This window comes from Oncorhynchus mykiss, chromosome 18 (assembly GCF_057628025.1).
Source record: "Oncorhynchus mykiss isolate SJ-2025 chromosome 18, ASM5762802v1, whole genome shotgun sequence".
NCBI classification, from domain to species: Eukaryota; Metazoa; Chordata; class Actinopteri; order Salmoniformes; family Salmonidae; genus Oncorhynchus; species Oncorhynchus mykiss.
The window spans coordinates 38469783-38723252 of NC_143039.1; the positions used below are offsets into that span (position 1 = coordinate 38469783).

The following is a 253470-nucleotide window of genomic DNA, read 5'->3' on the forward strand; positions in this document are numbered from 1 at the left end:
GGGACACCTGGGTGACTTCATGCTAAATGTCATGTAGCTCACCCATTCCTGAAGTTATCAGTCTGAAACTTTGCACACCTACAGTTGCCCTCTTGTGTTATCCATCAAAATTATCTCCAGCATCCTATCTGACTGTGTGGCTATTCTAGTACATGTGAAATATGATACTACAACAATAAAAAACAGAAAACGTATGCTCTTTCTTTCTCTTTTCTTCCACCAGATCTACTGTGTTATATTCTCCTACATTCAATTAACATTTCCACAAACTTCAGAATGTTTCCATTCAAATGATACCAAGAATATGCATATCCTTGCCTCTGGGGCTGAGCTACAGGCAGTTAGATTTGGGTATGTCTTCAGGCGGAAATTGAGAACAAAGGGTTGCAGCCATAACAGGTTACCAACATCAGTTTCTGTAACATTTTGGCAAGCAGTGTCTATTTTGACCAATACTGCAACAAGTTAGACAAGAAGTTAGAGTGAATGGGATATTCGTCTACTTCTCTGCTATTCATAGCTGTGTGCAGAATCAAAATATTCCATACGGAACTTACGGTACAGCTGTTTTTGTAACTGCATTACCACGTGTTTTTCAACCTTCCCAAACAACGGTCGTTTTGACCACTTTCGGAGCATTTTTGAGGAAAAAAGTTCCGCAAGCAAAAAATCTTCCCCTGCTTCTCTGCTCTTCATAGAAAAGGGCGGATTTCAAATCGGGGCTACCAATCTGTAACTATAGCCGTTTTCGTAACCCATTGCCTCACTTTCAAGTGTCTGTAAATCATGCCAGCAGCAAGGCAATTTATTACTTGCCCAAACAACTATCGTTTTGACCACTAAACAAACAGTTACACAAACATAGTTTGGCATAAAATGTTCCTCTTCTTCAAGGGCGGAAACGCTTTTAAAATTGGGTCTACCGTTCTCGAGGGAGAGCGATTTAAGAAACCCCTCACCTGCTCTTCACTAACAATTCTGATTTTCCAAAACGGAACCGTTGGCTAGGATACTCACAGACGCTGCAGGGCCAAAATCCTGAGGAGACACTCCTCCTACACCGTTTAAGCTAGAAATGCCGTTCCAATATCAACAAATTCGCAACGGTCTCGATCAAGTTGTTTGTATAGAATTTTTTATATCTGTTATACTGTTTCCGTTTTTCACTTTCTTGTCCTCTTTATGTCCTCCTTCCTCTTTCATTGGATCTCAAAAAAAACTCAAGTGCCCCATTGTGACATCATCACTTCCAAGTGACATTCTTTGTAAGTGAAATCAAGCAATTTTTGACACAAATCAGCTAATAACTCCACATTGCAACCACTTAGACAAGACATGTCAAGTGTTCCAGCTTCGTCTACTTCTCTGCTACTCAAATCTGGAGTTTGGAGACAAAAATGAGATTCTTATCAAAAGTTACAGGAGTATAAGAATGTAGATTGATCAACATATTTTCCTCATAACAACAGAGTGAAGAGTGAACAGGGTTATGGTAAACTAAATCAAATAAAATCAAAGTTGCCATTTGCACAGGAATACAGCGCAATATGTACAATACAATGAAATAAGTAGATTACTACAGTATATTAAGTACAGTACAGTCGGTGCCAGTCTTATGGCTTTGAGGGAGAAACTGTCTCTAAGCATGGTGCTGGTACACTTAATGCTCTGATACAGTTTGAAAGATGGTAAAGGAGCCAGAAGTCTTAGTTTCCAATTTTTATATACCTCTAACGTCAACAACAGTCAGAAGACGGTTGTACAGGATGTGACAGTCATGGTCATCTTGTCTCCGCCACTCCCATCGTATGCCCAACGGGACACATGGGATGAACTGCCCTGACTAAGACAGACAGACTACAGTAGCTGCAGATTTGAAACTACACTATCAGGGGGATATTTCCTTGCACAAGTTGTCAGAAAACTCAAAATCAAATCAACTCCAAATCACATTTACCTTACCGCTGCAGGGAACTGTAACTTTTATATAAACTGAACTGTATCTATACATGATCAACATTTTTGACTGTGAAGCCATTTTTTAAGCCAGAAGTTGACAGGTTTGTTGATATAACATAACATACATTTCCGTCCATAACCCTAACTGTTGGACATTGTTAGGAGTGCTTTGTGTTCTCACAGCACAGGTGGCACAGAAATATTTATCTGAGCCACAATCCTTACAGCACCATAGATCAGCCTCCTCCAAAACTCTACACAAACTGCAGATGGCATTGGGTGAAGGACATTCCAGCTCCACTGAAGGCATGTGGAGTAGCTCCCTCAACCCCTTCCAGGCCACAACATCCGCTGCCTTCCTTTTTTTTATGCTGGTGGAGGAGTTGCATCACTGTAGCTGGACACAAATTCTGCTGCAGAGGGAACCAGCTCTGTTCTCCCAGGACTCCCTAGAGAGTAGTGATAATTGTTACTGAGTATAATATTCTGGTTCAATTAGGTAGAACAGAACTGAACAGGGAAACTTTCTCATCGATTTAAGTTGATGGCAGGGGTGTACGCACTATCAAGCCTCTAGTCAGGTCTCTGTAAAACAGTGTGGCTCTTTTTCTTCTAAAAGATGGCATCTGTAGAAAAAAACAAGACAATGACTAAGTTTGACATTCTAAATCAGGATACAATTTTAATGACATTTAAATGATCTGATACATAGGACATAATTATCTATCATAATGCATGACTAGTGGAGTTACTTTGCTTACACTCGTATTTCCTTATAGGGACTCTAAAGACAGTTATGGGTAGGAAGATGTGCTTAAGATGGAGATTAAGTCGTATTAATTGGCTCCAGAGACAGTTGATGACATCTTTGGGCTTCAACAAGCATGGGACAGGAATATATTGTTTTCATGTCCATCTAATACTTGCCTAGTCCAGTAGGCCCAATCACATCTTGCTATGCCCATAGAGCCCCCAAAGTACCCCTTCATATACATTTTAAATGTAGGCATATATGAAATTAGTCTTTCTAAGTAACCACATTGGATATTGATTTCTGGTTGAATTAATGGTGTAAGCATGGGCTAGAGAGAGTTTAAATCCATGCAAGATAGTGTACTAGTGCACACTTTGGGAAGTATGGAGATTTAAGACACAAGCAAAAGACGCAGCCCCAAAAATTTGACACAGCCTTGCACCAAAAACAGGAAATGACACTGTGCCATGGTTTCCGGGAAATTTAAGCTGAAAATATTGCGAATGCAAAATTGCAAATCCTTTCAAATGTATTATAAATTCAGATCGATTTTTAGCAGGCTATCCAAGTGTAAAAACACTTTAAAAAATAATGTGATTACGTACCATTGATGAAGGGAAAGATCAGAAGAGCTTGTTCTAGTTTTAGTTACAGCCCAGTAAAAATGGGCATTACCGCCACCACCGTATACTGGGTGCAATAACAGCCGTGGTTGATACTTTTTGCCTACTCGGAAATTACGATATGAAATATTGATTTGAACCTTCTGACCAACTAGTCTAGTGGGTCAGGTGAAGCACCACTGTCAGATTCATATCGCGTGATGTCTGATGATAGTTCTTGATTATATCGACTGATATGGGGTGGTTATGGCTGACTTGCTAGATGGATTTTATTGGCGTTAAAGTCATTTGTTTTTGTTTAGAATATTGAGCCATTGAAAATGAAACAGTGCATGAATGGGTGGAGGCAGCGAACAATGTACCAGGCCAGCTGTGATTTACAACATGATAGCAATATTTTTTGGACAATATTTTTTGGACAACCTTTGAAAATGTATCTGTGAATAATACTGGACAAAAATATAAATGCAACATGCAACAATTTCAAAGGTTTTACAGAGTTACAGTTCATATAAGGAAATCAGTCAATTCATTAGGCCCTAATCTATGGATTTCCCATGACTGGGAATACAGATATGCATCTGTTGGTCACAGATACTTCAAGAAAAATGGGCCACAGGATCTCATCACGGTATCTCTGTGCATTCAAATTGCCATCGATAAAATGGAATTGTGTTCGTGTCCATAGTTTATGCCTGCCCGTACCATAACCCCACTGCCACCATGGGGCACTCTGTTCACAACATTGACATCAGCAAACCACTCACCCACATGACTCCATGCACGTGGTCTAGAGTTGTGAGACCGGTTGGACGTACATGCAAATTTGAGAGAAATAAGCCTTTTGTGCATAAGGAACATTTCTTGGATCTTTTATTTCAGCTCATGAAACATGGGACAAACACTTTACATGTTGTGTTTATATTTCTGTTCAGTGTAGTTAGTTAAATAGCTACCGGACTCTCTTCATTGACCCTTTCTGAACTTAGAGAGCAGTATAACTGCAGTATACTGCAAAAACCACGTCCAAAATAAAACTACAATTTACTGCAGTAATTTTGCATTGTAACTGCAGTTAGAGTGCAGTATAACTGCAGTTGAACTGCAGTTATTTTGCAATTACTCTGTCCGAAATACCACAGTTGACTGCAGTTACAGCACCTTTACTGCAATTTCAAAACTGCAATCTTTTTTTGTAAGTGTTCATGCCCAGCGCAAAATTTCAGTTGCATGTCGCAACCTACACTACATTTGTCTGTCCAATGCATGTACATAACAGGCTGCTTTAGCCACTGGTGAAGTAATTTAATGTCAATTTCAGAGGTTTAAAAAGGAACAGAAAGGAAAGATACAAACCGTTAGTTCACTTTGGTTCAAAATGGTTCAGAACTTTTTTGCTGGTCGGAACAGTGGAACGGAACGAAAAAAAGAATGGTTCTGTTCAGAACTACACCATTTATTTTTGGTTACAACCCCTGATCCAATGATTGATTTATTAGATATCATTTTATTTCACCTTTATTTAACCAGGTAGGCTATTTGATAACAAGTTCTCATTTGCATTTGTTCTTAAGGAAATTATAGTCTACTTTCAGACATGTTTTCATAGTGTAATTTACTTACACTTTTCTACTGAGGTGAAACTAGGCAGGGGAGGGACCAGTTTGGATTGCTGACTGTCTCTCACTGGTTCCTTGGCCTTTTCCAGGTTGGTGTGGTAATGGTAATAAAACACCACAGCTGTCAGTGCATGTCAGGGTACATCCCGAGGGGTTCGTGCTGATTATAAGGAGATTGTGACAGCCGGTTAAATGGCGTCCCTTGAGAAAGCAAGAACAAGATGTATGTCAGGAGAAGTGCAGTATTATAATAAGGAGACGCGGAAAATGGCGGGAAAAAGAGAGGCAGAGGAGGTCTAAGAGAGAGAGTGAGGAAGTCAGTGAGCTTGAGTCCGTTAAAAATGGCGGGGAAAAGGGAGATAGTTTATAAAAGAGGAATGGAAGAAAGTGTAAGCAGAACGAGCTGAAGACAGGAGGAGAAAAGGAAGTGAATGAGGGCGAAGAATCAGAGGTTGAGGTGTGGTGAAGTTCTTGGTGCCCGAGGCTTGCACCGATGGACAGGATAAAGAGGAGTCTGTGACAGCAGGAGTGAAGTTTTGGGAAAAACTGGACCCTTGTCTTTTGGCTGATCCATTTGTGGTTTCACAGTGGGTGAAAACAGAGTTGGGTACTGTGAAATTTGTGAGGGTAACCAGAAGTGGTCTTCTGACAATTGTTTGTTTCTGCTGGTCAGAGAGAGAAGGCGCTCGGCGTTAAACGAATGGGGGCAAGAAATGTGAATTGTTTCACTCTCAAGAAAAGGGTGCCATTGAAATGAGTGATTACCGGGGTAGCAGTAAATGTTGACCAACTAAAAGGGGAAGATTCCTTGTGTTTGTGATGCTTGTCGTTTGGTGCAATGCAGACAGGGTGGCAAGAGTGGTGAAACAGTCATCATCTGTTCTTTTGAGTTTTGATGTTGTGTCTTTGCCCAAAAAAGTGATGTTAGGATTTATAAGTTATCCTTTACAAGCTTTTGTGCCAAATACATTATGTTGTTACAGTTGTAAAGCTTATGAACATGTGGCAGCAGTGTGTAGGAGCGAGGTTCCTAGGTGTGAGAAGTGTGCAGAAGGGCATGAGACAAAGAAATGTGTAGCATTGGGGAAAGTAGTGGTATGTGTTAAATGTAGGGGTGCCCGTAGGGCTGGGGATCAGAAATGTCCCGTGCGAGAGAGGCAGGTTGAGGTTTTCAGGGTTAGAGTAGTGCAGAAGTTGTCATATGCTGAGGCAGTGAAGAAAGTAGAGGAAGATGGGTCAAGGGGGAGGGATCCTGAGAGGAGTGATGTGAGCAGTAGAGCTGTACCAGTACATAGGGATAGGCCAACAAGTGATATGTGTTTCAGTAAGATTGAATTTTGGGCATTTATAGCAATGGTTATCAACTGTACTGCAGGGATATTGCAGAAAATGTAGGTTGTCGTGACAGCTGCAGAGAGGTATTTGGGTGTGAGACTTGACATCAGAAGATTGACAGGGTGTATTAAGTGGTGATTTCCCGTCCTTTCAGGTTTGTTGGCATGAGGTAGGCCTAAACTGATTTACATTTTATTTTTTGTGAGTGTAGTGTTAAATGATTTGTTTATTTTTTCAAGCAAAGTATAAGGGAGTTGTACTCAATATATTAGGTGGCGTTAATGCAACATATTGGATGCCAACTGCCGTTAAACCTCATCAAAGACAAATATGCATGTCGGGGCAGTTTGTTGCTCGATGCGGGGTTATGCAGTACTAGCTAGCTGTACAATCTCCGGGAATTGAACAGAAACAAGAGGACACCACCAAATCAAATCTGAGATGCCCAAAGAAGCATCCACTAATTACTACGCACTTCAATTGACCGCAGTGTTAGCTTGGTAAGCAGAGAAATCCATTGTTATCAAGATTCGTTGCTAGCACTACCAGACTAACGTCACTGCCCACAGTAAATCCGTTTTTACTTTCGATCTACTAAGTTTGCTTGTCAATAAGCTCTCAGACGAAAGGTCCTAGGTCGATGAGTGATATACTGTATCTAGAATCAGATGATGCTAGAGAGCAAGGTTTTTAGTGATAGTCGAACTCTTACCTTATTGCCAAAAAGGAGGTAATATGCTGTTTTCTTGTGCTCCGGTGGTTTAGGGACAATCTTAAAAAGTGCAATACCAGTGATTAAGTGTAAGCATTCCCATTCAGGAGGGTTAGACCTAAATTACTGTTACACACACTGTATAGGGCCTCCAGTCGCTGAAGGGCCAAGCATTTTATTAGTTACATCTAGCTACTAAGATATTAAACCACAATGTGAAGTCACTGACCCCCCCCCCCCCCCCCCCCATTCATGCTATATTAATTATATTTCTAGTTCACCACTTTCCTAATTCTGCAGGCATATTTCTTGTGATTGATTTAAATTTCAATACCTTTCTATCAATATGAGCTACAGGTCTACGGACAATTGCGGTGGTTTACTTTATCTCTTCTTCTATATCATGGCGGTCCGCAAACAATTGTTTAAGTGCATGCTGCCAACTACTGTGCTGGAATGTACGATCAATCATGATCTGCCCAATTCTGTACTACCATGAAAATAAAAAATGAAATAAATCCCTACTAACTTCTACCACACCTTCCCCCCTGCCCCCACTCCATAAAACATTATCTATATATTGCTGAAACACTCCACACTTAGGATTGTTCAGCATGTCAAAAACATCTGTTTAGCCCCAATATCTCTTTTGCTGTCTCCACAATAACAATCAACCTGGCATTTTTGCTTTCCACAACTTGAGCCCTATTGATAACCTTACCAATAAAAGCTATAAAGTCAACTTTATTCATTATCAAAGTTTCCTTTGACACCGCACATTGGTGAGCGCAAGATTTCTGACTACAACATCATAGCATGGGGGCGTGCATATTGACATCTCCCTTTACATGGGGACATTTTCCAATCCCTCTAAAAAAAAGGCCACCTATTGGAAGATGGGTAAAAATGTAAAAGCAGATATTGAATATACCTTTGAGCATGGTGAAATAATGAATTACACTTTGGATGGTGTATTCACTAAAAAGATACAGGCATCCTTCTTATCTCAGTTGCCGGAGAGAAAGGAAACCGCTTAGGGATTTCACCATGAGGCCAATGGTGACTTTAAAACTGTTACAGGGTTTAATAGCTGTGATAGGAGAACCTGAGGATGGATAAACATTGTAGTTACTCTACAATACTAACCTAAATGACAGATTGAAAAGAAGGAAGCCTGTACAGAATAAAAAATATTCCAAAACATGCATCCTGTTTGCAACAAGGCACTGAAGTAATACCGCAAAAAAAATGGGGCAAAGCAATTCACTTTTACAAAGTGTTAAGTTTGGGGCAAATCCAACACAACACATTACGACATTACATTATTAGTACCACTCTCTGTATTTTCAAGCATAGTGGTGGCTGCATAATGTTATGGGTATGCTTGTAATCGTTAAGGTTTAAGGATAAGGATTAAAATAATTAACTGAATGGAGCTAAGCACAGGCAAAATCCTAGAGGAAAACCTGGTTCAGGTATGAACAGAGTACCACATAAAACCTAGCATTCAAACAAGGTAATGGTTCCAATCGTTTTTCCACCATACATTTTTCCTATAGGGGATTTTAGAAACACTATAGTGTTATATATGTGCTATGTGTAGGCTTAACCTGGCGTGACATTTTGATAACCGTGTAAACCTGTCGAGGACAAGGTGACTCACCTGTATTTACCCCTCAAAATGAAACACTAATTAGCTGCTAATGTGGCTATCATAAAGAACTACAAATACCATGATGATCTGAACGAGACTGCCGACTTGAGGAATTAATAAATTGGCAAAATTTCTTTAGATCTAAAATTCTGTGAACTGTCTTGTGCAAGTTTTAAATTGACACAATACCTGTTAGCAAAGGTGGCAGCTAGAGATGACCTGCAGGAGCTTGCAGGGAACTTGCACAATTGGTGGCTGACTAACTACTTTTTTGCCCCACTGTAAGTGCTGTTATTGTGAAGTGGAAACGTCTAGAAGCAACAACAGCTCAACCACGAAGTGGTAGGCCACACAATCTCACAGAATGGGACCGCTGACTGCTGAAGCATGTAGCGCGTATCATCCATCCTTGGTTGCAACACTCACTACCAAAATCCAAACTGCCTCTGGAAGCAACGTCATTCCAATAAATGTTTGTCGGGAGCGTCAGCAAATGGGTTTCCATGGCCGAGCAGCCGCACACAAGCCTAAGATCACCATGCGCAATGCTGGAGTGCTGTTAAGTTCACCGCCATTGGACTCTGGAGCAGTGGAAACGCATTCCCTGTAGTGATGAATAATGCTTCACCATCTGGTTGCCCGACAGACTAATCTGGGTTTGGAGGATGCCAGGAGGTCACTACTTGCCCCAATGCATAGTGCCAACTGTAAAGTTTGGTGGCGGAGGAATGGGGCTGTTTTTAATGGTTTGGGCTAGGCCCCTTAGTTCCAGTGAGAGGAAATCTTAAAGCTACAGCATGCAACCACATTCTATACAATTCTGTGCTTCCAACTTGTGGCAAAAGTTTGGGGATGGCCCTTTCGTCTTTCAGCATGACAATGCCCAGTGCACAAAGCGAGATCCATACAGATGTGGTTTGTGGAGGCTGTTATAGCAGCAAAGAGAGGACCAACTCGATATTAATGCTCATGAGTTTATAATGAGAAGTTCGAAGAGCAGGTGTCCTCATACTTTTTCATGTAGTGTATTTTAAGTGTTTCTAAAATTTCCTATGGGAAAAATGAATGGTGGAAAAACGATTGGAACCATTTCCCTGTTTGACTGCTAGATTTTATGACACTATGGCTCTATTGTCTTCCCTTAACCCTATGACCTACACTACTGTTTTTGAAAGAAAAGCACATTTTTTATCAATTAAAATAACACAAAATTGATCAGAAATAAATGACTATTGTAGCTGGAAACAGCAGATTATCAGCAACCATCACTCCTGTGTTCCAATGGCACGTTTTGTTAGCTAATCCAAGTTTGTCATTTTAAAAGGCTAATTGATCATTAGAAAACCCTTTTGCAAATATGTTAGCACAGCTGAAAACTGCCATGCTGATTAAAGAAGCAATAAAACTCATCAGTCTGTTCTTGTTCCATGCGAGAAATTGCCAAGAAACTGAAGATCTCGTATAACGCTGTGTACTACTTCACAGAACAGCGCAAACTGGCTCTAACCAGAATATAAAGAGGAGTGGGAGGCCCCAGTGCACAATTGAGCAAAAGGACAAGTACATTAGTGTGTCTAGTTTGAGAAACAGATGCCTCACAAGTCCTCAACTGGCAGCTTCATTAAATAGTACCCGCAAAACACCAGTTTCAATGTCAACAGTGAAGAGGCGACTCCGGGATGCTGGCCTTCTAGGCAGAGTTCCTCTATCCAGTGTCTGTTCTTTTGCCCATCTTAATCTTTTATTTTTATTGGCCAGTCTGAGATATGGCTTTTTCTTTGCAACTCTGCCAAGAAGGCCAGCATCCCGGAGTCACCTCCTATCTGAACTAAAAACTCCATATTTTGGCATGTCTGTGCATCCTTGACCATCACGAATCAATATCCAAAAGCAGCATAAGTTTTTTTCTGTGAATCTGCAGATCATCTTCTTTCTTTTGTGGCACCAATGTGAGTGAGGATGTACGACAGGTGAAACGGTGTTGCAGTGGTCTAGTGCACGTGTCAAACTCATTCCACGGAGGGCCGAGTGTCTGCGGGTTTTTGCTCCACCCCTGTACTTGGTTGACTAATTAATGTTAGTAACTCCCCTCATCTGGTTGTCAAGGTCTTAATTGAAAGGAAAAAACAAAAACCTGCAGACGCTAGCCCCTCCTTTGCATGAGTTTGACACGTCTTGTGTGTGGTGCGGGAATAATGACAAACGAACCTGGGGAGCTTTGTCTTCACATTGCCCTAGAAAAGGAAACCGAAACTCAAACCACTTCTCGATATAGTCTCACTTCGGTTCGCTTCGGGGGCTCTTTGGAGGGGTCAGAGTTCCTTTGGAGTGTGCACACTGCACGAACAATGAAGGGAACTGCAATGAGTTCACAAAAATTGCCTGAAAGGGACCAAGTGTGAAACCCTTAATAGTTTTTTCATATATTTTTTTTCCACCTTTCCTCTTCAAGGACAATCAAATTATTTATTTGCACCTCTACTCACATTGGTTGAGCGCCTTCCACTTCTTTCCAAATTTGAAAACGTTAATACTTAATTTAAGGTCACTTTTTTACCACTAACATTAAATCCCTTCCCCCCCAAATACTGGCTTGCCTCTGCATGAAGGGAACTGGGTGGCCTATCCTATCTGGTTAGAAATGTGGCATTACACACCAGATGGTCCTGTAAGTGGTGTATGGCCCAATCCCAAATCGATCCTTATGCACTTGTGGAGATCTAAGTGGATTTGACAGTTGTGAGCAATATGGCAATATCTCCAATTTGCCATCTCACAGGATTAGGTGTAAGTTTCACCATACTGCTTATACCAATCTCCATTTGCAAAGGGTTGAGTGGCGCAGCGGTCTAAGGCACAACATCTCAGTGCAAGAGGTGACACCACAGTCCCTGGTTCGAATCCAGGCTGAATCACATCCGGCCATGATTGGGAGTCCCATAGGGCGGTGCATAATTGGCACATCGTCGTCCAGGTTTGGCTGGGGTAGCCGGTCATTGTAAATAAGAATTAGCAGACTTGCCTAGCTAAATAAAAGGTTAAATATATATATATTTTTAATTGGTTATTGTCTCTATGACATTGCCCTGTGGAGGATGCAGTCTTCCGGAAGGGGCATTAAACAGTGTCTTGACTATGATTATTGAATAGCTTAACATGGTAGGCCTACTTCTCGTAAGAGAGGCCTAAATTCCCAATTTGGACACTCTACCACAATGTTCATGGAATCATTCCCCTAACAAGTAATTATAGCTCATGAATCCACTCTCCTCGCAACTTTTTAGCAACAAAAAATAGGAATTAAAAAAACATATATTTTATTTAAACAACTAATAAAAGATTGTTTCGGATGGCCTTCATCAAAACAATGACACAGATGGAATGGACAGATACGTAGGTCATAGGGAAGAACATTTGCAAAGAAACTATTCAGCTGTCGGTACATCCGCAAGGTAAGAGGTACTGTGGTCAATGGCTCCACCTAGTAGCAAAATACAGAATCGAAAATAATAAATCAAAGGCAGAGGCAAGGCAAGCATATTACAACTGCACAAGAGCGTAAAGCTGTAAAACCAATGTTAGAATAAAAAGACCTAAGTAGGGAGTGTTAAATCTGTACAATACTGGAAAGTTTTCAGTGTTTGATGTCAAATCCATCTGGATATAGCTACAGAATATTATCTCTACGTGACAGTAATAGGACAAATATTTATAGAGAATCAAAGGGGAGGAATTTAGAGAAAATTAGCTGTATCTTTTATAAGAGAGGTAAAGGAACCTACCACACTTGTTCGTAGATCTGTAGCTCATATGGACAGTGAGGTGTTGAAAAGAAGACCCATAACTGGAAATATTCATATAAGATCAGTATAATGAAAAAAAAAATTGTAATAGTGTACTATGGAGGAGGGAGGTGGCCTAAAATCAAGTAGTTAGAGGTATATGTAATTTGGATAAGAAACTATTGAAAATTGTATCTGTATGTGAACAAATGACCACAGCTGTAATAAGATACATATTTGTACAATATCAAAGGGGAGGAATTAAGAAAAAAGGTGTCCCTTTGGATAGAGGTAAAGGAACCCACCGTACTTGTTTGTAGATCTGTAGCTCATATGGATAGGACGATATTGAAAATGGCATGTTACAATGTTTAGTTGCAGCGAACAGACCAAACAGTGGCACGAATGAGAGCCATGAGCATACAGCCACCGCTTGCTCCTCATGGTCTCCCTACACTGCAGTGGCACGCATCAGTTTAATTTCAGATGATGTCAACATAATTTTACATTCATGCATTGTAGTAGAATGTATTTCTAAAAGGTCACCAGAAGTGACATCGTCACAGTCATTCTATATAAAAAATTAAAAACCGACCCAGGAAAAAAAACACCCCACCCATGCCTTTGATTTAAAAAATCCTAGGGGAAACACTAAAGATAATAGGCCAATTTGCTTTATGACCTAAACAAAATCACATTTCAAAATGCAATTGTTGTGTGGGGGGATTGTTGTGGTTTAAAATCTCTAGATTTTTTAATTGAGACAAACATGACGTTTTCCTGTAAACACCAGGGGCCTCATTTATCATTATTGCATAGTGATGGGTTTGGATTGCTGAACCACTATTATAACTAATGATTAATAACATTTAGAGACCTGAGGGGTGCCATAGCCGAGGGGCTACACCAGAGTTTAATGGTTATCTGTAGGAGGAAGGTATATATATGGTGGATGCAATTAAGCTTGGAATGTACGGAGTGTAGGGAAAACGATCACGTGGCAGGCATTGATAAGAGGAGAGAGCCATGGATTAGTTATGAAGGGGGTCGAGGTCTGGTCACATTAAGGGAGAAGGAAAAGTTTATGGCCTGTATCACTTAGTTTTCTGCCTAGCAAAAAATATACAATGTTTAGCAAGGAGGAAACTCCACCCAAGGTGGGGTACATATACACCACTATTGTAAATATTTTTTTGTCTGTTCAGCTGTTAGATCCTTTGGGAAGAATAAACTTGGTTTAAGCTTTCATAGTTTCCGTTGAGTTCTTACTCTGATAATTAGAACCTAACAGTAGAAACTACTCTAAAATACTACTTACTAACGGAATTTAGAATGTTCGTACGCATAGAACAAGTGTGATTTATCAAACAATCCTACGAGCGCCATACGCACAACGGTAGGAGATAACCGTTGATAAATACTAATTGTTCTCAGCCTCAGTGCGCCTGCATGACCTTGGCTATTTATATTTCGAAATGCCCCTAATTAACCATATATGGTCAAAATCATCCCTTTAAACCTGTGAGAATATACAACACCGTACCATGAAATAGCCTACAATGGAGCAACCAGAAAAAGCTTAAAATAGTTTTTTGATACCGCAATAGAGGTGCTGGTGTCAGAGACTGAGCACAACCAAAAAGGTTTTATTTGGCTCACTCCGTTGTAGTTTGACCAGTAAAAACATAGCTACAAACAGAACCATTAGGAAAATTTGCAGTTGCTGTAGCAAATTGGCATCAAATGAGTAGGCAACACTCACCAAATAAGCCATCCATCCTCAACAGCTCCCTCCTCTAGGCATATAAGCCAACATGATGTTCTGCAGAATGAACAATTTGTGTTCTACCTGGCCACCACATTCAGCAGTGTTTTTTGCGCATTACATGACCTATCAATTCAATTTGCTTTATTGGCATGACGTAACAATGTACACATTGCCAATATATCACCTGCACATTGAGTGGAAGCCTGTATTGTACACATACACAAAATGACCAAAAGTATGTGGACACCTGCTTGTCAAACATCTCATTCCAAAATCAAGGGCATTAATATGGAGTTGGTCCCGCCTTTGCTGCTATAACATCTCTTCTGAGAAGGCTTTCCACTAGATGTTGGAACATTGCTGCGGGGACTTGCTTCCATTCAGCCACGAGCATTAGTGAGGTCGGGCACTGATGTTGGGCGATTAGGCCTGGCTCGCAGTTGGCGTTCCAATTCACCTCAAAAGTGTTCGATAGGGTTGAGGTCGGGGTGAGGTGAGGTCTATATAAGCCAGTCATATTCTTCTACACCGATCTCGATAAACCATTTCTGTATGGACTGTTCACAGGGGCACTGTCATGCTGAAACTGGAAAGGGCCTTCCCAAACTGTTGCCACAGAATCGTGTAGAATGTAATTATATGCGGTGGCGTTAAGATTTCCCTTTTTTAGAACTAAGGGACCTAGCCCGAACCATAAAAAACAGCCCCAGACCATGAAACCCATTTCATTAAGCTCCCGACGAACAGTTATTGTGCTGACGTTGCTTCTGGAGGCAGTTTGGAACTCGGTAGTGAGTGTTGCAACCAAGGACAGATGATTTTTACACGCTACACACTTCAGCACTCACCGGTCCCATTCTGTGAGCTTGTGTGACCTACCACTTCGCGGCTGAGCCGTTGTTGCTCCTAGTAGTTTCCACATCACAACAACAGCACTTGCAGTTGACTGGGGGAGCTCTAGCAGGGCAGAAATTTGATGAACTGATTTGTTGGAAAGGTGGCATCCTATGACAGTTCAGTTCAGTGACTTTCAACTTGGACAGTTCCAAGTTGAAAGTCACTGAGCTCTTCAGTAAGGCCATTCTACTGCCAACATTTGTCTATGGAAAGTGCATGGCTGTGTGCTCGATGTTATACACCTGTCACCAACGGGTGAGGCTGAATTAGCCGAATCCACTAATTTAAAGGGGTGTCCACATACTTTTGTACATAGTGTATTTCAACTGTTTTTAGGATGGTGCTTTTATGGTTATGTGGGTGCTGTCTATTGCTCCGTTCGTATTTGGGAACCCATTGATGGCAAAGAAACACCTCTTGATTTCAACCTGTTGTGCGATGGTGTATGCGAATTGTATGTTACAGTTGGTTTTGCTGATGATTGATTCCAAAACATTGGCTCATCGAGGGAAGTGAGATGCCGATCGGAACGCTCCCGCTGTAAAGTGCCTGTTGCCGAGGCTGAAAAAGATGGCGGACTGAACACAGCAGTGTATATCACCTCAAGATAAAAACGTTATATTCAATATTGGTAAGTTAGACTAAATATTAGCATTTCACAAACTGGTCTAACCTTCAATCTAGATAACAAAACAAATCATGAGGCTAGAGAAATGTGCCGACAAATATTACGAAAACAAGCAACACCCAAACATGATGGAGAGTAAAACTGGGGAACCAATCCCGAAAAGGAAACGTGACTCTTCGACAGACAGACAATTTAATATTTTCACCACCGGGAATGGTGGAAACCGATCTGTTAAAATCAATAAATGACAAACTGGGAATACTTTAATTAGTCCGTAAGGATATAAGAGGAGATGAAGGCAAACCTCGAGATGAGTGACGAGAAATCTGCGACATTGGAGAAAGATACAAACAAGCTAAAAGGGACAGTCAATAAGATTGAAACCGATGTAAATGAACTTAAAATTGAGAACTTCTTTCTGAGAGAAGCCTTACTTGAAATCCTGTACAGACTAGATCCATGAGAGAAAATATGGTACTTACGGATATCCAATAGAAAGAAGGAGAAGTTCCTGAGGGAGTTCCTCTTTAAAGGGAAGCTGTCGACAAAATCCAACTCGAACGTGTACACCGTTTTGGGCAGAGATATGAACGCCCAATCGTTTCCAAAGTTGCTTTCTTTAAAGATAAAATAATGGTTAAAAGCTAGGGGTAAAAGACTTGCTGGCATGAATGATCAGTTCCCGAAAGAAATTGCAGAACGGCGCGAAGTTGAGAAGAGAAATAGATTGAAAGGGAAACGTGTAGCTCTCGTAGTCGATAAACTGTATATTGATAACCAAATGTTCAGATACAAAGACTACTCCATGGCTATTCTAAAAATTACAAAGTACCCATGGAGGAGTCGAATAATGGAACACGCAATACTAGACATGGTAGAGATTGTAATAAATAATAAATATAGAAAAGCAATAAAATACAACAATTGTTAAAGAAATAAACTACACTATACCATTCTAGATAGGGAATGTTAGAAAATCATTCGTTTTAGACTTTCCATTTATAGTATTTCAGAAATTGATAAGACAGCATTATAGAAGAAAGGAAAATTAGCAAAATAATACATCTTCAAATATAAGGAACTGGAACACAAAAGTACTCAATCAACACGGTAGAGATAACACAGAGGACATGCAAGGCACAGTATGTGGGTATGTACACATGTATTGTGATGGAAGGTGGGGTGTGTGTTTTTGTGTTTGGAAAGTGTGGAGTTAAGTGAGTGAAAAAGGATACGGGTTGCAGAGCCATTGTGTGTTTGAGCAGGGGTTATAAGAGCAAACTTTCAATTTTGTGCAGATGTAACGGATGTGAAACAGCTAGCTAGTTAGCGGTGGTGCGCGCTAAATAGCGTTTCAATCGGTGACGTCACTTGCTCTGAGACCTTGAAGTAGTAGTTCCCCTTGCTCTGCAAGGGCCGCGGCTTTTGCAGAGCAAGGGGAACTACTACTTCAAGGTCTCAGAGCAAGTGACGTCACCGATTGAAACGCTATTTAGTGCGCACTACCGCTAACTAGCTAGCTGTTTCACATCCGTTATACTCACCCCCCTTTTGACCTCCTCCTTTTCCGCAGCAACCAGTGATCTGGGTCACGGCACCAATGTAACAGTATAACTTTAGACCATGCCCTCGCCCATACCCGGGCGCGAACCAGGGACCCTCTGCACACATTAACAACAGTCACCCACGAAGCATCGTTACCCATCGCTCCACAAAAGCCACGGCCCTTGCAGAGCAAGGGGAACTACTACTTCAAGGTCTCAGAGCAAGTGATGTCACCGATTGAAACGCTATTTAGCGCGAACACCGCTAACTAGCTAGCCATTTCACATCTGTTACACAGATATGGGATATACATTTTAAAATAAATGATTTATTTACTGTCCTATCATGATGGAACTGTTCCCAACCCTATACCCTAGTCACCCACCTGAGCGACCCATACACTAAGGTGAAGTCCTTATCTGTTTTATTGGCCAACTGTAAGTAGCCTATACAAAGCCAAATCAGAAAGATTAATGTGGTCAGAGACCTACTAAAGCAGCACTGCCCCCTCAAGATTTTGAGCCTGCCTGGCAGGGTTGGTCCGACAAAGCCAAAGCCCCCTGATGGGAGAGCATAATATACAAGGACATTCTCAAAGCTGCTAATGAGAACCTTGACGACCTTGTATCTAGCCGGTGGGGATTCCGGTCACACTCAGATGGAACAACTGTTGAGCATCTGAGTGTATGGTTGTTTGTGGGGGAAAGGGATTGAGTGTGTTTGTTGCTAGGGAGTAAACATGTTAAGGAAAATATACAGGATGAATCACAATAATTGTTTGATAAAATAATAATTGCTTGCCAAATTGTAATTTTTGAAATGGCAATACTGGTAAGAGGCAACAATCCTTTTCTTAAACTACCTACATTATTACAATGGTTAATTATGGAAATTAAGATAAGCAGGATTATTATCTACAGTGGGGAGAACAAGTATTTGATACACTGCCGATTTTGCAGGTTTTCCTACTTACAAAGGATGTAGAGGTCTGTAATTTTTATCATAGTGCCTTGCGAAAGTATTCGGCCCCTTTGAACTTTGCGACCTTTTGCCACATTTCAGGCTTCAAACATAAAGATATAAAACTGTATTTTTTTGTGAAGAATCAACAACAAGTGGGACACAATCATGAAGTGGAACGACATTTATTGGATATTTCAAACTTTTTTAACAAATCAAAAACTGAAAAATTGGGCGTACAAAATTATTCAGCCCCTTTACTTTCAGTGCAGCAAACTCTCTCCAGAAGTTCAGTGAGGATCTCTGAATGATCCAACGTTGACCTAAATGACTAATGATGATAAATACAATCCACCTGTGTGTAATCAAGTCTCCGTATAAATGCACCTGCACTGTGATAGTCTCAGAGGTCCGTTAAAAGTGCAGAGAGCATCATGAAGAACAAGGAACACACCAGGCAGGTCCGAGATACTGTTGTGAAGAAGTTTAAAGCCCGATTTGGATACAAAAAGATTTCCCAAGCTTTAAACATCCCAAGGAGCACTGTGCAAGCGATAATATTGAAATGGAAGGAGTATCAGACCACTGCAAATCTACCAAGACCTGGCCGTCCCTCTAAACTTTCAGCTCATACAAGGAGAAGACTGATCAGAGATGCAGCCAAGAGGCCCATGATCACTCTGGATGAACTGCAGAGATCTACAGCTGAGGTGGGAGACTCTGTCCATAGGACAACAATCAGTCGGAAATTGCACAAATCTGGCCTTTATGGAAGAGTGGCAAGAAGAAAGCCATTTCTTAAAGATATCCATAAAAAGTGTAATTTAAAGTTTGCCACAAGCCACCTGGGAGACACACCAAACATGTGGAAGAAGGTGCTCTGGTCAGATGAAACCAAAATTGAACTTTTTGGCAACAATGCAAAACGTTATGTTTGGCGTAAAAGCAACACAGCTGAACACACCATCCCCACTGTCAAACATGGTGGTGGCAGCATCATGGTTTGGGCCTGCTTTTCTTCAGCAGGGACAGGGAAGATGGTTAAAATTGATGGGAAGATGGATGGAGCCAAATACAGGACCATTCTGGAAGAAAACCTGATGGAGTCTGCAAAAGACCTGAGACTGGGATGGAGATTTGTCTTCCAACAAGACAATGATCCAAAACATAAAGCAAAATCTACAATGGAATGGTTCAAAAAGAAACATATCCAGGTGTTAGAATGGCCAAGTAAAAGTCCAGACCTGAATCCAATCGAGAATCTGTGGAAAGAACTGAAAACTGCTGTTCACAAATGCTCTCCATCCAACCTCACTGAGCTCGAGCTGTTTTGCAAGGAGGAATGGGAAAAAATGTCAGTCTCTCGATGTGCAAAACTGATAGAGACATACCCCAAGCGACTTACAGCTGTAATCGCAGCAAAAGGTGGCGCTACAAAGTATTAACTTAAGGGGGCTGAATAATTTTGCACGCCCAATTTTTCAGTTTTTGATTTGTTAAAAAAGTTTGAAATATCCAATAAATGTCGTTCCACTTCATGATTGTGTCCCACTTGTTGTTGATTCTTCACAAAAAAATACAGTTTTATATCTTTATGTTTGAAGCCTGAAATGTGGCAAAAGGTCTCAAAGTTCAAGGGGGCCGAATACTTTCGCAAGGCACTGTACACTTCAACTGTGAGAGACGGAATCTAAAACAAAAATCCAGAAAATCACATTTTATGATTTTTAAGTAATTAATTTGCATTTTATTGCATGACATAAGTATTTGATCACCTACCAACCAGTAAGAATTCCGGCTCTCACAGACCTGTTAGTTTTTCTTTAAGAAGCCATCCTGTTCTCCACTCATTACCTGTATTAACTGCACCTGTTTAAACTCGTTACCTGTATAAAAGACACCTGTCCACACACTCAATCAAACAGACGCCAACCTCTCCACAATGGCCAAGACCAGAGAGCTGGGTAAGGACAGCAGGGATACAATTCTAGACCTACACAAGGCTGGGATGGGCAACAGGACAGTGGGAAAGCAGCTTGGTGAGAAGTCAACAACTGTTGGCGCAATTAATAGAAAATGGAAGAAGTTCAAGATGACGGTCAATCACCCTCGGTCTGGGGCTCCATGCAAGATCTCACCTCGTGGGGCATCATTGATCATGAGGAAGGTGAGGGATCAGCCCAGAACTACACGGCAGGACCTGGTCAATGACCTGAAGAGAGCTGGGACCACAGTCTCAAAGAAAACCATTAGTAACACACTATGCCGTCATGGATTAAAATCCTGCAGCGCACGCAAGGTCACCCTGCTCAAGCCAGCGCATGTCCAGGCCCGTGTGAAGTTTGCCAATGACCATCTGGATGATCCAGAGGAGGAATGGGAGAAGGTCATGTGGTCTGATGAGACAAAAATAGAGCTTTTTGTTCTAAACTTCACTCGCCGTGTTTGGAGGAAGAAGAAGGATGAGTACAACCCCAAGAACACCATCCCAAAAGTGAAGCATGGAGGTGGAAACATTCTTTGGGGATGCTTTTCTGCAAAGGGGACAGGACGACTGCACCGTATTGAGGGGAGGATGGATGGGGCCATGTATCGCAAGATCTTGGCCAACAACCTCCTTCCTTCAGTAAGAGCATTGAAGATGGGTTGTGGCTGGGTCTTCCAGCATGACAACGACCTGAAACACACAGCCAGGGCAACTAAGGAGTGGCTCCGTAAGAAGCATCTCAAGGTCCTGGAGTGGCCTAGCCAGTCTCCAGACCTGAACCCAATAGAAAATCTTTGGAGGGAGCTGAAAGTCCGTATTGCCCAGCGACAGCCCTGAAAAAGCCAAAATCCCTGCTGCATTGTATCAAATACTTGTTCTCCTCACTGTATATGTATGCAAATGTGGGTATGTGTATGTATGCATACACTACTGTTCAAAAGGTTGGGGTCACTTAGAAATGTCCTTGTTTTTGAAAGAAAAACATTTTTTTTTTGTTAAAATAACAAAATTGATTATTAATAAAAATGTAGACATTGCTAATGTTGTAAATGACTATTGTAGCTTGAAACGGCTGATAAAAAAAATTATTGAATATCTACATAGGCGTACAGAGGCCCATTATCAGCAACCATCACTGTTCCAATGGCACATTGTGTTAGCTAATCCAAGTTTATAATTTTAAAAGGCTAATTGATCATTAGAAAAACCATTTTTAACAATGCTTTTTTTTCTGATAAAACTAGTTCAGTATTATATTATTATTATATTATATTATATTATCATATGTCCCAGCTGCCTGCTGTAGTTTAAGTAATCACAAAAAAACAATACTTATTTTAGGGCATTTTTCACCCTGCCAGTTCCTAAATAGTTCTATTGAGCACTGTGGCACAAATTTGCCTTCCGAACTTTCTATTCCCAGTTTATGGTTCTACGTCACAATAACTGTTTTGCTATTGTTGGCAATGGAGACCTGTCCACATTGTAGTTAAAATGTAAATAAAAAATTACTCATGGAACTCTGAGGTCGTCCCATTGTTTACTATAGGGAAATATAGGTATGTCTGTCTATTTCGCAATGTGTATATTTAGATTATTTTACATGAATACCATTTTAATCATGAGAATATCCTCTTTCTAATTACGTAAGGCTGGGCAGTGTATTCCGTTGTCATCAAATGCTAGACTCGAAATACCTTTTGCCCTTGGAAAGCTGCGCTTCCCCCATTATTTTCCTATGGAGAGTCATGCTGGTATATTTTGCCAAATATCTCACAATGTGTATATTTACACAATGTGTATATTATATATCGATTTTTTTTCAAGTCGGACACCATTTTAATCATGATATTCTAATTATGTAAGGCTGGGCAGTGTATTCCATTGTCATCGATAGCTTGACCAGAAATAGTCACAAGTTGCACTTTTCCCCCCATACTTCCTCTTTATGTAGACATAAGCACACATGGCACCATCGAGTTGCGGATGTTTACTTTCTACACGAGTTATTTTTCAGTTTCGTCCTAAGAACAGATTGTAGTGGTAAAATAAAAATGATAAAATTTTTTGGTGCCAATTTAGGCTAAATTGAATTCTAAACGTCACCCCGGTCAAAAACGGGCTCTGCGATGGGCCTGCGCTGGTGTTCCAGTTTAGCCAACGTTCTTTTGCAATTTTCAGCCTTGGGTGAATTTCGACTTGTTCTATTGTCCAGCCTACCCCTGGTTCTGCCGATTGCACTTTTAAGACAGTCCCATAGCCGCAAGTGCATAATATTCCCCCATTGAAAGCCAACGTAAAGTCACTTTTTGAAAACGGAGAAAATAAAGGTTATACCTTGCGCTCTACCATCGGAATTAAGATCTTCAGTTGAAGATGTATTGACGAGCAAGCTCCGAATATCTAACCACTATCCAAACTGGAAACAAACCTACTGCGGTGAATCTCGGCTGACATTAGCTGGAAAACTACGCTAGGTTAGCGTAGCTGTTTGAAAATGATACCAACAAAGGTGAGATGGTGTCGGCAAGAGCAACTAGCTAGTAATTATTGTAATGAAACAGCAGGTCGTTACATTATATTAAAAAGTAACGTGTTACTTAGTCAACATGTTATTTGTTTAAATAATCATTATCTAGCAGTTGCTCTTACCGACACCATGTCCCATCCTTAGCTAGTTAGCCATGTGAAATAACAAAGACATTTTAATTTGCTAGGATTCAGGAAGCCAACCTGGCTTGCAGTTTGAACCAACTAAAGTTAGCTAGTAGCTGTAGCTAGCTACGTGTCTCTGGATAAGCGCGTCAGCTAATTACTAAAATGTAATGTGAACGTTGGCTAGCAATGACCAGCCAAGACCGGTGAATCTAACAACACGTCAGTTTGTTAATGTCAGGGGCGCTATCTTGCTTGCTAGCTAACTATGTTTTCTTTTCAGCTGAGTAAGAAGGACCCAACCCCTCAGCTCATCCCAGCAAAACAAGCAGAGAGTAAAGACAGTGTGGGGTATCCAGAATTTTGACTAGTCACTCGGTCCAGTTTATTTGACTTGACGACCCTGGATCAGAGCTGTGTTGAAACGCACCAGAACAATCGCTTCGACGAAAATAACGTTAACGCAAGGTATTGCGTTTTAGTCAGCTAGCTTGTTGAAGCTTAGCAAGAAAAGTGCACGTTTCAGAAATGGCCACAGCCGGAACAGTTCATTCAGGTCCAGCGAGTTCCACTGGTAAGTACACATTCTCTCTGATATCTATACACCAAATAGCTAAAGTTACTCGTTTTGATGATCAGGTCTTTGAGACTCATCCTGTAGTATGTGGATTGCTCTTTAAATACTCTTTAAATACAGCCATGTGACAGAACCCACCTTTGCCAAGTACACAACTCCTTGTCCTAGGGTTGGCATTGTTCAGTAGGGCACAACATATTAGCCTCTAACAGGACCATAACCATTTACCCCCCCATGCCATCCCATCCCACCCCACAGATGTGCACACTCAGTTCTGAAGGAGGCTATCCTCAGAGGTACCAGTGTGTCTGTGTGAACTGGTTGACATGAACTATTCCGGTTCTGTCAATTTAGGCCTGTGAATGTTTGCATGCCTTGTTGTCTTGGAAACTGATTCAGCTGCCAATAGCTGTAACAATTGGTAACTGATGACATCCCATGTATGCATCTTACTCCTTGGGCAATGTCATTTTAATAATAATAATGTATTCCATTTCTATTGCGCTTTTCGTAACATCAAAGCACTTCAAAAGCAAGCAATACATCATCGTTAATAGCCTAGCTATTTATTCATATTTTGTATTCAGAGTCTTAGGCCACAGAATGTGATGTCTTGACACCTTTGAATGTATTCATGGCCAAATCACCTTTTGTATAAATTGGGTCTAAGGAGGTTTTTGTGTGTGTTTTTAGACTGGTTGCGATTGGCATGACCAGCAGCTCTACGATCTATTACACAGTGCTGTGTGTGTGCGGTAAACAATGGCACTCAACTTTTTTCTTGTTCTTTCTGTCCCTCAAAAAAAAATATATCTCAGTAGGCTCAACTGGGACTCAGAAGATAGCTTCTTTAGAGGTGAGAAGATGATGTACATTGGTTTTCATGCCAGTAATTTATGCCTTCAGTAATCCCACTCATGTATATAAAGTAGGCTCACCAAAAGGTTGTGTTATGTCCTTTGTCTCTTCCTGTGACTCACTACTTCTCCTCTCTTCCACTCACAGGTTCTAGGGTCCTCAGGCTCGTCTCAAACTATAAAGAAGACTATTGGCCACCGTGGGCTTGACCCCACTGGGGAGACCACCTACAAGAAGGTCAGAGTTCTTGGTCAACTCCCATTCACACATTGTAACAGACCTCATCTTTCCTACTTAAATGTTTTTCTTATGAATGAACATATTCAGTCCCTGTTGTCAGTTAATTACATAACCGCCAATCATATGTTTAGTCTTGTGAAGATACATCTGCTGGTTTCAAAATGTCTCATCTATTTATGTTTCTCCATTTGAAGAGGTCATAGCAGTGTATTCACTAGGAACTAAATGTGACAAAATGGGGAGGGACTTACCTGAATTTGTCTAATAGGAACACTAGTTTTCATTATATATGTGTGTATGTATGTGTGTGTATATATGTATTTGCTACGGTGTGCACCCCAGGCATGCACTTCAAACTCAGAGCACTCCTCTGCTGACTTTAACATGTGCATATGTTCAACCTGGGAAATACGTTCTCTTCCTTTTCAATCTCGATCTCTGCTCTGCCCTCCTCCAGACTACCTCGTCTGCCCTGAAAGGTGCCATCCAGTTGGGCATCACACACACAGTGGGCAGCCTGAGCCAAAAACCTGAGAGAGATGTACTCATGCAGGACTTTGAAGTGGTAGAGAGCATCTTTTTCCCCAGGTGTGTGTGATTTATTGACAGGAAAGTATAGCGGGAGTATGTGTTTCTGTTATGTTTTTATGTCAATATTTCAAGTTTGGAATTGTGACAAAGAAGTAGGTTAAATAATCCCATTTTTACCATGGCATTGTTAAATACTTGTTTCTGATTGGCTTGAAGGGCATTCTAGAGCTTGCATTATTTCCCTATAACGCATGGTATATTTGCACGGTAGAATTCAATGGCTATAGTTCATTCTTACATACCCTGTTTGAGCTACTTTTGAAAGCAAAAGTAAAATTAAACATTGGCATTGTTGAATTTTATTTTCATAATCGCAAGCTAGGATTCATGGTTTGGTTAGCTAAACTAGCAAATCTGTTTGTTTACCAAGGCAAATACTATAGCTATTTAGTAAACTTGCTAGCTACTTCAGTGGATGTTGAACACATTTCTAGCGGCAAATGTGTTAAATTATAGCCATGATATTCAAAGGGGTATTCAACTCGTGGCCCTATGCGCTTTCTGGAAAATAATGCAACTCCGTGGAAGGTTAGTTCCACTCTGTTAGCGGGTCGTGGAACATACCTCCCACTTTGTTCATTATTTTCCAAAGAATGCATAGCCTCTCGTTGATTATCCCTTAATGTTCTCCTCTGCTTTAATTTTGCATTCTTAACAAGTGTAGAATTGTGTTTATGTAAGTTCATGTTCTCTGTCTGCAGTCACTTGACGTATTAATCACACTCCTCAATTTGTCTTTAGTGAGGGCAGTAACCTGACCCCAGCCCACCACTACAGTGACTTCAGGTTCAAGACCTACGCTCCCATCGCCTTCCGCTACTTCAGGGAGATGTTTGGTATCCGACCAGACGATTACCTGGTACTACATTCTCTCAACCCACCTTGAAAGGCAATACTGGAAGTGGAATGGTCTATTTACCTACCGTAAAAATGTCAGTTGAAAGCCCAGTCTCGGACAGCCGCCTGTCCCTTTTTTAATAGCTGGGCAACAGCAGATATTTCAAATAAACGCCTGGTAAATTAATTTAAGAGGATGGCATACATTTTTTACATGGTTTAATGGTTGATTTGTTGCATTACATAATTCACTAGTGACTCCAAGAAATGATTGCAATCATCTGTTTTTATTGCCAGTAAAAAACTGCTAGGCATTGGCTGCTAGCTAGCTAACAGCTGCTGCTAGCTAGCTAACAGCTGCTGCTAGCTAGATAACAGCTGCTGCTAGCTAGCTAACAGCTGCTGCTAGCTAGCTGGCAAGCACAAAAACAGTCAACAACCTCGGAGCACAGACCCCCAGAAATTGGCTGATCGCCCTCTAGTGGCAAAAGTAAGAACTGCAGAAAATGCACAGTCAACGAGGATAATCATTATTATTTTTCTCAAAATAGAGGCATACTAAAGACAAGAGAATGTGACACTGTGTCTAAATGATAACACATTAGTGCAGGAAATGTATTAAAAATGCAGGATTTAACAATTAATTATTAAGGAAATAGAAGCCTGTCTCTAATAAGTTCCAGTTGTGTCCAGTGATTTAATTAAATAGACTCCTGGCCTATTAATATAAGTTTGATGGTAACAAATAATGAATACTGTTTTTGTTGCAGTACTCGCTGTGTAACGAGGAACTGATTGAGCTGTCCAACTCTGGAGCCAGCGGATCTCTGTTCTACGTCTCCAGCGATGACGAGTTCATCATTAAGACTGTGCAGCACAAAGAGGCTGAGTTCTTACAGAAACTATTGCCTGGCTACTTCATGGTAAGCGAGTGAGTGTGGGTACGCCTGTACATGCAATAGTGTGTGTGTCTGTGTGATGATCCATTGTGTACCCTATGTTTTGTCCTTTGAGTTACCAAGTTCACCTAGTAGTTGCTGCACAAGTCAATCTTTGTCCTGAATGTTTCCTGATTTATTGCGTGTGTTGTATTCTATGCTATGAGTGGATTTGATTGACATAGTTGGACCCCAATCCTTTCCCCTCCACTCGCTCTCTAGAACCTGAACCAGAACAAGCGAACCTTGCTGCCAAAGTTCTACGGTCTCTACTGCATCCAGGCAGGAGGAAAGAACATCCGCATTGTTGTCATGAACAACCTGCTCCCGCGCGCCGTGCGCATGCACCTCAAGTACGACATGAAGGGCTCCACCTATAAGAGACGAGCCTCGGCCAAGGAGCGAGAAAGGGCTGTGCCCACGTTCAAGGATCTGGACTTCATCCAGGACCTTCCCGATGGTCTTCTGTTGGAACCAGACAATTACAACGCCCTCAGCAAGACCATCCAGAGAGACTGCCTGGTGAGAGGGAGGGAGAATGGGTCTGTAGAGGTGTTTGTGGGTGGTGGTGTATATTTTAGGGCCGGGACAATACCAGTATTGTGATTAGAGGTCAACCGATTATGTTTTTTCAATACCGATTATTGGAGGACCCAAAAAAGCCGATACCGATTAATCAGCTGGTTTTAATTGTTATTTTATTTATTTATATATATATATATATATTTGTAATAATGACAATTACAACAATACTGAATGAACAATGAGCACTTATTTTAACTTAATATAATACATGAATAAAATCTATTTTGTCTCAAATAAATAATGAAACATGCTCAATTTGGATTAAATAATTCAAAATTCCTTGCTCAGAACATGAGAACATATGAAAGCTGGTGGTTCAATATTCCCAGTTCTTCAATATTCGGGGTTAAGAAGTTTTAGGTTGTAGTTATAGGAATTATGACGCGTCGACTATTTCTCTCTATACCATCTGTATTTCATATACCTTTGACTTTTGGATGTTCTAATAGTATTGCCAGCCTAATCTCAGGAGTTGATAGGCTTGAAGTCATAAACAGCGTGTGAATCAAGCATTGCTAAGGGCTGCTGGCAAATACAGTAAAGTTTGAATGAATGCTTACGAGCCTGCTGCCGCCTACCACCGCTCAGTCAGACTGCTGTGTCAAATATCAAATCGTAGACTTAATTATAATAAACACAGAAATACGAGCCTTAGGGCATTAATATGGGCAAAACTTGGAAACTATGATTTTGAAAACAAAACGTTTATTCTTTCAGTGAAATACGGAACTGTTCCGTATTTTATTGAATCCTAAGTCTAAATATTTGTTACATTGCACAACCTTCAATGTTATGTCATAATTGTAAAATTCTGGCAAAATAGCTCGCAACGAGCCAGGCGGCCCAAACTGCTGCATATACCCTGACTGCGTGCAATGAACGCAAGAGAAGTGAAACAATTTCCCTAGTTAATATTGCCTGCTAACATGAATTTATTTTAACTAAATATTCAGGTTTAAAAAAATATATAGTTCTATGTATTGATTTTAATAAAGGCATTGATGTTTATGGTTAGGTACAATCGTGCAACGACTGCGCTTTTTTCGCGAATGCTCTTTTGTTAAATCATCCCTCGTTTGGCGAGGTAGGCTGTAATTCAATGATAAATTAATAGGCACCGCATTGATTATATGCAACGCAGGACAAGCTAGTTAACCTAGTAATATCATCAACCATGTGTAGTTAACTAGTGATTATGTGAAGATTGTTTTTTATAAGATAAGTTTAATGATAGCTAGCAACTTACCTTGGCTCCTTGCTGCACTCGCGTAACAGGTGGTCAGCCTGCCACGCAGTTTCCTCATGGAATGCAATATATTCTGCGTCCAAAAATGCCGATTACCGATTTATGAAAACTTGAAATCGGCCCTAATTAATCGGCCATAATCGATCAACCTCTAATTCTGATACTTGTTAGTATCGTGGCAAGGAAACGAAACACAAAGTGTATTTAACCTCAAACTCTGACGCCTCGTTGCATTTTCTAAACAACGTTTAATATTGTATACTACGCTAAGTATATTTTGGTTTCAAAATGTAAGTCAATTTCCAAAAAGACAAGAACTGTAGCTTTCATGGGTGGTTAACAGGCTAAACAAATGTTTAACCACTCAGCGTTTAACGGGTTCACTTTTTTAGGAAAACAAATCCAATTGTATTTGTCACATGCAACAGTGCAGTTTTTTTAAGAAAAAATATTTCGTCTAAAATAAGCTGAAGAAACAAAAAAAAATGACACAAAAAATCAATACGAAGCTATATACAGGTGGAACCGGTACCGAGTCAATGTGTGGAGGTACAGGTTAGTCGAAGGAATTGAGGTAATATGTACAGTACCATTCAAACGTTTGGACACACCTACTCATTCAAGGGTTTTTCTTTATTGTTACTATTTTCTACATTGTAGAATAATAGTGGAGACATCAAAACTATGAAATGACACAAATGTAGTCATATAGTAACCAAAAAGGTGTTAAACAAATCAAAATATGAGTTTCTTCAAAGTTGCCACCCTTTGCCTTGATGACAGCTTTGCACAAGCTTGGTATTCTCTCAACGAGCTTCACCTGGAATACTTTTCCAACCATCTTGAAGGAGTTCCCACATATGCGGAAAAACCCTTAAATGAGTAAGTGTGTCCAAACTTTTGACTGGTGCTATAGGCAGGGGTGAAGTGACTATCCATAGATAATAAACAGCGAGTAGCAGCAGTGTAAAAAAGGGGGGTCAATGAAAATAGTCTGGGGAACCATTTGATGAACTATTTAGCAGCCTTATGGCTTGGGGGTAAGAGCCTTTTGGACCTAGACTTGGAGCACCGGCACCATTTGCCGTGCGGTAGCAGAGAGAACGGTCTATCACTTGGGTGGCTGGAGTCTGACAATTTTTAGGGTCCTGGATGGCAGGAAGCTTGACCCCAGTGATTTACTGCGCCATACGCACTACCCTCTGTAGCGCCTTGCGGCCGGATGCCGAGCAGTTTCCATACCAAGCGGTGATGCTCTCGAAGGTGCAGCTGTAGAACCTTTTGAGGATCTGGGGACCCATGCCAAATCTTTTCAGTCTCCTGCAGGGGAATAGGTGTTGTCATGCCCTCTTCACGACTTTCTTGTTGTGTTTGGACCATGATAGTTTGTTAGTGATGTGGACACCAAGGAACTTGAAATCGCTCGACCCGTTCCACTACAGCCTTTCGATGTAAATGGGGTTGTGCTCAGCCCTCCTTTTCCTGTAGTCCACAATCAGTTCCTTTTGTCTTGCTCACATTGAGGGTGAAGTTGTTGTCCTGAATCCACACTGCCAGGTCTCTGACCCCCTCCCTATAGGCTGTCTTATCGTTGTCGGTGACCAGGCCTACTACCTTTGTCGTCAACAAACTTAATGATGGTATTGGAGTCATGCTTGGCCACACAGTCATGGGTGAACAGGGAGTACAGGAGGGGTCTAAGCATGCACCCCTGAAGGGCCCCTGTGTTGAGGATCAGCGTGACAGATGATGTTGCATACCCTTACCACCTGGGTGTGGCCCTCAGGAAGTCCAGGATCCTGTTGCACAGGGAGGTGTTTAGTCCCCCCAGGGTCCTTAGCTAGATGCCCTCAATCTCACACAAATCATCAAGGAACCCACCAGGTACAACCCTAAATCTGTAAACAAGGGCACCCTCATAGACGTCATCCTGACCAACTGGCCCTCCAAATACACCTCCGCTGTCTTCAACCAGGATCTCAGCGATCACTGCCTCATTGCCTGTATCCGCTACGGACCCGCAGTCAAACGACCCCCCCTCATCACTGTCAAACACTCCCTAAAACACTTCTGTGAGCAGGCCTTTCTAATCGACCTGGCCCGGGTATCCTGGAAGGACATTGACCTCATCCCGTCAGTTGAGGATGCCTGGTCATTCTTTAAAAGTAACTTCCTCACCATTTTAGATAAGCATGCTCCGTTCAAAAAATGCAGAACTAAGAACAGATATAGCCCGTGGTTCACTCCAGACCTGACTGCCCTCGACCAGCACAAAAACATCCTGTGGCGGACTGCAATAGCATCAAATAGTCCCCGCGATATGCAACTATTCAGGGAAGTCAGGAACCAATACACGCAGTCAGTCAGGAAAGCTAAGGCCAGCTTCTTCAGGCAGAAATTTGCATCCTGTAGCTCTAACTCCAAAAAGTTCTGGGACACTGAAGTCCATGGAGAACAAGAGCACCTCCTCCCAGCTGCCCACTGCACTGAGGCTAGGTAACACGGTCACCACCGATAAATCCATGATTATTGAAAACTTCAACAAGCATTTCTCAACGGCTGGCCATGCCTTCCTCCTGGCTACTCCTGGCTACTCGCCCAAGCCTCTCCACGTTCTCCTTTACCCAAATCCAGATAGCAGATGTTCTGAAAGAGCTGCAAAACCTGGACCCGTGCAAATCAGCTGGGCTTGACAATCTGGACCCTCTATTTCTGAAACTATCCGCCGCCATTGTCGCAACCCCTATTACCAGCCTGTTCAACCTCTTTCATATCGTCTGAGATCCCCAAGGATTGGAAAGCTGCCCCAGTCATCCCCCTCTTCAAAGGGGGAGACACCCTGGACCCAAACTGTTTACAGACCTATATCCATCCTGCCCTGCCTATCTAAGGTCTTCGAAAGCCAAGTCAGCAAACAGGTCACTGACCATCTCGAATCCCACCGTACCTTCTCCGCTGTGCAATCTGGTTTCCGAGCCGGTCACGGGTGCACCTCAGCCACGCTCAAGGTACTAAACGATATCATAACCGCCATCGATAAAAGACAGTACTGTGCAGCCGTCTTCAGCGACCTTGCCAAGGCTTTCGACTCTGTCAATCACCATATTCTTATCGGCAGACTCAGTAGCCTCGGTTTTTCTGATGACTGCCTTGCCTGGTTCACCAACTACTTTGCAGACAGAGTTCAGTGTGTCAAATCGGAGGCCATGCTGTCCGGTCCTCTGGCAGTCTCTATGGGGGTGCCACAGGGTTCAATTCTCGGGCTGACTCTTTTCTCTGTATATATCAATGATGTTGCTCTTGCTGCGGGCGATTCCCTGATCCACCTCTACGCAGACGACACCATTCTGTATACTTCCGGCCCGTCCTTGGACACTGCTATCTAACCTACAAACGAGCTTCAATGCCATACAGCACTCCTTCCGTGGCCTCCAACTGCTCTTAAACGCTATTAAAACCAAATGCATGCTTTTCAACCGTTCGCTGCCTGCACCCGCACGCCCGACTAGCATCACCACCCTGGATGGTCCCGACCTAGAATATGTGGACATCTATAAGTACCTAGGTGTCTGGCTAGACTGTAAACTCTCCTTCCAGACTCATATCAAACATCTCCAATCTAAAATCAAATTTAGAGTCTGCTTTCTATTCCGCAACAAAGCCTCCTTCACTCACACCGCCAAACTTACCCTAGTAAAACTGACTATCCTACCAATCCTCGACTTCGGCAATGTCATCTACAAAATAGCTTCCAACACTCTACTCAGCAAACTGGATGCAGTTTATCACAGTGCCATCCGTTTTGTTAAAGCACCTTATACCACTCACCACTGCGACCTGTATGCTCTAGTCTGCTGGCCCTCGCTACATATTCGTCGCCAGACCCACTGGCTCCAGGTCATCTACAAGTCCATGCTAGGTAAAGCTCCGCCTTATCTCAGGTTCACTGGTCACGATGGCAACACCCACCCGTAGCACGCGCTCCAGCAGGTGTATCTCACTGATCATCCCTAAAGCCAACACCTCATTTGGCCGCCTTTCGTTCCAGTTCTCTGCTGCCTGTGACTGGAACGAATTGCAAAAATCGCTGAAGTTGGAGACTTATCTCCCTCACCAACTTCAAACATCTGAGCAGCTAACCGATCGCTGCAGCTGTACATAGTCTATCGGTAAATAGCCCACCCAATTTTACCTACCTCATCCCCATACTGTTTATATTTATTTACTTTTCTGCTTTTTTGCACACCAATATCTCTACCTGTACATGACCATCTGATCATTTATCACTCCAGTGTTAATCTGCAAAATTTTAATTATTTGCCTACCTCCTCATGCCTTTTGCACACAATGTGTAACTCTGTTGTCTGTTCACACTGCTATGCTTTATCTTGGCCAGGTCGCAGTTGCAAATGAGAACTTGTTCTCAACTAGCCTACCTGGTTAAATAAAGGTGAAATAAAAAAAATAGTGATGAGCTTTGAGGGCACCATGGTGTTGAACACTGAGCTAAAGTCAACAAACAGCATGCTCACGTAGGTGTTCCTTTTGTCCAGGTGTGAAAGGTCCAGGTGGGGTGCAATAGAGATTGCATCATCTGTTGGGATGGTATGCGAATTGTAGTGGGTGTAGGGCTTCTGGGATTATGGTGTTGATGTGAGCCATGACCAGCCTTTCAAAGCACTTCATGGTACATACATGAGTCGGGTCGGTAGTCATTTAGGTATGTTACCATGGCATTCTTGGCCCCAGAGACTATGCTGGTTTGCTTGAAAAATGTAGGTATTACTGACTCGGTCAGGGACAGGTTGAGAATGTCCATGAAGACATTTGCCAGTTGGTTAGCACATGCTCTGAGTATGAGTCCTGATAATCAGTCTGTCCCTGCGTCCTTGTGAATGTTGACCTGTTTTAAGGTCTTACTCACATCGGCTACGGAGAGTGTGATCACAGTTGTCTGGAACAGCTCTCATGCTCTCATGTATAGTTCAGTGTTGCTTGCCTTGAAGCAAGCATAGAAGGTATTTAGCTCGTCTGGTAGGCTCGCGTCACTGGGCAGCCCCCGGCTGGGTTTCCCTTTGTAATCTGTAATAGTTTGCAAGCCCTGCCGCATCCGACGAGTGTCAGAGCCGGTGTAGTAGGATTTAATCTTAGTCCTGTATTGACGCTATGCCTGTTTGATGGTTCGTCGGAGGGCATAGTGGGATTTCTTATAGGCGTCTGGATTAGTGTCCCGCTCCTTGAAAGTGGCAGCTCTAGCCTTTAACTCAGTGCAAATGTTGCCTGTAATCCATAGTTTCTGGTTGGGATACGGTCACTGTGGGGACGACGTCGTCGATGCTCTTATTGATGAAGCCAGTGATTTAAAAAAAAAAAAAATATATATATAAACAAACTTCATCCATTTAAGAATAATGGAGGCCGCTGTGTTCTTGGGGACCTTCAATGCTGCAGACATTTTTTGGTACCCTTCCCCAGATCTGTGCCACAATCCTGTCTCAGAGATGTACAGACAATTCCTTCAACCTCATGGCTTGGTTCTCGTTCTGACATGCACTGTCAACTGTGGGACCTTATATAGACAGGAGTGTGCCTTTCCAAATCTTGTCAATTGAATTTACCACAGGTGGACTCCAATCAAGTTGTAGAAAGATCAATAATGATTAATGGAAACAGGAGCTCAATTTCGAGTCTCATAGCAAAGGGTTAAAAATGTGTAATACATTTGCAAAAATGTCAACTCGTTTTTGCATTGTCATTATGGGGTATAGTGTGTAGATTGAGGGGGGATAAGGCTGTAACGTAACAATGTGGAAAAAGGAAAGGGGTCTGATTTACTTTCCGAATGCACTGTATAAGCTCTAATATGGGTGTTCTACATGCAACGTCTTAAATGCTTTGAATTAATCATCACCTTAGAAAGCACTATCCATTTCGTTGTTTGGCTCTGAAACAACACCCACAACCATGTTTTCCACTCAGTTTCAACCTGTTGTTGAGCTTCTTTCTTCAAATTGATCATGGTGAGGTAATTAATGAAATGTAGCCTAACAGTGAGTTTTAAAAGCATGATACTGTTTTGATGTGATTTTCATTTGCATTGATCTCAGTGGTTAGAGGAACAATCGAGCACTGAGTACCAGGCCATCAGCGGCCTGTTGGTAGTTAGTGAGTTGGGTACTACCAACTCATGTCCAGAGTGCATAAGAGGAGATTACCGTGACACGGAATTTGACTGCGGTCATGACTGCCAGTGTGGTGGTAATACGGTCACCGCAACAGCCCTAGTCCTGACTCCTTTATCCCATGTAGCTGCTACAGAGCTTTAAGATCATGGACTACAGCATGCTGGTGGGGATCCACAACCTGGAGCAGGCGGCCCGGGAGCGGGCTGGAGAGGAGGTGGCCGACCAGAGGCCCCCACCGTCTCAGGGCCAAAAGTCCCTCTACTGCACTGCCATAGAGGCCATCCAAGGAGAGGCGCACGGCAAGGGAGCAGTGGACACTGAGGACAAGTGAGTATTATGCATTCTCTTTTGTTTCAGGAGCGTAAACAAGGCCAGTGATTGGTTACCTTGTATGTCCGCTACACATCTCAATTTGATTATTAGACACGTTACGTCTGCATATCTGAAGTAATAGGATATGTATTCTAGGCTTATGATTATAAGTTCATGTTTGTTAGTGCATTCATGTATTCTCTATGTCCTTGTAGCATGGGAGGTATTCCAGCACGTAATTCCAAGGGCAAGAGGATGCTGGTGTACATTGGTATAATCGACATTCTGCAGTCCTACAGGTAACGAACTACTGCTCTTATTGTACGTAGTGGTATATTAATAGTTTTGTCTGCATTTGTGTCTGTCTGAAGTATGTGTGAAACTATGAATACATTAGGCTGTCCCTCCAGGAATTTGCAATTCTGCAATCGCAAGAGTTTTTGCAAAATCCACAATTCTCCAAATTTTATGCGAGGACTTGCAAATTTGACCAATCACCGCACTATTACCGAATAAAACGGTCAACTTATACAACTGTCCGATCACCGCACCAAAAAGAGGGCTCTCAGTTTTAACCACTAGCCACACTTTTACATCATAAAATGGTTCAATCAAACAACACGTTAAATGTTTTCCCCCGTCAGCCCATTTGTGACAAATTGGACAAAATCATTGCAAATTGCCTCGCTAAATATCTGAATTGCCTCTGCAAAATGAATAATTTTGGCCCACAACTATCGCCAAAAAACGCTGCAGAGTCCTGGAGGAATTGATTAGGTTGATAGCACGGTTGGTGTCAATTCAATTTCAGTTAATTCAGCAAGTATGCTGATTCCAGTTCTCTTCAATGTTTTTCAATTGGGAAGAATTGGAATTTGGTTTTACTTCCTGTATTGACTGGAATTAAATTGCAAGTGACTCCAACCCTGGTCTATAGTAAGCAACCCATGTCTTGTGTTTGGTCAGGTTTGTGAAGAAGATCGAGCACTCCTGGAAAGCTCTGGTCCATGATGGGGTAAGAGTTCAGACACACTATCCTCTGGTGACCTTTTTCATAAGCTATATGGTATTTTAAACTCCTCTTTCTTCCAGGATACAGTGTCAGTGCACAGACCAGGTTTCTACGCTGACCGCTTTCAGAAATTCATGTGCAACACAGTCTTCAAGAAGATTCCATGTAAGCGCTTGAGTGTTACTCTACAAAACCTCTACACAATGGCTGCGTCCTGATTCTCTACCCTTCTCTAGAAGTGTGCACTCCCCGTCATGTATTGATAAGGAATTAACTATTGTGTGGATTACGGTGGAAACTCCTTCCAGCCATGCTTGCACCAATACAATGCTTTTAAATCCATAATGGGGCGTGAGCGAGTGCACACTTGTTGAGAAGGGTAGAGAATCGGAACTCAGCCAGAGTAGCAGTCCTCTCACCACTCCTTCCTCTCCATTTCCCCTCCAGTGAAGACATCCCCATCAAAGAAGACCCGAGTGGGGACCCAGGGAGGCTTACGGAGGGCCAACACTGCAAGCTCCAGACCCTTTCCATTCCCCCAGCCCAGCAGTAGCAGCAGCCTAGTAGTCCCACACTCCCAAAGTACAGAGACTGAGGGAGTCAGCGGTGAGCAATGGGAGGAGGAAGGGAGGGAGGGTTTTGGAAGAACTTTAATGTGATTTTATAAATTTATTAAGGATATAGTTGTCACTGGAAGTTGCAGTTGAGAGCACGTATTAGTGGTCGATACCTTTTACAAAACAAATGATTAATGTGTTGTCTCTCCTCCCAGTGGTGCAGTCAGGATGCCCTGACATACCACCAAATACCCCCACACACGATGTTGTCACCAGTAACTCTGTTGAAACAACCCACTTCAATTCCTTGTTGGGAAGCTCGAAGCTCGCTACCACAGCTCCCTCCGTCAGGTTTGTTTGTGTCTTTCGCCAAGCTGTCTTGTTACACTGTTGTATTGAGTAATTTCCCATGGTCTCATCACTGCATCACATCTGTGTCATGTTTGTATGGTTGAATCATGTTTATTAATCTGTTCTCTCACAGATCTGTGGGAGAGGAGGTCCATGAGGCAGCCAGTACAGAGGACGCTAGCACCCCCAAAAGGTAAAGAAGGGAAATGCATTCCCAGACCTTTCCACTATAAGGTATATGCTCTACACACAAACAAATGATATCTCTTGTCCTCAGTTTTGAAGCAGTGACCTCAGTGTCGTCAGTTAATGAGTGCATCGGTGGATGTGACGTCATCTCACTCAGTGACATAGTTCCTCAGACAAGCAGCTGTTATGTAAGTATGCGATACGTTAACCGGTCAATACCTCAACCTATCAATGTCTAACAATGAAAATATTCAATACCTTAACCCTGGGGTGTCAAACTCATTCCATGGATGGCCTAGTGCAGTGGTCACCAACCTATTCTGAGACAAGATCACTTTCGCAGTCAAAAAGCAAGCTGAGATCTACTGCTCAGATTGTTTTTGATTTTTTACATTAACCTCACACAAACAGTTTTGTAGGAATGAGGTTTGGGCAGTAGGCCTAATACATTTTCACAGCATATTGGCTATGTGATTGGCCTGCCAATATTGTTAATCAGACCATATTTCAAAACTGGAGCATTAATAAGAAAATAGATCAGTTGGTTTAGCACTTGTGAGGCACTGTGGAGCATGAATTGAAGTTAGCTTTTTTATTTTACTGGACTGATGGTACCTGCATCTGATGGTCAACGAGGTCAAATCACGACGTCAGTGATCTTCAGGTCAAAAAATCGGAGCTCTAGAAAGATGCCAGAGTTTGACTTGGAATTCCGAGCTGGATGACTGTTCAAAACAATTTTTCCCAGCTGCTTTCTCCTTCCGTTCCTCTGGTGTGATTGACCAGAGAGAGGGGACACCGTCTTCCACCTGATGGTGAAACTCGAGTCGCACCGCATCTGACTCATGCACAAATTCATGTTGTTCCTATGACCAGAAAAAGTTAAATATTCCTTTAATACAGCAGCGCTTTGCTGTATTCGTTGACAGTCTCTGGAAATGGTTTTAAAAGTTATGAAATTTAACGTAGGCTAGTAGCCTATTAAACTTGGCTGTGGCCAGGGTCATGGAAGCTCTGTAGCCACGGTGATTTGAACTATCTGATTGGGCAGCGCAGTAGGTGCACTCGATTTTCCGGGTAGGTGGAGTTTGTCTCATGGGAACACCCTGCTTACCCGGTGCGCAGGACTTTTGAATCAAGTGCACCTACCGGCGTGATAGGCTAAAATCAAAAGAAAAATCAGACAGATGAGCCAGATGATTTTTCTTTTGATTTTCCCATGATGTCAAGCAAAGATGCACTGAGTTTGAAGGTACAGGATGGCAGGAACAACTGCCCGAGTTACACCAGGAATGCACAATCCCTCCACAATCCCAGTGCTCAGACTGTCCGCAACAGGCTGAGAGAGGCTGGACTGAGGGCTTGAAGGCCTGTTGTAAAGGCAGGTCCTCACCAGACATCACCGGCAACTACGTCGCCTATGGTCACAAACCCACCGTCGCTAGACCAGACAGGACTGGCAAAAAGTGCTCTTCACTGACGAGTCGCAAGTTTGTCTCACCATAGGGAATGGTCGGATTCGTGTTTATTGGCGAAGGAATGAGCTATACACTGAGGCCTGTACTCTGGAGCGGGATTGATTTTGGAGGTGGAGAGTCCGTCATGGTCTGGGGCAGTGTGTCACAGCATCACCAGACGGAGCTTGTTGTCATTGCAGGCAATCTCAATGCTGTGCGTTACAGGGAAGACTACCTCCTCCCTCATGTGGTACCATTCCTGCAGGCTCATCCTGACATGACAATGCCACCAGCCATACTGCTCGTTCTGTGTGTGACAGGAATGTCAGTGTTCTGCCATGGCCCGGATCTCAATCCCATTGAGCACGTCTGGGACCTCGGAGGGTGAGGGCTAGGGTCATTCCCCCCAGAAATGTCCGGGAACTTGCAGGTGCCTTGGTGGAAGAGCGAGGTAACATCTCACAGCAAGAACTGGCAAATCTGGTACAGTCCACGAGGAGGAGATGCACTGCAGTACTTAATGCAGCTGATGGCCACACCAGATACTGACTGTTACTTTTGATTTTGGCATCACCATTTCTGTTATTCCACTTCTGTTAGTCATATGTCTGTGGAACTTGTTCAGTTTATGTCTCAGTTGTTGAATCTTATGTTCATACAAATATTTACACATGTTAAGTTTTCTGAAACAAAATGCAGTTGACAGTGAGAGGATGTTTATTTTTTTGCTGAGTTTATTACACGTGTGTGTGTGTGTGTGTGTGTGTGTAAACTCACATTTTTCCCTAAAAATAAGTTGAACAAAGTATTTGGTCTCCACAATTCTTTATTTCACTGTTAATAGTACAGCACCTTTTGTTTTTGATTCAGAACTTAATATATCCATTTATTAAATCTGAAAATAAATAGAAATGGCATTGACAATATTGACATCCTAGACTTAATATTTGGTAGCACAGCCTTTGGTCAAAATAACTGTGATCAAGCGCTTCCTATAACCATTGATGAGCTTCCTGCACCTCTGTACTGGTAGTTTGGCCCACTCCTCTTGTGCAAACTGCTCCAGTTCTCCCAGATTAGAAGGGTGCCTTCTCCTATCTGCTGTTTTCAGATCTCTCCACAAGTTTTCAATGGGATTTAGATCTGGACTCATTGCTGGCCACTTCAGAACAGTCCAACGTTTTGTCTTGAATGATTCCTGGGTGCTTTTTGAAGTGTGTTTGGGGTCATTGTCCTGCTGGAAGACCCATCACCCTCGACGGAGACCCAGCTTGCGCTCCAAAATACCTTGGTATTTACCTGATTTCATGATGCCATGCACGTTCAAGGCACCCAGTGCTAGAGGCAGCAAAGCAACCCCTAAACATCACTGAACCTGCTCCATGCTTGATTTTCTTTGAAAGCTTAATTTTGTGTTCTGTAAACATGTGCTTACCAAAAATCTCAAATTTGGTCTCATCTGTTCTCCCAGAAGGATTTTGGCATGTTCAGGTGTGTTTTTGCAAATTGGAGTTGGGCTTTATGTCTTTCTCTCAGCAGTGGAGTCCTCCTGGGTCTCCATATAACCCCCTTTCATTGAGTTGGCGACGGATGGTGCGAGTTGAAACTGTCGTACCTTGTGTCTGAAGGTCAGCTTGAATCTGTGTGGCAGTTGAGAGGTGCTTTCTCCACCATTCGAACAATCCTTCACTGCAGTCTTCCATCAAGTTCCCTTGCGGCCACATCCAGGGAGGTTTGCTACAGTGGCATGTGGCTTAAACTTCTTGATAACATTACTTACGGTGGAAACAGGCACATCAAGGTCTCTGAGATTGTCCATGCTTGGCCACAATCTTGTCTGACCTCAGATAATTATCTGGTTTCCTTTCTTTTGTCCATGCTCATTGTGGTCCACACAGTGACACAAAACAGAAGAATGAGTCATTTTCTCTATTGGTTGAATATGTGATTTTTAATGCAGGCACCTTCAACTCACCATAGATTAGTTCAATTCCAAAGTAAATGAGAATCACCTGCTTGTAGAAGGTGCCAATAATATTGTTTGGGCCATTTTAGGATTTCTTTGTGGAATTGGCTAAGATTTAGTAAATTATTCAGATGTATTTATTTTTGTTCAACTACATACCAAAGACCTATGTGGATACCAAAATATGTTTTAATTTCAAAAGTTTTCTGGAAGAAATTGTGCGTTATCTGAAAAAAGTGCAAAGGGTACCAATATTTTTGGCCACGACTGTGTGTATATAGAGTCGTGGCCAAAAGTTTTGAGAATGACACAAATATTAATTTTCACGGAGTCTGCTGCCTCAGTTTGTATGATGGCAATTTGCATATACTCCAGAATGTTATGAAGAGTGATCAGATGAATTGCAATTAATTTCAAAGTCCCTCTTTGCCATGCAAATGAACTGAATCCCAAAATAAAATTTCCACTGCATTTCAGCCCTGCCACAAAAGGACCAGCTGACATCATGTCAGTGATTCTCTCGTTAACACAGGTGGAGATCACTCTGTCATGCTGATTGAGTTTGAATAACAGACTGGAAGCTTCAAAAGGAGGGTGGTGCTTGGAATCATTGTTCTTCCTCTGTCAGCCATGGTTACCTGCAAGGAGACACGTGCCGTCATCATTGCTTTGCACAAAAGGGCTTCACAGGCAAGGATATTGCTGCCAGTAAGATTGCACCTAAATCAACCATTTATCGGATCATCAAGCACTTCAAGGAGAGCGGTTCAATTGTTGTGAAGAAGGCTTCAGGGCCCCCAAGAAAGTCCAGCAAGCGCCAGGACCGTCTCCTAAAGTTGATTCAGCTGCGGGATCGGGGCACCACTTGCTCAGGAATGGCAGCAGGCAGGTGTGAGTGCATCTGCACGCACAGTGAGGCGAAGACTTTGGAGGATGGCCTGGTGTCAAGAAGGGCAGCAAAGAAGCCACTTCTCTCCAGGAAAAACATCAGGGACAGACTGATATTCTGCAAAAGGTACAGGGATTAGAATGCTGAGGACTGGGGTAAAGTCATTTTCTCTGATGAATCCCCTTTTCCGATTGTTTGGGGCATCCAGAAAAAAGCTTGTCCGGAGAAGACAAGGTGAGCGCTACCATCAGTCCTGTGTCATGCCAACAGTAAAGCATCCTGAGACCATTCATGTGTGAGGTTGCTTCTCAGCCAAGGCTCACTCACAATTTTGCCTAAGAACACAGCCATGAATAAGGAATGTTACCAACACATCCTCTGAGAGCATACATCCATAATAATAATAATACATCCACCTGACAGGGGTACAAAAACTGATGTAAACAGCATGATCATTAAACAGGTGCACCTTGTGCTGGGGACAATAAAAGGGCACTAAAATGTGCAGTTTAGTTACACAACAGTGTCGCAAGTTTTGAGGGAGTGTGCAATCCAGGCTGTATCACATCCGGCCATGATTGGGAGTCCCATAGGGTGGAGCACAATTGGCCCAGAATCGTCCGGGTTTGGCCGGAGTAGGCCGTCATTGTAAATAATAATTTATTCTTAACGGACTTGCCTAGTTAAATAAAGGTTCAATTAAAATAAAAATCCAACTGATTGGTTCTGCCACAGGGTCTGCAGCCCAGACTCCCAGTGAGTTCAGTTGTTCCTCATGGCAGGCTAGAGCTAGCTATGGTTAAGTGGAGCAGGCATGGTGCTCTTGCAATGTACGGGGACATTGTCTGCGCTGATGGACTTTATCCTCAATCGGTAGACGACGTGAGACAGAAAGTAACATTCTAGTACGGAACAGTTTTTCATATTCTAGTGTCGAAAAAGTACATACGTTTCAGTATACCTTGCAACACTAATGTACATGTGCTCAGGAGACGGCAAACTTACCTGGATCCAGGGCCAGCTCCACAGTTTGTTGTTCAAAAGGGTGACCAAAATGCATATTTACAAAACAAACTAAAACAAAACACTCAAGCTGAGAGGTGCTCGCTCTCAAGTTGGGATCCACATGATTGGCTGCACCTGTGGGCTTTATCAAGGCTTGACAGTTCAAATTGAACACAGTTGCTGTTGCCCCCCTGGGAATGAAGTGTGGAAGTGGTAGTGTATAATCATGCTCCTAAGACCTATCCTAATATTCCGTAACACTCTCAATACCTCATAGGGCTGGACGATATATCAAATTCATTTAAATGTATGTTTTTGCGTAATAATCCAAATGCCTGTATTTTTGTTTTATGGGCGTTTATGTCAGCTTGTTCTCATGTCTGTCTTGTCATTCGCGCCTAATGACGAGATGCTCATGTCTCTGCCCTAACACTGGGAGTTGTTGTCCCAAAGGCGGGAAGGCAGGTGACAAGCTTAGGTCCAAAATAAGCCCATAAAAACACATGGTGCTAATTTTGGACAGGTTTTGGCGAGTGAAACCGCTTGCTTTGCCTCTTCCACTGTTTACACTCAGACACCAAATTTGGAACAAAAATTGTGTTTTCATAGACTTGAAAGCCAGATGGGTGATTTTATTACAAAAAGGCAGGTTAAACTAGTTTGATCAAATTATTAGTGGGGCTTATATTTAGCCTAATTTCACGCACCCTGAAGTCATTACATTATTGCTGACTGTTTGAAATTCAGTGAATTTTACCTTCAATTGTACAACAAAGCTTAATTTAGAGAGAAAATGTAAAGATCCCCATAAGTTTTAAAAATTATTTTTAGGCCATATCGCCCACTCCTAGCCTCAACCTCTGAAATACCTCAACCTCTCAGTACCAAACAATGAAAATACTAATCATAGATGGCACACAGGTGTTGTCTTCTGAAGGTAAGTTTCATGATTGACTGGGAAAAGGCCAAACTGGAGTTCTTTTTTTGTTGTGGTTTGAAACTTATCTAATCAACCTCTCTTTCTTTTTTTGCAGTGAACAATTTACTGTGAAAGACTGAAATGGACTGTAATGTGAGGACAATTAGGTCAAAGCAAGTCAATGGATGGGATGAGTGTAAGATGAAAGAAACTTTTTGAAGGCCTAATGAAAGAGAAATAATGGAAGGATAATGCGACAGAGGTAAAGGAGGGAAACAGAAAATAAAGACTAAGAGGACTACATTTGGAATGCTACACACTCCAGATGCTATTATGGGGACCATGCATCCAAATTCCATTGATGGGATCCTTGTTTAAACTTTCCAAACCCTGCACAGGATTAGGTAGTACTGTGTCACAGTGCATAGGTGCCTTTTCTATTAGACCACAGTTGGTGGTGTATTAGACAAGTACATCTGAGTTGTAGTGCATTGCATCTCCGAACGGGTGCCTCTGTCAGGACCTGCACATCTCTGAAACTAAGAGACTCCTAGTATTGTTATAGTCGAGGCAATGGTAGACATGCTACATTAATAAGTTGCCTTATGTGAGAAGAGAAGAGGCTAAACAAACCTTCACAACAGTGACCAAATGGCGTCAAGACTGTTTCTCCCTTTTGTGATTCATTCATCCTGCCTGTGAATTGGATTGCTGGAGATCTTCCATATTGAGCTTTCCTGTACTATACTATCATTACGTTATATTGGTATATATGATTTTATTCCAAACTGTGGCACTATGACAGAATGCCACTTGGTGTTCAGAAGTACTGTTTGAAGAATTTTTAATTAAAAAATGTTTTTTCCCTGTGACATATTTAGATGTTTGGCCTTGCTCCACAAGCTCACTGTGAATGTTACTACACACCCTGTATGCTGGAATGGCTAGAATGTACAGTGTTTGGTAAACCCATTAAGAAAGTATTTTAGGGTATGAAGCAAGCAGGGCCTATAGTTTCTGGTGTGTAAAGATGGGTCTTAGCTAGCGCTTCGTGGCATGAGACAGTTGGGCTAGAGGGACTCAGTCTGGAAACAGTGTCCCCTTATAGAACAACATTTTACTATGGAAAAGCACATATACAAGGATCAACAAATAGTTTCTCAACAGGATTATTTTTAGGGTATGAAAGAATACTTCTAATGATCCCCTATACATTTTTATAACTCATTCCACAACCAGAATCAATATGGAATGATTTTACACCGTTATAATGCCTATGTATAATCCCTACCTTTTCTATAACAGGAAGCAGCCACAGCACTTCTGTAGGTCGATACTTGAGGGTTCAGGTGTGAAATGTTGTCCCCTTTTTATTTTTCCATTGATCCTCCAATGACAAAGGTGTTATTTAAAACAATATGACAGGTTCAGCCATAGAGGTACACTGAACACTAATATAAATACGACATGTAAAGTGTTGGTTCCATGTTTCATGAGCTGAAATAAAAGATCCCTAAAATTTTCCATATGCACAAACCCTGTCAGTCAGCATTTCTCCTTTGCCAAGATAATCTATCCACCTGACAGGTGTTGCATATCAACAAAAAGATTAAACAGCATGATCATTACACAGGTGCACCTTGTGTTGGGGACAAAATACCACTCTAAAATGAGTTTTGTCACAACACAATACCACAGATGTCTCAAGTTTTGAGGGAGCTTGCAATTGGCATGCTGACTGCAGGAATGTCCACCAGTGCTGTTGCCAGAGAATTGAATGTTAATTTCTCTACCATAAGCAGCCTTCATCATTTTTGAGAATTTAGCAGTACATCCAACCGTCCTCACAAACACAGACCACATGTATGGGCGGGTGCCGTGTTGGTGAGCGGTTTGCTGATGTCAATGTTGTAAACAGAGTGACCCATGGTGGATTATGGTATGGGCAAGCAAAAGCTGCGGACAACGAACACAATTGCATTTTATCGACGGCAATTTGAATGCACAGAGATACCATGACGAGATCCTGCGGCCCATTGGCATGCCATTCATCCGTCGCCATAACCTCATGTTTCAGCATGATAATGAATGTGTCGCAAGGATCTGTACACAATTCCTGGAAGCTGAAAATTGACCAGTTTTTCCATGGCCTGCATATTCACCAGACATGTCACCCATTGAACACGTTTTGGATGCTCTGGATTGATGTGCACAACAGCATGTTCCAGTTACCATTAACATCCTGAAACTTCACATAGCCATTGAAGAGTGGAACAACATTCCACAGGCCACAATAAACAGCCTGATCAACTCTATGCGAAGGAGATGTGTTGCACTGCATGAGGCAAATGATGGTCACACCAGATACTGGCTGGTTTTAGTAAAGGGTCATGTTTTTTATTTTTTAACTACTATATTCATTATCATTCTGCCAGACAATGCATTGTCCCTATATTAAAGAAATTAGCAAGCTATTTTAATATACAGCTGCATTACATTTGAAACCTCTAGAGTAACTATGACACACAAAGCCTATGTTTGTAAATAGTTATATTTATTAGTATTTTCTCATTATTTATTATGTCTGTCTTCAAAATGCCTTCTCCAAAAATGTATTATGTACCGCAGTGATTGTATGCGATATTGAGTAAGAGGTAGATTGCATTTCTCGTAATGAAACTAACATTCAACTGTCAAACGTTTCCTATTTTTCTGTGCTATATTTTTGTAGTGACAATTACAACTAACATTCCTGTTAAAATGCTTAATGTCAAGAGTTCAACAACCTGGTATGATTGCTTTTCTTTGTATAAACTATGTGTGGGTGTGGGAATCACTGAAATGCCTTTTCATGTGTTGTCAATTGCCTTTCCATGTTCTTCAGGGACTGGCATGTTTTCATACTGTATTCCTACCTGAATTCATTAAAGATCAAGAATGAAAAAATTGCCTTGTAAGTGAAAAATACTTTAGCAGAATTTACTGTGTGCTGTTTATTTTATTCCAAATGTTTATGATCAATATGCTTTGTGCAATGATTACACATTTGGGTAATCAGAAAAAATCAAGGGTCTTTGAGGTAAAGTGTGATCAAACGTACATCTTTTAGTGGGGTGCAGTGGTGAAAAAAGTAGGTATAAAATAAATGGAGCCCACATACTCAAGCTCCACCACATACCTACTATTCAATCCTTCATGTTGTGTTTATTAATAAAGGTATGTGGTTCTTGCTTGAATAAAGACAGCAGTTTTAGCCTGTCTTCATACTGTACTGTACAATAGCAATCAAATTTCGGGTGTGTTTGTAAATTCACTCTGGCTATCTACGATTCAGAGCACTCCCTTTTGAGTGTGCCAGAGTGCAGAATAACTAATGAATTTACGAACACACCCCTAGTTCCGGGTGGAGAAAATCGCAAACTGTGCATGGTTATCTGCATGGTTGTGCTCTGTATTTACAAGTCGGTAATCGCATAATGTAGTTAACAGTACGATAAGGAGCCCCCAAAAAAATCTACTTTTCAATAATTAACCAGAGAAAATGTAGGAGTACTATTTTATGGTCTAATCTCAATTATCCGGTAGATGGTGATAGTGAGCCACTACATCCATGACCTGGCTATGCAAGGTCAGTGAGCCACATCCAAAACTGTTAGTTCGCAATAAACAACAAGCAATAATATGATAGCCCTGGGTGTATAGTGTAAGGGTAAAAACCAAAATGTGCACCCCTTGGTGTCCCGAGTTTAGGGAACGCTGTAATAGCCTTTGCACTCATTCATAGATGAAGGATATTAGCCTGGAGCTAGCCTTGCTAGGCCCATCTCCCGGCTAGCCCAAAAGGTCCATCAGCCACTCCTTGGGCTACAATACCTATTTTGCCAATCGGCCTGGACCCCCGCCAACCCATCACGACTGGACTACTGATGTAATTCGCCCAAGGAGGTTTATCAACTGGCTCCTCCGTTGCGACGTCCCCTGAATGCCCATCTGCTAGCCGCGGCCCGCTAGCTGTGTAGAGCATATCGGACTGTTCTCTTAAGAGGCCCATCGGACAAATTCTTTGGCCACTATACCTATTAGCCAATTGGACTCTTTTACCACACGGAGCCCTGCTGATCCACGACAACTGGTCTGCAGACGTAACAGCATGAGGGGGCTACAACAGACTTTCTTCCGTCGTGACGTCCCTCTAAGGCCCTTCTGCTAGCTTGTTAGCCCCGGCCCGCTAGCTGCCTGTCTCCGGCCCGAGCCACTCACTGGACCCCATGATCACTACGCATGCCTCTCCCTAATGTTGATATGCCTGTCTTGGTTAGTAATTATTGCCTTATTTCACTGTAGAGCCTCTAGCCCTGCTCAATATGCCTTAGTTAACCCTTTAGTTCCACCTCCCACACACACCTCACCTGGTTTAAATTGTGTTTCTAGGGACATTATCTCTCTCATAGGTTAACCTCCACTGTATTCACATCCACCATACCTTTATCTGTACATTATGCCTTGAATCTATTCTACCGTGCCCAGAAACCTGCTCCTTTTACTCTCTGTTCCGAACGTACCACACGACCAGTTCTTATATACTTTAGCCGTACCCTTGTCCTACTCCTCCTCTGTTCCTCTGATGATAGGGAGGTTAATCCAGGCCCTGCAGAGCCTAGCTCCACTCCCATTCCTCACCGTTGCCACTTGCTATAGACCACCTTCTGCCCCCAGCTGTGCCCTGGACACCATATGTGAATTGATTGCCCCCATTCTTTCTTCAGAGCTCATGCTGATAGGTGACCTAAACTGGGGCATGCTTAACACCCCGGCCGTCCTACAATTTATGTTTGATGCCCTCAATCTCACTAAAATTATCAATGAACCTACCAGGTACAACCCCAAATCCGTAAACACGGGCACCCTCATAGATATCATCCTAACCAACCTGCCCTCCAAATACATCTCTGCTGTCTTCAACCAAGATCTCAGCGATCACTGCCTCATTGCCTGCGTCCGTAATTGGTCTGCGGTCAAACAACCACCGCTCATCACTGTCAAACGCTCCCTAAAACACTTCAGCGAGGAGGCCTTTCTAATCAACCTGGCCCGGGTATCGTGGAAGGACATTGACCTCATTCCGTCAGTAGGGGATGCCTGGTTATTCTTTAAAAGTGCTTTCCTCACCATCTTAAATAAGAATGCCCCGTTCAAAAAATGTAGAACCAGGAACAGATATAGACCCAGGTTCACTCCAGACCTGACTGTTCTTGACCAGCACAAAAACATCCTGTGGCGTACTGCATTAGCATCGAATAGCCACCGCGATATGCAACTTTTCAGGGAAGTTAGGAACCAATATACAGTACACAGGCAGTTAGTAAAAGCAAAGGCTAGCTTTTTCAAACAGAAATGTGCATCCTGTAGCACAAACTCCAAAAAGTTCTGGGTCACTGTAAAGTCCATGGAGAATAAGAGCACCTCCTCCCAGCTGCCCACTGCATTGAGTCTAGGAAACACTGTCTCCACCGATAAATCCGCGATAATTGAGAATTTCAATAAGCATTTTTTTATGGCTGGCCATGCTTTCCACCTGGCTACCCCTACCCTGGTCAACAGCCCTGCACCCCCACAGCAACTTGCCCAAGCCTCCCCATTTCTCCTTTACCCATATCCAGATAGCTGATGTTCTGAAAGAGATGCAAAATCTGGACCCCCTACAAATCAGCCAGGCTTGACAATCTGGACCCTCTCTTTCTAAAATGATCCGTCGAAATTGTTGCAACCCCTATTACTAGCCTGTTCAACCTCTCTTTCATATCGTCTGAGATCCCCAAAGATTGGAAAGCTGCCGCGGTCACCCCCCTCTTCAAAGGGGGAGACACTCTAGACCCAAACTGCTACAGACCTATATCTATCCTACCCTGCCATTCTTCGAAAGCCAAGTTAACAAACAGATCACCGACCATTTCTAATCCCACCATACCTTCTCCGCTATAAAATCTGTTTTCTGAGCTGGTCATGGGTGCAATTGAGCCACGCTCAAGGTCCTAAACGATATCATAACCGCCATCGATAAGAGACAATACTGTGCAGATGTATTCATCTACCTGGCCAAGGCTTTCGACTCTGTCAAAATCACCACATTCTTATCGGCAGACTCAACAGCCTTGGTTTCTCAAATGACTGCCTCGCCTGGTTCACCAACTACTTCTCAGTGTCAAATCGGAGGGCCTGTTGTCCGGACCTCTGGCAGTCTCTATGGGGGTGCCACAGGGTTCAATCCTTGGGTCGACTTATTTCTCTGTATACATCAATGATGTTGCTCTTGCTCCTGGTGATTCTCTGGTCCATCATTCTGTATACTTCTGGCCCTTCTTTGGACACTGTGTTAACTAACCTCCAGACAAGCTTCAATGCCATACAACTCTCCTTCCGTGAACTCCAACTGCTCTTAAACGCTAGTAAAACCAAATGCATGCTCTTCAACCGTTCGCTGCCCCGCACCCGCCCGACTAGCATCACTACTCTGGACTGTTCTGACTCAATAAAAACGCACGGTGCAAATTTTGGACAGATTTTAGCGAGTGAAACCGCTTGCTTTGCCTCTTCCTCTGTTGACACTCAGACATCAAGCCCCCCCCCCCCCCCCCTATTAGTGAATGTGCATTTTGCATGGTTCCGGATAAATTTGGAACAAAAATTTTGTTTTCATAGACTTGAAAGCTAGATGGGTGATTTTATGCCAAAACGCAGGTTAAACTAGTTTGATCAAATTATTAGTGGGGCTTATGTTTAGCCTAATTTCACGCACCCTGAAGTCATTACGTTATTGCTGACCGTTTGAAATGCAGTTAATTTTACCTTTAATTGTACAACAAAGCTTAATTTAGAGAGAACATTTAAAGATCCCATAAGTTTGAAAAATTGTTTTTAGGCCATATCGCCCACTCCTAGCCTGAACCTCTGAAATACCTCCTCTCAGTACCAAACAATGAAAATACTAATCATAGATGGCACACAGGTGTTGTCTTCTGAAGGTAAGTTTCATGATTGACTGGGAAAAGGCCAAACTGGAGTTCTTATTTTTGTTGTGGTTTGAAACTTATCTAATCAACCTCTTTCTTTTTTTGCAGTGAACAATTTACTGTGAAAGACTGAAATGGACTGTAATGTGAGGACAATTAGGTCAACGGATGGGATGAGTATAAGATTAAATAAAATGTTTGAAGGCCTTATGAAAGAGAAACAATGGAAGGATAATGTGATAATGCGACAGAGGTAAAGGAGGGAAACAGAGAAAAGAAAGACTAAGAGGACTACATTTAGAATGCTACACACTCCAGGTGCTATTATAGGGACCATACATCCAAATTCCATTGATGGGATCCTTCTCGTTTGATCTTTCCAAACCCTGCACGGGATTAGGTAGTACTGTGTCTGAGAGTGCATGGGTGCCTTTTCTATTAGACCACAGTTGGTGGTGTATTAGACAAATTGTAGTTGTTGTGCATTGCATCTCCGAACGGGTGCCTCTGTCAGGACCTGCACATCTCTGAAACTAAGAGACTCCTAGTATTGTTATATTCGAGGCAATGGTAGACATGCTACATTATGGTAGACATGCAAATACTTATGTCATGCAATAAAATGCAACTTAATTACTTAAAATCATACAATGTGATTTTCTGGATTTTTGTTTTAGATTCTGTCAGTTGAAGTGTACCTATGATAAAAATGACAGACCTCTACATGCTTTGTAAGTAGGAAAACCTGCAAAATCGGCAGTGTATCAAATACTTGTTCTCCCCCACTGTATATGATTTTATTCCAAACTGTGGCACTATGACAGAATGCCACTATTGGTGTTCAGAAGTACTGCTTGAAGAAACTGTTTGAAGATTATTATAATTTTTTTTAATCCCTGTGACATATTTAGATGTTTGGCCTTGCTCCACAAGCTCACTGTGAATGTTACTGGATGTATGCTGGAATGGCTGGAATGGCTAGAATGTACAGTGTTTGGTAAACCCATTAAGAAAGTATTTTAGGGCATGAAGCCAGCAGGGCCTATAGTTTCTGGTGCCACTCTTCCATAAAGGCCAGATTTGTGCAATATACGACTGATTGTTGTCCTATGGACAGAGTCTCCCACCTCAGCTGTAGATCTCTGCAGTTCATCCAGAGTGATCATGGGCCTCTTGGCTGCATCTCTGATCAGTCTTCTCCTTGTATGAGCTGAAAGTTTAGAGGGACGGCCAGGTCTTGGTAGATTTGCAGTGGTCTGATACTCCTTCCATTTCAATATTATCGCTTGCACAGTGCTCCTTGGGATGTTTAAAGCTTGGGAAATCTTTTTGTATCCAAATCTGGCTTTAAACTTCTTCACAACAGTATCTCGGACCTGCCTGGTGTGTTCCTTGTTCTTCATGATGCTCTCTGCGCTTTTAACGGACCTCTGAGACTATCACAGTGCAGGTGCATTTATACGGAGACTTGATTACACACAGGTGGATTGTATTTATCATCATTAGTCATTTAGGTCGACATTGGATCATTCAGAGATCCTCACTGAACTTCTGGAGAGAGTTTGCTGCACTGAAAGTAAAGGGGCTGAATCATTTTGCACGCCCAATTTTTCAGTTTTTGATCTGTTAAAAAAGTTTGAAATATCCAATAAATGTCGCTCCACTTCATGATTGTGTCCCACTTGTTGTTGATTCTTCACAAAAAAATACAGTTTTATATCTTTATGTTTGAAGCCTGAAATGTGGCAAAAGGTCGCAAAGTTCAAGGGGGCTGAATACTTTCGCAAGGCACTGTACAAGGATCAACAAACAGTTTCTCAACAGGATTATTTTTAGGGTATGAAAGAATACTTCTAATGATCCCCTATACATTTTTATAACTCATTCCACAACCAGAATCAATATGGAATGATTTTACACCCTTATAATTCCTATGTATAATCCCTACCTTTTCTATAACAGGAAGCAGCCACAGCACTTCTGTAGGTGATACTTGAGGGTTCAGGTGTGAAATGTTGTCCCCTTTTTATTTTTCCATTGATCCTCCAATGACAAAGGTGTTATTTTAAACAATATGACAGGTTCGCGCCATAGAGGAACACTGAACAATAATATAAATGCGACATGTAAAGTGTTGGTCCCATGTTTCATGAGCTGAAATAAAAGATCCCTGAAATTTTCCATTTGCACAAACCCTATTAGGGTTTGTGCAAATGTGGGCTATTTACAGATTGGCTATAGCCCATCTGTAAATAGCCCACCCAATCTACCTACCTCATTACCATATTGTTTTTATTTACTTTTCTGCTCTTTTGCACAACAGTATTTCTACTTGCACATCACCATCTGCTCATCTCTCACTCCAGTGATCGGTTAGCTGCTCAGATAGCTGATGTTTAAAGTTTATGAGGGAAATATAAGTCACCAGCTTCAGCGATTTTTGCAATTCATTCCAGTCATTGGCAGCAGGAACTGGAAGGAAAGGTGGCCCAAATAGGTGTTGGCTTTGGGGATGACCAGTGAGATATACCTGCTGGAGCGCATGCTACGGGTGAGTGTTGTTATCGTGACCAGTGAGCTGGGATAAGGCGGAGCTTTACCTAGCATAGACTTATAGATAACCTGGAGGCAGTGGGTCTGGCGACTAGAGCCTACAGGTCGCAGTGGTGGGTGGTATAAGGGGCTTTGGTGACAAAATGGATGGCACTGTGATAGACTGCATCCAATTTGTTGAGTAGAGTGTTGGAAGCTATTTTGTAAATGACATCGCCAAAGTTGAGGATTGGTAGGATGGTCAGTTTTACGAGGGTCTGTTTGGCGGCATGAGTGAAGGAGGCTTTGTTGCGAAATAGGAAGCCGATTCTAGATTTAATTTTGGATTGGAGATGTTTAATATGAATCTGGAAGGAGAGTTTACAGTCTAGCCAGACACCTAGGTATATGTAGTTGTCCACATATTCAAGTCAGAACCGTCCAGAGTTCTGATGCTAGTCGGGCGGGCGGGTGCTAGCGTTTAATGGCAGTTGGAGGCCACAGAAGGAGTGTTGTATGGCATTGAAGCTTGTTTGGAGGTTAGTTAAAAAAAGGACAAGATGTATGCTGAATGATGTCGTCTGCGTAGAGGTGGATCAGGGAATCACCCGCAGCAAGAGCGACATCGTTGATATATACAGAGAAAAGAGTTGGCCCGAGAATTGAACCTTGTGGTACCACCGTAGAGACTGCCAGAGTACCGGACAACAGGCCCTCCGATTTGACACACTGAACTCTGTCTGAGAAGTAGTTGGCGAGGGAGTCATTTGAGAAACCAAGGCTGTTGAGTCTGCCGATAAGAATACGGTGATTGACAGAGTCGAAAGCCTTGGCCAGGTCGATGAAGACGGCTGCACAATACTGTCTTTTATCGATGGCGGTTAGGATATCGTTTAGTACCTTGAGCGTGGCTGAGGTGCAGCCGTGACCAGCTCGAAAACCAGATTGCACAGCGGAGAAGGTATGGTGGGATTCGAAATGGTCGGTGATCTGTTTAATAACTTGACTTTAGAAAGGCAGGGCAGGATGGATATAGGTCTATAACAGTTTGGGTCTAGAGTGTCACTCCCTTTGAAGAGGGGGATGACCGCGGCAGCTTTCCAATCTTTAGGGATCTCGGACGATACGAAAGAGAGATTGAACAGACTGGTAATAGGGGTTGCTACAATGGCGGCGGATCATTTTAGAAAGAGAGGTTCCAGATTGTCAAGCCCAGCTGATTTGTACAGGTCCAGGTTTTGCATCTCTTTCAGAACATCTGCTATCTGGATTTGGGTGAAAGAGAAGCCGGGGAGGCCGGGGTAGGGGTATTCAGGAGGAAAGCATGGCCAGCCGTAGAGAAATGCTTCTTGAAATTCTCGATTATCGTGGATTTATCGGTGGTGACAGTGTTACCTAGCCTCAGTGCAGTGGGCAACTGGGAGGAGGTGCTCTTATTCTCCATGGACTTTAGTGGAGTTAGAGCTACAGAATGCAAATTTCTGTTTGAAAAGCTAGCCTTTGCTTTCCTGACTGACTGTGTGTATTAGTTCCTGACTTCCCTGAAAAGTTGCATATCGCGGGGACTATTCGATGCTAGTGCAGTTTTTAGGGAGCGTTTGACAGTGATGAGGGGTGGTCGTTTGACCACTGACCCATAGCGGATGCAGGCAATGAGGCAGTGATTGCTGAGACCCTGATTGAAAACAGCAGAGGTGTATTTGGAGGGCAAGTTGGTCAGGATAATATCTATGAGGGTGCCCATGTTTACAGATTTAGGGTTGGACCTGGTGGGTTCCTTGATAATTAGTTTGAGATTGAGAGCATTTAGCTTAGACTGTAGGACTGCAGGGGTGTTAAGCATATCCCAGTTTAGGTCACCTAACAGAATGAACTCTGAAGCTAGATGGGGTGAAATCAATTCACATATGATGTCCAGGGCACAGCTGGGAGCTGAGGGGGGGTTTATAACAGTGAGACTTATTTCTGGAGAGATTCATTTTTAAAATTAGAAGCTCGAACTGTTTGGGCATAGACCTGGTAAGTATGACAGAACTTTGCAGGCCATCTCTGGAGTAGATTGCAACTCCTCCCCCTTAGGCAGTTCTATCGTGATGGAAAATGTTGTAGTTGGGTATGGAAATCTCAGAATCTTCACTGTGGGTGAAGATTGGATAAGTTAAAATACCGTGAGAATTGTCGCTATTGTCATGAATAGAACAGATTGGCTATCTATCCAATATTACAATTAGAGCTGTCTGCCTATGTATTTTAGAAAACAATAGATGGCACTGGCCAGCATACAGGTCAGCTCCAACCACTACCTTTATAGCTATTTAGCATTTCCTCCATGAACAAAGTAATCAAACTACCAATTTAAAGAAACGTGTAGTGTTTTACACCCCCCCCTTTCCTAATTTCCTTACATTTTGTGGCTGCACAACACCGGAACTGCTTTGTTTACAAACATTATGATTTGGCCTACAGAAATCCCCGAACACACGTGTAGGCGATGTCTTCGCAATGCTTTAAATCCGGTTTTAAGGTGGCGTCACGTCAAACTGCTCATGTGCAGACTGTCAAATCAAAGGCACTCCTTAAATATAAATAATTAAGACATTGGCTCGAATCTATGTTCTTCCTTCCAGAAAATGAACAACTAAGGAATAATGTTTCACTTCGGTTTGGTCTGTTTCGCAAGCGTTCACGGTAGTATCGCGATATTGCGCCTCTAGGTGTAAAAATTGTGTTATGATTGTGCGGCACTCTTTCTTTATATCTTTGAAATGTGGTTCCATCAACCAATCACATTTCCTGTTAACCTCTTCTGTCCAATAGAAAAGCAACGTTCTTACATTTTCGTCAGAGAGACCAGAAAGTTTTCGAAATGGGTCTCGAAAGTACTATGGTCTGGTAAGAACAACACACATCTCGTTTGATTTATATATGTTTCATAAATTATTTCATTATACAAAAGAATGGCTGGAAACGTCGATGCAGTTGTATACCTTTTGGGATAAAATTGTTGATTCTAGTTCATCTGTGAAATAGCGGGATTGTTCTGGACTGGCTGTCGGTGCGCAGTCTCACTGTCCTGGCTGAGTCATAAACCATCACTAGTGTCGGTGACCGGCAACATCAAGGGCAAAATTCGTCAACAGTTTTCATTATCACATAACGTTACTTGTCACTTGACAAATTGATAACAAACCAGTGGTGCCCCATTTACTTGCCAACCAAATGTTAGCTTGGTTTTTATGCTAGTCCCCTGGCCCTGTGACTATTTATCATCCCGGTCTCTAAATTGTATTAATTCTCCTAGACCTCCCATTTATTGTTGTCCTACATTCTTGTCTCTAGAGTCCAGATTGGCATAAGAATGGCATTTGTTGATTCATCTAGCTGTTAACTTTCATTAGCTACTCCTTTTTGCACTGTCACCATTGTAAAAACAGGTGCTTAGCAATAAGAGCTGGGCGATATGGACAAAAAATCCCATGTCGCGATATTGCCTGAAATGGTAAATGGACCGATACATTTATAACATTAATTTGCATCAGTTTTTTAAATGATCCTTTAAACTACTATGGTTAGTTTGATGGTTGTAGTACCATCAATTGTCCCATTTTTAAAGCTGCAACAAAGCTGCAACAACTTTTTGGGCAACCTTTCATGAAATGTGAGTTATAGATATTTCATTCTCATTGAAAGCAAGTCTGAGAAGTGGTAGATCTGTTGTATGTGCGCTATTTCTATTCTTCCCATTCTTAAATTTAATTTAGCTTTTTTCGGTTTTGTACACCAGCTTCAAACATTTGAAAATACAATATTTTTGGTTATTGGAAAGATATTTCACAGCTGTAGAATTATTCTCTACTCTTGTTTTCCCACATAAACTGAAATTATTTGAATTTTACCGACCAGGAAATGGCCAAGCGATTTCTGCATATTGCACCTTTAACAAATAACCCATATTAGCACACTTATTTAATTTCAAATTTCTCTAGTATAGGCAGGCAGCGTTATCATCAAAATGCCTGTGTTAAGTGGTCGGTGTTGATAATTTACAGTTTATTGTCCCAGTTCTACATAGCAGCATTAACCATTCTGATAATCATATGTTCTTCAGTCAGACTCATTTTATGTCCCTCTTTCATCGTCAGTGTGGACAATAGTGAGTATATGCGAATGGAGACTTCCTGCCCACTAGACTACAAGCCCAGCAAGATGCAGTCAATATCATCTGTCACTCCAAAACTCGGGCAAACCCAGAGAACAATGTTGGCCTCATCTCGATGGCTAAGTAAGCTTGTGATTTTGTGTGTGTTCAAAACATGAGTTGTCTGACAGAACTGGGAGAACAAAATAACAATTCTGGAACTATTCTATTTCATATGAACATTGAGCCTGAGACAAATTGAACTGTGTGGCCTGTAAAATTAATCCTCTATCATCAAATAGTGGTGTTTAGATGGCATGCTGATGCCTTGACTGACATTCAGACAAAGTCCCTGGTTTTTAATGCTTTTTGTTTTGGACTTTTTATGCTTGACTGCAGTAACTGTGAGGTTTTGACCACACTGACCCTGGATGCGAGCTGCATCCTGTCCAAACTGCACGCTATCCAGCCCAAAGGCAAGATCTGCTTCTGCACTGGCATCCGGGTGGTCCATGTGAGTGTCATTGCCCCTGCAGAACATTTCTTAGAAAATGTCATATGCCAAATAATTTTTTAATTTTCAATATTCTGAGTTACACAAAGTGTGCAATTGAGCAGGCTAATGTTTGTGGGTGTGTGTAATGTGTTTCATGCATAATGGGTTTCCATCCATGTGTCTATGTAGCTGGCCCTAAAGCACAGACAAGGGAAGAACCACAAGATGAGGATCATTGCCTTTATAGGAAGCCCTGTGGAGGACAATGACAAGGATGTGAGTTTGCCACTTACCAGTCAGTATCTTCTCTAAAAATATATTTCTCTCAAATTGATCATTTTTCTCACAATGGTACCATTTTCTGTCACATAATATTTGTATAAAGTACTTGTGAAATTCATGTACAGTATGGCTGGTCCCACACAAGGTAGTGTATTGAGTGTTTTCAACAATAGCCATGCAGCTTGTCACCATGGTTACTTGTCTCTCTCTTTTTCTCACCCTCTGCTTCTGTTCCTGTCAATCTATCTCCCCCACAGCTTGTAAAAGTGGCAAGCGCTTGAAGAAAGAGAAGGTCAATGTGGATATTATACATTTTGGGGAAGCGGTAAGAATGGTTTCCTTATGCCAATATTTTTAATGAGCCCTGCCTGCCTGCCTGCCTGCCTGCCTGCCTAAGTTCTCCCACTTAAAAATATGAGAGAGGCCTGTAATGTTCATCATATGTACACTTCAACAATGACAGACAAAATGAGAGAAAAAAATCCAGAAAATCACATCATAGGATTTTTTTATGAATTTATTTGCAAATTATAGTGGAAAATAAGTATTTGGTCACCAACAAACAAGCAAGATTTCTGGCTCTCACAGACCTGTAACTTCTTCTTTAATAGGCTCCTCTGTCCTCCACTCGTTACCTGTATTAATGGCACCTGTTTGAACTTGTTATCAGTATAAAAGACACCTGTCCACAACCTCAAACAGTCACACTCCAAACTCCACTATGGCCAAGACCAAAGAGCTGTCAAAGGACACCAGAAACAAAATTGTAGACCTGCACCAGGCTGGGAAGACTGAATCTGCAATAGGTAAGCAGCTTGGTTTGAAGAAATCAACTGTGGGAGCAATTATTAGGAAATGGAAGACATACAAGACCACTGATAATCTCCCTCGATCTGGGGCTCCACGCAAGATCTCACCGCATGGGGTCAAAATGATCCCAAGAACGGTGAGCAAAAATCCCAGAACCAACACAGGGGGGCCTAGTGAATGACCTGCAGAGAGCTGGGACCAAAGCCTACCATCAGTAACATACTACGCCGCCAGGGACTCAAATCCTGCAGTGCCAGACGTGTCCCCCTGCTTAAGCCAGTACGTGTCCAGGCCCGTCTGAAGTTTGCTAGAGAGCATTTGGATGATCCAGAAGAAAATTGGGAGAATGTCATATGGTGAGATGAAACCTAAATATAACTTTATGGTAAAAACTCAACTCGTCGTGTTTGGAGGACAAAGAATGCTGAGTTGCATCCAAAGAACACCATACCTACTGTGAAGCATGGGGGTGGAAACATCATGCTTTGGGGCTGTTTTTCTGCAAAGGGACCAGGACGACTGATCCGTGTAAAAGAAAGAATGAATGGGGCCATGTATCGTGAGATTTTGAGTGAAAACCTCCTTCCATCAGCAAGGGCAATGAAGATGAAACGTGGCTGGGTCTTTCAGCATGATAATGATCCCAAACACACCGCCCGGGCAACGAAGGAGTGGCTTCGTAAGAAGCATTTCAAGGTCCTGGAGTGGCCTAGCCAGTCTCCAGATCTCAACCCCATAGAAAATCTTTGGAGGGAGTTGAACGTCCGTGTTGCCCAGCAACAGCCCCAAAACATCACTGCTCTAGAGGAGATCTGCATGAAGGAATGGGCCAAAATACCAGCAACAGTGTGTGAAAACCTTATGAAGACTTACAGAAAACGTTTGACCTCTGTCATTGCCAACAAAGGGTATGTAACAAAGTATTGAGATAAACTTTTGTTATTGACCAAATACTTATTTTCCACCATAATAAATTCATTAAAAATCCTACAATGTAATTTTCTGGATTTTTTTCTCTCATTTTCTCTGTCATAGTTGAAGTGTACCTATGATGAAAATTACAGGCCTCTCTCATCTTTTTAAGTGGGGGAACTTGCACAATTGGTGGCTGACTAAATACTTTTTTGCCCCACTGTACATACATACATACATACATACTCCCGCATTTTGTTACTTATTCTAAAATGTATTAAATAAACTTTTTTTCCCCCATCAATCTACACACAATGCTCCATAATGACAAGGCAAAAACATGCTTTCGACATTTTTAGAAATGTATTAAGAATAAGTATTTGGACCCTATGAGACTCGAAAATGAGGTCTGGTGCATCCTGTTTCCATTGATCATCCTTGAGATGTTTCTACAACATGATTGTACATGATTCTGAAAAGCAAAGGTCCCACAGTTAACAGTGCATGTGAGAGCGAAGGAATTGCCCGTAGAGCTCCGAGGCAGGATTATGTCGAGGCACAGATCTGGGGAAGGGTACCAGAAAATGTCTGCAGCATTGAAGGTCCCCAAGAACACAGTGGCCTCCATCATTCTTGGAATGGAAGAAGTTTGGAACCACCAAAACTCTTCCTAGAGCTGGCCGCCATGCAAAAACAGAGCAATCGGGGGAGAAGGGTCTTGGTAAGGGAGGTGACCAGGAAACCGATGGTCACTCTGACAGAGCTCCAGAGTTCATCTGTGGAGATGAGAGAACCTTCCAGAAGGACATCCATCTCTGCAGCACTCCACCATTCAGCCCTTTATGGTAGTGGCCAGACGGAAGCCACTCCTCAGTAAAAGGCACATGACAGCCGTCTTTATTGCCAAGACTATGAGAAACAAAATTATCTGGTCTGATGAAACCACGATTGAACTCTTTGGCCTGAATGCCAAGCATCATGTCTGGATGAAACCAGGCAAACCTGTCACCATCCCTATGGTGAAGCGTGGCAGGGACTGGGAGACTAGTCAGGATCGAGGCAAAGATGAATGGAGGAAAGTACAGAGAGATCCTTGATGAAAATCTGCTCCATAGCACTCAGGACCTCAGACTGGGGTGAAGGTTCACCTTCCGACAGGACAACGACCCTAAGCACACAGCCAAAACAATGCAGGAGTGGCTTCGGGACAAGTCTCTTGAATGTCCTTGAGTGGCCCAGCCAGAGCCCGGACTTCGACCCTGTCGAAACATCTATGGAGAGACCTCTGCAGCGATGCTCCTCATTCAACCTGGCAGAGCTTGAGAGGATCTGCAGAGAAGAATGGGCGAAACTACCCAAACAGGGGTGCCAAGCTTATAGCGTCATACCCAAGACGACACAGGGCTGTAATCGCTGCCAAATGTGCTTCAACAAAGTACTGAGTAAAGGGTCTGAATACTTACATAAATGTGATATTTCATTAAAAAAAAATGTTTTTTTATAAAAGTGCAAAAAGATTCTACAAACCTATTTTTTCTTTGTCGCTATGGGGTATTGTGTTTAGATTGAGTTGGGGAAATAACTATTTAATACATTTTAGAATAAGACTGTAACGTAACAAAATGTGGAAAAAGTCAAAGGGTTTGAATACTTTCTGAATGCACTGCATATATACAGTACCAGTCAAAAGTTTGGACACTTACTCATTCAAGGTTTTTTATTTTGTTTTTACTATTTTCTACATTGTAGAATAATAGTGAAGACAAACAATGAAATAACACATATGGAATCATGTCGTAACCAAAAAAGTGTTAAACAAATATTTTAGATTATTCAAAGTAGCCACCCTTTGCCTTTGACAGCTTTGCACACTCCTGACATTCTCTCAACCAGCTTCATGAGGAATGCTTTGCTAACAGTCTTGCAGGAGTTCCCACATATGCTGAGCACTTGTTGGCTGCTTTTCCTTCACTCTGCGGTTCAACTCATCCCAAACCATCTCAATTGGATTGAAGTCAGGTGATTGTGGAGGCCACATCACCTGATGCAGCACTCCATCACTCTCCTTCTTGGTCAAATAGCACTTACACAGCCTGGAGGTGTGTTTTAGGTCATTGTCCTGTTGAAAAACAAATGTAGTCCCACTAAACACAGACTAGATGGGATGGCGTATCACTGCAGAATGCTGTGTGCCTGTGTGCCAATTCTAAATAAATCACTGACAGTGTCACCAACGTAGCACCATCACATCTCCATGATTCATGGTGGGAACCACACATGCAGTGATCATCTCTTCTGTTCTACTCTGCCTCCCACAAAGGCGTTTGGAACCAAAAATTGAACATTTGGACTCAGACAAAATGACAGATTTCCACTGGTCTAATGTCCATTGCTTGTGTTTCTTGGCCGAAGCAAGTCTCTTGTTATTGGTGTCCTCGAGTAGTGGTTTCTTTGCAGCAATTCGACCTTGAATACCTGATTTCACGCAGTCTCCGCTGAACAGTTGATCTTGAGATGTCTGTTGCCTTGAACTCTGTGAAGCATTTATTTGTGCTTTCAAGTTTTCTTTTATAACCCTCTCTACTCCATATAGCTGCAATAGGAACGTTTTAATAAGAGAACATGTTTCCCATGCCAATAAAGCCCTTACATTGAAATTGAATTGAGAGATGTGTGATCTGTGGCAATAATTAACATATCTGTTTTTATTATATACAAACTGTAGACACCAGTTTAGTGTCCCATTTAGAAATGAAAAAAATCACATTTGTTCGTTTTTGGCACCATTCCCTTGACAACTTATTTTTGTGGAATCGGCAGTAAAAAAAGAAATTGCATCGATACAATGATCTGATAGGAGCTCTTTTCATCATGTGACGGGATGTAAAGGGCTCTTCGTCTGGAGCGAGAGACTATAGTCGGGAATCACAGATCCAGGTAAACAATCAAAATGTGCAATTGAGATTGAAAATACCGGTCCCACCAATTGTCCACAGTGGCAATGATCAACCCATAAGATCACTTTATTGACAATAGTGCATGGTTATTCCCCAGTAACCCGTTATGAATGGATACAATGGCCTCCGCTAAAGAAACCCTCGCGCTGCTTGGGCTCATTGGCCAGTTAGCCTGGCTGAATATGATGAAGGGGAAGCCGAAAATAAACTCACAGCTGCAAGACGTTTGTGGTGTTAAACTATTCATCATTGTAGGTTATTCCATATGTAAGGCATCTCAAAAGCTGCATTTAATGTCCTCACTCAGTGAATTAAACTATTAAACAGATCAACAGAAGTGCATTTCTTTCTTAGCTAGCTATAGTAAGCTAGCTATGTTGTAGCTTTTAGCTAGCATTAGCTAGTTGTTGACATAATCGTAGACAACACGATGTCTGTTTCAGAAACGGTATTGTGTTCATGTTAGCTAGGCAACATAGCCCCCTACTCGCAATGTTTACTGTATCCAATACTTTGAGAAGCTGGCTAGTAATCTTAGTGTCGAACAGTCGTAGCTACCACTGCTCGGGTCAAAGAAATCCTGCTCTGTGGTCCATCGACATGGATCTGCTGCTAACTAGCTAGCTTGCCTAAGTATTAACTAGGTAGCTAGTTATATTTACTGAACAGGAACATGAAGGATTATATCCCTTTTTATTTAAACGTTTGTATACATGATTTAGGTACAATGAGAGAAACAGGACGTTATCGTGCCATCATGTCACTCATTCTCTGTCCGCTTGGTGTACTCTGTCTTCCAGGATTAGGTCCCGGCATGGGGGACATGAAGACCCCAGATTTCGATGACCTGTTGGCAGCGTTTGACATTCCCGACATTGATGCTAAAGAGGCCATCCAGTCTGCTCCTGATGAGGCTGAGGGCCCACACGGGCCAGGCGGTGCTCCTCTGGGAAAGCCAGACGGTGGGGTTGGTGTAGGGCCGTCTCTGAGACCACCTAGCCCCCCAGACCCCCAAGCTGACACCCCTATTGTCAGCGTTATTGTAAAGAACCGTGTGCGACACGACACCATCGACGGAGGGGATGGGGACACAGACCAGGACACTATGGACGGCATTGCTGGGGTCGCTGTGGGTCCACGGCTTGGTGCCTGTACCCCAAGCATGGCGGAATCTGAACCACTCAACCACAATGGGTTTGGGGTCTCTGGTGTGACCCCGCCCCTAACCCAGGCTCATGCCCAATCTAATGGGGAGCCGTGGTCCGTGTGTAAACCCAAAACAGCTTCAGAGGGTGGAGGATGCGGTGCTGGATCAACTAAATCTGCCAAGCAGGTTGGCAATATATTCAACAGACTGAAGCCTCTCCTGGTGCAGGGGTCGGGAGACCCTGTAGGGAAGGCTAGAAAGATGCAGCTTCTACAGCAGCAGCACTACCAGCAGCAGCAGCATACACAGCAAGAGACGGGCCAAGGAGGAGGAGATGAGGACAAAGCGTCGTTATCCTCCTCTTCATCTGTCGAGTCTGCTCCTCTTGTCCCAGCAGTGTCAGTTGGACTGTCCTCTCCTTTCTTCCCGCCTTCCAAGCCTCTGCTCCTGTCTCCGTCATCAGCCCTCTCCTCACACCCGCTGCACTCATCTCAGCCGTTTAACGGGGCACCTAAAGCCGGCCCGGCATTATTTAGTCCCCGAGACTCGGAGGAGGATGATTCCGATCCGGACCTAGGGCCCCCGCTGCTGATCCAGGAACCCCCTGACTCCCCCTGCCGCACCCCTCCCAAACTGGCACGTCGTTTTAGATCCCCTGCTGCCATCTCTGACTCCACCCATCCCATGGCCTCTTCGGCAGCTCACCCCAAACCAGGGGACACTCCCTCGGGCACTAGCGTGACCTCAACTCCCCAGTCAGGCTCCACCAAGAGTCCACCACAGGAAGACAAACACCCAGAGCATGTTATAGAAGAGCGGGACTCGCCTGAAAGTCCTGAGCCAGAGATATCCAAATCGGCAGCACCAGTAACTGCCAAGAGGTGCTCCAGCCCTGCAGTAGCCTCCACACCACCCCCCTCAGACCTTCAGGAGCCTAAGGAGGAGGAGGAGGAGGAGGAGATGGAGTTGGGGAATGGAATAGAGAAGGCTATGGATGGCAAGGCAGATTTTGGAAAGGAAGAGGGTGCAAGAACAGGAGAGGAGAAAATGGAGATGGATGATGGCAAGTCTAAACCTCCAACCACCGAAGGTGGCACCTCAATTCCAGGAGGGCCTGCGGCTCCTGCCAGGCCCCTCAAAGTGCGGATAAAGACCATCAAAACCTCCACTGGTGGAATCACCAGAACTGTTACCAGGGTCGCACCCAAAGCAGGTGCTGCCGGAGCCAAGGGTTTGGACCCCAGCAAGGCTCATCAAGGGGGGCGCAAGGCCCCAGCCAACAGGTCCCGGAAGCCTGACACTCCCTCTGGTCGTATGGTAGCCTCCCAGCCGCAGAAAGTAAAGAGCCTCAACACACTACCTGTGTCTACACTAGCAGCCAGTAGCGCTATGCTAGTTGCTGCAACCAAGGCTCAGAACAAGATGGCTGCCTCAGACAAAGCCATGGTATCTGCCACTGCTGTTAGCTTCACTAAATCTGCCGCCCTGCCTGCCGCTCCCTCTGTCTCCTCTCCTAAGTTCTCAGTAGCCACTGGTGGGCTGTGCGTACGTCCTGTCGGTGCTAAAACAGCTAACGGAGGCACCGCCAGCGTCCTAGCCGGCACTCACCAGCCAAACAAGCCTGCCTCCATCGTGAACAGTACGGGTGCCGTCATCTCCCGCAGTCAGTCTAGCCTGGTGGAGGCCTTCAACAAGATCCTCAACAGCAAGAACCTGCTGCCCAGTTATAAACCCGACCTTTCGGCTCTTCCGCCCCCAGAGTGGGGGCTTCCTCTGCCTGCCACGGGTTACCGCTGTCTGGAATGTGGTGACGCCTTCGCTCTGGAGCGCAGCCTGGCCCGTCACTACGACAGGCGCTCGCTGCGCATCGAAGTGACCTGCAATCACTGTGCCAAACGGCTGGCCTTCTTTAACAAGTGCAGCTTGCTGCTCCACGCCAGGGAGCATAAAGAACGTGGGCTGGTCATGCAGTGCTCTCACCTCGTCATGAGGCCCGTCAACATGGAGCAGATGATTGGCCAGCAGGACACCACACCCATCGGTAAGGCATCTCTTTCGGAAGAGTTTTTAGTGACAGTGGCTGCGTCTCATAGGGCTCTGGACAAAAGTAGTGCAAAAAAGTAAAAGCCATTTAGGACGCATACAATGTGGCTTCACAAACAATGCTTTATTTCTGTCAGGATGTGGTCAGTAAGTTCAATTCACCTCCATCTTATTTGTGTTCTTGCTTTGCTTTGTTGACAAGGCATGCTCTCCCCTTCTTCAATCTCCTGTCCTCCCCCAGTCTCCTCCCCCACGTCCGGAGTCCCCGCCGTATCGTCCAGCTCCAGCCCACTGAAGGACACACGGTCTCCCTCCGCCGCACAGCCGAGACCAGTCCGCCGCGCGCTCCAGAGCCCCCAGGCACTGATGCCCCTCCCCTGCAAGAAGGGCGAGGTGCTGCAGTACCACAACTTCAAGTGTCCCGAGTGCCAGGCCCAGTTCTCTGGCAAGGCCGAGCTGGTCGCCCACTTCCAGCAGATCAGAGCTACCCCCAACTCGGTGAGTCCTTTGATATAGAGCCTGAAGTATGGGTGTGCATTACTTACAGGCTAGTAACGAACTACTAGTGTCAAGCTTAGTCATGTATAATGACTTAATGAGGATTGACTAAGGTAAAGCAGGCCATTAAACATATTAAAGTGGTTTTCCAGACACCGATTAAACCTCGTCCTGGGCTAAGAAACACTTTCAATGGAGAACCTCCACTGAACGCCCTTTAGTCCAGGATTAGTCTTAATCTGTGTTTGGGAAACCACTTTAATATGTTTAATGGCCTGCTTTACTTTATTAGTCAATACTATTACAAAGTACTAGTGTTTACTATGAAAACAAGTCATTAGTAATGGCTCAAAATGGTTTTATTAACTCTCCCTCCCCTTCCAAGACATGTGGGTGATGACTGTCTTATTACGCAATACTAGTTTTAGTATTAGAAGTTTTGCAGTATTAGAAGTAGTAGTGTATTCATAGTGTTATGCCGTAGTCAACTTTTATACCTTTTCTCCTCGCTATCCAAACCTGTACGCTGTGCTCCACTCCCATGATGCTGCTAATGTTTACTATGAAAACAAATTATGATTAATGCCTCTGTGTGTACTAAATGTCAATTGTTAAACCTGTTCCCGCTCATCTTCCTGCCCAGACCTGTACCCTGTGTTCTCCTCCCATGATGCTGCCTAACTGGTGCAGTGTGTCGGCTCACCAGAGGATTCATAAGCACCGGGCACCCTACGTCTGTCCAGAGTGTGGGGGCATCGCCCGGCAAGCCAGCTTCCAGACCCACCTGGAGGAGGCCTGTCTGCACTTCGCACGCCGCATCGGATACAGGTGAAGAGATAGTGTCTGCACTGATAAGTCAGCAACAAATGTGATAGGTCTGCACATGAAGGATGCAAAACATGCAAAAAGTATTTTCACTAGCTTATACAGACGTTTCGGCTTAGCCTTTTTCAGTGTGCAAGTAATCTGCACTGATATGCAAACGTGCTACAAATACATGCATGTCTACATTCCACAAACTACTGCTTAGATGCAGCATTGTCAGGTGGATGTATGAGTGAGAGAAAACTACAATAATCAAATGCAAATATGCCTCAGATAACATTCTTTGTGAAAAGACACTTTTGTGGTTGAAGATTCTCGCCGTAGTTACATGACAATCAAGCCACCCAATTGTCAATGGACACTATATTAGCATCATTGACAACAGTGACTAAACCTATGTGTTAAACATTTTGTTCATATCCGTTTCCCCAGGTGCTCCAGTTGCCAGGTGGTCTTTGGGGGTCTGAACTCCATCAAGTCCCACATCCAGACGGCCCACTGCGAGGTGTTCCACAAGTGCCCCAGCTGCCCCATGGCCTTCAAGTCTGCCCCTAGTGCACAGGGACACATCAGCACCCAGCACCCTACCCTCACCGGGGGACAGGCCAAGTAAGTGCCCCACAGTCACTGAATCATGTTATGTCTCTTTAGGTTTAGAGCAGTGTTTTCCAATCCTGGTCCTGAGGACCCAGAGCGGTGCACGTTTTTGTCCTGGTGCTCTAGCACTAACACACTTAATTCAACTGTGTTCAGGTGTATCAAAACAAAAATGTGCATATTTTGGGTCCCCAAGACCAGGATTGGGAAACACTGGTTTAGTGTATTTTAAAGCACTCACGTTTTTGTCCAAATTTGAGCCCTGATAAAAACGTTACATTCACGCCACTATTTGCCTCTTTCTCTGTATTTGCAGAATGATCTACAAGTGTGTGATGTGCGATACAGTTTTTACCCAGAAACCGTTACTGTACATGCATTTCGACACCCACCTGGCCAAGCAGAAAGTGCATGTGTTCAAGTGTCCTGACTGCACCAAACTCTACGCGCAGAAAGGTTCCATGATGGAACACATAAAGGTTTGTTTAGTTACATTCTAACTCACAGGGAAACATATGATTGCAGTAAAGGAAAGTGATATGTTAGTTGTTCAATGGTATGGTAAATGGTAATTTATATTATCTCATTTGACATTGGTCATTCCTCTCACTTCCTCTTATACTGTTGTCCAGACTGCTCACAGAGGGCTGTCAGTCAAACAGGAGGGACAATCCGATGCCTCCGCCACTGCCACAGCCCCTACCAACCCCTCCCCCCCATCCCCCCCCAAATCTAAGCCCTCTGAAAAAACAGACAACTCAGATGGAGAGGACTGGGGCCGAGACCAAGAAGAAGAGGAGGAAGGAGAGGAAGAGGGGGATGAGGACTATGAGAAACCTGAGAATCAGTCTAGTTCTATGGAGGCAGGCAGCCATCGTGGGACCCCCTCAGAATGGAGCTGCCAGCAATGTCAGAAGAGCTTCACACAGAGCGACGACTACATCTCTCACATGAAAACAGAGCATGGAAAGGTAAGGCCATACAAATGTAATTAATTGTTAAAAAAGAGAATATATATATTTTTTTAAATTTGATTCATGTCAATCTCTTTTATTAAACTATTATTTTGAACAAATTGAATGATTCGCTTCACTATTGTAGTAGTTGGGATTCGGTAAGAGCTCAGTGAATTGAATCACTGGAATCAAAATAATAATTTGTGAATCGCAAAAATGAAAAGGGATTTTTTTAGTAGCCCTCCTTTTGGATTATGTTGCTGTTAGACTTGTTTTGTAGACACATTAAGTTGATTTGTGGGCATTTGCAACTAAATAGATGCTAGTCAGCATGCAGTGAACACTTCTAAAGTCAGATAAATCTGACTAACCTAGAATAGGTACATTTCCTGTAGACAGGGTGTGCTTGCTTCTGCTGTCTAAAAATATTTGTATGATTACGGGAGTGGGAGATGTGTTAAATGTAGAATTCTAGCTAAATAAAATCTGAAGCAGTTCGATATCGTAAAAATAATTCTGATTACTTTAGTAGAATTCTATACACTGAGTATACAAAACATTAGGAGGACTTGCACTTTCCATAGACTGACCAGGTGAAAGCTATGATCCCTTATTGATGTCACCTGTTAAATCCACTTAAATCAGTGTAGATGAAGGGGAGGAGACAGGTTAAATAATCATTTTCAAGCCTTAAGACAATTGAGACATGGATTGTGTACAGTATGTATGCGTGCCATTCAGAGGGTGAATAGGCAAAACAAAAGTGCCTTTGAACGGGGTATGTGCCAGGCACACCGGTTTAAGCGTGTCAAGAACTGCAACGCTGCTGGGTAATTTAACGCTCAACAGTTTCCCGTGTGTATCAAGAATGGTCCACCACCCAAAGGGCATCGAGACAACTTGACACAACTGTGGGAAGCATTGGAGTCAACATGAACCAGCATCCCTGTGGAATGCTTTCAACACCTGGAGTCCATGCTCCGATGAATTAAGGCTGTTCAGAGGGCAAAAGGGTGTGCAACTCAATATTAGGAAGGTGCTCCTAATGTTTTGTACACGGAGTGTATATTATCAATTATGAACACCAATGTAGTTAATTAGGAGCAGACCCAGATCTGACTGGGACTCAAACCTTGCTCCCTGTGACTGTCACTAGGCTAAAATCTCTTGCTGAGGTCACTAGGTGTTTGTACCAAGGTTGTTTAGTATTTTTACGACTTCTTGATTTGTTTTTTATTTTCTTCGCTTGCCTCAATTTTGTGGCGAAAAAACATCCGTTATACATGGCCTTCATCACCGCCCACAAGACGGACAAGCCCGAGTAGGTTGAAGCTGCCCCTAGCTGCTGATCCTGGGTCAGTTTTGCATTTCCCCCACTAATATTTAAGGTTAGGATTGGGGAGAGGAAGCTGATCCTAGATCTGATGGTCAAAGTGTAATGTCAGTGTCTGTGTACACACGGGGAGATTACGAAAGGACTCACCCTCTCTTATTTCCTTGTGTATCTGCCTCTGTAGGCTATGAAGAAGTTCCTGTGTCGTGTGTGCGAGAGCTCCTTCTGCACCTCTTCCAGCCTGCGGCGCCATGTACGCGTCATCCACGAGGGCAACAAGAGAGTCTTCCACTGCCAGTGAGTGAACCCCATACTCATCTATACATCCACAAAAGCACCATATTCGGTTCCTTGTAGCTCAGATGGTAGAGCATGGATAGCGGGTTCAATTCATGGGACCACCCATACATTCTGCTAAATGGCATATATTATATTTGAAAATGTCTGTAAGAGTGGATGGGACAAGACAATTAGCAGGGACATTGAGAATGTTATGTTCAGTCTAATATCAGCCCACCTAGGTAAAGTGTACAGCATCCTCAGAGCCTCTGTGTATACATGTGTGTTTGCAGATATTGCACTGAGGGCAAGCGGACCTTCAGCAGTCGGCTCATACTGGAGAAGCATATCCAGGTCCATCATCACGGGGTCAGATCCACTGATGGACAGGTCAGTTAGAATCCATTCTTCTTTCCATTACTTGGTGGGGGTACATTTCAGTCTCAGTCATAATTGGACAACTGTACTCTTGTTTCCTGTGTGCTCTCTGCAACTTTGGTCTATAATGTTACCCATTGTGTGGTGACTTGGATCTGAATATGTTAAACCAAAAATCAAGATAATGCTTTTTGAACGTTCTCTCCTTTTCCCATCGCCCCTGTGTCCACCTGCAGGGCCCTCAGACCAGGAAGCGTTCAGCACCGGGCAAGGGGCCAGGCAGCTCGTCTGAAGCTGACGGGGAGGGGGGGCCACCAGGGGACGAGGAAGGGGGTGGCACGGACAGTGGAGAGGCCACAGAGGAGGGGGGCGAGGAGGGCTGCAGTCCCGTGAAGAGAACTCGCGCGTCAGCGCCTCCCGAGCCCGAAGAGGCCGACAACGTGTTCCACTGCGTGCCGTGCGGCTTCGCCACAGAGGACGCCGCCGAGTTCCAGCGCCACATCCCGCAGCATTGCGCCGATGCCGCCTCCTTCCAGTGCCTGCAGTGTGGCGTGTGCTTCGCCTCGGCCGGCTCCCTGGGACGCCACCGTTTCATCACCCACCGCGTGAGAGACCCCCAGGGGGAGTCCGATCGCAGGCCGCCACGCACCCCTTCTTCCCCAGATGGCTCACCACCCTCCCCCCTGGAAGGAGAGGACGGAAAGGGGAGTATGAGCTGCAGGGTGTGCAGGCGGCTCTTCAACAGGGCCTCCGACCTTAACACCCACTTGAGGACCCATGGCATGGCCTTCATCACCGCCCACAAGACGGACAAGCCCCAGTAGGTTGAAGCTGCCCCTAGCTGCTGATCCTGGGTCAGTTTTGCATTTCCCCCACTAATGTTTAAGGTTAGGATTGGGGAGAGGAAGCTGATCCTAGATCTGTAACTCTGGGAAACTTCACCCCAGAGCCGGACAAGCCCCAGTATGGAGAGGGTTGAGGCCTCGGGGGTGACGGACAAGCCTGGGAGATGAGGGGTTTTGACTTTGAATCATACTTGGGTAGCTGAATTTGGATGGATAAAAGCAGACCCAGATCTACTTCTGTGCTGTTTTGAGCCAACTGAGCTCTGTGTTTCTTTGTCACTAACTGTGCAGTAAAACTCGCATGCTGAGCATCATACTGAGCAGTGGACTGGACACGCATGGGGATGAGAGTTCTGAGGGTCAAGACCACCTGATCATAGCATTTACTTAAGCCATATGTGTCCATCAACTTTTCGATTACTTATTATTTTTCTGCCTTTAATATTATTGTATCTTTATGTGAACCATACTATATTTTCTACATGCGTTTTCTTCATTTGTCCATGTCTTTCTTACTAATTTCCTTATCCGAGCCATGTGTCTTGCATTGCATTGTCAAGCTCACATCCACACACACACTGTACAAAGAAAGCACTCCTTTGGTTGGTCCTAGATCAGTTTCTATGGGTCAATCTCTTTAGTGAGGGCTGGATAAAACTGTTCTCAAATCAGTAACCTTAGAGGTATCTGAAACAAAAAAAGGGAGTATTGAGAGAGTTTTAAACACTGATTAAGTACTAATAACATTGTTCTATTTATTTATGAAACACATTATTGTTGTTGATTGTGGGAGTCATTTGCCACCAATCTTATATCAAGATTAAATGGTAAAAGTAGTTTGAAATGGATGCCACAGACAGTGAAACGTGAGAATTATATCTGTGTTCCATACACATTTCTGTAGGAGACGAGTTTACATAGATTATTGTAACCGGTCTTATTTTGAGTGGTACATTGTGTCGTCAATTGTAGCTAGGACGAGAGATATTACCTGTGGTGCACATGGGTGTATGTTGCGCTGTAAATACATATTATACACTAAAAGAAAGCTTTTTGGTTTTAATTCTTATGAAAATGTGAATTTAAGTATAGTATTTGTACTCGTAACATTTTTTTTTTTTTACCAATTTGAAACATTTTTATGGAAGGTAGCTAGCTATATTGTCACTCACAATTAAGCAGAGGGAAAGTGTGAGGGGCTGTAGTGTTTTTTTTGTGTATTTTTCTCCCCAATTTCGTGGTATCCAATTGGTAGTAGTTACAGTCTTGTCTCGTCGCTCTGCAACTCCTGTACGGACTCGGGAGAGGCAAAGGTCGAGAGCCATGCATCCTCCAAAACACAACCCAACCAAGCCGCACTGCTTCTTGACACAATGCCCATCCAACCCGGAAGCCAGCCGCACCAATGTGTCGGAGGAAACACCGTACACCTGGCGACCGTGTCAGCGTGCACTGCACCCGGCCCGCCACAGGAGTCACTAGTACGTGATGAGACAAGGATATCCCTGCCGGCCAAACCCTCCCTAGCCCGGACGACGCGGAGCCAATTGTGCGCCGCCCCATGGGCCTCCCGGTCACAGCTGGCTGTGACAGAGCCTGAACTCGAACCCAGAATCTCTAGTGGCACAGCGATGCAGTGCCTTGTGCCATTCGGGAGGCCCTGTATTGTGTTTTAATGATGTGTATGATTGATTTCTAACTGCAGAATCCATGCTTGCTGTACCCCACTTTATGTATCTGTCTCAAAAACCTCGTCACGTGAAAGCCTTTTTTTTTAAAACATTTTGCCCGATATATTTATATTAGAGAAATAATGATTCCACGAGCTTCATTTTATTATTTTCCATTATGACTGTAGTCTGCTTGCTGAATTCCCATACAGTTTTTGTGCCGTTTCAAAATAAATGTGTAAAGAACTTTTACTTCTGTCCAGTCTTTTGAATAAGCGTTATAGAACTGTTTAGAGTATGGCATGAAATATTTAATTTAGGCAAGTTTACATTATGTACAACAATTTTATACAGAAAGACATCATTCCTCTGCTCATAATCTTGACACAAACATTACTACCTTTGCAAGACACTAATCTTATACCACAGTCCTTTGGGATATAACTGTTCAAAATCCCAAATGCCACTATTGGATTCTCCCCTTTCACATGGTCACGTTTTTTTCTTTTCTGGATGTACCCGCTCCATCTACACCATAGTACTACTTCATTTGAATTTTGGGTTATCTTTACTATTTATATTTAACAACTTTTACTTCACTACATTCCTAAAGAAAATGTACTTTTTACTCCATCGATTTTCCCTGACACCCAAATGTACTCATTACATTTCGAATGCTTAGCAGGATATGAAAATTGTCCAATTCATGCACTTATCAAGAGAACATCTGGTAATCCCTACTGCCTCTGATCTGACGGACTCACTAAACATATACGTAGTTTGTAAATTATGTCTGAGTGTGGAGTGTACCGCTGACTATCCTTAAATAATTAAAAAGAAAATGGTGCTGTCTGGTTTGCTTAATATAAGGAATGGGAAATGATTTATACTTTCGATACTTAAAGTATATTTAAAACCAAATATATTTAGACTTTTATTCAAGTATTATTTTACTTGGTGACTTTCACTTTTGAGTGATTTTCTATTAAGGCATCTTTAGTCAAGTATGGTAGCTGGGTACTTTTTCCACTACTAGATTCTAGTATTGTAGATTTTGATATTCTACATTTTGTCCTTATTCCCTTACCATAGGCCGACGGTGGCAGCAGCCATAAAGGTAGTATCTGGAAGAAGACATGGAATCCAAGGATGCCTGCCAAGAAAGCAGAGGCTGAGAGACACTGCAGGGTTCAGGTGAGCACCTTTGAGAAAACAATACAACCACTATTTCAGCATGTATAAATCATTTTGTCATCTACAGTGCATTCGGAAAGTATTCAGACCCCTTGACTTTTTCTACATTTTGTTACACGACAGCCTTATTCTATACCCTATAATGGCAAAGCGAAAACAGGTTTTTAGATTTATTTGGCAAATTTATAAAACAAAAAGCTATACCTTATTTACACAAGTATTCAGACCCTTTGCTATGAGACTAAACATTTTGCTCAGGTGCATACTGTTTCCATTGATCATCCTTGAGATGTTCAATGTTCAAAGCTCATCACTAAGCTAAGGACCCTGGGACTAAACACTTCCCTCTGCAACTGGATCCTGGACTTCCTGACAGGCTGCCCCCAGGTGGTAACAACACGACTGCCATGCTGATCCTCAACACTGAGGCCCTCCAGGGGTGTGTGCTTAGTCCCCTCCTGTAATCCCTGTTCACCCACGACTGCGTGTCCAAACACGACCAACACCATCATTAAGTTTGCTGACGACACAACAGTGGTAGGCCTGATCACCAACAACGATGAGACAACCATGTTTTTCTACGAAAGATCAAAAACCCTTAACCCCAATATTTATCCAAGTTTTCACCATCATTGTGAAGCCCCTAACTATGTTTTTGCTTTGACAGTCATTTCTGAATATTATTTATTTAATGTGCTTAGTGATTCATTTACACCTGTCCCTCACTTTGCATCCAACCCTGCTATATGAAATATACTCAAATTTGAATATGGTGAAACTATTCCTTTTAAAATATTTTTTTAAATAAAACAAACACTGCACATATAATACTCAATCAAATGTATTTATAAAGCCCTTACATCAGCTGATGTCACAAAGTGCTGTACAGAAACCCAGCCTAAAACCCCAAATAGCAAGCAATGCAGGTGTAGAAGGGCAGAACCTAGGAAGAAACCTAGAGAGGAAGCAGGCTATGAGGGGTGGCCAGTCCTCTTCTGGCTGTGCCGGATGGAGATAACAGAACATAGCCAAGATGTTCATAGATGACCAGCTGGGTCAAATAATAATAATCAGTGGTTGTCGAGGGTGCAACAGGTCAGCACCTCATAGCCATTCATTCAGAGTATCTCGACCGCTCCTGCTGTCTCTAGAGAGTTGAAAATAGCAGGTCTGGGACAGGTGAACAGGTCAGGGTTCCACAGCCACAGGCAAAAGAGTTAACTGGAGCAGCAGCACGGCCAGGTGGACTGGGGAGTCATCTGGGGGGGCAGGAAGATCGTCATTGACTTAACCCACTCAAGTGACGCACCCCTCCTAGGGATGGCATGGAAGAACACCAGTAAGCCCGTGACTCAGCCCCTGTAATAGGGTTAGAGGCAGATAATCCCAGTGGAGAGAGGGGAACCGGCCAGGCAGAGACAGCAAGGGTGGTTCGTTACTCCAGTGCCTTTGCGTTCACACCTTCACACTCCTGGGCCAGACTACACTAAATCATAGGATATACTGAAGAGATGAGTATTCAATAAAGACTTAAAGGTTGAGACAGTCTGCGTCTCGCACATGGGTAGGCAGACCATTCCATAAAAATTGAGCTCTATAGGAGAAAGCCTTGCCTCCAGCTGTTTGCTTAGATATTCTAGGGACAGTAAGGAGGCCAGCGTATTGTGATCGTAGCGTACGTGTAGGTATGTACGGCAGGACCAAATTGGAAAGATAGGTAGGAGCAAGCCCATGTAATGCTTTGTAGGTTAGCAGTAAGATCTTGAAATCAGCCCTTGCCTTAACAGGAAGCCAGTGTAGAGATGATCAAATGTTTTGGTTCCAGTAAAGATTCTAGCAGCCGTGTTTAGCACTAACTGAAGTTTATTTAGTGCTTTATCCGGGTAGCCGGAAAGTAGAGCATTGCAGTTATTTAACCTAGAAGTGAAAAAATGGATACATTTTTCTGCATTATTTTGGACAGAAAGTTAGATTTTTGCAATGTTACGTAGATGGTAAAAAAGCTGTCCTTGAAGCAGTCTTGATATGTTCGTCAAAAGAGAGATCAGGGTCCAGAGTAACGCAGAAGTCCACAGTTTTATTCGAGACGACTGTACAACCATCAAGATTAATTGTCAGATTCAACAGAAGATCTCTTTGTTTCTTGGGACCTAGAACAAGCATCTCTGTTTTGTCCGAGTTTAAAAGTAGAACATTTGCAGCCACCACTTCCTTATGTCTGAAACACAGGCTTCCAGGGGAGGGCAATTTTGGAGCTTCACCTTGTTTCATCGAAATGTACAGCTCTATGTCATCCGCATAGCAGTGAAAGTTAACATTATGTTTTTCCAAATGACATCACCAAGAGGTGAAATATATAGTGAAAACAATAGTGGTCCTAAAACGGAACATTGAGGAACACCGACATTTACAGTTGATTTGTCAGAGGACAAACCATCCACAGAGACAAACTGACATATTTCCGACAGATATAGATCTAAACCAGGCCAAAACTTGTCAGTGTTGACCAATTTCGGTTTCCAATCTCTCCAAAAGAATGTGGTGATCGATGGTATCAAAAGCAGCACTGAGCATAAGGACAGATGCAGAGCCTCGGTCTGACGCCATTAAAAGGTAATTTTACCACCCTTAACAAGTGCAGTCTCAGTGTGCTATGAGAGGAATGTGAGATTCGATATGGGCCGATAGTTTTTTATATTTTCTGGATAGAGAGCCGTTTATTGTGTTCAACATAGGAGGGCCAAGCCCTGGAAGCAGGCTCTTTCAGTAGTTTAGTTTGAATAGGGTCCAGTATGCAGATTGAAAGGTTTAGAGGCCATGATTGATGAAAATAATGTGTCAAGAGATATAGTACTAAAAAACGTTAGTGTCTCCCTTGGTCCTGGCAGAGTTGTGCAGACTCAGGACAACTGAGCTTTGGAGGAATACACAGATTTAAAGAGCAGTCTGTAATTTGCTTTCTAATGATCATGATATTTTCCTCAAAGAAGTTCCTGAATTTATCACTGCTGAAGTGAGAGCCATCCTGTCTTGGGGAATGCTGCTTTTTAGTTAGCTTTGTGACAGTATCAAAAATACATTTTGGATTGTTCTTATTTTCCTCAATTAAGTTGGAAAAATAGGATGATCGAGCAGCAGTGAGGGCTCTTCGATACTGCACAGTGCTGTCTTTCCAAGATAGTCAGTGGACTTCCAGTTTGGAGTAGTGCCATTTCCGTTCCAATTTTCTGGAAGCTTGCTTCAGAGCTTGGGTATTTTCTGTATACAAGGGAGCTAGTTTCTTATGACAAATGTTTTTAGGGGTGTGACTGCATCTAGGGTATTGCGCAAGGTTAAATTGAGTTCCTCAGTTAGGTGGTTAACTGATTTTTGTACTCTGACGTCCTTTGGTAGGCGGAGGGAGTCTGGAAGGGCATTTAGGATCTTTGGGTTGTCCGAGAATTTATAGCACAACTTTTGATGATCCTTGGTTGGGGTCTGAGCAGATTATTTTTTGCGATTGCAAACGTAATAAAATGGTGGTCCGATAGTCCAGGATTATGAGGAAAAACATTAAGATCCACAACATTTATTCCATGGGACAAAACTAGGTCCAGAGGATGACTGTGGCAGTGAGTAGGTCCGGAGACAAGTTGGACAAAACCCAAGAAGTCGATGATGGCTCCAAAAGCCTTTTGGAGTGGCTCTGTGGACTTTTCCATGTGAATATTATCTGCCATAACTACAAGGTCCGATAGGAATTCAGGGAACCCAGTGAGGAATGCTGTATGGCCTAGGAGGCCTGTAAACTGTAGCTATACAAAGTGATTGAGTAGGCTGCATAGATTTCATGACTAAAAGCTCAAAAGAAGAAAATTGTAAATTGACTATTGCAATTTGCTATCATAAATGTTTGCAACACCTCCGCGGGATGAGGTCACTAGTGTAACCAGGAGGTGAGGCCTCATTTAACACAGTAAATTAATCAGGCTTAATTTCTTTCCAGCTAACGGGATCGATATGACAACAGCCAGTGAAAGTGCAAAATTCAAAACAACAGAAATCTCATAATTAAAATTTCTCAAACATGAAAGTATTTTACACTATTTTAAAGATAAACTTGTTAATCCCACCACAGTGTCCGATTTCAAAAAGGATTTACGACAAAAGCACACCATCTGATTATGTTAGGTCTGCACCTTGTCACAGAAAAACACAGCCATTTTTCCAGCCAAAGAGGAGTCACAAAAAGCAGAAATAGAGATAAAATGAATCACTAACCTTTGATGATCTTCATCAGATGACACTTATAGGACTTCATGTTACACTATACATGTATGTTTTGTTCGATAAAGTTAATATTTACATCCAAAAATCTTACATTGGCACGTTACGTTCAGTAATGTTTTGCTTCCAAAACATCCAGTGATTTTGCAGAGAGCCACATCAATTTACAGAAATACTCATAATAAACATTGATAAAAGATACAAGTGTTATGCATGGGCTTTAGATAAACTTCTCCTTAATGCAACCGCTGTGTCAGATTTCAAAAAAGCTTTACTGAAAAAGCACACCATGCAATAATCTGAGTACAGCGCTCAGACAACAAAACAAGCCATACAGATATCCCCCATGTTGTGGGGTCAACAGAAGTCAGAAAAAGCATTATAAATATTCACTTACCTTTGATGATCTTCATCATAATGCACTCCCAGTTCCACAATAAATGTTTGATTTGTTCGATAAAGTCCATCATTTATGTCCAAATACCTCCTTTTTGTTTGCGTGTTTAGTACACAATCCAGACTCGCAGGCAAGTCCAGATGAAAAGTCATATTACAGTTTGTAGAAACATTTCAAACAAAGTATAGAATCAATCTTTAGGATGTTTTTATCATAAATCTTCAATAATGTTTCAACCAGAGAATTCCTTTGTCTGTAGAAATGCAATGGAACAGAGCTAACGGCACTCTGGCAGACCTCTGACTCATTCAGCTCTTATTCCCCCCTCCTTCACAGTAGAAGCATCAAACAAGGTTCTAAAGACTGTTGACATCTAGTGGAAGCCTTACGAAGTGCAATATGACCCCATAGACACTGTATATTGAAAAGCTTCAAACCTGAGATTTCCCACTTCCTGGTTGAATTTTGTCTCAGGTTTTTGACGGCTATATGAGTTATGTTATACTCACAGACATCATTCAAACAGTTTTAGAACCTTCAGAGGGTTTTCTATCCAAATCTACTAATAATATGCATATATTAGCAACTGGGCCTGAGTAGCAGGCAGTTTACTCTGGGCACCTTATTCATCCATGCTATTCAATACTGCCCCCAGCCATAAGAAGTTAATGGGGAGAACCGGCTGAAAGTTTGTTGCAACTTAGCTTCGGCTGTTGGAGGTCCTGACGAACCATGTCCAGATTCGCGTCCGGAGTGAAAAAGTTGAATGAAAAAAGTAGAGCGAGGGAAAAACAAAAAATATAAACGGTAATTTAAAAGTAAAAACCATAAAGTTGGCAGGTAACGTTAGCAACAAAACGCACAGCAGCACGTAAACAAGTATACATATACTCAAATGAGTTTAAAAGCACGTGAGCTGGTTCTACTCTTTGCCATTTCTGGTGTTTTGTGGTGACAAACTGAGTCAAAACTGTTACCCATAGATGGGCTACAAATGTTTGTAATTGTTAAAACATTTTTGTGAAGCTTGCATTCAATTGCCCCTCCCTGTTCAACACAACAAGCTTCCATTCCCCCCTGTCACAAGGGGATTTATGGCTGAACCCTGTTACATTAATGGCACTTACTATATTATTTATTTTTATGAAGTTGAACATGTGCTCATTATGACAATGTTAAAATTTGATTATTTCATTTATTTACGAAGTTACACTACACAAAATGTACTCTATTTGTGAACCGACCCCTGTATGACATATCATTAATAGTTCATCAATGCAGAAAGGTGAGGGGTGTTCTTTTGTTGTTGTAATCAACAGTATCGTTAAATGGAATGAAGTGATCTATAGATTGCCCAAGATCCAAATATATGGCTCTGTATAGTTGATAGAGAATGTCATAAAGCAGTCTGTTACAAGTTCATTGCATGTCATTTTCATTATTTTTCAAAATATTGTATAAAGTCCCACAGTACACTTCTATCAACACCAAAGGAAATGTATCTAATATTCTGAACACCATGTTCAGTTATTCAGATGGTTACTTTGCTCATAAAAAGGCTAAAGAATAGATAAAACGAGTATATCCTTCATCTGTACCACCAACTATAATCTCATCCACCCAGCCGGCACTCTCTCTGTGTAGCAATTGAGCCTGGGGACAATGTTATGCCAACTAGAACTTGTGGGCCAGCTCTACAGCATTGTTGTTTTTGATGATTTCCAGCTTTTTATCCATGGTCTTGAACTGCAAGTCATTGGTTTAATTTATCTCAGTCTGGTAAGTGCCATTGGACGAAGACCAGGTAGAGCCCAGAGCCACGATGGGGACCCAAAACCAGTAGTTATAGCACCTGTAGGGTGAGAGAGAGTGAGGTTAGTTAGTGCAGATTAGGGAGGTTTTTCATTGTTATGTTGAGCTCTAGACTGTGCACATATAATATACATACTATGTCAAATGTATTTGCACATAAGATGTGCTGAACCTCCATGTGAGTCCCTTGATCTAAATGTTGCATTATCTAAATATGTCTCACTGCATCTCCTCCATTCTCCCTCCCCAAAGACACTCATGTGTAATCTCTTGTGGACAGATGTACATAAATGTATGTTACTTAATCGAGTAGCTGACATGAGATTTTGGTTCTGGGTTGCTGAGATTACTCACGTGAAGACCTCTGTACCCCATCCGGCGGTCAGAGTGAGGAGGCGTGGCCCCAGGTCCCGGGCAGGGTTGATCCCTCCCCCGCAGTTTGAAGACATGGACTGGGAGATCCCCGTGAGAACCACGGCGGTGAGGGGGGGGGCACCAGGTCAGAAGGGGGAAGGCTTGTTCCGCCGTTCATCCAGGGGCTGGAAGCATATCATGATCATACCTGTGCCCACCAACTGAAGGAAACAACAGAAAGGTATGGATTAGTTACATTTTCAAATAGGTTTTATTTCCTGAGAGGGAACTAACTGTGCGTGGGGAAGGAATGGTAGATACAACAAGACATAACATATAAAACTAAAAGCATGTACAGTGTAAAGGATTAGTGATGAAGTTAGACGTACAGATGTAGGATCTTAATTTGATCACTTCTGTTGCTGAGAATTTTCCACGCAATAACACACAGTTATATTAACAGTATTGCACTTTTCATTTAGCCTACTTCTAACCACCAATAAAGCAACATGGACTAAACGTTCAAATCGTGTTGCTGCAGGATTATTTTTCTTGGTACAATACTGGTCAAATTAAGATCCTACATCTGTAAAATATCCTCAGAGGTACAATACCCACAATCCTCAATAATGCATTACTGTATGCACTGATTATTTTCCCTCTCTCCTCCCTGGTCAAAGAAGCTGTCCCATAGAGAAAGATAGTCGGATGGGTAGGTAGCAAAGATGGAGGCCGTTTCATTTGGGCCGTACACAGGGAAGAAGAGGTAAGAGAAAAATCTATCTATTTGAAGATGATAAATAATCTGATAAAGCACCATTTGCACTGTCTACCATATTGTTATGTATGGTACGATATTGATAACATTCAGTATATGTAGTGAGTCTACAGTATAAGGGTCAGGTTAATAACAGTAGGGTTACATAAGAGTTCAATGAAAATCAAGTCAAAGCAATGAGAAAGTTATCACTACAATTTGGGTTCTCTTTCTTATACTTGGGAAGGGTTATGCATTTATGAGGTAGTTGTCTTGAATTACCACTTACCAGAGACGCCCCTGGCAATGTACATGGTACTCATGACGCCCACTGAGGCGGCCATTTTGACAGAAAGGCCCTTGGCCCCTCGAGTCAACTTCACCTGGGCCATCGCCGCACAGCCAAACATCTGAGGGCGAGATCGAGGAAGGAGAGAGGGACAGAGTAGGGAGAGAAGAGGAAGGGTGGATGAGAAAGGGGGAAGAGAGATCAGGGTCAAGGTGACTTAGTAGTCACCATGCATGCTTGCCAAACATCTTCAAAAGACACCGATAAAGGAATAAAGATGAAGACAAAAATATGTAAATTGCAACAAGGTTGGCGAGAACTAAAAGCAGCACGTAGACTTTGTTGTTTTAGTTTTAATTTAACCTTTATTTAACTAGGCAAGTCCCTTGCAATGGAGGAGGTGATAGAAGAGTTAAGTACGTTCTAGAAGATTCCTTTTTAACCCAGGGTTGCTCTGTTCAGTTCCACGTTTCTGGATCTCATTCCAACTCAAGTCTTGACTGTGTCGAAACAAATCTTTGAATGGCCAATGGATTCGAGGAACAGCTACTCTAGAGCATTTTGAATATGTTCCTCAATTGTGGTGAGGTAGCTTTTGCTCCCAAGCACTTTCAAACACAGAATAAACAAATTCCTATGAGATTTAAGAATGCATAAAACAGTAAAAACCCTTGATCATTGATAATATGAAGAAAGACATTGAGATGAAGTACTCACCATAAGGACGAACATAGCCAAGGTCTCAGCCATTAACTCCTTAAATGGCATATTCCTCACCCTCAGCCTTCCCTTCAGTACCTCCATCCTTCGTACCCATCTGTCCCAACTAAATCAATAACCCCCAATTGTTCTCTATCATATCAACCTCTTAGGTCTACGATTGTCTCCTGTCCTGGTGGTCCTGTGTTAAAGCAAAAATACTTACAACTAACTCTAGACTGGTAATCTGGGGTTAAACCGGCTGAGTATGCCTGTTGTCATCCCCTTGAGCCTCCGTCTGTCTGTAGAGGCTCTGTCCAGATATCTCAGCTTGTCCATTCAATATGTCCCCTCTATGAACACAATAAGCAGGTTACTGGAAGTAGGAGAATCTAGCAAATAAAGTCTGCAACTATGCTAGATAAGTTATTTGCAGTAAGACAGTACTGTTGACACTACTGTAGCCAAGCACGAGGTCAAAAACAAACTGCAGATTACATTTTTTATTTCTTAAACCAGTTGAGTCTGACCATATAATGGAACAGATTAGGTCAGAGGTGAGCATTTAGCTAAATTATGATAATCATCAATAAGATGACCATCCTATCTTTTCTAACAGACTTTACTAGCTCTCTTGCTTCAAGAAATAAGTGTATGACATCAAGTACATTTTAAATTCAGAAGCCTTGGACTGTTGTTTAACAAAAAAAAAAAATTGGTGTGATCTACAAAAAATGTAAATGCTTCTGAGTAGTGGGACGCAAATTGAGGCAATTGAAGCATCGCAATTTTATAACATAATAATTTTATATTTCAGTCATAAATTCACATTGCAGAATTTGAAAAGGACTTTACAAAAATAAAATATGCATATTGACAGGTCAGAATTTTCTTATGCTCGATTTAGGTTGAGCTGTTTCTGCAAACTATTCACAAAAGGGTTATTTCACTCTTCAATTTTGTCCATAATATTTTCTGCCTAGCTCACTTAGTGGGTATTGGTCAATTAAGAATCACACTGCAATGCTACATGTTTTACTGAACAGAAATACTCAGTTATTTTGGCAATCATAGTTGATTCTAGCCTGAGTGCCATTCTGTTGTACCATCATGCCAACTCCTTGTCACTCATTTGTCATGCCAAGTCATTTTTGGCTTGACAATGAGCAATGGAGTTGGCAAGAGCACAAACAGATCTGGGACCAAGCTTAGTTTATCCAGCCTGCCCATAGTTAAGAGAGAGGCAATAAACAACATTAAATCCTTACTGAAAATATAACCAACCCTAAACATTACTTTACCACAATGTAATACAGTGAAATAATGTCTAGAAATGATTTGACATTTATTCTTCTTCCGAGCTTCCAATCGATAGGTTCACCTCCTGCCTCCAAAGAATTTTGAAAACAAGGAAAGATCATCGTGCATTTCCAAAAAGGGGTGTGTGCCACCTGGGGGGGGGGGTTAAGTCATTAAGTCGGTTGTACAACGTTCTGTTGGAGGTTGAAAAGGCATTTTACATATCATCACAAGATACAGTTTCCCCCATAAATACATGGCTGCCAACCTTAACCATGTAAGGTTCTCAGTGTCAAGGTATTTTCACATACAATTGTGTCAAATCACATGTCTACGGAATTTAATATGATCTGCCATTTCAGCATCTGCTAAATGACATTATGATATGATACAGTAAACAGGGCATCAGTTTGGTGACTAGAAACATAAACCCTACTGGAGGACACTGACCTGGTGGTAAGAGCGGTCCAGATTGATCCTGTACCCCCTCGCGCCCCCCTATATAAGTCACTGTGGTTTCCTCGTTCCCCTGGCCATCTTGGACTGTGCGCCTCTCCTCAACACTCTAAACAAAACACATTCAAACAGACTGTCATAGAAACTCTATAAGGGTTCTATAACTCTGCATGGTTCTGAACAGTGGATTGAACATTGTGTGCATCCCAAATGGCATCCTATCCCCTATGTAGTGCATTACTTTTGACCAGGGCCTATAGGGGCGCAGAAATGGAGTGCCTCCATATTGACCATCTTGGAAAAAACAGGGAGCACTTTACTGTAGACCAAGATACAACATTCAAAAATAAGTATGCATATTTCTATTGTTTACCATTGCAAGGTGAACTGTATCTCTTACCCCATCAGGCTTCACCACTTTGGTGACAGTGACCGACTGGAAGTAAGAGCGCATCTTTGGCTGAGTAGAAGACCAAGCAGGTGGCGCTAGAATCTGATCGAGCCCTCCAAAGGAGACTTGCGAGTCCAGATCTGAGGAGATGATGTTTGGGAAATTGAAATGGAAATCCAACAAAAAAAACAAGACAGGTAACTGTAGAGAAGGCTGCAGAAGTCAGATATTTTCATAATCTACCTTTGTTACAGCTTCTTTATCAAACTAGTGTTAAAACGTTTGATATTTGCTAATATGATGAGTGTTATACCAGAACCCAAACCTAAAGCACTTTCAAGGAGCAGGACACTAATTAGAAATACCACTATGCCCTCAGACGAACCATCAAACAGGCAAAGCATCAATACAGGACTAAGATTGAATCCCAACACACCATGGCTCTGACACTGGTCGGATGTGGCAGGGCTTGCAAACTACAAAGGTAAACCCAGCCGCAAGATGCCCAGTGACGCGAGCCTACCAGACAGGCTAAATGCCTTTTATGCTCGCTTCGATGCAAGCAACACTGAAGCGTGCATGAGAGCACCAGCTGACGCAATCTCAATCCCACTGCCCTTCTCCCACCTGGACAACATCTACAGTGGGGAGAACAAGTATTTGATACACTGCCAATTTTGCAGGTTTTCCTACTTACAAAGCATGTAGAGGGCTGTAATTATCATAGGTACACTTCAACTATGAGAGACGGAATCTAAAACAAAAATCCAGAAAATCACATTGTATGATTTTTAAGTCATTAATTTGCATTTTATTGCATGACATAAGTATTTGATACATCAGAAAAGCAGAACTTAATATTTGGTACAGAAACCTTTGTTTGCAATTACAGAGATCATATGTTTCCTGTAGTTCTTGACTAGGTTTGCCCACTCCATACAGACCTTCTCCAGATCCTTCAGGTTTGGGGCTGTCGCTGGGCAATACAGATTTTCAGCTCCCTCCAAAGATTTATCTATTGGGTTCAGGTCTGCAGACTGGCTAGGCCACTCCAGGACCTTGAGATGCTTCTTACGGAGCCACTCCTTAGTTGCCCTGGCTGTGTGTTTCAGGTCGTTGTCATGCTGGAAGACCCAACCACGACCCAACTTCAATGCTCTTACTGAGGGAAGGAGGTTGTTGGCCAAGATCTCGCGATACATGGCCCCATCCATCCTCCCCTCAATACGGTGCAGTCGTCCTGTCCCCTTTGCAGAAAAGCATCCCCAAAGAATTATGTTTCCACCTCCATGCTTCACGGTTGGAATGGTGTTCTTGGGGTTGTACTCATCCTTCTTCTTCCTCCAAACACAGCTCGCTAAACTGTGGAGTTTAGACCAAAAAGCTCAATTTGACCTTCGCGCTTTATAAAATGGACATTTTGGATATATATGGACGTAATTAATCGAACAAAAGGACCAATTGTGATGTTTATGGGACATATTGGAGTGCCAACAAAAGAAGCTCGTCAAAGGTAATGCATGTTTTATATTTTATTTCAGCGTTTTGTGTAGCACCTGCAGGGTTGAAATATGCTAACTTGTTTACAGCTGGTGCAGATGGTGCAGGCTATCAGATAATAGCTTCTTATGCTTTCACCAAAAAGCATTTTTAAAATCTGACATGTTGGCTGGATTCACAACAAGTGTAGCTTTAATTGAGTATCTTACATGTGTGATTTAAGGAAAGTTTGAATTTTATAGTATTTTATTTGAATCTGGCGCTCTGCATTTTCCCTGGCAATTGGCCAGTTGAGACATTTGCGTCCCGCCTATGTAATTACAGGTAGTAATAGTGGAGAACAGGAGGGCTTCTTAAAGAAAAACTAACAGGTCTGTGAGAGCCGGAATTCTTACTGGTTGGTAGGTGATCAAATACTTATGTCATGCAATAAAATGCAAATTATTACCGTAATTTCTGGACTATTAAGCGCACCTGAATATAAGCTGCACCCACTGAATACAAAAAAAAAAGATGTATTTTCTACATAAATAAGCCGCACATGCCTACCGGTACATTAAAACAAATGAACTTTACACAGCCTTTAAACGAGACAAAAATAAATGTAACAAAAATAAATAGGCTTTTAAACGAAACACGGCTTGTAACAAGAATAAATAGGCTTTAACGAAACACGGCTTGTAACAAAAATAAATAGGCTTTAACGAAACACGGCATGCAACAAAAATAAATAGGCTTTAACGAAACACGGCTTGTAACAAAAATAAAAAAAAATAGCAGTAAACAGTAGCCTACCAAGAAAGTCATTGGTCACTATCTTCCTCCTCCTGTGCACTGAAACCTCTGAAGTCATCTCCTTCGGTGTCGGAGTTGAATAGCCTCAGTATTGCTTCATCCGATGTTGGATCGTTTTCATTGTCGCTCTCGTCACTTTCATCCGGAGGCAAATTCCCCGCTGAGCTCATGCTGCACTCTTCAACACGCAGCAGTCCAGCCTTTCGAAACCCGTTGATGATAGTGGATTTTTTGACAATGACCCACTGGCAGACTTGACCATAAGTTGCTCTTCGCATGCGGCCCGTTTTAGTGAAGGATTTCTCCCCACTTGTCATCCAAGCCTCCCACGGAACGACACCTTGATGGGAAGTTGATAACCTGCTAAATCGGCAGTGTTTCCTACTTACAAAGCATGTAGCGGTCTGTCATTTTTATCATAGGTACACTTCAACTGTGAGAGACGGAATCTAAAACAAAAATCCAGAAAATCACATTGTATGATTTTTAAGTAATTAATTTGCATTTTATTGCATGACATAAGTATTTGATACATCAGCTCTATTTACGTCACATTATGTGACAGTGCTCAGTTTTTTGGCGGCATGAATCGAGGTTCACAGTGTGGGAAAAAAAGTAGCGGCTTATAGTCCGGAAATTAAGGTACTTAAAAATCATACAATGTGATTTTCTGGATTTTTGTTTTAGATTCCGTCTCTCACAGTTGAAGTGTACCTATGATAAAAATGACAGACCTCTACATTTTTTGTAAGTAGGAAAACCTGCAAAATCGGCAGTGTATCAAATACTTGTTCTCCCCACTGTATGTGAGAATTATGTTAATTGGACTACAGAACAGTGTTCCAACACCATAGTGCCCACAACGCCCATTACTTAGCTAAGGACCCTGGGACTAAACACCTCCCTCTGCAACTGGATCCTGGACTTCCCGACGGGCCGCCACGCGTAAGGATAGGCAACAACACATCTGCCATGCTGATCCTCAACACGGGGGCCCCTCAGGGGTGCGTGCCTAGTTCCCTCCTGTAATCCCTGTTCACCAACGTCTGCATGATTAAGCATGACTCCAACACCATCATTAAATTTGCTGAAAACAACGGTGTTAAGGCCTGATCACTGACAACAATGAGACAGCCTTTAGGGAGGAGGTCAGAGACCTGGCAATCTGGTGCCAGGGCAACTACCTCTCCGTCAACGTGAGCAAGACAAAGGAGATGATCATGGACCACAGGAAAATAAGGGCTGAACACGCCCCCATTCACATCGACGGGCTGTTGTGGAGCGGGTTGAGAGTTTTAAGTTCCTTGGTGTCCACATCATCAACGAACTATCATGGTCCAAACTAACCAAGTCGTGAAGAGGGCACGACAACGCCTTTTCAACCCCCAGGAGACTGAACAGATTTGGCATGAGTCCCCAGATCCTCAAAAAGTTCTACAGCTGCACCAGCTGACCGGTTGCATCACCGCCTGGTATGGCAACTGCTCGGCACCCAACCGTAAGGCTCTATAGAGGGTGGTTCATACGGCCCAGTACATCACGGGGGGGGGGGGGGGGGGGGGGGGGGGGGTGTCAAGCTTCATGCCATCTAGGACCTACAGTTGAAGTCGGAAGTCTACATACACCTTAGCCAAATACATTTAAACTCCGTTTTCACTATTCCTGACATTTAATCCTAGTAAAAATTCTGTGTTAGGTCATTTAGGATCACCACTTTATTTTAAAAATGTGAAATGTCAGAAAAATAGAGAGAATGATTTATTTCAGCTTTTATTTCTTTCATCACATTCCCATTGGGTCAGAAGTTTACATACGCAATTAGTATTTGGTAGCATTGCCTATAAATTGTTTAACTTGGGTCAAACATTTTGGGTAGCCTTCCACAAGCTTCCCACAATAAGTTAGGAGGAATAGGCCAAAATTCACCCGACAGAGCTGGTGTAACTGAGTCAGAATGTAGGCCTAATAACCCGCACACACCTTCTCAGTTCTGCCCACAGATTTTCTATGGGATTGAGGTCAGGGCTTGTGATGGCCACTCCAATACCTTGACTTTGTTGTCCTTAAGCTATTTTGCCACAACTTTGAAATATGCTTAGGGTCATTGTCCATTTGCAACCAAGCTTTACCTCCTGACTGATGTCTTGAGATGTTGCTTCAATATATCCACATAATTTTCCTTCCTCATGATGCCATCTTTTTTGTGAAGTGCACCAGTCCCTCCTGCAGCAAAGCATCCCCACAACATGATGCTACCACCCCCATGCTTCATGGTTGGGATGGTGTTCTTCGGCTTGCAAGCATCCCCCTTCTTCCTCCAAACAAAACATTGGTCATTATGGCCAAACAGTTCTATTTTTGTTTCATCAGACCAGAGGGCATTTCTCCAAAAAGTACAATCTTTGTCACCATGTGCAGTTGCAAACCGTAGTCTGGCTTTTTTTAATGCCGTTTTTGGAGCAGTGGCTTCTTCCTTGCTGAGCGGCCTTTCAGGTTATGTCGATATAGGACTCGTTTTACAGTGGATATAGATATTTTTGTACCTGTTTCCTCCAGCATCTTCACAAGGACCTTTGCTGTTGTTCTGAGATTGATTTTGCACTTTTCGCACCAAAGTACGTTCATCTCTAGGAGACAGAACGTGTCTCCTTCCTGAGCAGTATGACGGCTGTGTGGTCCCATGGTGTTTATACTTGTTCATCTATACAAACAATAGTACACGTGCTACCTTCAGACGTTTGGAAATTCCTCCCAAGGATGAACCAGACTTGTGGAGGTCTACAATTTTTTTTCTGAGATCTTGGCTGATTTCTTTTGATTTTCCCATGATGTCAAGCAAAGAGGCACTGAGTTTGAAGGTGGGCCTTTAAATACATCCACAGGTACACCTCCAATTGACTCCAGTGATGTCAATTAGCCTATCAGAAGCTTCTAAAGCCATGACATAATTTTCTAGAATTTTCCAAGCTGTTTAAAGACACAGTCAACTTAGTGTATGTAAACTTCTGACCCACTGGAATTGTGATACAGTGAATTATAAGTGAAATAATCTGTCTGTCAACAATTGTTGGAAAAATGACTTGTGTCATGCAGAAAGTAGATGTCCTAACCGACTTGCCAAAACTATTGTTTAACAAGAAATTTGTGCAGTGGTTGCAAAATGAGTTTTAATGACTCCAACCAAAGTTTATGTAAACTTCTGACTTCAACTGTATATACTAGGTGGTGTCAGAGGAAGGTCCAAAAAATGGTCAAAGACCAAGTCATAGACTATTCTCTCTGCTACCGCACAGAAAGCGGTACCAGAGTGCCAAGTCTAGGTCCAAAAGGCTCCTTAACAGCTTCTACCCCCAAGCCGTAAGACTGCTGAACAATTAATCAAATGGCCACCCGGACTATTTGCATTGACACCCACCCCTTTTGTTTTTACACTGCTGCTACTCACAGTTCATTATCTATGCATAGTCACTTTACCTCTACCTACTTGTACAAATTACATCGACTAACCTGTAGCCTCGCACATTGACTCGGTATCGGTACCCCCTGTATATCTTTGGAATCCAAGATCGCATAGCAGTTCAGACGTCTTGTGTCCTGTATATATATATATATATATTTACAACTTTTTTCACATACATTTTATTTTTATTTTCCATCAACTCATCTTCTAAACACTCTCCTGCAACCAGCCTCACCAATTTATATTTATAAAAAAGTATTATTTACCTCAGATCTGCAATCCTTCAGGAAGCTAGCCAGAAACTCCAGGAGGCTGGCCAGAAACTAGCCAGAAGCTAGCCAGGAGCTAGCCCAGAAACTAATCCAGAAGCTAATCAGAAGCTAACCACGGTTTGTGGTCATCGGCTGTCCTTTAGCTCGAAAATCTATCGAAAATCTATCGCCAGTTTTGTACGGCGCAGCGCGGCTCGGAACGGAACATACCGGACCAATTTTTCTCTCCATGTCCCTGGATTTCAACTGCTCTCTGGACATTCATACTCGGATCTCACAGCTAGCTAGCTGCTATCCGTGTGACAGTCGGCTTTCGTCGATTCCGGAGCAAACATCGATTGTTCCGGTGCTAGCCAGCTCCGTCAATCACTCCTGAGTTCCATCATTCACTCCTGGGCTGCAGTCACCTATCCGGACCCGTTTCACTGCCTATGCGGAGCCCCACCGGGCCTTCACAACCGGACTGCCGACGTTATCTACCTGAATGAGATCCGGCTGGCTCCTCTGTCGCGACGTTACCTGAACGCCCATCTGCGGCCCGCTAACCGTTAGCTGTCTTTCCGGCTGCTATCTGAATAGACAATCGGACAATTTATTTATTTTTATTATTATGTTTTCTTCTCGGGCCTCTATAACTATATCTATTGTTCTTATTTTTGTTGTTGTTGTGTGATTTGGATTAATCCCCTCTACCACACGGAACCCCACTAATCTACTGACCGAACGCAAGAGGTGGCTAACAACAGACTCCATCCTATGCTAGCTTGCTACCGGTTGGCTTGGCTAGCTGTCTAAATCGCCGTGACCCTAAACCAACCTCTCCACTCACTGGATGGACCCTTTTGATCACTCGACTAAGCATGCCTCTCCTTAATGTCAATATGTCTTGTCCATTGCTGTTCTGGTTAGTGTTTATTGGCTTATTTCACTGTAGAGCCTCTAGTCCTGCTCACTATACCTTATCCAACCTATTAGTTCCACCACCCACACATGCAATGACATCTCCTGGTTTCAATGATGTTTCTAGAGACAATATCTCTCTCTTCATCACTCAATACCTAGGTTTACCTCCACTGTATTCACATCCTACCTTACCTTTGTCTGTACATTATACCTTGATGCTATTTTATCGCCCCCAGAAACCTCCTTTTACTCTCTGTTCCAGACGTTCTAGACGACCAATTCTTATTGCTTTTAGTCGCACCCTTATTCTACTCCTCCTATGGCGATGTAGAGGTGAATCCAGGCCCTGCAGTGCCTAGCTCCACTCCTATTCCCCAGGCGCTCTCTTTTGACAACTTCTGTAACCGTAATAGCCTTGGTTTCATGCATGTTAACATTAGAAGCCTCCTCCCTAAGTTTGTTCTATTCACTGCTTTAGCACACTCTGCCAACCCGGATGTTCTAGCTGTGTCTGAATCCTGGCTTAGGAAGACCACCAAAAATTCAGACATTTTAATTCCAAACTACAACATTTTCAGACAAGATAGAACTGCCAAAGGGGGCGGCGTTGCAATCTACTGCAAAGATAGCCTGCAGAGTTCTGTCCTACTATCCAGGTCTGTACCCAAACAATTTGAACTTCTACTTTTAAAAATCCACCTCTCTAAAAACAAGTCTCTCACCGTTGCCGCCTGCTATAGACCACCCTCTGCCCCCAGCTGTGCTCTGGACACCATATGTGAACTGATTGCCCCCCATCTATCTTCAGAGCTCGTGCTGCTAGGCGACCTAAACTGGAACATGCTTAACACCTCAGCCATCCTACAATCTAAACTTGATGCCCTCAATCTCACACAAATTATCAATGAACCTACCAGGTACCTCCCCAAAGCCTTAAACACGGGCACCCTCATAGATATCATCCTAACCAACTTCCCCTCTAAATACACCTCTGCTGTCTTCAACCAAGATCTCAGCGATCACTGCCTCATTGCCTGCATCCGTAATGGGTCAGCGGTCAAACGACCTCCTCTCATCACTGTAAAACGCTCCCTGAAACACTTCAGCGAGCAGGCCTTTCTAATCGACCTGGCCGGGGTATCCTGGAAGGATATTGACCTCATCCCGTCAGTAGAGGATGTCTGGATATTTTTTAAAAATGCCTTCCTAACCATCTTAAATAAACATGCCCCATTCAAGAAATTTAGAACCAGGAACAGATATAGCCCTTGGTTCTCCCCAGACCTGACTGCCCTTAATCAACACAAAAACGTCCTATGGCGTTCTGCATTAGCATCGAACAGCCCCCGTGATATGCAGCTGTTCAGGGAAGCTAGAAACCATTATACACAGGCAGTTAGAAAAGCCAAGGCTAGCTTTTTCAAGCAAAAATTTGCTTCTTGCAACACTAACTCAAAAAAGTTCTGGGACACTGTAAAGTCCATGGAGAATAAGAACACCTCCTCCCAGCTGCCCACTGCACTGAAGATAGGAAACACTGTCACCACTGATAAATCCACCATAATTGAAAATTTCAATAAGCATTTTTCTACTGCTGGCCATGCTTTCCACCTGGCTACTCCTACCCCTGTCAACAGCACTGCACCCCCAACAGCAACTCGCCCAAGCCTTCCCCATTTCTCCTTCTCCCAAATCCATTCAGCTGATGTTCTGAAAGAGCTGCAAAATCTGGACCCCTACAAATCAGCCGGGCTAGACAATCTGGACCCTTTCTTTCTAAAATTATCTGCCGAAATTGTTGCCACCCCTATTACTAGCCTGTTCAACCTCTCGTGTCGTCTGAGATTCCCAAAGATTGGAAAGCAGCTGCGGTCATCCCCCTCTTCAAAGGGGGGGACACTCTTGACCCAAACTGCTACAGACCTATATCTATCCTACCATGCCTTTCTAAGGTCTTCGAAAGACAAGTCAACAAACAGATTACCGACCATTTTGAATCTCACCATACCTTCTCTGCTATGCAATCTGGTTTCAGAGCTGGTCATGGGTGCACCTCAGCCACGCTCAAGGTCCTAAACGATATCTTAACCGCCATCGATAAGAAACATTACTGTGCAGCCGTATTCATTGATCTGGCCAAGGCTTTCGACTCTGTCAATCACCACATCCTCATCGGCAGACTCAACAGCCTTGGTTTCTCAAATGATTGCCTCGCCTGGTTCACCAACTACTTCTCTGATAGAGTTCAGTGTGTCAAATCTGAGGGTCTGTTGTCCGGACCTCTGGCAGTCTCTATGGGGGTGCCACAGGGTTCAATTCTTGGACCGACTCTCTTCTCTGTATACATCAATGAGGTCGCTCTTGCTGCTGGTGAGTCTCTGATCCACCTCTACGCAGACGACACCATTCTGTATACTTCCGGCCCTTCTTTGGACACTGTGTTAACAACCCTCCAGGCAAGCTTCAATGCCATACAACTCTCCTTCCGTGGCCTCCAATTGCTCTTAAATACAAGTAAAACTAAATGCATGCTCTTCAACCGATCACTACCTGCACCTACCCGCCTGTCCAACATCACTACTCTGGACGGCTCTGACTTAGAATACGTGGACAACTACAAATACTTAGGTGTCTGGTTAGACTGTAAACTCTCCTTCCAGACCCATATCAAACATCTCCAATCCAAAGTTAAATCTAGAATTGGCTTCCTATTTCGCAACAAAGCATCCTTCACTCATGCTGCCAAACATACCCTTGTAAAACTGACCATCCTACCAATCCTCGACTTTGGCGATGTAATTTACAAAATAGCCTCCAATACCCTACTCAACAAACTGGATGCAGTCTATCACAGTGCAATCCGTTTTGTCACCAAAGCCCCATATACTACCCACCATTGCGACCTGTACGCTCTCGTTGGCTGGCCCTCGCTTCATACTCGTCGCCAAACCCACTGGCTCCATGTCATCTACAAGACCCTGCTAGGTAAAGTCCCCCCTTATCTCAGCTCGCTGGTCACCATAGCATCTCCCACCTGTAGCACACGCTCCAGCAGGTATATCTCTCTAGTCACCCCCAAAACCAATTCTTTCTTTGGCCGTCTCTCTTTCCAGTTCTCTGCTGCCAATGACTGGAACGAACTACAAAAATCTCTGAAACTGGAAACACTTATCTCCCTCACTAGCTTTAAGCACCAACTGTCAGAGCAGCTCACAGATTACTGCACCTGTACATAGCCCACCTATAATTTAGCCCTATCAACTACCTCTTTCCCAACTGTATTTAATTAATTTATTTATTTTGCTCCTTTGCACCCCATTATTTTTATTTCTACTTTGCACATTCTTCCATTGCAAAACTACCATTCCAGTGTTTTACTTGCTATATTGTATTTACCTTGCCACCAAGGCCTTTTTTTGCCTTTACCTCCCTTCTCACCTCATTTGCTCACATTGTATATAGACTTGTTTATACTTTATTATTGACTGTATGTTTGTTTTACTCCATGTGTAACTCTGTGTTGTTGTATCTGTCGAACTGCTTTGCTTTATCTTGGCCAGGTCGCAATTGTAAATGAGAACTTGTTCTCAACTTGCCTACCTGGTTAAATAAAGGTAAAATAAATAAAAATAAATATAGCCTCATTATTGTTATTTTACTGTGTTACTTTTATTTGCATTTTTTTTTTTTACTTTAGTTGATTTATTTATTTCTTAAAACTGCATTGTAGGTTAATTAAGGGCTTGTAAGTAAGCACTTCACGGTAAGGTCAACCTGTTGTATTCGTCACACGTGACAAATAAAATTTGATTTTACAGGACCTTGTGCCTAAATCCAAATAACTTGGCCGTTTGACAATAACATGCCCATACCTCTGTCTGCTTTCGGCTCCTGCTTTTGACCCCTTTGTAGCCTTCCTCTCCAACTATCATTGAACTGGAGAAAATAAAAGATAATCAAAGGGCATGATTAATGAAGAGCATAAACTGTACACAAAGAGTTACCACCCGTAGGATGTGTAGCTCATAAAATTATTATTCAGAATGTACTATATTGTAATTTGAGAATGATGACTGGGATAGATCTCTCCTATACCTTAGAAAAGGGTGTCCAGTAATCAAAGGGTGTGTTGGGGAAGCATGGGCCACCAGATGGAGGGTTCTTATCGACTCTGGGGCCTTCTGATGGTCCTGAGGGTAGCCCAGTCGACCCACACGGGCAGTCATTGGGGCCTTTCAACATGAAGTCCCTCAAGGAGTTTCCACTGGATCCTCCCCCACCTTTCTCTGACCTGTCCTGGGAAAGGGGCGCCTCAATACTGGTAACACCTGGAATGAGGGAGAGGTCACAGAGATGGATAATGTTTAGAATATTAAAAAGTAATTAGCGTAATAGTTTTATTAGACCAGTCTATTACAGAGATGATGCTCAGTTATGGTTATGGCAATTGGCAAACATTAGTGAACACATATTTCTTAGTTAAATAACTAAACCAGTAGTAACGACATGGCTCATCTATAACCATATATTTTTTAACCAGGGAATTTCCTTCACACTACACAGAATCAGCATTCCCCTGTCAATATCAATTTGGTAGAGGTATGTCTGAAGGTTGTCTTGGTTTTGTGTCATACCAACTCCCCTTGTCATGACAAAAAAAATATTGAGACCAGGCCAAGGATGACTGACTGCTCCTACCAAACTGTCCTACTCCAAACTGACCATCGTATCGCCCTAGTTGTGAGAAGATCTCCATCTCTCTGAAGAACTGGCCAAACATCTCAGGCTCCTGGATCCTCACTCCGTTTGGGCCCATGCTGAACCCAAACCTCCACTGATTATCAAACAGGTCCTGCTGGCCACCACCACCCTGTGAACCATCAAAGTAGATTCCATCCTCCTCTTCATCATCATCATCATCATCGTCGTGGGTCATGCCATCGAAGAAGGGGTCCCTGAGCAAGATAAGGAAAAGTGAGCCAGGATAAACTTTAAAGACATGTCACTGTGCATCTTAGCAGCAGTGCTTGTACAAGAAAGTACAATTTAACCTACACTTTAGCCCCACCCGCTGGTCTCTGGCGCAAATTACACGTTACAAGTTGTGTTAAAACCAATACTTTTTCGCGGTAGAAGACAAGCAAATAAAATACGTAACACTAAATACCTAGCCAAACATATAGCTAGTCAGCTATTCTAGTTACAGAGGTGGTTTAATTGGCTTCAAATACACTAATTATGAAGCTGGTTATGCAACGCCATTTATGCTATCTAGTTAGCTAGTCAAGTGGCTAACGTTAGTTAGTAAACCAGCCTGAAGCTAGTTGGCTTTAGGTATCTCACCTTCGGCCCTCACCACGATCATGGCCTCCTCCAGGTACCCCAAAAAATCCACGAAATAGATCAAATAAGCTCATTTGAATCAAACGTTTGATGTAAATGTAGCTACTTCATGCTGAACTAGTCGAAGGACGACTTCAAGACTGCCGTAAAGCCAGACTTCCCTGAAGAATAAAGCAATCGACGGTTTTGGAACACACCGAACAGTTTACCGTAGGACAATAGTAATGGCGTATTTTTGTAGGCACTAACTCCATGGTTCGCTTGGACAAAGCCTATTGGGAAAATTAAGGGCGTTTTGGAATAAACGCCGAAAATAATGTGGTAAACACAGGTTTAGGATATTTTTTAATATGTTTTGTTCTTCGATAATCTCAGTTAGCCAACGTAATTTAGCTATGCAATAAAAAAAAAGCACAAAGGCTTCATAATGGTCATGTTAACCGACTTCTATTATTTCAAACCTTATTTTCGGCGTTTATTCCAAAACCATATTCGTTCCCCATTCATATTTTTTTTCGCATAGGGATGCTGAACGAACCAAAAGGTAACCAATTTCCGGGTTTTAAGGACTACAATCTGGAGACATCTTTTGTTGTACCTAGATCTCCACTTCAAGAGGACCAGCGGCAGCACTGGTGTGAGTGATTAGTAGTCCCCTCAAAATAATTGTGTAGCAAGTTAATTTCTTTCAGGTCAATACAATGGATTTATTTAACAAATTAGATGTGCTTTGAATTTGAAGTGCAACAGGTTAGTCTGCGAAGGAAATATCGATACACAAATTTGACTCAATGAAATTACTTGAAATGTTACCTTCTAGCTCACCAAAATGCTATTTTTTTTCTGGAAAAAAGACAAGGATGCACCATGCAGAGTTCTACAGAGAAACAATCACAGAGTTGAGTTTTATTTGATACTGCTGGTCCTCCAAACCAACTGTGTAAGAACACAGCCCTGCCCACTCCACTTCCTTGGATGACTACAGAGCAGTGATGTCCAATCCTGGTAAATTTAGACTGTCCTTGAGGGTTCCCTTCAATCCAGGTCTTTTGAATGAGGCACTGTATTCAACCAAAAGATATCAATATTGTTTTATATAGAAATGAGAAAGGGAAACTTGCAGAATGACTGCCCCAACCAAGACTGGGCACCACTATGTTTAGCTGACTAAATTGAAGAAAAAAGACTGGCGTATTTACAAGCCACATGATAGAAAAATAAAGTTTCTAAAAAATAAAATAAGACATTCACATCCAAATTGATGAAAATGTATTTTTCCTGTTTTATTTACTTAATATTTATATATTTTTTACAAAATAAAAAAAAACATGAAACAAAAAAGCTAACAAGTGAGGATCTCTGAGAAAGGGGAGGGGGGAAGCCATTGAACAAACAAGGACTACAGTACTTGTTTTTTTATATATGTACATGACAAGTTAAGCCATTTAAATATATTTTAACGCACAGTACAAAAAGAAAATCAGACAAAACCATAGTCGAATTTTGTCCATCAGTAATCATTGCTGCAGCTTTCCTAATATATTGGGGGGGGGGGGGTTAGAAAAATAACTTAACTTCAACACATAAGTAGGTAAGGGTGTGCCCCTGGCCTCTAGTACGACATCATTTTGTACTCCAGCTGTCTTGCAGAATAAGCAACAATCTACAAATGTTACATTTTTAATCAGGGGTAAAGCTATTTTACAACATAGGAAACATGGGAAATCATTTTACATGGTATGAGTGTGTAACTCACTGCGTTTGGGACTAACGAGAGGACCGGTACACAACCAAGGCCCACCAGTGTACACACAAACACTCCGCACATGTGCATACACACATATATAATGGTAAAAAATACACTTCACAATTCCTCTGCCAATTTAGAAAATCCATTCTTAAAACTAAAATGTTGTACAAATTCAATGGGAAACAAAGGAAAAAGTTCATCTGTCTGGGTTTATGGTGGGAAGGTTACATTTCGCCCAAGTATAAGGGGGAGAGGGTGAGAATAGAAAACCAGCCTGTCTCCCGCCTTCAACATTTTCTTTGTTCCTCCCATCAGTAAAAAAAAAAAAAAAAAAAACATTTTTATTAGAAAACAGCTCTATGTTACATACAACAGAGCGAAAGGGAGGGGGGTTGGACACGATACAAATTCCAGACACTCAATACTCTGCTCTTAATGGTCTGTTACTATAACCATTTAACTCCATCCCCCCCTTACAAGACTGCCTCTCAGCTCAGCAACACCCATGACAGGGGTGAGTACTGCCGGCGTGTCAGACTTTGGGACACATGGGGCCAGGTGTTAGTTGGCCCCCCAGTTGTAGCTGTTGTATGCAGACTTGTTGATCTGTGTTTTCTGTTGAAGTGAAGCATTCTGGCTGCGCTGTCCAGTGCCACTCTGTTAGGAGAGAAAATAGGAAAAGATCATAGGCAAGGTATCCAGTGCTAGCTATTTCTCTCCAAGATACAGTGTGACACATGCACCGTCACACAAACGCAGTCACAACACACACACCGTACCTGTCCGTCCTGCTGCAGATGGTGGTGCAGGATCTGAGAGAGGGGCTGCTGGTGCGGTGCCAGGATGTGCATGAAGGGGGCCGGAGCGTAACCAGCCGCGGCTGGGGGGTTGATGGGACCACCACTGCCCAGGGCCGAGGGCAGGCTGAAGGAAGTTGCAGGTGTGGTTGCATGGAAACCCTGCTGCTTCTCAAAAGACTGCTGCTGGAGGGTTAAACACCCTGTCTTTACTAGTGTGCGTTTTTTACATTTGTTTGCGTACATACAACCTTTTATACAGACACTGGTCATAAACGTTCCGTATGTCTCAGAACAGATACATTTATTCCAGTGTTTGTACCACTGTAGCATCATTCTCACCTGCTGTGTCTTTGTGTAAACAGACCCTGAAATGTCTGGGACCCCTGTGTTGCTTGACGTGACTGAGACTCCTGCAGAGGAAACAAAGGGGTTCGGACATATTTACCTCACCATGTCTACAGGTCACAACCCCTGCAGGAGAGGTAGGGAAACCCCTGGGCGTCAGATCCACAGAATGGTCCGGGAGTAAAGGCAGCAGTTTCCAGATAGAAAGTAATGCAGTCAAATGTACATCACATTCTAATGACTAGTTATCATCTACATTATTTGTAGCAGTCTATTTACCACCACAAACCGATGCTGGCACTAAGACAGCACTCAACAAGCTGTATAAGGCCATAAGCAAACAAGAAAATGCTCATCCAGAAGCGGTGCTGCTAGTGGCCGGGGACTTTAATGCAGGCAAACTTAAATCAGTTTTAACTCATTTCCACCAGCATGTCACATGTGCAACCAGATGAAAAACTCCAGACCACCTTTACTCCACACACAGACGCATAAAAAGCTCTCCCTCGCCCTACATTTGGCAAATCTGACCATAGTTCTATCCCTCCTGATTCCTGCTTACAAAAACTAAAGCAGGAAGCACCAGTCACTCAATCAATTCGGAAGTGGTCAGATGACACAGATACTACGCTTCAGGACTGTGTTGCTAGCAGACTGGAATATGTTCCCGGATTCATCCAATGGCATTGAGGAGTATACCACCTCAGTCACCGGCTTCATCAATAAGTGCATTGTCCCCACAGTAACCGTACGTACATTTCCCAACCAGAAGCCATGGATTACAGGCAACATCCACTCCGAGCTAAAGGCTAGAGCTGCCACTTTCAAGGAGCGGGACACTAATCCGGACGCTTATAAGAAATCCCGCTATGCCTTCCGACGAACAATCAGGCATCAATACAGGACTAAGATTGAATCCTACTACACCGGCTCTCACACTCGTCAGATGTGGCAGGGCTTGAAAAATATTACGGACTACAAAGCGAAACTCAGCCGCGAGCTGCCCAGTGCCTCGAAGCAAGCATGCATGAGAGCACCAGCTGTTCCGGACAACTGTGTGATCACGCTCTCGGTAGCCGCTGTGACCTTTAAACAGGTCAAAATTCACAAAGCCGCGGAGCCAGATGGATTACTCGGACGTGTGCTCACAGAGAAACAAAAAGGCTTGTACATGATTTGCTCCTATACCATTATTTCCCCTACACCACTTTTAATCAAGACAATGTTTAGAGCCGAGACTGATCGATCGTCAGGTCCCTTACTCCCAAATTGGCATACATTACACTCCATCATTATAGCCGATGTGTGGTGAGCATTCTGGCACAAAACGGTGGGTGTGCCAAATGTGTGCTACACATTGGTGGTGGAAGAGGAGTTGCACCCCCCCTTACTATGCAAAGCACTTCGAGCACCGGAAAAGCAACATAAATCAAATCAATTATATACACCTTGGATCGAAACATTCTCAGTACAAGGCTGTAAAGGAGCAATACAGCACTTTCTAGAAGATGGTCACTAGATGCTAATCCAAAGTATTAGATGCATCAATGTCGGGGAAGGAGAGCAAAAAGAGCAGTGAAGGAATGACATGAGATGGCACAGAGGAAAACAGAAAGGATAAAAAAAATCAGTTCCAGTCATCCACGGCAAAGAAGGTCTGACTGCATCTGGTGGCGGCTACATATTGTTCTAGCACACGACTGTCCCCCTGCACCCTCAGCGGGTCAGTAGGAACCGGAAGCATCTCGTTCAGGAAAAAATGAGAGGAGGCGAAGTCTGAAAACCGGAATCTTTACATTTTTCTTTCGACCATGCTCAGGCATTTCCTTTATGCCTGCTACGTTTGGTATTTATTAGGATCCCTATTAGCCACTGCAAAAGCATCATCTACTCTTCCTGGGATCCACATGAAAAGATACATAGTACAGAACATTATTAGTCAAGGAAATACATTTTAAATGTCACACAGCCTATATATCAGCACATACACACTAGCTTGGTTTAATACATACAGTGCAAATTACAATACAATATATAAAATTGCTGTCTCTTCACAGTTCCCTTTGTGCAGTAAGGTGATATTTTATTAGGTTAGTCCCCCTGTATTGCCATGAGAAGATTAAGGACTCTCTCAGGGGACCCAATTTAAATTTTAGGGGACACCACATGATCCCAGACCCCGAGTTTGGGAACCACTCTACTACTAACCTCTCTCCCTGCTTGCTTCAACGATTCCTCTCTCTGTATCTCCTTTGCAACCTGACTCACTGCTCTCTATAAAGAAAAGGTATTTTGTTATGAGAACTTAGAGTAGTCCATCTTTTGATTTATAGCTAGCCTAATTTCAGTCAAATGCTCCTGCTGGAGGTCAGGCTCCGTTCAACGTTAGAAGCTAACTTCATCTTTCTAGCCAGCTATTTATAGATAGCTACCTGGCTAATAGCCAGAGCCCTTGAGCAACCTAGCTAGCTAGACATCTGACTGAAATATCTGCGACTATTTACCGGTTGAACACTCATTCTGAGAGTCACTTTTACTTTGTTTGGGACATGTCTGTTGACACGGCAGTAGTCTAGGGATGTAAAAAAGTAATCCACTGCCAGCACTGTCTCTGCTACTTGCCACTGTAGGTCTGGGCTAAGGTAGTTAGTTTCATCTCTCGTCGTGGGAACAGGCAAATCTGGGGGAGCAGGCGAAAATAACGAGCATACATGACTCATTCAATGTTTCCACTCGTTCGCAGAGGTAGGCACGGTTAGAACTCCAATCAAGAAGCCTTCTGTGGGGCCTCCCGGGTGGCGCAGTGGTTAAGGGATGTACTGCAGCGCCAGCTGTGCCATCAGAGTCCCTGGGTTCGCGCCCAGGCTCTGTCGTAACCGGCCGCAACCGGAAGGTCCGTGGGGCGACGCACAATTGGCCTAGCGTCGTCCGAGTTAGGGAGGGATTGGTCGGTAGGGATCTCCTTGTCTCATCGCACACCAGCGACTCCTGTGGCGGGCCGGGCGCAGTGCGCGCTAGCCAAGGTTGCCAGGTGCACGGTGTAGCCTCCGACACATTGGTGCAGCTGGCTTCCGGGTTGGATGAGCGCTGTGTTAAGAAGCAGTATGGCTGGTTGGGTTGTGTATCGGAGGACGCATGACATTCAACCTTCGTCTCTCCCGAGCCCGTACGGGAGTTGTAGCAATGAGACAATTGGATACCACGAAATTAGGGAGAAAAAGGGGTAAAATAAAGAAATAAAAAAAAAAGAAGCCTTCTGTGCATTGATTAACGCTGGGAAAGCAATAATAAGTGGGTAAACAATAATTAACTAAATAAAAAGGTGAGTAAACACTTTCACAAACAAAAAAGGTGCATAAACAGTGTTTACTCTCCACTAAATCCCTGCTTGTGTCTGGCAAAACCCATTCATAAACAATATCCTGCCAGGCAGGATTTAATCTACATTTGCCCGGCATTTTAGCTATCGATGTGACGTTTGGTGGCGCCTAAGCAGTCAGTTCTTTACCCGCCTGGCTGAGTGGCCGTGTTGATAGAATGCGCGAGCTGTAAAATTCTGTACTCTGCCTGGAAATGAATTTGCAAGACCAATACATTTTTCGAATAGTTTTCAAATCAACATATTTGTTGATATATTTGTAATTGAGAGAATACATTGAGTTTGAGGGACCTTATCACTTTGGAAACATGCTACCTTCACTTAGTATCCCCATTTCAGAGCATGGCAGTTCAACAGGCAGGACCTCCATTTTGTCACTCGTTCCCCACCCTTGGGTGTGTGTACAGCCTGTCAACCACACAGGCCAGCGGGCAGCAAGGTACTTCTGGCACACACTTAAGCAAGCACACCATGGGTGGAAAGCTAGCAGCACAGTGTGTGAGGGGAGCATGGACCAGGGCTACTCATCAATTGTTAAATGGTTAGCAGCTACCTAGTTATCCCTCCTTTAGCTTCCCCTCACCGCTTTAGAAATGTAAGAATTGAACATAATTAGCTAGCCTCTATGGTAGCGTTTCCCAAACTTGGTCCTGGAGACCCAAAGAGGAGCACATTTAGGTTTTTGCCCTAGCATTACGCAGCAGATTGAAATAATCAACTCATCAAGCTTTGAATATTTTAATTTGAAATGCTAGAGCAGTGTTAATTCTGAGGACATTTGACCCTTCCTACAGCACCTTGGTGCCTAATGATGAGTAGTCCTGGGGGACAGAACAGAGGAGTAACAGAGGAATGGAGGCAGACAGAGGGTGACGGTTGACTGCAAAACAGGTGTCCACACTTCTCTGTGGTGTGGATGGTAAGCAGGAATGAGGGAGAGGATGGAGGTGATGACGGAGCGAGGAAGGGAGGGTTGGTGTGTGGCGGCACTCACCGACTCCAGGCCCGCTGACAGAGCTGGCTTGCTTGCTTTGAGCAGAAGCGGCGGCAGCCACGGCAGTGCCATATCCACCCTTACAGAAATCCCCACTCCCCGAAGCCTGGCCCATATCCTCATAGCCTGCAACAGTCAGACACATAGCCGCAGCCCACAGCGTTAGACACACCAAGCAGGGTTAGGATGTGGGTGTTGGGGCGTCAGGCAGGGGGAGGGAGGGGTGGAGGCAGGCAGGGGGAGGGAGGGGTGGAGGCAGGAAGCAGTAGGTGGTGTGGATAATAGATGCAGTGTGACCAGGTAGATAGAGGGAGAGAGAAATAGAGGAAGACTAACGGATAGAGGTGGACAGATGGAGAGAGAGAGAGAAAGAAACAGGTTTTAAGATGACCTCATGGGATGGAGGGTGTAGCCGGAAACCCAAGTACACTTATTGAATGAGCAGAAGCAAGCAATGATAGGCAATAGCAACAGAACACCCACCACCTTTCTGCCCCGTAATACATGTAGGAGGGCAAAGGAAATATCGACAGTCCACTTTTCCAGTCCAAAACTACTAAATATAGAACAAATTACTGTACTAACAAAAAGATAACGATCTCCTTCCCCATTCAAAAGAATGGTGAGTTGCACAATAATAAAAATACAATTTCCACTCCCATTTTAGACAAGTCTTCACGCAAACCCTGTAAACATTTTTATAAAATAAATTAAAATCACGAGCCTCAAAACTAATAATCTATATTGGGACCAGAACTCTATTCTTGGGTTACGCGTTGTGCCACAATATTGTTTTAAACGTAAGTTTTAAGACTGATGCCCCACTGAGCGCTGATGAAGATTGTCTAAAGTGCATTACTGTGGCTTAAACACGATGACATTTCTAAAGACAAATAATTAGTGCAAAAACCTTGTCATCATTTAAGTTGCCAGATTGACATTCGATGCAGTAGGACGTTAGCTCGCTATGTAAGATTGAGGGGAGACCTCCAGATTTTAGCTAGCTAACATTAGCATTGCTAGCTACTTCTGACAAACTTTGCTACCTAATAACATTGCTGTCTAAAGTAAATTTGACAACCTGATGGCAAAGTTGTTTCCTACTAAATATGTTCCTACTTTAGCAATGTCATCGTATTCCCAAGCTCCTATAGTGTAATTTAGATGACAGTCATTAGACCCGGTTCCAAGTCATTAGTCCCAGTTCTACTTTTGAACATCAATATTGCTGCAGCATCTGTAGAACATTGATAACAATGCCAACAAGGCGATCGAGTGACAGAGATGCAACCCATGAATAGCTGGCCCATATCAGACAGTGCACATGGTTGGTTGGTTAGAATAATTTGTTGGTAACAACGGCAGCAGGCAGTGTCTCCAAGCAACAGAAATCGCTCCATAACAGCTGGTCAACAACATCAGTGGCGGTGACTACGCGTGCCTGATTAGAAAGGTTGGAGTTAGTGCCATTTCATCTACTAACCATGTTGAAGAGCGGTTGATGTAGACCGGTAATGTGGGCAATGTCAGGCTTAGGAGGCTTAGGCACAGGCAAATGTTAATGTCTCCAACTTGGTGTAACTGAAATTAGTTGCATTCAAACCCAAAAAACCTTTGAATGTGAGAAGCCTATTAAATATAAAAGTGAATGCAGGCAGTGTCGACTAAACTGACTTTCAGTTGCATGCAGTGTTGTTGATAGCCATTCTATCAGTATGTACAGAGTTGAACTGAATGACCCCTGAACAGATGCTGTTCCACAGGGTGTGTTTAGTCTTACCAGTGTTGTAGCCATGGGAACCGTAGGCGCTGGCCTGCTGGAAGGCTGTTGCCGAGGCGTTGACTCCAACGTTCACGCCGTGCTGCTTCGACGAGGTAGGAGCAACCTGGAATCACAGACAGGTTAGAGGTGAAACTAATATACTTAGTTGTCTAAAGTATATAACATATCAGCTGCTAACACATGCAATTTAAATTCCTTTTACAGCATTCTGGATTCTCTCAATTGAAGCTGCATTAGAGGACATTTTGCCAAAAACAGTTTGCAATATATTTGTGTCTCCCAATTATAAATGAGGACAGTTTGCATGTCATACTACAAAATCAGTTCCTCCAGGATTTCGTGATTGCATAATTCAACCAATCAGCGCATATTATGTGAGAGCTCGTAATTTTGACCAATTACTGCACTGTTACCGTGGAAAATGGCACAATTCAACCACACGTCAACAACGTGTATTCCCCCGGCCTGTCAGCGTATTCACGTGCGAAGATGGGTGATTGTTGATGGCTGACCGGCAGTACAATGAACCCAAATCAATCTCATTTGCAAACAAAAATAACAGCTAACGACCGTGCAAAACAATTTCCAAATGTTTTTGGAAACTAGAGAAAGCCGACAATCAGTCACTTTGAATCAGCAAAGAATATGAGAATGTCAGAACAGTTCCCATAGCAGCGGAAGATCACCATGACTGAAGTGGTAGCAGGGAAGACTGGCAAGCGCTGAAAGAATCAAGGTGAGTGGCGTTTAACTCAATTTTACTCCGCTAACCTTGGCTTTAGTAGGGTGGTCAGCACTCTGCTCTTCCCAGTCTGTCTATGGAGAGCACTGCTCAAAGCACTGTGTGCAATTTGTCAGCTTTGCCGCTTTAAACTCTGTAAAACTTAATACGGATCACGAAAGCACAATCTTTCTGGATTTTTTAGAAATGGAATAGTACATTTCAACAACAACTCTATATTTGTACGTTCTGTTCTTTATCTCCGTTGCGACCGTTTCAGGAAAAAAAAAAAATCACAATCTCAAGAATTTTGAAGACAATTTATTAGAAAGAAATCGATCCTCAAATTGAAAGTGATTGATCAGCTTTGAATCTATTTGGTTTTTTTTGAGAGTGAGAGAGCGTGAATAAGAATGGGAGGTGCATCTTGTGTTGATAGCAAGCCCCAAGCCTGATGGAGAGGAGTGTGTGAGTGTTCAGGAAAATAAACAAAATTGAGCAATTTAGATGTTTAATGGTTTTTGTATTATGTATCAGCTTAAAATCAACCTAAAACTGAGCACATATGACTTTTAAATGCTTTATGTGAAATGAACGTGAAAAAACATCGCAAAATCTATCACAGAATTTCAGAAAAGCTGCCGCGAAATCAAGCATGTTTGGCCGCAAAAATTACACAAAAAGAAAATCTAAATCCTGGAGGGACTGCAAAATGCATGTGTACATGCATCACGAGAACATACCCTTGATAACTTCATATAATTGAAAAAACATCCAAAATGACAATACCCAGACAAATCATGAGAAACCTCACCGGGAACATGGCAGGGCCGTACTGAAATGTGTTGGGCAGGCCCGGCACGCCTGTGTAGTAGGGCAGGCTGGTGTAGCTGTAGCCGGGAGGCAGTGCGGGGTTGAGAAAGGGCTGCTGCGTGGTGTGGTGCGTCTGACTCTGGTTCTGCTGCGTCTGCTGAGCCAACGTGGTGGCCGGAGCCGGGGACGACGCGTCACCTCGACCAAACTTTGATAAGTCACCTACCGGAGGGGAATGGGGGAGAGAGATTAAAGGCAAAGAAAAAGGGCAAGTGTGAAAAAAAGTGTGTGAAAGGGGGATGAGTGGGAGAGAGATGAGCAAAAAGTGACAGAATAACTTCCGTTATGTTCAAGCAACAAGAAATCAGTTACTACACCAGAACAATGGACAATAGTGTTGAAGCAGCGTATCAGTTCCAGTCAGTCACGGCGATGAAGGTCTGACTATCTGGTGGTGGCTGCACATTGTTCTAGCACACCACTGTCCAGTTTCGCCATGGCACAGGACAGGATCAACAGATGTGTTCGTTCCTAACACCAAACCCCTATCTTCACTGTGTTAGCATTCAGTACACAGTCCATAAAATAGGAAAGTAGAGTTAGTTATAGACCATAGATGGGGGATAAAATGGTGCTTACCAGAGTACGGGTTGTTGCTCAAACTGCCATCTCTGCCAGTCAGTGCTGTGTTGGGGGTGGCAAACGGGATGCTGTAGTAATCCTGAGAAGACAGAAGAGGCTCAGTTTTTACTTGTACGGCTATCATTAACTCGCAACAGAGCACAGTTCCTGGAAAGAAATGAGTTCCAAGAACAGTTTGGCTAGACAGCCAGTTCTTCCCTTCTTTAAAAATCAGTTTGCAGCTGTTGTTACTAGTAAATGCCAGAAGTCATATTTGGCCAACCCAATAAATGGATGGGTTTAGATCCAGATAACTTAGACTCACCAGTGGTATTCTTGTCTGGAGCATCTGTAGGTCATCATAGCCATACACCTGAGGCTGAGAGGCAAAAGGCAGTGAGACAAGACAACAGAAGGAAAATAATGTTTGCAATTCTTCTCCACTTGCAATATACAGTCGCCAGAAAAAGTGTGTGAACCCTTTGGCAATACCTGGAATTCTGCATAAATTGGTCATAAAATTTGATCTGTATCTTCATCTAGGTCACAACAGTAGACAAACAGTCTGCTTAAACTAATAACACACAAACAATTTATACATTTTCATGTCTTTATTGAACACACTGTGTAAACATTCACAGTGCAGGGTGGAAAAGTATGTGAACCCTTGGATTTAATAACTGGTTGACCCTCCTTTGGCAGCAATAACCTCAACTAAACATTTTCTGTAGTTGTGGATCAGTCCTGCATAACAGTCAAGAGGAATTTGGGACCATTCTTTTCAGTTCAGCAATATTCTTGGGATGTCTGGTGTGAACTGCTCTCTTGTGGTCATGCCACAGCATCTCAATCGGGTTGAAGTCAGTTCTCTTTTACTGGGCCAATCCAGGAGGCGTATTTTCTTCTGTTGAAGCCATTCTGTTGTTGATTTACTTCTGTGATTTGGGTCGTTGTCCTGGTGCATCACCCGACTTCTGCTGAGCTTCCATTGGCGGACAGATAGCCTAACATTCTCCTGCAAAATAACATGATAAACTTCTGAATACATTTTTCCGACGATGATAGCAAGCTGTCCAGGCCTTTTGAGGCAGCAAAGCAGCCCCAAACCATGATGCTCCCTCCACCATAATTTACAGTTGGGATGAGGTTTTGCTGCTGGTGTGCTGTGTGTTCCTACCAAACAACTCAACTGTAGTTTCATCTGGCCACAGAATATTTTGCCAGTAACGCTGTGGACCATCCAGGTGCACTTTTGCAAACTTCAGACGTGAGGGCCTCCCATGAACACCATTCTTGTTTAGTGTTTTACGTGTTAACAGAAATGTTAGCATGTTCCAGAGATTTCTTTAAGTCTTTAGCTGACACTAGGATTCTTCTTAAACTCATTGAGCATCATGCGCTGTCATCTTTGCAGGATGGCCACTCCTAGGGAGAGTAGCAACAGTGCTGAACTTTCTCAATTTATAGAACTGAACTTTCTCAATTCATAGTGCTGAACTTTCTCAATTCATTGCCCACATTACCGGTCTACAGCCTACTACTGTAGTGTTGTCTGCAAACTTGATGATTGAGTTGGAGGCGTGCATGGCCACGCAGTCATGGGTGAACAGGGAGTACAGGAGAGGGCTGAGAACACACCCTTGTGGGGCCCCAGTGTTGAGGACCAGCGGGGTGGAGTTATTACCTACCCTCACTACCTGGGGGTGGCCCGTCAGGAAGTCCAGGACCCAGTTGCACAGGGCAGGGTCGAGACCCAGGGTCTCGAGCTTGATGATGAGTTGAGGGTACTATGAGTTTGGAGGCTACATTCTCACATAGGTATTCCTCTTGTCCAGATGGGTTAGGGCAGTGTGCAGTGTGGTTGCGATTGCGTCATCTGTGGACCTATTGGGGCGGTAAGCAAATTGGAGTGGGTCTAGGGTGTCAGGTAGGGTGGAGGTGATATGGTCCTTGACTAGTCTCTCAAAGCACTTCATGATGACGGAAGTGAGTGCTACGGGGCGGTAGTCTTATAGCTCAGTTACCTTAGCTCGCTTGGGAACAGGAACAATAGTGGCCCTCTTGAAGCATGTGGGGACAGCAGACTGGGATAAGGCTTGATTGAATATGTCCGTAAACAAACCAGCCAGCTGGTCTGCGCATAGTCTGAGGACGCGGCTGGGGATGCCGTCTGGGCCTGCAGCCTTGCGAGGGTTGACACGTTTAAATGTTATGCTCATGTCGGCTGCAGTGAAGGAGAGCCCGCAGGTTTTGGTAGCGGGCCGTGTCAGTGGCACTGTATTGTCCTCAAGGCGAGCAAAGACGTTGTTTAGTATGTCTGGGAGCAAGACATCCTGGTCCGCGACGGGGCTGGTTTTCCTTTTATAGTCCGTGATTGACTGTAGACCCTGCCACATACATCTCGTGTCTGACCCGTTGAATTGCGACTCCACTTTATCTCTATACTGATGCGTAGCTTGTTTGATTGCCTTGCGGAGGGAATCGCTACACTGTTTGCATTTGGTCATGTTTCCGGTCAGCTTGCCCTGATTAAAAGCAGTGGTTGGTGCTTTCAGTTTTGTGCGAATGCTGCCATCAATCCACGGTTTGTTGTTTGGGAATGTTTTAAGATGCTATGGGTACGACATCGCCAATGCACTTGCTAATAAACCCGCTCACCGAATCAGCGTATTCATCAATGTTGTTGTTCGCCGCAATGCGGAACATATCCCAGTCCACGTGTTCGAAGATATCTTGAAGCGTGGAATCCGATTGGTCGGACCAGCGTTCAACAGACCTGAGCGTGGGAGCTTCCTGTTTTAGTTTCTGTCTATAAGCTGGAAGCAACAAAATGGAGTCGTGGTCAACTTTTCCGAAAGAAGGGCGGGGGAGGGCCTTATATGCGTTGTGGAAGTTAGACTAACAATGAGCTAGGGTTTTGCCAGCTCTGGTTGCGCAATCGATATGCTGATAAAATTTAGGGAGCCTTTTCAGATTAGCCTCAGAAAATCCCCAGCTATAATAAATGCAGCCTCAGGATATGTGGTTTCCAGTTTACATAGAGTCAAATGAAGTTTGTTCAGGGCCATCAATGTGTCTGCTTGGGGGGGAGATATATGCGGCTGTGATTATAATCGAAGAGAATTCTCTAGGTAGATAATGCGGTCTGCATTTGATTGTGAGGAATTCAAAGTCAGATGAACAGAAGGACTTGAGTTCCTGTATGTTGTTATGATCACACCGTGTCTCGTTAATCATGAGGCATACGCCCCTTCTTCTTACCAGAAAGATGCTTGTTTCTGTCTGCGCGATGCGTGAAGAAACCAGCTGACTGTACCGACTCCCATAGAGTGTCTCGAGTGAGCCATGTTTCTGTCAAACAAAAAACATTAGTCTCTGATGTTTCTCTGGCGCGATGTGCCCGTCTACGGAGCCTGGCCAGAAGACTGCTCCATCTGCCACGGCGCCGTTGTTTTGGGTCTCCGGCTGGGATCCGATCCATTGTCCTGGGTGGTTGGCAAAACAGAGGATCCACTTCGGGAAAGTCATATTCCTGGTCGTAATGTTGGTGAGTCGACGTTGCGCTTATATCCAATAGTTCATTCCGACTATGTAATAAAACCTAAGATTACCTGGGGGTAACAATGTAAGAAATAACACACACAAAAAAACTGCACAGTTTCCTAGGAACGCAAAGCGAGGCAGCCATCTCTGTCGGCGCCGGAAGTGTGTGGACTTGAACCCAGCACGAATCCTGGATCTAGCCGTTGGACAGTTTATTCTATAGATTTCAGAAATGCAGTGTAACTACATAAGATTTTGTGTCTCCTTATGTTACGGGGTGAAAACAGTTTACGGGGCATACAAATGCCCCAAAATGTATGCGATTGCAAAATCGAACCTTGGTAATTAAAACCTAAATCAATACTGTCCTTAACGAGGTTCTTCAAAAATGTTGCATAATACTTGTTGGATGCGAATTTGGGGTTGAGCTGTTTAATTACGCTGTGATATTTTCACACATCTGAAAATCTCTTCCTGGACCAGATTAATGTCCAAGTGACGAACAGCTGTTGTGATGAGCTGTTGCATTGCATGTGCCAAGAGCTGGAAAACAGGTGTTTGTGAGGAATGTCCAGACTATTGGAATCTCATTCATTACGCCGGTGAATACAGCTGTGCCTGGATCAACGTTGGATCTATTATCTCTAGTGAATTGATGTTAATCATCTGTCTGCTTGGTTTACAGCAGGGTCTCCTGAAATTTAACAAAGAAAGCATCAATGTAATGAGTTAATGTTTTCATTTGTTTCTGTATCTCAGATTGGACAGTCTACTTTGAGCAATTGTATAGGATAGACCATTGCGCAACACCCGACGCTATTCTTATGAATTAACCTGAATATATTGACAAATTACATAGCCTAGTGGGCTTCTTCACAATATGATCTGGTAATAAAATAACATGACACATCAATTTCTTTCCATGTTACACCTGCAATTTTAAACAATACAAATGGCTTGAAGACACACTTGAATTTGGAGCTCAGAAGTACTGGAATAGGCAGACATTTCCTCAATTTGGCGCTTGAAAAGTTTACATACACTTAGGTCGGAGTCATTAAAACTTGTTTTTCAACCACTCCACAATTTTTTTGTTAACAAACTATAGTTTTGGCAAGTCAGTTAGGACATTACTTGGTGCATGACAAGTAATTTTTCAAAAATAAATTTACAGACTAATTCACTGTATCACAATTCCAGTGGGTCAGAAGTTGACATACACTAAGTTGACTGTGCCTTTAAACAGCTTGGAAAATTCCAGAAAATTGTGTCATGGCTTTAGAAGCTTCTGATAGGCTAATTTACATAATTTGAGTCAATTGGAGGTGTACTTCAAGGCCAGTGCCTCTTTGCTTGATATCATGGGAAAATCAAAAGAAATCAGCCAAGACCTCTGATTTTTTTTGTAGACCTCCACAAGTCTGGTTCATCCTTGGGAGCAACTTCCAAATGCCTGAAGGTATCACATTAATCTGTACAAACAATAATACGCAAGTATAAACACCATGGAACCACGCAGCCAGCATACGCTCAGGAAGGAGATGCGTTCTGTCTCAGAGATTAACGTACTTTGGTGCGAAAAGTGCAAATCAATCCCAGAACAACAGAAAAGGACCCTGTGAAGATGCTGGAGGAAACAGGTACAATATATCTATATCCACAGTAAAAAGAGTCCTATAACGACATAACCTGAAAGGCCGCTCAGCAAGGAAGAAGCCATTGCTCAAAAACCGCCATAAAAAAGCCAGACTACGGTTTGCAAAGAAAGAGAAATGGACAAAGAAAGAGAAATGGAGAAATGTCCTCTGGTCTGATGAAACAAAAATAGAACTGTTTGGCCATAATAACAATCATTATGTTTGGAGGAAAAAGGGGGAAGCTTGCAAGCCGAAGAACACCATCCCAACCGTGAAGCACGGGGGCGGCAGCATCATATTGTGGGGGTGCTTTGCTGCAGGACGGACTGGTTCACTTCACAAAATAGATGGCATATATTGAAGCAACATCTCAAGACATCAGTCGGGAAGTCAAAACTTGGTCGCAAATGGGTCTTCCAAATGGACAATGACCCCAAGCATACTTCCAAAGTTGTGGCAAAATGGCTTAAAGACAACAAAGTCAAGGTAGTGGAGTGGCCATCAAAGCCCTGACCTCAACCCTATAGAAAATGTGTGGGCAGAACTGAAAAAGCGTGTGCGTCAGCAAGGAGGCCTACAAACCTGACTCAGTTACTCCAGCTCTGTCAGGAGGAATGGGCCACAATTCACCCAACTTATTGTGGGAAGCTTGTGGAAGGCTACCCAAAACGTTTGACACAAGTTAAACAATTTATAGGCGATGCTACGAAATACTAATTGAGTGTATGTAAACTTCTGACCCACTGGGAATGTGATGAAAGAAATAAAAGCTGAAATTGTTCTCTACTATTATTCTGACATTTCACATTCTTAAAATAAAGTGGTGATCCTAACTGACCTAAGACAGGGGATTTTTACTATGATTAAATGTCAGGAGTTGTGAAAAACTGAGTTTAAAATGTATTTGGCTAAGGTGTATGTAAACTTCCGACTTCAACTATAATTATTGTAGCCAAATAAGTTCTCCTACATAATTATCGGAGAGTGAGTTGTGGCCACTTTTGCTTGTTCCCCGCAGCTTCAATTGAAGGGTGTTTTACTCTGTTGAGGTAAAACCATGTGCGGTTTTCAATACAAATCCTTCCATTACACATTGGTCGCTTTCTCATTATAAAAACAGCGATGGTGACATTAAAATAGTGAGATTAATGTAACAGCTATTCATGACTTTATTATGTGTGCCTGCCTTGGCCACATAGGCTACAGAAATCACCATGAATGCATCCAATTCATTTAGGCAAGTGCATATTATTCCCACATTTTAGCATGTGATAATTTGAATATCAAATCATTGGCAATGCCTACAATTCATTATTCTTTTGACACTTCTTGCATGTTTTTTTTTTTTAAAGAGGTCCTATATTAGGTCCTTTAGGCCCATGAACAATTATATACAGTGCATTCGGAAAGTATTCAGACCCCTTCACTTTTTCCAAATGTTATTCTAAAATGGCTTAAATAGTTATTCCCCCATCAATCTACACACAATAACCCATAGTGACAAAGCAAAACCAGGTTTAGAGCTTTTTGCAAATGTATTAAAAATAAAAAAAAGACATACAGCCAATCAAATCCAATTTTATTTGTCACATGCTCCGAATACAACAGGTGTACCGTGAAATTCTTACTAACAAGTCCTTAACCAAAAATGCAGGTAAGAAAATAGAGTTAAGAAAATATTTTGTCCTGGCATCTCCGTTGGTAACAAGGCCTGCCACCATTGAGTCATCAGCAAATGGTGATGGTGTTGGAGTCGTGTTTGGCCACGCAGTTTGGGCAAACAGGGAGTACAAGAGGGGACTAAAAGCTCGCACCCCTGAGGGGCCCACATGTTGAGAATCAGCGTGGCAGATGTGTTGTTGCCTACCCTTACCACCTGGGGGCAGCACGTCAGGAAGTCCAGGATCCAGTTGCTGAGGGAGGTGTTTCGTCCCAAGGTCCTTAGCTTAGTGTTGAACATTGAGATGTATTCAGAGCATTTACTCAGTACTTTGTTGAAGCACCTTTGGCAGTGATTACAGCCTTGAGTACAAGCTTGGCACACCTGTTTTTGGAGAGTTTCTTCCATTTTTCTCTGCAGATCCTCTCAAGGTCTGTCAGGTTGGATGGGGAGTGTCGCTGCAGAGCTATTTACAGGTCTCTCCAGAAATGTTAGATCGGCTTCAAGTCCGGGCTCTGGCTGGGCCACTCAAGGACATTCAGAGACTTGTCCCGAAGCCCATTCTGCATCGTCTTGGCTGTGTGCTTAAGGTCGTTGTCCTGTTGGAAGGTGAACCTTGGCCCCAGTCTAAGGTCCTGAGCACTCTGGAGCAGGTTTTCATCAAAGATCTCTGTACTTTGCTCCATTCATCTTTCCCTTGATCCTGACTAGTCTCCCAGTCCCTGCCGCGGAAAAACATACCCACAGCATGATGTTGCCACCACCATGCTTCACCCTAGGGATGGTGCCAGGAATCCTCCAGACGTGAATCTTAGCATTCAGGCCAAATAGTTAAATCTTGGTTTCATCAGACAAGAGATTCTTGTTTCTCATGGTCTGAGAGTCTATTAGGTGACTTTTGGCAAACTCCAAATGGGCTGTCATGTGCCTTTTACTGAGGAGTGTCTTCCATCTGACCACTCTACCAAAAAGGCCTGATTGGTGGAGTGCTGCAGAGATGGGAGAACCTTCCAGAAGGACAACCTTCACAACAGGGGAACTCTGGAGCTCTGTCAGAGTGACCATCGGGTTCTTGGTCACCACCCTGACCAAGGCCCTTCTCCCTCGATTGCTCAGTTTGGTTAGGCAGCCAGCTCTAGGGAGAGTCTTGGTGGTTGGAAATTTCTTCCATTTAAGAATGGAGGTCACTGTGTTCTTTGGGACCCTTCCCCAGATCTGTGCCTCAACAGTCTTGTCTCGGAACTCTACTGACAATTCCTTCAACCTCATGGCTTGGTTTTTGCTCTGACATACACTGTCAACTGCGGAACCTTAAATAGACAGGTGTGTGCCATTCTAAATCATGTCCAATCAATTGAATTTACCACAGGTGCATTCAAATGAAGTTGTTGAAACATCGAGGATGAATGGAAACAGGATGCACCTGAGCTCAATTTCAAGTCTCATAGCAAAGGGTCTGAATACTTATGTAAATTAAATTATTTTTTCTTTAGAAATGTTTTCTAAAAACCTGTTTCGCTTTGTCATTATGGGGTATTATGTGTAGATTGATGAGAATTTTTTAAATGTAATCGATTTTAGAATAACGTAACAAAATGTGGAAAAAGTCAATGAATCTGAATACTTTCCGAAAGCACTGTAAATTATTATTATTTTTTTTTACCTTAATTTAACTAGGCAAGTCAGTTAAGACTAAATTCTTATTTACAACAACGGCCTAACCCGGACGACGCTGGGCCAATTGTGCGCCGCCATATGGGACTCCCAATCACAGCTGGATGTGATGCAGCCTGGATTCGAACCAGGGACTGCAGTGACGCCTCTTGCACTGAGATGCAGTGCCTTAAACTGCTGCGCCACTCACACATTATACCATTGTATTACATTGAGTTTCTTTAAATTACAATTAAGTGCTTGAAATAGTCCCTGAAAGTATTAGAATTTGACTTGCCAATGTCTGTAAGTACTCTGCTTAAAAGCTGTACAGTCCTAGGCCTACGTAGGTGGAGTTATGGGCCAATTTGAATATATTCCTATTAGTACACATGTGAAAATAGTGTTTATTTTAGTTTATTTTTTTTATGTTGATCCCAATGTCATACATTGGCCCCATTATTTATAGAAAGATCTACTTACAGGGTAAGCATGGAGTAGCCCGGGGGCCATGATGTACGGGTTGGGCAGCAGAGGAGGCACTCCAGGCGGAAGGTTTGGAGGTGCTTTCCCTGTAAAGAGACCAGCAGAAACAAAAGACAAAACATATGAAATAATAGGATGGAAATTATAGTATTAGAAAAAGCAAACACATAAAACACACTTCAAATTTACAACACGCTTATATCCCACATCTAAACCGGAGACCCCTGTCTGCGTCCCAAATGGCACCCTATTCCTTACACAGTGTCTTCAGAAAGTACCCTCACCCCTCGACTTTTCCAAATTTTGTTGAGTTACAGCCTGTATTTAAAATGGATTAAATTGAGATTTGTCGTCACTTGTCTACATATAATACCAATGTCAATATGTTTTAAAACAAATAGATGAAATGCCTTCAGTCAATAAGCATTCAACCCCTTTCAGGAGTAAAAATGTGCTTAACAAGTCACATAAGTTCCATGGACTTACTGTGTGTAAGTGTTCTGCAGACTGCCCTATCCCATCTAGACAAGAGGAATAGCTACGTAAGAATGCTGTTCATGGACTATAGCTCAGCCTTCAACACCATAGTACCCTCCAAGCTCATCAATAAGCTCAGGGCCCTGGGTCAGAACCCCACCCTGTGCAACTGGGTCCTGGACTTTGACAGGCAGCCCCCCAGGTGGTGAAGGTTGGAAACAACACCTCCACTTCACAGATCCTCAACACAGTTTGCGCCACAAGGGTGCATGCTCAGCCCACTGCTGTACTCCCTGTTCAACCATGACTGCGTGGCCACACTCGCAGTGGAAAAGGTGGAAAGCTTCAAGATCCGTGGCGTACACATCACCATGACAATCTGAAATGGTCCAGCCACACAGTCAGTATGGTGAAGAAGGTGCAACAGCCTCAGGAGGCTGAAGAAATTTGGCTTGGCCCCCAAGACCCTCACAAACTTTTACAGATGCACAATTGAGAGCATCCTGTTGGGCTGTATCACCGCCAGGGTCCCTGCTCATCTGCGTGAACGTGCCTTAGGCATGCTGCAAGGAGGCATGAGGACTGCAGATGTGGCCAGGGCAATAAATTGCAATGTCCGTACTGTGAGACGCCTAAGACAAGACGGACAGCTGATCATCCTCGCAGTGGCAGACCACGTGTAACAACACCTTCACAGGATCAGTACATCCGAAAATCACACCTGCGGGACAGGTACAGGATTGCAACAAAAACTGCCCGAGTTACACCAGGAACGCACAATCCCTCCATCAGTGCTCAGACTGTCCGCAACAGGCTGAGAGAGGCTGGACTGAGGGCTTGTTCTGTTGTAAGGCAGGTCCTCACCAGACATCACCGGCAACAACGTCGCCTATGGGCACAAACCCACCATCGCTGGACCAGACAGGACTTGCAAAAAGGCTTCTTCACTGACGAGTTGCGGTTTTGTCTCACCAGGGGTGATGGTTTATCGTCGAAGGAATGAGCGTTACACTGAGGCCTGTACTCTGGAGTGGGATCAATTTGGAGGTGGAGGGTCCCGTCATGGTCTGGGGCGGTATGTCACAGCATCATTGGATTGAGCTTGCTGTGCGTTACAGGGAAGACATCCTCCTTCCTCATGTGGTACCCTTCCTGCAGGCTCATCCTGAGATGACCCTCCAGCATGACAATGCCACCAGCCATACTGCTTATTCTGTGAGTGATTTCCTGCAAGACAGGAATGTCAGTGTTCTGCCACGGCCAGCGAAGAGCCCGGATCTCAATCCCATTGAACACGTCTGGGACCTGCTGGATCGGAGGGTGAGGGCAAGGGCCATTCCCCCCAGAAATGTCCGGGAACTTACAGGTGCCTTGGTGGATTAGTGAGGTAACATCTCACAGCAAGACCTGGCAAATCTGGTGCAGTCCACGATGAGGAGATGCACTGCAGTACTTAATGCAGCTGGTGGCTACACCAGATACTGACTGTTACATTTTGACCCTCTCTTTGTTCAGGGACACATTATTCAATTTCTGTGGAACTTGTTCAATTTATGTCTCAGTTGTTGAGTGTTATGTTCATACAAATATTTACACATGTTAAGTTTGCTGAAAATAAACACAGTTGACAGTGAGAGGACGTTTTTTCCCCGCTGAGTTTACAGTGCCTTGCGAAAGTATTCGGCCCCCTTGAACTTTGCGACCTTTTGCCACATTTCAGGCTTCAAACAAAGATATAAAACTGTATTTTTTTGTGAAGAATCAACAACAAGTGGGACACAATCATGAAGTGGAACGACATTTATTGGATATTTCAAACTTTTTTAACAAATCAAAAACTGAAAAATTGGGCGTGCAAAATTATTCAGCCCCTTTACTTTCAGTGCAGCAAACTCTCTCCAGAAGTTCAGTGAGGATCTCTGAATGATCCAATGTTGACCTAAATGACTAATGATGATAAATACAATCCACCTGTGTGTAATCAAGTCTCCGTATAAATGCACCTGCACTGTGATAGTCTCAGAGGTCCGTCAAAAGCGCAGAGAGCATCATGAAGAACAAGGAACACACCAGGCAGGTCCGAGATACTGTTGTGAAGAAGTTTAAAGCCGGATTTGGATACAAAAAGATTTCCCAAGCTTTAAACATCCCAAGGAGCACTGTGCAAGCGATAATATTGAAATGGAAGGAGTATCAGACCACTGCAAATCTACCAAGACCTGGCCGTCCCTCTAAACTTTCAGCTCATACAAGGAGAAGACTGATCAGAGATGCAGACAAGAGGCCCATGATCACTCTGGATGAACTGCAGAGATCTACAGCTGAGGTGGGAGACTCTGTCCATAGGACAACAATCAGTATATTGCACAAATCTGGCCTTTATGGAAGAGTGGCAAGAAGAAAGCCATTTCTTAAAGATATCCATAAAAAGTGTCGGTTAAAGTTTGCCACAAGCCACCTGGGAGACACACCAAACATGTGGAAGAAGGTGCTCTGGTCAGATGAAACAAAAATTGAACTTTTTGGCAACAATGCAAAACGTTATGTTTGGCGTAAAAGCAACACAGCTCATCACCCTGAACACACCATCCCCACTGTCAAACATGGTGGTGGCAGCATCATGGTTTGGGCCTGCTTTTCTTCAGCAGGGACAGGGAAGTTGGTTAAAATGTATGGGAAGATGGATGGAGCCAAATACAGGACCATTCTGGAAGAAAACCTGATGGAGTCTGCAAAAGACCTGAGACTGGGACGGAGATTTGTCTTCCAACAAGACAATGATCCAAAACATAAAGCAAAATCTACAATGGAATGGTTCAAAAATAAACATATCCAGGTGTTAGAATGGCCAAGTCAAAGTCCAGACCTGAATCCAATCGAGAATCTGTGGAAAGAACTGAAAACTGCTGTTCACAAATGCTCTCCATCCAACCTCACTGAGCTCGAGCTGTTTTGCAAGGAGGTAATGGGATTACCTCGAGTCTCTCGATGCAAGACATACCCCAAGCGACTTACAGCTGTAATCGCAGCAAAAGGTGGCGCTACAAAGTATTAACTTAAGGGGGCTGAATAATTTTGCACGCCCAATTTTTCAGTTTTTGATTTGTTAAAAAAGTTTGAAATATCCAATAAATGTCGTTCCACTTCATGATTGTGTCCCACTTGTTGTTGATTCTTCACAAAAAAATACAGTTTTATATCTTTATGTTTGAAGCCTGAAATGTGGCAAAAGGTCACAAAATTCAAGGGGGCTTTCGCAAGACACTGTATATACCGTATTTTAGCCAATGCCACTGACATTGCTCATTTCTTAATTCCATTCTTTTACTTTCAGATTTGTGTATGGTTGTGATTTTAAAAAATACTACTACACCGATGGAGCAAGGAACACAAGCATTTCGCTACGCCTGCAATAACATCTACTAAATGTGTGTATGTGAACAATATAATTTGATTTCATGAACAATCTTTTTATTTTATATGACTACATCTCTGTAAGGTCCTTTCAGTTGAGCAGTGAATTTCAAAACAGATTCAACCACAAAGACTAACTAAGAAGGTTTTTCAATGCCTCGCAAAGGACACCTATTGGTAGATGGGTAAAAAATTAAAATAAAGCTGACATTGAATATCCCCTTTGAGCATGGTGAAGTTATTAATTACACTTTGGATTGTGTATCAATACAACCAGTCACTACAAAGATACATGCGTACTTCCTAACTCAGTTGCCGGAGAGGAACTAAACCGCTAAGGGATTTCAGCATGAGGGCAATAGTGACTTTAATGGCTGTGACAGAAACTGATCCAACACTGTAGTTACATCACAATACTAACCTAATTGACAGAGTGAAACAGAAGCCTGTACAGAATGAAAAAATATTCCAAAACGTGCATCCTGTTTGCAACAATGCACTAAAGTTATACTCAAAATGTGGCAAAGCAATTCCCTTTTTGTCCTGAATACAAAGTGATATGTTTGGGGCAAATCCAGCACAACACATTACTGAGTACCACCATCCATATTTCCAAGTATGGTGGTGGCTGCGTCACGTTATGGGTACGCTTGTAATCTGAAGGACTGGGGAGTTTTTCAGCTAAAAAGAAATACATGGAATGGACCTAACCACAGGCAAAATCCTAGAGGAAAACCTGGTTCAGTTTTCCACCAGCCACTGAATTTGTCTTTCAGCAAGACAATGACCTAAAACACAATGCCAAATCTACACGAGTTGCTTACAAAGAAGTCAGTGAATGTTCCTGAGCTGCCTAGTTACAGTTTAGACTAAAATCTATGGCAAGACCTGAACATCGTTGTCTAGCAATGATCAACAACCAATTTGACAGAGCATGAAGAATTTCGAAAATAATAAAATGGCCAAATGTTGCACAATCCATGTGTGGAAAGCTCTTAAAGACTTACCCAGAAAGACTCACAGCTGTAATCACTGCCAAAGGTTTTTCAACAAAGTATTCACTCAGGGGTGTGACCTGTATTTCATTTTCAATACGCTTGCAAAAATGTCAAAAAAAAAAAAACTGTCATTATGGTGTATTGTGTGTTGATGGGTGAGATTACCATTTTTTTTAACCCAATTTGAATTTGGGCTGTAACAACAAAATCAGGAATAAGTCAAGGGGTGTGAATACTTTCTTTTTAGGCTCCGGTCAAAAGTAGTGCACTATATACAGGGAATAGGATGCCATTTAGGACACTCCCCTTAACCAAAAACCCATGTCTAACCTGAGGAGACTGCAGAGCTGCGTGAGGAGGCGGAGGAAGCGATAGCCTGGGCTTGGGCTGCTGTGGACATGGCTGCAGAAGCTATGGCTGGAGGTCCCATGTTGGCTGCTGTGTGGAGGCCCATAGCTACTAGGCTGCTGACGGGGCCCAGGCCCGAGGGGACCGACTGAGAAACTGTGTTCACTGAAGAGGGCTGAGGGGCTCCCATGGAGACCTGCTGAGCTGCTGCAGTCACCGACAAGGAAGAGGGGACCGAGGAAGAGGACCCCGCTGAGACAGAGGGGAAGGAGGAGGAGTGCAAGCTGGAGTTGTCTACGCTCTGGAGCTGTAAGGATGAATGAAGAGGGGATTATCATGATAAACAGGATTAAATCCCCACTAGGTTAAAGGATGCATCAATTACTACTTAATCTATCACAGGAAATTCTCTCTTCTCGCTCACACACTCACCATTAGACTGGCGTTGGATATGCAGACTTGTGACAGAGCAAGACTGTTCTGTTGTGTAGGAAGGGAACTGAGAGAGAACAAACAATCATCCATCAATTTAGTTGAATAAACATTATCCACTTGCACTACTAAAATCCAAACTCTTCAAATGTCACTCAAAATCATGATCCTGCAGCATTCTTTGAAACATTCTTCAACCTGTTCAGCTCATGTCCTCGCACGACTTGACCTACAGATTATGCACAGGTCAATCACTGTGCAATGTCTACGTAAGATTTCTGAGATTCCAAGACAAATAACACATAGTACTCTCGAGGGAAAGGCCATCTGAGCATTGAAAATGCACAGATCCGAATACTCGGTGGAGATTCAGAAGAGAAGCACCTTCATGAACATAAAGAAATGCTTGTTCTTTGCATTCCACGGCTGAAGCTGCTGCCTTCCTAGGAGAGAATAACCTTACCAGAAAAGATACCGGGCCAAGGTAATACTACCGGTCCGTGCCCTATTTATTGAAACGATCATGAATCACAAAATGTACCTACTTTCGTTGTATTATGAAGGCGTTGTAAGTATAGAATATCTTAATTATTCAGCTCTCAATTCTTTTGACCTCATGGCTGTGTGACCTTATATAGACAGGTGTGTGTGAACCCCCCCCCCTGAACCCACCATAGGATTAGGCCCCACCATGGACACCTCATTGGATCTGGGCCTGGGGGTGTACATTATGTTCCAAAGCTGTCATCAAGGCAAAGGGTGGCTACATTGAAGAATCTCAAATACATTTTAATATGCTTAACACTTTTTTGGATACTACATTCCATTCCATGTGTTATTTCATAGTTTTGATGTCTTCACTATTATTCTGCCATGTAGAAAATAGTAAAATAAAGAAATTCCCTTGAGTAGATGTGTCCAAACTTTTGACTGGTACTATGTATGCGCACGCACACACACGCACGGAATTAATTTAAATGAACAAGTGTGCCTTGTTAAAAGTTAATTTGTGGAATTTCTTTCCTTCTTAACGCGTTTGAGACAATCAGTTGTGTTGTGACGAGGTAGGGGTGGTATACAAAAGATAGCCCTAATTGGTAAAAGACCAATCTATATTATGGCAAGAACAGCTCAAATAAGCAAAGAGAAACAACATTCCATCATTACTTTAAGACAGTCAATGCGGAAAAATTCAAGAACTTTGAAAGTTTTCAAGTGCAGTCGCGAAAACGATCAAGCACTATGATGAAACTGTCTCATGAGGACCGCCACAGGAAAGGAAGACCCAGAGAAGTTCATTTGAGTTAACTGCACCTCAGATTGCAGCCCAAATAAATTATTCAAAGTTAAAGTAAAAAACACATCTCAACATCAACTGTTCAGAGGAGACTGCATGAATCAGGCATTCATGGTTGAATTGCTGCAAAGAAACCACTACTAGAGAACACCAATAATAAGAAGTGACTTGCTTGGGCAAAGAAACACGAGCAATGGACATTAGACCGGTGGAAATCTGTCCTTTTGTCTGATGAGTCAAAATTTTAAATGTCTGGTTCCAACTGCCATGTCTTTGTGAGATGCAGAGTAGGTGAACGGATGATCTCCTCAAGTGTGGTTCCCACCATGAAGCACGGAGAAAGAGGTGTGATGGGGTGGTGGTGCTTTGCTGGTGACACTGTCTGTGATTTATTTAGAATTCATGGCACACTTAACCAGCATGGGTATCACAGCATTCTGCAGCGATACGCCAACCCATGTGGTTTGCACTTAGTGGGACTATCATTAGTTTTTCTACAGGACAATGACACCTCCAGGCTGTGTAAGGGCTATTTGACCAAGAAGGAGAGTGATGGAGTGCTGCATCAGATGACCTGGCCTCCACAATCACCCAACCTCAACGCAGTTGAGATGGTTTAGCATGATTTGGACCGCAGAGTGAAGGAAAAGCAGCCAACAAGTGCTCAGCATATGTGGGAAATCCTTCAAGACTGTTGGAAAAGCATTCCAGGTGAAGCTGGTTGAGAGAATGCCAAGAGTGTGAAAATTTGTCATCAAGGCAAAGGGTGGCTACTTTGAAGAATCTCAAATATATTTTGATTTGTTTGTGTATATAAACTCAGCAAAAAAAGAAATGTCCTCTCACTGTCAACTGCGTTTATTTTCAGCAAACTTAACAGTTCCACAGACATACAGTGACTAACATAAATGGAATAATGTGTCCCTGAACAAAGGGGGGGTCAAAATCAAAAGTAACAGTCCGTATCTGGTGTGGCCACCAGCTGCATTAATTACTGCAGTGCATCTCCTCCTCATGGACTGCACCAGATTTGCCCGATCTTGCTGTGAGATGTTACCTCACTCTTCCACCTGCAAGTTCAAGGATATTTCTGGAGGGGGATTGGGCTTAGCCCTCATCCTCCGATCCAACAGGTCCCAGACGTGCTCAATGGAATTGAGATCCGGGCTCTTTGCTGGCCATGGCATAACACTGACATTCCTGTCTTGCAGGAAATCAGCCATACTGCTCGATCTGTGTGTGGTGGCATTGTCATGCTGGAGGGTCATGTCAGGATGAGCGTGCAGGAAGGGTACCACATGAGGGAGAAGGATGTCTTCCCTGTAATGCTCAGCGTTGAGATTGCCTGCAATGACAGCAAGCTCAGTCTGATGATGCTGTGACATACTGCCCCAGACCATGACGGATCCTCCACCTCCAAATCGATCCCACTCCAGAGTACAGGCCTCGGTGTAACGCTAAATCCTTCGACAATAAACACAAATCCGACCATCACCCCTGGTGAGACAAAACCGCGACTCAACAGCGAAGAGACTTTTTGCCAATCCTGTCTGGTCCAACAAGCCCTCAGCCCAGCTTCTCTCAGCCTATTGCGGACAGTCTGAGCACTGATAGAGGGATTGTGCGTTCCTGGTGTAACTCAGGCAGTTGTTGTTGCCATCCTGTACCTATCCCGCAGGTGTGATGTTCGGATGTACCGATCCTGTGCAGGTGTTGTTACACGTGGTCTGCCACTGCGAGGACAATCAGCTGTCCGTCCTGTCTCCCTGTAGCGCTGTCTTAGGCGTCTCACATTACGGACATTGCAATTTATTGCCCTGCCCATATCTGCAGTCCTCATGCTTCCTTGCAGCATGCATAAGGCACGTTCACGCAGTTGAGCAGGGACCCTGGGCATCTTTCTTTTGGTGTTCAAAGTCAGTTGAAAGGCCTCTTTAGTGTCCTAAGTTTTCATAACTGTAACCTTAATTGCCTACCGTGTGTAAGCTGTTAGTGTCTTAACAACCGTTCCACAGGTGCATGTTCATGAATTGTTTATGGTTCATTGAACAAGCATGGGAAACAGTGTTTAAACCCTTTACAATGAAGATCTGTTTAGTTATTTGAAATACAGGGTCCTGAAAAAGGGACGTTTGTTTTTGCTGAGTTTATATATACACATATACATCTCAGTGAATTAATTAATTGCTGAGGCAGTCAGAGGCTCCATGCCGAGGGTGTGACGCAATTGCCGAGCCTCTAGAGGCATGCAGTGGCCAAATCGAGCTTTTAATGCATTCAATATTATCATTCCAGTCTTAATGTTCTCATTTTCAGAGTGGACACATTGTTTGCAGTGTGCACAACCTGTGCTACAATTGAGTAACACGTTTTGGTTTATTTCATTCCATTTACGAGTTTTGTCAATTTAGTAATTTTCTTTTGTTTGGAGCTCTCCTGTCAATGTTGAGTAAGGACGCGTATGCATAGAAGTAGGCCTATAAGGCTACCTGGCCTGCGCACAAATGTAGGCATACAAAATGTGCCCATTTGGGGATCTAATAGTATTTCTGATTGACTTAACACCACCACTAAATGACCTGTGGAGCTTTTCAAAGTAATGTTTTCTTCACCTCAAACAGCAAGCAGGGTCTGTTTTTACATCCATTACAATAGTTCCTCAATGTATTTGAAAAATCTTTCCAGCTCTCTTTTCAATAACCACTCAACGTTAAAAGGGAAAAAATGTCATACTCTGATCCAATGGAAACGTCATAAAATAGTGCTTATTAGTGCTTGACTAGACTGAAAGGTTCCGATTCTCATTTTGGGCTGGTACTGTTTATATTTAGGTGGAGGAGCTCCACAATACTTTTGAGCTAATATTATTTAAGAGGAACAGGAGATCAAGCAGTAGAACATTTGAGGTGCCGGTACTCTGCTCCGGTGAGCTCCTGCCAAAGGCAAGCACTGCTTCTTATCCCTTGCGCAAATAACCTACAGCTGTGTCTGTCCCGAGCTCATGGGGGCGGAAAACTCTGAGGGCCCAGAATATTTTTTACAATGTTGCAAGTTTGCTAGCAAGCTTCAGGCTGGACCAAAGTTAAAAGTTTATACAATGTTTCAAATTCATTGCAGACAGGCCATGTGATATGTAAGAAATGTATTTTTAAAATCAAGGTATTTTCTACCTCCAGGCTACAATGTTTTTATTTGTTGGCTTTCAGTAGATCTTTTTTTTTTTATATAGTAGGCAATGGCAATAGAAGTTACTTTATAGGTTTGTAATCATTTTCATTTACATTTTTATAAAATTTTGATTAATGATTTTGAGATGCCTATAAATTAAATAGTTTCACGAAAATGTGCAGATGAAAACCATAACTGGCATGCAGATTGGTATAAATGGTAAGATAAATTTGCATTCCACATGGGAAGGGTTGCCGACTCCTCGTGTAGCCTTTTACCGGCAACTTCAGGAGAGTAATGGCAGAGTCTGTGAAAGCCAGCTGGAGCGGTAGGAGAATAGTTGGATCAGGTTTATTTTTTCTGGTTATCTAGATCTCGGATGCCCTCAATACATACAGTGGGGAGAACAAGTATTTGATACACTGCCGATTTTGCATGTTTTCTTACTTACAAAGCATGTAGAGGGCTGTAATTTTTATCATAGGTACACTTCAACTGTGAGAGACTGAATCTAAAACAAAAATCCAGAAAATCACATTGTATGACTTTTAAGTCATTAATTTGCATTTTATTGCATGACATAAGTATTTGATACATCAGAAAAGCAGAACTTAATATTTGGTACAGAAACCTTTGTTTGCAATTACAGAGATCATATGTTTCCTGTAGTTCTTGACTAGGTTTGCACACACTGCAACAGTGATTTTGGCTCACTCCATGCAGACCTTCTCCAGATCCTTCAGGTTTCGGGGCTGTCGCTGGGCAATACGGACTTTCAGCTCCCTCCAAAGATTATCTATTGGGTTCAGGTCTGGAGACTGGCTAGGCCACTCCAGGACCTTGAGATGCTTCTTACGGAGCCACTCCTTAGTTGGATTTTTGTTTTAGATTCCGTCTCTCACAGTTGAAGTATACCTATGATACAAATTACAGACCTCTACATGCTTTGTAAGTAGGAAAACCTGCAAAATCGGCAGTGCATCAAATACTTGTTCTCCCCACTGTAGTTGATTTTATTTAAACACATAGGGTGTGTCTACAGTGCATTCAGAAAGTATTCAGACCCCTTGACTTTTTCCACATTCTGTTACGTTAGCCTTATTCTAAAATGGATAAAATAGATGTGTTCTCTTAATCTCCACACAATACCCCATAATGACAAAATAAAATAGAAACACTTTACTCAGTACTTTGTTGAAGCACCTTTGGCAGCACATCCTTGAGTCTTCTTGGGTATGACGCTAGAAGCTTGGCACAACTGTATTTTGAGAGTTTCTCCCATTCTTCTCCGCAGATCCTATCAAGCTGTCAGGTTGGATTGGGAGCGCCACTGGTTGGCTTTTTTCAGGTCTCTCCAGAAAGGTTCGATCGGGTTCACGTCCAGGCTCTGGCTGGGCCACTCAAGGACATTCAGAGACTTGTCTCGAAACCACTCCTGCATTGTCTTGGCTGTGTGCCAAATGGTTGTTGTCCTGTTGGAAGGTGAACCTTCGCCCCAGTCTAAGGTCCTGAGCGCTCTGGACAGGTTTTCATCAAGGATCTCTCTGTACTTTGCTCCGTTCATCTTTCCCTCGATCCTGACAAGTAAAACCAGTCCATGCCGCTGAAAAAGATCCAACAGCATAACGTAACAGAATGTGGAAAAAGTCAAGGGGTCTGAATATTTTCCGTACCAGGTTTCCTCCAGACGTGGCGCTTGGAATTCCGGCCAAATAGTTCAATCTTGGTTTCATCAGACCAGAGAATCTTGTCTCATGGTCAGAGACCTTTAGGTGCCTTCTGGCAAACTCAGAGCGGGCTTTCATGTGCCTTTTACTGAGAAATGGGTGCCGTCTGGCCACTACCATAAAGGCCTGATTGATGGAGTGCTGCAGAGATGGTTGGCCTTCTGGAAAGTTCTCCTGGAAAGTTCTCCCATCTCCACAGAGAAACTCTAGAGCTCTGTCAGAGTGACCATCGGGTACATGGTCACTTCCCTGACAGAGGCCCTTTCTCCCCCGATTGCTCAGTTTAGCCGGGCAGCCAGCTCTGGAAAGAGTCTTGGTGGTTCCAAACTTAATCCATTTAAGAATGATGGAAGACACTGTTCTTGGGGACCTTCAATTTTTTTGGTACCTTTCCCTAGATCTGTGCCTCGACACAATCATGTCTTGGAGCTCAACTGACAATTTCTTTGACCTCATGGCTTGTTTTTTTTCCAGACATAACTGTCAACTGTGGGACCTTATAGACAGATGTGTGCCTTTCCAAATCATGTCCAATCAATTGAATGTACCACAGGTGGACTCCAATCAAGTTGTTGAAACAACTCAAGGATGACTACATATTGAGTCTCGTAGCAAAGGGTTGTAAAAATGTCTAAACATCTGTTTTTGCGTGGTCATTATGGGGTATTGTGTGTAGATTAATGAAGGCATTTGGGGGTTTTAATCCATTTTAGAATAAAGCTGTAACGTAACAAAATGTGAAAAAAGTGTAGGGGTCTGAATTCTTTCTGAATGCACTGTATATATGGAAAAAGACTGATTGGTCAAAATAACATAACTTCGGTCAACCAAGATTCCTTAGTCGGGGACAGCCCTATTTTTCCTTTTAAATGTTTATACACATGACTTGCCATTTGTTGTACAGGAAAGTAAGATAATAGGCTTGCAAGGGGGGCCTAGGGCTCAACTGTATGAGTTGGAATGTCAAAGGAACTTTGAAATTTGTTAATGCAACTGTCTTGGGCACACTTACAACTTCAAGGCAAACAGCTTTTTTTTACAAGAAATATGGCTCTAACCAAATTACCATTTCATGCTTCATGTGGGACAGTCATTCTGATCAATCATAATACACATCGTACACTTTCCCAGGTTCTCAAGACATTAATGGTTGAATATATTGTGGTCTCAGAGACGCTGTACAATATTCCTGTGGTTCTGGCAAATATTTAAGCCCCTAAGGTATACGATATAAACTTAATGAAAATGTGTGCACTAAATTCCACAACAAGGCAATACACACCCCCCCCCCCCCCCCAATTACATCTTGCAACAATGATTTTGAATACTCTTGAAACTGTTGGGGGAAATATCTGGGTATAAGCTGAACCTGCATAAATGTGAAATGTCCACCAGTTAATCGCCATTTTAAAGGCTTCCTGAAGGCAAACTTTACAAAGTTATTAAAACATACTAAACCTGACTTTGAGCGCTGGTTGCTTCTTCCCCTCTATCTGGACGAATAAATACTTTTTTCTAAATCGTTCTATAACAATCTAGATCATGTCATTACCTCTCATTTGGAATAAGAAAACCACTCGGGTACATCAAATATTCCTTCAAAGGCCTAAAAACCAAGGTGGCCTGGCATTATCCAACATGCAGTTCTACTGGTCTGCAAATATCACAAATATGATATATGTACTGGCTTGACTCTCATAACTATTCAACCCTTTTGCACCCTTTTAGGTGCAAATTGAAGAATCAGCCGGTGAAACATCTTTATTCACCATTATCTCTGCCAATATCCAAGTACACAGGTGTTAATTTTAACTAGGGAAGCCAGTTAAGAACAAATTCGGACGTGAAGGATTTACACCAGATACCCGACCAGGCCCAAATCACCATCATTCGCATGAAGAGAGAGAATTTGTGAGAATTCGTCAGCGAGCGGTTAACCCGCCTATTGGCCAACGTGCAATCCTTGGAGAATAAAGTGGATGAGCTCCGTTCAAGACTATCCTACCAATGGGACATTAAAAACTAATATCTTACATTTCACTGAGTCGTGGATGAATGACGACACGGGTAATATACAGTAGGACGATTTTTCTTGCATCGGCAAGACAGGACAGCTGCCTCCGGTAAAACAACGAGTGGTGGTCTGTATGCTCGCCTGAGGTAGAGTACCTCATGATAAGCCGTAGACCACACTACTTACCTAGAGCGTTTATCTATATTTTTCGTAGTTGCCTATTTATGCTGGCACTAAAACAGCACTGCACAAGCTGTATAAGCAAACAAGAAAATGCTCATCCAGAGGAGGCGCTCCCCCTAGTAGTCGGGGACTTTAACGCAGGCAAACTTAAATTTGTATTAACTCATTTCTACCAGCATGTCACATTGTGCAACCAGAGGGGGGAGGGAGAGGGAAAAATCTATATACAGTGCCTTGCGAAAGTATTCAGCCCCCTTGAACTTTGCGACCTTTTGCCACATTTCAGGCTTCAAACATAAAGATATAAAACTGTATTTTTTTGTGAAGAATCAACAACAAGTGGGACACAATCATGAAGTGGAACGACATTTATTGGATATTTCAAACTTTTTTAACAAATCAAAAACTGAAAAATTGGCCGTGCAAAATTATTCAGCCCCCTTAAGTTAATACTTTGTAGCGCCACCTTTTGCTGCGATTACAGCTGTAAGTCGCTTGGGGTATGTCTCTATCAGTTTTGCACATCGAGAGACTGACATTTTTTCCCATTCCTCCTTGCAAAACAGCTCGAGCTCAGTGAGGTTGGATGGAGAGCATTTGTGAACAGCAGTTTTCAGTTCTTTCCACAGATTCTTGATTGGATTCAGGTCTGGACTTTGACTTGGCCATTCTAATATGTTTATTTTTGAACCATTCCATTGTAGATTTTGCTTTATGTTTTGGATCATTGTCTTGTTGGAAGACAAATCTCCGTCCCAGTCTCAGGTCTTTTGCAGACTCCATCAGGTTCTCTTCCAGAATGGTCCTGTATTTGGCTCCATCCATCTTCCCATCAATTATAACCATCTTCCCTGTCCCTGCTGAAGAAAAGCAGGCCCAAACCATGATGCTGCCACCACCATGTTTGACAGTGGGTATGGTGTGTTCAGGGTGATGAGCTGTGTTGCTTTTACGCCAAATGTTATGTTGTTTTGCATTGTTGCCAAAAAGTTCAATTTTGGTTTCATCTGACCAGAGCACCTTCTTCCACATGTTTGGTGTGTCTCCCAGGTGGCTTGTGGCAAACTTTAAACTACACTTTTTATGGATATCTTTAAGAAATGGCTTTCTTCTTGCCACTCTTCCATAAAGGCCAGATCTGTGCAATATACGACTGATTGTTGTCCTATGGACAGAGTCTCCCACCTCAGCTGTAGATCTCTGCAGTTCATCCAGAGTGATCATGGGCCTCTTGGCTGCATCTCTGATCAGTCTTCTCCTTGTATGAGCTGAAAGTTTAGAGGGACGGCCAGGTCTTGGTAGATTTGCAGTGGTCTGATACTCCTTCCATTTCAATATTATCGCTTGCACAGTGCTCCTTGGGATGTTTAAAGCTTGGGAAATATTTTTGTATCCAAATCCGGCTTTAAACTTCTTCACAACAGTATCTCGGACCTGCCTGGTGTGTTCCTTGTTCTTCATGATGCTCTCTGCGCTTTTAACGGACCTCTGTGACTATCACAGTGCAGGTGCATTTATACAGAGACTTGATTACACACAGGTGGATTGAATTTATCATCATTAGTCATTTAGGTCAACATTGGATCATTCAGAGATCCTCACTGAACTTCTGGAGAGAGTTTGCTGCACTGAAAGTAAAGGGGCTGAATAATTTTGCACGCCCAATTTTTCAGTTTTTGATTTGTTAAAAAAGTTTGAAATATCCAATAAATGTCATTCCACTTCATGATTGTGTCCCACTTGTTGTTGATTCTTCACAAAAAAATAGTTTTATATCTTCATGTTTGAAGCCTGAAATGTGGCAAAAGGTCGCAAAGTTCAAGGGGGCCGAATACTTTCGCAAGGCACTGTATTAAAAAAATAAAATAAAAAATAAAAAATAAAAACTGTAGACCACCTTTACTCCACACACAGAGATGCATAACAAAGCTCGCCATCCATTTGGGAAATCTGACCATAAGCAGGAATCCTCCTTGACTCGATACGAAAGCGGTCAGATGTTGGAGGACTGTTTTGCTTGCACAGAATGGACTAGGTTCCGGATCTCATCCGATGGCATTGAGGAATATACCACATCAGTCACAGGCTTCATCAGTAAGTGCATCGGTGACATTGTTCCCACAGTGACCGTACGTACATACCCCAACCAGAAGCCATGGATTACAGGCAACATCCGCACCGAGCTAAAGGGTAGAGCTGCCGCTTTCAAGGAGTTGGACTCTAACCTGGACGCTTATAAGAAATCCTACTACACTCTCAGACGAACCATCAAACAGGCAAAGCATCAATACAGGACTAAGATTGAATCCTACTAAACCGCCTCCAATGCTCGTCGGATGTGGCAGGTCATGCAAACTACTAGGGACTACAAAGGGAAGCCCAGTGACAAGCCTACCAGACGAGCTAAATTACTTGAATTTGCCCCTGAACAGGCAGTTAACCCAGTTAACCCAAAGGAGGGCCGAGCACGCCCCCATTCCCATCGACAGGGCTGTAGTGGAGCTGGTTGAGAGCTTCAAGTTCCTTGGTGTCCACATCACCAACAAACTATCATGGTCCAAACACACCAAGACAGTTGTGAAGAGGTCACGACAACGCCCATTCCCCCTCAGGAGGCTGAAAATATTTGGCATGGGTCCTCAGATCCTCAAAAAGTTCTACAGCTTTACCATCGAGAGCATTACCGCCTGGTATTGCAACTGCTCGGCCTCTGACTGCAAGGCGCTACAGAGGGTAGTGCATACAGCCCAATACATCACTGGGGCCAAGCTTCCTGCCATCCAGGACCTCTATACCAGACTTGGCGCAAATGGCACTGGAGCTCCAAGTCTAGGTCCAAAGGTCCCGTTGATTATCTATGCATAGTCACTTTAACCCTACCTACATGTACATATTACCTCAATTACCTTGACAAACCTGTACCCCCGCACATTGACGCAGTACCGGTACCCCCTGTATATAGCCACGTTATTTTATTGTTGCTCTTGAATTTTTTTACTTCAATTTATATAATAAATATTTTTCTGAACTCGTTTTTCTTAAAACTGCATTGTTGCGTAAGGACTAGTAAGTAAGCATTTCACGGTAAGGTCTACAAATGTTGTACTGTGTGACAAATAAAATTTGATTTGGCGGCACCTTTCGGTCTACCACATACTGGTTTAATGCTGTCCAGGCAGTGCAGGCTGCAATTGCTTTCTCTACTATCCTTGCCAAGAGACAAATTATTGAGTGGAAAATGAGTGCAGTATTTAATTCACTTTTTAAAAATAGAAAATATATATTATACTTTAAAAGGAAATTATGTATTTCATTCCACCTGGGGGGGCCTTCATAGACCTACAAATGCCAGGCCCTCCTTTCGATTTATAAATTGCTTGACTGACTGATGTTTCTTTTGTTGTCATTTGCACTCATTGTGTGGATGGCTTGGTACAGCTGAGAATCTGTTACCATATCTGTCCGTATACCTCAGCTGGTGCTGGCCCTCGGGACTCAAACCTCTCATTGGGGTTGGGTGTATAAGGATGGTGCACCCTTTTGGGTCCCTGGGACCAAGCACTTCCTTCTAAAAATGTATAAATGTACATGACCCATCTAAAGATATGACTGTGTGAAGTAATCTGATATTGTAAGCCATGAAACGTATATGAAATGAAAGCTGAAAAAAATGGAATATATATTTATATAAAAATGACACTCAAGCCCTTTGTTCAAACCATCCAGGGTACCCTCTTACTTGCTGTGCTGAGACATGGTATTCGGGGGCAGGTCTTCATTGTGCCCCAGAGCGCTGAGTGACGATTGCTTTGATGTGGTCAACAAAGAGGCGGGCCCTGAGCCACTGTCCGTCAGTGTAGCCATGGAGACTGACGCGGGTGCGGCCGATTCAGAGGCTGACTTCACAGACACTGCAGATCCTGCAGGTGGGCAGACTGAACAGAGACAAGATGGAGGGAGAGATGGATTCTGGAATTAGTGCCAACCTAGATCGACAAAAGCTCTACAATACACATACTGTCTGATTGGGGAGATTGTCCATAGATTGCCATTCCAAGCGGTTTCCTCTTTAAGGGTTACTTTGAATGAATAGCCATAAAATACTAACCGAGGACCACAAAATAACAGGCCATGGTTCCAGAGTACTTAACCTACATCCAGGATGCATGGTAGCGGAGTACCTCTTCACACAGTTGCCAGGACGGCCATAACTCCCATATATTCAGACTTCCTTCACTGCAAACCCACACAACTACCAAAATGACTCACCTTCTACAGATTGCGTATGTACTGAACTGAATCCATTCTGAAAAAACAAGTTCAAGTGGGCTTGTTAGGGTACAGTAACATAGGGGAGACATTTCCATAGCAACAGTCCATTCAGTAACAGAGGGAGCTGTTCAAAGAAAAGTGAACACAGCAATTTATTTTGTATTTATCTAGGAATAAACACAATATGAGTGGAGGAATGAATCTCAAGGAGGCATAGCGATATGAACGGCGCAATGAATGAATGAGGCTCACCTCAATGTCTTTCTGCGGGGAGGAGACGGTGGGGTAGCGTCGGGCCTGAGGAGCCCTCTGGTCATACATGTCCATCTGACTGGGGTTGGACAGGGAGGGAGTTGCCTCACTGGAGGAAAAGCAGGGTGATTATATAAAGCCAAAGGCTACTTTGAAAAAGGAGAAGGAGTCCAGTCTCAAAACTCAAGTGAAGCCAAATGACAAGAGATGCTTCACATGGGTCTGTTTGTGGTGTTATAGTTGTACAAGACCCCATCTTACACAAATTGTGCTGTGTCTGGTATGACTGAGATGAGTGCTCACCTGCTGGGGCTTGTGTAGAGGCAGTTCTGAACCTGGCAGCCTGGTGAGGTGGTGGCGGGGATGATGTCGTACTCCTGGAGCACGGGTTCAGAGCCAAACTGCAGCACTCCAAACTGCAGGTTGAGCCCAGAGATGTCTGCCGAGCCAGGCATTTCCACCGGCGTCGCTGGGATCTGGAATAAAATATAATAAATGGTTGATGTCAGTGAAAGCAAGGAAATTAAGTTAATGAAAAAGTAGGGAGAGGTAGGGATACATAGGTGTTAGGCAAAGAGTGCTGAAAGTAAAGTGAATTTGTGCTCACTGTTTGCTGCGAGTGAGCTAGTGTTACCTGAGGAAAATAATTAGAAGCTGGGCGCAGCATGACCGGCCATTCACTCTCTTTACATCGTCTTTGTATCAGTGTTGAGCTTGTTACCTTGGTGGTGATGGAGGTCCTCTTCTTCTGCTGCTTGAGCTTGTGCTGCTGCAATGGCAGGGGGCTGGAGCCCTGGGCGTCCGGCGAGCTAGTGGACACCTGCTGCCCAGGGGGCACCGTCATTTTGGGGAGGGAGGACACGGGGGGCGCCATGAGGGACGAGGGGGTGCTCTGTGGGGGCAGGGAGGAGGAGACAGAAGGGGGGAGGAAGGCATCCAACACGGAGGTGGATTGGTAGGGCTGGCGCTTTGTGAAGGGGCTATGGGCCGCAGGCTCCGGCTGGGCGTTCATGTCTGGGGGGGTGATTAGAGAAAGGAAGGTAGTGGCTACACCTGATGGCTATAAACTTAAAACAAATATCTGAATCTGAACTTTGCATAGGGCAATTAACATGTGTCCTCTTCATAAACAGAAATACCAGTCATGTAGGCATTTCTAACTCTCTGCAAACCAAAGTCAGTCTAGCCTCTATATACACCCCCTACTTTACAACCATCCAAACTGCCTCTATAGTCCCGGTATCTCCCTGAGTGTCCTCTTACCATACTGGCCCAGCGCTGCAGGGCTGGTGTCCCAGGAGGAGGGGGAAGGCTGTCCTGTTTGGGAGTGCTGGGCAGCCAGCTGAGCCAAGGCCTGGGCAGTCTTAAACTGCTCCAAGAACTGGGAGCCGCTGGTCGTCCCTGTGCTGCCTCCTTTAGGGTCCCCTACTTCACCGAAGCCCTTGCTTAGCATGCTCACCTGCAATGGGAACAAAAGAGGAGGAACTGACATTCTGCAAGTTTTAGGAATGAGTGTGGAACAGAATAGAACAGCTGTGCTGGTTTATTGCTTGAACACTTAAAGTGGAACTGACTAGATTTGAATAACATTGCCATAAGTCTTATTCAAATCTGTTCATACAGTACATTCGGAAAGTAGTCAGACACCTTGACATTTTCCACTTAAATTGCTTTTTTTCCCCCTCAATCTACACACAATACCCCATGACAAGTTTAGAAAATATAGCAAAAGTATTCTTTTTTAAAAATCTACTGAAATGGCACATTTAAATAAGTATATAGACCCTTTACTCAGTACATTGTTGAAGCACCTTTAGCAGCGATTACAGCCTCGAGTCTTCTTGGGTATGACACTACAAGCTTTGCACACCTATATTTGTGAAGTTTCTCCCATTCGTCTCCGCAGATCCACTCAAGCTCTGTCAGGTTGGATGGGGAGCGTCGCTGCACACGTAGATGGGGAGCGTCGCTGCACAGCTAAGTCGAGGCTCTGGCTGGGCCACTCAAGGACATTTAGAGACTCCTGCATTGACTTGGCTGTGTGCTTAGGGTTGTTGTCCTGTTGGAAAGTGAAGCTTCACCCCAGTATGAGGTCCTGAGCGCTCTGACGCAGGTTTTTATTAAGGATCTCTATGTAATTTGCTCCATTCATCTTTCTCGGTCACCTCCGTGACCAAGGCCCTTCACCCACAATTGCTCAGCTCTAGGAAGAGACTTGGTGGTTCCATACTTCTTTCCTTTAAGAATGATGGAGGCCACTGTGTTATTGGGGACCTTGAATTCTGCAGAAATGTTTTGGTACCCTTCCCCAGATCTGTGCCTTAACGCAATCCTGTCTCGAATTTCTACAGACATCTCCTTCGACCTCATGGCTTGGTGTTTTCTCTGACATGCACGCCAATCAAGTAGAAACATCACGGATGATCAATGAAAACAGGATGCCCCTGACCTCACATTAATATAGAGTGGGAAAGCGGCCATGCGATTGGACAATTAATAGTCACTGCAGTAAATAAAACCATTTGTCTCGTCCATGACCCAAGTCTACGCAGACCGGTGCACCATAGCCAAATCAGAGCTACAGTAGGCCTTTATAAAACAAGCCATTTGCCACATGGGCCTGCCATCATTCACTTTGAATGGGACTGTGTCTTTACAGGCAGTTGCAACAGCACAACTTTAGATTAGAAAGCATTCTGCGAAAGCCACCAAATACACAGATTTCTGCAAATATAGTACCAGTCAAAAGTTTGGACACCTATTCATTCAAGGGTTTTTCTTTATTTTCACTATTTTCTACATTGTAGAAGACATAAAAAACTATGAAACTATAACACATATGTAATCATATAGTAACCCAAAAAATTGTTAAATCAAAATCCATTTTATATTTGAGATTCTTCAAAGTAGCCACCTATTGCCTTGATAACAACTTTGAATTCGCTCAACCAGCTTCATGAGGTAGACACACCTGGAACATATTTCAATTAACAGGTGTAACTTGTTAATAATTTGTGTTGTGACGAGGTAGGGGTGGTATACAGATGATAACCCTATTTGTTAAAAGACCTTAGTCCATATTATGGCAGCTCAAATAAGAACAGCTCAAATAAGCAAAGAGAAACGACATTCCATCATTACTTTAAGACATGGTCAGTCAAATTTCAAGAACTTTGAACGTTTCTTCAAGTGCAGTTGCAAAAACCATCAAGCGCCATGATGAAACTGGCTCTCACGAGGACCACCACAGGAAAGGAAGGCCCAGAATTACCTTTGCTGCAGAGGATAAGTTCATTAGAGTTACCAGCCTCAGGAATCAGCAATTAACTGCACCTCAGATTGCAGCCGAAATAAATGCTTCACAGAGTTCAAGTAACAGACACATCTCAACATCAACTGTTCAGAGGAGACTGCATGAATCAGGCCATCATAGTCGAATTGCTGAAAAGAAACCACTAAAGGACACATATGAAGAAGCGACTTCCTTGGGCCAAGAAACACGAGCAATGGTCATTAGACCGGTGTAAATCTGTCCTTTGGTCTGCTGAGCCCAAATTTGAGATTTTTGGTTCCAACCGGCGTTTCTTTATGAGACGCAGAGTTGGTGAACAGATGATCTCCGCATGTGTGGTTCCCACCGTGAAGCATGGAAGAGGTGTGATGCGCTTTGCTGGTGACACTGTCAGTGATTTATTTAGAATTCAAGGCACACTTAACCAGCATGGCTACCACAGCATTCTACAGCGATACACCATCCCATCTGGTTTGCACTTAGTGGGAATATAATTTGTTTTTCAACAGGACAATGACCCAACACACCTCCAGGCTGTGTAAGGCCAATTTGACCAAAAAGGAGAGTGATGGGAGTGCTGCTTCAGATGACCTGGCCTCCACAATCACCCGACCTCAACCCAATTGAGATGATTGAGATGAGTTGGACCGCAGAGTGAAAGAAAAGTAGCCAACAACTGCTTTGCATATGTGGGAACTCCTTCAAGACTGTTGGAAAAGCATTCCAGGTGAAGTTGATTTAGTTTGAAGAGTCAAAAATATAAAATATATTTGGATTTGTTTAACACTTTTTTGGTTACTACATGATTCCATGTGTGTTAATTCATATATTTGATGTCTATAATCAAAATAAAGAAAAACCCTTGAATGAGTAGTTGTCCAAACATTTGACTGGTACTGTATGTAAATACCACGGGAGTCCTCTTACATTTGGGAACTTTACAGTCCTATTGATCAAACAACCATAAAAAGGCAGGCCAACAAGATCAACAACTAATGCGAGCCAGAGGAAGATGAGCTAAAATCTAACGAAGGAACATTAGATACACCCTCAAACTTTTTCTGCTAGTGGGCCATCACAACTGCACTAATAAACAATGGGGAATAAATAGTAAGTAGCCTGTTCTTCCTTCTGCAGCTTGCCTGCTAATGCATTCTTATCCCAACCAAGAACCCAAGCTAACAGGCTAAAGTTGGCTAGCTTGTTACTTCCGGACACAAATGAAAGAACACCTCACTCTGACCATTTTACTTGCCAAAGCAGAGCTGGTTAGGCTGTTTACATGTTATCTGGAGCGTTCGTGACTAACCATAACCTTTTTATTTTGACTTTGTTTACTGACACCAGTCATATTCTGCAGGTGTTGCACGTTCGTAAATTCATCTGTTATTCTTCACTCTGGCACACAGATGAGAGTGCTCTGAAATCAGATGATAGCATATCTTGCATTCGCAAATTGACTCTGGCTAACTGGATAACAGTCGTTCAAGATTCAGCATAGTAATTCACATTTCTGGCTAGCTAACCTAGCTGCACCTGCATCTCTAGCTGTGTAGCCAGTGAAAAATGTTATGAGGGGAAAAAGTCACTCACTCACCAACTGCTCCAATGACATCCTCCTAGAAGCTAGCTATCGTTAGGATCTGTGTTTTTAGCTTGCTCCATAAATATATATGCTAGCCTATTAGCTACATTATGACTGACTTGTGATCATTGCCCTTGCTAGTTTGATTGTATTGACATTAGGGCTGGGCGATATGGCTAAAATATCATATCAGGTATAAAAAATAAAAGACAATATTATGTTTTATTAATATTAAGTCATTTCAATTGGGTCTTTCTCTATTCTGATTGCTTTATACTGTTCAATTCAACCAACAATTATCTTCAGCATTATCAATCTCTGCATTTCCTGCACTCATTTTAGATCATTTTCACACTGTCACGTAAGGCTTCCCGATATGGGAAAACAATCTCAGCATTATTTTTAACCAAATGTTGCAATTGCGATTTGAGCAAAACACTTGGGTGAACTGTAGGAATCATGGAAATGGAATTACTCTAAATCTATAGTTAGAATTTAAAAGTGGGCACTTTGAATACAGTCTGACATAACAACGAATGAAAATGCCAGTGAATAGTTACTGTGACAGGGTAGCAACCAAACTGTTGACAAGTGTTTCCTAGGGGACCCTGTAATATTTGGCTACATTGAATGTTCTCTCTTAGCTATTCATGTAGCTAACATTCATGCAATGCATATTCCTCTTTGATTTAGAAGATACTGTTGCACAAACATGCCGATTGGGTCTACACCATCACTGGTATTATCAGGCTGTATAGCTAGTTACATTTGCTCTGACTCAGTACATTTATTAGCTAGCTAGATAGCCAGTCGGCTAGCGATTAGCGGCTAACACGATTTAGGCCCATCTTGCTAAGACAAACTAGCCATTTGCAGATGTAAGAAACACAAACTAATAGTGTAATTATAGAAAGCTAGTGGATTTATATTAAGAAGTAAAGTGAAAACAGCATCGTTGTCATCATTGTTGCATGTGCTGCATTGACCGCTGAACGCAAGTGTCTCTTGGTCGAGGAACAACAAATGAGCTCCTTGAGTAAAGGGGGAGGGGCTAGGTCTGTGTGGAAAGCGGCATGGAGAAAGAGAGAGGACTCAAGTAGTGGAGTAAACTATAAAAATAGACATTACACACAGCATATCACATTTAGCAAACCAAACATTCAAATACCATTATAGAAGGTAAACAAACCAGTTTGTGCATCAATACTGGTATATTGTCAAATACAGTATACCTCCCAGCCCTAATTGACATTCCCAGGCTTAGTTACATTTGTCAGTTTTTGGACAGAATATTGAGTCATTGAAACAAACAGCGCATCCTGAATGAAGGCAGCAAACAATGTAACAGGCCAACTGTGATTTACAACCGGATAGCAATATTCTCTGGACTACAAAGAAATGGATTGGAGTATGATATTAATCATACACAGAACTGCAGCCATCTATTCTGCCAACAATGCCTTACTGTACATCCTGGAATGTTGAGTCAAATAGAACATATTTTTAGAACCTCAAGTTGGTTTGGTAGAATAAACTGTGAATTTGATATTTTGGGGAAAAGTTGTTAAAACGCAGTCAGTTCCACTTTAAGTACAGTCAGTAAAAATGTAGAATTGAGAAGAAGCTGTTGTGTGTCCTGTGGGCTCACCACGCTGTGCTGGTTGTAAGGGGTGCTGCTGGAGGGGGGTTGTGACAGCGGCACACCCTGCTTGGAGTTGCTGAAAACCAGTGACTGGGGGAGAGAGGGGGGCTGGCTGGCTTTCATGGGGCCCAGGGCCTCTGCCTCTGAGGAGGATGGGGGAGTCTTCCCCAGCAGCACAGCCAGGTCAATCCTGCAGGGGACAGAGGTCAGAAATGGTTAGTAATTAACCTTGTCCAAGCCAGAATGGCCCATAGGGCAGTAGCTCATCTCTTGCTTCTGTAGCACGAGTCAGCTTGATGTACAAGTACACCCCCATGACAGGATGCTAACCCATTACAGGGTCTGTGCAACAGATGTTGTTCTGATTCGTGTTAGCTAACCAATTGTATGAATGACAGTACATTTTGGGGTTGATGAAACCAGATACAGAGCTGAAAATCATAGGCATAACACAAGAACTGCTTGAATTACAAAATTTGATTTTCTCAGTAAATTTGGCCATATGACTAGACTGCAGTTTGGTGATGTTGTTAGGATCACCACTTTATTTTAAGAATGTGAAATGTCAGAATAATAGTAGAGAATAATATTTCAGTTTTAATTTCTTTTATCACATTCCCAGTGGGTCAGAAGTTTACATATACTCAATTAGTATTTGTTAGCATTGCCTTAAAATTGTTGAACTTGGATCAAACATTTCGAGTAGCCTTCCACAAGCTTCCCACAATAAGTTGGGTGAATTTTAGCCCATTCCTCCTGACAGAGCTGGTGTAACTGAGTCAGGTTTCTAGGCCTCCTTGCTCGCACACACATTTTCAGTTCTGCCCACAAATGTTATATAGGCTTGAGGTCAGGGCTTTGTGATGGCAGCTCCAATGCCTTGACTTGTTGTCCCTAAGCCTTTTTGCCACAACTTTGGAAGTATGCTTGGGGTCATTGTCCATTTGGAAGACCCATTTGTGACCAAGCTATAACTTCCTGACATCTTGAGATGTTACTTCAATATATCCACAGAATTTTCCTCCCTCATGAAGCCATCTATTTTGTGAAGTGCACCAGTCCCTCCTGCAGCAAAGCACCCCCACAACATGATGCTGCCACCTCCTTGCAAGTCTCCCCCTTTTTCCTCCAAACATAGCGATGGTCACTATGGCCAAACAGTTCCATTTTTGTTTTATCAGACCAGAGGACATTTCTCCATTTCTCTTTCTTTGTCCCCATGTGCAGTTGCAAACCGTAGTCTGTTTTTTTTATGGCAGTTTTTGAGCAGTGGCTTCTTCCTTGCTCAGCGTTTTTTCAGCTTATGTCGATATAGGACTCGTTTTACTGTGGATATAGACACTTTTGTACCTGTTTCCTCCAGCATCTTCACAAGGTCCTTTGCTGTTGTTCTAGGATTGATTTGCACTTTTCGCACCAATGTACGTTCATCTCTGGGAGACAGAACGCATCTCCTTCCTGAGCGGTATGATGGCAGCCTGGTCCCATACTGGAAATTGCTCCCAAGGATGAACAAGACTTGTGGAAGTCTACAAAAAAAAATTCTGAGGTCTTCCCATGATGTCAAGAAAAGAGGCGCTGAGTTTGAAGGTAGGCCTTGAAATACATCCACAGGTACACCTCCAATTGTCTCAAATTATGTCAAATAGCCTATCAGAAGCTTCTAAAGCCACGACATCATTTTCTGAAATGTTCTAAGCTGTTTAAAGGCAGTCAACTTAGTGTATGTAAACTTTTGACACACTGGAATTGTGATACAGTGAATTATATGTGAAATAATCTGTCTGTAAACAACTGTTGGAAAAATTAATTGTGTCATGCACAAAGTAGATGCCTTAACAGACTTGCCAAACTATAGTTTGTTAACAAGAAATTTGTGGAGTGGTTGAAAAACAAATTTTAATGACTCCAACATAAGTGTATGTAAACTTCAACTGTATATGTGTGATAGCATGACTGTAGATTGACTAGCTGTTTGTGTGTCTGCATGCCGCATCAGGCCTGCCCACCGCTGTCCTGCAGTGATGGTGACATTCTCCCGGGGGAGTGGCATGGAGGCCACACTGGAGGCTGTGAAGATCTTGGTCTCTGACAGCTAGAGAGAACGACAGAGAAATGATTAAGATCCGTGTATCAGCATTAAAGGGATCAAGCCATAGCTAAATGCATTAACCTAAAACTACAAACAGAAGAATAAAGCAGATGGCTGGAGTATTTCAATAGGAGTGTTCCCTATATAACACCAGAGAGCCTCTGTTAGATCTGTAGCTATTTGGGCATAAGCAACACCAAGTTTAGTGTTCAGGCTTATTTGAACATCTGGGTACATATGCAGAACGTCCATAAAATGTGATTTTGGTGGTCAAAAGAGGATCTGCCAAAATATGGACAGTACATCAAGGCATACAAATAGGCATACCACCAAATCAATAAATAGGCATAGTTAAAAAAGGTACTCACGTCCTCATTCCAGTCCTCAGTACCCCACTCTTCTGTTGCGCTCCTCCAGGCACCTATAGGAATGTAAAATAAAGAAACAAACTGTACTGAGTACTAGGTTTCAAACCAACAGGCATCAAACAGAAAAGGAGATGCGATGTTTAGGGCCTCAGAAGATGGTGGTTCAATCTTACTAGGGACAGAGTCAAATTTGGGTTGGTAATTTGTTCCCTCTCCTCCCGCTGTGTACTCAATCCCTACAAGAAAGAAGAAGTGAGAGGTGAGACCTGTGACTGAGGAGTTAGCGAGAACTTTGGTCATCTCTCAGTTCAACTAGGGATAACCGGTAACACGAAAGTAGCTCACCTTTTAGCCAGGCAAATGTCTATAGCAACAAATCCTTCAGAACTAACCGGGCTAACTCCATTTATCCTGAATGACATGTCTGAGCCGTGAGTTGAGGAGCAATGAAATCAGATTCTCTCTTTCTTGCAAAGACTGCCTCCTCATGCCCTTTATTTGAGGAAAACTGATTAAATATTTTATAAAAACATTGTGTAATTTTTTTAAAATAAAGGTGTAACTGTACACATGTTGGTCCAGTTGAACTGAGACCTCGGGTTGCGCTGAACCCAAATGAATAAAAAAAAAAATTACAAAATAAAAAAACTCTAGACCTATAGGCTATGCCTACACTGCGTTGTAGGCCTGTGCCTCTTGAGTAAATCTGAGCTGAAAATAACATGTCAGGCTATTCCGTTATAACAAGAGCCTATGCAAACATTTATCAAAATTATAATCTTAATTGGTACATTTCAAACAGTCCATTAGTTAGGAGTAACGGGGAACTAAACTCAGCAAAAAAAGAAACTGATCTTCCCATGCTTGTTCAATAAACCATAAACAATTAATGAAAATGCACATGTGGAACGGTCGTGAAGACACTAACAGCTTACAGACGGTAGGCAATTAGGTCACAGTTATGAAAACTTAGGACACTAAAAAGAGGCCTTTCAACTGACTATGAAAAACACCAAAAGAAAAATGCCCAGGGTCCCTGCTCAACTGCGTGAACGTGCCTTATGCATGCTGCAAGGAAGCATGAGGACTGCAGATATGGGCAGGGCAATAAATTGCAATGTCCGTAATGTGAGACGCCTAAGACAGCGCTACTGGGAGACAGGACGGACAGCTGATCGTCCTCGCAGTGGCAGACCACGTGTAACAACACCTGCACAGGATTGGTACCTGTTGGATCAGAGGGTGAGGGCTAGGGCCATTCCCCCCCAGAAATGTCCAGGAACTTGCAGGTGCCTTGGTGGAAAAGTGGGGTAACATCTCACAGCAAGAACTGGCAACGCTGGTGCAGTCCATGAGGAAGAGATGCACTACAGTACTTAATCTCTCTGCACACGGAACCCGCTAGCGGGCTGAAATTCCACAACATACGGTGATCGCTACATAAATAGTCATATTAAACATTCATGAAAATACAAGTGTCTCACATGTATCGAAAGCCTAGAATCTTGCTAATCCAACTGCGTTGTCAGATTTAAAAAAGGATTTACTGCGAAAGGATACGATGCGATTATCTGAGCATAGAGCCCCATAAAATGTGTAAAAAATTAAACAGCACAGGCGTAACATAATCACAAACTGCATTAAAATAAATTGTTTACCTTTGACGATCTTCATCTGTTTGCAATTCCAATGCTCATTGTTACACAATGAATTATCTTTTGTTTGATAAAATCTGTTATTATAGCCTAACACGAAACATTTTGTGAACCGCTTGTGTCGTGAATTCCGTCTCATTCCATTTTCGACGACACATTCCAGGTAAATAACCCACACAGAACGTGACTTTTCCAGTCATGTTTGGTTTCACTGCAATCAACTGGTTTGTTTGTAACACAATCAAACGTGATGGGCCATTTCCTGGGACGTATTGACTGAAAGAAACCGATTTGAAGACAACAAGTAATGACATCATTGTGCACCAATGATTTGCCCACTGTTTCGTTGATTGACTGTCTTTTAACCCAATGACCACTGATTGTCTTGAAATCTAGCTGGGTAGATAGCCAATGAGCTGAGCTAAACGGCAATATGCCATGTTTATGTGTTGCAAGACTAACCCATGTAGTAAGCTTCAGCGTAAACTGAGTCATTCGCTATTGAAGTTCCATACCGGAAGAAGCTACACATATTACGCACTGCAGTGTTTGGTGAATGCACAGATTCAGCTGTTTCTATATCAATCATTATGGCGACTAAGTCAGGGAAAGCTAAATCTAAGTCTAGATATACAGATGTACACACAATTTTAGAATAAATTGATTGGGAAGGTGAGACAGATTGTTGAAGGACGCTTCATTTAGCGATTGTGGAGGAATATTTTTTAAACGGGAGAGGACATCGTTTTGGACTGGTAAGTTCTTATGCTAATGCCTTGTTTGAAATTAATAATTTAAATATTATTTGTGATTTTTTATTTTATTTAGAAGCAATATACACTGCTCAAAAAAAATAAAGGGAACACTAAAATAACACATCCTAGATCTGAATGAATTAAATATTCTTATTAAATACTTTTTTCTTCACAGTTGAATGTGCTGACAACAAAATCACACAAAAGATATCAATGGAAATCAAATTTATCAACCCATGGAGGTCTGGATTTGGAGTCACACTCAAAATTAAAGTGGAAAACCACACTACAGGCTGATCCAACTTTGATGTAATGTCCTTAAAACAAGTCAAAATGAGGCTCAGTAGTGTGTGTGGCCTCCACGTGCCTGTATGACCTCCCTACAGCGCCTGGGCATGCTCCTGATGAGGTGGCGGATGGTCTCCTGAGGGATCTCCTCCCAGACCTGGACTAAAGCATGCGCCAACTCCTGGACAGTCTGTGGTGCAATGGATGCAGTGGATGGAGCGAGACATGATGTCCCAGATGTGCTCAATTGGATTCAGGTCTGGGGAACGGGCGGGCCAGTGCATAGCATCAATGCCTTCCTCTTGCAGGAACTGCTGACACACTCCAGCCACATGAGGTCTAGCATTGTCTTGCAGTAGGAGGAACCCAGGGCCAACCACACCAGCATATGGTCTCACAAGGGGTCTGAGGATCTCATCTCGGTACCTAATGGCAGTCAGGTCAGTCTGGCGAGCACATGGAGGGCTGTGCGGCCCCCCAAAGAAATGCCGCCCCACACCATGACTGATCCACCACCAAACCGGTCATGCTGGAAGATGTTGCAGGCAGCAGAACGTTCTCCATGTCGTCTCCAGACTGTCACGTCTGTCACATGTGCTCAGTGTGAACCTGCTTTCATCTGTGAAGAGCACAGGGCGCCAGTGGCGAATTTGCCAATCTTGGTGTTCTCTGGCAAATGCCAAACGTCCTGCATGGTGTTGGGCTGTAAGCACAACCCCCACCTGTGGACGTCGGACCCTCATGGAGTCTGTTTCTGACCATTTGAGCAGACACATGCACATTTGTGGCCTGCTGGAGGTCATTTTGCAGGGCTCTGGCAGTGCTCCTCCTTGCACAAAGGTGGAGGTAGCGGTCCTGCTGCTGGGTTGTTGCCCTCCTACGACCTCCTCCACGTCTCCTGATGTACTGGCCTGTCTCCTGGTAGCGCCTCCATGCTCTGGACACTACGCTGACAGACACAGCAAACCTTCTTGCCACATCTCGCATTGATGTGCCATCCTGGATGAGCTGCACTACCTGAGCCACTTGTGTGGGTTGTAGACTCCGTCTCATGCTACCACTAGAGTGAAAGCATCGGCAGCATTCAAAAGTGACCAAAACATCAGCCAGGAAGCATAGGAACTGAGAAGTGGTCTGTGGTCCCCACCTGCAGAACCACTCCTTTATTGGGGCTGTCTTGCTAAATGCCTATAATTTCCACCTGTTGTCTATTCTATTTGCACAACAGCATGTGAAATGTATTGTCAATCAGTGTTGCTTCCTAAGTGGACAGTTTGATTTCACAGAAGTGTGATTGACTTGGAGTTACATTGTGTTGTTTAAGTGTTCCCTTTATTTTTTTGAGCAGTGTATAAACATGCATTGTCATGAAATGTGAGATGCATGTGTCTGCCACCCCACCCCAACCCACATGAAATAGCCTATTTGAGGCTGTTGAGAGGGCAGGACCACATCAATGGCCAAAGTGAAATGGAGACAGTAGATACAGCTGGTCTGTTGTAATATAATAAAGACAGTAGATCTAGCTGGTCTGTCATAATATAAAAGAGACAGTAGATCTAGCAGGTAATGATAATATAATAATATATTCAACTTTCAACTCTCTATATACCTGTTTATTATACCTGTTGATACAGGGCTCATATGTGAAACTATTCTAACTGAACATTTCTTTTCACAGTGACACTGACTCCGAATGGGAGGCTTATCCGGTGTCCTGTGTGAATTTAGGTATGCTCTCTCTAATTCTCTCTTTCTCTCTCTCGGAGGACATGAGCCCTAGGACCATGCGTCAGGACTACCTGGCATGATGACTCCTTGCTGTCCCCAGTCCACCTGGCCTTGCCTCGGTTCCAGTTTCAACTGTTCTGCCTTCGGCTATGGAACCCTAAACTGTTCATTTTTACTCTTGAGGTGCTGTCCTGTTGCACCCTCTACAACCACTGTGATCTCCATCCGGCACAGCCAGAAGAGGACTGGCCACCCCTCAGCCTGGTTCCTCTAGGTTTCTGCCTTCCTAGGGAGTTTTTCCTAGCCACCGTGCTTCTACACCTGCATTGCTTGCTGTTTGGGGTTTTAGGCTGGGGCTATATAAATTGATTTGATAGAGGACTGAGGGTCTTCCAAATATTGAAAGTGTGTAAATAGTTACCCATGTTATTTTGTGAGTGAGTGAGTGAGTGAATATATATATATATTTTTTTTTCCCCCAGATATTTTTTTTATCAATAATTATTATTATTTTTAATTTTCTTAATTCTTTGGGGGGGGGGGGGGGGGTATGTTAGAATACCATTTTGGTATTTTGTATATAGTTATTTGTTTCAAAATGTATACCTTCACCAATTTGGCCACTTGGGTACATTTGGGCTACATGTGTGGGACACCTGGGTGACTTCATGATAAATGTCATGTAGCACACTCATTTTAGAAGTTATCATTCTGAAACGTTGCACAAGTACTGTTGCCCTCTTATATTTTACACTGAAATTGTCCCCATCATCCTATCTGAATGTTTGTTTTATCTTGTTCATTTAAAAAAAAGATGATACAAAAATAAAATGTTTTTTTTCATTGTTTTATCTAAACCATATCTATTGTGTGTTATTCTCCTACATTCAATTAACTTTTCCACAAACTTCAGAGTGTTTTCTTTGAAATGGTACCAAGAATATGCATATCCCTTGGTTCTGTGCCTGAGCTACAGGCTGTTAGATTTGGGTATGTCTTCAGGCGGAAATTGCACAAAGTAGGGGGGGGGGGGGGGGGGCTGCAAGAGGTTAATGCAGCTGGTGGCCACACCAGATACTGACTGTTATTTTTGATTTTGACCCCCCCCCTTTGTTCAGGGACACATTATTCAATTTATCTTAGTCACATGTCTGTGGAACTTGTTCAGTTCATGTCTCAGTTGTTGAATCTTATGTTCAAGCTAGAAAAATTCTAGGACCATGCGTCAGGACTACCTGGCATGATGACTCCTTGCTGTCCCCAGTCCACCTGGCCTTGCCTCGGTTCCAGTTTCAACTGTTCTGCCTTCGGCTATGGAACCCTAAACTGTTCATTTTTACTCTTGAGGTGCTGTCCTGTTGCACCCTCTACAACCACTGTGATCTCCATCCGGCACAGCCAGAAGAGGACTGGCCACCCCTCAGCCTGGTTCCTCTAGGTTTCTGCCTTCCTAGGGAGTTTTTCCTAGCCACCGTGCTTCTACACCTGCATTGCTTGCTGTTTGGGGTTTTAGGCTGGGGCTATATAAATTGATTTGATAGAGGACTGAGGGTCTTCCAAATATTGAAAGTGTGTAAATAGTTACCCATGTTATTTTGTGAGTGAGTGAGTGAGTGAGTGAATATATATATATATTTTTTTTTCCCCCAGATATTTTTTTTATCAATAATTATTATTATTTTTAATTTTCTTAATTCTTTGGGGGGGGGGGGGGGGGGGGGGGGGTATGTTAGAATACCATTTTGGTATTTTGTATATAGTTATTTGTTTCAAAATGTATACCTTCACCAATTTGGCCACTTGGGTACATTTGGGCTACATGTGTGGGACACCTGGGTGACTTCATGATAAATGTCATGTAGCACACTCATTTTAGAAGTTATCATTCTGAAACGTTGCACAAGTACTGTTGCCCTCTTATATTTTACACTGAAATTGTCCCCATCATCCTATCTGAATGTTTGTTTTATCTTGTTCATTTAAAAAAAAGATGATACAAAAATAAAATGTTTTTTTTCATTGTTTTATCTAAACCATATCTATTGTGTGTTATTCTCCTACATTCAATTCACTTTTCCACAAACTTCAGAGTGTTTTCTTTGAAATGGTACCAAGAATATGCATATCCCTTGGTTCTGTGCCTGAGCTACAGGCTGTTAGATTTGGGTATGTCTTCAGGCGGAAATTGCACAAAGTAGGGGGGGGGGGGGGGCTGCAAGAGGTTAATGCAGCTGGTGGCCACACCAGATACTGACTGTTATTTTTGATTTTGACCCCCCCCCTTTGTTCAGGGACACATTATTCAATTTATCTTAGTCACATGTCTGTGGAACTTGTTCAGTTCATGTCTCAGTTGTTGAATCTTATGTTCAAGCTAGAAAAATTCTGCAGAACTATTTCTGCTTTTGTTTCATAGCTGCTTAATGCACAAAGAAATATAAATCCTATATAATCACCCCCTGCGCAGAAACGCTGCCTGGGAGGAGACCTGTAGGCAATGAGTGAAGTGTTCATACATTTTTGGGGGGCTGCGCACAGGTATACAAGTTGGTCTAATTTACTCAAAAGTCTACAAAGTGAGACTGTCCTCGTTTTCATTTACATTGTTTTGTTCATAAACTCAGTTGTCTTCAACATTAGTTTTAGTCTGCTGCTTCAACTGGCTGGTAAAAAATCTGAGTGGATGATATATAAAACGTATATGTTAGGCCCTGCTGTACTTTTAGTTTATGGTTGACACCATATGGTTTCTCAACGAGTTCAAATCACATGACTGCATCCAACTGGTATTTACTCCCACATGGTTACACATGCAGCATCATAGTGGAAACTTGAGGCCTAACATAATAATCCAGTCACAACAGACAATGCAAGGAACATTGTGAATGGCATTTAATTATCCCGCTGTATCGAAACATGACCCCAAAACCGCAATACGTACCGAACCGTTACACCACTATTAAAATACCTATCACATTACACATTTAGTAATGAAAAAATGCATTTGAAACTTCGCACACAGTAAAACTTTATGACTTAACTTCATTGGGATAGGGGGCAGCATTTTCACTATTGGATGAAAAGCGTTCCCAGAGTGAACTGCCTCCTACTCAGTCCCAGATGCTAATATATGCATAGTATTAGTAGTCTTGGATAGAAAACACTGAAGTTTCTAAAACTGTTTGAATGATGTCTGTGAGTATAACAGAACTCATATGGCAGGCAAAAACCTGAGAAAAAAATCCAAACAGGAAGTGGGAAATCTGAGGTTTGTAGTTTTTCAACTCAGCCCCTATTGAAGATAACCGATATTCCACTATGTTGCACTTCCTAAGGCGTCCACTGGATGTAAACCATCTTTAGAACATTGTTTGATGCTTCTACTATGAAGGGGGGCTGAATGAGAAGGGAATGAGTCAGAGGTCTGGCAGAGAGCCAAGGGCTCATGACGCGCGGTCATGAGAGAGTTAGCTCTCGTTCCATTGCTTTTCTACAGACAATGGAATTCTCCGGTTGGAACATTATTGAACATTTATGATAAAAACATCCTAAAGATTGATTCTATACATCGTTTGATATGTTTCTACGACCAGTAATATAACTTTTTGGAATTTTCGTCCGACCTTTCCGCTGGAAGTTGCATGCGCGTTTCGATTTGTTTACTAAACGCTCTAACAAAAGGAGGTATATGGACATAAATTATGAGCTTTATCGAACAAATCAAACATTTATTGTGGAACTGGGATTCCTGGGAGTGCATTCTGATGAAGATCAAAGGTAAGTGAATATTTATCATGCTATCTCTGACTAATGTTGACAGCACAACATGGCAGATATTTATTTTAGCTGGTTTGGGCTCTGAGCGCCGTACTCAGATTATTGCATGGTATGCTTTTTCCGTAAAGTCTTTTTGAAATCTGACACAGCGGTTGCATTAAGGAAAAGTTTATCTAAAAGTTCCATGCATAACACTTGAATTTTCATCAACATTTATAATGAGCATTTCTCTAAATTGATGTGGCTGTCTGCAAAATCACAGCATGTTTTGGAAGTACTGAACATAACACGCCAATGTAAATTTAGATTTTTGGATATAAATATGCACTTTATCAAACAAAACACACATGTATTGTGAAACATGAAGTCCTATGAGTGTCATCTGATGAAGATCATCAAAGGTTAGTGATTCATTTTATCTCTATTTGTGCTTTTTGTGACACCTCTCTTTGGCTGGAAAAATGTGTTTTTCTGTGACGAGGTGCAGACCTAACATAATCGTTTGTGGAGTATTCGCTGTAAAGCATTTTTGAAATCAGACACTGGCTGGATTAACGAGAATTTTACCTTTAAAATGGTGCCTAAAAATTGTATGTTTGAGAAACTAGATTTTTGAGATTTCTGTTGATTTGTATTTGGCGCCCTGCAATTTCATTGGTTGGCGAGGTGTTCCACTAGCGTTCCCAGACAGGTTAATGAAATTACTTTAAAATCGATAGTAGCGGAAAAAGGTGCTTGTGCATTAATAAGCACACCAAAGACGGCATTAACAATACAATAAAGACGGCACTTCTAAAAGCCTAGCTCACACCATAGCTTGATGAATTTGCAAAATAGCTTATTTCATTTTGATTTTGGCACAAATTAAAATGTGGCATTGAGTCGCCCATGGATTGATGTTTCAGCATTGTCTCAATGAAGAGTTTGGCGTTCAACTAGCCACATGCAAAACGCACACGGGGTTACAAGTCTGCTAGAGTTAGAAGCAGGCGGACAAGCAATATCCACCGTTGTACTACGGCTGATGCCTGAGCTGGAATGTGAAGCTAACTGACGCTGTCTAGCTTTAGAAAAAACTGAATAGATCTTGCATGCATCCTAGTACACCTCAGATCATTCCCAAGACAGTAGATTAAGCTCCAGCAGATCCCAAGAAGTGTCTATTGAGTGTTTTTGATCAAGCAGTAGCTCGGTTTCTTAATGGCTCCTTCCTCTGGCTCTAGATAAGCTAGATGGACTTTCCACCATTTTGCTAACACTCACTTGCTAAAACACCATCTTGTAGATCTACAGTAAGTGTCTAGGCCTAGGTTGGGGTGGTTTTGGACTGGGGCTGAGCAGTAACTGGGTTCCTTACTGGCTCCTTCCTCTGGCTCCAGGTTGCCCGTGTTGTTCCAGGTGCTTCCCCTGCCGTAGCTCTCTTCTGTCTGGGTCGGCTCAGCGTAGTCTGCCGGGTTGAATGTTCTGCAAGAGAAGAAGCCGTGGTTTTGAGCACAACCACTTCCTATGGGTCTACCAATAGGAACATTTGACTGTGGGGAGATATACTTTAAAAGGAGGAAGTAAGCAAGCAGAGCGATAGGAGAGGAAGTCTTTGAGGAGATCTGATGTGTCGCAGTTAGACAAAGTTCATCGGAGAAATGTCAGGCGAACAGATTCAAAGACTGGAGGACAACCAAGGAATGGGAGAATAATCCAGTCAGTGCTTCGTTTTCCTCAACTCTTTCTCTGGCACTGTGTGCGGTGGCAAAAAAAACAACATCTTCCATAAGTCTTTCGACGAATCATATCACGCACGTCATGGCTTCAGAGACAATTATAGAGCAAAATAAAAAAACACATCCTTAACTTTGTTCTCTTGCTTCTTTCAGGCTCAGGTACAGAAATGGTACGGCGCACCAAGTTGTACAGTGCACTACAACCTAGCGCAGTTTAGTAGACTGACTTCAGAAGTTTCCAGGATCTGCCTGGAATGTAGACTACTCATGTTTGACGAGCTGCCAATGAGAACCAACAATAACAGGGGTGCTGTATATCGGCAGGGAGGGACTGTTGAGTGAACCACTGGTCACTCCTGTTCCACATAATGTATTTAAAATACAGTATCCCCAACATAGCTTATTCTAATATTTGCACTACTGTACATTGCATTTTAGTTACACTGTTTATACACTGCATATTTATTCACAGCGCATAGGAAAGTATTCAGACCTCTCGACTTTTTCCACATTTTGTTACATTAACAGCCTTATTCTAAAATGGATGAAATTGTTTTTTTCCCCTCAATCTACACACGATATCCCATAATGAAAAAGCAAAAAAATTCCCTATAAAATCGGTACTTTGTTGGAACTTTTCAGCAATTACAGCCTTGAGTCTTCTTGGGTATGACGCTAAAAGCGTGGCACACCTGTATTTGGAGAGTTTCTCCCATTCTTCTTCTCTGCAGATCTTCACAAGCTCTGTCAGGTGGGATAGGGAGAGCCGCTGCACAGCTTTTGTCAGGTCTCTCCAGAGATGTCCGATGGGTTCAAGTCCGGGTCACTCAAGGATATTCAGAGAATTGTCCCAAAGCCACTCCTGTTTTGTCTTGGCTGTGTGCTTAGGGTCGTTGTCCTGTTGGAAAGTTAAGCTTTGCCCCAGTCTGAGGTCCTGTGTGCGCTGGAGTAAGTTTTCATTAAGGATCTCGCTGTACTTTACTCGGTTCATTGTTCCCTCGATCCTGACTAGTCTCCCAGTCCCTGCCGCTGAAAAACATCCCCATAGCGTGATGCTGCCACCACCATGCTTCACCGTAGGGATGGTGCCAGTTTCCTCCAGATGTGACGCTTGGCATTCAGGCAAAAGGGTTCAATCTTGGTTTCATCAGATAATTTTGTTTCTCATGGTCTAAGAGCCTTTAGGTGCCTTTTGGCAAACTCCAAGCAGGCTGTCATGGCCACTCTATCATAAAACCCTGATTGTTGGAGTGCTGCAGAGATGGTTGTCCTTCTGGAAGGCTCTCCCGTCTCCACAGATGAACTATGGAGCTCTGTCAAAGTGACCATCGGGTTCTTGGTCAACTCCCTGACCAAGGCCATTCGACCCCGATTGCTCTAGGAAGAGTCGATGGTTCCAAACTGCTTCCATTTAAGAATGGAGGCCACTGTTCTTGGGGACCTTCAATGCTGCAGACATTTTTGGGTACCCTTCCCCAGATCTGTGCCTCGACACTATTGTGTCGAGGCACAGATATACGGACAATTCCTTCGACATCATGGCTTGGTGTTTGTTCTGTGTGTGCCTTTCCAAATCATGTCCAATCATTTGAATTTACCACAGGTGGACTCCAATGAAGTTGTAGAAACATCAAGGATTATCAATGGAAACAGGATAAACCGGAGCTCAATTTCGAGTCTCATAGCAAAGGGTCTGAATACTTGTTTTTATTTTTAATACATTTGCAAACATTTCTAAAAACCTGTTTTCACTGTCATTATGGGGTGTTGTGTGTAGATTGAGGAGGAAAACAATGTATTTAATCCATTTTAGAATAAGGCTGTAATGTAACAAAATGTGGGAAAAGTCAAGTATATTGCAATTCCGGAATGCACTGTATACACGAATGCACTGTATATACTGGATTCTTGACAAAGCTCACTAATACATCTACTGCTGTACATATTCTTAGTTCGGCTTGTGTAAACTCCACCCAGTGTGCTTATGTAAAGATTGCATTTTGATACTGCTACAGTGCTATTTGGGTTAATTGGATTCGTCTTGCCATTCTTGATTTCTTGCTTTTTATTTAACATCCTTACATTTTAGTTATTTGACATTCGACTGCAATGTTAGGAGCTAGTAAAATAAGCATTTTCACTACAACACCTGCTAAGCTGTGTACATAACCAATACACTTAGATTTCTTATGGGGCTTGTGTGAACAGTTATACCCTCGATGTTCAAAAGACAGCTGTCATTTAATTACATATCGTGTTACCAGGGTGCATGTCATTTTGGTTTAGTCTGCCCTGATACCCTGTTTCATGTGTGTCTGTCTCCATCCTTCTCTCTCGTGGCATTTGGCAGAATGTTCCCCCCCAACAGATAGCAAGATTGACACACCAGTGGCGGTGCACTCACCTCTCTTCTCCTGAAAAATCATATCTGGGCCCCTTATCAATCTGGCTTTAGAGGAAAAACAACAGCAACGATTACAAGCAGCACAACGGGGACAGTAGGGGATGCAGTGTGTGGTTTTAGAGTATTCATTATTTTACAGAGGAATGTAAGGAAATCACATGCATGGATAAGTCACTACACTCACACTTTTGCAACACACATTATCTGTGACCACTGCATTGTTGGGGCAGTGTCACTTTCTATAGGTGTAGCTGGTAGACTAAAAAAGGGGAAACATGGCTGCCAAACAAACACTCAAACTGAAAACTGTGTTCCATAAGTAACAATAATTGCATTATGATCAGGATAGGAAGCACAGTTAGAACCATCAGAACACACTCATGCAAACTGCAAACACAGGCTCCCAAAGGCCACACAAGAGCAGCTGCGGAAGCGACACACCCTATGAGAGAGGCATGTTGGGGACAACGCAACACACTGCCTGGCTGTCCATCTATGCAAGCCTATGGCGCTGGCTCACTCACGCGCCAGGTTAGTTGCTATCCGGACCAAGCCAAACTTGCGGACACATACACAAGCCAGCTGACTGGAGCCATTCTGCCACAGCAAAGGCATTGCCCCCTCTCCGCTAACGTCTCCCTATTAAACCGTAGAACATTAAGATTTTTTTTTTTACGTTGAAACAAGTTAAGGACTGACGCAGCTGAAGCAAATTATTATTTATTTATATTTTATGATCAGCTAATTTCTCTTTCATGTCCCACAAACCAGGTGCCTCAGAAATAAATCAGTGTTAATTATTTGAAAGGGATGAAATTAACATGCAGGTTTGTCTGAGGTAGGGCTGGGCGATATATATAATTCATTTGAATGTATGTTTCAGAGCAATGTTTCTAATGCCTGTATCGCAAGAGTCAAGGTAAAAAACTAACAGTTTTTATGTGCGTGTCTTTTTGGGCTCATCTCCTTCGCACCTTCTGTGCGGTGTGCACTGTGCACCTTCCCACTTGCACACAGACTCCAAGTCTCTCCCCCTGCCCCCCACAACAACAAAGAAACTAAAGATCACTTCTTCCTCTCAGACAAGCGGTTTCAACTCGCTATTTGCATTTGAGGTTCGGTCCAACAAAATCGGTCATAGAAACCGAAACACATTGAGACATATTACTGTAATAGAGGAAAACTTAACCTTTGTAACAATACCCTTTTTAGGTCTCAACTCCCACATTTCAGAACTTAGCAGACTGTACTTAGATGGGAGTAACAATGAACATGAAATGTATGCTCAGTTTGTCAAGCGTGGCAATGCAGTACCATGTATGCTAGCAGCATTTTAGCCACAGACTTATGTGCTAGCTGTCTAGGAGTTGGTCCTCCCCTTTGCTCCTATAAACAGCCCCCACTCTTCTGGGAAGGCTGTCCACCAGATGTTGGAGCTTTACTCAGCACTCAGTTGTCCCGTTCCGTGAGCTACCACTTTGCGGCTGAGCCGTTGTTGCTCCTCAATGTTTCCACTTCACAATAACAGCACTTAGTTGACCGGGGAAGCTCTAGCAGAGCAGAAATTTGGCAAACTGACCTGTTCTAAATGTGGCATCCTATGACGGTGCCACGTCGAAAGTCACTGAGCTCTTCGGGAAGGCCATTCTACTGCCAAAGTGTGTCTATGGCGATTGCATGGCTGTGTGATTGATTTTATACACATGTCCGCAACGGGTGTTGCTGAAATGGTCGAATCCTCTAATTTGAAGGGGTGTCCACACACACATATACTCTATCTATACACACACACACGCACAAAATCGCCCATAAGTTTGAAAAAAATGTAGATGTGATTTTTAGGCCATATCGCCCAGCCCTACTTTGAGGAAGCGTTTAAACCTGCTGCACCCCCTGGGAAAGAGCCCAACCTATCATCGCCCATTCATCTAAACCCCACAAAGCCTTCTAAACCCCAGAAAGCCTTCTAAACCCCAGAAAGCCCAGTCTTTGACAACCCTAGAAATAGTAGACTGTCATCTCATCTCGCTTAATGCTAGTCCTAACACCTAGGACGAATTATATAACCAACTAAGTGTTAATTATAATTCAATACAAAATGACATACAGTGGGGCAAAAAAGTATTTAGTCAGCCACCAATTGTGCAAGTTTTCCCACTTAAAAAGATGAGGCCTGTAATTTTCATCGTAGGTACACTTCAACTATGACAGACAAAATGAGAAGGAAAAAAAATCCAGAAAAATCTCATTGTATGATTTTTAATGAATTTATTAGCAAATTATGGTGGAAAATAAGTATTTGGTCAATAACAAAAGTTTATCAATACTTTGTTATATACCCTTTGTTGGCAATGACAGAGGTCAAACGTTTTCTGTAAGTCTTCATAAGGTTTTCACACACTGTTGCTGGTATTTTGGCCCATTTCTCCATGCAGATCTCTTCTAGAGCAGTGATGTTTTGGGACTGTTGCTGGGCAACGCGGACTTTCAACTCCCTCCAAAGATGTTCTATGGGGTTGAGATCTGGAGACTGGCTAGGCCACTCCAGGACCTTGAAATGCTTCTTACGAAGCCACTCCATTGCCCGGGCGATGTGTTTGGGATCATTGTCATGCTGAAAGACCCTGCCACGTTTCATCTTCAATGCCCTTGCTGATGGAGGTTTTCACTCAAAATCTCACGATACATGGCCCCATTCATTCTTTCCTTTACACGGATCAGTCGTCCTGGTCCCTTTGCAGAAAAACAGCCCCAAAGCATGATGTTTCCACCCCCATGCTTCACAGTAGGTATGGTGTTCTTTGGATGCAACTCAGCATTCTTTGTCCTCCAAACATGACGAGTTGAGTTTTTACCAAAAAGTTATATTTTGGTTTCATCTGACCATATGACATTCTCCCAATCTTCTTCTGGATCATCCAAATGCTCTCTAGCAAACTTCAGACGGGCCTGGACATGTACTGGCTTAAGCAGGGGGACACGTCTGGCACTGCAGGATTTGAGTCCCTGGCGGCGTAGTGTGTTACTGATGGTAGGCTTTGTTACTTTGGTCCCAGCTCTCTGCAGGTCATTCACTAGGTCCCCCCGTGTGGTACTGGGATTTTTGCTCACCGTTCTTGTGATCATTTTGACCCCACGGGGTGAGATCTTGCGTGGAGCCCCAGATCGAGGGAGATTATCAGTGGTCTTGTATGTCTTCCATTTCCTAATAATTGCTCCCACAGTTGATTTCTTCAGCTGCTTACCTATTGCAGATTCAGTCTTCCCAGCCTGGTGCAAGTCCTTTGACAGCTCTTTGGTCTTGGCTATAGTGGAGTTTGGAGTGTGACTGTTTGAGGTTCGTGGACAGGTGTCTTTTATACTGACAACAAGCTCAAGCAGGTGCCATTAATACAGGTGGAGGACAGAGGAGCCTCTTAAAGAAGAAGTTACAGGTCTGTGAAAGATAAATATCTTGCTTGTTTGTAGGTGACCAAATACTTCTTTCCACCATAATTTGCAAATAAATTCATAAAAAATCCTACGATGTGATTTTCTGGATTTGTTTTTCATTTTGTCTGTCATAGTTGAAGTGTACCTATGATGAAAATTACAGGCCTCTCATCTTTTTAAGTTTTAACTTGCACAATTGGTGGCTGACTAAATACTTTTTTGCCCCACTGTACAAGATACACTAATATGTCTTATGTTGAGTGAATTTGATACTACTCATTATCAAAGCTGGTTTAAAATATCAGCACTGTGACCATCTTCAAAGCAATTGAAAGTATATAGGCCTAACCACTTCCTATGTGATGACATCTAGGGCACTCAATGACCAGGGTTGGGTGAGACGATGCATACTGACAGACAAAACACACAACTCACACATACAAACCTGTTTCCCATTTAACCCAAAGGGAAGGGACAAGGAACTAGAACACACCATATGCCACAGACACAGAGCAGAACCCTATGTGCAACAATCTCAATGCCCACCCATTGAGTTACAGATATGGTGTGGGTCTATCTATATTTGACTTTAATGCAAATCCGTTAATCAGAGACAGAAGAGCTCAGTGGAGTTACATAAGGGTTTATGTACAGCCCCGCATTTCAACTTGATTTGGCCGATGTATTAAGCCTTAACAATAGGCTGAGGTCCTGCTCTCTGGTGACCATGGCAACAGGTATGCGGGAAAATAAATCCCTCTCTGTGAGCAGCACAGGTGTTCACTTACCCCATGCCCTGTGCTGAAAACCTGCTCCCTCGCCTGCCTCGGTCACGCTCTTCCCCTAGAGAGAGGGACAGTCAAGTTACACTATTGAAAAAAACATAACACTACAGAAAATACAATGCATTGTCCTTGTGGACAATGCATATTCAAATGTTATTGCGCGCCCCTACAACAGATGGAGCCCTGCATTCTGCAACAATTTAGTCGCATTTTGTGACCCTTTGACTTGGCTGTAAGAGTAAAATGTTTATTTGGTGGAATCGGTGCAAGCTGCACATTCTACCTAGTCACCGCATTCCAAAGTCTTGTTTTTTGAGCGGCTAAAACCATGATTTGGTGAAACAGTAAAGTGCATTATTGTCATATGTCAATATTGAGCTAATAGGGCACAGTTTTACAATCGAGATATCAGATATGGCATTGAGCTACGGATCATGCAAAATGCACACAGGCCATTGCGAGTGCATATAAGCCTCATTGCCTAAATATAACAGGCCTCAAATTTACTGTTAGATTAATACATGGCTACTAGCAGTAGGTATTATATTTAGAGTTTACAATCTAGCTAATGTGTTTTGAGTTTACTCTCTCAGGTGGTGAATTAGCCCCTGAATTAGCCTGTCATATTAGTGCACATGAAGATATATAAAAATTCATTAGCATACATACATACATACACACATACACATATATTTTTTTTAATTTGAACATTATGGAGCCCTATTTTGACAGTAAAATGTAAGAACCTAATTGTCAACCCAAAATGTAATGACAATCATGAGATTAGGGTGAACATAAAAATATCTTGACTCATGCGTTCCTGCTTGGACGTTAGGAAAAAAACACGTATTTCTTGAATACCATCTCAGTAGTCTATTTACACTTTATAAAGATCTGGGAGTGACTTTATGAGATGGTAACCAATTATTTATATTGCGTGACAACAAGAAAAATATGTTTGGTGCTACAAAATCATGGGCTGGTGACACCAAATGAAAGTTAGTGGCACCAGTGCCACCAGGGTAAAAGGTTAGTCTGGAGCCCTGGAATGCTATGATATCTTTGTTTTGACACTCTAGTGGGGACATTAACCTTAGTTTATGTTGAGACCTTAGCTGTGTTTGAATACACATTAACATAATGAGTATACACTACATACTATTAGTTCATTTTATTATTCTGTAAACAAACAGTATCCTTTCAGTTGAGAGTACTAGCACTTTGCCTGTCTATCAGAAGTTGATGCTGTTGCTATGCAACCTCTTGCTAGCTTGTTAGCATAACAAATTACTAGCTAGACTTCGGGTGTGTTCGTAAATTCAAATCTGGAATGCCAGAGTGCGCTCTGAGCATTCGTAAATTCAGGGCGTTGTCAGATTGTCCGTTCTTAAATTCAGAGCGCACACTTGACAATATGGCCGTGGAATAGGGTTGATCTGAGCGTACTGAACTCACAACGGCAATCAAGCACCCAAGCTAACTGGCTAACATCTCAAGCGGACCATTTTACTCGCCCTAGCAGAGCTGGTTAACCTGTTTTCATGTTATCCAGAGCGTTGATGACTAACTGTGATGCTGCCAACAATTTAATTACTTTTTTTGCCGATGTTTAATGACACCAGCCACATTCAACAGTTGTTGAGCGTTTGTAAATTCAGATGAGAGTGCTCTGAAATCTGGGTAGATAGCCAGAGCGAATTTACGACCTGTACGACTATACCATTTAGCTAAGCTATGAATGATGTGAATAATCAAGTAAATACAAGTTGAGTAGTTGGTTTGATAGCATAAAGAAAATATACTGGCAAGTTTGTTGTACGAGCAGCCTACTAATGTTACAGTAGGTAACTAACATACCTGGTACATAATGTTGTAATGATATGCTGTGCGGTTCGCAAGGATAGCGTAGATAACAAATTGTCAGCCAACATAACGCGTAACATAACTTATTTGAAAAGACATTACTTAATTACATTGCTCAACATTTTGTTAACATTTGTCATAATTAGTTAAAGCAACGAATTTGTATCCGCTCTCGTCGGCTGCATATTTTCCGACAATTTCTTCAAATCTGAAAACGTTGTGAAGCAATGCCCATTTTCTGAAGAATTACATTATGGGCCCAAAAAGCACAGATAGTGTCCACTGCATCTATACTTCATATTTTGGCAAATTTAGCATGACATCCGGGAACTTTTGGCATACTAACTATATCCATACAATGGCCAATAAGCATACTATATACTCAATTTATGTCACAAATAGTACGGTTAGTGTGAGTATTTGAACACAGCTCGTTTCAGGAGTCCAATCAACAAGCTCTTCACACAGAAACCCATGGGCCATATTACGGTGCATTCTGAAAGTATTCAGACCCATTCCCCTTTTCCACATTCTGTTACGTTACAGCCTTATTCTAAAATGGATTAAATAAATAAAAATCCTCATCAATCTACACACAATATCCGGTAATGACAAAGCAAAAACAGGGTAAGATATTTTTGCAAATGTATTAGAAATAAGACTGAAATACCTTATTTACATAAGTATTCAGAGCCTTTGCTGTGAGACTCAAAATTGAGCTCAGGTACATCCTGTTTCCATTGATCATCCTTGAGGTGTTTCTACAACTTGGAGTCCACCTGTGGCAAATTCAATTGATTGGACATGATTTGCAAAGGCACACACCTGTCTATATAAAGGTCCCACAGTTGACAGTGCACGTGAGAGCAAAAACCAAGCCATGAGGTTGAAGAAATTGCCAGTAGCGCTCCGAGACAGGATTGTGTCGAGGTACAGATCTGGGGAAGGGTACCAAAACATGTCTGCAGCATTGAAGGTCCCCAAGAACACACTGGCCTCCATCATTCTTAAATGGAAAAAAGTTTGAAACCACCAAGACTCTTCCTGGAGTGGGCTGTAAGGACTCTCAGACCATGAGAAACAAGATTCTCTGATCTGATGAAACCAAGGTTAAACGCTTTGGCCTGAATGCCAAACGTCACGTCTGAAGGAAACCTGGCACCCTCCCTACGGTGAAGCATGGTGGTGGCAGCATCATGCGGTGGGGATGTTTATCCAGCGGCAGGGACTGAGAGACAAGCCAACCTGACAGAGCTTGAGAGGATCTGCAGAGAAGGGGAGAAACTCCCCAAATACAGGTGTGCAAAGCTTGTAGTGTCATACCAAATAATACTCAAGTCTGTGTTTGAATACTTCTGTAAATGTAATATTTTTTTAGCAAACATTTCTAAAATCCAGTTTTTGCTTTGTCATTATGGGATAACGTGTGTAGATTGGTGAGGGGAAAAAACGATTTAATCAATTTTAGAATAAGGCTATAACATAACAAAAATGCGGAAAAAGTCAAGGGTTCTGAATACTTTCCGAATGCACTCTATGTAGTGGAGAAACTTACCTCTTCCTCTGCCTCTCCCCCTGTGGCCTCGCTCTGTGCCCCTGCCAGCTATCCCAGCAGCCTTTCCGCCATCCAGACCATTCTCCTGTCCACGGACTGAGAGGAGAGGGAACACGCATGAGGTAGTGAGGGAAAACAGATGCGTGTGAAGTCTGAAATTAGGTTTGAAGTTAGAATGTCGGTTAAGTCGCTACAATGCGGGAATGTTTTTTTCTTCAGAAATCTAAGGCGAGAATATTTGTGGCACACACTGTCCCTCCATGACAACGGCAGGAACCACAAAGGGTCTACACTGGGGTGCCAGTGTCACTTCCCATGACAATGCAAAGGTATGTGATCTCTACTCACACTCTCGTCCCCTGCTGGCCCCTCGGCCCCTGCGTGGGGCCCCACCTCTACGACGTGCCACGTCCCTCTCTGCTCCTCTCTCCCTGTTATCCTTTCCTTCCTCTCCGGTCTCGGCGTGGCCAGGCTCCTTCTGACCAGACACTCCTTTCTTCTTCCCCACCATCTCCCAAGAGTCCTGAGGAGACCGGTGAGGTGACCGACAGGGTTGTTTGATTATGTTAGGCAAAACCTAACTTCCACTTAAGTCAAATTTGTACGTAGTCTCCCACTGACATGAATGCAAGACTAAATGAAAATTGACTTAAGTGGAAGTTAGGATTCGCCCTGTAGTGAGCTAGATGGGTAACCTTGTTAACTCCCTCCCTTTGGTCCAACTCATAAGCCCTGACAAAGACCAAACTCACAGTATCTGGGCTACCCTCCAGCAACACATTGATGGCTCTGTTGACATCTCCGTTGCAGTCGTGCAGCGCAATCATGGACTCATCCTGGTCCTTGCCTGTGATGTCAATCAGCTGGACGGGGGAAACGGATGAGAATCTTCAGTGAGTATATTGCCATGTAGCCCAATACACTCGTACCGATATATGGGTTGAAAATTGCAGATTTGGTCACTGATAAGCGCCTAAATTGGAACGCAGCGACTGTACAGTAACATGCTATAAATGACATCAGAGCTCAGGCTCTGCGCTTCAGTGCTATATGGATTTTGATTGACAGCCGTTCTGAACTTGAACACCGCACATGACAAGAAGTTGCCCACATCCCTCCTCCTAATTGGGCAACTTTTGCAAAAGAAATTGACTGGGAAATGCTGTAAATTAAGAAGACTAGATGTATTTTGAAAGATGAGACTATTTTAACAAATACCACTTTGATGTCATACAAACAAGCCAAACACCCTTCCAAATGTGCACTTCACATTTCTATATCATATACAGTGTCAGCATTTATCATTACTATGTCTGATGTAGTTACAAGATAAGATGGCATCATACCTTGGGTTGATTTGAACAGAATGAGCCCGTTTGTCTATTGTGAAGTAATACGCACCTAAATGCACTCATGACTCCTATGCACACCAAAATTACAAATAAGTATCTCTGAATTGCTTTGCGAAAGCCTAACACTAAGATTGTATTTTATAACTTAGCTAGTCATGTTGGCAAGAGAACAAGCTTTGAAATGACACCCACCTGTCTCAGTTTGTAATTTAAAATGGTCAGTTTTTGGATTGCGTAAAAAGTAATAGGTGCAATGGCGGGGATGTAGGGTTGTAATTCCAAACAAAACTAAAAGTGTGCCTGCACTGGTCCCGAAACCACACAGCTAGGTCAGCTAAAAATAAAAAAAAAGCACCTTGTAGTTGAACACTCTTCTTTGAGTCATAAAAGTACATTGAAATTACTTAGGAACTGTGCACACTTTGGAGAGGTGTGTTGCCACTTGGGAGACACCAGTTAGTCCTCTGTCAAACCCTTGTAATTTTTTGGTCTTATGTTGCTCCTACCGCATACTTTCCAGGAATATTGTTATGTTACTGAATAAATGGAGTATTTTCAGATTTCGCAAACAAATGCGGCAAAAAGTACAGTAAATGTAAAATCCACATAAAACCGTATAATGTTTGGATTCAGTCTTGTGGTAGGTGAACCTGTTGTGTCCTCAGCTTGTCTAATAAATTGTCCCATAATCTTAGAACTGTTCCCGTTCAATTGCTACCATGCTTATGCCTTTCCTATTTATTCTGTAAGAAAGATTTCAATATAGCCCTATCCACATAGGCCAATTCCCCAAACTGTTAAGGAACGCATCTGATTAATTTATACTTCAGGAAGTGAAGTAAAGCTCAGCTCTAGTTTGCAGACCAGAGAAAAATATCCTAAATGGTGGTTTGATGCTGCAAGTCAGGTCGCTGCAAGTACCGATTAATCGGTATGGCCGATTAATTAGGGCCGATATCAAGTTTTCATAACAATTGGAAATAGGTATTTTTGGGCGCCGATTTTTTTTAAATATATTTTTTTTATACCTTTATTTAACTAGGCAAGTCAGGGGCAGAACGACAGATTTTCACCTTGTCAGCTCAGGGGATGCAATCTTGCAATCTTACAGTTAACTAGTCCAACGCTCTAACCACCTGCCTCTCATTGCACTCCACGAGGAGCCTGCCTGTTACGCGAACGCAGTAGAAGCCAAGGTAAGTTGCTAGCTAGCATTAAACTTATCTTATAAAAAACAATCAATCATAATCACTAGTTATAACTACACGTGGTTGATGATACTCGTTTATCTAGCGTGTCCTGCGTTGCATATAATCGATGCAACGCTGGGGGATGATTTAACAAAAGCGCATTTGCGAAAAAAGCACAATCATTAGATGACTGTACCCAACCATAAACACCAATGCCTTTCTTAAAACCAATACACAGAAGTATATGTTTTTAAACCTTCATATTTAGCTAAAATAAATCCAGGTTAGCAAGCAATATTAACCAGGTAAAATTGTGTAATTTCTCTTGCGTTCATTGTACGCAGAGTCATGCGTGTTTGGGCAGCCTGGCTCATTGTGAACTAATTTGCCAGAATTTTACGTAATTATGACATAACATTGAAGGTTGAGCAATGTAACAAGAATATTTAGACTTAGGGATGCCACCCGTTAGATAAAATACCGAACGGTTAGTTTGGCACTATAATGTGAATCAGGCATTTCACTGAAATAATAAACGTTTTGTTTTCGAAATGATAGTTTCCGGATTCGACCATATTAATGACCAAAGGCTCGTATTTCTGTGTGTTATTATGTTATAATTAAGTCTATGATTTGATAGAGCAGTCTGACTGAGCAATGGTAGGCAGCAGCAGGCTCGTAAGTATTCATTCAAACAGCACTTTCATGCGTTTTGCCAGCAGCTCTTCGCAAGCACAGCGCTGTTTATGACTTCAAGCCTATCAGCCTAATGGCTGGTGTGACCGATGTGAAATGGCTAGCTAGTTAGCTGGGTGTGCGCTAATAGCGTTTCAAACATCACTCGCTCTGAGACTTGGAGTAGTTATTCCCCTTGCTCTGCCAGTGGAGCGATGGGTAACGCTGCTTCGAGTGTGGCTGTTGTCGATGTGTTCCTGGTTCGAGCCCAGGTAGGGGGGAGGAGAGGCTTTTTTACATGGCACATATTGCACTTTTACTTCCAACACTTTGTTTTTGCAATATTTAAACCAAATGTCATTATTTATGAGGCTAAATTGATTTTTATTGATCTATTATATTAAGTGTTCATTCAGTATTGTTGTATTTGTTATTATTACAAATAAATATATTTTTTTATAAAAGAAAATTGGCCGATTAATCGGTATCAGCTTTTTTGGTCCTCCAATAATCGGTATCGGCGTTGAAAAATCATAAAATCGGTCGACCTCTACTACAGGGTTTCCGTTAGTTGGCAATTGGCGGCTTTTGGCCAATAAAATATATGCAAAGTCGATAAATAAAACAGTTGCAGGCCAAAATGGCCACGAGAAAAAAAATCACAATGCTTTTTTCATTGATAGAAATACCAGTTGAAGGAAATACATTTGACCGTCATGCTTATAGGTCTATAGGATCATTTGCATAATTTAGTGTAATTAAAAATTGTCCTGTATTTTAATTAGTCCATGCATCTTATTTATTCAACAACTATCGCAAGCGAAAAGCATAGAGCCTATTTTGAGAAGGATTTATTTTGCAGCTCTTCAGCTGGTTGCTGCTAGAGTAAAATGCGCAACAATTCTAAATACAATTGCGTGTTAAAAACAGTTTTGGTGCATGATTAAAGCATTACTATTTTTATTTCTCAACGGGTAATTGAAGAGCACCTCCCATTCACAATTCAAGTGCAAGCAACAGGCTATCAGCACATTACCCACCACTTTACAATGTGAGTTGGAGACATACTTAATTGTTTGAAACCTGAATTTTTATTTCATATTATGAGGCATGTCTTACCTGGCATCAAAGTAGCCAATAGGCAAACTCCAACCATGGAAATGTGGAGGCAATTATTTTATAAAAAAGACGTCATAGGTGCGTGTGAGTTTCCTACCATTTCTACAGTTCAGTGTGCCAGTTATGATTTTCATATGCACATTTTCGTGGAACAGTTTCATTTCAATAATAACGTTTATTTTCTCAAAATCATTGCCACGTGGTTAATCATAAAAATCTGAATCGAAATGATACAAATCTAAAAGTCAACTTATGCGAGATCACCAGCCATATAGACACATTGAGACATTGTGATCCATTGGCGGCTAAAGATATGAGTGAATGGAAACACAGCAGTAGGCCTACAACTTCCATTGCCCTTTCACACCGAGGATGGGTGATTATCGAGGGGGAGATTGTTGTAAAGATTTTTCTAAAAACTTACTGTGAGGAACTATAGTTTCTATATAATTCGCAATGGATGGAGAAAAAAAAAACGCCTTCCTACATTTCCGCACAGCAGGTCAGGTACTTCTATGCGTGTTCAGCTGCACGCACTCTCTCAACATTATCAGGACAGAGAAAAAACAGACACTTGCACATTGCTCACATGGCACACTCAAAACAAAAGACAATGAAATAATTGACAAATCTCGTAGATAATGGTTATGAAATAAACCCAAACTGGTTTATCGCATGTGCAGTAGGTTGTGAACTCTGCAAAGAACATTTCCACTCAGAATGATAACTGTAATTGGCTAATTAACATGCATTACACAAATGTTATGTAACCAAATTATGGGGATTAACAACATATTTACTACTGGTGAAATATGTAAATGGAGAATTGACAAAAACAAAACAAAGGGCTAACAATTCACACAATGAAACAATTTAAACAATTCCAGGCTGTATCACAACTGGCCGTGATTGGGAGTCCCATAGGATGGCGCACAATTGGACCAGTGTTGTCCGGGTTAGGACATCATTGTAAATAAGAACCATTCTGCCACACCACTCCCCTTCTTGTCTTAACATTTTAAATTATACTCAAGACATTATCAACACACAGTTTAGATGCTTTTCACTGACAGTCGCAACTCAACCAGCCAGGCCTATTGCCACGTGCGCTGCTTAAAGTGTGGGCTTGCCAAACAGGCATAGACCTACGGCTAGTGATTTCAAACAATCCACAGCTATTTTTTTTATAGAAGCTAATGATCGTCGATTCCTCTGTGGCTAAGACATGCTTTCTGGTGAAGTATTTTTAATGATTATTTCTGTATAGACTGGAGTAATTACATAATTTTGGCAACAGTACTTCCATTTACTTCCCTATTGGACTCATAGCTATGCCATTTCTCTCCTGTTCTATTGGTTCTTATAAAAAAAAATGTATTGTCTAAAAGCCAAAGACACAAGCCTAGTCGTATTAGCAACCCATCCTAGTTGTTGCATCTTAGATTCCCCCTCTATCTAGGTTTCTAACAGCGATTTTCTTCGGTCACATATGGAACGCTATCAGATGCGCTGTTTCGAATGGTGTTTTCCCAGGTGAGCTGTTCTCCCCCGCAAATTGAAATTTGGCAAATGTTTGAAAGTGATGTTTTATTGGCTGCTTCATTACATGAGTTGCATGTTCTGTTAAGATGCATTACCATAATCTAAATGTGATTTCCGTCATACTAAGCACAGTGGGCGGACTCATTAATGGGCTGTGCACCAAATCAAATCACATTTTATTGGTCACATACACATGGTTAGCAGATGTTAATGCAAGTGTAGCGAAATGCTTGCGTCTCTAGTTCCAACAGTGCAGTAATATCTAACACGTAATCGAACAAATTCACGACTACCTGATACACACAAACGTGAAGGGATGAATAAGAATATGCACATATAAATATATGGATGAGCGATGGCCGTGCAGCATAGGCAAGATGCAGTAGATTGCATAGAATACAGTATATACACAGAGATCAGTAATGAAGGGGTCCGGTACATTTCTCAAATGCTTAGTAAATTAACAATTTCCCGGACACATTGGCTGGCGCCAAAATATCTTGAAGGGAAACCCTGGAACAATAATAGATCTCTTTGAATGTACACCAATGTAACGGACCTCCCTTCAGGCAGCAAAAAGGGTCTAAAAGTGCAGTGGGATGCTACATGTGATGAAGGGAAGGCTAAGTTCTCACCTGCTTGACTTTCTCTTCAAAGTCAGCATCATTGTGGTCCGAAATCATCTGCGCGAGTCGGATCTGCTCAGCAGTGGCCTGTGTGGAGAAAGGGTGGAACATCAACTTCTAAGTCACCACAAAGTTGTTTAAAGGGGTCTCTTATGTCATCTCAATGACAATCGTTTATCCACCCATTAAGAATTGGTGCGGTACTACGTGTAGCTTTTCCATCACTATTAAACAAACAATTAAAGGGTCTAGTCAATCCGGCAAATGCTGCATGACTGCTCAATCGGAAATTACCTTTACATTTCTATTGCGCAATCTAACGCTTCAGCAATACAGATTGGATAGAGCCCCAAGTGAAAAAAAATGCACAGGTGGGTGATCCTGACAACATAAAATCATACAGAACTCAGTGTTTTCCACTTAAATTAATATAGGTCATTTTTCAATTCTCTAGTCAGAAATAAAAGTTGTCCGAGCCTTCTCCACTAGAAGGAACGATATGCATCTCCTAGCTATCTATTGATAGGACAGGTGTCGCCCTGTAAGTCATCAAGCGAGTGATGACAGAAAAACACTGCTGGTTTGACAGTCTGCCCCGCATCACGGTACCTGTGTGCAGTGTTATTTGTGCACTGGGGTTGGTTGTAGTTCAATTTCATTACACGGAGTGAGGAGAGAAAAATGCTTCATCGTTCGTGAGAGAATTTCAGGGGTCTTTTGTACTACCATTTTACTCATATACAGTGCATTCGCAAAGTATTCAGACCTCTTGACTTTCGCAACTTTATTTAATTAACAGTCTTATTCCAAATAAATGTTTTTTCACAATCTACACACAATTCCCTCATAATGACAGAGCAGAAACAGGTTATTTTTTTTGCACATTTATTCAAAATAAAAACAGAAATACCTGTACATAAGTACTCAGACCCTTTGCTATGAGACTTGAAATTGAGATCAGGTGCATTGTGTTTCCATTGATCATCTTTGAGATATTTCCACAACTTGATTCATGTCCAACTCTGGTAAATTCAATTGACTGGACATAATTTGGAAAGGCACACACCTGTGTATACAAGGTCAGGGAGGTGACCAAGAACCGAATGGTCACTGACAGAGCTCTAGAGTTCCTCTGTGGATATAGGAGTACCTTCCAGGAAGACAACCATCTCTGCAGAACTCCACCAAATCAAGCCTTCATGGAAGAGTGGCCAAACGGAAGTCACTACTCAGTAAAAGGCACAGGATAGCCCTCTTGGAGTACGCCAAAATGAACCTAAAAGGACTCTCACTCCTGTAGCATCATACCCAAGAAGACTCGACAATGTAATCGCTGCGAAAGGTGCTTCAACAAAGTACTGAATAAAGGGTCTGAATACTTAGTTGAAGTCAGAAGTTTACATAAACAAGTTTTAATGACTCCAATCTAAGTGTTTCAACCACTCCACAAATTTCTTGTTAAACTATAGTTTAGGCGGTTAGGACATCTAATTTGTGCATGACACATCATTTTTCCAACAATTGTTTACAGACAGATTATTTCACTTATTCACTGTATTCACTGTATCACAATTCCAGTGGGTCAGAAGTTTACATACAATAAGTTGGCTGTGCCTTTAAAAAGCTTGGAAAGTTCCAGAAAATGTAATGGCTTAAAGAAGCTTCTGATAGCCTAGCCATGATTTGAGTCAATTGGAGGTGTACATGTGGATGTATTTCAAGGCCTACCTTCATACGCAGTGCCTCTGTGCTTGACATCATGGGAAACTACCGTCATCATGAAGTGCTTTGAGAGATTAGTCAAGGATCATATCGCCTTCACCCTACCCGACACCCATATCGCCTTCACCCACTCCAATTTGCTTACCGCCCCAATAGGTCCAGAGATGACGCAATCACACTGCCCTAAAGCATCTGGACAAGAGAAATACCCATGTAAGAATGCTGTTAATTGACTACAGGACAGCATTTAACAACATAGTACCCTCCAAACTTGCCCTGTGCATCTGGGTCCTGGACTTGATGGGACGCCCCCAGGTGGTGAGGGTAGGAAACACCCCCCCCCCCGCTGATGCTCAACACTGGGACCCCACAAGGGTGGGTTCTCAGTCCTCTCCTGTACACCCTGATCACCCATGACTGCGTGGCCATGCACACCTCCAACTCAATCATCAAGTTCAGATGACAACAGTAGTGGGCTTGATTACCAACAACGACACGATGGCCTACAGGGAGGAGGTTAGGGCCCACCTCACACTCAAGGTCAACAAAAGGAGATGCTCGTGGACTTCAGGAAACAGCAGAGGGAGCACCCCGCTATCCATATCGACGGGACAGTAGTGTAGAAGGTGGAAAGTTTTAAGTTCCTCTACCTGCCCTCCAGGACACCTACAACACCCGATGTCACAGGAAGGCCAAAATTATCATCAAAGACAACAACCACCCGAGCCACTGCCTGTTCACCCCGCTATCATCCAGAAGGCGAGGTCAGAACAGGTGCATCAAAGCTGGTACCGAGAGATTGAAAAACAGCTTCTATCTCAAGGCCATCAGACTGTTAAACAGCCATCACTAACATTGAGTAGCTGCTGCCAACATACAGGCTCAAAATCTCTAGCCACTTTAATAATTAAAAATGGGATGTAATAAAGGTATCACTAGTCACTTTAAACAAACGCCACTTCATATATTGTTTACATACTCTACATTACTCATCTCATATGTGGAGCAGTGTATACTATATACTACTAGCAGTGTATATACTACTAGTGTATATACTGTACTTTATATATGCTTATCCATATATTTATATGTACATATTCTTATTCATTCCTTAACACTTGTGTGTAAAGGGTAGTTGTTGTGGAATTGTTGCATTACTTGTTAGATATTACTGCATGGTCGGAACTAGAAGCACAAGCATTTCGCTACACTCGCCATGTGTATGTGACCAATAAAATTATATTTGAAAATCAAAAGAAATCAGCCAAGACATCAAGAAAAAATTGTAGACCTCCACAAGTCTGGTTCAAGTCTTGGGAGCAATTTCCAAACGCCTGAAGGCACCACGTTCACCTGTACAAACAATAGTATGCAAGTATAAACAACATTGGACCACGTATCCATCATAAGCTCAGGAAGGAGCTTATCATAAACTCGTTTTGTCTCCCAGAGATGAACATACTTTGACGCGAAAAGTACAAAATATTCCCAGAACAGCAGCAAAGGACTTTGTGAAAATGCTGGAGGAAACAGGTACAAAAGTATCTGTATCCACAGTAAAAAAAAAACTAGTAGTAAAAACCTATATCGATGTTACGGATACAGATATCCTATTTTTTATTTATTTAACCTTTATTTAACCAGGCAAGTCAGTTAAGAACAAATTCTTATTTTCAATGACGGCCTGGGAACGGTGGGTTAACTGCCTGTTCAGGGGCAGAACGACAGATTTGTACCTTGTCAGCTCGGGGGTTTGAACTCGCAACCTTCCGGTTACTAGTCCAACACTCTAACCACTAGGCTACCCTGCCGCCCCTATGTCTGTGTGTGTGTGTGTATCCTGTGTTCTTTTCTCTCCTCCTCCCCTCACAGGTGAAAATCATCACTCCCCAATCAGTCACCAATCCAATCATCAATCAGAAGACACACATCCTCCTGTTTCCTACCCTATCACAGTTCCTTTCCCTTGGTTTAAAAACCCCATCAGTTGTTTGCTCTAGAGCTCAATCTCTCTGTAAATGCCATGTTTGTAGATCTCTGTGTTTCACTCTCTCTCTGTGTATTAACCTCTCTTTTGTTTGAGCACCTCCATAACACTTTGTCATCACCTGTGAGTATTGTTTTTGGTTATGGTGTTTGTGTTTGATTGCTGGTGGGAAAAGGGGGAACCAAGACAAGTCGCCCATGGGCATACACTACCCGTAGGTAGACTTTGTTAACTACACTAGTTAGAACTGGGCGGACCACCCACTGTATTTTTGGTTAGTTAGTTAGCTGTTAAAGTAGGCTAGTCTAGCTTAGGGGTTTTTTGAATACTTATTGTTTCTTTCCTTGGGTCCAGCTCAGCCCCTCTTCCTGCTCCCTCCATTACCGTGTGTTTATTAATAAACCCTGAGTTTGACAGTAGATTTCAGTTGTGGTTATTTCGTTCACACTTTTACTTTGTCACTATTATAATTTGCATGAGTTATGTTACGGGTCTCATTACCATCCCCCCTAGACTGTCGGGCCAAAAGGGATTCGTAACAATCGACATAATCTAAAAGGCAGCTTCAGCAAGGAAGAAGCCACTGCTCCACAACCGCCATAAAAAAGCCAGATTATGGTTTGCAACTGCACATGGGGACAAAGATCGTGCATCTCGTCTGATGAAACAAAAAATAACTCTTTGGCCATAATGACCATCGTTATGTTTGGAGGAAAAAGGGGAGACTTGCAAGCCGAAGAACACCATCCAAACCGTGAAGCACTGGGGTGGCAGCATCATGTTGTGGGGGTGCTTTGCTGCAGGAGGGACTGGTGCACTTCACAAAATAGATGGCATCATGAGGAAGGATAATTATGTGGATATATTTAAGTAACATCTCAAGACATCAGTCAGGAGTTAAAGCTTGGTCGCAAATGGACAATGATCCCAAGCATACTTCCAAAGTTGTGGCAAAAAGGCTTAAGGACATCAAAGTCAAGGTATTGGAGTGGCCATCACAAAGCCCTGACAACAATCCAATAGAAAATTTGTTGGCAAAACTGAAGAAGCGTGTGCAAGGAAGGAGGCCTAGAAACCTGACTGATTTACACCAGCTGTGTCAGGAATGGGCCAAAAATCACCCAACTTATTATGGGAAACCTGTGGAAGGCTACCCGAAATGTTTGACCCAAGTTAAACAATTTAAAGGCAATGCTGCCAAATACTAATTGAGTGTATGTAATCTTCTGACCTGCTGGGAATGTGGTGAAAGAAATAAAAGCTGAAAAATCCTTCTCTAGTATTATTCTGACATTTCACATTCTTAAAATAAAGTGGTGATCCTAACTGACCTAAGACAGGGAATTTTTACTAGGATTACATGTCAGGAATTGTGAAAAACAGAGTTTAAAATGTATTTGGCTAAGGTGTATGTACACTTCTGACTTCAACTGTATGTATATGTGATTTCATTTTTTTATTTCAAATACATTAGCAAAAATTTCTGTTGTCGTCATAATGGGATATTGTGTTGAATTTTTTTTAATTATTTTTTTAAATCCATTTTCAAATAAGGTTGTAACTTAGTGGAAAAATTAAAGGGGTCTGAAAGCTTTCCGAATGCACTGTATAGGCCTTGTTGTTATTTCTTATATTAACGTTTGTGTGAGGGGCGTTAACTCACCAGCATTCCGACCAGAAACATGACTTATGAATTGGATCATTTGTACGTACCCCTCAAGGAAATTTAACTTATCCCAGAGGCTGCTCCAAGACGCCACCGGTGGAGAAAAGGTTTAAGGAGTGGACTTCTAGTCTGAATCCAGGAGGCGTGCACACCATCCACCGATTCCGAGTATATTACTCGCTAATGTTCAGCCCCTGGTCAATAAAGTAGATGAGCTCAGGGCCCGGATCTCCTTCCAGAAAGACATCAGGGACTGTAACATATGTTTCACAAAATCATGGCTCTCTCCGGATGAACTGTCCCCGTCCATAAGGCCAGCTGGGTTCTCAGTACACCGCACAGACAGGAATAAAGAACTCTCCGGGAAGAAGAAAGGCAGAACAGTGTTTCATGATTGACTACTCAGATGTGATTGTGATAACGTACAAAAAATCAAGTCCTTTTGTTCACCCGACCTAGAATACCTCACAATGAAATGCCTGACCGTATTACCTCCAAAGAGAATTATCTTTGGTTAGTCACAGCCGTGTATATTCCCCCTCAAGCCAATACCACAATAGCCCTCAAGGAATTACACTGGACTTTGTGCAAACTGGAAACCACATATCCTGAGGCAGCATTTATTCTAGCTGAGGACTTTAAAAAATAAAATCTGAGTAAAACGCTACCGAAGTTCTGTCAACACATTGCCTGTAGTACTCACGCTTCAAAAACTCAACCATTGTTACTCTCCCTCCTGGCATGGCTGGCTACAAGGCCCTCCCCTCCATCTTCCCTTATGCAAATCAGATCACAACTCCATTCTGCTCCTCCCTTCCTATAGACAGAAACACAAGGTACCCGTGCTAAGTAGGGATGCATAATATATCGGTGAATTTATCAGAATCGTACGATATTAGCTAAAAATGCCAACATCGTTATCGGCCAATGTCTAGTTTAACGCCCGATGTGCAAAACCGATGTCAAAGCTGACGTGCTTACCTATATAACAAAGGTACATGACGTAATGATGCCACATAAAATGTTGTGCAACACAGCATTCCTAAACTAGCCCACAATATGTGCTGTGTGGATTAAGCAGTCAACAAGTCAAGGAGTCATTTGAAAGAGTAACAAAATGTCAGCGAGAACTCAAAAGGCGAAATCCATTAAAGCCAAGATAATGGAATTCATTGCCATTGACAATCAACCGCTCTCTGTCGTGGGTGATGTTGGCTTTCGCTGACTGGTCGAGCACCGGATAAATCTACCAAGTGCGCTATTTTTCCGATGTTGCCCTACCAGAGTTACACAGTAATAGCATCACGGTAATTAGCTTCACGACATACATACTATGGAACACCGTTTGGGTCTTTGCGTGTCAAAAAATATATTAGCACGGTCAAAGCTGTACAAAAAAGTCAGCAAACACCGGCCTCGAACGATGTGTTTACAATACCGCTTTGGTAATACAGCATCATTTGTTCGACCGCAACTTCTGGGGTAGCTAGCTTTAGCTTGGTACCTAGCTAGCACCAATACAACTAGCCTGAAAACAATGACCAGTAGACACTGCAGTCATTTTCAATATTCTTGGCAATAATTTAGGAATCCTTGTGAGTAAGTATTAGCTAGGTTGCCACTTGTTGTTCGCCTAGTGAAATTGAACTTCAGTTCATGAAAATAAATAGCTAGTCAGCTACTTCACCCTGTTGCCCAAAGCTAACGGTATAAGCAGCCAGCTAGCATCATCTGGCTAGTGAGGCTCGACCGGACTGGGTTGTGTGTTGTGAAGCTAGCCACAAAAAGGATTAGGCACAATAGCGGAATTTGCAGTTTGCCTTCAAAATACAAGTATGTAATTGACAGTGATGCAAATTAATTCAAATAGTAGAATTATGCCATAATTTTACTTTGAAGGCTAACCTCAAAGTCCACTATTGTGGCTAATCCTTTTTGTGGCTAGCTACAACATAGATGGGTCCGACCACCATTAATCAAATAAGAACTGTCTTATAAATTAGGATTATTTTAGATGACACCTAGCTATATAGTTAGCTAGTTAACTATAGCAACTGAAAACAGATTGTTTGCGTCCATGAGCTGGCTAGCTTTATTTATGACCAGTACTCTAGGTGCACGAGACAACTTTACCAGCATCATAGCATACGTATCGATGAATCGTTATGACATCTGAAATAAGAGTGAGTGTAATCAATGTGTAATAACTACGTAAATTTATGAACGCGTTAAATTGTGACGCGCAATCATATTCAGGTCCTGATTGGTCAACAAGCTTATTTGACATGTCAAATAGTGTTAAAAATAGTACATTTTTTGACACGCGAAGACCCAACGGCCTTCCATAGAAATCCTGGTTGAGAATGAAACGACTGAACAACGAAACAGCACAGCAAGTAAGTGAAAAAAATAGGTTTTGATTACGTTTTGCTGGTAATGGGGACATACGTAAATGCCAACAAAATAACTTTTGGGTCAGTGTAGTGTGTGAGTAACCTTAACTAGGCAAGTCAGTTAAAAACAAATTCTTATTTACAATTGCGGCCTGCCCCGGCCAAACCAGGACGATGCTGGGCCAATTATACGCCGCCCTATGGGACTCCCAATCCCGGCCGGATGTGATACAGCCTGGATTCGACCAGGGACTGTAGTGATGCCTCTTGCATTGAGATGCAGTGCCTTAGACCGCTGCTTCCATTTGTGTGTTAACTATTTAACTGTGCTAGAATGCTTAAGAGGGCGCAACATTTTTAATATCGGAATTGTTTTTATTTGGCATGGAAAATATCAGATAGCGGTATCGGCCAAAAAATCTCATTTCGGTGCATCACTAGCGCTAAGGTCTATTCAACACTGGACCGACCAATCGGAATCCATGCTTCAAGATTGTTTTGGTCACACAGACTGGGACATGTGCCAGGTAGCCTCAGAAAAACATTTGCTGTATACACGGACACAGCGACTGAGTTCATCAGGAAGTGTATAGGGGATGTTGTTCCCACTGGGACTATTAAAACCTACCCAAACCAGAAACCGTGGATAGATGGCAGCATTCACGCAAACCTGAAAGCGCGATCCACCGCATTTAACCATGGCAAGGTGACTGGGTATATGGTCAAATATGAAAAGTATATTTGTAGTTCCCTCCGTAAGGCAAACAAACAGGCAAAAAGTCAGTAGAGACAAAGTGGAGTCGCAATTCAACAGCTTAGACACAAGACAAGCGGCAAGGTCTACAAAGAGAAATCGCGCTGCAAGTCCTGCCTCTCCCATCTCCTCATTGGTTATTCCCACTTGGGTGACTGAAGACGAACGAGGTCAGTGGCGGAAATGCACCGAATTTATGAAAGTTTCCAACCGCAATATAAAGTCACGAGAAGAAAACGTCTGGAAGAATGAGAGATGACTAGAAACAATTTGTTTGACCGTTTTATGTATGGATTAGAGTAGAGTTGGTGGAGTAGAGGACCTTGTGCATTTCAGGTAACATAACTTAATGTTTATATCCCAGGACAAATTAGCTAGCAACAGCAAGCTAGCTAATTAGGACAAATTAGCTAGCAAGTGCAAGCTAGCTAGCTAAATTGCCATAAATGTTTAATGCATTTTGACCTGTTCCCAAATTAATATAATTGATTCAGAGTTTGTTTTGATATTTTAACCGGTGTGTCGTGATCGTGTTTGGTGTGGGGGGACAAAATTAATTTATGCACAATGGTGCACGAGCACAGATGGTTTGGGTTCCATGTCAGAGCATGCGCAGACCAGCTGGCTGGAGTGTTAACGGCATGTTCGATCTCTCCCTATTCCAGTCTGCTGTCACCACTTGCTTCAATATGTCCACCATTGATTTCTTGGGTACAGGAACAAAGGTAACTGAACTACCGATTAATCGGTTTCAGCTTTTTTTGATCATCAAATAAATCGGTATCGGCGTTGAAAAATCATAAAATCGGTCAACCTCATGTATGTATGTATGTATGTATGTATGTACAGTGCCTTGCAAAAGTATTCGGCCCCCTTGAACTTTGCGACCTTTTGCCACATTTCAGGCTTCAAACATAAAGAATAATTTTGCATGCCCAATTTATGTTTGAAGCCTGAAATGTGGCAAAAGGTCGCAAAGTTCAAGGGGGCCGAATACTTTCACAAGGCACTGTATGTATGTATACACACAGTGGGGAGAACAAGTATTTGATAACATGCAAAATCGGCAGTGTTTCCTACTTACAAAGCATGTAGAGGTCTGTAATTTTTATCATAGGTACACTTCAACTGTGAGAGACGGAATCTAAAACAAAAATCCAGAAAATCACATTGTATGATCTTTAAGTAATTAATTTGCATTTTATTGCATGACATTAGTATTTGATCACCTACCAACCAAGTAAGAATTCCGGCTCTCACAGACCTGTTAGTTTTTCTTTAACTGACTTGCCTAGTTAAATAAAGGTTAAATAAAATATCACAAAATTTCTTAATCTGGGAGGTAAATTTGATAAAGTACTCAATCATTTTGCTGTGTATTTCAGCTGGAACCAAGGCATTAGAATGTACCAGAGGCCACCAAAATATGGGTCAGGCGGCAAAAAATGTTTTTGCTCAGGGGAGGCCTGGCTGGTTACTTTTTTTATTTGGCTGGCTACTCCAGATACCTGTGGAAAACACTGAGTACTACTTCCAACTAAGGCATTGCACCATGAAAACTAAAGCATCTGCTATTGGGTCAGTGTGTGCTCCCCAAAATGGCACCCTATTCCTTAAAATGGTGCACTGATTTTGACTAGGGCTGTAATTGCAATGCTTTTTGCATGGCAAAAATGAAGACACGAAGCAGACCAGTCTCTTCGGTCTTTTAAAAACCTGCTGTATGTAAAATATTGTGTGCTATAGTTTGGATGACAACATGTTTGTTTCAAACTTTAGGGCTGTTTTCCTTAAGAAGATCAATCTGCTTTGTGTTGTGATTCCTTGCCATGATACTAATGCGTATCGCGATACTGGTTTTGTCTTGGCCCTACTTTTGGCCATAGGGCTCTGGTCAAAAGTAGTGCACTTTAGGAAATAAGGTGTCATGTGGGACACACACCAATGTAAAAATCATCCAGAACCACTTCCAATGTGTTTCACCATGAAAACTAGCTGTTGGGTCAGTGTGTGAGATGACTAAGTGCATGACATCCTGTGTGGGCAGCAGGGTCGAGGGCCGGGTACCAACCTGAGGCCTCTGCTTGTGCTGTGTCTGGCCTGTCTGCGTCTGGCCTGTCTGCGTCTGCTGCTCCCAGCTGCCGCGGGCTCGGTTTCCGCCCACTGGGGTCATAGTTTACAGTATTTACAAAGGAATAACACCTGCGAAAGAAAAATGGGAGAGTGAGGTTCTGTGGCAAATAGAAGGGGTCCAGGGTCCTCCCAGACTAAGAAGCTCAGTTCTGGTGACTTTAAAAGGACATTCCACAACCTAAATGAATGAAACATGATTTCTACAATAAGATGGGTAAAATTCTTAATATACAGGACCATGCATATAGCTTATACTATCAGGTATGCTATTAGCAATAAACATTATCACATGTAGTCCAAATGATGCAGCAAGGTGGCTATAAATAATTAGGCTGAAGCATGGGGCAACATTTACCCTATTGGGCTAATCATTAGCTAGATTCCAAAAGTAAATATTTTAACTAATCAGCATATTGATGAACTGTATGTCCCAAAAAACTTGCATAAACACAGGAATATAATGTAGGCCTAACTCTTAGGGTAACCAGGCACAGGGTAATGCGCACCCTGCCTGTACTTCTCCCAGGAACAACTTTATGTCCCCCCCCCCCCAAACGGGTTGACAAACTCACAGTAAATACTGTCCAGTGGGGCAAAAAAGTATTTAGTCTCTGTCATTGCCAACAAAGGGTATATAGGTATATAACAAAGTATTGATAAACTTTTGTTTTTGACCAAATACTTATTTTCCACCATAATTTGCAAATAAATTCATTATTATAAATCCTACAATGTGATTTTCTGGATTTTCTCTCATTTTGTCTGTCATAGTTGAAGTGTACCTATAATAAAAATTACAGGCCTCTCATCTTTTTAAGTGGGAGAACTTGCACAATTGGTGGCTGACTAAATACTTTTTTGCCCCACTGTATATCGGGATACTATTTGAATGAAATATATATAAATATATCTCTCTCTCTCTCGTCTCATTTTTGTAATATCACAAAAAAAAAAATTGCACAAGTTTCCTGTACCAAAAACCTCTATTTTTCCTTCATTGCTTGTCCACCATCCTTTTAAATAGGAAGCCAATTTGTTTTCATGACAGTTCAGAACTCATTCTCATGGCTCTCTTGACCCTCTGCTGCATATGGTGAGCAATCTGTTTGGAACATTAAATAGCCATAAAAATACTGTTCAAAAATATAAAAATGCAACCTGTACAGTATTGGTCCAATGTTTCATGAGCTGAAATAAAATATCCCAGAAATGTTTTCTATGCACAAGAAGTGTATTTCTCTCAAATGTTGTGCACAAATTTGTTAGAGAGCATTTCTTCTTTGCCAAAATAATCCATCCACCTGACAGGTGTGGCATATCAAAACATGAGGTAGTCACCTCATACAAGTACTTGGGAGTATTGCTAGATGGTACACTGTCCTTCTCTTAGCACATATCAAAGCTGCAGGCTAAAGTTAAATCTATACTTGGTTTCCTCTATCGTAATTGTTCCTCTTTCACCCCAACTGCCAAACTAACCCTGATTCAAATGACCGTCCTACCGACGCTAGATTACAGAGACAATTTATAGATTGGCAGGTAAGGGTGCTCTCAGGCAGACAGACGTTCTTTACCATTCAGCCATAAGATTTGCCACCAATGCTCCTTATAGGACACAATCACTGCACTCTATACTCCTCTGGAAGCTGGTCATCTCTTTATACCTATCGCAAGACAGACACACGGTTGATGCTCATTTCTAGAAACCCTCAGAGGCCTCACTCACCCCTATTTGAGACACCTACTACAGCCCTCATCCTCTACATACAACACCCGTTCTGCCAGTCACATTCTGTTAAAAGGTCCCCAAAGCACACATTCCTGAGTCGCTCCTCTTCAGTTTGCTGCAGCTAGCGACTGGAACAAGCTGCAACAAACACTTCAACTGGACAGTTTTATCCCACATCTCTTTATTCAAAGACTCAATCATCGACACTTACTGGACAGTTCCGTGGCTGCTTTGTGTGATGTATTGTCTCTACCTTCTTGCCCTTTGTGCTGTTGTCTGTGCCCAATAATGTTTGTACCATGTTTTGTGCTGCTACCATATCGTCATGTGTTGCTGCCTTGCTATGTTGTTGACTTTAGGTCTCGCTTTATGTAGTGTCTCGTGATGTGTTTTATCCTATATTTATATTTTTTTTATATATTTTATTTTTAATCCCATCCCAGGATGAGGCCTTTTGGTAGGCCGTCATTGTAAATATGAATGTTAAATAAAATGTTCAATTAAATCGTAGTAGCACTTAAGAATCTGAGAATATCGTATCATGAGATCCCTGGCAATTCCCAGCCCTATTTTTCATTAGTGAACTTGTGGAAATAGACAGGGTTTATGACTTTGGTTGTGGTAACGACCCATCCAAAGTGATGGTTAACTAGCTAACCTTAACTAATTTTAAACAATTTGGTTGTAACCAAGTTAGCTAATTGGACAGCTAACGTTAACTAATTCACTTTAATTGGGTAACGTTAGATAACGCGTATATGCAAATGCTGTCCGATGAAATGGGAGTTCGTTAACTAATTGAGACCAGGAAAATTACGTTTGTCCCACATTTGCTGGGAAGTTAGCTAGCTAACGTCAACTAAAAATAACTACTAGGTAGCTTGCTAGCTAACTTAGCATGTTTTAATGGTGTCTACTAGCGAACGATGCAACATCAATACGGATATATTCTCAACATGTTTTTATTTAGCTGACGTTAGCGCGCTAACTAGCTATTGGTGTCTTTGGCTTAACTAGGCTAGCTGACGTTAAATAATATTCATGGAGTTTATGTAACTAAAACCATTAGTTAGTCAACATCAGGTATTTCAAGAAATATAATTGTTTCGAAAACATTGACTAACATTTAGATGCTAAGATGCTATGTCATTTTTTAGGGGACATCCAGCTAACGTTAGCTTTATCGAAGTTGTCGATGAGATTCCGTTCTTCTCAACCTCGACGATGGCGAAAATAAGACTAACAATCAGCATTGCAACTAGCTAACTACATTGTTGTTCTCAACCACTCAAATCACCACCGTTAGCTTAACTTATCCACATGTTCATTCGTGCCGCATGCTATTGAGCCCACAGACGCATAGGCCGCACATTAACGTGGTAATTAACGCACAAATTGCACTATGCAGAACCAAGACACCCCTTTAGAAACGCTACCGATGTGTTCTTGTATATACACGACACAGAGGCTCTAGGTAGGCCCGTAGGCCCAAAATAATGTAAATAAATGACATACTGACCAGAAACCCAGTTGAAGTCTGATTCTGCAACACAACCGACCAAGCGGTCTCTCTGTCGACCTCCTAGTCGGAATTCGACTAAATAAAACCTCTAGAGTAATACACGTATCTATGTGAGGTATTATGCCGAACCGACTCGCGCAGACAATAAGCGAGGGACTTGGAATGTACCTGTTTCTTTTCCACTCTGACGCTACATATAGCTCCGTCATGTGGTTGACTGGGCGCTTCAAGGAAGCTAGACATTCGACACGTGGTCACCCACCTCTAAGAACTGCAATAAAATAGATGAACTAAAATATTTATAGTGATTGCCTATCCTAGACTGTCCGATTTGTCTTGATTGGGTGTTTAGCAGGACCACTATAAGGCTAATATACAGTACCAGTCCAAAGTTGACACCTACTCATTCAAGGGTTTCTTTATTTGTACTATTTTCTACATTGTATAATAGCGGAGAAATCAAAACCATGAAATAACAGATAGGGAATCATGTGGTAACCAAAAGTGTTAAAGCAAAATATATTTTACATTCTTCAAAGTAGCCACCCTTTGCCTTGACAGCTTTGCACACTTCGCAAGTGTGCGCAAAGCTAATTTGTTTAACACTTTTTTGGTCACTACATGATTCCATATGTGTTATTTCATATAGTTGGTCTTTACTATTATTCTACAATGTTGAAAATGGTAAAAATAAAAATCCTTGAATGAGTAGGTAGTGAGTAGTACTTTTGAGTATGAACAGATCATTCAAACCAGTGGCAACAAGCACTGGGGCAGAACACAAGTGTCTTCATTCTCAAAAATGCAACTTGACATCTGTCCAACCAAATATACTGCACCTAAGCCTTAATAAGGATAGTCCCCTTTTTTTTCCCAATTTTTGCCTAAAATGACATACCCAAATTAACTGCCTGTAGCTCAGGCCCTGAAGCAAGGATATTCTTGGTACCATTTGAAAGGAAACATTGAAGTTTTTGGAAATGTAAATTGAATGTAGGAGAATATCACACAATAGATCTGGTAGAAGAAAATTTAAAAAAAATCATTTTTCTACCACAATCTTTGAAATGCAACAGAACGGTCCCAAATCTAGCCATCACTCTGGTTGTAATTCTGATGGTGTCCACAAGATGGCATCCGTGTATGTGCAAAGTTTCAGGCAGATAACTTGAAGTATGAGCAAACTACATTACATTTAGTGTGAAGTCACCCAGGTACATTTAGGCAAATCATGAAGGAGACATTTACGTTACATTTTTCTGCAAGAATATCGTCAAATCTGTATACTTGGACTTTGATTTAGCTTTTCCAGTATTAGTAGCCATATTATAAGTTCAACATTTGCAAAACACCCAATTTTCATAACTATCCATATTCTTATAATTTTTGTCCAAAAGGAAAAGGCTTGCTGTCGCACAAGGTTAGCAGCAACATTTTGCAACAGATATAGGGTTTCCTTTACTCCCGTAAAGCACAGCTCATTAGCTATCAAGCTAGCTTTGTTTGACACCGATTGGTGCTTTTTTGACAAAGTTAGTTAAGTTTAGACCGCCCGCATCATCGGCGTGCCATAAAAGGCTTTGCTCTCTGACCAAATTTGGTGTCCTATAGGATATACTACACTCCTAATGATATAGTGAAGTCTGGTTACGTTCTAGGATCTCTGAGGAATAAACACAAACATGATTTGACTGGTTGAAACATTTAGGGTTAGATTTTCACAGATTCCTTTCTTTGCAAAATGAAGGCGTGGAAATACAAAATCGATCGTGCATGCTATATGGACCTTTTCAGGATATGAAAAATTATGATAAATTAGAGCAAGATTTCAGAGGTGAATTTATCAAACCTATCACGGTGAAAAAAAGTGGTTTGTTAGGAACTCTCAAACAATAGCATGACATTTTTTCTCAGTAATAGCTACTGTAAATTGGACAGTGCAGTTATATTTAAGAATTCAAGCTTTCAGCCGATATAAGACACTTATATGTACCTACATTTGTTGTTTCTCTAAAATCTGCGATCGTGACACACGGTGCTGCATGATTTACAACTGCCCCGTTGATGGGACGCCTATCCCTAATAACCAACCATAATCGAGAAAATGCATAAGCTCCTTCATAGTCATGGGATGGGACACTGCTCAACAGCTTCCACTTTGGCATGCACTGGGCGAACCATATTCTGACAGACCACTATGCCCAGATAAGTGCAAACTCACATTTGGCCAGATTAACGATCAAACAGCGCTTGTATACGTTGGACACGCAGAGACCAGTTGTCACTATAAAATGACCACATTATCCAAATACATCCCACATCTGTCCAGACCAGAGACACGGTTCATGAGGCCCTGAAATATTGCAGGTGCATTACGCAACCAAAAGGCAAAACTGTGTAAAAGAACACAGTCCAGAGGTTGTGATGAAAGCATATATCTCCCTTGCTCTCAGAAACTAGGGGACCTGACTGTACCCTTTTAGAACATCGAACTTGCTCACAAATTGTGCAGAACCCACTTGATCAACACAATCCTCAATACAAGGAAGAGGAAAGGAATCAGGCTTTGGAATGTTAACTTCACGATACTCTGCATGGCCTAAAAGATGCAGGCATCTTGACTAACAGACAAGGTGAAGCCCAACTGGAACGAGAAGAATGTTCAGTAATATTGTTACCCATCATGCACTTAAACTCAGAAGTCAAGTACTTGCGCTTGTCAGGAGAAACATGGTAGAAGCGATGCCTTATTGGTTGAGCATCTCCAACATCATGGTCAATGAGATGAGTACGAGAGGGCGTATCAGAAAATGGCGCAGGATAACTTTCAATGTGTTCAACCAACTCCGTATGTTTACCATCATCCAAATGCCGCAGAGCATGCAAATTCCCCAACCTGAACGTCTCAAACGGCCTTGCAAAACAGCATCAGGAGCTGAACTCTCCTCATACAACGTACTGAGAATGCAGAAAGAGCAGAACTAAGTTAAATAATCACCTGACTTAACAGGAGTCGATGCACAAGAGTACTAAGGTTTCAACAATCCAAATTCACATGAAAAAGTTGGGTGGCCTTCCTGCGCTTAGGAGTTGCAATCAGTTCTGTTCAAACACTTTGCGCACCACCATGGAAGGACCAGTAAACTTCACCTGAAAAGGATAACCTACAATAGGTAAGAGCTAAAACCTGGAAACCAGGGCTAAATTGTCTACGTTCAGATCAACAGTCATAAATATGCTTTATCTTTACTTGTGCACTTTATTTTCTCTTTTGCCATTTCACCAGCAGAGAACAGTATATTACCAGTCTAAACCACTGACAGAAGAATACATTTAGTGGTGGCTCTGTTCCCCACCTGTCCTGCAACACAGCCAGAGGGTCACACTGAATTTCCAAAAAACAGATCAGTCAGACTAAATCTTATTCTCTCCTGGACAACTTCTCTAACTGCCAACAGTAACCATGGCAAACCTTCCCAATCACGATCTAGTTCTGTATGGTATGCACAGGAGAAACTTCAGGGTTTGATGAAAACATTCTAATGCACCCTGAGACTGTGCATGATAGGCAGAGGACTGTTACACTTGACACAAAGCGCTGTAGCACTTGTGCAAGCATGTGTGAAGTAAAATTAGAGCCTTTGTCACTGAATGAATACCAAATACAGAGATGAACTGAGATAAAGCCTTCACAACAGACTTGGTAGTTAGTGAGTAGCAGATAAGCAGCAGGGTACCTGGTTGCAAGACACATCACTAAGCAAATAGCTACTGCCAGACTTAGAGCTGGGCAAAGGACCAACAGTTAATGACCAAATGTTCAAAAGGCTGACCAATGGCAGGAATAGGATACAGAGCAGCAAGTTTAATTGACTAATTTGGCTTACCAGTCAACTAGCATGTGTGACATGTTTTAACGTAAGCAGAGATGTCACGTTTAAACCTTAGAAAAGTAATGCAAAATACAGTTATATTCCTAAATCCCAAATGTCCAGCAACATGATCATGGGAGATTTGAAGCATTGTCTGGCTAAACTTAGAGGGCACTACAATCTGCATGGTGGGATCACCTACAAAGTGTTCCCCATGAAGCACCGACCTGCTAGCTAGCATACTGTTCTGAATCGAGTAACCTTGTGCAGAGCTTTCCATCCTATCAGCTGGGAAAACTTAAATAGCTCCTTCAAAGAGGGGTCATCCTGATGTTCCTTCTCCAAATCACCACGAGAAGCTGAGGCAAAGGCGAGTCAAGCGGATCTATAACAGACATAGAATTTTGTTCAGTTGCTGACAAGCTGGATAGATAACTGGACTGTCCGGAGAGTTCTCTAACTCAGGAGCAGGGATAACAGGGGTTTGCTGTATAACCACGCACCCCAGCCCAGACCTGTACACCAGCTAGCTGGTTACCCAGACTAAGCTCAATACCATCAACTGGTAGAGGAGGGGACACCAACCTTTCCTTTCACAGGATCTGAGTCAAGTTGCAATGTATGCACAGGAAACCCCATCCCACAAATTAGTATAGAATCACCTGCAGCTGAACGGCAATACAGATTCAGAAACAAATTATTCGACAGAGCATGTGTCTCAAGATTTTGACATGCATCCTCTCATCACGTCCTACCAGGGAGATGGCATCCTCAGAAATGTATGCAGCACAGTGAGAAGCCCTGGCTTTTCCAGAAGGTTCTGCATGCTTCTGAAGCTGAGATATAGTACTTGGATTAAGTGACATAGCTAGGCCAGAAAACTGTACTTTTGAGTTGCCACCAGAATTTTTTGCTTTGAGGACAGGATATTCATTTTTCCAATGTCCCTTACCTTGACAGAAGTTACAAACTCTGTTCAAATCATTTCTATCTCGTACGGCACGATCAACGTTAGAACATTGATCTGCTCTCAGCTTTAAACTTTTGGCGAGGAGAGGCGTACTCCTTAAGGGCAGTTTTAGTATGACTACCAGGATCCATTAAAAAAAACTTTTACAGATCAAGACACTCATCTGAGAACTGCTGCCACACTAGGAGTTCACCTTTTGCTCACTAATATAAAGTTGCATCACACTGGTACTGAATTCTTGGCTTTTAGACTAGTCTTCATAATGTCTTTCAATTGCTTATGATCCAATATTGCAGTGCTCAGCAGTCTGTGCTATCTGCTCTTTAGTGCACTGCTCCAAAAGTGCTTCAGACGGGCAATCAATTTACTAGCCATGATAAATGCAAATAAAATAACCAATTTAGACTGAGACAAAAGACAACATAACTAGTGTTGGTTTATAGTGTACACTGATAATGTGAAGGGCAACCAAGACAAAAATGGTACTGCCCCAGCCCTATTCTAACTAATAAACCTAACTGACCATATAATTGCAACCATAGTCTTCGTGCAGATATCGCCAAGGGGTATTTATGCACTGGTTCCATCAGAAAGGCAACAGAAAATACAGTGACTGATCTGAAGCCAAGGAAGTGCTCCCAAGGCAATGTATCACAAATTGACCCTACCTGCAGTATCCACCACACTAGGGAGAAAACAAAATGACTTGATCTTAAAAGGAGATCAGTTCCTGAAACCTACAAGGTGATATGTGGTTCCTACCAACTGAAGTAGACATCCTTACCAAAGCAATGTAACATGTACCAGCACCTAAAACACCAATGGAAATAGAAAAAAATGGCTTTGTAGACAAACACTGGGGACAAGAGCTGCTTCCCTTCCAGCATCCACCAAAACCCCTAAAGCTTACACAATCAAGGAAAATCCTGAGACAAATCAGTGACATGCCCAAACTTTGTTTAACAAAGACTGCCAAACAATGTACCACATTGCATTCTAAGAACTACAGTAACACAGCTGAACCCAATTTGGCCCCAATTACTACCCCTACACAAAACAGGGTCCAAACCAAATGCCAACCCAATTAAATTAGCCAAATTTACAAGTAACATACTCCCATATAACCAAAGTCTCCAATTGGACGAGCCCCCACAGTGTTACGACGTGGCTCACAACAACCTGGCTCACAAAGGGAGACCACACATGACCTCAAGGTAAAAATGTATACATTTATTAAACTAAATAATAAATACAAAAATGTAACATAAGCAGTGGATGTCTGTATGATCAGTAGTGTGTGCAGTGTGTGGGTGTTGTGGAAACAGACCAAAAAAACTAAAGGAGATGGAAGCCAGCCTGCCAGTCAGGGAAGAGAGAGAGTGTTGGCTGATGTGGCCACCCTTTATAGCCTGCAGGCCAAGCCTGCCCAGGTGCGCCACATCAGCTGACGATCCTCCCAGCTCTGTCCACTGGCCTCCTGCAACAAGCAGAGTACCAAACAGGAAATCCCAGCAGACAGATTGGGAGAGACTTCACAAGGTTAACGCATACAAAGCAGAAAGAAGACCGATTCCAAATAATCTGTCAGACAACAAAAAATGTTTAATATCAAAGTCGTTTGTCTGACCGTAGGGGGATCAGATGGTGACAGGGGTCTCAACAGGGTCAGGCAGCCAGGGAAGACCAGTCTGTGATGGAGGTGAGGTGAATTCTTGGAGATACAATACTTTGTTCTCTCTGTGCAGTAAACACTAGACAAGACAGATGTTGTTTTAAGGCAGTCTGACAAACTTCCAAAGTTGATTTCAAAACTTTATCAAGGGTTGATAGAGGCTTTTCCCGATGACACAAAACATGTAAAACAAAAATGTGAGGAAGACCTGGACCTGGAAGCTATTGATGGTGATGAATGAATACAGATATGTTAGAATGCCCAGTCATATTCATATCATCTCAGACATAAATTACTGCAGTTTAAGACCATCCATAGAACATATATGCCAGTGAAACTGATTATCAAGCACTGAGAAATGTAATTCCTCTGTCGGAGGTGTAAAACACAAAACGGGACATATGTACATACTGTATATTATGGTCTTGTGAAGGCTGGCTGAATTCTGGCAGAGAGTATGTTATTTTATCTCAGCATGTCTCCCTTCTCCCTGTTTTTGTTTGCTTGGAAATGTTGATACTGGAGACTGTTATTTGAAGAAACTGTGTAACCAATTAACAGCCTAACACACCCGTAACTAATAATGAATGTTCACTAAGATCCTAGCTCAGTGGGATGTGTTGGGTTGGGGCACTGCAGGGTGGTGGACCCCTAGGGTCAGGACGGGGCTACCGAGCTATATTGTGTACAAGTAAAAAGAGCTCTACAGTACTATTAGTCCTATGAGATTAATTATATGGAGGATTTGTTGTTTCTGTGTGTTAATGTATGAGGTGTAGAGTTTTTTGTTTTTGTTTTTTCAAAATCTTTCCCTTGGGAATAAAACAAATTGAAGGTGTGAACTGGGAAGGAAATTGTGTTTGGAGAGAATTGAGTTATTGACTAGACTGGTGGGGGTCGGCGTGCAGGCGGCTCAGGCTGGCTGGTCGGTCTGGCTGAAATTTGATATAGAGGACGTTTTACGAAAGACAATCAAAAGTCTTTGTATTTTTTCAAGAGTTCTTCATTTGTTAGGCTATTGGTTAAAGGTGCAACACAATATGTATTATTGAATTACGTTTGATCTTGTTCAGTCTTCTGAATCACTTAAACACATTTCATAATTATATTTTACCTAGCTTGATGACTGTGGGCATTTTTGCTTACTTTTTGTTCTAAATAGAGATGCCATATTGGAATGTGTAAAATTTCTGAAAATTAGCTTTAGATACCCAAACATATTCTGGGGGAGAACCCCCTACCTCTAAAACCAAAGTGGCGCCCCTGAGGAGAAGTGCTGTATTATCATGAGACGTGTACTTGGATTACGGAAGAGGAATGGAGGGGAAAAGAGAGGCAGAGGAGGTTGAAGAGAGGAAGAGGGAGGAAGAGGGTGAGCTTGAATAGGTTAAAAATTGAGGAAAAAAGGGAGATGGTTTGTTGAAGAAGAATGTTAGAAAGTGTAAACAGAGTGAGCTGTACACTGGATCGAAGAGATGAGGAGAAATGGAAGTAAATGAGGGCGAAGTATCAGAGGTGGTAGGTGTGGTAAAGTTCTTGGAGCCCGAGGCTTGCACCGTCAGGATAAAGATGAGTCTGTGACGGTAGTGACAGTTTTGGAAAAAGTGGACCCTTTCCTTTTGTCTGATTCATTTGTGGTTTCAGGGTGGGAGAAAACGTAGTTAAGTGCTGTGGAATTGGTGAAGGTAACCCAAAGCATAGCCATGGGAAGTAGGGGCGCTGAGGATGCTGCCACTCCACCTGAAAAATCTGAATAAAAGAAAAATATGTACAGTTGAAGTCAGAAGTTTACATACACTAAGCTGACTGTGCCTTAGCTTGGAAAATTCCAGAAAATTATGTCATGGCTTTAGAAGCTTTTGATAGGCTAATTGACATAATTTGAGTCAATTGGGGGTGTACCTGTGGATGTATTTCAAGGCCTACCTTCAAACTCAGTGCCTCTTTGCTTGACATCATGGGAAAATCAAAAGAAATCAGCCAAGACCTTGGGAAAAAAATTGTAGACCTCCACAACTGGTTCATCCTTGGGAGCAATTTCCAAACGCCTGAAGGTAGCACGTTCACATGTACAAATAATAGTACGCAAGTATAAACAGTATGGGACCACGCAGCCGTCATACCGCTCAGGAAGGAGACGCGTTCTGTCTCCTAGAGATGAACGTACTTTGACGCGAAAAGTGCAAAACAATCCCAGAACAACAGCAAAGGACCTTGTGAAGATGCTGGAGGAAACAGGTACAAAGGTATCTGTATCCACAGTAAAACGAGTCCTATATCGACATAACCTGAAAGGCCGCTCAGTAAGGAAGAAGCCACTGCTCAAAAACCGCCATAAAAAAGCCAGACTAGACGGTCTGCAACTGCACATGGGGACAAAGATCGTACTTTTTGGAGAAATGTCCTCTGTTCTGATGAAACATAAAGATAATTGTTTGGCCATAATGACCATCGTCATGTTTGGAGGAAGAAGGGGAGGCTTGCAAGCTGAAGAACACCATTTTCCAACCGTGAAGCACGGGGGTGGCAGCATCATGTTGTGGAGGTGCTTTGCTGCAGGAGGGACTGGTGCACTTCACAAAATAGATGGCATGATGAGGCAAGAAAATTATGTGGATATATTGAAGCAACATCTCAAGGAAGTTAAAGATTGGTCGCAAATGGGTCTTTCAAATGGACAATGACCCCAAGCATACTTCCAAAGTTGTGGCAAAAAGGCTTAGGGACAACAAAGTCAAGGTATTGGAGTAGCCATCTCAAAGCCCTGACCTCAATCCTATAGAAAAAATTGTGTACAGAACTGAAAAAGCGTGTGCGAGCAAGGAGGGCTTACAAACCTGACTCAGTTACACCAGCTCTGTCAGGCGGAATGGGACAAAATTCACCCAACTTATTGTGGGAAGCTTGTGGAAGGCTACCCGAAATGTTTGACCCAAGTTAAACTATTGAAAGGCAATGCTACCAGATACTAATTGAGTGTATGTAAACTCCTGACCCACTGGGAATGTGAGGAAGGAAACCAAAGCTGAAAAAAATAATTCTCTCTACTATATTATTCTGACATTTCACATTCTTAAAATAACGTGGTGATCCTAACTGACCTAAAACAGGGAATTTTTACTAGGATCAAATGTCAAATGAGTTTCAATGTATTTGGCTAAGGTATATGTAAACTTCCAACTTCAACTGTATTTTGGGTGTTTAAAGAAAGGAAAGGGGAAATGTACAACTGAATGGATTCAACTGAAATGTGTTTTCCACATTTATCCCAACCCCTCTGAATCAGAGAGGTGCGGAGGGCTGCCTTAATCGACATCCACGGCGCCCGGGGAACAGTGGGTTAACTGCCTTGCTCAGCAGCAGAATGACAGATTTTTACCTTGTCAGCTTGGGGATTCAATCCAGCAACCTTTCGGTTACTGGCCCAACGCTCCTACCCACAAGGCTACCTGCTCCCCACCAATAGTCCTGTATTAGCGGACCTATATAGCCGATTGCAGCTCGGGCAAAAACTCCCCAAGTAGCACCTCACCCCAAAACTACTTCCCCACTACTATGACCCGAAAGTGGCCTTGTGATAATTGTTTGTGTTTCTGTTGGTCAGAGCAGGTGCTCCGTATCAAACGACTGGGGACAAGAGATGTGAATGGTTTTGTGCTCAAGAAAAGGGTGCCATTGAAAGGAGGTGATTACTGGGGTAGCAGTAAATATAAAAGAGGATCAACTGAAGGGGAAGATTCCTAGTCTTCTTGATGCTCATAGTTTGGTGCAACGGACAGGGTGGCGTGAGTGGAGAAACAGAAGAGTCTTTGTCTGTTCTTTTGAGTTTTGATGTTGAGTCTTTGCCCGACAAAGTGATGCTAGGATATATCAGTTAGGAGCAGTGTGAATAGTAGATCTGTACCAGTACAGAGGGATAAGCCAACAAGTGATATACTGTATGCTTCAGTAAGATTGGATTTTTTTTGAGTTTATAGCAATGGTTATAAACTATACTACAGGGATAGGACGTTAGTCGCAGACAATTGAGGTTGCAGTGGCAGCTGCAGAGAACTATTTGGATGTACAAGATTTGACGTCAGAGGAGTTACAGGGTGTATTAAGTGGCAGTGTCCCGTCCTTTCAGGCTGGTGGCCTGCGACTAGTTAGATTTAGTGGAGTAGGGTGGTGTTTTTTTTGTTTTGTTGTTTGGTACTTTTACCAAACAAGGTCGAGAGCCATGCATCCTTCGGAACACGACCCTGCCAAGCCACACTGCTTTTTGAAACACTGCACACTTAACCCAGCACAACTGGTGACCGAAGTCAGCGTGCAGGCACCCGGCACGCCACAGATGTCGCTGGAGCGCAATGGGACAAGGAAATCCTGGGTGTCAAAACCTCCCCTAACACGGAAGACGCTTGGCTAATTGTGCAGCGCCTCATAGGTCACCTGACACAGCCGGCTGACCCCGGGTTTGTAGTGACGCCGCACGCACTGCAGTGCATAAGAGCGCTGCGCCTCTCTGGAGGCCCAGGGTGGAGGGTTTTTAATGAGTGTAGGGTTAGATGACTGGTAAAAAAAGATATATATATATTCTTATTATTTTCATGCAAAGTATAAGTGAGTTATACTCCAGTCTAGTTGGTGGCGGTAATGCAACATTTATTGGATGCCAAACGCCATTAAACCAGAGTAGGCTCCCAAGTGGCGGAGCGGTCTAAGGCACTGCAGCTCGGTGCCAGAGGCGTCACTACAGTCCCTGGTTTGAATCCAGGCGTATCACATCCGGCTGTGATTGGGTGTCCATTATGTCGGCGCACAATTGGCCCAGCGTCGTTCGACTTTGGCCGTCATTGTAAATAAGAATTTGCTCTTAACTGGCTTGCCTAGGTTAAATAAAGGTTACATTTAAAAAAAATAATATTTTTTTTAACCGCATCGAAGAACAACATCTCTTTTTACACAATGCTAGCTAGCTACAGTGCCTTGCGAAAGTATTCAGCCCCCTTGAACTTTGCGACCTTTTGCCACATTTCAGGCTTCAAACATAAAGATATAAAACTGTATTTTTTTGTGAAGAATCAACAACAAGTGGGACACAATCATGAAGTGGAACGACATTTATTGGATATTTCAAACTTTTTTAACAAATCAAAAACTGAAAAATTGGGCGTGCAAAATTATTCAGCCCCCTTAAGTTAATACTTTGTAGCGCCACCTTTTGCTGCGATTACAGCTGTAAGTCGCTTGGGGTATGTCTCGATCAGTTTTGCACATCGAGAGACTGAAATTTTTTCCCATTCCTCCTTGCAAAACAGCTCGAGCTCAGTGAGGTTGGATGGAGAGCATTTGTGAACAGCAGTTTTCAGTTCTTTCCACAGATTCTCGATTGGATTCAGGTCTGGACTTTGACTTGGCCATTCTAACACCTGGATATGTTTATTTTTTAATCATTCCATTGTAGATTTAGATTTATGTTTTGGATCATTGTCTTGTTGGAAGACAAATCTCCGTCCCAGTCTCAGGTCTTTTGCAGACTCCATCAGGTTCTCTTCCAGAATGGTCCTGTATTTGGCTCCATCCATCTTCCCATCAATTTTAACCATCTTCCCTGTCCCTGCTGAAGAAAAGCAGGCCCAAACCATGATGCTGCCACCACCATGTTTGACAGTGGGGATGGTGTGTTCAGGGTGATGAGCTGTGTTGCTTTTACGCCAAACATAACGTTTTGCATTGTTGCCAAAAAGTTCAATTTTGGTTTCATCTGACCAGAGCACCTTCTTCCACATGTTTGGTGTGTCTCCCAGGTGGCTTGTGGCAAACTTTAAACAACACTTTTTATGGATATCTTTAAGAAATGTCTTTCTTCTTGCCACTATTCCATAAAGGCCAGATTTGTGCAATATACGACTGATTGTTGTCCTATGGACAGAGTCTCCCACCTCAGCTGTAGATCTCTGCAGTTCATCCAGAGTGATCATGGGCCTCTTGGCTGCATCTCTGATCAGTCTTCTCCTTGTATGAGCTGAAAGTTTAGAGGGACGGCCAGGTCTTGGTAGATTTGCAGTGGTCTGATACTCCTTCCATTTCAATATTATCGCTTGCACAGTGCTCCTTGGGATGTTTAAAGCTTGGGAAATCTTTTTGTATCCAAATCCGGCTTTAAACTTCTTCACAACAGTATCTCGGACCTGCCTGGTGTGTTCCTTGTTCTTCATGATGCTCTCTGCGCTTTTAACGGACCTCTGAGACTATCACAGTGCAGGTGCATTTATACGGAGACTTGATTACACACAGGTGGATTGTATTTATCATCATTAGTCATTTAGGTCAACATTGGATCATTCAGAGATCCTCACTGAACTTCTGGAGAGAGTTTGCTGCACTGAAAGTAAAGGGGCTGAATAATTTTGCACGCCCAATTTTTCCGTTTTTGATTTGTTAAAAAAGTTTGAAATATCCAATAAATGTCGTTCCACTTCATGATTGTGTCCCACTTGTTGTTGATTCTTCACAAAAAAATACAGTTTTATATCTTTATGTTTGAAGCCTGAAATGTGGCAAAAGGTCGCAAAGTTCAAGGGGGCCGAATACTTTCGCAAGGCACTGTATGTGTCTTCTTCACAATTGTTATTTGATTGAATGTGTAACTAGCTTGACTCAAAATCAATACACTGTTTCGTTGGAATATCACTCATACATTGGCTCAATGTTTGATTCACTGTCTCCTGGGATCAAGCCAGCCAACCCTTAGATCTAGTATCTAACGCAAAAATATGAGAAGAGGAGATAGGAATCCCATCGGCAATATATGGACCTACGTATAACGCCCCACCCAGCAGAATGTCGACCAATCGTGTTCACGTTGTCATGCTGCGTCGCTCAATCCCTTCTCAAAGTCAGGATATGAGTTGATTAGCCTGCTATTCTCCTCGAAAGTACGTAATGGCATGATTCCAAACGATAAGATATTACAGAGAACGTTAATTATCTCACATTTCTGAAAATATTTGTAAAGTTGTACTTCTTGTTCACGAAATTGTTGTAGCTAGCGCTCCCATTCACGCCTTGCAAGAGAGCTCCCCTTGTCCCAGATTCGCCCGGAATGCACTGCGCGGCCCATTGACGACGCCTGTGCGTTAACACGATTTATATGGAGTTTCCCATCTCCTCAAAAGTATATCTGGGTAATGTAGCAAACCCAAGAAACCTCTGAAGAAGGACATTTCAGAATGGCCGAGTCACCTTTGTCCGGTGTGAATGTAGTGCTAGTTATGGCATATGGCAGCCTGGTAAGTGATATTTTAAATGCATTACTAGGCGCAATCAATGATTTAGCTATGTGTACACATCATTGGGTGCAATCCGTGAGAGATGTACCGCTAGCCAGCCAGCTAAGCTATGCTTATAGCCCCTGATGAATAGGTTAACAACAGTTAGCGGTCTATCTAACGTTAATGTTACAGCTTCTTTGTGATATATTGTTGCATGTCACATGCCTTAGACCAGGGGTCTCAAATCCTGTTCATGGAGAGCTACCTTCAGGACGGTAGCTCTCAAGGGACAAGGTTGGAGAGCCCTGCCTTAGACAATCGGGGTATATTTCACTACTTAAAATTACTTATAATTAGCACAAACTGGTATGAATTGTGCCCTTTTTAAAAAAGTAACCTGTACTAATATTGCTTATAGTCTTGACATTCTGACTTGGATAGTTTTTTTGCACAGGTGTTTGTATTGCTATTTATATTCGTCAAGAGGCAGATCATGCGTTTTGCTATGAGGTCCCGCAGAGGACCCCATGCCCCTATTGGACACAATGCACCCAAGGCAAGACCCTCAGCTGTCAGAGACAAACCTCTCAGTCATCGCTCTCATTTACGATTATCCTACTCTATGCTGCAATCAATCAAACAGATTAATACCATAGTATTTGTTATCTTTGTATGTTGATGGTTTGAGCCTTGTTGGTGTTTCTGCAGGGTTTGCGGGAAGAGATTGACGCACGTCTGTCCAAGGTTCAGGAAATCCGCTTCGAGCCGCGTCTGCTCTCTGAGGAGGATGATAGGCTGAAGCACGGGACACAGTTCAGTAAGTCACCATTCAAATGTATACATGCAACAAATTTGTTCTCTGTAGTGGACAAGATGTTGTGTTTTTATAGTACTGTAATAGTATCATTAATGACCTCCATGATATTCTCAGGTTGCTACAACTACCTGTACAGGATGAAGGCTCTAGATGCCATTCGGGACTCGGGTAAGAGCCGATAGTAGAGATTTTAAGATACCTATGGTTTAAAGCATGGCTGTACATTCCAATTGGCATACGTTATCCTCTTTCTCATAATTATCCGTCCCCTCTCCAACCCCAGGGATCCCGCTGCAGGAGATGGGCCGCAACCCAAACGCCATCACAGGACGCAGTTTCCGCAACTGGCTGCTGGATCTGCGTAACTCCCACTCTCTGATCAAGAGCAGCCGTAGCACCCTCATTGACAACCTGTTGGAGGGATATGACAGTGCACGTCATGGCACAGGGGTTTGTGATTTTTGTTTTTGTGAATTGACTGTTTTCGTGTTGACAGTGTTCGTCAGTGGAAGTGACTTTCTGTGTTTTAGGTATTTGGGGAAGAGGAATATATGAAATACCAGGATGCTCTGAATGAACTGGCTGATGTGTAAGTATTATTACAAAAAGTAATGTGTTTGCTCAACAAATAAATATATCAGTAGGAAGAGATGTCTTCCATCATGTCACAGAAATCTTCACTCTCACGTTATCATGCCATTTAATTTGAGTTTGACACTACCCTCTCTCTTCTCTCAGTGTGAAAGCCTACTCCAGCACCACCAGTCTGGCCCAGCATCACCAGTCAGCAGCCAAGGACCTGACCGGTTCCCCAGCCCGCAGCACCCCCCCCACCATCCAAGTTACCTACCTGCCCTCCACCAGCCAGCGCAGCAAGAGGCCAAAGCACTTCCTGGAGCTCAAGAGCTTCAAGGACAACTACAACACACTGGAGAGCACCCTGTGAGAGGTGACTGTTGGGTCAGTTCGATTTCAATTCCTGCTTGTTGAATCCATAGGAATTGTATTCAATAGCAATAATTGGAATTGTGATGGAATTGACCACAGCTTTGCTATGGAGACTACCAAAAACATAGTAACAGATCAAGCATGTAGTGTATATACTAATGCTTGCGGAAGATCACATTGCATGTACGTTTTACTTTATTTCCATTGGCAATAAGGAGAATTGTCCCATAATACAAAGCATTTGAATAGTCCTATCATCATATCAGGGTCTTTATCCCAGGAATCTACTATGAGTCTATGGTACTTCAATGTATTGGTGCTGACACATACACTAAGGACAAAGACCATTGTACAACAGTTATGCATTACAACTGTTAGTTTCCCCTACACTTGAATTGTAAACTTCACATGTATTTATGTGTTGATTGGTTGTTTGTATAGATGAAGAAAATATATTTATTTCAACAGCTTTTTTTTACATGTAGAATCTGAACTGTGTAGTTATGTGATCGTGTGTTGAGATTAAAACATGGAATGGAGCTAAATTACTTTCCATGAGTTTTTTTTATTTTTCCACTAGATGCCATTAGCAAGTTGGGGAGCAACATGGTCCACTGCAGTTATTCAAGGAACAGTGCTTACAAACTATGGATGGTGATCATTGTCAGTTAGAAAATGCAAAGCTTAAATGCTAAATAGGAATGTGAAAATAGTAGATATGAAAATAAAATGTATATCAGTGTATGATTCATGCCACAATTCAATTCCAAATTTAAAATTAAATGTGAAAATGGTTAATAGAAAAAGCCAAATGGTAAACAGAAAATCAAAGGCAAATTGAAAGTGGCTGTTTTCATTTTACAACTACCCAATTAATTATTTTCTCTTTTTCAATTTTCATTTTTCAAAGTGTATGCATATGATTTATTGGAGGCGTGAACCAGGAGAGCAACACCACACCCCATGTGGGCTCTCTGTACATTGATTTTAGACTAGAGTAACCAACACACAGGGTGAGAACCCAGGTCTCCTGCGCACCAGAAAAGCATAGGCCTGCTAAGCTGAAGCCTAGGCATTGACTCAGGGAGCCAATGCAACTCTTCAGATCTCAGGCAAGGTAAGGCCTACTCATCATGTCTGGTAACTAAACCACCTGAGTTACAATTCACCATCCTTTGACCTCTTCCTCCTCACAGAGACACATCTGAGCCACAGCACAAATATGACAAGGGTGTAAATAAATGTAGAAATTAATTTCAGAATGGAAAAATGCATTCAGTGTAAACCAGATATAAAGTATGTAGAAAGGAGAATGTACCTACAGTTCCGACCATTTATATGGTCAGACTTACACTTTTCTTTAACAATTCAGAGCGAAGAGTCCAGATTTGAATCACATCCATAACCTGTGGCGAGAGATGAAAACATAAATTGGTGGAGGGCACCCTTCAAACAATTTGGCCCATTCTTCAGCAGCAAACTTCTCTAATTCTTCATTGTTTGAGGGGTGCCCTCCACCAATTGCTGTTTTCATTTCTCGCCATAGGTTATGGATGTGATTCAGATCTGGACTCTTTGCTGGCCACTCCAGAACAGTCCAGTGTTTCTTCTTGAACCATTCCAAGGTGCTTTTTGATGTGTGTTTGGGGTCATTGTACTGCTGGAAGACCTACAGCTTTCAATGGACACCCATTTTTTTGGAACCTGGGTTGAACATTGGACTCAAACACCTGATAATCTGCTGATTTCATGATGCCTTACGCACGTTCAAGGCCCCCAGCACCAGAGGCAGCAAAGCAACCACACAGAATCTTTAAACCTCCCCGATTTTTGATTGTAAGGATGGTGTTCTTTTCCTTGACTGCTTTGTTTGGTTGTCGGTAAACACAGCACTGATCTATACTGCCAAATAGCTCAAACATTGGTCCACAACATTTCACTTGGGATTTAGGGTTGTTTGGGTGGGTTTTTGACAAGTTTATTCAGGTTTTCTAGTCTCCTTCAGCAGTGGTGTCTTCCTATGTTTACCAATGACCAAATTAAGCAATAGACGTATAGTGGACATCACGCCTCAAACATTGAAGACTTAGAACAGTTTGCTGCTGAAGAGTGGGCCAAATTGCAATTTAAAAGGTGCAGCAAGCTCATTGATGGCTACAAGAAGCCTGGAGTGTTCTTGGCCGAAGGCTATGCTGTACTAGCTCCAGGGTACATATAATTTTGTCCATGTCATTTGTCTTTATAAAAATACAAAATAAATGGAAACTTAAGTTGACAAAAATAAAATTGGTTCCTCAATGTTGAAAATCTACTACCAAGGTGTTTATTATGATTATTATTATTTGAGAAGAAATAGCGAATTATTTAAAAGTGCAAGGGTGCGCTCATAATTGGCCAGAACTGTATATATTATAGGTGTGATAATAATATAATCTTTGAGAACTAACAATCACCAAAATAAAAGCTAGACGGTCAAGGAGAATTTTAAAAAAATCCCAAAAACAAATAATTTGGCATTATTGATATGTTTTAGCGAAAAGAACAGGATTAGCCATGACAAAATGACCTCGCACATGTGATAAGTAACTTGGCCTGAGACCAAAAAAATTGCATTGGCTCCCCAAGATACATTTCTTAGGCCTTGGTTTAGCAGGCTAAGTTGTTCTTCTGGTGTATAGGACACAAGGTTCGAACCCTGTCAGTTACGCTAGTCTAAAGTCAATGCACAGAGTGTCTCATGGCTAGGATGTATCCCTGTATGGTGATTGATGTCTTGTTGCTCTCCTGGTTCACACCTCCAGGAAGGAATTTGAAAATAAAAAGTGAAAATGCCAAATTGGGCAGTTGGAAAATTAAAACAACTACTTTCCATTTCACTTTGCATTTACAATTTTCCCTTAATCATTTGCCATTTTCTGTTTACCATTTTCCTTTAGAATTTCCGTTTACCGTTTCCAATTTTCAAGCAGCCATTTTCATTTTATTTTAACATTGAAAATTCATTGGTGCAAGAATCATGACATTGATTAGAAAATATAACATTTATAATTTTCGCATTTCAATTCAGAATCTAAGCATTGCAATTTTGAACTGGCACTGATCACTCTCCATAATAAAGTGTCTATTATAATGCTTTTTTGATTTATCTAAAGACATCTAACATGTGGGACAGAAAGAGGGAACAACTTTTTTTCAACTACTATAAGCTTTATTTTGACAAACAAAGACACAGATAAAAGTACAAAGACCTTATGCACAAAGCTACTACACAACTTATATCTACAATAGACAGAGGGACGGTTTTCACATTAAATATGTTTGGTTTGTAAAAGGGCCCATAACTGTAACAGAAAAATATATTTTGTTTCACAAAATAAGAGCTCTTAAACCAGACAGCAAATTTGGTACTAACAGTATAGGAAAATAACACACAATGGTTGCGTCCCAAATGCAACCATAATCCCTATTTAGTTCACTACTTTTGACCAGGGTCCAAAAGGGGGAATAGGGTGCCATTTGGGGGACACACTATAATCATCAGAAGTTATATGCATGCAGGGTGTAATGATAGTGCGTTAAACTACCTCCTTTGAAATTATACACTGGCACTGCATTCAGTGCTAGAGACATCACTACAGACCCGGGTTCCATCCCAGGCTGTGTCGCAGCCAGCCACGACCGGGAGACCCATGAGGCGGCGCACAATTGGCCCAGCGTCGTCCGGGTTAGGGGAGGGTTTGGCCGGCCGGGATGGCCTTGTCCCATTGTGCTCTAGCGACCGGGCGCATGCAAGCTGACTTCGGTCAACAGTTGTACGGTGTTTTCTCCGACACATTGGTGTGGCTGGGTCGCGGGTTAAGCGAGCAGTGGGTCAAGAAGCAGAGCGGCTTGGCAGGGCCGTGTTTTGGAGGACGCATGTCTCCCGACCTTTGCCTCTCCCGAGTCCGTGCGGAAGTTGCAGCGATGGGACAAGATTGTAACTACCAATTGGATATCATGAAATTGGGGAGAAAAAAACATTATACCGTCAAGGCCATCTAATTTCAGACAAAACCAGGTAGATGAAATCAGAGACATCTTATTGTTAACATGCAACTGCAAGCAACTGTGTGTGTAAGGTGCACTGCAAACACAGGAATGTGACCTATGGACCCTGAAGCAGAGGTATCCTGGTTAAATAGGCTACGGAACTGGGTGCTGAAAACTCCCCCAGTGTGTGTGAGTAACTGCTTTGTCTGGATTGTCTCTCCCAGGGGTTAACTAGAAAACACAGCCATCAACTATTTTAAAAGGTGTCAATTGAGCACCGACTTGAAAATGAGCTCACTCTTTCTTATATCAAGTCATACCATATATTGGCCAAATTCCCAATTCTAGATACCAATTCTAGATATCAATTTTGGGAAAAGTTGAGAGAGACAATAACGCACACATAAAACTCAAATGCGGTTATGCCTCAAGCAATAAAGTAATGATGGAACTGGGCCTGTCACTGTAACCAGAGTGCTTTGTTACCATCGGGTTTATCTAGAGTATGTCAGGCATCAAATCACAACGAACCAACAGATATCAGTATCAACGCTAGGAGCTGGCTATATAAATATATATATATACACACACTACCATTCAAAAGTTTGGGGTCACTTCGAAACGTCCTTGTTATTGAAAGAAAAGCACATTTTTTGCCCATTAAAATAACATCAAATTGGTCAGAAATACAGTGTAGACATTGTTAATGTTGTAAATGACTATTGTAGCGAGAAACTGATGATTTTTTATGGAATAGGCGGCGTACAGAGGCCCATTATCAGCAACCATCACTCCTGTGTTCCAATGGCACGTTGTGTTAGCTAATCCAAGTTTATCATTTTAAAAGGCTAATTGATCATTAGAAAACCTTTTTGCAATTATGTTAGCACAGCTGAAAACTGTTGTTCTGATTAAAGAAGCAATAAAACGGTCCTTCTTTAGACTAGTTGAGTATCTGGAGCATCAGCATTTACGTGTTCGAATATAGGCTCAAAATGGCCAGAAAATAATAACTTTTTTTCTTAAAGTCATCAGTCTTTTCTTGTTCTGAGAAATCAAGTCTATTCAGTGCTAGAAATTGCCAAGAAACTGAAGATCTCGTACAACGCTGTGTACTATTCCCTTCACAGAACAGTGCAAACTGGCCTCTATAGAAAGAGGAGTGGGAGGCCCCGGTGCACAACTGAGCAAGAGGACAAGTACATTAGAGTGTCTAGTTTGAGAAACAGACACCTCACAAGTCCTCAACTGGCAGCTTCATTAAATAGTACCTGCAAAACACAAGTCTCAACGTCAACAGTGAAGAGGTTACCTGCCTTCTAGGCAGAGTTCCTCTGTCCAGTGTGTGTTATTTTGCCCATCTTAATCTTTTAATTTTATTGGCCAGTCTGAGATATGGCTTTTTCTTTGTAACTCTGCCTAGAAGGCCAGTATTGTACTTGTCCTCTTGCTCAGTTGTGCACCGGGGACCTCCCACTCCCCTTTCTAATCTATTTTAAATGGACAAAAAAATGTGCTTCTTTCAAAAACAAGGACATTTCTAAGTGACCACAAACTTTTGAACGGTAGTGTATACAGTTGATGTCGGAAGTTTACATACACCTTAGCCAAATACATTTAAACTCAGTTTCTCACAAGTACTGACATTTAATCCTAGTAAAAATTCCCTGTTAGGATCACCACTTTATTTTAAGAATGTGAAATGTCAGAATAATAGGATAGAGAATAATTTATTTCAGCTTTTATCTCTTTCATCCCATTCCCAGTGGGTCAGAAGTTTACATACACTCAATTAGTATTTGGTAGCATTGCCTTTAAATTGTTTAACTTGGGTCAAACGTTTCGGGTAGCCTTCCACAAGCTTCCCACAATAAGTTGGGTGAATTGTGGCCCATTCCTCCTGACAGAGCTGGTGTAACTGAATTAGGTTTGTAGGCCTCCTTGCTGACGCACGCTTTTTCAGTTCTGCCCAAGGACGAACCAGACTTGTGGTGGTCTACAATTTTTTTTCTGATGTCTTTGCTGATTTCTTTTGATTTTCCCATAATGTCAAGAAAATAGGCACTGAGTTTGAAGGTATGCCTTGAAATTCATCCACAGGTACACCTCCAATTGACTCAAATTATGTCAATTAGCCTATCAGAAGCTTCTAAAGCCATGACATCCTTTTCTAGAATTTTCCAAGCTTTTTAAAGGCACAGTCAACTGTGTATGTAATCTTCTGACCCACTGGAATTGTGATAGAGTGAATTATAAGTGAAATCATCTGTCTGTAAACAATTGTTGGAAAAAATATTTGTGTCATGCACAAAGTATATGTCCTAACCGACTTGCCAAAACTATAATTTGTTAACAAGAAATTTGTGGAGTGATTGAAAAATGACTTTTAATGACTCCAACCTAAGTATATGTAAACTTCCAAATTCAACTGTATATACACACACACACCAACCAGCTGTCTCTCTCATTTTATCACTTCCTCTATCCATCTCTCTTGATCATTATCTCCCTCTGCTCAGGACTTGATCTCGATGACTCAGATTGAAGGAAGTGACTTATTTCCGTGCATTGATGAAGGTGGGCAAAAGAACAGAAATATACCAACTTCCTTGGCCCTCATTTCTATCCTGGAACATTATACTGTGTTGCTGCTGTGTTGTTCATGAAGATAACCAAACATTAATTGAATTGATTTTTGTGTAAATATATATATATATATATATATATATTTTTTTTTTTGACTCAATGAAAAATCTCCATTACAATAGCTTTTTAGTCCTGGAATAGGTTTGATCTGTGTCCGGGAAACCGGCCCTATAGAGATAAGAGACAGGAAGGTGTTGTTGTCACCTGTAGGTAATCTGGGGAGTGGGTTTGCATTCTTTGGTGGGCGGAGAAGCAGGCTTCTGACCCTCCAGGAAGTACTCTATCTGGTCACGCATCTCTGTGTTCTGGAGAGGAGAGGGGTCAAAGGCCATTCAGACAGAGAGGGACCTAACACAGGGACCCCTATCCCTCAAACACACATACACACACCACAACACAAATAGCTGTATGAGTACTGACCTCAGCTTCCAGAAAAGCCACCTTCTCCTCTAGATCCCTGATCACTCTCTCTCTCTCCTGTATTACTGTCCGTGAGTTCTGCAGCTGTAACACACACAAAACAAATACACTTAGATACTACAGAGGAAAACCAACATTCACTCTAACTTCCACAGAAGAGGATGCTTCATCACTTATTCATGATGAGTGTTCTGTTTCAGCAAACCGTTTAGCTTGGCTTACAGTAACTCCCCTATTGCCTTTACAAACCAAAGCAATTAGGAACCCTCTAATCCCTCCTTTTCAATATCATTTTCCCATTGATGGCTGCTACGCATGCAGGGTTTGTGTGTGTTTGTGTTTGTGTATGTATGTGCTTGTATGTGCATGTACGCTCCGTGCACATCCACCTGTGTGTATCTGCCGCATGTGTGTACGTCCGTCCATGCATCCATATGTGTGTGTTCTCACCTGCTCGATCATGTGGCGGACCTTCCTCTGCTGGCTCTTCAGCATGTCGTCCAGGTGATGGATTTTCTCCTTCAGGACAGCCAGCTCCTTCTCCAGCTCCTCAGTTCTGACAACACACACCACAACCCACTGGTTACATAAGCATAATTACCATAATATTTACACTATATATAAACTTGCCATATTTATGGGTCCAAAGTTTAAAGAGAGTATACAGTATCCTTTTAAGTATCTTGGATAAATATGGCAATTCATTAACGATGTAGTCCATACAGTAGCAATGCCTGCTGCTGAGGACTGTAATGTTTGTATAGTATCTCATGTACAACTCATGTACAGTAGTGTAGGAGTTGTATATGTCATACTATGTGCAGACAATCTACGTTTCAGTTTTATGACTGATTTGTAGTCGTTATGGTGACAGAGCCTCTTCACCTCTTCTTTTTCTCCTGCACCCCCTCCTTGGCTGCTCTCAGCTGCAGCAGTTCAGCCTCACTGGTGGCTATTTTGCCCCTCAGGACAGCACCCTCCAGCTCCATGCCCCCCAGCAGCCTCTGCAACTCCTCCACCTTCTGACCTCGCTCCCCCGCCTCCCCCTCCACCCACTGCAGGTGCTTTGACTGCTCGTCGAGGCGCCGGCTGAACTCATCGCTTTCAGCCTGCAGGGGGAGCCAGATAAGTAAAGTTCCCAATTAAATCTAGTTACAGTAATGGTCAGGAAATAGTTAAAATGTGTTACATGATCAGTGGATATTCAATTGTGGACTGGGATGGCTTAAATGCAAATACCAATACTAAATACTCAAAGATGAATAACTGAGCACTCAGTCTTTAGGGGTCAACAGTAATACTTCTAGGTCATTCTTATCAATAGTACCAGTCAATCTACAGTACCAGTCAAAAGTTTGGACACACCTACTCATTCAAGGGTTTTTCTTTATTTTTTACTATTTTCTACATTGTATAATAATAGTGAATACATCAAACCTATGAAATAACACATATGGCATCAAGTAGTAACCAATAAAGTGTTAAACAAATCAAAATATATTTTACATTTTAGATTATTCAAAGTTGCCACCCTTTGCCTTGATGACAGCTTTGCACACTCTTGGCATTCTTTCAACCAGCCTCACCTAGAATGTTTTTCCAACAGTCTTGAAGGAGTTCCCACATATGCTGAGCACTTGTTGGCTGCTTTTCCTTTACTTTGCGGTCCAAATAATGCTAAACCATCTCAACTGCGTTGAGGTCGTGTGATTGTGGAGGCCAGGTCATCTGATGCAGCACTCCATCACTCTCCTTCTTGGTTAAATAGCCCTTACACAACCTGGAGATGTGTTGGGTCATTGCCCTGTTGAAAAACAAATGATAGTCCCACTAAGCGCAAACCAGATGGGGTGGCGTATCGCTGCTGTGGTAGCCATGCTGGTTAAGTATGCCTTGAATTCTAAATAAAGCACAGACAGTGTCACCAGCAAAGCACCCCCACATCATCACACCTCCTTCTCCATGCTTCACGGTGGGAACCACACATGCGGAGATCATCCGTTCACCTACTCTGCGCCTCACAAAGACACGGCAGTTGGAACCAAAAAGCTGAAATTTGGACTAATCAGACCAAAGGACAGATTTCCACCTGTCTAATGTCCATTGCTCGTGTTTCATGGCCCAAGCAACTCTCTTCTTCTAATTTGTGTCCTTTAGTAGTGGTTTCTTCGCAGCAATTCGACCATGATGGCCTGATTCACACAGTCTCCTCTGAACAGTTGATGCTGAGGTGTGTCTGTTACTTGAACTCTGTGAAGCATTTATTTGTGGTGCAAATTCTGAGGCTGGTAACTCTAATGAACTTATCCTCTGCAGCAGAGGTAACGCTGGGACTTCCTTTCCTATGGCGGCCCTCATAAGATCCAGTTTCATCATAGCGTTTGATGGTTTTTGCAACTGCACTTGAAGAAACATTGAAAGTTCTTGAAATTTTCTGAATTGACTGACCTTCTTGTTTTAAAGTAATGATGAACTGTAATTTCTCTTTTCTTATTTGAGCTGTTCTTGCCATAATATGGACTCGGTCTTTTACCAAATAGGGCAATCTTCTGTATACCAACCCTACCTTGTCACAACACAACTGATTGGCTCAAACACATATTTTTTAAAAACTTTTAACAAGGCACACCTGTTAATTGAAATGCATTACCTCATGAAGCTGGTTGAGAAGAATCTCAAATATAAAATAGATTTAGATTTGTTTAACACTTTTTTGCCGGTTACTAAATTATTCCATGTGTGTTATTTCATAGTTTTGATGTCTTCACTATTATTCTACATGGTAGAAATTAGTAAATATAAAGAAAAAAAATGAGTACGTGTGTCCAAACTTTTGAGAGAGAATCTATCCATACACTGACCTGCATTCTGTCTCTCTCCTCCTTGTGTCTCTTCTCTGACTCCTTCAGCTGGGCATACAGGCGCTTGCTCACCTCCCTTACCTTTGCACTGTCCTCTGAATTCTCCCTGACCTTTAAAGAGAGAGACATAGATTAGGCTAAGTACAAGCTCAATGAACTTGAACACAGAGTAAACACAAACATACAGAGTGCTCGGTGCTGACATGCCATTTGCATACCATTTCCGTATTTGCTTGAGGTAAAAGGCCACCTAAATGGGTTGGTGTGTCAGGTAAATGTCAGGTGTCTGCCAGCTAAACACACTGGTTTTCCCAATAAAATACCACACCATGTATTGTGTTCCCTAACATTAACACAGTTTAGAATGGCTAAAAAGGCCAAAAAGATCATCAAGGCCACTGCCTGTTCACCCCACTATCATCCAGAAGGCAAGGTGCATCAAAGCTGGGACCGGGAGACTGAAAAACAGCTTTTATCTCAAGGCCATCAGACTGTTAAACAGCCATCACTAGCACATTAGAGGCTGCTGCCTACAGGCATAGACTAGAAATCACTGGCCACTTTAAGGAAAGGAACACTAGTCACTTTAATAATGTTTACATATCTGGCATTACTCATCTCATATGTATATACTGTATTCTATACTATTCTACTGTATCTTAGTCCGTTCCGCTATGACATCGCTCGTCCTTATGTATATAGACTTAATTCATTCCTACTTAGATTTGTGTGTATTGGGTATATGTTGTGTAATTTGTTAGATATTACTTGTCAGATATTACTGCACTGTCGGAGCTAGAAGCACAAGCATTTCGCTACACTAGCAATAACATCTGCTAATCACGTGTATGTGACCAATAAAATGTGATTTGATTTAATCGGAAGGCATCGTAACAAGACTCTAACCAAAGGACAGGTCATATAATACAGTCACTGTCCAGACATACAGTGCATTCCCTTAGAATGTATTGTTATTCCTACTAATGCTGAGAGAAACTTAGTGAACTCTTCAGCATTTTCTGTATTTCTGCATAGATTTGACATAACATGTGATCAGCTCTTTATCTATGTCCTAATAATAAATCAATGCAAATAGTCCCGGTAGCCATTTGATTAGCTGTTCAGAAGTCTCATGGCTTGACAATTTTTAGGGCCTTCCTCTGACACCGCCTGATATAGAGGTCCTGGATGGCAGGAAGCCTGGCCCCAGTGATGTACTGGGCTGTACACACTACCCTCTGTAGTGTCTTGCGGTCGGAGGACGAGCAGTTGCCATACCAGGCAGTGATGCAACCTGTCAGGATGCTCTCGATGGTGCAGCTGTAAAACCTTTTGAGGACCTGAGGACCCATGCCAAATCTCCTGAGGGGCAATAGGTTTTGTCGTGCCCTCTTCACGACTATCTTGGTGTGCTTGGACGATGTTAGCTTGTTGGTAATGTGGATGCCAAGGAACTTGAAGCTCTCAACCTGCTCCACTACAGCCACGTCGATACGAATGGGAGGCGTGCTCGGTCCTTCTTTTCCTGTAGTCCACAATCATCTCCTTTTTCTTGATCACGTTGAGGGAGAGGTTGTTGCCCTTGCACCACATGGTCAGGTCTCTGACCTCCTCCCTATAGGCTGTCTCGTCGTTGTCATCTGTTGTGTCATCAGCAAACTTAATGACGGTGTTGGAGTAGTTTGCAAGCCTTGCCACATTTGAATGAGCGTCGGAGCCAGTGTAGTATGATTAGATCTTAGTTCTGTATTGACGCTTTGCCTGTTTGATGGTTCGTCGGGAGGGCATAGCGGGATTTCTTATAAGCTTCCGGGTTCGAGTCCCGCTCCTTGAAAGCAGCAGCTCTACCCTTTAGCTAAGTGTGAATGTTGCCTTTAATCCATGGCTTCTGGTTGGGGTATGTACGTACAGTCACTGTTGGGACGACATCCTCGATGCACTTATTGATAAAAAGCCAGTGACTGATGTGGTGTATTCCTCAATGCTATCAGAAGAATCCCGGAACATATTCCAGTCTGTGCAAGCAAAACAGTCCTGTAGTTTTGCATCTGCTTCATCTGACCACTTTGTTATAGGACAAGTCACTGGTGCTTCCTGCTTTAATTTTTGCTTGTGTAAGCAAGAATCAGGAGGATAGAATTATGGTCAGATTTGCCAAATGGAGAGCGAGGGAGACCTTTGTACACGTCTCTGTGTGTGGAGTAAAGGTGGTCTAGAATTGTTTCCCCTCTGGTTCCACATTTAACATGCTGATAGAAATGAGGTAAAACTAATTTAAGTTTCACTGCATTAAAGTCCCTAGGAGCGCCGCCTTTGGATGAGTGTTTTCTGTTTGTATATGGCGGTATATACAGCTCATTGAGTGCGGTTTTAGTGACAGCACCGGTCTGTGGTGGTATGTAGATAGTTACAAAAAAATACAGATGAAAACTCTCTAGGTAGATAGTGTGGTCTACAGCTTATCATGAGATACTCTACCTCAGGCGAGCAAAACCTTGAAACTTCCTTAGATGTCGTGCACCAGCTGTTGTTTACATATATGCATATGCCCCTGCCCCATATCTTATGGCTGCTGTTCTATCCTGCCGATAGAGTGTATAACCTGCCAGCTGTATGTTTTTAATGTCGTAGTTCAGCCACGACTCGGTGAAACATAAGATATTACAGTTTTTAATGTGCCGTTGGTAGGATATATGTGCTTTCAGTTCGTCCCATTTATTTTCCAGCGATTGAACGCTAGCTAGCAGGACAGAAGGCATAGGCAGATTAGACACTCGTCTCCTGATCCTCACAAGGCACTCTGATCTTTTTCTGCAAAATCTCTGTTTCCTTTTCTAGAGAATGACGGGGATCTGGGCCTGGTCGGTTGTCCCTCCCATCCGACTCATTGAAGAAAAACTCTTTGTCTAATCTGAGGTTAGGAATCAGTGTTCTGATGTCCAGAAGCTCTTTTCAGTCATAAGAGATGGTAGCAGCAACATTATGTGCAAAACAAGTTATGAACAATGCAAAAAAAACTAACAACATGGTTGGTTAAGAGCTGTTTAGATAAAGTGAACCTGATTAAATTACTTTTATATTTCTTTATTGAGCAAATTGATCCATCATTCAATGTCTTTGTTGGAAAAAGCATGTGAACCTCTAGATTAATGAGCTCAATAAAGTAATCAAAATTGTTGTATTTGTTCTCATATTCCTTGCATGCAATGACTAACTGATTTAATGAGCCATTCGCAGTTTCACTGTACCGGCCGTGTGTACTTAGACTTGCATGGCTTAATCTTTGAGACAAGCATATGCTACTGGCAGGATCAACCAGGTAGCCACTCACAACGTAGATGTTGTACCTGGTCGCACTAAGCAAAGAACAACCAGGGACCGGTCCTATCCCGCTTGTAACTCTACAAACTCGTTGTATGCATTTGCAGTTTTTTTGGGGTTAAGGTTTTCCCAACCTGAACTGAATGGTGAATAATGTCTTGTGGCATTTTGGAGTCAGTTTTATTGTACGTAAGAATAGTAGATGTTTCTGAACACTACTACAACAAAACATGTTAACATGCTGTCTTACAATAAAAGTGACTCCAAAATTGACACTTTTCACCATTCACTATTCACCATTCAGTTTCGGTATTGGGCAAAACATACTGTAACCCCCAAATGCAAATGCATACAACGGGTTGGTAGAGTTACAAGCTTCATGTAGTCATTGAATGCAAGGAATACAGGACCATATACTAAACTTTTGATTACTTTAATACACTTAATTGAGCTCATTCATTTAGAGGTTCATAAACTTTTTCAGACAAAGAAGTTAAATGTTGGATCAATTAAAAAGTACAATTGATTTTTGTTTAATCAGGTTAACTTGATCTATTATTTAGACTAGGTCAAATCTATGCAGAAATACAGTAAAACTCTAAAGGGTTTACAGACGTTCTCTCACCACTGTAGGTAATGGCTGTGTGGTGTCCTTTTACAGGATGCTATGTTGTGATGCACTGAAATTGGATATGTTGTTAGCGTGTGTGTGTGTGACCTCTGTGTGTGGTCTTTATCACTATACTTTTAAAATGGAGACCAGCAGCCATTTAAAAAAACAGAGGGATGTGGTGTGTGAAAATGTATGTTTTTAAAAGTATTTTATAATTTGAATATAAATGTCATTTTCAGTTCATATACAAATTCCTATTCAAATCGTCTACACAGTAGTTAAATACTTTTTTTCTATAAAGCACTAATGTGGAACTGATGCAAACAAACAAAATATTTAAGAAAACAAAAGTTTGAGTAAATGTTGATATGCAAATAAGGTCTTACATTTGTTTCTGACTCAGTCCCAACAATTTTACAATTGGTGACAATTGCTGGGTTGGTAGGCAGGGTGACACTGACTTTGTAACCATTGGCTGGAAACTGAAGGATAGAGCAGGGGTTAGTGGTTATTTCATCAGTATTTGTATCTATTTGTTTGTATTTGAGTATTAGAATGTATAAGAATGAGTTAAATAGCTACAGTGCCTTCAGAAATTATATATATTTTTTCCCACATGTTGTTCCCACGTGTTACAGCCTGAGTTTAAAATTGATTCAATTGAGATTTTGTGTCACTGGCCTACACACAATACCTCATAATGTCAAAGTGTAATTCTGTTTTTAGAAATGTATTCAAATTAATAAAACATGAAAGATGAATTCTCTTGAGCCAATAAGTATTGAACCCCTTTGTTATGGCAAGCCTTAAAGCCTAAAGGTCAGGAGTAAACATGTGCTTAATAAGTCACATAATAAGTTGCATGGACTCACTCTGTGTGCAATAAGAGTAAGGTTTGACTTTGGAGACGAGAAGCAAGTACAGGGAGTGAACATTTGACGGAAAATGGACATCAAACAAAACAAGAACAGCGTCTGGACGGGGGAACAAAACATCATTACGACAAAAATGCTGACAGGGGGAACAAAACTGAGGAAGACAGATAGATATAGAGTGGGCAATCAACAACGTGAAGGAGTCCAAGTGAGTCCAATGAGTGCTGATGCGTGTAATGAAGGTGATAGGTGTGTGTAATAAAAGGCAGCCTGGCGCCTTCGAGCACCAGAGAGGGGAAGCGGGAGCAGGCATGACAATAAGGGTTTAAACATAATTTTTTAATAACTACCTCATCTCTGCATGCAATTATCTTTTAGGTGCCTCAGTCAATCGGTACATTTCAAACACAGATTGAATCACAAGACCAGGTTGGTTTTCCAATGCCTCGCAAAGAGCGGCACCTATTGGTAGATGGGTAAATAAAATAAAAGGCAAACATTGAATATCCCTTTGAGCATGGTGAAGTTATTATGCTTTGGTTGGTGTGTCAATACAACTAGTCACTACAAAGATACATGCGCCCTTCCTTATTCAGTGGCATGAGAGGAATTCAGCTCAGGGATTTCACCATGTAGTCAATGGTGACTTCAATACAATTACTGAGTTCAATGGCTGTGATAGGGGAAAACTGACGATGGATCAACAACATTGTAGTTACTCCACAATACTAACCTAACTGACAGAGTGAAAAGAAGGAAGCCTGTACATAATATAAATATTTGAAAACATGTATCCTGTTTGCAACAAAGCACTAAAGTAATCACGCAAAACACTGGAGTTGCTTACCAAGACAACTTTGAACGTTCCTGAGTGTCCTAGTTACAGTTTTGAATTAAATCGGCTTGAAAGTCTATGGAAAGACTTGTAAATAGCTGTCTAGCAATGATCAACAACCAACTTGACAGAGCTTGATACATTTTTAAAGAATAATGTACCAATATTGTACAATCCAGGTGTGCAAAGCTCTTAGAGACTTACCCAGAAAGACTGGATGAAGCCAAGGATGATTCTAACATGTATTGACTCAGGGGTGTGAATACTTATGTCAATTAGATAATTCTGTATTTAATTTTCAATACATTTGAAACATTTTATAAAAACATGTTTTCACTTTGCCATTATGAGGTATTATGTGTAGTTGACTTAAAAATAAATATTTTATTCATTTTGAAACCAGGCTGTAACACAACAGAATGTGGAATAATCAAGGGGTATGAATACCTCCTGAAGGCATTGTACCTTGTTATTCTGTCTGGTGGCCATCTGTTCCCTCAAGGTCTTCAGACAGTACCGAACCTAAAGAGAGACAACACATAACACACATTATATATTTTATTTACACTACACCAGCTTGCACACACACACACTAGAAGGACTTTACATCAACAACACACCCTTCCTCTGTACACCCAAACCACCCATTAATTTCCCTGTCCTTCAACAGAACCCCACCCATGTTGAGTCATTCTCCCATATTGCTGGTGCAGAGAAAACTAAATCAAGATGGCAGCACTCACTGACCTCCTGTATCTGAGACACCTCGTCTGTCAGCATCTTGACACTGCTGGTGTTTTCCTTCTCTGTTTGTGGGACTCGAGGTACACTTGTACAATAGAGCTGGGGTATTCTGTTAGTCAAGGGAAGCTCTGAAATCACATACACACCAATGCACACAGGCTTAAACTTGCTCATACACACCTTAAGGACCTCTACTTTCTCTTCCCGAAGGTCGGATCAGATTTAGCCTCTGGCTAGTCTGGTATTCACTGGTTGACTGGTATTCACTGTTTGACTGTGGCTGTGACTGTGAGAAATAGAGTAAGAATACAATACAATATAATCATGATTATTATTTAGTAATAGTGAGAAGAAAAATAATAATCAATGTACCTTGTTAATGAACTGTTCTGATGACTGGGTTGACTGATTCTGTGCTTGTAGAGTGAGTCTGAGCAGCCTGCACCTAATTTGAAATCAGAGGCAAGAGGACTAAGCACCTCTCTGTCTCTGTATATGTCTGATGTTGTCTTGTCAAAAAGATTATGACATTGTTAACGCCCATAACAAACCATTTCATATTTAGCTTACGTTTAATTGGATTAAATTGTTTTGGTGTCTTTTAGTTGTCACTGTATTAGACTAAGAATCGGTGATTGGATGATGTTGAAGTTGAAATGGTGCTGGTTCCATTTGGGACGCAGACACTGACTGTCTGTTGTTTCCACCGCACCGCTTTTCTAATCCAACTCTGGATCTGACCTAAAATTACAGTAACTAAAAGTCAAACCAGTCCAACTAAGTACTGTAGGACCTTAAATAGCAACACATTCCACATTAGGGATGGCAATCACTTCACAGTTGTGTCCCGTCCCTTTGGTAATACCAGCAAAATGTTGACAACAATATATACTGTTAATAGACTATTTGTTCTCTACTGTATAGACTGAATATGAAAACGTGTACTTTATCATAAATAAGGCATAGATTTCAATGTGGTCAAAATGCCTGTTACTCTAGTAAATCTTAATTTATGACATACAATATGTGAAATATTTTTTCCCATTCCTCCTTGCAAAACAGCTCGAGCTCAGTGAGGTTGGATGGAGAGCATTTGTGAACAGCAGTTTTCAGTTCTTTCCACAGATTCTCGATTGGATTCAGGTCTGGACTTTGACTTGGCCATTCTAACACCTGGATATGTTTATTTTTGAATCATTCCATTGTAGATTTTGCTTTATGTTTTGGATCATTGTCTTGTTGGAAGACAAATCTCCGTCCCAGTCTCAGGTCTTTTGCAGACTCCATCAGGTTTTCTTCCAGAATGGTCCTGTATTTGGCTCCATCCATCTTCCCATCAATTTTAACCATCTTCCCTGTCCCTGCTGAAGAAAAGCAGGCCCAAACCATGATGCTGCCACCACCATGTTTGACAGTGGGGATGGTGTGTTCAGTGTGATGAGCTGTGTTGCTTTTACGCCAAACATAACGTTTTGCATTGTTGCCAAAAAGTTCAATTTTGGTTTCATCTGACCAGAGCACCTTCTTCCACATGTTTGGTGTGTCTCCCAGGTGGCTTGTGGCAAACTTTAAACAACACTTTTTATGGATATATTTAAGAAATGTCTTTCTTCTTGCCACTCTTCCATAAAGGCCAGATTTGTGCAATATACGACTGATTGTTGTCCTATGGACAGAGTCTCCCACCTCAGCTGTAGATCTCTGCAGTTCATCCAGAGTGATCATGGGCCTCTTGGCTGCATCTCTGATCAGTCTTCTCCTTGTATGAGCTGAAAGTTTAGAGGGACGGCCAGGTCTTGGTAGATTTGCAGTGGTCTGATACTCCTTCCATTTCAATATTATCGCTTGCACAGTGCTCCTTGGGATGTTTAAAGCTTGGGAAATCTTTTTGTATCCAAATCCGGCTTTAAACTTCTTCACAACAGTATCTCGGACCTGCCTGGTGTGTTCCTTGTTCTTCATGATGCTCTCTGCGCTTTTAACGGACCTCTGAGACTATCACAGTGCAGGTGCATTTATACGGAGACTTGATTACACACAGGTGGATTGTATTTATCATCATTAGTCATTTAGGTCAACATTGGATCATTCAGAGATCCTCACTGAACTTCTGGCGAGAGTTTGCTGCACTGAAAGTAAAGGGGCTGAATAATTTTGCACGCCCAATTTTTCCGTTTTTGATTTGTTAAAAAAGTTTGAAATATCCAATAAATGTCGTTCCACTTCATGATTGTGTCCCACTTGTTGTTGATTCTTCACAAAAAAATACAGTTTTATATCTTTATGTTTGAAGCCTGAAATGTGGCAAAAGGTCGCAAAGTTCAAGGGGGCCGAATACTTTCGCAAGGCACTGTAACTCAGGTGATCCTCCTTATATTATTTACAATTAAATAGACAATGCTTAAGTTATTGAAAAATAATGGTTGCGTAACAATGGTATATTCTGGAATCATCCCACTGGCCAAAGACTGGTCGAATCAATGTATCAAGGCACAAGGTGAGACCCAGATGCAGACTCAGGAGGCAGATGGTTGGAGTCTTACAATGTTTAATAATTCAAAGGGGTAGGCAAGAGAATGGTCGTGGACAGGAAAAAGGTCCAAACCAGATCAGAGTCCCGGAGGTACAGAGTGGCAGACAGGCTCGTGGTCAAGGCAGGCAGAATGGTCAGGCAGGCGGGTACAGAGTCCAGAAACAGGCAAGGGTCAAAACCAGGAGGACTAGAAAAAGGAGAATAGCAAAAAGGTACACAGGAAAAACATACATTTGCAAAAAGTAATCAACGTAAGGGGATTTGGTATTTTTCCCCCAAACCTTTAACCTAAATCCAATGACATGGTTACATTTTTTGTTGATTTCTAATTGAATTCACGTTATTTGGAAACTCAACCAAAACTAGATGTTGAACTGCATCACATCTGGCTGTGATTGGGAGTCCCATAGGGCGGCGCACAATTGGCCCAGCGCCTTCCCAGTTTGACCGGGGTAGGCCATCACTGTAAAGAAGAATTTGTTCTTAACTGACTTGCCTAGTTAAATAAAGGTTCAATAAAAAAGGAGCCTTATCAAATGAGTTTTAAACACTTAACTTCGAACTTTTGATGTTTTGAATCATTTTTCATTCTATGGCCTTAAACATGTGTCATTTAATTGTCGTAAGGTTACAATCTTTCCTCAAAAATAAACAAACATTCTCTTTTGGGAAAGAAAACCCCTGTTTAATAAGGGAGGTTAACTGCTTTAGCATCAGTCTGAATGGGAAAATAAAACACTCTATAACGGCAGTTCCACATGAATTAAGAGAGTGAATAGTCTTCTGAGAGGTGGTTTAGGCGTTACATAACATAACTGTAAAGGCAGCTTCTCTAGATCTCACTGTCTGATCTGATCCTGCGTCTATAGAGAGTTTCAATGCAGTTAATCCATGTTTATGTTATTTATACTGAACCTTCCTGAGCTTGTGTGTACAGTGTGTGTACATAAAGGTGAAGAGGTGTGTTTGTGTGTGCCTGCATGTGTTCCCTTACAAGCCTGAATGTGTTTGTCCGACTGCCTCTATACCCGGCTCTCCCTTCATCCAGCTCAGTATAGACCAGTGGAGGCTCTTCAGAGGAGGAAGGGGAGGACCATCCTACTCAGTGACTTTCATAAAAATGTAAATTGTAAAACATTTAGAAAGTTACGTTACTGCATGAATGTAGTGGGTTTACTAACGTGTTACTTCAATTAGCTATGCTGACTATGATGTTACTTTAGCTAATATCGAGACAACAATCTAGGCTGTGTGTAGCGGTTTGGTTTGGAAAGGTTATTTAACCTGGTCACCTACAGCTGATGTGTCGTGCATTGAAGTCTACAAGTGAAGGGAAGAGGTGGGAGGAGGAGAGCGCATGAATGCGAGAAGGAATACAATGTGGCTGCTGTGAAAATGAACTGTGAACTGAAAATGAAATTTACGCGTGATAAGGGGTGTATTCTTTCTGCCGATTCTGTTGAAAAAGTTTCTTAAACGGAAGAAAATGGTACAAAATGGGGATAAACATACCTGAATTTGTCCAATAGAAACTCTCGTTTGCAACTGTTGGACTAATGATTTCATCCATTAGCATCAGCTAGATGCAGGCAAGTGTGCAAGGAAGTACTGCATGTCACTGTCTTTCCATATGTCACTGTCTGTCACCTCAAATTTGTCTCTCAACCTGTTTGCACCCACATTGTAAACTTTCATTCATAGGCAAGGTTGTAGCAACCTCATGATGGGTATAAGGGAAATTCGAGTATCATGTAGTAGCCTAAACCTATCGCCGTTGAGTCATCCAATATGCTGCAATAGAAATAAGGCCATGCTCGTGAAAAAAATGGCCTCCCTCACTTTAAACGGCACTGACAACCACTGACAGACCCCATTTGCTCTATGTACACTGAACAAAAATATAAACGCAACATGTAAAGTGTTTAATTTTATTTTTATATTGTGGATAGCGTGTTACTTCCATCAATGTCTAGATCATTCCAATTCCCCATATATTTTTTTGATATATATATATTTTTTTTTGATATATATATATATATATATATATATAATTAATTTGCAAATTATGGTGGAAAATGAGTATTTGGTCACCTACAAACAAGCAATATTTCTGGCTCTCACAGACCTGTAACTTCTTCTTTAAGAGGCTCCTCTGTCCTCCACTCGTTACCTGTATTAATGGCACCTGTTTGAACTTGTTATCAGTATAAAAGACACCTGTCCACAACCTCAAACAGTCACACTCCAAACTCCACTATGGCCAAGACCAAAGAGCTGTCAAAGGACACTAGAAACAAAATTGTAGACCTGAACCAGGCTCGGAAGACTGAATCTGCAATAGGTAAGCAGCTTGGTTTGAAGAAATCAACTGTGGGAGCAAGTATTGGGAAATGAAAGACATACAAGACCACTGAATCTCCCTCGATCTGGGGCTCCACGCAAGATCTCACCCCGTGGGGTCAAAATGATTACAAGAACGGTGAGCAAAAATCCCAGTACCACACGTGGGGACCTAGTGAATGACCTGCAGAGAGCTGGGACCAAAGTAACACACTACGCCGCCAGGGACTCAAATCCTGCAGTGCCAGACGTGTCCCCCTGCTTAAGCCAGTACATGTCCAGGCCCGTCTGAAGTTTGCTAGAGAGCTTTTGGATGGTCCAGAAGAAGATTGGGAGAATGTCATATGGTCAGATGAAACCAAAATATAACTTTTTGGTAAAAACTCAACTCGTCGTGTTTGGAGGACAAAGAATGCTGAGTTGCATCCAAAGAACACCATACCTACTGTGAAGCATGGGGGTGGAAACATCATGCTTTGGGGCTGTTTTTCTGCGAAGGGACCAGGACGACTGATCCGTGTAAAGGAAAGAATGAATGGGGCCATGTATCGTGAGATTTTGAGTGAAAACCTCCTTCCATCAGCAAGGGCATTGAAGATGAAACATGGCTGGGTCTTTCAGCATGACAATGATCCCAAACACACCGCCCGGGCAACGAAGGAGTGGCTTTGTAAGAAGCATTTCAAGGTCCTGGAGTGGCCTAGCCAGTCTCCAGATCTCAACCCCATAGAAAATCTTTGGAGGCAGTTTAAAGTCCGTGTTGCCCAGCAATAGCCCCAAAAACATCACTGCTCTAGAGGAGATCTGCATGGAGGAATGGACCAAAATACCAGCAACAGTGTGTGAAAACCTTGTGAAGACTTACAGAAAACGTTTGACCTCTGTCATTGCCTACAAAGGGTATATAACAAAGTATCGAGATAAACTTTTGTTATTGACCAAATACTTATTTTCCTCCATAATTTGCAAATAAATTCAAAACAATTCCAAGATGGCGTCGCAGTCAGACGTCTTGTCCTGTCGTGTCCCTTGTATATATCGTTTTTACATAATTTTCTTCGCATATCTTTTAAAATATTTTGCTAAACCTCAACATCTAAATACTCTCCTGCAACCCGCCTCACCCTATGTAGCATGGATAAGCTTTTTTTTCTTCTAAAGTATTTATATTTACTTCGGATCTGAAACCCCTCAACTGAAGCTAGCAAGCTAACTACCAGCTATCAGTCAGCAAACCATTGCTAGCGGTCATCAGCTAACCTTTAGCTCGGAAAGCTCTCGCCCGTTCGAACAACGCAACTCTCACCAGAGCATAACGGACCTATTATTTTTATCCCCGGATTCCCACCGCAAACGGAACATTTTCATCTGGGTCTTCACAACTAGCTAACCGCAACCCCGGATGACTACTCCTGGCTAGCGTTTCCATCCACTTAGCTTGAAGCTAGCCCGGCCAGAGCTCCTGTGCTACCACCGAAGCATACTCCTGGGCTACAATATCCGGACCCACGACCGGTCTATCGATGTCACCGCATGAAGAGGCATAAACAGACTCAACCCCATCGCGACGTCCCCCAAAGGCTAACTTTCTAGCCCTTGCTATCTGCTTGCTTGCTAATTCGGCCTGCTAACTGCTAGCCTGCCCCGGTCTACTAACAGCTAGCTTGTTTAGCCCCGGTCTGCTAACTGCTAGCTTGTTTAGCCCCGGCCTACTAACTGTTAGCTTGTTAGCACAGGCATGCTAACTGTCTGAATCGCCGTGTCCCCAGCTAGCCCAACCACTCTCCGGACCCATATTTATTTTCAATCTCTTTTCGATTTTTAATTCGATTGTACCTTCCGGTAACCTGCCACACCCAATGTGATACGGAATCGCTATTATTTTTTATTTTTAGAACACATTCAAGAACCTCCAGAAGCTAACCAGCTAACTAGCTACAAGCTATTTAGTCATTGTTAGCCACTGCTAGCGGCTTTTACCTTCTGCTCAGCCAGCCATTTTTTTTTTTGCCTGGATAACTGTCTCTCCACAACAACGCCGGATTCCTGCCGTAATCCCTGGACCACTACTTCTGATCTTCACCGCTAGCGTGCACGCAGTCCCGAAGCTATCCCTGAGGCCCACTTCCCGGCCTACTCAGCTGTTCACCCGAACCACACATACACGGCTAGAGCCCAATACTCCACCGGATCCTTGCTGTAAACTTGGCCACATAGCTGATGCCTGCTGGACACTGTGATCACTTGGCTACATAGCTGATGCCTGCTGGACTGTCCATTAATCACGGTACTCAATTCTGTTTGTTTATGTTTTTATCTGTCAGCCCCAGCTGCGAACTGTGTGTAGGCTCTGTGTGAAGTTAATCCGACCCTCTCTGCCTAATCAACACCATTTTACCTGCTGTTGTTGTGCTAGCTGATTAGCTGTTGTTGTCTCACCTGCTGTTTTAGCTAGCTCTCCCAATCAACACCTGCGATTACTGTATGCCTTGCTGTATGTCTCTCTCAAATGTCAATATGCCTTGTATACTGTTACCTCTGATACCTCATTTGTCCCAACTCCCACACATGCAGTGACCTCACCAATTACAACCAGCATGCTTAGAGATACAACCTCTCATCATCACCCAGTACCTGGGCTTACCTCCACTGTACCCGCACCCCACCATACCCCTGTCTGCGCACTATGCCCTGAATATATTCTACCATGCCCAGAAATCTGCTCCTTTAATTCTTTATCCCCAAAGCCCTAGGCGACCAGTTTTGATAGCCTTTAGCCGCACCCTCATACTACTCCTCCTCTGTTCCACGGGTGATGTGGAGGTAAACCCAGGCCCTGCATGTCCCCAGGCACCCTCATTCGTTGACTTCTGTGATCGAAAAAGCCTTGGTTTCATGCATGTCAACATCAGAAACCTCCTCCCTAAGTTTGTTTTACTCACTGCTTTAGCACACTCTGCTATCCTTGATGTCCTTGCCGTGTCTGAATCCTGGCTTAGGAAGGCCACCAAAAATTTGGAGATTTCCATACCCAACTATAACATTTTCCGTCAAGATAGAACTGCCAAAGGGGGAGGAGTTGCAGTCTACTGCAGAGATAGCCTGCAAAGTAATGTGATACTTTCCAGGTCCATACCCAAACAGTTCGAACTACTAATTAAAAAAATTACTCTCTCCAGAAATAAGTCTCTCACTGTTGCCGCCTGCTACCGACCCCTCTCAGCTCCCAGCTGTGCCCTGGACACCATTTGTGAATTGATCGCCCCCCATCTAGCTTCAGAGTTTGTTCTGTTAGGTGACCTAAACTGGGATATGCTTAACACCCCGGCAGTCCTACAATCTAAGCTAGATGCCCTCAATCTCACACAAATCATCAAGGAACACATTATTTATTTATTTATTTACCTCTATTTCTGAAACTATCTGCCGCCATTGTCGCAACCCCTATTACCAGCCTGTTCAACCTCTCTTTCATATCGTCTGAGATCCCCAAGGATTGGAAAGCTGCCGCAGTCATCCCCCTCTTCAAAGGGGGTGACACCCTGGACCCAAACTGTTACAGACCTATATCCATCATGCCCTGCCTATCTAAGGTCTTTGAAAGCCAAGTCAACAAACAGGTCACTGACCATCTCGAATCCCACCGTACCTTCTCTGCTGTGCAATCTGGTTTCCGAGCCGGTCACGGATGCATCTCAGCCACGCTCAAGGTACTAAACGATATCATAACCGCCATCGATAAAAGACAGTACTGTGCAGCCGTCTTCATCGACCTGGCCAAGGCTTTCGACTCTGTCAATCACCATATTCTTATCGGCAGACTCAGTAGCCTCGGTTTTTCTAATGACTGCCTTGCCTGGTTCACCAACTACTTTGCAGACAGAGTTCAATGTGTCAAATCGGAGGGAATGTTGTCCGGTCCTCTGGCAGTCTCTATGAGGGTGCCACCGTGTTCAATTCTCGGGCCGACTCTTTTCTCTGTATATATCAATGATGTTGCTCTTGCTGCGGGCGAATCCCTGATCCACCTCTACGCAGACGACACCATTCTGTATACTTCCGGCCCGTCCTTGGACACTGCTATCTAACCTCCAAACGAGCTTCAACGCCAAACAACACTCCTTCCGTGGCCTCCAACTGCTCTTAAACGCTAGTAAAACCAAATGCATGCTTTTCAACCGTTCGCTGCCTGCACCCGCACGCCCAACTAGCATCACCACTTTGGATGGTTTCGACCTAGAATATGTGGACATCTATAAGTACCTAGGTGTCTGGCTAGACTGTAAACTCTCCTTCCAGACTCACATCAAACATATCCAATCTAAAATCAAATCTAGTCGGCTTTCTATTCCGCAACAAAGCGGAAGTCCATGCTAGGTAAAGCTCCGCCTTATCTCAGTTCACTGGTCACGATGGCAACACCCACCCGTAGCACGCGCTCCAGCAGGTGTATCTCACTGATCATGCCTAAGGCCAACACCTCATTTGGCCGCCTTTCATTCCAGTTCTTTGCTGCCTGTGACTGGAACGAATTGCAAAAATCGCTGAAGCTGGAGACTTTTATCTCCCTCACCAACTTCAAACATCTGCTATCTGAGCAGCTAACCGATCGCTGCAGCTGTACATAGTCTATCGGTAAATAGCCCACCCAATTTACCTACCTCATCCCCATACTGTTTATATTTATTTACTTTTCTGCTCTTTTGCACACCAGTATCTCTACCTGTACATGACCATCTGATCATTTATCACTCCAGTGTTAATCTGCAAAATTGTAATTATTTGCCTCATGCCTTTTGCACACAATGTATATAGACTCTTTTTTTTCTTTTTTTTTTCTACTGTGTTATTGACTTGTTAATTGTTTACTCCATGTGTAACTCAGTGTTGTCTGTTCACACTGCTATGCTTTATCTTGGCCAGGTCGCAGTTGTAAATGAGAACTTGTTCTCAACTAGCCTATCTGGAATTTTTTCTCTCATTTTGTCTGTCATAGTTGAAGTGTACCTATGATGAAAATTACAGGCCTCTCTCATCTTTTTAAGTGGGAGAACTTACACAATTGGTGGCTGACTAAATACTTTTTTGCCCCACTGTGTGTGTGTGTACACACACACACACACACACACACACAAATACTCACACATACAAATACTCACACATATACAGTGCCTTGCGAAAGTATTCGGCCCCCTTGAACTTTGCGACCTTTTGCCACATTTCAGGCTTCAAACATAAAGATATAAAACTGTATTTTTTTGTGAAGAATCAACAACAAGTTGGACACAATCATGAAGTGGAACGACATTTATTGGATATTTCAAACTTTTTTAACAAATCAAAAACTGAAAAATTGGGCGTGCAAAATTATTCAGCCCCTTTACTTTCAGTGCAGCAAACTCTCTCCAGAAGTTCACTGAGGATCTCTGAATGATCCAATGTTGACCTAAATGACTAATGATAAATACAATCCACCTGTGTGTAATCAAGTCTCCGTATAAATGCACCTGCACTGTGATAGTCTCAGAGTTCCGTTAAAAGCGCAGAGAGCATCATGAAGAACAAGGAACACACCAGGCAGGTCCGAGATACTGTTGTGAAGAAGTTTAAAGCCGGATTTGGATACAAAAAGATTTCCCAAGCTTTAAACATCCCAAGGAGCACTGTGCAAGTGATAATATTGAAATGGAAGGAGTATCAGACCACTGCAAATCTACCAAGACCTGGCCGTCCCTCTAAACTTTCAGCTCATACAAGGAGAAGACTGATCAGAGATGCAGCCAAGAGGCCCATGATCACTCTGGATGAACTGCAGAGATCTACAGCTGAGGTGGGAGACTCTGTCCATAGGACAACAATCAGTCGTATATTGCACAAATCTGGCCTTTATGGAAGAGTGGCAAGAAGAAGGACATTTCTTAAAGATATCCATAAAAAGTGTTGTTTAAAGTTTGCCACAAGCCACCTGGGAGACACACCAAACATGTGGAAGAAGGTGCTCTGTTCAGATGAAACCAAAATTGAACTTTTTGGCAACAATGCAAAACGTTATGTTTGGCGTAAAAGCAACACAGCTGAACACACCATCCCCACTGTCAAACATGGTGGTGGCAGCATCATGGTTTGGGCCTGCTTTTCTTCAGCAGGGACAGGGAAGATGGTTAAAATTGATGGGAAGATGGATGGAGCCAAATACAGGACCATTCTGGAAGAAAACCTGATGGAGTCTGCAAAAGACCTGAGACTGGGACGGAGATTTGTCTTCCAACAAGACAATGATCCAAAACATAAAGCAAAATCTACAATGGAATGGTTCAAAAATAAACATATCCAGGTGTTAGAATGGCCAAGTCAAAGTCCAGACCTGAATCCAATCGAGAATCTGTGGAAAGAACTGAAAACTGCTGTTCAAATGCTCTCCATCCAACCTCACTGAGCTCGAGCTGTTTTGCAAGGAGGAATGGGAAAAAATTTCAATCTCTCGATGTGCAAAACTGATAGAGACATACCCCAAGCGACTTACAGCTGTAATCGCAGCAAAAGGTGGCGCTACAAAGTATTAACTTAAGGGGGCTGAATAATTTTGCACGCCCAATTTTTCAGTTTTTGATTTGTTAAAAAAGTTTGAAATATCCAATAAATGTCGTTCCACTTCATGATTGTGTCCCACTTGTTGTTGATTCTTCACAAAAAAATACAGTTTTATATCTTTATGTTTGAAGCCTGAAATGTGGCAAAAGGTTGCAAAGTTCAAGGGGGCCGAATACTTTCGCAAGGCACTGTATATATATAAATATATACAGTATATCACAAAAGTGAGTACACCCCTCACATTTTTGTAAATATTTGAGTATAACTTTTCATGTGACAACACTGAAGAAATGACACTTTGCTACAATGTAAAGTAGTGAGTGTACAGCTTGTATAACAGTGTACATTTGCTGTCCCCTCAAAATAACTCAATACACAGCCATTAATGTCTAAACCGCTGGCAACAAAAGTGAGTACACCCCTAAGTGAAAATGTTCAAATTGGGCCCAAAGTGTCAATATTTTGTGTGGCCACCATCATTTTCCAGCACTGCCTTAACCCTCTTTGGGCATGGAGTTCACCAGAGCTTCACAGGTTGCCACTGGAGTCCTCTTCCACTACTCCATGACGACATCACGGAGCTGGTGGATGTTAGAGACCTTGCACTCCTTCACCTTCCATTTGAGGATGCCCCACAGATGCTCAATAGGGTTAAGGTCTGGAGACATGCTTGGCCAGTCCATCACCCTTACCCTCAGCTTTTTTAGCAAGGCAGTGGTCGTCTTGGAGGTGTGTTTAGAGTCGTTATCATGTTGGAATACTGCCCTGTGGCCCAGTCTCCGAAGGGAGGGGATCATGCTCTGCTTCAGTATGTCACAGTACATGTTGGCATTCATGGTTCCCTCAATGAACTGTAGCTCCCCAGTACCGGCAGCACTCATGCCAATGGGCAAATATGTACGGAAATGTTCATTCAAATCAAAAGGGTTGCTGTGAAAAATTGATTGAATTCAAATGGATTGACTCTATTATACATTTGATATCTGTATCCAACCAAGCTAAATGTGTCTTGGTTACCCTAATTTCCATTGGCTTCTTTCACACACAGATATTTTTCAATGGGCTTCTTTTACTCACAACAAAGCATTTTCATAAGTGTCTTAGGACAGGTGTGACTCTCCGACCACGTCCAAAGGCACATAGCTTTGGAGTCCGATAAAGTGCCTTAAATAAATATCTTTATCCTTTCCATCCTTATTCAGTTGCATTACCATGTTAAATATGATTCATTTTCATGTGACAGTCATCACATTTGTAATGGTAAAATCACAAGACAACAGAGATAGATTTCATTATCAACATCTTTGAGCTCATTATTTTCCAATATACAAAAATGTCCTCCTAAAAAATATATACTGTACATACACCCATACACATCCCTAATTGTTTAGCGTGAGTGCAACAGCTGTGATTACAGCACAGTAATCATAATAATAGTGTCAGGCTTTGACAACACCTTCCCAGCATACCACAATCTGTTACCAATTAGGAGTGAGGAGGACATACCAGTAAACAACACACGTAAAACAAAACACTGACTGCAACACACACAGCACGAGGACGTATTGCAGTGATACTAAGTACTGTAATAGTCTAGGTCTTAGCGCAAATCAAAGTTACAATAATGTAACTATGGTAAAGAACAGACATGTTTGTTTAAAAAGAGGGAGAGTGGGATCACGCCGAGTCACTCACGCTAAAACACCCTGCCTGTCTATGTAATAATATAGCCTAGTCATATAGCAGGCATTTACAGTTAACACTCATAGGCGTACAGGAATCTAACCCCCAATTTTGATGTTACAAGGACTATGCTCCAATAAAGTGAGCCATTGCACCCCCCCAGTCCTTCTCAAACCACATCCTGCAAATGAGTGGCTCCATATCTGCAGATCCTCTGACTGTAATAGGGGAGCCAGTCAAGCAGTGGCTTGTCTGCACAGGAGCATTCTGCCTTAAGTGGAATAGGCTGGGGCATCATCCATCCATAGAGGGTAGAAGAAGTGATGGATAAGAGTGAAGACAGGAGATGAGTCCATCTGACTCACCATGTGAGTCGTGATAGAAGATCCAGCTGTAATAGGAGATGCCTGATAAGGGTGGAGCACTGCATGTGGCGCCGCCCAAGGACAAGGATATTAGCTATCAAGATACAGTGTGACGACTACTGAGAAACAGCATGTACTACAGTAGAATGTACATAGGAATGTGACCATTTGCATGCATGTGAGGATAGAGTACAGTACATGCATCGATGTAATGTGTATTTGCATAGTTATGTTTGTATCAGGGTGTGCTCCATTTTGAGTGTACTCTATTTACAGTATTTGTGTTGATTAAGAGTCCTAGATTGAAGTTGGCAAGCTAGATTAAGTTGTATAGCGTGTACCTTAATGATTTTCTCCCTCTAAGAATGTATTGTGTGTAATGGCAGGGCTTGTAAAAAACACTAAACCATCAGTTGTGGTTGGACCAGCCAGCTCCCTGCACTATGAGAGTTTGAGATCACAGGGAGCGACAGCCTCAGGGCTTATCTCAGTCAGAGGCACAAAGACAGATGAAGAGAGAGAGCTAGAGAGAAAGAGAGCAAGAGAGAGTGTATAGCCACACCACACCCATTGCTCACATGCCCCTAACACAGAGACACAATGTTCTCTTCCTTCACCACACACTCCTTCCCTGGCTCTCTCACAGTCATTGCATGGCAGAGATTTGTTTTAGCGTTCCAAATTCCGCGAGGGGGGTTGTGTGTGTATGACTTGGCTGTCTGACAGAGTCAGCAGGAGTTTGTGCTTGGTTGTTACAGTTTTTACTGTTAATGAAGCACTTTTAGTTTGATTATGGTGATTAACTCACACATACAAGTACATGCACATTGCTCACAGGCAAACATGAAAAGCATGTGATATGGAAGAACATCCCATATACATATATGCTCGTATCCAATATGGCGTAGCAGTCAGACGTCTTTGTCCTGTCGTGTCCCTTGTATATATCGTTTTACATATTTTCCGTCGCATATCCTTTAAAATATTTTGCTAAACCTCATCATCTAAACTCTCTCCTGCAACCAGCCTCACCCAATGTGGTGTGGATCAGCTTTTTTTCCCTAAAGTATTTATATTTACTTCGGATCTGGAATCCCTCAACTGAAGCTAACCAGCTAACTACCAGATATCAGTCAGCAAACCATTGCCAGCGGTCATCAGCTAACCTCGCCAGATCGAACAACGTTACTCTAACCAGAGCATTAACAGACCTGTTATTTTTATCCCCGGATTCCTACCACAAACTGAACATTTTCATCTGGATCTTCACAACTAGCTAACCGCAATCCCGGATGACTACTGCTGGCTAGCGTTTCCATCCCAGAGTAAGCACCAATTTAGCTTGAAGCTAGCCCGGCCAGGGCTCCTGTGCTACCACCGAAGCATACTCCAGGGCTACAATATCGGCCTGCTTGCTACTTGGAACCCTACTAATTCCACGACTGGTGTATCGACGTCACCGCACGAAGAGGCAAAAACAGACTTACCCCCATTGCGACGTGTCCCCCCCCCCAAAGGCTAACTTTCTAGCCCCTGCTATCTGCTTGCTTGCTAACCCAAACCGCTAACTGCTAAACTGCCGGGCCCTGGTCTGCTAACTGCTAGCTTGCCTGCCCGGTCTGCTAACTGACGATTTTCTAACTGCCTGTGTACTGCCTGTGTACAAATTAGCCGGGCTAGACAATCTGGACCCTCTCTTTCTAAAATTATCTGCCAAAATGCTAGCTTGCCTGCCCGGTCTGCTAACTGCTAGCCCATGCGAACTGCTTGCTTGCTAACCCGGCCTGCTAACTGCTAGCTTGCACTGGTCTACTAGCTGCTAGCTTGTTTAGCTCCGGCCTACTAACTGTTAGCTTGTTAGCCTGCTAACTGCCTGAATCGCCGTGTCCCCAGCCAGCCCAACCACTCACTGGACCCATATGTTCACTTGACTACACATGCCTCTCTCTAATATCAATATGCCTTGTCCATTACTGTCCTGGTTAGTGATTACTGTCTTATTTCACTGTAGAGCCTCTAGCCCTGCTCAATATGCCTTAAACAACCATGTTGTTCCACCTCCTACATATGCTATGACATCACCTGGTTTAAACATCTCTAGAGACTATATCTCTCTCTTCATTACTCAATGCCTAGGTTTACCTCCACTTTACTCACATCTTACCTTACCTTTGTCTGTACACTATGCCTTGAATCTATGCTATCGTGCCCAGAAACCTGCTCCTTTTACTCTATGTTCTGAAAGTGCTAGACGGCCAGTTCATATAGTCTTTAGCCGTACCCTTATCCTACTTCTCCTCTGTTCCTCTGGTGATGTGGAGGTTAATCCAGGTCCTGCAGTGCCTAGCTCCACTCCCACCCCCCAGGTGCTCTCATTTGTTGACTTCTGTAAACATAAAAGCCTTGGTCTCATGCATGTTAACATTAGAAGCCTACTCCCTAAGTTTGTTTTACTCACTGCTTTAGCAAACTCTGCCAACCCAGATGTTTTAGCCGTGTCTGAATCCTGGCTTAGGAAAACCACCAAAAACCCTGAAATCTCCATTGCTAACTATAACGTTTTCCGCCAAGATAGAACTGCCAAAGGGGGCGGTGTTGCAATCTACTGCAAAGATCGAAAGTAATACAGAACTCTGCAGACTAAGTCTGTACCCAAACAATTTGAGCTTCTACTTCTAAAAATTCACCTTTCCAGAAACAAGTCTCTCACTGTTGTCGCTTGCTATAGACCTCCCTCTGCCCCCAGCTGTGCCCTCGATACTATATGTGAACTGATTGCCCCCCATCTATCTTCTGAGCTCGTGCTACTAGGTGACCTAAACTGGGACATGCTTAACACCCCGGCCATCCTACAAACTAAGCTTGATGCCCTCAATCTCACACAAATTATCAATGAACCTACCAGGTACAACCCCAAATCAGTAAACACAGGCACCCTCATAGATGTCATCCTAACTAATTCACCCTCCAAATACACCTCTGCTGTTTTCAATCAAGATCTCAGCGATCACTGCCTCATTGCCTGCATCCGTAATGGGTCTGCAACCATACGACCACCCCTCATCACTGTCAAATGCTCCCTGAAACACTTCTGCGAGCAGGCCTTTCTAATCGACCTGGCCGGGGTATCCTGGAATGACATTGACCTCATCCCGTCAGTAGATGATGCCTGGCTATTCTTTAAAAGTGCCTTCCTCACCATCTTATATAAGCATACCCCTCTAAAAAAAAATTGAACTAGGAATAGATATAGTCCTTGGTTCACGCCAGACCTGTCTGCCCTTGACCAGCACAAAAACATCCTGTGTTAGCATCGAATAGCCCCCGTGATATGCAACTTTTCAGGGAAGTTAGGAACAAATATACACAGGCAGTTAGAAAAGCTAAGGCAAGCTTTTTCAAACAGAAATGTGCATCCTGTAGTACTAACTCAAAGTTCTGGGACACTGTAAAGTCCATGGAGAATAAGAGCACCTCCTCCCAGCTGCCCACTGCTCTGAGGCTAGGAAACACTGTCATCACCGATAAATCCACTATAATTGAGAATTTCAATAAGCATTTCTCTACGGCTGGCCATGCTTTCCACATGGCTACCCCTACCCCGGTCAACTGCCCGGCACCCTCCACAGAAACCCGCCAAAGCCCCCACCATTTCTCCTTTACCCAAATCCAGATAGCCAATGTTTTGAAAGAGCTGCAAAATCTGGACCCCTACAAATTAGCCGGGCTAGACAATCTGGACCCTCTCTTTCTAAAATTATCTGCCAAAATTGTTGCAACCCCTATTACTAGCCTGTTCAACCTCTTTCGTATCGTCTGAGATTCCCAAAGATTGGAAAGCTGCCGCGGTCATCCCCCTCTTCAAAGGAGGTGACACTCTAGACCCAAACTGCTACAGACCTATATCTATCCTACCCTGTCTTTCTAAGGTCTTCGAAAGCCAAGTTAACAAACAGATGACTGACCATTTCGAATCCCACCATACCTCCTCCGCTATGCAATCTGGTTTCAGAGCTGGTCATGGGTGCACCTCAGCCACGCTCAAGGTTCTAAACGACATCATAACCGCCATCGATAAGAGACATTACTGTGCAGCCTTATTCATCGACCTGGCCAAGGCTTTTGAATCTGTCAATTACAACATTCTTATTGGCAGACTCAATCAAATGATTGCCTAGCCTGGTTTACCAACTACTTCTCTGATAGAGTTCAGTGTGTCAAATCGGAGGGCCTGTTGTCTGGACCTCTAACAGTCTCTATGGGTGTGCCACAGGGTTCAATTCTCGGGCCGACTCTTTTCTGTATACATCAATGATGTTGCTCTTGCTGCTGGTGATTCTCTGATCCACCTCTACGCAGACGACACCATTCTGTATACTTCTGGCCCCTCCTTGGACACTGTTAACTAACCTCCAGACGAGCTTCAATGCCATACAACTCTCCTTCCGTGGCCTCCAACTGCTCTTAAACGTAAGTAAAACTAAATGCATGCTTTTCAATCGATCGCTGCCCGCACCTGCTCGCCCGTCCAGCATCACTACTCTGGACGGCTCTGACTTAGAATACGTGGACAACTACAAATACCTGGGTGTCTGGTTAGACTGTAAACTCTCCTTCCAGACTCATATTAAGCATCTCCACTCCAAAAGTAAATCTAGAATTGGCTTCCTATATCGCAACAAAGCATCCTTCACTCATGCTGCCAAACATACCCTCGTAAAACTGACCATCCTACCGATCCTCGACTTCGGCGATGTCATCTATAAAATAGCCCCCAACACTCTACTCAACAAACTGGATGCAGTCTATCACAGTGCAATCCGTTTTGTCACCAAAGCCCCATACACTACCCACCATTGCGACCTGTACGCTCTCGTGTTGTTTGGCCCTCGCTTCATACTTGTCGCCAAACCCACTGGCTACAGGTTATCTACAAGTCTCTGCTAGGTAAAGCCCCGCCTTATCTCAGCTCACTGGTCACCATAGCAGCACCCACACGTAGCACGCGCTCCAGCAGGTATATCTCACTGGTCACCCCCAAAGCAAATTCCTCCTTTGGTCGTCTTTCCTTCCAGTTCTCTGCTGCCCATGACTGGAACGAATTGCAAAAATCTCTGAAGCTGGAGACTCACATCTCCCTCACTAGCTTTAAGCACCAGCTGTCAGAGCAGTTTACAGATCACTGCACCTGTTCTTAGCCTATCTGTAAATAGCCCATCTACCTACCTCATTCCCATACTGGTATTTATTTATTTATTTTGCTCCTTTGCACCCCAGTATCTCTACCCGCACATTCATCTTCTGCCAATCTACCATTCCAGTGTTTAATTGCTACATTGTAATTACTTCGCCACCATGGCCTATTTATTTCCTTAACTCCCTTATCTTACCTAATTTGCACTCACTGTATATAGACTTTTTGTTTTCTTTTGTTCTACTGTATTATTGACTGTATGTTTTGTTTATTCCATGTGTAACTCTGTGTTGTTGTATGTGTCGAATTGCTACGCTTTATCTTGGCCAGGTCACAGTTGCAAATGAGAACTTGTTCTCAACTAGCCTACCTGGTTAAATAAGGGTGAAATAAAAAATAAAAATACAAACACATAAAATACAAAGTCCCATCCAACCAAGTTTGTTTTGAATCCCTTAGTAATTGTTCAATCTAGCTTTAAAACAAACCGCAGGCTTCAAAATATAATAGGCAAGCTTTGTTTTAAAAAATATATGTTGGGAAATATATGAACATGAATACACTTATACTTGTAAATGTGAGGTCCTTTTATCTAACTTCATATTTACAGCCTGATAAATGTACCCACCTGCCCTGAGTTGTAAGTTAAAAGGGAGGCACCTATAAGTCTAGAGGCACAGATGCCTGGCGCCTGTACCACCTACATGAACAAAATACTACAGTTGAATATTGAATACTACAGTATTTACTACATAATTCTGTTGTATACTATACTACACACTGTAGTATCCCTTGATCATGTTTAGTGCTTACTATAGAATGTTGTAGTATACTGTAGAATACTATAGTATTCTCAAGGAGAAAGCCTGCACCTCTATGTCAAAGATAGTCAAACAAAAACATATACAGTGCCTTGCGAAAGTATTCGGCCCCCTTGAACTTTGCGACCTTTTTCCACATTTCAGGCTTCAAACATAAAGATATAAAACTGTATTTTTTTGTGAAGAATCAACAACAAGTGGGACACAATCATGAAGTGGAATGACATTTATTGGATATTTCAAACTTTTTTAACAAATCAAAAACTGAAAAATTGGGCGTGCAAAATTATTCAGCCCCTTTACTTTCAGTGCAGCAAACTCTCTCCAGAAGTTCAGTGAGGATCTCTGAATGATCCAATGTTGACCTAAATGACTAATGATGATAAATACAATCCACCTGTGTGTAATCAAGTCTCCGTATAAATGCACCTGCACTGTGATAGTCTCAGAGGTCCGTTAAAAGCGCAGAGAGCATCATGAAGAACAAGGAACACACCAGGCAGGTCCGAGATACTGTTGTGAAGAAGTTTAAAGCCGGATTTGGATACAAAAAGATTTCCCAAGCTTTAAACATCCCAAGGAGCACTGTGCAAGCGATAATATTGAAATGGAAGGAGTATCAGACCACTGCAAATCTACCAAGACCTGGCCGTCCCTCTAAACTTTCAGCTCATACAAGGAGAAGACTGATCAGAGATGCAGACAAGAGGCCCATGATCACTCTGGATGAACTGCAGAGATCTACAGCTGAGGTGGGAGACTCTGTCCATAGGACAACAATCAGTCGTATATTGCACAAATCTGGCCTTTATGGAAGAGTGGCAAGAAGAAAGACATTTCTTAAAGATATCCATAAAAAGTGTCGGTTAAAGTTTGCCACAAGCCACCTGGGAGACACACCAAACATGTGGAAGAAGGTGCTCTGGTTAGATGAAACCAAAATTGAACTTTTTGGCAACAATGCAAAACGTTATGTTTGGCGTAAAAGCAACACAGCTCACACCATCCCCACTGTCAAACATGGTGGTGGCAGCATCATGGTTTGGGCCTGCTTTTCTTCAGCAGGGACAGGGAAGATGGTTAAAATTGATGGGAAGATGGATGGAGCCAAATACAGGACCATTCTGGAAGAATGGAAGAAGCTGATGGAGTCTGCAAAAGACCTGAGACTGGGACGGAGATTTGTCTTCCAACAAGACAATGATCCAAAACATAAAGCAAAATCTACAATGGAATGGTTCAAAAATAAACATATCCAGGTGTTAGAATGGCCAAGTCAAAGTCCAGACCTGAATCCAATCGAGAATCTGTGGAAAGAACTGAAAACTGCTGTTCACAAATGCTCTCCATCCAACCTCACTGAGCTCGAGCTGTTTTGCAAGGAGGAATGGGAAAAAATGTCAGTCTCTCGATGTGCAAAACTGATAGAGACATACCCCAAGCGACTTACAGCTGTAATCTCAGCAAAAGGTGGCGCTACAAAGTATTAACTTAAGGGGGCCGAATAATTTTGCACGCCCAATTTTTCAGTTTTTGATTTGTTAAAAAAGTTTGAAATATCCAATAAATGTCATTCCACTTCATGATTGTGTACCACTTGTTGTTGATTCTTCTCAAAAAAATACAGTTTTATATCTTTATGTTTGAAGCCTGAAATGTGGCAAAAGGTCGCAAAGTTCAAGGGGGCCGAATACTTTCGCAAGGCACTGTAGTAAATACTACAGTAATGTCCGCAAAAAACATTGCAATAAATACTACAGTAAATATTACAGTATACTATATCTGCAAAAACACTACATTAATTACCATAGTGTATAAGGCAAAGTGCAGTATCTGCAAATTCTGTCAAAAATATGGGCCCTGGGTCTGAACACCGCCCTGTCCAACTGGGTCCTGTACTTCCCGACGGGCTACCCATAGGTGGTGAAGGTAGGAAACAACATCTCCACTTCGCTTATCCTCAACACTGTGGCCCCACAAGGGTGCTTGCTCAGCCCTCTCCTGTACTCCCTGTTTACCCATGACTGCAAAGCCACGCACGCCTCCAACTCAATCATCAAGTTTGCAGACGACACAACAGTAGGCTTGATTAACAACAATGACGAGACAGCCTATGGGGAGGAGGTGAGAGCGCTGGGAATGTGGTGCCAGGAAAATAACCTCTCACTCAACGTCAACCTAACAAAAGAGATGATCGTGGACTTCAGGAAACAGCAGAGAGAGCACCCCCCTATCCACATCGACGGGACAGTAGTGGAGAAGGTGGAAAGCTTCAAGTTCCTCGGCATACACCTCACTGACAAACTAAAAAGATAATCAAGGACAACCACCACCCGAGCCACTGCCTGTTTACCGCACTATCATCCAGAAGGTGAGGTCAGCACAGGTGCATCAAAGTCTGAAAAACAGCTTCTATCTCAAGGCCATTAGACTGTTCAATAGCCATCACTAGAACATCCATATATTTATATATTCTTAATTCCATTCCTTTACTTAGATTTGTGTGTATATGTTGTGAAATGTATAGATATTACTGCACTGTCGGAGCAAGAAGGACAAGCATTTCTCTACACCCGTAATAACATCTGCTAAACACGTGTATGTGACCAATAACATTTTATTTGATTACAGTGCACTCTGAAAGTATTCAGACCTTTTGTTACGTTACACCATTATTCTAAAATGGATTAAGTATTTTTTTCCCCCTCCTCATTCGACACAAAATATCACAAAATGACAAAGCAAAAAGGTTTTGCAAATTTGTAAAACCTATGAAGTGAAATCTCACATTTACATAGTGTATTCGGAAAATATTCAGACCCCTTGACTTTTTCCACATTTTGTACATTACATCCTTGGTCTAAAATATATTAAATAAATAAAAAATCCTCAAATCTACTCACGACAAAGCGAAAACACGTTTCTATAATTTTTTTCAAATGTATTCAAAATAAAACACAAAAATACCTTATTTACATAAGTATTCAGACCCTTTGCTATGAAACTCGAAATTGAACTCAGGTGTCCACCTGTGGTAAATTGAATTGATTGGGCATGATTTGGAAAAGGCACATACCTGTCTATATAAAAAGGTCCCACAGTTGACAGTGCATGTCAGAGCAAAAACCAAGGCATGAGGTTGAAGGAACTGTCCGTAGAGCTCCAAGACAGAAATGTGTCGAGGCACAGGTCTGGGGAAGGGTATCAAAAATGTCTGCAGCATTGAAGGTCCCCAAGAACACAGTGGCCTCCATCATTCTTAAATGGAAGAGGTTTGGAACCACCAAGACTTTTCCTAGAGCTGGGCCCTGCAAAACTGAGCAATCGCGGGAGAAGGGCCATGGTCAGGGAAGTGGCCAAGAACCCAATGGTCACTCTGACAGAGCTTAAGAGTTCTCAAGAGTATGGAGATGGGACAACATTGCCGAAGAACAACCATCTCTGCAGAACCAATCAGGCCTTTATGATAGAGTGGCCAGGCGGTAGCCATTCCTCAGTAAAAGGCACATGACAGCCCGCTTGGAGTTGGTAGCTGTCCACCCGGCAAGATCAGGCCCCAGTCGTGAACAAAGGTTACCTGAGCCACAAGCAGATGTTGTGTTGGCCCCCCTGCTGGCAGGGCCAGCCCCCAGTGGTGGACAGAGGTTGGTAGCTGGCCCACCATGGTGCAGGAAGCCTGGAGGTTGACCTTTTTTTTTTCTTTATGATTTTTTAAATGTATTTAATTTTAAGACTGTACATTGGAAATACCAAGGTCATTTTTTTGTTTGTTTAATACGATACAGTTGAAGTCGGAAGTTTACATTTAACTCAGTTTTTCACAATTCCTGACATTTAATCCTAGGAACAATTCCCTGTCTTAGGTCAGTTAGGATCACCACTTTATTTTAAGAATGTGAAATGTCAGAATAATAGTAGAGAGAATGATTTATTTCAGCTTTTATTTATTTTATCACATTCCTAGTGGGTCAGCAGTTTACATACACTCAATTAGTATTTGGTAGTATTGCCTTTAAATTGTTTAACTTGGGTCAAACGTTTTGGGTAGCCTTCCACAAGCTTCCCACAATAAGTTGGGTGAATATTGGCCCATTCCTCCTGACAGAGCTGATGTAAATGAGTCAGGTGTGTAGGCCTCCTTGCTCGCACATGCTTTTTCAGTTCTGCTCACAAATGTTCTATAGGATTGAGGTCAGGGCTTTATGATGGCCACTCCAATACCTTGACTTTGTTTCCTTAAGCCATTTTGCCACAACTTTGGAAGTATGCTTGGGGTTATTGTCCATTTGGAAGACCCATTTGCGACCAAGCATTTACTTCCTGACTGATGTCTTAAGATGTTGCTTCAATATATCCACATCATTTTACTGCCTCATGATGCCATCTATTTTGTGAAGTGCACCAGTTCCTCCTGCAGAAAAGCACCACCACAACATGATGCTGCCACCCCCATGCTTCACGGTTGGGATAGTGTTCTTCAGCTTGCAAGCCTCCCCCTTTCTCCTCCAAACATAACGATGGTCATTATGGCAAAACAGTTCTATTTTTGTTTCATCAGACCAGAAGGACATTTCTCCAAAAAGTACGATCTTTGTCACCATGTGCAGTTATTAACCGTAGTCTGGCTTTTTTAATGGCGGTTTTGGAGCAGTGGCTTCTTCCTTGCTGAGCAGCCTTTCAGGTTATGTCGATATAGGACTCGTTTTACTGTGGATATAAATACTTCTGTATCCGTTTCCTCCAGCATCTTCACAAGGACCTTTGCTGTTGTTCTGGAATGGATTTGCACTTTTCGCACCAAAGTACGTTCATCTCTAGGAGACAGAACGCGTCTCCTTCCTGAGCGGTATGACCGCTGTGTGGTCCCATGGTGTTTATACTTGCATACTATTGTTTGTACAGATGAACGTGGTACCTTAGTGCGTTTGGTTCATCCTTGGGAGCACTTTCCAGAGTTGTGGAGGCCTACAATTTTTTTTCTGAGGTCTTGGCTGATTTTTGATTTTCCCATGATGTCAAGCAAAGAGGAACTGAGTAGGAAGGTAGGCCTTGAAATACATCCACAGGTACACCTCCAATTCACTGAATTGATTAGCCTATCAGAAGCTTCTAAAGCCATGACATCATTTTCCAGAATTTTCCAAGCTGTTTAAAGGCACAGTCAACTTAGTGTATGTAAACTTCTGACCCACTGAAATTGTGATACAGTGAACTATAAGTGAAATAATCTGTCTGCAAACAATTGTTGGAAAAATGACTTGTGTCATGCACCAAGTAGATGTCCTAACCGACTAACCAAAACTATAGTTTGTTAACAAGAAATTTGTGGAGTGGTTGAAAAGCGAGTTTTAATGACTCCAACCTAAACTTCTGAATTCAATTGTATATCCTAATTGTAGAGGTCGAGTATACAATGACTTAACTGTTATATAGTGCGTCCCTTGTTCACCAATGTGAATCGAAAAGATTAGCTTTTAATATAAAACTTAATAAATATGAATAGATGTATTATATGGCTAGGATAAAGGATTATATAACTAAAAACCTGCCTAGGTTCTCTATTGGAATAGGCCTGTATGATTAAAAAATAATTGCCCTTTCACATTATAAAAACAATTAAATCTCAACATAAAAAATGTAAGATATGATTATTCTTCTGATACACACAGGCAAATGGATAGATTAGGTATTGTCAACCGGGTTGTTGTCTTTCGTGTGCATGGGCTGGTTAGCACTGGGATAAAGTGATTAAAGTTCATGGTAATTGGCTTATGGAAGCACTTCTCTAAGCGAGAGAAAGGTATATTATATATTTCTATATAAGCTAGTTATGCTACCTTCTATATTCTTGATCCTAATGATATAGGCCTAGCTGTAAAACAGCCAAGGTGATAGAGCAACAAACCCTGGAATAAAAAAACAATGTGTAGGGTGGAGAGAGGGTTGGTTTTACAGGTTTACTCGCTCTCGAGTGTCAGTACTGCATGGGTTCTTGGTTGTCGTGGTGTGGCTGTGTCGGAATTGTGAGTTGAACTTGAGTTTGCCTTCACATAAGGGAGTGCCCGGGGTTGACTTGCGGTCGGCTCTGGCACAGCCATCAGCTTAGGTATCCTCATAGATAATTATATTATCATGGAACTGCCCAAATTTCCCTCTAGCCAGCACCAATTGGCTGCCAAGGGTTTGCCTTAGGATGCAAAGGTGCATCATGAGTCAGGGAGATGGTCTGATGGTCTTAGCAACAACAGACCTAGATATGGGGGAGGTTTTAGTGTGTGGAATATTAGGACAATTGGAGGTTTACAAAGTTGCAGCTACAGTATGCTTAACAGTGGAAACAATTATGGTACAGCAATATTGACACTTAATCATCATTGTGCTTTTTAATGGTAAGTTTACAAACATTGGTTGTGGTAAGTATAATTGAAACTGGGTATCATTATGGTAAGTGGGGAAATAAGTATAGCAAGTTATGAATGTAATGGCTTAGCAGCATACCACCCTGCATCCCACTGTTGGCTTACTTCTGAAGCTAAGCAGGGTTGGTCCTGGTTGGTCCCTAGATGGGAGACCAGATGGTGTTGGAGGGCCAGTAGGAGGCACTCTTTCCTCAGGTCTATAAAAAAATGCCCCAGGACACTGCCCTGTGTAGGGTGCCATCTTTCGGATGGGATGTTAAATGGGTGTCCTTGACTCTCTGTGGTCACTAAAGCTCCCATGGCACTTATCGTAAGAGTGGGGATGTTAACCCTGGTGTCCTGGCTAAATTCCCAAGCTGTCCCTCATACCATCATGGTCACCTAATCATCTCCAGCTTACAATTGACTCATTCATCCCTGTAACCATACCCCGGGTTGTTGCTGTAAATGAGAATGTGTTCTCAGTCAACTTTCCTGGTAAAATAATGGTTAAATAAAATATACATTTTTACATGGCTAAAAGAGAGAATATAATATATATATATTGTTTACAGGAAACTCATTCAACAAATGAGTTTGGGTGGAAAAAGACTGGGAAGGAGAAATATATTTTTGTCATGGTCAAAGAAACTCAAAAAGGGGTGATTATACAAATTAATAGAAATGTTGATCCGAATGTGCAAACTGATCCGCAAGGAAGATGGATTATTTTAAATATGCTATTGGATGAAAACAGATCTGGCTAATTAATCTATATGGGCCAAATAATGATGATCCACACTTTTTCGAAAATATATATAATAATCTATTGAGCTCACAAGCAACGGAAGAATCTATTATTATGGTGGGAGATTATAATACGGTTTTAAGTGCCTCAATGGATCGTAAAGGAAATCATTCTACAAACTATCACCCTCAAGCACTTAAGGAGATAACAAAGATCATGGATACATTAGAACTTGTGCATAAACAATTGAAAAACCATGACCTAGTGAGATATACATGGAGTAGGCTTAAATCAAGCTAGTCGTCTTGATTACTTCCTAATCTCGTTCTTGCTGGCATCAAAAGTTTTTTTTAAGTATTATTAGGAGACCAAATGCGATCGGACCACCATCTAATTGGCCTCCATATAACTATTACAGAATTGGAATTTTAATCAAAGCCTATTGGATGACAATATGTTCTTAACTAAGACAAAATAATTCAGAATTTACTTTGTTTGGACAACATAGGTACAGCAGATCCCCTTATTGTATGGGGCACTTTCAATACAATACTCATTAAAACAAAAGCAGTTTAGGTCAAAAGAGACTAATAAAGGAAATAGAGGAAGTAACAGTGCAGGTAGATGGTAATGGAAACTGTACTATAGAGGCACAAAATAGGTTAGAGGAATAACAAAAAGAAATGGAGGTACTTATTCAAGAATGATCAAGTGTAATGGACTACAAAAATAAAGCGAATTGGATAGAAAAGGGGGAACAATTTTAAGCATGTTTTCTTTCCAGTCTCCTCCATTTTCACTGAATGATGTTAACTGTAAAGATTTATTTCCCAATAATAATAATAATAATAATAATAATAATAATAATATAAAAATAACACATTTACAGAAAGATTTACCGCTTCAAAATGGAGATAGCCTCAATGGTGCTGCCTGTGCTGTTACAGGCACTATAAATGGCACAGATAAAGATTAGTCCTCTATCTAATCTATGGTTTGAATAAACTAAAATGAGCAGTTTTCTTATGAGTTTAAAAAACATGGCTTATTAGCTCCATCCTGGTGGCATAGTGGACTAATTCAATGGACAGACAACAGAATATCATAGGTTTGAATCTCACTGATGCAGTGTCACAATCCCAAAAACAATGTTTTGTATGATTAATGCCTAAGCAAAGGAATTTCCATGTCTGCTAGGAGTTCAAAACAGTTAACCGAAGCTAGCAGTATTATTAAAAGTCTTGCTGAAACATGATGTTCACTTCCATTCTCAGAACATTTTAAAAAAAAGTTATCGGTGAGGAAACTTATGGCTTCGTTCACAGAACCAATGGGAAACCAAAAACACGTTCCCACAACTTCCAAGGAACCAAATGTGCTAGCTGGGCTCTTAAGTCAGTAGCAAATTACTCAAACTCTTCATATTGGGCTATTAAAAAGCAATGGAAGATTTACATATACACACTCATCTCAAGGCAGAAAAACCATGCTGTTCATAAGAGTGTTAAGCTCCATTCTTTAGCCAAAACAACTAATGGTTTACAACAGCACAAGAATATCATTTTTATTTTATTTAACTAGGCATGTCAGTTAAGAACAAATTCTTATTTACAATGACAGCCTACACCAAACGATGCTGGGCCAATTGTGCGCTGCCCTATGGAACTCCCAATCACGGCCGGTTGTGATACAGCCTGGATTCGAACCAGTGTGTCTGCGCCACTTGGGAGCCCCAATACCGAATCACATCCTAGGTAAGCCATGAAAATGATCTGGAACTCTCTTTTGTGATTCTATCAAGTCCAAAAGCACAATACATACATTGACAATTTATTGCTGTTTAAGGGATACACAAAATTATTTTCCAAATATCTTCTTAAGTACACAATGCTGTATCTTAATTTGACCCAGTTTTTCACAGCAGGAAATGTGAATTATGTGGATTATAATTCATGGATTTTTTTTGTAGGGGTTGATACATTTTGCGTTAGGGCAAATTAAGTCTGAAATGGATGATCAAATTAAGATACGGCATCTGTATTACCTGAACATTCAGCTTAACCTGGCTAATACTACTTTGCTACTGGGTCGTTCCGTACTTGCGGGTAGTAGGGGTGCTGAGGTTGCAGCACCCCCTGAAAAAGTAGTGCACTAGGCCTTTACTAGTCCTGTATTAGCAGACCGATATAGCTGTCTTTAGCCCGGGCAAAACTCCCCCACCCCAAAACGTAAGTGTAGGTGAATGGATGATCTCCGCATGTGTGGTTCCCACCGTGAAGCATGGAGGCGGCGGTGTGATGGTGCTTTGCTGGTGACACTGTCATTGATTTATTTAGAATTCAAGGCACACTTAACCAGCATGGCTACCATAGCATTCTGCAGCGATACACCATCCCATCTGATTTGCCCTTAATGGGACTATCATTTGTTTTTCAACAGGACAATGACCCAAAACACACCTTCAGGCTGTGTACGGGCTATTTTACCAAGGAGGAGAGTGATGAGTGCTGCATCAGATAACCTGGCCTCCACAATCACCTGACCTCAACCCAACTGAGATGGTTTTGGATGAGTTGGACCGCAGGTATAAGGAAAAGCAGCCAACAACTGCTCAGCATATGTGGGAACCCCTACAAGAATGTTGGAAAAGCATTCCTCATGAAGTTGGTTGAGAGAATGCCAAGTGTGTACAATGCTGTCAACAAGGCAAAGGGTGGCTACTTTGAAGAATCTCAAATACAAAATATATATTGGTATGTTTAACACTTTTGGTTACTACATGATTCCATACGTGTTATTTCATAGTAGAACAATAGTGAAGACATCAAAACTATCTAGAAAATAAAGAAAAACCTGTAAATGAGTAGGTGTGTCCAAACCTTTGACTGGTACCTTTGTCTTCCAACAAGACAATGATCCAAAACATAAAGCAAAATCTACAATGGAATGGTTCAAAAATAAAACATATCCAGGTGTTAGAATGGCCAAGTCAAAGTCCAGAACTGAATCCAATCGAGAATCTGTGGAAAGAACTGAAAACTGCTGTTCACAAATGCTCTCCATCCAACCACACTGAGCTCAAGCTGTTTTGCAAGGAGGAATGGGAAATAATGTCAGTCTCTCGATGTGCAAAACTGATAGAGACATACCCCAAGCGACTTACAGCTGTAATCGCAGCAAAAGGTGGCGCTACAAAGTATTAACTTAAGGGGGCTGAATAATTTTGCACGCCCAATTTTTCAGTTTTTGATTTGTTAAAAAAGTTTGAAATATCCAATAAATGTCGTTCCACTTCATGATTGTGTCCCACTTGTTGTTGATTCTTCACAAAAAAAATACAGTTTTATATCTTTATGTTTGAAGCCTGAAATGTGGCAAAAGGTCGCAAAGTTCAAGGGGGCCGAATACTTTCGCAAGGCACTATATATATATATATATATATATATATATATATATAAAAACTCTCTCTCCTGACAATGGATACAATCAATTATACTTGGGGAAATTCAGAGCCACATTGACTAATCCCATCTATACAAATTCTGGTTATGGAAACAAAATTAACTCATCATCATACACTATTTTCAACAATCCCAAAATGTTAGCATTGCTGCTTACATTAGAGGAACTTCTTATATGACAACTCAGCATTAAAATATGCTCTGTCACAGGTTAACACAATTACTGATATATGAAGTCAATATCAAAGACCATTGTCTCCTTGTCTAAGAGCAATCAAACATTTACATACTTTGAAGAGAATAAGTAATTTAAAATCTCTCACCACTACTACAATATTAAGTACCTTTACATCTAAATCACAAGTTAACACTATTACTGTAATACAAACAGCAAGCAAACAACGCTTTATATAGAAACACACCAGAGCTCTACTTTAAAAACTGTGTCAGCACACTAGTCTGGAGTAGCTTTACCTCTACCTGTCTCACAAGCCCACATGCCATTTTCAATGTACCTGTATCAGAGCAGTTGTCCGTGGGCCTTCCTGACGATGATCTGACTGTTGCGACTGTGTGTCTATCGGTGTGTGAGAAACTCAGTATGGGAATCTACTGTAGCATGGGAACCTACTGTCTTGCCTTACATGGCAGGGCGAGGCTCAGTCACCAGCCCAGCCCTATTCCACCAGCCTATGCAGCTCCCACCTACAACCCAGACAGGACTAGCTCCCCCTACAGGGAGAAGAATGACGGTGCACTGGTGAACACAGTAGACGGGAGAAGAAATAGCCAGCCTCTTAAGGTTGAGCTAACGTGCACTAACGTGATTAGCATGAAGTAACAACAAAATGTCCCAGGACATATACATCTTATTTGGGCAGAAAGCTTAGAAATGTAACTGCACTGTCCAATTTACAGTAGCTATTACAGTGAAAACATACCATGCTATTGTTTGAGGGGAGTGCACAGATATGTACTTGAAAATGTATATATTGACTAATTAGGCACATTTGGGCAGACTTGATACATTTTGAACAGAAATTGTTCATTTTTACAAAATTGGGAAAAAAAAGGGTCCTATCCTTAAGAGGATTTAACGTGGTTATAGACTGGCCATATTCAGATTGGCCTGGTAAAGATATTGATGTGAAGGAGTGTGTAGGTGCCTTTGTTTGAGAGCGTCTGTGTCTCTTAAAACATCCCTTGAAACAAGCTGTAAATTGGGTCGTTAGGCTGTTTTCAGTTGTTATGCCTGGTAAAGGAAGAGTTCAAACGTGATCAAATCAAAAGGTGTTCCATCGCTACATGGTGGCAGTGGTACCGCCATTGTGCAGAATGTGGTTCTGTTACATACGTGATTAATGAAGCATATTTATATAATAGCCCTCTGTCGTGAGAGATGTGCAGTGTAAACAGGACTATGCAAGCAAAAAAAATCATGGTGTCCAAGAATGTGTGTACCAGTATGTGAATTTAATTAGACTGTCTATGCGTGTGCATATGAGTTTTCCTTTGTCTCTGAGTCGGTGTTGAACTTCCCATTCCTGCATGTCTGTGTGTTTAAGCATTTTATCACTTGTTAACATTTTAGCTGACTACACTCAACATCCGACTACATTGAGTCGCTGTCAGTCGATAATTGTAAATATTTCCATTCTTTAATGCTTTCCTTTACCTGTTTGTCCTGTGTAAATGAAAGTTTTTCTTTGGGTGCTGAAATCCGTAGTTCAGAAGACAAACGGCACGTAGAAATATGTTCAACCATTTATTCAGCAATAAATAATGCAAGTCTTGGCGATACAGGCTTTTCACATTCATGGTAACTCGCTGCCCGAGCAAAGCGTCCATGTAAAATACAACTTACGGGCAGTGGGAGCGGTAAACTACACCAATCTCCCAAACAGCAGAACCTTACATCAGGCGAATATGTGTAGCTACGGCAGAAGCACCATTTAAATATTATCGAATGACCACCTAAAGTAATCGTATCATGCAAATGAATTCGATGTAGAATGTTCATATTGGCACGTGACCATATGCCACGTAGCAGTGTAGACCCAGCCACTCTAAAGAAGCCCCGCAGAGTGCTATCACTGACAAGCGTCATCTGTTGCCTACATTAAATATCTACTATACGCAACCTAAGCATCCAGCCAACCACCTGTGCTAATTAATATGCACTGACTTTTAATACCAAAGCAATGCTATTGACTGGAGGCTGAATGCTGATGTAGCGAACTATATAAGGCATGTTACTCGCAGATGAACATCACTTTAGGAATTTAAAAAAATATATATCCTTGACCCCACGAACTTAAGTGTGGATGCAGGGACAGATAGAGAAGCCGTCAAAGCAGCGTCGATGCGAAATGAATGGCTGCGTATAGCTCAGGAGATACCACGCAGCGTTAGCAGAGACGGAGCTGTGGGGAAAACCAGTATCTCGCCTGACGTGACCAGCGGTCGCCATTGCAGGTAGCGTAACATGGAAGACAGGACAGAATGCAGCGCTAGTTTGAGCAATGATAGCTGGCCTACCTTTAGCCTTCCCATTAGTTTGGGAATGCTTTACTAACAATGTGAACATGCGAGTGGCCATAATTCAATAAAAATGCAATTATTAAAGAAATGAATATGAATTGTATTCCCCAACCGTAAAATACATAGAGAGAAAGCCATAACCAGCTGCTTCTAAATAAAATAATTGTACGAGCCAAAACGCCCTTCCCTCAACATGAATATTTTTTTTTGCATAGAGTGAGGGTGATAGGTAACCTTTTGTCATTGCCCGAAGATTGCAATTTTGAAGCCCATGAGGCGGGAAAAGCTGTCATCTTAGTGTATGAGGATATTCTACCTATGCAAAGTAGATAATGGTCCACTGGCTGACAGAATCATGATCATATAGCAATACTGCAAGAACTCCGGTAGGTTTCGCAATCCTCAGAATAAATCAATTGTAGCAGTAGAGGATCAGAGTGAAGAAATGATCCATTGGGGAGCAGTAGCAGTGCAGAATTAGCAGCGTTGACGAAGGAACCAGAGCCGTGATCTAGTATCTTGTCATTGGTTACCAGCTTCAATGTTGGACAGAGGTTCGCCGGGTGCTGCCCGTGCTCAGCATACAGGCAGCATAACATGAAGATAAAGCAGTGTTAATTCTGGTGATGACAATGTTCCACATGTGAGAGGCCATAATGCAAACAGAATTTAAGAGATCATGCAAAATAAAAAAGGGAAGGAACATTTAGTGTATTCAGACTGAGGAAGGCCTAGCCATCATATGGACGGACCGCCTCTGGAAAAGAGTCATGTAAACCCAACACCGTTGCCTTAACATGAACTCAAACTTGTGCTACCGAGAAAGAGGAGAGATACTCTGATATGCATGTTCGTTCCTTCTCCGTAGGCAGATGGATTCTTGAGCAGACTGCATGCTGAAGGGTCCTGTTGCCCAATATGAACTGAATCCCTGCTATTTGAGCCTGATAAGGCATCATTTGCCTGACTGAAATTGGAATAGAAAACAGCCGTCATAGTACAGAGAGAAGACCATACAGTAGACTGCTGCTAAGCGGGACAGCACAGCCATGATCTACCATCACATAGCATAAAACATACATTATTACTAACAAACTGAAATTGCTCAAAAGTAGCAGATGCATCTTCAGCATGCACAGTGAGAGTGACCAATTAATCCAAACCTAGACCTACAAATAGTCTACTTGAGCTAAAGGCTCATGTCTACCCCATAGATTACTAGATAAGCTTGCATATAAGAGTGTCTGAATAAGCTCTAACAGATCTTTCCATAAGAGTCAATGAACGCTAGCATATGATGTCGTTTAGTACCTTGAGCGTGGCTGAGGTGCACCCATGACCAGCTCGGAAACCGGATTGCACAGGGGAGAAGGTACGGTGGGATTCGAAATGGTTGGTAATCTGTTTATTAACTTGGCTTTCGAAGACTTTAGAAAAGGCAGGGCACAATATAGGTCTATAACAGTTTTGGTCTAGAGTGTCACCCCCTTTGAAGGGGGGGGATGACCACGGCAGCTTTCCAATCTCTAGGTATCTAGAAAGAGAGGGTCCAGATTGTCTAGCCCAGCTGATTTGTACAGGTCCAGGTTTTGCAGCTCTTTCAGAACATCTGATATCTGGATTTGGGTGAAGGAGAAGCTGGGGAGGCTTGGGCAATATCTGCAGGGGTTGCAGAGCTGTTCGCCGGGGTTGGGGTAGCCAGGAGGAGGAAAGCATGACCAGCCGTAGAGAAATGCTTATTGAAATTCTTGATTATCGTGGAATTATCGGTGGTGACAGTGTTACCTAGCCTCAGTGCAGTGGGCAGCTGGGAGGAGCTGCTCTTGTTCGTCAAGGACTTGTGTCCAAAAACTTTTTGGAGATATAGCTAGCTATAGGATGCAAATTTCTGTTTGAAAAAGCTAGCCTTTGCTTTCCTGACTGACTGCGTGTATTGGTTCCTGACTTACCTGAACAGTTTCATATTGCGGGGACTAATTCAATGCGATTGCAGTCCACCACAGGATGTTTTTTGCTGGTCGAGGGCAGTCAGGTCTGGAGTGAACCAAGGGCTATATCTGTTCCTGGTTTTACATTTTTTGAAAGGGGCATGCTTATTTAAGGAAATTACTTTTAAAGAACAACCAGGCATCCTCGACTGACGGGATGAGGTCAATATTTTTCCAGGATACCCGGGCTAAGTTGATTCGAAAGGCCTGCTTGCAGAAGTGTTTCAGGGAGTGTTTGACAGTGATGAGGGGTGATCATTTGACCGCAGACCCATAGTGGATGCAGGCAATGATCACTGAGATCCTGATTGAAAACAGCAGAGGTATTTGGAGGGCAAGATGGCCAGGATAATATCTGAGGGTGCCCATGTTTACGGATTTAGGGTTGATCTGGTGGGTTCCTTGATAATTTGTGTGAAATTGAGGGCATCTAGCTTAGATTGTAGGACGGCCGGGGTGCTAAGCATATCCCAGTTTTGGTCACCTAACAGAACAAACTGAAGATATGTGAATTGATTACCCCTCATCTATGGTGTCCAGGGCACAGCTGGAAGCTGAGGGGGGGTCTATAACAGGCGGCAACAGTGAGACTTATTTCTGGAGAGAGTCATTTTTAAAATGAGTAGCTCGAACTGTTTGGGCATAGACCTGGAAAATATGACAACGTTGCAAGCCATCTCTGCAGTAGATTGCAACTCCTCCCCCTTTGGCAGTTCTATCTTGATGGAAAATGTTATAGTTGGGGATGGAAATCTCAATTTTTGGTGGCCTTCCAAAGCCAGGATTCAGACACGGCAAGGACATCAGGGTTGGCTGAGTGTGCTAAAGCAATGAGTAAAACTAATTTAGGGAGGAGGCTTCTGATGTTAACATGCATGAAACCAAGGCTTTTTCAGTTACAGAAGTCAACAAATGACGGTGCCTGGGGACACACAGGGCCTTGGTTAACCTCCACATCACCCGAGGAACAGAGGAGTAGGATGAGGGTACCGCTAAAGGCTATCAAAACTGGTCGTCTAGGGCTTTGGGGACAGAGAATAAAAGGAGCAGGTTTCCGGGCGTGGTAGAATAGATTCAGGGCATAATGTACAGACTGGGGTATGGTGGGGTGCAGGTACAGTGGAGGTAAACCCAGGCATTTTGTGACAATAAGAGGAGTTGCATCTTCTGGATGAACTAGTTATGCTGGGTGAGATCACTGCATGTGTGGGAGGTGGGACAAAGGAGGTATCTGAGGCATGTTGAGTGGGACTAGGGGCTCCGCAGTAAACTAAAACAATGATAACTATCCTAAACGAGAATATACAAGACATATTGACATT

General features: G+C 42.4%; 6 protein-coding genes, 2 long non-coding RNA genes and 1 pseudogene across 53 annotated transcripts; 4 read left to right on the top strand and 5 right to left on the bottom strand.

Moving 5' to 3' along the window:
- Positions 1-1433: 1433 nt before the first annotated feature.
- Positions 1434-2864, bottom strand: LOC149975499 (uncharacterized). The gene is made up of 2 exons (XR_016488454.1): positions 2523-2864; positions 1434-2408 (listed from the first exon to the last, which is right to left on the bottom strand). It is a non-coding gene; the product is annotated as an uncharacterized LOC149975499 (long non-coding RNA).
- A 19294-nt stretch (positions 2865-22158) lies between these two features.
- LOC110495985 (phosphatidylinositol 4-phosphate 5-kinase type-1 alpha) lies at positions 22159-45128 on the top strand. Of its 4 annotated transcripts, none has more exons than XM_021571557.3 (17): positions 22159-22700; positions 23162-23452; positions 24277-24311; positions 24461-24550; positions 25011-25141; positions 25886-26003; positions 26752-26904; positions 27142-27441; positions 35060-35262; positions 35463-35546; positions 36214-36262; positions 36340-36424; positions 36707-36865; positions 37032-37167; positions 37301-37360; positions 37445-37544; positions 43708-45128. In XM_021571557.3, the coding sequence occupies exons 2-17, from the start codon at positions 23407-23409 to the stop codon at positions 43708-43710; spliced, it is 1752 nt and encodes a 583-aa protein (XP_021427232.1). In that variant the 5' UTR covers positions 22159-22700; positions 23162-23406; the 3' UTR covers positions 43711-45128. The 4 variants fall into 4 exon arrangements, with proteins under 4 accessions (XP_021427232.1, XP_090064468.1, XP_021427230.1 ...); XM_090208342.1 differs by having other exon boundaries at positions 22159-22662; XM_021571555.3 differs by having other exon boundaries at positions 22176-22700; positions 24274-24311.
- A 10872-nt stretch (positions 45129-56000) lies between these two features.
- On the top strand, positions 56001-58331 carry LOC110496795 (26S proteasome non-ATPase regulatory subunit 4-like; annotated as a pseudogene).
- Positions 58332-62434: 4103 nt separating this feature from the next.
- znf687b (zinc finger protein 687b) lies at positions 62435-73552 on the top strand. 4 transcript variants are annotated; one of them, XM_021571558.3, is made up of 10 exons: positions 62435-62709; positions 63530-65917; positions 66122-66417; positions 67061-67245; positions 67675-67851; positions 68156-68318; positions 68472-68810; positions 70313-70425; positions 70701-70797; positions 71022-73552. In XM_021571558.3, the coding sequence occupies exons 2-10, from the start codon at positions 63544-63546 to the stop codon at positions 71607-71609; spliced, it is 4332 nt and encodes a 1443-aa protein (XP_021427233.1). In that variant the 5' UTR covers positions 62435-62709; positions 63530-63543; the 3' UTR covers positions 71610-73552. The 4 variants fall into 4 exon arrangements, with proteins under 4 accessions (XP_021427233.1, XP_021427236.1, XP_021427234.1 ...); XM_021571561.3 differs by having other exon boundaries at positions 66161-66417; XM_021571559.3 differs by having other exon boundaries at positions 62670-62980.
- Positions 73553-80324: 6772 nt separating this feature from the next.
- Positions 80325-82498, bottom strand: LOC149975500 (uncharacterized). The gene is made up of 3 exons (XR_016488455.1): positions 82370-82498; positions 81324-81544; positions 80325-81009 (listed from the first exon to the last, which is right to left on the bottom strand). It is a non-coding gene; the product is annotated as an uncharacterized LOC149975500 (long non-coding RNA).
- A 1058-nt stretch (positions 82499-83556) lies between these two features.
- hax1 (HCLS1 associated protein X-1) lies at positions 83557-98110 on the bottom strand. 4 transcript variants are annotated; one of them, XM_090208359.1, is made up of 8 exons: positions 97488-97730; positions 96843-97099; positions 96240-96472; positions 96017-96080; positions 91017-91103; positions 85224-85354; positions 84818-84932; positions 83557-84519 (listed from the first exon to the last, which is right to left on the bottom strand). In XM_090208359.1, exons 1-8 carry the CDS (start codon positions 97559-97561, stop codon positions 84446-84448), a joined length of 1035 nt encoding a protein of 344 aa, XP_090064485.1. In that variant the 5' UTR covers positions 97562-97730; the 3' UTR covers positions 83557-84445. The 4 variants fall into 4 exon arrangements, with proteins under 4 accessions (XP_090064485.1, XP_090064486.1, XP_021427252.1 ...); XM_090208360.1 differs by having other exon boundaries at positions 83857-84519; positions 96867-97099; XM_021571577.3 differs by lacking the exon at positions 91017-91103 and having other exon boundaries at positions 83857-84519; positions 96867-97099; positions 97488-98110.
- Positions 98111-98745: 635 nt separating this feature from the next.
- ubap2l (ubiquitin associated protein 2-like) lies at positions 98746-186036 on the bottom strand. Of its 19 annotated transcripts, none has more exons than XM_090208344.1 (30): positions 185604-186036; positions 182294-182424; positions 171710-171787; positions 165949-166059; positions 165545-165719; positions 165197-165292; positions 161782-161836; positions 157562-157606; positions 154797-154903; positions 145407-145469; positions 145234-145286; positions 144783-144868; positions 142780-142963; positions 137518-137713; positions 136976-137268; positions 136558-136730; positions 136255-136363; positions 136000-136036; positions 135470-135665; positions 123342-123408; positions 122892-123216; positions 117670-117758; positions 109019-109072; positions 108712-108793; positions 108074-108294; positions 106536-106641; positions 104756-104881; positions 100377-100447; positions 100017-100217; positions 98746-99894 (listed from the first exon to the last, which is right to left on the bottom strand). In XM_090208344.1, the coding sequence occupies exons 2-30, from the start codon at positions 182393-182395 to the stop codon at positions 99799-99801; spliced, it is 3597 nt and encodes a 1198-aa protein (XP_090064470.1). In that variant the 5' UTR covers positions 182396-182424; positions 185604-186036; the 3' UTR covers positions 98746-99798. The 19 variants fall into 19 exon arrangements, with proteins under 19 accessions (XP_090064470.1, XP_021427240.2, XP_090064472.1 ...); XM_021571565.3 differs by having other exon boundaries at positions 100017-100220; XM_090208346.1 differs by lacking the exon at positions 157562-157606.
- Positions 186037-198969: 12933 nt separating this feature from the next.
- Positions 198970-201686, top strand: LOC110495991 (lipid transport auxiliary protein 1). Its single transcript, XM_021571579.3, has 7 exons — positions 198970-199394; positions 199831-199932; positions 200085-200193; positions 200308-200361; positions 200477-200643; positions 200724-200782; positions 200932-201686. Exons 1-7 carry the CDS (start codon positions 199335-199337, stop codon positions 201137-201139), a joined length of 759 nt encoding a protein of 252 aa, XP_021427254.1. The 5' UTR covers positions 198970-199334; the 3' UTR covers positions 201140-201686.
- Positions 201687-204327: 2641 nt separating this feature from the next.
- LOC110495992 (myocardial zonula adherens protein) lies at positions 204328-248273 on the bottom strand. Of its 19 annotated transcripts, none has more exons than XM_090208371.1 (11): positions 248135-248241; positions 217858-217930; positions 217666-217771; positions 217489-217584; positions 217207-217263; positions 215418-215513; positions 211098-211208; positions 209122-209345; positions 208687-208792; positions 208237-208320; positions 204328-208121 (listed from the first exon to the last, which is right to left on the bottom strand). In XM_090208371.1, the coding sequence occupies exons 4-11, from the start codon at positions 217519-217521 to the stop codon at positions 208017-208019; spliced, it is 816 nt and encodes a 271-aa protein (XP_090064497.1). In that variant the 5' UTR covers positions 217522-217584; positions 217666-217771; positions 217858-217930; positions 248135-248241; the 3' UTR covers positions 204328-208016. The 19 variants fall into 19 exon arrangements, with proteins under 19 accessions (XP_090064497.1, XP_090064498.1, XP_090064493.1 ...); XM_090208372.1 differs by lacking the exon at positions 217858-217930 and adding an exon at positions 220091-220205 and having other exon boundaries at positions 248135-248236; XM_090208367.1 differs by lacking the exon at positions 217858-217930 and adding an exon at positions 220091-220205 and having other exon boundaries at positions 217189-217263; positions 248135-248236.
- Between the last annotated feature and the right edge of the window lie 5197 nt (positions 248274-253470).

Bases quoted from the DNA above. Each gene is read 5' to 3' on its own strand.
- LOC110495985 (XM_021571555.3), top strand. From the start codon at position 23,407: ATGGCCACAGCCGGAACAGTTCATTCAGGTCCAGCGAGTTCCACTG. The intron at 27,442-35,059 runs GTGAGAGGGAGG...TATCCCATGTAG, and splicing joins CCATCCAGAGAGACTGCCTG to CTGCTACAGAGCTTTAAGAT. The intron at 36,263-36,339 runs GTAAGAGTTCAG...TCTTTCTTCCAG, and splicing joins AAGCTCTGGTCCATGATGGG to GATACAGTGTCAGTGCACAG.
- znf687b (XM_021571558.3), top strand. From the start codon at position 63,544: ATGGGGGACATGAAGACCCCAGATTTCGATGACCTGTTGGCAGCGTTT. The intron at 68,319-68,471 runs GTTTGTTTAGTT...ACTGTTGTCCAG, and splicing joins CCATGATGGAACACATAAAG to ACTGCTCACAGAGGGCTGTC. The intron at 70,426-70,700 runs GTGAGTGAACCC...GTGTGTTTGCAG, and splicing joins AAGAGAGTCTTCCACTGCCA to ATATTGCACTGAGGGCAAGC.
- hax1 (XM_090208359.1), bottom strand. From the start codon at position 97,561: ATGAGCTTATTTGATCTATTTCGTGGATTTTTTGGGGTACCTGGAGGA. The intron at 84,933-85,223 runs GTAAGAGATACA...TGTTTTGTTTAG, and splicing joins AAGTGGTGAAGCCTGATGGG to AGTGTTGAGGAGAGGCGCAC. The intron at 84,520-84,817 runs GTCAGTGTCCTC...CCCCCCCCCCAG, and splicing joins TGGACCGCTCTTACCACCAG to GTGGCACACACCCCTTTTTG.
- ubap2l (XM_021571565.3), bottom strand. From the start codon at position 182,395: ATGACCCCAGTGGGCGGAAACCGAGCCCGCGGCAGCTGGGAGCAGCAG. The intron at 165,720-165,948 runs GTGAGTTTGGTC...CGGTCTCCTCAG, and splicing joins TGGAGGGTAGCCCAGATACT to GACTCTTGGGAGATGGTGGG. The intron at 108,794-109,018 runs GTGAGTCTAAGT...CTGTCTTCTCAG, and splicing joins TCCAGACAAGAATACCACTG to GATTACTACAGCATCCCGTT.
- LOC110495991 (XM_021571579.3), top strand. From the start codon at position 199,335: ATGGCCGAGTCACCTTTGTCCGGTGTGAATGTAGTGCTAGTTATGGCA. The intron at 200,362-200,476 runs GTAAGAGCCGAT...CTCCAACCCCAG, and splicing joins AGATGCCATTCGGGACTCGG to GGATCCCGCTGCAGGAGATG. The intron at 200,783-200,931 runs GTAAGTATTATT...CTCTTCTCTCAG, and splicing joins CTGAATGAACTGGCTGATGT to TGTGAAAGCCTACTCCAGCA.
- LOC110495992 (XM_090208362.1), bottom strand. From the start codon at position 217,659: ATGAGCAAGTTTAAGCCTGTGTGCATTGGTGTGTATGTGATTTCAGAG. The intron at 217,264-217,488 runs GTCAGTGAGTGC...GTCTCTCTTTAG, and splicing joins AGGTGTCTCAGATACAGGAG to GTTCGGTACTGTCTGAAGAC. The intron at 208,793-209,121 runs GTGAAGAGGCTC...GTGTGTTGTCAG, and splicing joins GTGCAGGAGAAAAAGAAGAG to AACTGAGGAGCTGGAGAAGG.